Source organism: Oreochromis aureus, linkage group 4, assembly GCF_013358895.1.
Source record: "Oreochromis aureus strain Israel breed Guangdong linkage group 4, ZZ_aureus, whole genome shotgun sequence".
NCBI lineage: Eukaryota > Metazoa > Chordata > Actinopteri > Cichliformes > Cichlidae > Oreochromis > Oreochromis aureus.
The window spans coordinates 14,510,612-14,794,180 of NC_052945.1; the positions used below are offsets into that span (position 1 = coordinate 14,510,612).

Sequence of the window (283,569 nt, forward strand, 5' to 3'; positions counted from 1 at the left end):
ATGTTAACAGCTATAAACAGGAACAGTTCTTGCTGGCAAGGGTGGCACAACCAGTTATTAAGGTTTGGGGGCAATTGCTTTTTCAAAACTGCATTTTGTCTGCTTTGTTTATCATAATTTGTGTGATAATCTGAAACATGAGTGTAACAGATAAGCAAAAAATAAGACATGAATACTTTTTCACAGCATTGTATTCAATACAATAGAACTTTACACTTACAAAGAACTGTTACCCATTGTGTGATGTTTGGGTGTGCCGGACAAAACGTCCTACTTTGTCAAAACATCTTACCGTAGCGTAAATTTAAAGTCATGTCTATCAATCCGTGCTACCTTATCAGAATATACTACCTTACTTGGTTTTTGCCTCCATTGTACATATCTATAGGTAGGACGTTCTGATGGCCAAATCACACTATCAAAACATGCTTCCTGCAAGCATTGTGTTTTTACACATCATGTAAGACGCAACGCACATACAGTAAATAAAACGACCAATGTCAAGGTTCTTAGAAATTAAACAACGTTATCACTCAGTTAACAAGTATGTAGTGCAATATTACTTCCTTCGACATAACAGCGGAGCGTGGTGTCCACTAACTGCAGGAGGACTAAAATTAATTGACAAGGTTTGCGCTGTATGCCAGTTTACAGAAGTTTAGAAGCACTAAATCAAGACTTGAAATATGACTTCAATTGAGACTCCAAATTGAAGTATTTTTGCACAAAAAACAAAACGCATGTTAGCTTAAAAAGTTAACAAATTGACAACTGCTTAAGGAAAACAAGTATCAACTGTAATAAAGAAGTAAAACATATAATATTAACCTTTTTTCATACTCACGAGATCGGGGTAGGATCAAATAATAGGTGTGTACTATTAACACCAAAAACATGGCCGTTTTGAGTTGTGCGCATGCGCAGTAACAACAAGTAGGACAGCTTGATAGGTAGGGTGTTTTCTCAGAACACCGGCCCACTTTTTAATGGTTTCCAAAATAATAATTATGAATTTTATTACCATTTGAACCTCATTCATCACTCCTTGCGTTTAGCTCATCTCTCTGAACAACACATAAAATAAAACAAATTTTCAGAACAAACGTTCAGAATTTGACATTGAGTTGGAAGACAAGGATGAGACTGACCATCAATCAGCTACAAAACAAGCCTGTCAGGATTTGAGACATATGTGTTTTCTGCATCGCTTGGAATCAGGATAAAGTAAACATCTGTTAAGTATTTTTACATCAACTGTTATGAGTGTATTGATTTAATAACCCAATAATTCAATTTGAATACCAGACCTGCCAACACTTGCTTCTCGTAGGACCGTTGTTGTGCCAAAGGTGAAAGGTTCACATAGTTTTTAATTGAATGCAGAACTTAATTTTTAATGCTTGTGGCTTTGTGACGTGCCATTTACAGGGATAGAGGTAATTGTGCTATGACCTGCCAAGGAGAACTCAAGGCCTCAGTCCAGCTGGCAGCCTGAAAGCCTGCAGGCATCTGCTACGTCTCTTAACTAAGGATTTGGTGCTATGGCGAGCGAGCATTCACAGCAGCAGTACAGTGTGAGCGAGACTTAAAATGTAATACAGTGGCCTTGGTTTTCATATACAAGTTAAATACTGGTGCAATATAATTAAGAGCACAAAAATACATAATATAGAGCATACAAAGCATGCAAGCAAGTAATAAAAGTAGAGTGGGTGTGTGCATGTGTGTGTGTGCAGAAAAATTTATCTGTGCATCTGTTATGTGCCTCTATAAAAAGTCAAGCTCATAGGAAATTACTGAGAAACGACAGGCCGGGCCGCATTTGTGTTGTGTGTCTGCCAGCTGTTATTTTCTGTTTGATATGGTACACCACAGACAGACAACTGTAGGTGTGTTAGATTCTCCTTCGAGGTGTCATGTATGGTGTTGTCATTTTGAGAGCATTGTTGGTATTTGAGTTTGTGTGTTCACTACACAGGAACCATCAGAGGAAATCCCTGGAATAATAATAATGGAAGTACTGAGTACTTCTCTGGAAAAGGGCTTGGCAGCTCTTGCAAAACTATACAATTTCATCAGAAGAAGGAAGTTGCTGAGTGTTCTTCTCTATTTGGCATGTAAATGTGCTGACTTGGGTGCCAGAGAGATATTTTGGGAGCACACAATGTTTTTATCGGTGCAATTATGAGAACTAAACCAAGACGTCACTTTTGTCTTTGAATATTAAAGAAGCGGCGCCATCAAAGCCAGATGAGCGTGAGCAGCATGTGCACTCCGTTTTTACTTTTACAGAGTACAGAGTGTACTGTACAGTGCAAGTATTCATCTCTCATGCGATGACAGCTTGTGCTGCACATTTACCAGCTATGTCACAGAATGCGAGCAAACTTCCTGACGCGACAAAGACACACCCAGTTTCAGTAAAAGGTGACATTATGTCATGCAGCAAAAGTTGTCATTCCATGTGTACATTATTTATAGAACAAATGACTATTGTTAAAACGTTTCTCAGTAAGAAAAGACTAAAATGTTAGAGTGTCACGAGGGTAGTGTACAGTACCAAACTTTTAGGTGACCTCACCACATTTTTTCCATCTTACACACTCCATTAGGTGTTATTTGATTGCAGTTTGTGATGCTGTGTAAGTGTGCCTTGTGTTTTTCCATTCTGTAACTAATGAAGAGTGTGTTTGCACAGTTTATGGAAGTGTCTTGTACAGCACTGATATTCAACTTTGAGAGACACATCAGGCTTGTAACAGGGTGCAGTCTGGCCTGTCAGCACCCCACTCGTAAAATTAAGTGGAAGGCTTTGTCTGCTGTTGGAACTCTTTCAGATGTAACCAAATCATTTTTCATTTTAACTTCGGCTACTGGATGCTATAAAGTAGGTCTGCCGTTGAGTTGTTGTGTGGTAACCATGGACAAGAAATATGTCATTTCATTCAGAGCCAGCTTACTGCTACAACAGAGCACAGATCTTTTCATAGCAATGACTCAGAGGGTGTTTCCCAGCAGTGCAGGAGGACGTTTAAGGGATTTCTCTTCAGCTGACATTGTTTACATTCTGCACTCGCATGACAACATCAGCTAACTGTAACTTGTTACCTGGAAATAGAGAAAAGAAAGAAAAAGTATCAGTGATTTACCTGAACTGGAGGTGTTTCTGTAATTAATTGTGATCATTATTAAATGAAAGCAAAACCTCTTTTTAGTCACACAGCACTCGCTCTCTCTGATTTGTTTTTCTCACCCGTAGAGTGTCGCATGAATTATGACCGGTGTGATTTGTTGTCTTATTGCCCACCACTGACAGCTCTCTGTGTAGGTGTGTGGAAGCATGCACAGGCATGGCTTAATTCTGACTGCTGTGTGACTCAAGTTGGCATTTTCACGACAAAAAAAGGACAAATTCTGTGACTCGAATTAAATTACCACGGAAATGTACGAATTTTAGAGTGGCTTGTTGTACTTGTATGACTGGTTTCCAGTAAAACCGTAGACAGATTTTCACACTACCTGTGGAGCTATAGTGGGAGTGACACTTTGTTGAGTCAAAGCACTTCTCTATAACTCAATTTTAAGCATGACCACTACCATCGAAAGAACCACGTGTAGTGGTGGCTCCTCCAGGGAGGTGAACAAAAACAAAATCCCCTAGACAACCACCTGAGCTTGACTTCATGCCTAAACTAACACTAAGCTCAATCATCACCTTAAGTAAAATCACAAAATCTATTGGTTAAAACTGTGAAACCTAAAGTAAATCAATATAACTGCTTAGTCATGAATTTTGAATCCAAAAAGGCAATAATAAAGAGCCAGCAAGAGGTTACTGATGGCTATGAAAATGAGGAACATGCCACCACTACATAACACTGGGCATAATAGCTTAATAAAGCTATAACTCAAAGGTTTATTACTGTAACTAAACCCTCGCTTGTGTAATGATTTCATAAAATCCAGGGTATGTGATAAGAATGAAACGACTGCAGCCCTCAGAGAATGCTCATATGCAAACCAACCAAAGTCAGTGAATGGTTTATAATCAAGGTCTAATTGTGAAGAATATTCTCATGGGCTTCTTCAGAATTACTTCCAAGAATCAAAGCAAAACAAGGAGAATAACCTGCTGAAGCGGCACAGAGTTCCAGTTCTAGTAAGACCTGAATATACAAGTGCAGATTTACAGTATTATAGCCAGGCAGTGCAGTAAAACACGAGAGTGGAGTGCTAACAGTAAGTCCGGAGGTTTGGCAGAAGAAAAGAACCAGCATGCCAGGAGAAGAGACTCAGAGGGAGGGATTTGCGGGCTGCGATGAGTCATAGCTTCTCCCCGTTCGGTTTTTGATACCTGGCATCTGGAGATCATTGGCAACGGCTCCATGGAAACGAGCAGTTATGGAATTGTAAACAGACTGAGAGAGTGGAGAGATGAGCGGGAAGCTAACTTTCACTGTTTCTCTTCAGTGGCCTCCAGAGCTCCAGCTGAGCAGTCAGCTCGCTGTGTGTATGCGTGCTAAGGCCATGCGGGGAGGCAAAATGACAGCACAGGCACAGAATATAGTATTGAACCTCCAGCTGCACTCAGCAGTCAGTGAGGGTATTGTTTTTATTTATTTATTTCCTTTGTTTGTTGGTTTTTTCATTTTTTTTCTGCAAAAAGTTCATTATTTTCTATTCTGTGTCAGTGAGACTGTGAAATCTGAACCTCTTTTTAGGTCTGCCTTGCTCAAGAACAAAAGATAACTTTATCACAGGAAATGTACATTGTGTACTTTTTGAGAGCAGTCTGAGTACAACTCAGTGGCTTAACTTGTGTAAACTCTTATTTGTTGCACAATCTGTACTTAGACGACTAGAGAACAATTCCCTGGGGAATAAGGGTTTTTTTTTATCACATTTATTGTCTTCCCCATGGGAACCCATAAATTATTTCAGTTCATGTCTCAACATCGCTTTGCTGATCTCGAGTTCAGTGTGGATGTGTAAAAACACATAAAGTCATTTTTGCTTCAGGAAAACATTAAGCTCCACTACATGTCTGCTTGATTGTTCATCACTTCACTAGTTAGTTGGTTGAATAATATGAGACCATAATACGCTTAATAAAAATTTGTACTTTTAGCCAGTTGGGTTTCAGGGTCCAAGTATGCGTCCTGCTGCTTTGTTGTATCTAATTGGTGACAGTCATGCTTTTCCTGCCATGACGAATCAAACCGTGCGAGGAGAAAAGGGACTACTAAGTTAAATAGCTTAGCAGCTGTGCAAGGCGCTGAATATTTCAACCCCCCCACTCATCTCAGTGAGGGGAAACACAGGTGTTGTTACTTATTTTGGCTGATTTGACTTCTTCTTAGAACCAGATGAATAGGCTGGGTTTGATTAGCATATATGTGACTGTAACGTTCATTTTGGACATTTTTATGTTTGTTAGTATGTGAGGTTTGTTGACAAAGATGGTTGACATTACATTGCATTTCCAGTATTAAGTTAAAGAATTAAAGCCAGAATATGCGTGCAGGGCCTGTGCTACACAGAGTATAACCCTAACCTACTAGCTACCCATTTTGATCATTTTTATCACACTGAGGAAATGGTTATATCAGGTTAAAGCTTTTTTTTTAGCAGATTTAAAATGTGACAATATTTGGAATTCTATTAAGTAACAGTAAAGTGTAAAGTAAGTTCAAAGTAAGCTTAATTTTCCATCCATCCATTCACTTCTGCTTAAGATCTGTCATCCTTCTGTAGTATGGGATTAAAAAAACACAGCGCATGTATTCCGATTTATGCCATAAATGGCATTTTATATGTAACACTACACTACACTACAACACAAGTGGAAAGAAATTTCAGTGAACACCAGGGGAATTTATTTAATTTCTGTGGAAGTGTACACGTCACCTATAGGCCCCAGCTGAAGTACATGGAATTCCTTCTTCAGATGATATGACATGTTGTCCCAGTCAATGATTTTTATCACCGGTCTAACAACAGAACACATCATTCCTCTGAGATAACTCAGTCAGCATGAACTCTGGGACATTGTGTTCAGTGGAGTATTTTTCTCAGGAACTGGTCTCATTTACCAGTGAACTACCTCAAAGTAACACACTGTAATGGTGGAGGCTGTGGATCAGGAAGCAGAACAGGTTTTCTCCTAATTGGATGGGTGGTGGTTCGATCACTGGTCGTTCCAGTCTGTGTACTACACTATTAATGGGCTTGATACTAATACACAGTATTAGTATTCACTGGAGTAGTGAATGGGAAAGCACTTCCACATAGAAAAAAAGTGCTTGTGTGACATGGTGTATAAGCGTTATATAAGAACCAGTCCATTTCCCATAATAGGGTAATATTAAAAAAGAATAATAAATAAGAACAATTTCCTGTTCAGTCGAATTATATTGTAGTACATTATATAAAAGGGGGATAAAACAGCCTCTGTTTTAAGCAACACTAATGATGAATATGTTCCATTACATTATTTGTTAGCTTTAAGTTGCTCTTTAATGCACAAGATTTTTTTAAGAAATGTTATCGTCTGCTATCTGTTTTGTGTTTTGTGTCAACTGTATAACAGGTTTGAATACAACTACAGACGGCATACGGGTACTTCCTGTGAAAAAAAAAGTTCATGTGGGAGCTGTAATGGTTTCAGATTGGCGCTTCAGACACAGCAGTCGCCTGGGGGTGTTGCCACTATGACAAATTTATGACTGGGTAAGAGCTTCAGAGCTCGTTCTCTAGAATCACATGACCATCACTACCAGAGAATTTCTCCCGAGCAACACGCCAAGCCAGCGTGCTTTTAATAGGACTCTACAGAAGGTCAGGCCGGTTTCAGCTGCCATTCAAGACTTAAATGTGCCACGGTCTTTTTAGACAGAAATACATTTTAATGTGTTAACTGCAGTTGTAATTATCAGACAATCAATGACACATACCAACATGGAACTCGGGTTTACTTTGGAAATTACTGTCTCATTTCTTTGTTGCTAAACATATTCATGGTGATGGCAAAGGTTATGTTCCACACTCTGTATTAACTGTGCTAAAATGAATAAAACCGCAAAAATCAAATATAACATCTGCAAACTTTCCTTTTGACTGTTTTTGAATATTTGAAGGATTAAAGCTGGTTTCTGAATATTTTACACGTCACAAGTCCAGTCCTGCAGTTTTCTCCGAGATATTAAATTGCATTTCTAAGCAGTGGATGAACAATTACATGATATCACATCAGTATTATTATTAAAAGTAGTAGTAGTATTGAGAGAAAAACTAAAACAGCGTTCTGTACACATATCACAGAGCACACACCACCTCAGTCACCCTTCACCTCTCTGACATCTCTCCACTCAGCCCCAGAGGCAACGAGAAAACAGCAAAGTGCTGTTGAAGCAAGCAAAGTAGGAGCTGTAATTATGCTGCACATTGAGGTTATTGCACATTCCTGTTCATTTATCATTTAAGTAGCTCTTAATATTATGTAGCAGTGTACACTGTAAGAGATGGTGCGGCCATTTTTTCACATGGGTGGAAAAAAGCATCTTTTATCTTGCAATACATTCAAATATTTTTCCCATAAACATTTATCTATGCGGGGTTGCGATGGGCCTCAACCCTATCCCGGCTGCGAGGTTCCCCGGTGCAGGGCCTGGGTCACAGAGAGAACACAAAGAGAGGGGTAGACGACAACTGATGAATCCGAATCATCTGATGGGGATATATTTAACTCTCTCTTCCTCAATATTGATGTTCCTACTGACTTTGTATGTGTGTGTTGTTTTATTCCCCCTTCTGATCTGATGCATAAAAAAATAGAGGTAACAAAATACAGAACTGATCATAAATCATTGTTAATAATGCCAGGAAGGAAATAGATATGACTGTTGGTTACATAGCAGCAATGCTTGTGTTTAGGGCCATTTAAATCCTTTGTCAGCCGAGACAGCCTTCCTTTCCAAAGGAAAGATGGCCCCGGAGCTCAGGATGTGTTGTGCTCATAAATAACCTTAACAGCGCAAACACAACTGCACAAGAAAGTCGATCTAATCTCTTGTGTTTGGGAGAATGGCTCACATCTTTCCTGTTTTGTTTTCAATCCTGCAGCCCTGTAGTACAGCTTGCTGACGCAAAACTGTTGTCTTAGAGCAGAAAACATGTCAGACACGCCGTGATAAAACTTAAGAACTGACTGTTCTTAAGCGGGCTAGCGGCTTTCCACATTATTTCACAACTGACATCATATGAAACAGTGAATACGTCACCTCTCTGAATTTCTCTGTACTAAACTAAACCTCGCACGTTGACTTATTTATACATTTGAGTGCAGGGTGTTGAGCATTTCTGAGAATCAGACAGAGAGCACGAACACTCATCGGATCCATTCATGTTATAAGCAGACATTATGTCTGTGCATGTGCGAGCGTGTTAAGTCACACTAACACCTACAAAGAATCCAGTGAGTCACGCAAGAATAAAGGACGCAGCCTGTACTTCTCTAGAAGACTAGATTGTTATACAGTTCTGGAGTATTTTGTGTGTGGCAGCTTCTCAGTTAGAGGAAGAAATACTCTTAGGAAATAACACTCAGAAATAACTTTGCTGTTTGAAGTTCAAACCAAGCATGCTGTCTTCTGGGGAAGCTAATCTTTTAAAAGAGAAAGTATAAAGCCTTTTATATCTTTGTGTTTAATACATCAAAAAAGAAAAGAAAAAAATAGTGTCAGATATAGAGCTGTGGTTTCCCATCTCGGTTAAAGGTGGCGCTTGGTAAACTCTAAGTGGAAATCATGAGCAGAAATCTTGTGACCTGAATTCTGTGGCAAGAAAACTAAACTACATGTGTATGTAAACCTAAGTTAAAGATCCAGGCGTGTTATGTCAGCTTTGTGTCAACCACAACTCCCCATCCACACACAGGCAAAGGAAAATAAAACAATGAGATGTCAGTTTTTAGAAAAAATATCACTCTTTATTATAAATTAGTGAAACATTTGTACACATATAAATAAGTGCAAAGTTGTATCAGTCTGCTTGCTTCGTCAAACTTCTCAATTATCTTCAAGCATCCCCAGCAAGTGGTTGGGCTGGCAAAAATACATCTTTATGAAAGACAGCGCATTAACGCGCACACACACAAAAAAGATAACCATTTCATTTTAGCTCATGGTTTTAAGGAAAATGATGTTGACATTCATTTGAATGCAGTAATGATCCTGCCTGTGCCACAAATACTAAGACACCGTTCAGCCAATAAAAGGGTGTCTTTGTATTTGCTTAACTTGGCAGTGGTGCTCCTTTCTCAAGTAAAACCTCAGAGGATTCAGTCTTGTTGACCTTCCAACAAACTGTGGTCTTGTTCTGGCAAAATTTGGCGTAAACCTTTTTCTCTAAATCAAATATATAAATGTCCACATTTTCCATTCTTTATACATCCCACACTTTAAAAAAGTTTTCCCACACAAGCTGTTGCACAAATAAACCCAGAAAACCAATCAGTGTCCATTTATTTGTACTCTGGCTTTTTCCATTTATCGTCTGTGAATTTCCAGCGAACAATAGGCCAGAAATCCCAGGATGCTCCAAGATTCTCATCCAGTAACAAAGCCAGTCCAGCTGTAATTGGTGGATCATTTTCTAAGGCTGATGTGTGAGCTAAACAGCCTCACAGTACACTGGTTAGCAGCAGCAGCGGTGGCAGAGGGAACCTATGTGTCATTGCACTGTAGACAGCTGGCTCTGAGTCTCACTTCGGTTTTTACTAAGTTTCACGTCATCAGTGAGGCAGAGGAAGATAGCGGTGTTATCTCTTTTTCGTGCCACCAGATCACAGCAGTGCTCCCATTCTCTTGGCCCTCTTTGTGGATTGGTCCTCAATCCGGTGTCTTTCTAAATGTCTTTCTTGAGAACTACACACATCTTGTCAGTACATGTGGTCCCCTTCACAAGCTCAGTCCTGGGCTCAATTCTGTCGACTCTACTGCTTCATTACTCCTCAAATGCAGCTCCCGGTTGTGTATAGGTGCTCTGCTTTTTTCCGTTACACTCTTAACACAGGGATCAGTCAAACGCCACTAGATAGGAGCGTCATACTCCTGGAGGAAGTCCTTCAAATTATGAGGAAGTTGGTCTCTTTTGGAAGAAATGTTCAAATGTCCATTGACGGTTTTCCTGCACAGGTGCTGCAAAGTGGACATGCAGCAGGAGAGAGGTCGGATGAGCTCCAGAGGGATCTTCTGCCCACTGCAGTAAATGTAGTAGATATTCCCACTTTGAATGTTCCCTTTATTCTGAGCCATGTAGAAATGAACCAGCTTGAGAACGCAGTCAAAGTGGGGAACAGACTGAACGTTCTTAGGGTCAGTTTGCAGGTAAAAAGAGTTTGAGTCATATTGGATGCGAAGGTTCTTGGTGCCCGAGGCCGTCTTGACACTGAGGGTGAAAAGGTGTCGGTGGTCAGCGCTGTCACGGATCAGAAAGGTGCCCACTTTCTCGGACGCCAGCATGGCATTGGCCTCCTTGCCGGTGATGGTGCTCCAGTAGAAGCCACTCTCCTGGAGCTTTTGAAAAGTGGACAGGACCATCTGATACTGAGTTTTCGAGGTGAAAGTTTTGTAATGGTAAGACAGCCGCATTTTGGAGTCCAAGGGGCTGCTACTCATCGCGGAGTCAAACTTGCTGTGAGTTACCATGGCGCTATGCCCGCTTTCTTGGCAGCCTGAGGAGCACCGGGTGCCGCACAGACGAGAGAAGAAGAGGTGAGGTGGAGAGGGTTGTTCGAGTAGGCAAGAAGTGGTCTGTTTTCAGCCTTTGCCTGAGTGAAACACCTGAAGAAAAGAAAGAAGAGGCTTGGGTTAAAACTCAGTTTTGATGCCACAGACATTAAAATTCTGATTTAAACTTTAACTACAAATTCAACTTGAATACTCTTAAAACTCCCAAAGGCACTACTGGAAACTTTTTTTTTCCTTCCACAACTGTATGTCATGTTTAAAACTTTGGGGCTACCCAGCCTTACTCTGCTCTCCCTGTTTGACTAATATCCTTCAGCTAACTTCCAGCCGTTTCGGGGAAACTTTGTGTATGAGTGTGTATGTGCGTATGTGTGTGTAATCTGCCCTCGGGATTGAGGCACCACGGTCAGTTCCAGTAAAGACAGCATAATATTCATTGCGCAATTTACATGCCACGGTCGGCTTCTCTAAACAGTTTGCCTCAGTTAGTTAAACACCCTTGACATGAATTATACACTTATACATTCTGGTTATATAATAAGGATTTTATGATACAGAGAGAGAGTGCAAAAAAGGAGAAAAGAGACTGGTCCGTACCTGTGATGTTTCTCCAAAGTCGCTCTTTTAAGTTAAATCCAAATGTTTGCTCGGATTGTGAATTGTCCTGCCTCCTTTTGGGGTGCTTGAGAAAAAACTTTAAAGTTTTTTTGTCTTGCCTTTTCTTTTTGGCAGGCTAGTAAAGAGCCGTCTCTGTGTGTAACAAGCTGAGTGCGCCTCTCAGAGAGCGGTGAGCCTTTTATACAGACGAGGCTGAGTCTTCAGACCCCGCCTCCTCACTTCCAGTAAAGCTGCTCTCCTGGCAGATTGACAGGAAGCGTGTGTTTATTTTTTTTAAAGGATTCCTGCTATGAGAAGCGCACTGCCCCCCTCCCCCCGCCGCTGTTCCTCCAAATGAAGTTAGTGAGGAGTTCCAAGCAGTCCTCCTGCACCTCTGTGTCTTTGTTCACTCAAAACTTTTAACTTCATTCTAGATTTCGAGCCTCGATGCTTATTGACCATAAAACTATATTTGGCTATGTAGTCATTTTTTTCCTATTAAAAGTTCCTCTTCCTCTTTTAGTGATTAGCGTGAGGTAATGATTCAGCTGCGACGCTTTGTGCAATCGGTTTCTGAGAAATTCATAGTAACAGAGGGTTGAATGCTCATCGCTGCCTTCCCATAGAGGGCGACAAATTTTGGGAAACTTGATTTTATTTCTCAACCGGCAACAGCTGGTTTCCAAGGGCAGCGGGTTATTGTTTACTTCTTGTCGTCAGATGTTTTAACAGCTTTCCCCGCAGCGTTTGTGCACTTTTAATGAGCGCCCTGAGATATTCGAGCGCTCTCTTACGAACCTTAATGTGCTTTAATGTGACACGGTGATCATTTGTAAGGTATTTATTATGTCTTGAAGCTACACCTGCATAGTCTGTATAATATTGGACATCAAATAGAGCAGTTTAAGTCCTATTTTAAGCTGTCTTTATACACGTATTAATACCAATTTACCAATTTTAGTGACTATATATGTCCAAGTAGGGTCTGGAGCAGAGGTATACCCTCATTAATATGAGCCATTACAAAATGCTTCTCTACAGAGACTGTGCTGCTGTTTTTCAGCTGAAAAAGTGCCTTTGCAATTGTTTATTTGCCCCCTTTTTGGTGGGTACACATGGATAAAAACGGGTGTATAAGCAGATTATAAAATAAATGTTTAAAATATGTTTTTAGAGACACTATGTATGAGTGTTATGAGCCAGTTTGTAGAACTGTTAAACAAGGATTACATTTTTTTTTAATTCATCAGAAGTCAGTTGTGGAAATGCCTATCTTTGGTAAATTGTGACTGATAGAGTGCTCACACTGTCCACCTCATCTTGTTCCCCGTTGACTCAGCTATGACCATCAGCTTCAGCTGGTTGTTCTGCTGTAGATTAACTCCAGGCTGTTTTTTTTCATGTCAGGATCTGCCTTTCTGTATCCAGCTTACTCATTAAGGCTGAGAACTGGTAGGCAGGGCCATGGAATTGTACAGGAATCTGACATTTCTCAACACAAACTGGAATTCATAGAAATAAAGAAAAAAACAACATTTTTTTCTGTTTTTTTTTTAACAAACTTCAGGACAAGAGGGGGAGCTTGAGGGAAATAGAGTGACGCCAGAGTGCCTGATGGCCTTTGTTAAAGACCAGCTGTGTCCACAGAGGTGAGTCAGGTGCTGTCTAATACAGGCAAGCAGGATGGGAGGGGATCACTAGGATAGCCCTGTAACAGTGTGCTTGTTTCCAGAAAAACTATGGTGTCATCAATGTAAAGCATCAATTTGGTATTCAAAAGCTCCCCAGGGTCCATACTAGGAATGACTGGAACAAAAATGAACTAGTAAGCTGACTGAAGCTGGGAAAAAGAACCTGCCTCCCCAGTGCTCAACAGGAACACTCAACATGCACACTATTATGGGATGCTGACTTGGCTGTTTAATGTGTGTACTGTAATTTTACAGGTCGATTACAATAAACTGAGGCTGTGCATACGTTTGTATGCACAGCCTCCAAGGTGGCAGGCGAACCAAGTGACCTGTAGCTGAGGCAGCTTTCTTCTCTGTTGCTGTAGCACACTGTGGGACTCCGGTTAAACATCTGTGGCTGGAAGGTTTGGCAATGACACATTTGGTTTTTTAGGCTAAGTGTGTGTGTGTGCATGTGTGTGTGCTATTCCCTGGCTTATATTTATAGTAGTCTTAGCGAATGAAAATACTACACCAAAAATGAGCATGGTGGTTCAAATGCACGAGTGCTGTCTACTGACAAACAAATACATCAACAACAACCAAATTTTCAGTGTAGTTCTTCTTAGAATTTGTTCTAAGTGGATTAGACAAGGCATCACATGGCAGCGGATGCTAGCTTTTAGCTATTTTTTTAGGGGGAAAAAAAGAGACAGCTGTTTAAGTTTTCCCAGACTGACTCAGAAATTTACCCTAGCTCATGGTTCCCGTAAACCCACTGGGGATGAGGGCAAAATAGCAGACTTATCAACTGGAAAGGGCAGCGAAGAGCAAAAAGATATTATTCGACTAAATATTTTGGAGCTGCTTGGTTTAGCAGAGTTTCACTTGAGAGGAAGACCTTTTTTTTTTGTCAGTTTCGGAAATTATTTGTAGTGTCAGCAGTTACAAAGGTGTTTGCACAGCTGAATGCACTGATCCTGAATTCCAGGTGAATCAACAATACTGGTAACAGCGTTTTTGTTTTGTTTTTTCTTTTAAAATCCTATTATGCACAGAACAGCCAGAATAAAATCGTTATTTCTTAATGCGCTAACTTACACAGACATTGTATTTCACGAAAGGAAGGACTGTAAAAGGAAATCTCAAAAGTTCCCGTAGAACAGACACTGATGAGCTAAGATAATCTGGTAGATTCCTGGTATGCCTGTCAGTCTAAAATGTGTTAGTCTTTATAATGAATGAACAATGGCACTTTGTGTCTCCACCTGCCTATTTCCCCTGTTTCTATTTGTCCACTTACTGCCATTTGGAACTAAATTACTGTAAAACTTCCTTTTTTGATTGGGCAGGGCAACTTCTGTGTTATTACCAATCATTCAGTAATGATTTCCTGGTAACTTTTTCAGTCTCTTTCTTACAGTGTCGCTGTCAATGTCGGTCTTTGTGTTTCTGTAAATTATGGGAAGTCTTATGCATGACCACCGCAGCTGAGAATGCCACAAAACCCCCGATGGCAACACTGTTTTTCACAAGCTACTCTTCTTCTTCTTCTCCTTCTTCTTCTTCTCCAAATTTATACGTCCTTGTATATGTTGATAAAAACATATCCATGTATTTTGTGTTTACTGTAACCATTGTGGAGTTGACTTTCACGACATACGGGGTTAGTCCGGGAAACACTTGGGAATATTCAGTTCATGCGCACTACGAATACCATTCATCACTCTGATTGCGCAACTCTTCTGTTGCAGAAGTGTTCCTGTATTTTGACAGAGGCGAGTGCTTTCTTATTAATATTTACTCTTTCCTCTTAATGAGAACTGACGACACTACATGAGAAGTAAAAAGGGTTTTTTCAAGAAAAAGAAATGGCACAAAAAAATTCAAAATGAAAATTCCAAAAACGAAAACACATCCTCCATTCAAAGCTCACAGACAATCAGACTGTGCAGATTTTTTTTCTCTTTTATTTAATATGCATAGCGCCAGTACACAGTTTACTGTATTTCTCTCTGCACGGGTGATTAAATGTGCAGGGTTTTTTTTTATATAAATGGTTGATTCCCACTTGATGATCTTTAAAGTGATGAAAGCTGGCACTGACATTGGGTGTCACGTTTTGGCACAGGTAGCATTCCTCGCTTAGTATCACATGGTGTCTATTTATGAATGTCATAGCTGCCTTCTGGGAAGGGCTAAAAGCAGAACAGAGCGCTATTAATTTACTCTTCACACCCTTAAAACTATCATTGCAATGTTTGACAGCACAACCATGGGAGATAAACAAAACGGCCCCTCTTCTTTATTCATATTATGCACCCAGTGCATAGATTATTGTCTCTGGACAAAGTGTTAATGCTAGGCTTATTAAATTGCTGGGAAAGCTTCATGAATAAATTATTTTCGATTAACGACTGCAAGCAAACGACCAGCAAACTTATTCAGTCCAAGCAGTGTTGCAGTGTTTACATTACAACACACTATGGTCCATTTCTGTGTAAATCCCAATTCTTCTTCTTCCTTCTAAATGAGGAAGTGGAAGTGGAAGTGGAATAACATGCATTTGCATGTTCACTGTTGGCCTTGTGATCATTTTTCCAGAAGCGGGTTTGTTTTCTTATCTGCTGTCATCCTGAGACAAAGGGAGGAGTGCTGTTGTGATCAGTTCAATCTGAAATATGCAAATAGTCATTTTAGAAAATTTCCAGTAAGGATGGAGCTTCAGTTGGATTCCTGAGATCTTTAAATCATGTAAGTCAGACGAATCTTAGACCCCCTGGGATTAGTGGCTTTTTCTGACATTGACGCGCATAATAAGCGAAAATTGATTCAGGAAGAGTGTTGCTCTGCAATTGTGTGATTCAGTCACTCTGATTACTGTCAAAATTAAGGAGGAAAAGGAAAGAAAAGGAACAAATGGCATCAAGAGATGTCGCCTAGATCCACATAATTTTCCACAGAAAGTGGCTTCGGGTTGGATGTTTTTTGTAGGTACAAGTGAAGCTTTCTCACAACCGATCCATACCAGTACATCCCATTCTTCACTTCAAACAATAACAGGCACAAGAAAGACCCACCCCACCCCCAAAAAACGAAACAAAAACAAAAAATCAAACATGCCGAATCTAATGCATCTAAAGTGTATTTATTTTTAAAGAATAATTTCGATATTTTGGGAAATATCCTTATTTATTTCTGGCCAGGACTTAGTTAGTTTGAGTAGCAGGCCCTAAATATGCGGCTACATAATGAAATTCCTGGCTCTGTCCAAAAGTAACAAACTCTGTGTACCAATGCCTGTAAAGTTCACTAATGAACCCATTCTTTTTGTTTGCTTAATCCATCTAAAAACCAGTGTGTGTAACAAGAGCACTTTTCTTTTTAGTGGCCTAAAAGTCTGGCACACAACCACACCATGAGATGAAAAATTTGGGTTTTTAGATATCAGTTTTTGTCTTTATAGGTTTTATATGTATTTTTTTCCCCCAGTTTCCAGTCATTATGTTAAGTCAGGCGGTGGCAACATATTGAGTCGTATAAATCATCCAGCTCTCAGCTGCGGGAGAATAACTGTGTTTTCCACTGATTTCATTTAGATAACTTAATGTATGAGTGATGCACGGCTATACACGACCTGAAAAAAACAAAACAAAAACATCACATCGGGTTTCACAATCTGCACCTCTTTGATCACTGCATAAGTATGTTAGGGCATACAACCATGCACAGACCACGAGCTGTCTCTGAAGAATGCACACGTGGCGCGTTCCTTGAAATGGCCGGTGTCCAGATGTGATGTGTTACCTCAAAACATTCAGATCGGTGCAGATAAAATGATTGATGTGACGCTGTCCGCCTATCTTGGCTCATCTGCCTCTGCCGCCACCATTCTTTTATCAGTATCGAATGCTTGGGGACAGAGGGAGCTAATGACATAATCGGGATCTTCAAAATGGACTTTGATTCCCACAAATCCCAGAAATAGCTGGCTGATGTCATTCAGGCAGCTGGTAATAAATCTGTCTGTGCTATAATAGCAGGTTGGCTGAGGGATACTGTTAACCGAGAACACCTTGTTTAAATGCACTCAACTGAGGGGACGTGCTGCCAAAACACACATGATCGCCCTTGTCTGTGCAAGGAACACACACGTGCATGCAGACATTTATTATATGCAGATGCTAGAAGGATATAAGGCTCATCCAAATGCACCAACACATGCAAACACAGAAACGCAAACTTCCTCTATAACGCAGTACCAGTAGTAGTAATTTGATCCCATGCTTTGCCAGTAAGTGCGATATTTCCGGAAGGATTTGTTGTGCATATGTGCAACGCTCACACACAGGTTTTGCGGTTACTGTTGAGATAAAACTGCTGATGGATCCTTGTGATATGGACTAGGGACGGGACAGGGACATTTCAGTGGATCAGAGGGGATTAACCTGGAAGATATTCTCAAACTGTAGATCAACCTCATCTCAAATGAGGATTTTTCAATCACTGATGGAGATCCGGCTCAGATATGTGAGGATACTTCTCGGGATATATCAGTCACACGCAGGAAAGCTTTGATCCCAACTATTCTCTGAATCTGTAAACATTTCCGTATGTCTGTGAGACCTCATTGACCTTGCACGTGATCTCCGCGGACACAATGAAGTCATATCATGAGACTATAAATGGACTAAATGCCATTCGCTAGATTGAATGGAGCCTATTGTTCCTAGCGCAGGTGTCTTCCTGTCTGACTCTCTTTTAGTGTTAGAGGAACGTTCTTTCATCTTCTCCATCATCGTCTGCTAGTGTTTGTGTCCTTGTGTGTCATAAATGAACAGCTCAGGACAGATGCATTTCTTCTCCTTTTGCAGTTCTGTTTTCTCGATAATCCTGTTTTTTGCTGCCCTGCATCAGAGAAATGCAACTCCTACACTTTGAGGTTTGCGGCCTCTGAAAACAGCAGCTCAGTGTTTCCAAGAGGCCCTAACAGAGGGAGGCCCTGTCTGCATGGCCTTTCCTGCGTATTTCAGATATGTTTTGTGATTGCATACTTTACAAAGAAGGACTTTTCACGCTGGCTCTGCTAAAATACAGCAGAATTTGACTCATTAACAAAGGCATTAATCACAAAAAAGAACAAGCGTTAACCGGCCCTGAATTAGAGTTCAGAAATGTGCTTTTCAACCGCCAGCACTTTCCCGTTCTCTTTCTGCAAGGCATTTCCTTTTGTCCTCTTCTAGTCGGGCACTCCCTATAGACAGGAAATTCTTCTGGACTTGTTCCAAACCACCGCCTCCTTTCCCCTCATTTTCCTGTTCTTAACTAAAAGTCTTGGAAGGAAGGTACAGCCTGTTCCAAAACATATGCTTGCATGTAAACAAACAATCTGCCGGTTCCAGAAATTACTCCAGCTTATCTCAGCTTCCTGAAGTTCTAATCTGAGGTTCTTCCAAGTCCTGTGGCTACAAATTATACAATACGCTTCAATCGACATGAGGTAATCTACAGGACATTTCATTTGGGCGTGAGATAAAAACATACGAAACTCGTAGGGAAGAACAAAAATGTGCTTCTCTTTCTCAGTGCACGCACATACATTCGCACACAAATATTCAGTTTCCCAGAATGAGATCCACCCACAGTTCAACGAATGCGCAGAAAAATTCATAAATTCCTGTTTTCCCACTGAAACAAACAACCTTCTGTCTTTTTTTCTCCCCTCAATTACTCCGTTGCTGTGTGTTAGCAAGTTCTACTCCTACTCAGCACCACTCTTAGCACTGGTTAACATTTGCACTCTGATATATGCACCAGGGTCAACTCATGGTGCATATATCAGCCCAAGGATATTCACAATTAGAGCCTCTGAGCGTCATATTGTTAGATGCCCTGCTCTATGGGTACAGTCCAAATACATGCATGTTAGGTTAACTGGTGATTCTAAACTGGCTGCTGATGTGAATGTTTCCAGGTGGGTAACAAACCGGATGGTGGATGGATAATAATAATAACAGTAATCCACTTTCAACCATTAGCCCATGTCACCAGTGTTAACTCACACTGAGCAAAACTTTATGCCGAGAGTCTCTAACGCTGCTTTGCTGCTCTCCTCTGCTCTGCTCTCTGTTTTACCCTGGAAGCATATATGAAAGTTTGCACGCAAAAAAGTCAATCGCAAAAATTAAAACCAACCCCTCCGTCACACAAGAATTGTTAGCCCACGCTAAGCCCACTGTCGTGTTGAGTCTCTGATGCGGCTTTGCTCCTCACCTCTGCTCTCTGTTTCAGTTTATGTGAAAATGTGAAAGCTTTCAAGAAAAGAAAAGAAACAGTCACAACCATTAGTCCGAACACTAAAGGATGCTGAAGACTGTGATTCGCTGCAGAAAGCCCACCGATACAAAGCCTACCACTTTGACAAGAGTCTGCTCTGAAATGCAAAAAAAAATGGCTCCACCGCAGGTTTTGCCTTCACTTTAACTCTCTGTATAAATATATCCAGAGCTACCAGTTACAAAGGCAAGAATTCACATGTAGATGAACTCGTTACCAAAACATAAGTCAGAGAAGTTTTTGTTATGACATGAACAGAAGGAGTATAACCTCAATTACTCCACTATATCACAACTGTGTATAAAGACAAGTGGCTGTCTCATTTCTCAGCTACAATGCCGGTAACTGCAATCAGCATACTTTCCTTACAGGTACTAATCAGTTACGCATCCTTTAGTGACCTTTACAACTAACTCATAAATCTGCTCATAGACATTGTCAGCTTGTTGATTGTTAACAGGAACCTGTTTAGGAGCACTTTTTATTTCCTCCAAGCTCTCACAACTGGGTCACTATGTCAGCGATAAAGAGGACGTCCTCAAAACATATGGGAAAAACTATATTGTGCAGGGAAAGTAAGCAGCTGTCAGGAAATGAGGGGGTCACAAACGATTTTAAGCGCACATGTCTGCTGTTTTGATTTTATTTAACAGAAAGGTTTTTGTCACGTATCTTAAATAAAAGCTAGAACACGGATCTCCTTCAGTTGGCGTTAATTAGACGGTTTCTGAGATTTTTGTATGCAGGAAACTTTTCAAACTTACACAATTGCATGCTTGTGATTAAAAAAAACACACATAAACACTTTGAAATGAGATGAAGTGAACTGTATTTTTGTTCCATGCAAGCTATGTTTTCCTGCTGTTGACCATCACTGTTTTAAACAGTGCTCCCAACAGCTAGCTTATGCACAACTCACTGCACAGTAAATATGCTGTTTGCATAGTTATAGGGGTATGTCAGGCAGAGTGAGATGTAAGGGGAGAGACAGTTGAGGGTGTGTGCATGTGTGTGTGTGAGGGGGTTGCGTGGGGGGGAGTTTTGTCTTTGTTGTCTCTTCCTTTTAACTCCTTTTCTCAGAAATCCTGCCCTGAGGTTATACTCATTGTCCTTTACCAGAGAGGAAGATTGCTAAAGTGATCTGAGCAGGATCTTTTCTTCCAGTAAACCACCAACACATGTGTCAGCACAGCACCTAAAGTGTACATGCACCTTGAACGCTGCACAATCCTGCATTTGAAAACATGCTTAATTGCCACCTGCAAACGGCTCCAGCCTGTCTGTGTGCCGTGCTTTGTCTCTGTGTGTATTTGTGTTTGCTCAAGCATGATTTTTTTTTTCTTTTTAGCTATTTGAGATCAGGTTCTTCCCATTGGAGAAGAGCAATGCTGCTTAACATGAATGATGACTTTTAGACTTACTAGATCAGCTTAAAAAAAAGATCCCAAACAAACAACACTTTTCTTTTTTGGGTTGACTTGGTAATTTTATCCAAACCTGAGGCCCAAGAGAGCAGTCAGAGCAAATGCTGTGCAGCTGTGGATGGGTTTGGGTGAAAACATCCATAAGGCTGTGTTGCATCTCTCTTTGCGTGACACAGTGTTTGTATGCACATGCCTTTCTGTGTGTAACATTCTTTGCCTGCATGAACCACTACGAGAGAAGGCCCATTTCGTGCCAGCTGAGGTCAGGTCCGGACACCGTGGGGTGCACCCTTCTCCCACCGAGGTGGGCCGAGAGGCAGGGGGAGGATTCCAGTGCTTCTGGGAAATAGTCTGGGCCTAATTGGAGCCTTACTGGTCTCACATGTCTCCACTTACTTGAGGAGACGGAGGATCCTTCTGCCTGGCCTATAAGAGCTGCAGTAGGCCCAGACCTTCCCCCCTCCTTCCTCAGCTTAACCACAGAGAAGTGAATCCACCAAGCAAGCCTAAAGTGACAGCACAACCGAGCGGTGTGTGTTTCAGCGCACAAAGGTCGGCTATGTCATACTGAGCCATGCCATTTATACTGTGCCTTTGTGTTTTTTTAAAGAATATTTGGCTTTGAATAATATTTGTGGATACAGTTTGTTCCCGGGATCTTCTTTCAGTACAGTCCGTCCACTCCTTTCTCCACTCCTAATGAAGAAAATATCACCTTTCCCTCTGTCACGCACACTCCAACGTCAACCACCAAAAAGAAGACGCACAAGGTCACCGTCCTTTCACGTTCCCGCTCAGCCAGGCTTCGCGTGAGACATACGAGAAGCGAAGAAGAGTGCAGAAATGAAAAAACAAAACAAAAAACAAAGACTTCCCTGCTTCTGCTGCCGCTTCACAACCACCACACGTTCAGTTTTTCACTTTTTTTTTTTTTTTGCTCTTTCAGTGGCAGCGTGCCTCTCATTTCCCATCAGTCACGATCACCTCCTCGTTCTGGCTCTGCAATTCTCAAAAATCACCCTGTTTCGCAGCACGGGTGCAAAATATTACTTGAATGCGGCTATGCAAAGATGATCAGGGGCCATTTACCAACCACTTTGATTATACAGTAATGCACTTAATAACAGAATGCATAGATGCAACACAGGAATTCAGGGCTACAAATCTCTTGCTGTCATTTTTGTGTTTTTTGTCTTCAGTGCACATCTGGAACAAATTATTGCATAATTTGTACCCGTGTTTTCACAAAACACTGCAGGCAATGGCTCAGAGGAAAATATCAAACAAATAAGCACAGTTTTATTTAGCCTTGATTTTAGACATCGCTTGTTTGAAAGGAAAAAAAGCAACAAGGTTTTAATCTTTCACAGATCACAGAACTTCTGGTTTTTGAGGGTTTTTTGTGTTTTCGGTTCAGATAAACACGTTTCAACTTTAATTAATGTAGATAGTGGAAATGTTTTAAAGCCCGAGAAGAAACTATTTAGATGTAACTTTATCAATCCATGTACTCAGAACTCGTATGCGTGAGGACAATTTAGCATTTCCTGCAAATATTTAGATGGGATTGATTTGTTTAACTTGTGTTTTTGCAGCTGAAATGTTTACCCAAACTACTTTGAAGGGTCTTGTGTGAAATTCCACATGGACTGCTGAACATGATGGAAAGAATAGAGAAAAATATGCAGGCCATTCGTCAAAGACGGTGTTTTTCCCTCCACAGAAGCAACAGGATTGTGACTTCTTTTGCTTCCTATCATTTACTGCTTTACAAAGTCATTAATAATAAGAAACAATCACTTTTCAGCCAGTTCTTTCCCATGATACTATGACACACGGCATCTAAATGAAACACACAGCTGCATGTTAGCCTTTGTGACCACAGATGTTCTCCCTTTGCACTGTATCCCAACAGTTACATCCTGCTGGTTCCTGCATGCCTGCTCCATTGAGAAAGTCATTTCTATTGATTGCCTTTCCAGGCATCATTTAATATGATACATATTCACTTGTGAATATCGACCTTTCCCTGCTGTCCTGACATTTCTGCCATAAATACTTTGAAATCAAGCCCGTGAAAAGATATGAAATGTTATAAGGGTAAATAAGGCCTGGTTTTAAACAGTAACAGAAGGGGAGGGTGGATTTTATAAGGGCAAATGTTCTTTGGGACTTGTGTGTTCGTTCAGGACAGAGAGGGCATGATTCCAATTCAAGGCTGCCCTCAAGTGGAAGTTATGGTCACAGCCATATATGCGGCTGACTGGCAACATTTAAACCATAATTTGATTTAGGCATTGATTTGGGGAAAGTGCATTAATTAGCAGCATAAACGTGCACAATAAACCATTTGTAATGGAAAAAAATAGCGCAGACTGTGTGTGCAGCACAACGGCCAGCGATTCTTATCACATACTGCCACCTGGTGGTGTCATGTTAAAACTATATGCTTCCGTGCTCCATTTAAACGAAACAGAATACAACAGTCAGCATTGTGACAATTCTGTCTTTATTACAGCTTGGTTAAATGGCATTGATAGAAACCTTAACTCAGTCATTCTAACAGAGTGCCAAAGGAAAATGGCAAAACAAATAAACAAAATTAGAAACAATACCCACTATACATTTAAATATGTACAACTTTGATAAATAAACCAATACTGTCTAGAATTATGATTGTTTTGCATTTTTGCTTAATCCTCTAGGAGTAGTGCGCTGGGAAGAGCAGAGAGGAGAGAAGGAGACCAGGAAACGGGAGGGGTGGGATTAGGGACAGCAGGCACAGATGAGATGAGAGACAACTGTGGAGCAGTCGAGACAACGGCTTCATGTACAAATCAGACCCTATTTGTTTAACTGTACCTCAAAACTATTTTTTGGTGCATCGCTAATCAGCCATTCTGCCCTCTCTCTCTACATATATATCTATAAATATATATATTTTGGTTCACCACAGTACATTCCTCAGTATTGTTTCACCTCGAACACTGGATCCTGAGACAGGGACTAAGACTGGGATTGGACTGTTTCTATAATACAAGCTTTTATTTCTGCTCCTTTAAAACAATATTCATAAACTACAGTGTCTTAAACATAATGATGAATGAGGTTGTGCTGAAAATGTTTTTATTACAACAGTAAAAGCAAACCTCTAAAAAAGCGTGACAGGTGGGATGAGTTGAACAAAGGAAGAAAAATATATATCTAAATTACTTTTGCTAACCAGCAGCATTTCTCATCACATTTCATCTAGAGCACCAGGCACTGTGCAGCAGTAAAGTAAGTTTTCTGACATTTCAATGACTTTTGCATGATACGGGAATATAATGATTTGGTTTTAGAGTCAAAATGAGACAAAGAGGGGGGAAAAAAATGGGCCGACGTTTTGCTTTTTTCCCCCCAATCCTCAGACCTCAAAAGCCCAAAGCGATAGACAGACCCATAATCCCCGGGATGCATCCCCTCCCAGACAACCAGACGCCCTCTGTGCAGTTTCACATACAAACACAGCTCAGCCCGGGCCTCAGTCGTGCCTTTCGTTCCTTTTTATGTGTCTCTTGTGTTGTTTACATGATCCAAGTCAACCCGGCCTGTAAACAGTCTGAACGTGGTAGAAATCTCCTGAGTGGCAACTTTTTTTTCCTTTTTTTTTTTTTTAAAGTTAGTTTTCTTTTTTCTATTAAAAAAAAAAAAAAAAAAAAAATCACTAACAGTTGGCAAATTATAACCCTCCCTCCCTCTCAGAGCAGCCCCTTTACAGCTCCTATCTCAAGAACATTTTATTCTACAAAAGCAAACAACAAAAGGCTCGAGAGGACTTGACAGTAAAAGCTGTAAAAATAGACACGTATTACCAAAACATATTAAAGCACGTCAGAAAAGATCTTCGCTTTTCTTCCACACAGTGAGGAATATTCTGGTTGGGGTGCCACACTCGGTCAGACCTGCTGAGTTAAAACAATGTGTGCGACGGGGGAGGACTCCATGAAAGTATGCTTGTTGTGATGTTGCGTATGTATGCAGTGTATATGAGAACTGTGTTGTTTTAAAGCGTCTTCAAAAGGGACTCTGAGTTGCACAGTAACACTCCCTTCCGGTCTCATAGACAGAGAGCACATACAAAGCTGAGAGAGAAAGCAACACATTCAGACAGGAGGTTAGAGGAGGCGCTCAGCCCAGACTCTTATCTAAAAACCCAGCATGCTTTCCTGTTTTTTGTTTTCTGGCCTGCAGAGTCCAAAAGTCAGACCTGTTGTGTATCCTAGAGAAAAGCCTTGGGGAGGTCAGAGGCAGACCTCGGTCATGACCTCTGCAATGGACCAGGAAGGGCAAACAGACCCCGCGCCCCTTGTTCTGTCAAATGCAACATCCGGAGAGCCGAGTGCCCCTAGTGCCTCTTCATGGATGACACCTTCTTCTTCCTGGCTGCCAGCATCTCGTAAAAGGGGTCCCTGCTGATGGCAGCTCTGTGGGCGCAGAAGCAGAGAAAAATGTCAGCAAAATTTCGGAAAATGTTCAAACTGATGCACTCATAAAGCACTAATGTTAGACACGGCTCAGCTGTGCAAGAAGGTCTAATTTTTCAATTTTTTGTCTGGAAAAAAAAAACATTCTTAGGATGAGTCTGATTAAAGTAATTCAAAAAGCAAAATTCTTCTGTTTAATTCATTAATTTAGAGGAGCTAGTCAGCATAATCAGACTCAATATACTGTTCTGTACTTTTGGAAGAGCGAGGACAAGAAATCACAATCTGTTGAGAAAAATATGTGCCTCTGAAACAAACGTATTTAGGAGAATTAAAAGAAATGTGACAAAGATTTTACACAAATATGTTCAGATTTAGCGGCTTTAAAAAGCCATTTCATTGCTTTGCATGGCTTTCGCAGATATCAGTAGAAAATAATCCATCAATATAGTGTTTTTGTACATTTCTGTGCACCTTAAAACTGAAAGGTACAAACTGATTTGTTCTGTCACTCTTTAACGCCTCTGAGGGGTAACCCTTATTTCTATTTTCTGAAGAGAGCAGTTTCTGTCATATTTAAGGACTGCAGACTCCAGAACAAATGAGTTTGCATCAGAAGTTAGTGAGGGTGTTTTCTGCTTATACAGCTTACTAGGACTACTCTTGGAAAAACCCTTAACCTTTATTTATAAAAACTGAGGTGTCAAAATGTATCATTAAGGGTACAGGAGATCAAATGCTGACTTTAAGGGGAGAAAGAGTCAAAAACTCCTGTTTTTCATTCATTTCATTTCATTTCTTTATTTATTTCACACATGGTTCAACAGTGTTTCGTTTCCTACATACAGAACCTCCTTCCCATTAATATAACACTGCACCCATGGGTGAAAAGGAGCAGGAAGAAGAATAAATTCTTGTTAGCACCTGCCCCCTATCTGCAATCCAAATATTCTTACAAGACGGCGCCAATAACCCCCAAAAAACCCTCTAACATGTATCTTTATGTAACAATGCAAAACTAAACAACAAATCAATATAATCAGCAATATACAGCATTAAATGGCAATGAAAATTTAGTGTTACTTTTAAGTATGTAACACATTTTAAAAAGGTGCATGTTTGTACAACTCTTGAGATTATCTTCAAGAGAATTCCATATTCTTATACCTTTAACTGTCGGACACATTTGCCTTTGTGTGGTCCTAGCAAACTTATGCTTCAAGTCAAACTTCCTTCTACTGTCCCCACTTCCTGAACACAATACAAACAAACTTTGTAACTTAAGAGGTAATGTATTATTTTTTGCCTTGCACATGAATAATAATGTCTGTAATTTCACTAAGTCTTCAAATTTCAACAATTTCGATTTTATAAACAAATTATTTGTATGTTCTCTATATTTAACATTATGAACCATTCGTACCACTTTCTTCTGTAACAAGTATAGACGATTTATATAAGTCGCATATGTATTCCCCCACACCTCAGCACAATAACTGAGATAGGGGAAAATTAGTGAGAAATATAAAATACGCATTGCCTTATAATCTAGTATATCCCTGACATTACCCAGAATATAAATATTTTTAACCATCTTTTTTCTAACATGTTCAATATGAGATTTCCATTTTAATTTATCATCCAAGAGCCACGGTAACTCTCTCAATCGGAACTCCATCAATGGACAGAATTACTTCATCCTCTTTTACCCGATTTCCAAAAATCATAAATTTCGTTTTTGTCAAGTTCAAAGATAATTTGTTTAGGGTGGTGACATTCACTGATATCACTGAAATTAAGCTACCTCAAAAGAGGTAAAGTAATTAAAAATATATAAATTACTTGATGCTTTTCATCCACTCTTCTTTCTCCTCAGCTGTGGGGGCTGAGATGCGGTAGAAGGTGTGGTTGCCCTCCACGACCCGTCCGTCAGCCTCAGTCTTGCATGCCTTTATCACCTGGTCCTTGCTGTCAGGTATGAAAAGCTCAAAGCAGTTCTACAGAAGTGATGATGATTTAAGTTAGAAATGACAATGCCTCAAAAATAGCTATTTTAAAAATAACTGTTGATCAAAATTGCTATTTTGAGTCTCTAACTGTGGATAATCCACAGATGAACCACTAGAGGGAGCTGTACGTACAGGCTTCTTGTCCTCCACCTCCTTGATACTCAGGTTCTCCAGTGGGATGATTCCTCTTGGCTCTTTGTCCTGCGCAAATATAAAATGAGAGCACTGCGTGAAGGAGCGACAACAGCAAAGGAGGGAACTCTAACAGAGAAACAACTGTACTCACTGTGGTGTACTCGAAGTAGTACAGACAGTTGTCTGTGAGGATGAACCACCTCCTCTTCCAAGTTTTAACTCGTCCCCCTGTGGAGCAAACAGCAAGCATCAGAAAGGCTCAGCAAGAGAAGCGATATGGAAAGAGAAACGAGCACCAAAGCACCGTGTCGAGCAGCAGACAGGCAGACAGATGTATGAGCAGACAGACAGATGACGGCTCCAGAGGACTCCCTTTACCTAAGGAACCCCACTATCCACCCTAACCCATGTCCATGCCATGTGCTCCCCATCACCACACCATTTGTAGCTATAATAACTATTTTATCCTTTCGCTTGTATTTGTTGATTTATGGGCCTGATTGCTATTTTCCAGTCTGATATACTGTTAATATGATAAAGAAACCCCTTATAGGTGATAAATGCATATAAAAACTACCTGGAGTTTACATCTGAGGATTGAGTCGAAAGCTGTTTGCTACTTTTCAATCATGTTTTGACATGACTGAAAAAACTGGCATCTCCTCTCTTGGCTCAACAGCATTTTACTCAAAGGCCTAGAGAGCCAGAATCAATAGAGCATACAGATCTATATGCTCTGCATTCACTAAGCTTGATGAACCACCTATGTTACTGGACAACAGTTAGAAAGCTGCAAAATCCATATATAAGGGCTGAACATAGAAAGTGAGGAGGGACTGTGGATTAAGTTCTCTTCATTTTAAAGTGCAGCAGGGGCTCATTGCTTGACTCTGCTCTTGTTGATCTTTAGCTGAACTCTTACCCCCTTTGTCACCCTGCTTCCTGTGAGGGGAAACATGATCACAGTACCAGATGGCAGCCACACTCTGGGAGGATAGGATGCCAACAAAGAGAGGGGCAGGAAGCTCAGTGCCTGAAGTTATGCTTAGTCTCTCCACAGGCATTGCAATCTTAAATATCCTGTTTGGGCTTAGTTAAGTAATTTTGCATCTATATAGAAATAGTATTTAGTTATTGGGGAGGGGTCCTTCTAACGATGACAGTCATAAGCCTACTAAGCCTAGTCTAGACTAGGTTTTCCCACCACCAATGTTAGTAAAAAGCTGCATTTTGAAACCCATTTACCATAAGCAAGGGTTTGAAGATGTTTCTATAGACAGGTAGAACACACTTGTATTATCATATAGCAGCAGACACGCTGTATATGATATCCCATCATATTACAGACATCATGACAGGCACAACACTTCAGTCTACGTTTAGTAGTTACAGAAACTGTCGACACGCCTGAACTGGCAGACGGAAATGGAGATATAGGGCTCCTCGCCGCACCTTGACTCATCAGCATGTTGCAACAGCAAAAAAAGAAAAAAAGAAAAAAGCAGACCGACAGAGAGCACAGACGCGATGGCAGAATCACACAGCTGACGGCTTAAAAGTTGATTGGGTTGGCTGAAAGTTGCGATTGGTCTGATGGCCGTGTCAGTTCCTGTCACTCTGAGAAAAATAAAGAGTTCACCGCCTCCTGTGCAAGAATGTCTGGGACGAGGCAGGACGTCCCAGCAGATTGTTGCAGAGAGGTGTGTGGACGGTGCTAGGCCCGAGTGGGGCTGAGTGGAGTGAGTCACCCATGCAAGACGGGACTGTGGGAGGCTGGACGAGAGGAGGTTAAGAGGGGATTGTTTATTTGAGGATGATTTTTCTCATTCTGATCAATTAGCAATTGATGCTTAATAACCCCAAGTTGGATTTAGTTACCCCCTTTTTTGTAATTTAAAGAAAACATGCACCACTAACACCAATATATAAATTTATCAATAAAACAATGCCTGGCTCCTTTCAGCACACTCCTCTGTTCATGCCATCTTCCCACAGCTTGGTCCAGTCCGGTCCAGCACCACACCAACCTGAGCCACAATGTTAACCTTCAGATCCACGTGTAGGAATTATACAAGGAGATAAGGAAAGCTGCATTGATGAAAAGGTGCAGTATTCCCTTTCCATTCAATCAGAGAGCAAACAACAGCTTCCAATGTGTACACTGGTGCATGATCAATTTTTCAAAGCTAGGTCCTTTGTTGCGCTCGCTGTATGGAAAAAAGGTATAATGCAGCTTCCAAAAAACGGGAGATCAAAGAGAGTGACCACCACAGTGCAAAGAGGGAAAAAAGGCCAAATTGCTCAGTAGTGTGGTCACAAAGCAGTAGCTCCCCGAGTCGAGTCCACAGGGTGACAAATGCACCCGGCGACTGCCCGACAAAGATAAAAGAGCATGGACAAAACCACCAGCTCCATGAGAGACTGCACAGACAAACAAACATCTGAAGTTCAAATGAGTCAATGGGGAGACAAAAAAAAAAAAAAAAAAAATCTACACACAAAATAACTCTGTATGAATGTAATAAACAAGGAAGAGAACGAAAGCATGGCAGGCCACCGAAAGCACCTGAGAGCTGAGAGATGGACTAGCGTTGGGGAAGAGCAGGTGTACATACCTCCTGAGGAAAGACAACAGCCAAAATCATGGGAACAAACAAACAAACGAAGAGGAAAAGAAAACAAAAATAATCAAATTAAATGATAAAGAAATATAGCACCACAGTCCTTTTAATCTGGTCGCAGTGAGGCTTCAATGCATTGCTTCACAGCTTTCATCATCAGCAAACTTTCCCATCTGCTGATATCAAGTCAATCCACAAGAGGGCGATCTAGTCTATGTGGACTTAGGAAAGCTACTGTGAAGCACTACATGAAATATATCCCCTCACTGTGTTCTCACCTTATTATATCAGGTAATTTTGACCTTCCACCCTGATTATTTTACTCAAATCTGCCATTTAGGAGTAATTGGAAAGAAATGATTTCTGACTCCCTTAGTACAGTCTGTTGTAAAGATTCACAGGTCTTCACTCTATACATTCATGCATTCTTTTGTGAATTTATACAACAGAGAGAGACATGTCAGAGGAAACAGAAGTTGAAGAATTGGCATCCAGGAGTGATTTGAATATCACACTGAAAGTTTCGTTACCATCCTGTAAACATTTCTAATGATACAGGTTATGCCTTTGCTTATGTCAAACTATACAGTTGATTTACACATGAACAAAGGCTCGGGACAAAGAGGCCATAGAAATGTCACTAACATTTTAAACAATGGGACAATCTATACATCTCAAATATAAAATTCAGTTATAAAATGCACAGAAAATGAGAACAGCTTCCTGAAAATGTCTGAACTTCAGAGTGTTGCTCATGTTTGTGTGTTGACTTGATTTACAAGTTTTGAAACGCAGTATTTATGTGCGTGTCAGTGTGTGAATATGCATCATCGTAAATAATTCAAAGGTCTCCACATGTGGTGGTCTGATCTCAAGACCACATTTATAATACATTAAAGCGGGGAGACGTGTCTCTAGCCATTCACGTGTGCTCACAGTAACCTTTAACACACACCCACACGCACGCACACTCAGAGGCTATTGACCTCAGGGGAGACACTGGTTATCGGGTTATGCAAAAATATGTGCAGCTTTAATGACACAACAAAGTCATCTATGGGAGCAGTCATGAGGGTGAAAATAGCCTCTCTATGTTCTCGTGGAGCTGTGTACACACTCACCCAGTTTTAGCAGCCAGCCCTCTCTGTCCGGGTTGAAGAAAGTGTGTGTGAGGTCATTGCCGTCATCTTCTGGTATTTTGAAAGGCTCGTTCTTGATGCTCTCATACAAATTCTAAAACAGAGAGTAAAGAATGTGTGAGATTAAGGAAAGAAGGGCGATTTCAGGAAACAAAGTTTGGGAAGGGCTACCCACCCTGAGCAGATCTTCAGGCAAGTCACCTCCATCATTTATGCCTCTGTTCATGGAGATAAACCGTTCCACGGTCGGCTTGTCCTTTACATTTGGATTGTGGAGGCTGGTGTTTAGCATGATGATGGCGAATGACAGAATGTAACATGTGTCTGTAAGAAAAAAACAAAACAAAACAAAAGTGGAATCGCACTATGAGAGGGGGTGAGGTTTGAAAGGCAGTGAAAGGTTGCCGTTTACCATAAAAATGGTGTGGGTGTTTAATGTTGTGTTTAAATATGAATGTAAATTAGTCGAGCTGAAAGGACTGCACTTAGGAGACTGCAGTCAAACTGGGAGGAAAAAGGCAGATGCAGCTTCGTTAGGGTGCAGAGTGGGCAGGGGAGGAAGACTGCATGTAGGCAGCCAAGTATGTTTCTGCATGTGCTGTCTAATGTATGAGTGTGTATACATGCATAAGCTAAAAGACATTGAGGCGAAGCACATGGCTGAAACAGCACTTTATAAAAGCCTGTTAAGGCAGTCCCGTGCATTATTTACATCCACCACCAGCATCCATAGTGGATGGAGTCGTCCGTCTGCTAGTGTCATTATTTCCCAAAAGCCAGACACTTCCTGACACAGTTCACCACAACAGACTTTGTGTCTGCTAAATGATCCAGCTTTTACATGATTTCCATTGACCTGTCACTGGATTGCAGTGCAACATGAAAAGGTATGAGTTTAAAGAGATACTACTGATTAATTGGGATGGCTGTGGCTCAGGAGTAGTGCAAATCATCTACTAATTGAAAGATGGGTGGTTCGATCCCTGGCTGCTCTAGTCCACATGTCAAAGTATCCTTGGTCAAGATACTGAACCTCGAATTGCTCCTGTTTATCATAGTGTGAATGTTAAATAGAAAGCCCTTATATGCAGAAATAAGTGAAAGTATGAACGAATGAAACAAGTTGCATAAAGTGCTTTGAGAGTAGAAAGGCACTACATAAGAGCCAGTCTGTTTACTCAGGGTAACACAGAAGACATTTGGGGAAATTTACATTCACCAACTCTGTTGGCAGATAATGATCTATTCAACAGGCCAAGTTTAACATCTAAATCTGTATTAGATATTTTATTAGGAGAAAATATGAAGTGAAGTCATTTTGTTCTGTTTCACTGCTCTAACATTTATGGTTATTTCTGTTTTTATGACAGCACTAAAAGTTGGGCTGGAAGACACGACGGCTATACCTGTAGACTGGAAAACACCAGGGTTGCAATGGCAGTAGCGCTGAGCAAAGGTTTCCATCATGCGGTCGATCTTCTGGGCTTCTCCTGGCAGCCGAAAGCTCCATAGGAACTGTCTGTCAAGGGACACAACTCTGCAGTGAGCATCAGACTTCCTTCAAGTGTCAAAGAATTTATTTATTTATTTCCTTTTCTTTTCCTCCTCGAGACTGAAACTGGCAGCTGCATCCTTACAAACTGCAAATGAGGCTGTTCATGAAAACTGATGTTAGTGCAGGTGATTTACATAAACCTGCAAGGAAGCTATAGTATGAGGAGTTAGCCGTGTGTGTAACAGATGTTAGGAGGATATCTTACCTTAATGCCTGAACCAGGTTGAGGTCTGTGAACTCATGAAGCTCCACAAAAGCTTGGAGGACTTTGATATTGAAATCATCTCTAAGGTAGATAAAAATGGTAAATGATCCTGTCAGTGAATATGTCCATATTATATTCTGTTAATATGTATTAAAATAATAAAATCATAGTATGTGTTTGATAAAATTTAGCATTAGTGTGGGTGGGGGATTGTTAATCTTATAAGCTAGGGGTTGTGACGATACAATGGATACTCCCAGCAAACCCCACATAACGGACCACACACACTTCCCAGCCCTCTTCACTTATCTAAACTAGAGCATGACATCATCCCCGACCTTTATGCCCTTCACAGAAAACAATCTGCCCTCTGGGATCGCAGCAAGGCTTTAAGGAGCTCAGAGTCATATCCACTCAACACCATCTCAAGTGGACAAATGACCAATCGTGTCTTAAGACTAGCATGCTGCCACAGCCCCTCCTTACAGATCCAGATAGCTTGATAACAACCAAAAAGCATACGTCAACAGCATGCACTCCAGTCCCCGCTATGGCCTTACAGACCACACCCTGCCTGTAACACTGCCATCCCCGAGCAGTGCATACAGCCCATCAATATTTCCTGTATTATGTGTTCACTCTAACACGGATAATCTCTTCACTCGAGTGAAATCTGTAATTGCTTTCAAACACGTACATTCCAAAATTGTGAATCTATTGACCAAGTTACTTATGAGTAAGATAATCAAGCACAGATGTTGGCTTTAGAGTAACGATCATTGTCTTGAGAGGAAGGTCTAAATGTGGAACCAATAACCTGTGTTTGGGAAAGGATGGGCGTGAGCTTGACCAAGAGGAAACAGCAATAAGGAAACTATGTGTTCTCTATTTGATACTTTTATCAACCACGTGTATGGTTGCTGACTAATGGGCCAGCATGAGTGGAAGACAGTTAGAGAGAGAGTGGATAAAATCTTCATTCTGACCTCTCTCCGAGATAATCTCCGATGGCTGTTTTGTTCAGGCCCTCTCCTTTGTAGAGGAATTGAGCAATGTCGTCGCTGGTATTCTTCAGTAAGTCATTCTCAATCAGGAACTGGATCCCCTGAGAAAGAGAGTGAACCCCAAAGTTATATCCTCATTACGAGACCAAGACGAACAAATCATATTTCTAATTGAGCCACGGTATTTTTTTACCTACCTTTTTGGGGTCCATGTTAAACTTCTTACGGCCCATGGCCACCTGTTTATTCCTCTGCATATTTTTCCTTTAAAAGAGGGAGTTTATGTTGTTATTAATACTAACATGAACATGATGCAGACTAATTATAGTACAATAATGTGGGGACACAATGACAATGATGGACATAAATAGGTATTACTTCATTATCAGTTATTAGTTAATCATTTCTTGATCAATCAGCTGCCTATCAGAAGCCGGTAACTATTTTTAGCCATTTGGTGATATATTGGTATCAGCATTTATAATGGCTCATATAAGAAAATATCAACCAGTACAGAAGCAAGAGAGTAAAACACCCTTCAGCTATCTGAGTGCTGATGTTGCATAGCTTGGCCACTAGAGGGCACTCCGCAACATCCCTGCTGGGAACCTGCAAAAACTGATTTGAGGAGAATCAGGTAGCGCTTAAACGAGTAACTCAAGACGACAAAACAAATTCGGTAAGGACTCACAGCTGCACATATCAAATCTTAGGGAAATCTCTACGTTTTGTATTTCCGAAAGAATAAAAAAAACAATATAAATCGGCCAATATATCGAATTTTTACATCAATTAATATCGGTATCTGTCTTACAAATCCTGTATCTATTAGGCTCTATCACCTATATTAAAAAATGGTGAAAAATGCTGGATGAATAAATAATAATCAACTAAAGCAGTATTTTGCAGATGTAGTATATATGAAGAATTTGAAGCTCAGAGTTTTAGATAAACTGAAACACACTTAATTTACTGCTCAATTCACCTATCTCAGTGTCTGTCTCTTTTTAAAAAGGTCTGTCAGGAGCTTTCCCGTACTCCGTCTCAACTGTGATGACAAGGTGTTGGTCAGACACAGTTGTTAAAGGTTAGCATGGATATGGGAATGTGTGGTTTCTCAGACTTTGAGTAATTTCGGGGTCAAAGTGCAATCCTAGAGTCCGCACTCACCATGGTTACATTTCCATCTCCACCTCTCCCCTCTGATTCACTCACACTAGCATTCCTTTGGCTTTTGTCAGCCAAAGTCCAGCACTCATGTGAAGAGCAATAACACACGCTAACTACTATGTACCATCTCCAATCAATGGATCACAGAAATATCTGATCATAAGCTCCCCTAATGGGGTTTTAGGTACCACTGAAAGAGCGTTTCAGAAATTTTCAGCAGCTGATGGAATCCCTATCCACTAGAGTAGACCAAACCCAAGCACTCCCTCCCCTGAGACCACCTATTGTCTGCTTCTGCCTGTACACCCACTGCATTATTCAATGAGGCCTCCCATCATGAGGGTGTGCCTGATGAAACATTTAAACTGCTTTAAAAGCATAGCCAATTTGGTGAGATGGGAGGCCCAACTTAGCCATCAAACATGAATAATTGACAGCTTCATTTGATAAGTTAATAGAAAGCAAGCAACTTAGACACAACAGAGAAGGAAAAGTGTTTGCAGGGGAGGAAAGTCAGTCCAGTTCTCTTACCTCTCCTCAGTGGAACCCAGGTTCTCAATTTCACTAGTAACTTCTGCTATCTCATTCTTCAGCCGCTGCAAAAGAAAAAAAAAAAAAAAATATTAGCCTTGTTGGGAGTCGGGAACAAGTTAAACATATGTCCATCAATTTCCCTCGAAGAGGCGTGGAAAGGGATAACCAACGCAAACAACATGCAAAGCATTTGTATTTACAAAAAAAAGAAAAAAAATCAAATGCGCTGCATTAAACAGAGAGAGGCTGAATCATTGTTTGTCTGTAAGTCAGGTGGCCTTTTGTTGCATAAATACTCACATCAGAGCAAACAGTTTAACAAAGAGAGAAAAGTCACTCTTCAGCCTCTTCAGATAATGGTGCACATGCAACACTGTATGCTCCTTAAACTATAAAGTGATAGCAGCTCCTATTTCACAGAAAGTCTGGTAGGATGTGTGTGAGCCAAACAATCCTCTCAATCTGAATTTCACTGGGTGGAGAACATTAGGGGATAACCTCAATACAAATGGAGTAAGCAAGCATGGAAAAGGATTATATTTTGTGTGGTATTTTACCGATTAATGGCCTCAGAGGCAGATTTAGTTGCCAGACCTGCTGGTGCCAGACTGACACAGTAAAGGCAGAGGATGAGATCAGCTTGATCAAAGCATGGAGAACAGACAGTAGCATAAGTGAAGTCAAATATAAATCAAGTTTGCCTACTAACGGTAATCAAGCCTCTTCTTTTGCCATGCGTGACAATGCAATATTTCTTATACACATTGCCAACTTTCCCACTGTGAAACCACAAAGACAACATCTGTGCATTCAAGGCATGCGCAATCACAACACATTCCTCAGATGCTTGTCTGCACAAACAAAGGCTGTGCTCATACAGAAAGTAGAGTGGGTGTGGTGGCGAGGCCTTGACATGCAGGGCCAGCAGAGGAGAGTGTGGGAGCCAGTGAGGAGGAGAGGGGTCAGTGTGCAGAGCACCGAGAAGGAGACGAGGACAGGACAGGGGCAGCGGTGGTGGCCATAGAGGGGGAAGGGCAGTGATGGTGGCCTAAGCTCATAAAGGACAGGGTGACAGATCACGCTTCAAATGGCCGTTGGGGCCAGCAGAAGCCGATTCGCTCACTGGGAATTCAGGAAACCATCATAATTCATACCAGGGCATGACAGTCTCTCACCTTTGTTGCAAGCTATTTGCTTATTATCGCTGCTTACTGAGTGGCAGGACTGACCTACAGATAGAGCTAGATTCATGAGCTATGCTCTGGTCTTAAGTTAGAAGCCAACAAACATCATCGTGGGCCATGGACAGGAATCAAATAAACCACTTTATGGAAATTCAGCAGAGCTGCTTTGAATCCTGGCTCTGCTTGTAAATCAGGAGGGATATGCTACTAGCTTCCTGCAAACGTGCAGTCGTAAGAACATAATCACCTTTTATCTGTGTGTGGAGTCGTTTTTGTCAGATTGAGATTAAGATAACTTTATTTATCCCAAGAAGGGAAATTCATTTGCGGTTTACCCACACAACATACAGTCTTTAAGCTGTGGTCACAAACACTGTTGCATGGCAAGGCACAGATCAACAAACAATGAGAACAAAAATAAGTAAATACAAAAAAATAAAAAGGACACAAGTCTAAAAACGAACAACACCAAAAAAATAATGAAACTAAAATGAACCCTGTTCAAGTTTGATGATCTAATAACTGAGGAAATGAAGGATTTGTTCTAGTATCTATTTTTTCTACACTCGGGGTATAAGGTAGTGACGACCAGAAAGCAACTTCCTGAACTCAGATGACAGCACATGGTCAGGATGGTTGATGTTTTTTGCCTTCTTTGTCACCTGATTTCCCCAGAGTGAACGCAAATCTCTCTCTGTTTGACTACCAAGGTTTTTGAGCATGAGTTAAGAATGCTGCTGAAGGAGTTTCTATCCTTGAAAGATAAAACACTAAACCAGCAGATAAAAGAAAATGTTAAAATGTTAACACTTTCAATAAATGAACAATAAAAACGACCTTACTAACATTAAAAGAGTCTCTGTTGACCCTGCCTACATATCCTCCTCTAGGATTACCTGAATGTCCTCCAGCAGTTCTTGCTTGCGCCGGCGGATATTCTCCAGCTCCTGCTGCTCCTCTGGAGTGAGGTCGTCCGGCACTAGAGACACGTGACAAAGAAGATGAAGGGTTAGAATAACCAGTGAAATACTGTCCCAGTGTATGAGGGCCGGTAATGGTCCACTAGGGTTAAAGTAACAGAAAAGTCATGATCCAAGGGTGTGCATAAGGCTCTGCGCAGACAGAGGCATACCATGCAGACGTGTCTGCACAGACACAATACAAGTGCCCTGAATGTGCATCAGTCCTCAACAAGGAAAAGAAACAATACAATAATGGCAAGTTGTCAGCATGCATAGATCACCATGTGCAAGTCCACTATGTAGCACAATCCCCGCCATTTTCTATAAATAAATGTCCCTGAAGCATTTCTTCAACATTCCTTGCAATCAAAAAGTGATTACACACATAGCAAGGAATGTGGAAGATGGTATGAGGAACAATGAAAACAGTACCGTAAGTCGTAAGACAATACAGTAAAAGTCCTTCTTTGTTAAAGTGTTAGTGATGGCTCAAACAAGCCTTTGCATTACAAACACTAAAGAGTTCAAAACACCTACACCAACAGAGTGACCTAAGTCAGCAGCGGTCACTTGCAGATCAAACAGGAAATCAGCTATTGTGAAACTACAATTAAAAAAAATGTCAGGTCAGCCAATCAGCACTGAGCATCAGTGCATAAGAAGCACAAATGTGAGAGGTATCAAAGTGCTGACAGTCCTCCTGTCACTCGCACCTTAGTTATTATTAGCTTGTTTGATGGACAACGTGCCTGCGTGTCCACGTGAGCGAAAACTTGATGCGCTGAAAGACCAAACGTGGACACTGAGCACTGTAAGCACAGCAGCATTCCAAACAGTGTGTTTCATTTGCTTTACATTTGAACTAGAAAGTTTACATCTTCTCTTTAAAAAACAGTGACAGTTCATTAATAAAGCAATCAGGTTATTCTGTTAGCAGCCCTTTTAAGACCAAGCATAACCTTAAATATATGCTAATAATGACTTAGCTGTATCTTGTGTGTTTGTGTAATTTATATATTTAACATAGTCAATTTCTGAAAACAAGTATTGACTAACTTGTTCACTTGGTGATCGAAATGTATGCTATACCATGTAAAATAATGAAAACTAATGGTATGGAGTAAGTGAAGTAGTCCCAAAATGTAGTAATAGTAGTAGTAAACTAAGAAACGTCATTAATCTGCATTGTTCGTAAGGTGGATTCCCAGTGGGAAACAACACATAATGACATTTCAATATAAAACAAATAAGACATTGATGTTGACGTTGCTATTCAAATTGTTTCAATGGCTTCTCTCATAATTAAAATTTTTCCAAGGAAAAGGTGTGTGCCCGAAACTCCGTCTGTTCTGCTGTAAAGTGTTGCTTGACAATCAGCTGCCTTTAAATACTTGCATAAAAAAAACAGAAGATACAATGTTTAGCATGCGAGGCCCTTTCTCCAGTTCCCCCAGTGGCTCAGCACAAGATCTGTTCTGTAACCTCCTCGTTTCATTTCCTCAGAAGAGTTTAAAGGTTAAAAGGGGTCAAAGGTTGGATGACTCTATGGATCTCAGTCAGTCTTCAGCAGTTAACAAAGTAATAGATATAAAGAGACGAAAGCTGAGGACAGAGGACTCAACATAACTGTAGAGGTAAAATTCTTGATTCAATGAGACTGGGTAACACACAGTGTACCAGTTGTAAAGGTGTTAGTGGAACGATGATGGTTAAAAAAAGAGAAGCAAGCAATCGAAGGACACAGCTGACATCCAGAAATTATCCTAAGCACGTCACTCATAAATGACGAGACACAAACATACACATGTACAAATAGCAAAAAAATAAAACCCAACTTTAAATATATAACCAGCAGAAAGAAATCTGTATAACTGAGGATCCTTATTTTAATAAGAGAAGCAAGTAAACCTAAAGACATTGAGGTAAATAACTATAGCATTCCCCAGAATTTCTGATAATATTTAACACAGGGATAATAGACAATGGAAGTTAAAAAACAGGGACTGCCTTAGAGCAGACTGAAGGAGCACCAAAACAATGCCATGCTGTCTTCCTGTTTTGCTTTCAGACAGCTGGGGGAAAATGGGAGTCCACATGAGGCTGACCTTTCACACATCAAACCTCGACACCTGAAGTAACTCTGGCATACCGGCCATATACATACCGAGCGTTCTGATGTATAAAGTCACAGTGAGGTCTGAATAAATTTTGTTTATAAGCGGAAGACACAAACCAAAATATATATGTGCATTTTTTTAAAATCTGGTCACAACTCCTCCTCGCAGATGCACAAGAAGGCACCACCTAATACACAAAGTGGTGATAGGTCTGAGAATATATGGCCCTCCTTGCATTTAATGACCTTATCTCCTGATCGCCTGGATGAGTTACTGTCACATTGATGAAATCCAGAGCAGGGCCTTGTGTTCAATAGCCTAAAAAATAACAACAGGGAGGATGATCTCAAAGAAGAAAACTCAATTGTCTTTCTAGAAACACGATGTCAGGTAGGGGGCCTGGCAGACCCTAAAAAAATGAACAGGACACAGCACAGGAGAGCAGGTCCCAATATGAAACAGCCACATTGCTCCAGGCTTAGAGGAGGACTCCCAACTGAAGGACTGACATTAGAGAAGAGCTGCATACAGGACTATAATTTCACTCCAAGGAGAAAACTGAAAAAATTAGCAAACTAATAATTTTAAGGAAGGAAACTGTTTATACACTTCCCTCTTTTGAGAGCACATAAAAATAGTTTGCGCAAAATCCATATGAAAGATGCACGATTGCACCCAGATCCTGCAATCAAAACGTACACTGCATCCCGACATGTCATCTGAATCCGCATGATCACGGAGCAACGTGGTTGAAACCATCAATGCCTTCCTTGCTCCACCCAAAATAATCATAACCACAGCAGAGCAGGGAAAGGCCCTACACATGCTTGCTTCAGAGGTGGGCACCAAGTGGGTGTAATTTCCCAGAAACCAGCAGATGAAGAGGGAGTTCATCAACTTAAGAAAATGCTTGGAGCACTGCTTGGCTCACATTCAGCAAACCTCTGCACTGACACAGCCGATGAAATGTGGCTGTCATCAGAAATAGGCAGGATGTTAAAAAGAGACAGAGAGGGCAACTGAGGTAGAGGAAGAATGAAGGGACTATTTGTTTTTGTAACAATGAAAATAAATGGTCTTATTAAAAGATACTTTGTGATAACCACCTACTATCCATATTTTATTGTTGGCATTACAAAATTATAGAAAAGGGATAAATTAGGCATTTCCTTCCACGCACACCACGCCTCCTCATCTATCTTAATTCTTACTCTCTCACATGAAAAGGGCAGGGTCGAACCTGTGATGACCACAGACTCCACAGGCTGTTTCACAAGTAAAACACATGACGCCCACATCTCACTGCTTTCGGAATTGCACTGTGTGAAAAATAAGTCATCTAGGGGAATTACATACAAACACACATGGGGGCGTGTTTGCACATAGTGCCGTCATGCAGAAAGACCAGGGAAAAGTAACATGGAATTGTACACCCACACAATAACTAATGATCAGCGCTCTTGCAACTTGCTTTTTGTTTCATTTTACAGCACTAACACCATCTGACTGTCATTTCAAGTACATCATTACGAAACTGTCACTTCTAAAGTGTGTTCACCTCTATTCAGAGGTCATTTAACCAAGTCAGTATTACAAAGTACTAAATTTAATTCAGTGAAAACAGTCATTATTTTAAACCAAAGATTATGCTTTCCATTTATATACCTTGCTGAAAAGGATGACAGTGTGAAGCAATTGGTTAATGGTACTGACATAAGTGCTCTTTTGCTAAATCTGGCATATTACAATCAGAGCTCTGTCCTGCAGTGGCCTGGCCCTCATTACTCCTGGGTGCAGTTCAACCCAAATGTATGACTTGAAACACTCAATGCACTCTGCAAGAATAATCATGGCGCTTACTCCTGAACTGGTACATCCCACTTCTTGTCAAATACATTCTGTACTTTATGTAAAGTGCTTAGGAAGTTTTTAAGTTTCCCCAAAGCTTCATTTGAGCCCTAAATCAGGTATAAGATTAATACCTTGTCTCGGTGTGCCCTTACTTTTTTAATCTAAGAGTGCAGACTTCCTAGATGGGTGAAGCATTTTTTTTTAGTGAAGGCTGGGTCAGCAGAGCGCACCAGGGAGGTGGCATCAAGAGAGATACCAATTATAGATCGCTCTCCCAGAGCAGCAGAAGCCACTAATACTCATCCTGATTGCCATCCTGGCAAAAGAAGCAGACGTCTCATTTCCACCCAGATCACTGAAGAACTCTCCTTGGAAAATACGGAAATTAGAATTCCGAGTGCTCGTAGGATCTTTCAGCTCCCCCTCCCTGCTGATGTGACCCAATTTAGGGAGCTCCTCCAAGCACACAAGGACCAAGAGAAAAAATTATTAACTAGGTAATTTCCTTACTCAGGCTGCTCCAGCAACACAGATACTAGACATACGTACGTAGGTAGAAGAAACTAATGCTGAGTGATCTTTATAGTAAAATGACAGTTTAGTAGACAGATGTGTAAATGGTCTTGGTGTTTTGCAGCAGCAGATGAAGACATCGGGAATATATTTACACCTACAATTTGCTGAGTGAGGGAATATGCGAAGACACACACTGATCACTGTTTTTATTTTGATGAAGTGCACACAGTGATGGAGGTAAACAAACGACACTGTTAGCAGCAATCGCTCTTTGCACGAGGTTTTTTTGTCGTTTGTGTTTCGTGTCTGCAGGTTTTCTCCTTCATGCACCATCCTTCTGGCCTGACCAACTCCTATCTAGGCTTTGCACTCCCTTCTTATTCCAGCCGATCTCATTTGAACTGAAAACGTCAGTTTTCTCGAGTCCACATCTACCTGCTCCTCTCCCCCATTCCATCAGGTTTCTGTTGCTGCTGTTCAACTTTTGACCTTATATTTACATTGACAATCCTCCCTTTAAAATCTGTCCGCTGGCCTCAAGAGCCACGTAGGCTCCAACCAATCGACCCCTAGCCAATACCAATAAGAGCACAAATGGTCAAAAGAAGCAGTCCACTTCATGATAAGGTTTAATTAATTCAGCACAGGACACACAATCGATTATGGTGCTGGTTTTCAGTCTAATAAATAACTAAGCTTTCTGATTCTTGCTGTTGTCTGCTTAAACAGAAAGTGATTTAAAATGTGACTATCTCATCCACATATCTCAGACTGAATCTCATTACTTTAGCAAATCCCACGGGTACCCTCTCTCATATATATCTGAAAGCAAACACACACACACACACAGACAGGAATAGACAGTCTGTAACAAAGCAGAGCAAAGGCAACAAAGCTAAGCCTGTTTTTAATGTGGTCACCAAAAGGGAAAAAAAAAAAATCATTCATCTCTGACCTCCTCCTCTATAGCACACAAAGAAACAGAATCCACACACTAGACTAAAAAGGACCACCAGTTATGGATTAATAAGAGAAAAAAGGTCCCAAATCCATTCATTCTGACCTGTTGGTATGAAATGTGAAGGGGGACTGGCAGAGGAGAGACAACAGGAGAAGAAGCCCTGTGTTTAGCCAGGGAAGCGTGGGACAGCAAATGGCAGAAGAACACATAAAATGTGGGAAGAGAGGTGGGATGATCACAGCTCTCTCTTTGTGTCGACAAGTGGCTTCATTCCTTAACAAGGCCCAAACACATGGGCTGATGATAAGGAATTGCCTTTACTTTTACCAGCTTGATCCTTGTTAATTTTCTTGAATGGACATATCCCATGTGCTCCATACAGACCCCTGATGATGTGGTGTTTAAGTCCAACTTCTACATACATCCATCATCAAAAGGGCTTCATTCATACCAACAAACTCACCACTGCTGACATCACTCTGTTACCCAGTTTTGGGGCTCCAGCTCTGGTATACAGTCAACACAACAGGCCAGCCAGGAGATTTAAAACACATAAATATTCATATATATGAATCATCTCCCAGCACTTTATTTATAAAGCATGCATTTTTTCCAGCTTCATTGATTTTACCCTCAAAACTATCAAAGTGCAACTGCAGGCACAGACTCAATGAAACCTGACCAAAGTCCCACATGACAGCAAGTTCCAAACACTATGCACAGAAAACAGCCTTGCAATTAATTAATCAGCTAAACACAGAAGCATCATCAAGATTTGGTGCTAACCTGAACAAGAAAATCTCCAAAGCGTTACTTTTCTGGGTTTCTGAAGAACTCCACTTCTTCACTCCACCTTGTTGTACACAAACAGGCTCAGCTGTCCTGGCTCCTGTCAGATTCTACCGCTTAATTCTGGCGATTCAAAACATCCACACGTCAAGTGACAGAAGGAAGAGTCCTGCTCCTCCGGACAGGGAGAGAGACACTGCCTGATTTCCTCAGCACAACTATCAGCTGCCAGCCGGCTCAAGGCACACAGCCACTGATACAGTCCATTTGGGAAGGAGCCTTACTCACTTGCTCACCACCACCTCCTCTCCCTCCCTCTTTCTCTCTCTCCACATGCTTTCCTGTCTCCACGACGAACATGGTGGCTCCACCCGGTGGTCATTCCTTTAGCTGCTGCCCCTTCTCCCAAAAATATGTTGCATACACACCTGTAGGCATACGTTCAACCCATGCTTATAATTCAACATGCTGAGTTCTAGTTAGAGGATAAAATACTTTTCAGGTAGTAATCCGATTACTCTCTCGGACATATCCATATAGACATATAGTAATCCGATTACTCCCCCCCCCATTTCAGATTTTTTAAGTGTGGAAATCTGCCCTATTTGTATCATGAATGATGAAATTAAAAAGCCCAGAACCATAAGACTGAAAAAGAAAAAAAAAACCCAGCCTGTCTTATGCTCGTAATGATGATTAATAGTTAAATTAGCAAATAACTACATGATGATTGATTCCTCCTGTTCAGTCATCTCCCACAGAGACAGTGAGGATATATTCTACTATGAGCTGGTGTTGTGAGTAAGCAATTCAAGCCAGTTCTTCATTCTCCTGACCAGTCATGCATCCAAAATTACCACCTCCAAACTCCACTTTAACAACGGACTCTGTGGTGGAGGCGACTATGTGTTTATTGTTAAGTCTAGGCCATGAGTATTATCCTGCTTCTAATGATCTTTTAAGAGAATGGTTCTCAGCACTGCTCCTCACTGTGTGTGTTTTTACAGTATGAGTGTACACTTGCCCCGGGTACGTCTGCAGCACAGAGCAGACATGAGCGCTTGTCTGATGTCTGTATAAAGATGAATGAGTCATCCTGGAGCCCTCTGCCGTGCTGAGTGCACTCTGCAGCCTCGTAGTGACAGAGCTTCTTCCGATAGTTGTCAGGATGGGATCCATGTGCTGGTGAAGTTATACCCATTTTTCACATAATCCCATCTTAGACAAGAATGGAATAGCAACAATAAATTCACTTGTAGCATGCCTCGGGATTACAATGATCTATATTGGAGAGTCAAAGGTGTTATTCTCCTAATGAATGTTCCAATAAATCATAATGCAATACAAATGTCAAGTGATTTGAGAAAGCAATAAGACTGACAGATCCCTTTCTTCTGCTTGTGCCATCAGTACCAATCTCATTATTATTATTCTTTTTAAATTCCTAAAAACATCAGTATTGGTTTAAAATAAAATTCTAAATTTGAGGGGCTTCAGATGTCACCTATTGGTCGCTGAAGTCCTGTGGTGAAGCCAATGGAAACTTGACAAAAGTCTGCCCTGAAGCATATGCTGCTTTATCAACATTCTTGACAATAATGGGGAAATAATTTAGTACATCCAGACCATATTGTACTAACATACTTGAAAATAGTGACTGTGCCCATAAATACACGAGGAAAGGGTTTAATGAGGTCACAGACAAGTGATCTGAGGAAACATCGTCTCATTGACTTCTCTGCATCTGGGCTTTGTTTTGCAATCAGTGGAGTTGCTCCCTGGCAATCATTAGAAGGAATGCCACTTTAAGGAGCAGCACTGGTTTCACTTTTCAGTGGATTTTTCTCTCTCATGTTGTCTAACTTGGTTGTCTTCCAGAGCTCTCAACAGGTGAACGTGCACAGCATTTTGTGTTTGTGTGAGTTTTTGTGTTAAGAGAAGATGTTTTACCCCCTTTAAAAAGGCACATTAAAAAGTCGATGCCATCACAAAAGAAGGCTGGTCAAACAGAAATGACCCCGTCACTCCCCTGACAGCCCAGACATAGTTCACAGCGGGTTGGCTAGCTTTGTTGACGCTGCTGTGCAGGAATGTAGAGACCCGAGGATGTGAGTGGGTGGGAACTGAGCCTAAAGAATGTATAGCAAGGCCCGCCACCCTACACACTGTGTCAGCGTCAGATTCAGTGTAAAGCAAACATGCAGAGTGCCCAACAGCAGCATAGCAGCTGCATGCACATACATAGACATAATCCACGGTAGCAAACACAAAAGATGAGCTTTTTTTACATAATCCCGGCTCTGTTTTATTGACATTAACTTGTTTTTAGAAGCCACCGAGAAGGCAACTCTGTGTTTTCCCTCAAATGCGGAAGTGCTATTTCTTCCCACAATACATGCCTTTGTCCTCTGATGCCGTTAGCCTTGATTCTTATCAGGGCTTTCCCACTATCAACATCCTGCCTTCCCAGTATAACACGCACGTTCGGAAAAACATGTGGTGGAAAAGCTGGAAGAGCCAAAAATCTTCATCTTTTTACACCTTTATTTTTGCCTCAGTGTTGCTTTTTCTGCTGTAGAAGAGTGAAAAAATGTACCCATCACACAAATTGCGGGATGCCTCTTCCTGTCAAACATATCATCAAACCCTCAGTTTCCTGTTTGTGAGCTGCTCTAACAGATCGGCGGAGGAGTGAAAACTGCAGTGAAACCCTCCCATCCTGTTGGGAAGGGAATAAAATAGGCATTCTTTCTCCTTCCTAACTTTCAGCTCACCATGATGGTTCACTGTGCTCTGAACAGTGGAGAAACACCAGGAGTAGACCAAGTAAGCACAGCTCAGTCACAGCTCAAACCCTGAGCTGCTGCACAGCTGCTTAATTGGCAAATCAGCATACTCCTTTAAAAAGGCATCTATCAAAAAGTTCCTCCCAGCCGCCATTTTGGATTCTTTCACATTACCAGCAGGAGTCAGACTTTTTTTTTCCCCTTCCCGTAATAAGACAGAAACTCCAGACATGTCTCTACCTGTTGCAGACGAAGCTGAGTGTCAGTAACTTTGAGAGAGGCGAGGAATAACAAACTGCTAAGCTTTGAGATTGCAGTGTGATTTCCACTCCTAGAGAAAGAATAAAGAAAAAAAAAAAAAGAACTTCACACGTTTCTTTCTGAGAAACTGAGAAGGAAGTGAAAACAGCAGCTAAAGTCTTGCTACACCCTTATCTGCACTCTGTCCTCACAACCTCCTGTTATTCTGACAGGCAGCATCATGACAAGACGTCACGAAATGTGGACTAGAACCACAATACTTTTCTTGATTAATCTGCGAATTTTTTAAAAGGAGCTGAATTTATGATCAATAAATGTAAACTATGATAGCTGAAATGCTTGGCCAGAAAGACTTGGACTTCTTTTATCTGGGATTGAGACCAAATAATGACCTGGCCGCAAGACATGACACACTTCCCCAACTAATCATAACTAGCCATCATGACGTTACGAAATCATGATGTGCGTCACATGATGTCACATGAAGACCAAGCCCAGGTCCAACTAGAGAGTCAGTTGTAGTTGGCCATAATAACAATGCAGGTAAATGACAATCAACAGTTGGCTCCAACCTCTCCACATTTTTCCCATTCCGCCTATTTAATTAGGCTCCTCCAAAACAAATATTTTTTTTCCTTTGCCTTGACTAATTAGAAAGAAAAAAAAAATGTTTGTTCAGCACAGTCTCTCATGAAACCATTCCAATATTCATGTGACAGGTCATAGTTTAAAATCTGCACACCCTTCATTTTCTCTCCTCTTTCGGTTGCGAGATCACTAACAACATCAGCAAAAACAGCCAACCAAGTGCTGCTGAGCTACCAAACATTAGACTTTCAACAACACCTCACTAGTGCTCTCTGCTCTAAACACATTTTCCATTTCAGCACCAACAACACAGAGTGAACGATGGTCTGAGTGGAAAGGAGCGCTGCAACTGATGCGGAAAGGAGCGCTGCAACTGATGCAGAAAGAGAGCTAAAATATGATTATGGCGAGATGATGACGATTATCAAACCACGGGGGCATTAGTGCCAGGGAGGGTACAATGTACCAGAAGCCCCATTAGAGCTCTCAGCGCCACTCATTAGGGAACCATTAGTGACAACTACTTTAATTTCCCAGACCACCCACCGCTAAGTGGCAGAGACAAATGGACTCAAAAGGAATCGAATGGACCTCTCTCTCATCTCGCTGCCTCCAAAAAACAATGCAGCTGTGTGTGCCAGCCAGGTTCAGCCAAGGCTATGGAAGGAAAAGAGAGAGGGGGGGAAAGTGTGCAAGTTCCCAAGAACAATAAAGGAGCAGCAGCATATAACAGGATCAGCCACTGTTCTCTAACAGGATTAATAGTGACGCAAGGCAAAGTTCCTGATTAATGCTGCCAGGCTAACCAAGTCAAAGAGAAAAGATGAAAGAATGATGCTCAGCAACAAAGGCTTTCTGTCTCACACCAAAGGCTGCACACTGGCTCATTATGACTGCACATCATCAAACTGATGTAAAGGAATTACAGTCACAAAACTAATTTGCAACAGTTAGCAAGGCTTCTCTGGCATAATTTCAACTAAAGGTGGGCCATCCAAAGGCTGGAATGATGAAGTATGACTCATGTAAAGCTTGTTGGAGGAGCGCACGGTCTCACACCTGTTGCTGAGTATTCAGTGAAAAATGACACCGACGATATTTACTCTGACCGTGTTAGAGTCTGCATTAAGTCTACAGAGTGTTACTACTAAAGTGTTTGAGCATGTTGACACCAGCACTGCTCAAATCTAAATGTGAAAATACAGCCAGCTCTTTGATTCACTGTACAAATATGTGATAATGTGCTGAATTTTGTAGAACTGGATCAGTCAATACAATATGGATAAACAAAAATAGACTAAAAGAAACCCCCAAATGATATATACATATGTATGTATACATATATATGTTTTTTAATTTGTCTTTTTTTTTTTTTTTTTTTTTGCTATATAAGGCGGAGAAAAAGTGCTGCGCTTACACAAGCAGCAAAGCTACAAATAGGAGAATAAACAATGTCAATAAGGCCAAGGACATTTACAGTCCACTGAGATTTTCCATTTTCATACAGTCAACTTATTATCTCCGATATATATATATGTATATTTTAAAGGCCATGTGGTGCCATTTAAATGACTTTCACACGAAGTAAAACGCCTCTCCCTGAGTAGTTCACTCACCTACGCCGTCTTCCGACTTTAACACCATGATGTCTGCGCCTCAAGCTTTCGAGTCTGAAAAGTTTCTAGAAGATTTCCGCGAGTCAAACCTTTCCCCAAATACTATTAACGACAACTTTATTGACCTTTCAACTCTCAATTGGCGAGTTAAAAGTTACTCCGAGGATTGACTTCTAACCTAATCCAAGACTGTTTCGGTCCACGACTCAAGGGAGTGGTTTGAAGTGACGGACTTTGACCAACCAGCTTTTCGTCCTGAGAGCGAGAAAAACGCAAGCGGAGCAGGCGCAGCACAGAGGAGCGCTTCCGGTTGTGCCTTTCAAATTAAAACACGTCTTAAAGAATGTTTAGAAAAAACTTTATTTGGATTACATAGTGACTAATTTTTGTTGTTTCGACTCTTTCTGTGATTTCTGCGATAAAGGCACCATTAGCCAAACCAATTATCTTCAGGACAGTACAAAACTTAATAAAATTCAAGAAAACACTACTCTTAAATTACAAGAACTTTACATTGTTTTGAATATAGAGGTGTATAATGAGACTGACTCAAGACATTGTGGCAGCCAAACAAGCCTTCAACTGGCTAAATCCCGGTCATCCTCACATCCAAATCATTTCAAAGAATAACTGTCAGTTATTAGTTTGGAATTGCCCTGCAGCGTTGCCACATAAACTTGGAGAAATATACCAATTTGCAGAGCTCAAAACTCTTGTTTGCATATGTGTTAGTGCTGGTATAATCAGACCATAACTTTCAGCACATAACTTTCTTTTTTTTTTTTTTTTTTAAATTGGGCTTATCCTGCAGGATCCTACAGGCTTATGTTTTATACAACAGTTTTGATTTGTTTCTTTATGATGCCAGTGAGTAGGTGAGAAAAAATAAACAAATATATAAATATATACATGTGCATATAAATATATAAGTACATAGTTCATTTTTAAATGATTCAGTTCTTCAGCATAAACGACTTCCCGTTTGGATTACTGCAAATGGTTACTTGTTTTAACAAATCAGCTTCGCATCGTCTTCAGACTGTGCAGAATGCTGCAGCACGACTCTTAACAGGCACCAACAGAAGATCTCATGTCGCTCCAGTTTTGGCCTCCCTTCACTGGTTGCCTGTAAGTTTTAGGTTTCATTTTAAAATTTTAGTTTTGACCTTCAGGGCCCTACATGGTCAAGTTCCCCATATATATCTGACCTGCTGAAACCACATTCATCTTTCCAAGCTCTAAGGTCATCAGCTCAGAGACTGCTGTTGGCCCCACGCACTGGATTTAAAACTCATGGTGATCGGGCCTTTCAGGCAGTGGCACCAAGGTTGTGGAATTCTCTTCCACTGGTTTTATGCTGTACAGACTCCATTGATTCTTTTAAAAAGCAGCTGAAGACATTTTTATATAGACAAGCTTTCAACTAATTTGTTGTTTTATGTTGTATTTTACTGTTTTACATTGTTGTTGTATTTCCATTCTTTTTCATTTTCTTTCTCTTTACTGTGAAGCACTTTGTTTTTATCTGTGAAAAGTGCTATATAAATACATTTTACTTACTTACAAAAAGTAAGGTAGGTGTGAGTAGTTGTCATATACTGGACTTTATTATTGTTAGTGAGACTCTTATTTTGAAAGGAATTCGTTGCCTATCTCTGTCTCCTGATTATGCAAACTGATTAGAGCGTAGCGAACGTGCCCTATGACGCGTCTGCCCCACTGTGTTGCCACCCTGTTGCCTTGGCTCTCTCCCACACACACACACACACACACACATGTGTTGCTGGGGTTTGAGTGGGGGCAGGGAGCGAGTAATTGACTCACCGAGGCAGAGCAGTTTACTGCTGCTGATCTTGCTCTTTTTAAGGCTTTTGATTCACCACATCCGCCGAGAGTAGACGTGTGTGTGCAGTCAGACGTTTACCTCAGAAACAAATGTTAAACCGTTCTTTAGAAAATAGCAACAACACCTGCAAATACGAACACTTGTGAACACCTGTTGAATGTTCAACCTAGCTGCACAGCCTATTCCCACATGAAATAAGTGCAATAAATAAACAAATAAATCAAAATGTTTCAGTGTAGTGCTTTAATGGTTTATTTCCCCACATTATCCTGTAAAATCTTTTTTGTTGTTGTTATCATTATTATTATTATTATTATTAGGGATGATTGAGTGATTCTGAAAAACAGCTGATTTTCATTGCACTCTTATGATTACACCACAACAATGCAGGGGCCTACCAGTAGCGATGAAACAGGTTTGGCTACATCTTGGTGATACTCACCAGAATGTTTGTGCCTAATGCAGCTTTAGAGTTTTGATGTCATGTCATTATACATTGCATTCACCTTTTCCCCCCTGTGATCAAAGGCTGATCAAAGGTCTGTTGAAAGGTCGTTTTTTCCTAGTAGAGAGACATTTCTTGGTGGCATATTTTAGGGAAAACTATGAGGGATTTACAGTCCCCTGTTGAAAGTGAATAAATCAGTCTTCTGTTTGTATAACACCTGCACAGCCATACTGCTGTCAGATAGCAGAGGATTGAGCCTGTCCTTGCCTGTTGATGAATACCTGAGAGCCAAGAGGAATGCTACACTCACAGCCAATGAAAGAGGCCAGGTAAGGAGAGAAAACAGCTCATCTGTTTCGCTTTGCTTATCTGATGTACGGTAGAAAAATGTGCATGAGCTGTCCAGCTGCATTTTAAAAAGATACTGAGCACCGACCCAGGAATCAGGACCCAGCTACTAAGAAGACTACGGTAAAGTGCTACAGTCTGCACTGAATCTTCATTTAGGGGGGATCTCAACTTCATTCTGTGACCCATGAATGCCTCAGCTGTGTCGCGCAAACTCAACAGCTGACAATGCAGCCTGTGTGCAGTGACCCCCGTGCACACAAAGTTTCAATTCATTGTTATAAGTGCATCCATTCCCCCAAGCAATGCTGTAAATCTGTGCTCAAGGACCCAGAACAAGAGCACTCAGGCAGCTGCCTGACCTTTAAATGAAAAGATTATGAGATGACATAGACGCATGAAGATTACAGTTATCCACAGCTTCCTGAACGAGCTAAAGTAGAACGGATCAGCAGATAAATGGAGGATTTATGTGAACTATAAATCAAGACCAAAAAAGCATAAAGACTGTGCTAAAAGGTGCAGCAGATTTTGAGTTTCAAAGGAAAAGAGAAATTCCTCAAACAGTCAAAGGTCTGCTCATCTTAGAATCTGTAGGATGTTAGTTCTTTTTTTCAGTTTTAAAATTAAAATACCATTACCGCAAAACCTTTAACTATGACCTTTAAAAGTCTCAACTATGGGGTCAGCCACAACCAGATGGGGAATCTAGGTTTACCTGTGTAACACAATATTATTTTCCAGCAAATGCAATAAGATTTATATGAATTGATGTTGGTGATATGACACATAAGTTTTTTATAAGGGATGTTTAACAACTCTCCAGCCTTTGTTTAGAAATCCACGTCTTTTTACTTTTTCCAGAATGTATTTTTTGCATGTAATTACTGAGGATATCTTTTTATTACAATTTTATTAATATATTATTTAGAGCATGTATGTATGAAGACCACAAGACACTATTATTTTTTCTTCCTGTCAGTAAGTTTGTGTGAAGTTGTTGGCTTTGTCCAAGAAACTGCATGGTGTCTGTAACAGTGCTGCTACAGCAAAGGTAAACATTTACTTTAACACTGCTTAATTATTTATAACTTCTATATATCCCATGCATGTGTTATTGCCACAGGCATAAGATTACATTTTATGCAGCATTTTGCAGAATGTACATGCAGGACACACATCACAGAGCTTATGTGACACATTATATATAAATCAGGCTGTGTTGGATTTGTAGCCATGCTGTTGTATTACTTTTCCCTCATAGAAGGAAAACCAGGACAAAGCTTTTTCTGACAGCTTGCTGGTATCACTGCAACCCTCTAAGTCTACATAAGCTGAAAGTAGCTCTCTAACCTCTGAGAATGTTCTGACCTCACACAAGTCTGGCTCGTATTATGAATAGCTGTTGTTCAGTCTTACGGTGCTATGTTGAGAATGTGGATTAAAGTGTGATTGCAAGTGCGAGTCTCAAAAAAGCTTGTGGTTTTAAAGGTGCCCTCAGCTGAGTGTAATGATATCTGAACACATGATCAAATGTTTTGACTTCAGTCATTAACACTCATTACTGATGTGCAGGTCACTACCAGGTTTTTAATATTCAGCGACACCATATAAAGTTTGCATAAGTAGTGATTTCAAAATATGACTGAAAGTTACAGGATGTGAAAGAAAACGATCGTCAAGATAATTCCACCAGAGGGCGAACTTTATTTTATGTCTGACCAGCTCCAAAACACTCCACAAAAAATACAATTTGCTACTCCCTGGAAGAGCCCCAAAACCAAAAACGTAGTTTATAAGGCAGGCTTGCCATAAAAATATAGCCTCCTAATCCAAGAAACACTGATGCAATACGTTTTCAAACATCTTAAAAAGTCTTCAAAAACTGAGAAGTTGGCAAGCAAACTAATGTTTTGCTTTTTGTATTTCTGTGTGTGTGTATATGTGTAAAATCGGTTGTGGGTGTGCCGGGGCTATTATAAGTGAAACCACAGAGTCAAAACAATATCCTGGCAGCTCCTGAACTAAAAATACATCTTTATTTTAGGCTTTAAATAGCCTGAATTACATGGAAAATTGCTCTGTGAGAGAAAATAATTCCCATCCTTCTTAAGAGAAAAGGTACCAAGAGTGACTCCTGCTGATCAGTTGTATTAATTACAGCTGCAGGAGGGGAGAAAAAGCCCCACAAAGGAAAATTTTTAGAGAAATTTATCTTTACTATCAAACAGCAATGATTTCAACCAAAAGCATTTCAAAATTAACTACACTGCGTCATATTGCCAAATCTCTATTGGTAGCAGGCAGTTACAGGAAGTTGGGTCACTGTACAGAGTCATGTTGTTTTTTTCTAACTTACAAAACAACATGCCAACAGGAGGTTTATTGAGAAACAGGAGGTTAATATCCACAGACGAGCTTGAAACAAGGCATGAAAAATGCTTCTGCAACCACGACAATTACAACCTGCACGGCAAATATTCTTTGGCATTAGACATGGCTCGAGTGATGGCTCGAGCATGAGTCACTGCACAAGTTGATTTTGAAACCACTGCTTTCCTCTTACAGGTGCAATCACAGGTAATGAGACCTTTGGTTCTATGCACCCTGTAATTTTCTGGGTTAGATGGAATTTAGGCCTGGACGATTAATTACTGACATGAGTCATGTGCAAAAAAAAAAAAAAAAATAGCAGAATACATCTAACTCTGGTGCTATTTTTCTGATGTTTGCGTGTCAGAGAGAACTCTGTGGGCGGCCAATCAATTTGCAATTAAAATACAGAACTCTATACAGCTTACAGCAGGACCCACCTACACGCAGTAATACTGCTGCCAGAAACTGTTTTAGGAGGAGCATGCGAAATTTCGAGAGCTTCTCATAAAACATGACAGTTGAGAACCTGTTTGCATAAAAAAACGTACTCATCTCATGCTAGTCGTGCAGCGTTCTGCACCGCACAAAGTTTTTACATTTACATGGTGACCCGAACAAGAGATAGCACACGGTGACAAAGCGACTGCTTATCTTTGCTGAAAAATTCATGAGTTTGACTAATAAGCACTCCAGAGAAATGACTAAATATACATTTTGCTCTTTATAGACAGGATTCTGAGTCATAAAAACTAAAAGATGAAGGGCAGCAGGTGCCTGCTGCTAAGCAGTTGCCGTTAAAGATGAAAACTGATGGCCATGTCAGATATAGCCAAAACAGCACAATTATGGACATCAATTCTTTACTGTCCTACCCTTTGCTTGTTCTTTCCTGGAGCATTTATCAAGTAATAAAAAAATATCTTGAGACAAATCCTCCCATAACACCAAAAGGAACCCACTTAGTTCCCCGAGCTTAGGTTTTGTGCGTCTGTCTATGTTTTCATACACTCTTCCCTGAAGGAACTTCCTGTCAGACTTCTCACTGTCAAACTCATTCAGCATAAACACTCACAGGACACTTTATTGGGTACTCTGTGCAACCCATGCTTTTGCTTTCAGAAATGCTTTATTTCCTTTTGGCACAGATTTAACAAACACTGGAAACACTCCTCACAGATATTAATCCATATAGATATGATAGCATCACGTGGTTGCTGCAGATTTGTCGGCTGAGAATATCCTGTCCACCACATCCCCCGGGTGCTCTATTAGACTGAGATCTGGTGACTGTGGAGGCCAGTTGATTACAGTGAACGGTACATGATTGCGCGTTATCCTATTGGAAGCAGCCATCAGAAGGTGGGTACGCTGTGGTCATGGATGGACATGGATGGGGAACATTACTTGTGTTGCTAGGCTGCGGTATTTAAAAGATGCTCAACTAGTACTAAGTCCTCCAACGCGTACCAAGAAAATTTTGTACCATTACACTGCTGCCTGCCTGAAACAGGGCCTATATGCACTGAGTGGCTGCCATGAGATTGGCTGATTAGATATTTGTGTTAACAAACAGCTGAAAAGGTGTACCTAATGAAGTGGCCAATGAGAGTAGTTATAGCTCCAGCTCAAAAAGAGCTCCACCTTCAGTGGTTCTCGATGTTGTTCATTGTACCTTTTTTTTCTTCAAAAAAACTATTGATTTTATCTGACTTGTGAAATATCTCATCATTTTAATAATCAATAATAAACTGTTAAAGTGGATAACAGTACAGTGTAAGGCTCCCAAACCAAAAAAGGCTGGTAACCACTGCCATCACTACAGTCTCATATATAACAAGCTGATAGGGCAAATATTCTCAAACACACGCTGTTGCTGACGGCCTTGTTGTGCTTTCGCACAGATCAGTGTGTCCTCAGCTGTCCCTGGAGCCCACGAGAGTAATTTCCGCGTCAGAGAGCCTCGGCAAATCCAGGGCACACCTGGCTCTCTGCACAGATGGCTGACGGAGCTGTGCTGATATCACTCAGAGAAAATTTCTATCATCTCTTCTATAAACAACACAGTACTTGGGATCACTGTCGTTCTGTGGGCTATGAGGATTATTTAAGCATGCCGACTCACAGTGACTGTCACTGTGAGCGTTTGGTTAACAATAACAATTACACTGTGAAAGGTGCAAAACAGTGTGCGTGTGACTCAGTAATTTAGATGCAAAACGGAACTGAAGAAAATAAATAATAAAATAGAAGTTTGTATTTACTTTGATCTGATATTACTACATGAGAACAGACTAAGAAGAAAGCAAGTAATTTCTTTTTTCTTCTTCAAAAGATAAGACCAGTTTAATTTCGATATACTCGTGCATTCTCCTCTTAAATAAAAGCATTAAGTATTATTAACATGTCTTATTAGGAAAATCTGATGTAAACAGTTATTGTGGGCAGAATACACTCATTAACCACTTTCTTAGGTACACCTGTTAATGTAAATATCTAGTCAGCCAATCAACTCATTGTATTAAGGCATGAAGTCATCATCAAGACGACCTCCTGAAGTTCAAATTGAGCATCAGAATGGAGAAGAAAGGTTAATTATTTCATTTTTTTTTAATTATAGCTGGTTTTTCCTGCACAGCCATTTATCGAGTGACAGTTCTCTTGGTTAAAATGCCTTGCTGATGTCAGAGGTCAGAGAAGAATGGACTGATTCAAGCCACAACAACAGAAGACCACACCGGGTGATACTCCTTTCAGCTAAAAAAAAAGAAAACTGAGGCTACAATTTGCATGGGCACCATATTTGGACAACAGAAGGCTGGAAAAATGTTGCTTGGTCTAATGAGTCTCCATTTCCACTGCGACCTTTGAGTGGTGCGGTCAGGAGTTAGAGTAAACAACATGAAAACATGGATCCATCCTGCCTTCTTTCAGGCAGGTAGTAGTAGCTCCATCAACTGGGGTTTAATGGTCCGGGACACTTTGGACCACTTGGTACCAACAGAGCATCATTTAAACACCAGAGGCTACCTGAGTGTTGTTGCTGCTGACCATGTCCACCCCTTTATGACCACACTGTACCATTTGCTGATGGCGGCTTCGTGTCACAAAACTCAAATCATCTCCAACTGACTTCTTAAACATGACATTGAGTTCACTGTATTCAAATGAACTCCACAATCACCAGATCTCATTCCAATAGAGCACCTTTGCGATGCAGTGGAATGGGAGATGTGCATCATGGATGTGCAGCTGATAAATCTACATCAACTTTGCGATCCCATGATTTCAATATGGACCAAAACTCCGAGAAATGTTTCAAGCAACTCGTTGAACTGTGAAGGTAAAAGGAGTGTAACCCAGTACTAGAAAGGTTTAACTGACAATGTGACCAGTGAGTAAGTAGATAAATTATAGTTTCCGTCAAGCTGCATTTGTATAAACAGTTTTTAAGAGCTTTATATGTTGTGTGTGCAAGAGAGTAAAGCCACCAGATAAAAGTAATATATTTCCTACTGACATGTCATAACAGCGACATGTGATGCAATTTGTACGCAAGTACAGAAATCAAATAATTCCACCACTTATTTCAGGAGTGGTTTACAGTAATAGCTTAGATGACACAATGTGAACTTGCCTGACAACAATTGGATGAGCCACACATGAGTCATTTGTGATTCACCATTAAAAGCAGAAATACCAACACTAACAGTATCAGCCAATGTCATTACATCACAAGTGGCCCAAACTCTTAACGGTTGCCATCACAACACAAACTTCATTTTATTGCCGTTTAATCAAAAAACATGACACAAGGGAGGCAGTTGGCAGCTTTGGTAATATACTGCCCACAAATTGCAGGGAAGGCTGAATGTACAAATGACAAGCCAGTGTTTTATCTAAGTGACTAGAAACACCCAACATGCCATTCAGTTCTGTTGGCTTGACAAAAAAAAAAAATCTGCAAAAGTCTGCTGTCAGCACATTTAGTACCAGAACAATCCAGATTACTTCCCCGTTGAATATCCAAATCGACAGGCAGAGCCCTGGTGCTGATGTGGATATTTTGAAATGACTGAGGCAGCAACGCTTCCACATGCTTCGCACAAAGTCAGCTGATTCCCTGCCACCCAACAAAGCTTTTTAAGTCACGTCAAACACACAGTTTAAACACTCCCAATGGGAACCTGCACACGATCCTGCGGTGCAATGTCATCGCGGCGCTTAACAACCAATCCAAAACAACAAACACACACACATCAGCTCCATCGCTGTCCAGATGGTGAGTAGCAAACTTCTAAAGAAACCAACATCTTAATCTGTGTCTCTCTGTGTGTAATTAAACCGAGAAGCACAGAAAATTCATTTTACCCAGCTTTAGGAGGCGATCACCAATAAGCACAACACTGCCAGTCCTCTTTGTTAAATGACGGAAACACAAGTCTTTGGCAGAGCTGAGAAAGTCTGGCTCGCAAGCTGAGATTTCACATGTTGTCAGCCAACATAAGGATTTTATGTACATGTGTGAAAAAGGAATGTGAGGTCATCAAGAACATGGAGGCAGCCCTGCTGCAGATTAGATCAGCTGAGTAAGTAATAACATTAGCTCACGCTCTATTAGTGTGCGTGCACGCACAGGGCAGAGGTTTAAGCTGTGCTAAATGAGAGCCTCCCTGAGCCTCGAGAAGCTCCTTCTATTTCTGTCCGACTGTTTGTTTTCATCGCTGGTTTAGTCATGTGTTCGTGCCAGCGGTCACAGAAGCACACATGATCACGCTCACAGGTTGAAAACACATTCAAAAAACAAATGCCCGTGACAGTTTCAACACTGTAGGTTTATAGTAATCATGCCAAAAGCCAGCAAAACGAAAAATGATGTCCCTGAAAACAACTTTTACTTTACCTGGAGCTTCCTCGAGTGGCTTCACAGCAGGGCACAAGAAGGTCTGAAAACTGGACACACATAGTTCACTGACTGTCCCCATAGCTCCGGCGTGTTAATCTCCGTATCTGAGTGTATGTCTCAGACTGCAGCTGTGTATCGTCCTGAGTTCCTCCCTCCTTATGACTGTGACTGATGTGAAAGAAAAGTTGTGAAGATCCCAGTCTCCCCAGTGCACCTGTCACTCCTTGCTCCCAGCTGTTCCCTCCATGGAAGGATTCCAACTGTAAGATCCTGCACTGTGTCACCTTGCTTCACCTAATCCCCCCCACCCCAAGTTGGATGACGCTCCTCAGCCAGTGTCTTACACTAACCTACTTTCTCTTCCCCTTTGTTGAGAATGTGCAACTTGCTATCAGATGCTAAAATCACTTCTGCTTTCTCCCCCCTTCCCCTTTTCCGTTGGTATCTGAGCCTCGCTCTTATCCTCCTCTGCTCCCTCTCTCTCCCTTTCTCTTTCTCTCCCACTAGCTACCTCACATACTAATTCTTGACAGGCTGCACACAAAATATATTAATGTATCTGTGACTGCTGCAGCAACCGCGTACGACTGGTTCAATCTGAAAAGTCGCTTGAAGAAGGGATAGAGTGTTGTTTCATAGAAATTATGGCAAAAATAAATAAATAGATTAAACACAGCAGTATGCTTTTTTTGTCCACTCCAGATTTTTATTTCCATCTCCACCCTATGCTGCTTTTAGCCACTCATGGTTTTTGGCTTGAAAAGCATTAAAAAAAGAGGCAAGATTTCATTGTTGCTTGGCAACAGGATAGAAGAAATAACTAGCTCCTGGGCCAAACACTGTGAGCCATTTGTTTTGATTAGATTATTCTCACACTCGGTGAGGGTTATTCGCAATGACACGATCGCATTTTGGGGCTGTATAACGCACATGGTTTTCACAACAACAACAACAACAACAAAATGTGCTCGTCAACGATCTGTTTCAGATTCTCGCTTCCTCTCGTGGAACAAAATGCAAACGATTAGCTTCCTTCTTGAACTCGTGTCACCTGCCACTCTGCATTACCCCACTTGTCAGTCACTCCTTAATTACTCCTTCTCTGTGAGTCATTAATTAATCCTTCAACTCCGCCCTCTCTGTCAATCATGTTTCCATTGAAAAGCAATATAGGGGTGACTCAATAAGGAATGCAATAAAGTAAGACGTGCTTCATGGTTATGGAAATCATTATGATCTAACAAGCACTGCCTAGTTCATTATCTGAGGGCACAGTGCTTCAACTTGACCTCTGCATGAACTGCAAAGTCAGTTCTGGGTACTTTGAATGCTGCAGCTGCACATCACCTAGACAGAACAGCTCTGTCACCAGAGGAACGGCACAGTGAAGTCAGCACAAATCTTCCGCCTCTTTTTTTTTTCCAAATGCATATTCCTCCTCCCTCGCTCGACAGCACAACACAAACACACTGAAAATTTTAAAATCCGTGTATTCCACTGAACTTTTATGGAGCTATTCTAGTCCACAGAGCAAACTTTAAATGCTCTAATGAAACTCATAAAAGTCAATTAGCCAAATCGACAACAGTTCATTTGAATTAATTATTTTGCACTGCAGTTTATTATGAACTAATGAGGACGTGAAGTGCAACACGCAATTAAGCTGCAAATACAGTCATTCAAAGAGAGAGCCCCAAGATGCCCAAACTGTCACAATTTAAATGCTAATACTGATTTGTTATATAACACACTTTAGATTGCTTTAGTCAAAAAGGCACATGTTAAGTCATTGATTGATTCCTCATGAACCCCAAATGGGAGAAAATATCTAATGACCCTCAAATATGTGAGTAAACTAAAAATCTACAGCAATGCCTTGATTACAAAGTAAACTGCACTTTTTCTGCAATATGAGTTTCCAGAGTAGGATGGCATCACAAATCAAAAGAGTTTAAAATTATACAAATAATTTAATGCATCCACTCCTAAGTGATTAAACCACTAGGAGGCTAACGACTGTACTCTGTCACACCCGATCCAACCCCTACTTGTCTTATAGTGACGGTGCAAGAGTCTGGGTGTTGTCAAGGCTTAATTGCTAATTGTGTTTATCCAACAAAGTATGGATGCCACTTCTTGGCCTCATGCTCTCTGGGCTGTCATTTTTAGCTGAAGTTATTAAATCAATCAAAATAATACCAAATAAAACCAGATCTGGTGTCAGTCTCCACTTTATGTTGTGCTTTTGAGCCAGTTCGTAACAACTGAAGCAGTTTGCTTTGATATGGTTTCTTGTGAGTGTTGCCATGTACAGCATGAAGGCCTTTTGCGTTTAACTGGCCCCAGATGAACCACTTCCTTGAGCATGGCATGCCATCATGTGGACACTGCATGCAACAACAACTCTTATTTTCACCTCCCCAAGCAGGCTACAAGTCTTCTGGAGTTAGCAGACCCAGATTTAATCTAACTATGAAATCTATGTGGGCTGAGTGCAACAGTCATGAGCAAAAATTACAACAAGAAAACCAATAACTTCCCCATCAGATTACACGATTCTGATGTGAATCAGTCGTCAGTAAATGAGTAGACAACTACGGAGGTGAACCTGTTTTCTTTTTGATAAAATCATTTCCCAGGTGGAAGATAAAATCTACAGGAAGCTTCCTGATCTGTGTTGGTGGAACTCCTACATGGCAGTCTAATGATAGCATCACCTCTGGTGACTAACAACTGGCTGAGTGGGGGCAGAGCCAGCGTCTCTGCTGATACAACCAGAGTGAAGCTGCCTTAAAGCTTTGTCCTGCTTTGAGCACTTCTCTTCATCTGCATCTCTTTTTGATCGGTGCAAATTTAATCACATTAAAGAAACCATTAAATTCATTTTGCTTCTTATTTCTGGAGTTATATCTTACATGATCAAGAAAGTAGAACAGCTGTAGCATCTTTGGTGTGATTTTTATGTAACTACTTATTTCTTTATATTAAGAACAAGTTGTGTCTGCATAAGCCCGCTGAGAGTTTGCTGCTTCCGTGACAGTGTGAGTATGCTTTGAACATGAGAGGAGCTTAGAGCTGGAGTAAACCTGTCACATGGCTGAAGAGTGACAGTTTAAGGGGAAAAAAACTACAAAGAGAAAACAAGAAAAAATACACGCACGCAGCATTTAGACCAGCAGAAGCATCTCTGTTTCTCAGACGAAATCACTCGGATAAAGAGGAGAGGTCAAACTGACAGAGAGAAAGATGACACCCATAACCACAGCAACCACATATACCTGTCACCCTAGAGCACCAGTGCACCACACCTATGAGCAGTTGCACTGTTTCCTTTGTGCACATTTTATTATGCAAAGAGAAACCGAACTGCGCTGACAGGTGCAAGTAGATGGGAGGGGGTGCACACAAAAGAAAAAAAACATTTTGACACCCTGCAGCTCAAAGCCTTTTAAGTAAGTCTTGAAACCCAGCCACGCCTCATGAATCCCCAGGTAGTTGATTTAGGGCGCAAGCACCTAGCAACATCACTGGAACACAGTTCAGAAACCTGGTTCGATGATAATCCTGCTGTAAATGAAAGAAGGCGGCTACGCGGGCGAAGCCACCACGCAATAAATTATACAAATTACATTAGAAATATAGCCAGCCTGCAGACGAATGTTGTGTTTTGTTATATAAGTCCAGACTAATAATAAACTGCAGTGGGGGAAAAAAAAAATTGTGCCAAAATTAAACGACGTCTGCACTTTTACTTCCATCTTCTTCCCGTCTTCTTGCTCACAGAGGAGATGATATGCTTTGCACTTCTTCATTCAGATTCACAAGCTGTCGATTTGACTAAGAAGGTGTCAGGGACAGCGAGAGTGTTATCTGAATGCGCTGGGTGCTTCAGCATGTCTCTTCTCTTATGCCTCACACTTCAGCAGATAATTACATAATCACCAACTGATTCTTTCAGCTCCTTTGCGAATAGGAAGTCGGTGACGGCATATCATTATCCTGTTCTGGGGCTGACGGGAAAACATCCTGCACGGGCTACCCAAAGTCACCACCTATGGACTCTTTATAGCAATTGCTCCTTTGCTAGGAGCTGTGATACTTCCATTAGACTAAAACTTCCCCTCATTTTTGGAAAAGAGATGAGAAGCATCATCCCCCTCCTTCTCCTGCTCCCTTCAGCAGAGCATCAGTTGAATTTTTTGCAATGAGGCCATTGCTGGAGGTTCTATTTTGAGCTGCATTAAGCTCACTAAAAAAAAAAAAAAAAAAAGCTAAACTACTAAATAATTGAGACGAAGGCTCTATCATAGTCTAAGCTGAGCCACCAGCTAGCTCATCCCGGTCTGACATCATCAGGGATGTCACCATACACTTGATGACATGACATGATGCTGAATTTCCAGTAAATATGGCTCACATTTTTTTCCACACAAGTAGTTGTATAAGAAGGCATTCTGTAAAAAAAAAAAAGAAAAAAAAAGAAAAACTATGTCAGCCTCAAAATAGATCCCAGCCTGATATCCTATAAATAAATCAGTCCGGATCATGTAAACTCCCAAAAGAGCAGGAACTTTTCTGTTTCTCCCTGCTGTTGTTTTTGAGTCTAAAAATGTTATTTTTTTATTATTATTATCGTTTTCACAGCTGTCACCCTGCTGTCATAGCTGCAGTGAGATGCTAAATAATTAATTGCGTCGACCTTTTTATATGTGTGCATACCACAGAGACCACCTGTTTTAAAGCTGGCTTTAGATTGCATCCTTCTTCCTGTTCCTGTGTATGCGCTTAGACTACATAAACACGGGCAAGTGTAGGATGAAAACAACACGGCACACAGGCCTGCTGCGGACTAAGACTTACTTTGAAGTGTGACACGTTGTCATTTTTAACAGTTTCACCAAACAGTCAGGCAGTAGTGTGGACATAGCTCAGTGGGCTGCATTTTTTTTTTTTTTTTAATCTCTTGGCACAGCAGGAACACGGACACGCTACGGCAGTGCTGAAAAGCATGCGCTCATGCAGTGTCAGGCTTTGGATCAAAGCGTCTGCTACATGCCAAACAGTCTGCGTGAAACAGTGCGATGAGGACAAACCGTAATTCTCCCCCTCCATCCCGGTGGTGCTGATGCTGCTGCTGCTGCGGCTGATGAAGGCGTCTCTGTCCGGGGATGTCTTTCTCGAAGCGCCCGCAGCAACTCCGTTACCTGCCGCTCTCCTTCCCTCCCTTTCTCGTCTCTTCTCTGGCTTCGCCTCACCTCCCAGCTCTCAACTTGAAAGCAGGCTTTAGACAGACGCAAGCTTACTTTTTTCTTTTTCTTTTTTAGCTTGTTGCTTTTCTGTTTGTCCTTTCCTTTTTGCCGTTTCAGAGGTGTGTGCTGCCGATGCCTGGCTGCTCCGCTGTTATGTAGCTCTCCAGAAAAGCCGGTGCACATGCTGGCCCCTCCCATCCCAGATGTGATGTCACGCTCTAACTTAGCTTCAAGTTTACTGAATGTCCTGCTGCTAGGTTTTATAACTTGCTGCTTATATGACGCCCCCTGTAACGTGTGCATACAACTATTCATATAATTCATTAAATACAACGTCCAGTGAAACTATGAGAAAATTACTAAATGTAATGCAAGAAGCAAAACAGATTTAGGTGATCCTCTGTTTATTGGAGCGTTATTCAGTCTGTTTTAGCTCCCAGAAGGAAATAAATCTTCCTTTTGAGCTAATGAATAGACTTCAACTTCAACTTAGGTTTGCCTGCTCACCAGAGCAACTTCATCCCTGTTTTCCAAGAGTAAAAACAAAGATGGAGTAGAACAAACTCAGTGGCCGCTGCTAACGATAGTTCTTTGTGGCATAAAGTGAACATGGTGCAGAAGTGACACCTGGTGTGGTCTTCTGCTGCTGTAGCCCATCTGCTAACATGTTCTACATGTTGTGCAATTAAAGATGCTCCTCTGGAGCTAATAAGAGGTTATTTGAATTACTGTTGCCTTCCTATCAGCTTGAAGCAGTCCTTTTCCTCTTACTTCTTCCCCTCATGAATATTTTCTGTTTTTCTGACCGTTCTCTGTGAACCTTGGACCCCTGGTCTGACCCCAACATGCCATGTTCAAAGTTACTTAAATCAGGATTAGGACAGGACCCCCCACAAATTGTATGTGCTGGTCGTGGTAAAGATGAAGACTAAGGCTTGAATAGAGCTGTGGCTGAGGTAACTGAAGTGGAGATGGGGAGGAGGTGGGTTGCATCAAAGAGAGTCTGAAAGGGAGAATGGCAGGGAGCACAGATTTAAACCATGCAAAGCCGAGGCTTTTGGCGGGCGAGAATTGATTGGACTAGAGTATTGATGTCAAAAATGAGATTGACAGCATAGGAAAGCGGTAGTCCTGTAAACAACAGAAAAGCAGCTGAATACACAGGAAAACAGACAGATGAGTGACTACAGATCTTCCTTTTTGAACTTACACTTAAACTTCATTTCTGCCTCATTCTGATGCTCACTTTGTTCCTCAGCAGGTCATCTTGACCATCTCTACATGGCTAAATGCATTGGGTTACTGCTATGTGATTATATGCTGTTGGCATTAAGAAGCTGCTGAACCACTCAAAACACTCTATACTGCAGCAACATTGCCTTTGCCACACATATTCACACAGCACTTTGTGTACTTGCGTGCTTCATCTACCTTGCATTCACACCTGCAGCCAACTGAGAATCACCAGTTGACATATTTTTGTAATTCAGGAGAAATCCCACCCAAGCACAGGAAGAACATGCAAAGTCTGCTCAGAAAGCCCCAGAAATCTGGACGGAAACAGCAAGAAGGGATTGGGCATCCATACATCCGACTGGTATCTCTTATACATCATAGCCATAGACTGGAGGTAAAAGATGGGTTGGTCTGAAACGTCAAATAAAAAACAAACCAAAAACTCCCCAACTTAGTAGGTCAGCAGGGGGCAACTCCCCCGATTACAAAAATAAGTGATTATACAAAAGTGTATGAGAATGAGAGACTTGTGCTAACTTGATCTATGACCCTCAGTAAACTTCCTGCTAATGAGATCTGGTCTCCATCTGTAGTTTAGGACTTGTTAGGTTGTTCATCCTGTAGATTAGAGTCCTTTTCAGAGAGAGAGAGGAAAAAAAGACAAGAAAGCAGTGTATAGTTTATAGCTTGGGCTGTGGGTTACAAGTTTTTGGTTTCTCAGTCAGAGCTCACCCTGATTTGTCAGATCTGTTTAAATCAAAATGTTCGTGCATAATTTCTTGCAATTGGGTTGAGCGCCACGTTTCCTTGAAATGTACCTCAAAACCATTTGTGTACCATTTTAAATGTAACCCAACCAGCAGTATGCTATATTAACAAGAAAGTGCAGTAAGTGGATCAGCTTCCATAGATAAAGGGAATACAACATACATGCACCTCTTTTGGTAAGTCAGACTTTCTTAAAACAACCCTTCTTAAACAGTGATGATGACCCTGTTTGTGCTGTTTACCCACATACCATTTGTATATTTGGAAAAAGCAGAGGAAGACAAAGAAAGAAAAAAACACAATCAGCTCACAAAAGTCACAACTTTATTGCACCTTTTCATTTAGCTATTACGAGGTAAGAGCTACTTTCATTATGAAAGCTCTCTCCTCTGGTCAGAAAAGGTGGTGCAAAATATGGAACCATCAATGCAAACATGTGGACTGTCCATTCATGCCAGTAAATGTTCATCTGCCAGTCTGACAGTCCACTTCACAGCTGTCCTTTGGAAATGACACTGCCCCTCTTGTACTGTACACATTACAGTGACATAAGGAAGGACTTGCATGAAAAACGTCTCTCTTACACACAACTGAACAAACACACTTGTAGATAAATTCTCAACACCCACCGACTACTCTGAGTATTTAATAGCACAGTAAAGATCTTCTTTAAATTACATATTTATAACATTAAAACCTATGCTTTTTATAGCCAATTCAAGGCAACATCTCTAGAATGAAAAGAAATGCATGGGTAAATCTTTACAGCGTTGTCGGGGTGGGGGAAACACTGGTAGCACAAGATGGACTGTACAATCTACACTGGCAAAGCATTTGTTTATTTAACTTTAGTTTCTCTACACATCTGTGCCCGAACTGGTGCAAGATGATTCCATGGATTCCACACCTGATATATTTTGTATAAAACAGTTTATAGGATGTACAGGATGCAACGAGGTGGCCTAGGTCCAGGGACGACTCCTACATGAAACGGGGTCTGATCAAGGGTGGAGATGGGAATACAGGAGGTTCTGGGTTCCTGAGTCTCAGCCCAGTTTCTAGATGGCGAGCATGACTGTCAGAAAATTGCATAGAGGTATAAGATACAAGGGGACAAGAAGATCTCATCATGAAGTTATCGCATCATAACACAGTGCCAGAAGTATAAAATGTAACCCTTTAATTGCAGTATAGTGGTGAAGGACCCATTGTGGAGTTTTTCCTTCTTTACAGAAAACAAAAACATATTCCCAAACTGAGCTTCTCTAAATGAAGAACTGATGAGATGAGCTACATAGTTGGATAGCTGCACAGTAGAAAATTAACTGCGCCAAGGAGAGTTCCTCCAGAAACGCCGACCTCTACGACACACACAATGATTGCACCGAGCTGTAAGAAAACAATAACTCATGAATAAAAAATAAAACTAACAGCATCCGATGCGTTTCCTCCATATCGATGACATCGCCCGAGCGTTCCTTTGTATTATTAATGTATTAACATTAAAGCTGAACTTGGTAAGGAAGGGGAAAATCGCGTGTGTAACAAGAACTGCACAACTACAAACGGACCTTCATTTAAAATGGGTTTTGAACCAGTTTAGGCATGCGTAATCAGGGAACGTGGCTATTTTAAACCCCAATTTTACCAACAATATGCAGGCAAAACTTGGTCCTTAAAAAGAAGCAGTGCGGTAGAGACACTAGAGTACAAAATAAAATCACAACTTATGAGGAAAAAAATAATAATAACATAAAAATATTTAAGAAATCTAAAACAAGAATAATGAATGAGTCAAGCTTTGTTATTTGACATAGAATAATTTCATTTTTTGTTAAAAAGGTCACTTTTTTTGCTCACAGATTGCGTACAGTTTTCAGCGAGGCCAATGAGTCACGGTAAAGCTTTTTGTATTTCATGGTAGCACATTTTCAGGGCAGTAATCGGGGCTCAAAGGATACAAATCTAGCGTGATATTAACGTGATATTCGTGATGTAAGGATTGCAATGAAATACTGAATGCATAGAAAACCTTAAGCTGCTCATGGCGGCATCTAAAGGGAGATGTTGAAATTCAGCTGTCTGCTGAAAACAATATTTCATGTTGGTTAGTTTAAAAGTTGTGTTGGCAGACTGTTGATGCAGTGATGTGTAATGCTTTTGGCACATATCTTATTCTTGAATATGGGGGATTAAGTAAACAAAAGACAGAGAAATAAAATTTAAAAAAAACAAGAGAGAGAAAGAGAGGGAGAGATATTGGGTAAATGAGTTTGGTAAGAAGTATTTTTTGTCTCAATTTCAAGTCAGCAAGACTTCAGCAGCAATCTGGACTCTCAGCGTCGGACTCCAAAAACTCTCTTCCCTCCGGGTGTTACAGACCACTTGTTCCGCCTGTCCTGGATCTTCTGGAACATGCTGCTGGCCCCTCTCCACTTCTCTCTTTTATACTGCTTTACTTTCTTCACCTGTTAATAAGTGGAAAGGGGGGCAAATTAAAATGAAATCATTGCATATCGTCTCGGAGAAGTATTTTAGTCGTTAATAATCAAAATACCAAACAGGAAAGCTGGGTAACAACTGGCCATCATAGAGAGAAAGAGGGGAGCTGTGTTGTTTAACAGAGACTACAACAACGCATTTTTAGACAATCTTTCCAGGTATCGTGCTTGATTGCACAATATACATGCAAAGTGTCACAAGTAACTGTTTAGGGGTCCCAAGAGCAACAACGTGTCTGGTTAGTGGCACTAAATTTGCCTGTGAAATGACAAATGTAACTTTGACCTCGTGCATGTTTTAACTGAAGACCCATTAGGTGATCACTGTGTGCACGTTTCACCGAAATCTAACTAATTCTAATGCAGGACTACAGATTCTTGTGAACTGAACAGACAGATAACGACTTTTTCCATGTTGCATTTTACCCCTCACCTTTCCCCTGTCGAAGTCTTCATCCCACTCGTCGATCACAGTATCACACCTGGCATTGCGGGCATCTTCAACGGCATCTCTGCTGACAGCAGAGACCTCACCATCCCAACTGAGGACTAGTGAAGACAAGACATACACACCCTTTAGTGTCTTTAAAAACACATTTTCTTTAAAATTGCATTTAAAAAACACAAATATGACTCTGCATCTCACCATTGGCTCCGTAGGCTTTATCCGAAGCGTTCCTGAGCAGCTCTTCTACCACACTACTCGTCTTTTTTCCATCCCAAGCTACGGGTGCAGCGCGGGTCGAGCCATCTGATGTACTTCCATCAGCTGCTGGTGCCACGCTGCGCTTGTAGCCGTCCTTCACTTGGCTGTCCCACACTACCACTGTGGCTGGGAGTTGAGAAAAAAAACCCAAAACAAAACAAAAAACACAATAAATTAGAAATAAACACAGAACTGTGATTAAATCTGACATTCTCAAAATGCAATGAGTCACACTCTGCACAAAAGTAGAATAACTGGTCACTCCACGGAAAGGCTGAAAGGCTGCAGAGGTGCAAAGTGACTTTGTCAAATGGCTCAAAATTTTACATTGACACTCCATGGGTAATCTATGTAATTTTAAGTTCTCACTCACACACCTGTGCTTTCTTTGTTTATTCTGTCCTTCTCCATCGTTTTCTTTTTGTGCGGGGGCTCCGATGCGTCAGTCTCAGCATCAGGACAATGCTTGCTCTCATCCCACTGTCGCATCTCTTCTTTTAGCCTCTTCTTCTTTTTTAATTTCTTTTTTACCTTTAACAAATCTCCTGCATCGTTCCGACTCCCTGTGGGCTTCATCTCAGAACTGCTGCTGGGGAAAAAGCAGACGAGAGATCAAGGTAATGAAAGGCATATAGCAGAAGCAACTACTTTGTCTCACTCTTAACCCTTAAGGGTGAGAAGATCAAATATTTAATGAAAAAGAATATCTTATTTCAAGTCCTTTATGAAGATGTGAATAATGATAAGACGTTTAGAAAAGTTCTTGATTCCTAGAGTCAAGCCAGTAATGTAGACTTTCTGAGAGAGCTTTACACACAAACTCAACTTCAGGTGAAGAACAAACATAACCAGACTCGAACCAACCTTTCTGTTGTAGAGCGTGCAGACATTGTATCCTGCAGAGCGTCTCCTGACTGACCCACATTCTCTTTCTTTTTCTTCTTTTTCTTCTTCTTCAACACAGAATCCGTTTCCTGCTCTTTCTGGTTTGACTCACACTGCGATGGAGTTGTAGCGGATAACTGAGGCTTTTTCTTAGACTCTTCTGCACTGGACTGAGGGGTCAGGCTCCACATGCCACCCTGACACCAGTCGTCCTCCTGGTTTGACGTGTCCAAATGAGACGAGACACACGCCCGCTCCTTCGCTTTCTCTCCGTCTTCGTCCAGCCGCTTTCGCTTCTTCTTTTTCCTCTTGCACCTCTTCTCGCCATCGGACTCTGCCGCGGTGCACTGTGTCTGTGGAGCTGGGGATGTGACTGGCTCTGGGACGCTCTCTACCTCAGAATGCCGCCGCTTCTTCTTCTTCTTTTTGTGTTTGACATTTTGAGTGGGAGGGTCGTCAAGGTCTGGTTCTTGAACCACCGAGTTGAGCTTGTTGGAAGACTTGGGACTCTTTGGGCCTGGACAGTGAAGACCGTTTGTTTTAGGAGGAAGGCTCACGCTTGGCTTTTGCAGTGTGGAGAAAAGGGACTGTTTCTGAGGACTCTGCAGTTTGAAGGATCCAGTTGAATGGGCTAAAGGTGATGATTGGACTTTAAATGAATGGAATGGATCAGCTCTGGAAAAGAAATAAGGATCGTCTTTGTTTTTGGGTGTCAAAATTTGAATGGATACACTCACATTAAGAGTATACTGACCCCCTAAGTGGCAGAGGACTGTACAACTCAACCATGCCTAGTGTGAGTATTCGCAATACCAAACAGGTTTCCATATACATACCTGTGAGTGGGAGTGGGTGAGGCAAGGGTGAGGGAGTTAAGTTGATTTTGATGCATGGGGTCACTGGACGGCAAACGGGGCAGAACATCAATGCTGCTCGGACTCCGGCTGCGAGCCTGCAGTTATCGACATAAATAAAAACTTGGTGGTCTAAAGAAAATAGCCATGAGTGTGACAAAAATAAGGAAAAGAGTAAATAAAGGAAAAAAAACGGGGTGATTAAAAGGATGGTGGGGGGGAATGGAGAGAGGAAAACAAAGTGGAAAGGGTATGGCAGAGAAGAATTAGAAATGATTAGGAAAAAAGAACAAACTAAAGGAAAAGAAGACAAACTTTAAACAAGTGCTAACATGTGGTTGATTAGACGGTACACTGGAGAAATAAGACATTACATAAAAGGCATAAAAAGTAGCACAACACGACTCTTTAACTTGCCTGAATAAAAAAGACTAATTGAAATCAACGGTGCAATTTGTGACAGCAGGTGTGGCGTTACACGACAGGAAGCAGAATTATTATGAGTTTGTAGTAAGACAGGAAGTGAGGCAACTGCTGTGGATGAGGATGACGTTCACCTTCTTGGCCGACAGGGCAAGCTTCTTGGCAGGTGGAGGTGACATGGTGCTGGTGGCTTCAGATGTGATGTTGCCGAGAGCCGGGGGTTTAATTTTTGCCGTCTTCTGCTCCTCTGTGCTCTGAGAGCGCTCCACGCTCCTTGCTGGAGACGCCAGGCTGCTGGAGCCTTTCCGAGGAGTGGAGGGAGTCTCTCCTACTGGTGCACTTTTGGGACCAACAGAGTCCTGGTCCAGAGAGAGAAAACCACAGGTGGCAGTTATGCTTTTGTGATGCTGCAGATCTGATCTTCTACATCAAACATGGCTTCTGAAATGTGAGAGTCCCTCTTTTCATGCTACTGTAGCCTGAATCTCTGTAGGAAAGCAGGTTTCCCTAAAGAAATGCCACTGCTTTTCACAGCCCTCAAATATTTTGCGGATTTTTATTAACTGATGATCAAAATTAAAAATCCCTGTCAAGATTTCACCCTTAATGAAACATTTGTATTCGTGCTTGTTCACTTTATACCGTACCTTTGACTCAGTGGTGTCAGCAGAGGAGGAGTCAGACAAAGACTTAAATGAGGTAGACGCTGCCATGCCTCTGCCTTCTCCACCTTGTTTTTTATCTCCCTCCGTCCTGCTGACCCCATTGTTGGAAGGGGTCGGAGTGCTGCTGCGGGATGGCAGCTGGCTTTGCGGAGAGGGCTTCTTCACCTTCTTGAAAGGTTCCTCTATAACTGCGGGTCCACCTGGCAGCTTTGGCGGACCGTTGGAGGATGCCCAGTTGGACAGTCTGGGCTGTGGCTGAGTGCTCACACCGTTCCTGGAAATGGGCAAACCCAAACCACCGTCCATCGACTGGATCTTGCGCAGTTGGGCTGGCTCAAGTTTCTATCAAGAAAATGTGGACTTTTCTTACATTTTTTTTTTCTCCAGAATGTTAAAAGCTAGAAAGTTTAACACATACATTTACAATTTTACAAAAAGCCAAATATTTCTTATACCTTTTTCACCTGTGGGGAAGAGAGAGGCCCGTTCAAGTTGGACCTCTTTATCTGTTCCGACGGTGCCGTATTTTTCCCGGAATGCAACATCCCCTGCTTGGTGGTCTGCCCATCTGCATTTTTCTTGGTTTCAGGTATCCTTTAACACACAAACACAGACTCTAGTTTGTTGGACTGCACATCCAGGAGGTACAGACATCTTTTTTGATCTCTTGCGTCACTCCCCTCCGTCTCACCTCAAGTAGAACAGCACATAAGCCTGCTGGTTCAAGACCACTTTGATGTTACTTGAGTGCACCATTGAATCATTCATTTGGTACCATTGTCCATTGCTTGCCTGTGAGGATAAAAGAGAGAAGAAACATAAAATAAAGCCACTTTCCCTGTAATGATAACTAAAGCTCTCAAATCTTAATCACTAGTTTAGCTGTGAAAGGGATTTATTTACTTTTAGCTTTTAAAGAGGAACTGAGAGAAACCAATGTGGCCCTGACTTTTGGTGAAGACTGATATTTGGCAAAAACTGGCAGCTATCTGTGTAAATGTGATGTACTGGTATCCTCTATGGATATAGCTCGTTATCCAGGTCTGCTATGGTGAGCTATTAACAATCCACTCTCTTGTCCACATATAGTCACTTCTGACTCCAAAAAACTAACGTGTTAATGGGAAAGTTTCACAACAAGCTTTCACAAACAGTGTGGAAAAGGAACTTTAAATTCAGATAGCTGACACCTCATTTGTCACCTTTCCCGATCTGAATCCACAAGGCGGAGTGGAACGATTTTTAAAGCCAATTTTCCTTCACGTTCCTGTCACACTCTCACACACACACACACACTAAAAAGATAGTTTATCTATAATGTCTTGCCTTCACATAGCAGTAGTAGTGTCCAGCATGACAACTGTAGCCTGAATGCACCAGAACAGCATAGAGGCCGTACATGACAGGATCGCCTGAGCTCTGAGACATGTAAGGGCGGATGTTTAGAAATTCTGGGTAACCAACATCCTGAAAAAGAAGAAGAAAATGACAGAAAGGAGTGAGATATATAGAGGAATGAGGCAGTTTTGCTAAAAATCAGTCAGTGGTGTGAAAATTCTTTAACCTTTGTTATTTTTCCACCACTGAAGTTTGCAAACCTCTTCAGTGAAAGGGTGAGTACATTGGATGTTCGATGCACTGTGAAGCGCTTGGTGGCCGGCACTTTCTTTTTGCACCTGAAGAAGACGAAAAATAAAAATTATGACAACACTCTTTAATCTTTTGTAATTTTATGACCTCCCCCAAATTTTAAGATTTACACTCACCACTGACTTTGTTAGATACACTTGTTCAACTGCTTAATGTAAACATCTAGTCAGCCATTCACATGGTAACGACTAAATGCATTTAGGTACGTACACATGGTCACAACGACCAGCTGAGGTTGAAACTGTGCATCAGAATGGAGAAGAAAGGGGATTTAAATTACTTTGAACATGGTTTGGTTGTTGACGGCAGACAGGCCAGTCTGACTATTTCGGAAACTACTGAGCTACTGCGGTTATGCTGAACTGCATCATGGATGTGCTACCAACTATTCTGCAGCTGTGTGATGCCATCATGTCAATATGACCCAAGAAGCACCTTGCTGAATACGTGCCACAAAGAATTAAAGCAGCTCTTAAGCCAAAATGGGGTCCAACCCAGTACTAACAAGGTGTACCTAATAAAGTGTCTGGTGAAAGTATTTTGAATGGTTTCTGACTACATGAGAGGAACTTACTTGGCACACATGTAGGCATTCTCTCCACTTAAAACATCTGGTTTAACAAACAGTTCCAAGGCTCGCACTATGTTTGCTGCTTGCTAAAACAACAACAGAAATTACATTACCCAACTTTCCAAAAACAGAGACATGGACATTTCCATGAAAATAAATGTCATACAATAAGGAGATATTGTGCAACATACCCGAATCTCAACGGCGATATCCAGGTAAGGATCGTACGTATCTGAGACACTTTTACAAATAGAGCATTTTACTGAAAGGCAAAAAAAAAAAAACAAGTCTCACTCTTCTGACAGTACTTGTAAGTAAAATCTGTTGAAGCTGCAGCAACCTCAGTTCAATTTCCTGTAAACATGAAACTGTCAGGCACCTCAAACATCCTCATCTGACTATTAGAGCAAACTTTAAGCGGAAATTCCTTTTACATTTTAACTCATTTCTATTTTTCCATTATAGAACAAGCGAAACTCTTGAACCCACACAAAAGAGAGCCCTAAAATTACACGAGCTGCTCCTTAATCTCTCACTTTCAATATGAAAGTTCATCATCATGAATGTCTCTTTTAATAAGATTACATTCAATTTAAATTGGAATATTTGAGCAGTGGGTTCTTAAGTAAAACAGAGATTGTCAAAATTTAACTATTCAATATAGTCTTTTTTCTAAAAAATAAATAAATAAAATAATTACACAGGATACCTGCATATTAAGCCAAGGTAAGATACACATATGACACCTCTCTTCTTTCCATGCATGACTAAAAAGATTATATTAGCCTGATTTAGTATATTGAGTATTAACCTGCATCAAACCACTAAGACCTAATCTGAGTTGCATGTTTATTCATCAGTCAATACCTCTTGACCTGAGGTAACCTCCAAAGATCTGGTGAACCAGTGTCGTGGCCTGGGTCTGCCTGTCAAGCCTAAAAACACAAAGACAAAAGTTATTCATGTAATGACTAATAACTAAACAAATATCATAAGCAGCATAATCCTTACTTCGGATAGCCATTGAGACAGGCTTTCTGCATGGCATCGATGGTGTACCGCAAAAATTCATGGGCGTCCTCTTGACTACCAAAGCGAAAATGTCTTGCAATTTCTGTGGAAGACAAAGAGCCAGTCAGATTTCATGCTTTACTAGAGTTACATCTTTTCTTTAGCCTCACACTTACTGAGACAGGGAGGCTCAGGGAAAGGTGTCTCTCACCTTCCAACTTGTCAATAATGTTCTTTGCATTTCTATAAAATGTTGATCAACTACATTGACCCACAGGCTCATTAAAGAAATATATCAACCACTGACTACCCTGATTATCTGACTGAGGTCACAGACATTTGTTACATATCGTGATTTCTACAATAAGTGAGAGCAAAGCAAGAAACAGTAGAGGTTCATTAAAATAAAAATGTAAAAAAACCCAACAAAAAATTAATTTCTTATTTATAACATAACAGCTTATCACTTATGGCCTGATAGACACCAAAGTAAACGATTAAAGGTCACAAAGCAAGTAATATTTTTATTGTTAAATAACAGAAAAGTTATTGTTTTCCATAATTTTCTACAGAAATGCTTTTATTTATACACAAACACACACACAAAATGTAAAAACTGATATTTTCTATTATTTTTTTTTAATTTTTGTTGCTGTTTTAATTACATGCCAAAGATCAGGAAGGAGTTACAAGTGCTTTTGATGTTTACACCTTTATTTCTTATAGAGAAAGTCTAACAGCACTGCTTTTTACTTTGATTTACTACAGCAGTATTTCTTTACAATGCAGAAACATGGAGACTTAAGGAGAACACATCAGGTTTTTTTAAAAGGTCATCAGGTGATTGACCGATTTGTCTGACCCACTGAGATTTAACTGAACTGGCCCACAACGTAAAATTAGTTTGACATCCCCACTCTATAGTCTTAATAACAAGAATAACTGATTATAGTCATTTAACTATTAAAATATGACACGGCACATGTGCACACTTATAAAGTAAACAGATAGTACAGATGGTAGATATGTACAACAAGAAGGTTCTGGGTTTGAATCAGTCGGCCGATTCAGGCCTTTCTGTGTGGAGTTTGCATGTTCTCCTGGTGCATTGGCTCTCTCTCGGCACTCAAAGGAAATACATGCATGTCAAGGTAATGTGTGATTCTAAAATGAGCCTTAGTATGGATGTGAGGCTGTTTGTTCATCTCTCTGTGCTAGCCATATGATGGATTGGCAGTAAGTAATTTTTTTTTAAAAATGCATGGACTTGAATTTGTTGCACATTTCATATAGACATAGCTGTGCAGCATCACTGATTTTGAAGAGAGCTGTGGACTGGCAAGGATTACTGGCTGAAAGACAAGAAGATGTCCATGCTTCTAGCCTTTTCCACAGTGTGTCACAGGTTGTGTTGAAAGGATAATAAAACCATAATTTCATTGTACACGTACAATGACAAAGGGCTATTCTATTCTATAGAACCTCTTAGGTTTTGCTTTGCTATATTCAGTCTAATATAGTTGGATGTTTAACTAGACTTTACTAGCCAGCCTGAAGGACCCATTAAGAAACAGTGTATTGGCATTTCTGATGCGTTCAAGGTTAAACTCAGTATCTGTACCATCACATTGCTGGTCTTGAATCTGATATCCATCAGAAAACGGAATTCAGTTAAATAATGATAAATACCACTCCTCTTATAGGCTGGCACTGTACTCTTCCTACACTGGCAGACTGGACAGTAAAAAACTAGCAGTCCTTTGTTTCTTCCTTTAGGAACTAGCACCTCCTGTCCTTTTTGTGTCCAGTCTCTTTAGCTACACTCCAGCCATCCAAGTTGTCATTTTCCCCAGATAGGTTAACAGTTACGCTTTTTTGTAACTATTGTAGAAACAGGTTAGGTCAGCACATTCATTTCAAACAGTGGGCAGACTGTTTCACTGTAACTACATAAAGGTCCTTTATCAGGAAATACAGTACACCCTGCAGCCAATCAAACTAGAGCATTCACCCAGACCATGGCATAATGACCCAATAAACATGTTATGGTTACAGAGTGGCGTCTAATCTACAGTAAGAGTCTCATATTAGAGATAATGTACCCTACTGTTATTTCCTAATGGAAAACTGGATGAGCTAATAGAATGTGGTCATCAACATATTCCGAGCATGGCACCCCTGCACATTCACAACAATGAGTCACCCGAGAGTGGGGAAAAGGAATATAATACATCAAGCGCTAATGATCTATTCCAGGCACTTCCAGGAGAGGAGAGAGGCAACATCTTGAGGACATTAAATCTGTGGGCATTAAGACTGGTGTGTCGTGTTTTTATTTTGTTTGAAACCTCAGCTGTGAGATCTGGAGGCAGTTCAGGAATCGGCAGCAGTAAGCTCTTTTGTTTTTGTGCAGTGATATGGCACTGTATTAACAGGCTTTAGAGTTGGACTAGAAATACCGAGGTTGATATTTCAATGTGTGCATTAAAACTGTTCCAGCATTAGCGGCACACTTTAAGCTACAGAGGAGTCCACTAGCTAAATCAATGTATAAAGAACCTGAACACACATACAGCGCATCTCTGAGCTCTGATGGGGGGGGAGAAAGCAGGTGGCCTGTACATTTTTGTGCTAAAGCCCGCAGTCACAAGGAGACAGAAAGGGCATTGGGAAAGGAGGGAGGCAGAGAAAATGAGGCACAGGAGGTGGAGACATGATTGCAGCAGAACATAAGGAGGAAGCAGCCAGGTAGGAGGGGACTAGGGTGCAATGAAACTACAGCACAGTAACTCACCGTGTCAAGGCACTACTCACACCTCATCTCTACTGTCTATGTGGGATTCATTCACTAACTGCAGTCTCACTGCTCCACTTCTATACTGCAGTTACTGCCCACTGTTGTCACACGGGACACTGTTGCAACACAGTACCCTTGAGAGTAGCCAACCAATAAATGTGACGTCTGGTGATAAACCTAGAAGGCATAAACTGCTCAGGCACTGAGGAGGGCGATCTTACTTTTTAGGTCTCTGATGAAGGAGACGGGCTTAATGGCGTTGCCTGTGTTGGCGAAGGCTTGGATGATATGGTTCTGCATTACACAGATCATACAGAAGCCTGACTGGTGACCTGGACAACAAAGAGGAAGAGGAGTTACACATAACATAAAAGTATAAGCAGCTGTTAGCATTAAATACAAAAACAATACCAATTAAATCAAATTTAAGGGTTTAAAAGGCATTCCACAAACCAGCTGCTGATATTACAATATGTTCATCTTTTATATAGATTCTGTTTGAATGAGATGATCAAAATGAGTAAGAAACGCTCCAAATAACGAATGTCGTGATGCATGCACAATCATCCAGGTGAGGAAATCCCTGGATGATTGGGAGCTCCAAAATAAACTAACTAGGTGAACCAAATGAAGCTACACTTCTTGTTTTTCCTTCTTCAGGCACACGCAGGAATATAGGCCAGGTAAAAGTAATTCCCCAAACTGTGTGAGAAATTGTTAGTGTTTAAAAAAAAGAGAAAGTAAATAGGATAGTAAATCTACTCACAGACACGGCTGTGCTCCTTTGAGAGTAAGTAGTTGGCAAGTGGCGGCGTGTAGGTGAGACACTGCACTGTGGAATTGAGGAAGCAGGTGTTTCCAAGGTTGTGGAGGCCGGCTCCCACCCTGTATACACGCTCCCACTTAAGGGTGATCTTGTTCCCTGGAAAGAGCATCTTCTGCGGTGCAGGGATCCCATCGCTCTGGCTCCCGACCACATTCTCTAAGACTGAAGAAGGGGTACAGGCAATTTTGTGACATTAGCCGAGGACAGAACGCCAGAACTGAGCTTTCAGGGTAAGCATCAAAGAACAAAAGGTCAAACATGGAAAATGTCAGGCCATCAAATTCTGCTCAATTTTCAGTTCATTTTGAGAGCTTACCTTGCCTCTTAATTTGAGCAGGCTCTGCGGCTTTCTGCGCTGTGGCACCCTCAGTCCTAGGATTGAGGATCACATACTTGTTCTTTAGGCTGTCGAGCTGATAGGAGAACCCCTTGGTGGCAGGCTCAAACTCTATTTTCTGCAAAAGGACCTTCTTGGCAGAAGAGGCCAATAGCTTGTTGAGGTCACCCTCATCGCCTGTGTCCTTTCGGCCAGGTTTTAAAGCCTCCTTCAGTTTATCCACTATCGGCATTGTTGGAACATCACTGTGGGGACAAACAGATTGAGTGTCAGCATCACTTCACAAGGCTACACAAAAAAATAAATAAATAAAAATTTGCCATTTCAAAGATATTATTGACATGCCATCCTTTTTTTTAATATCTGCAAAAAATGCTCACACAAAAGTACTTTGTTTCAGAGTTAAACATGAGCAACATTAAACCTGCAAATACAAGTTACATTGCTCTCATAGCTAATAAATTAAGCCCCTGTTTGTTTGCCCTCCAGTGGGTACCTCCCTAGGCACATTTTCTGACATCACCTTACAAGAGAGATAAGGACTGAGTGCTTCCAGCTGGGTCTTGGCAGCTGTCCCTGCAGTTATGCAAGGCATCAGATGTAACATAGGGTGGGGGAGTGTATGGGATACGAGAGGGAGAGCATTTATGCTTACACATAAGGTGTGAGCAGCTGTTGTTAACTGCCAGATTACATTTATACAACCAATACAAGTCACATTTTGACCTAATCAAAATTTTTGTCATCCTCTCGACTCCAGTGAGTGCATAATCAGTAAAACTGTAGCTCCTTGAATTTTGTCACAACAGAGAGAGATCTACGGTAACAAGTAATAACAGTAAACCTAAAAGTAGTTTCCATGTACTGTTTCTACACATAAAGAGCAGCTTAATGTACACAAAGGACAATTTTAGTGTTGAGAACTGCTGCTCTACACCAGGCAGCTAAGTAAAGGAGCTCTGATTCAGGCTGCCCAGTAATCGTCAACTAAACAGCTGATGAAGGGTGTTAGTCGATCAAGTTGACTGGCCGGCTGACGGCAGCGGGAAGAAATGAGGAGATCGAAGTCCAAAGGAAAGAGTGACACATTGTTTACACAGCTGATCACTGCAGTTAACAGAGAGTAACTCCAAACTATGGAAGCATTAGAGGGTAGGAGAGTAGGTGACCTGTAATCCCTCGAGTAAAACATTCAACTATCAATCGCTGAACCCATGACTTACTCGTAAGTTTAAAAAGTAACCTATTATTACACAGCATAGCTTTGATGGCGAGTGTGTAAAACATTCAATCTCCTCTCAGATTACCCATACAAATGAGACCCTCCCCCCAGATAAAGACAACAAAACATCTAAGGAAAAAAAAACAAACAGAAGCGAAGGTTACATCATAGAGACAATACAGCACTACGACTTACTCATCAGAGTAGGCAGTGACGTCATGAAGAGGGAAGGAGGGCCCGAACATGCATTGTATGCACAAGGGCATGCTGACCTTCACATGCTGCTGATACTGATACAACTAAGAAGCACGGAGCCCACAGGGAGAGGGAGCTAACTGCAGTGATGCAATCGTCCAAACAGGCAGCTCTGCTGATGCACTGACCAAAACACGGATGTTTAATCCGATTGTGTCACATTACTGATAACACACAGAAACTTTGTTTGGGATATGCTGGTTGCTTAACTAACAAATGATGCTATTTAAGAGACGGGTCATTTTAAGGTGAGTGAAAGTTTTCACAAACGGTGATAATCTGGGAACAATTACTTACATCAATGCTTAATTTGAAAAAAATCGATTAAATCAAAAATCAAAACAAATACAATTTCTCATCTTGTCAACTCAAGCTTACATCAAGCATAAAATTAGACTGGTAAAGCTTTTTCATGTTAATAGTACTTTAGATATTTTAAAGCTAACTTTAATAAGTTTCCACTTTGTGTCATGATTTATGTTAGCATGGCTTTGTTTTCTGTTCCGTTTTCCATCAATGCCCTTTCCCTTTATCAATGTACATGTACCATGACAATAAAGGGCTATTCCTTTCAATAAAGGAAGGGATGTACACAGGCAGACAGTCTTGTTAAGCCATTTTGCCTATGTAATCAATATGTAGTGTAATGTTAAAATAAACACTAAGACTTAAAGACTTTAAAAAATTATAATCTGGTTGTCTCCTATTTTAAAAGGTAATCCTCACACTGACATGAAAATATTTCATTCAATTTGTAGGGACACAACTGATATTGAACTTACATTTAGATGTTTAGAAAACTGACCCGCAAAGGATAGATTGACTCCATATTGCACAGTGAAAGTTTGGAGAACCTCAGTTTGATCCTGAGAGAAGACAAAGTTCCCTCTGGGAACATCACGAAGGGCATCCTGTGTAAACATGCGGCGCGATCCTTTCAGAGTAAGTGAGCAACCAAAACTAGCTTTTACTTTTGTAGGTAGGATAGATTACATCTGAATTAGTTTATTAAGTTCTTTTATGGACAGTCAATAGCAGATTATGTTAGCTACTAATATTTAAACAAAGAACTAAAAAAAAAATTGTCGAGACAGTGGGATTACTTTCAAGTACCCTCCAGTGAATACTTGCATTACCCAATACTGACTCTTTATTTGCATTTCGTATACTATGTATACATAGATCGTGCACATATCCTGCCTAAACTACAGGCTGCTGGATGCAGGGGACTTCAAGGGCTACCAAAAATGTTGAATTATGAAACAAAACAAACTATGTGAACATTTAAAAAAATGATACTTTTTGAATATATAGAGGCAATATATCATAAAAACAGCCATTTATTTACATGGGGTCACCACAGCTGGTAGCTTTACGCGTTTTATTTATTTATTGTTAATGCCAAATGCCCCTAGAGAGCTTTGTGTCTCCTCCCGGGACTGAACAGGGGAACTTTCTCTTGTTGAGCCACAGAAGCTTTGGATAATTAATATTACTTACTCAGCATAATTTATCCCTGAAATAATTAATTCTCAACTACTACTCAAACGACAGGGGGGGAAAAAATCCATAAACTATTAAAAGAAAACACCAGAATATGAAAACATGCATTCAGCCCTCACCTTCTCCCATATCTGTTCTAAGTCACCCACCACCACTAGAGGAGCATTGGGTCAAACCCACTGCAACACCACATGGCGCTTCCCACAGGCAAGAATAGCTCTAAAAAAATATGCCATCCGATATGCTTTTAAAACTGAGGGTTCCGATCACTCTTAGAGAACTTGAAGTACCACATGCTGCAAAGTTCTGTCTAATGACACCAAAAAAACAAAACTGGACTACTCCAGGTTTAATATACAGATCTACAAAAAGCTACTCATCCACTCGCTTCAACAGACTCCCACAAGCACACACTCAAAGAGTATAGATTTCACTTCTTAAATCCCACAGCTTATTGTTTTGACTTGCTTATAAATCTACCTGGATGCATAATTTAAGCTATTTTGAGGTCTCGTATTTTCTAAATGCCGTTAAGAGCTCCATGAAGTAGCCGGAGTAGCTGCTCAACTACTGGTCCCACCACTATGGGCCAATCACCAAAGCTTGAATGCTAGTTTGCTTATCTACAGCCGCAGCTAATTTCGACCTGAACGGCTTAAAATTTAAACAGGAAGCGTCGCTAAATATCGCAACTGCTCGATATTTAATCGTTTATCTGTCCCTGCTGTCGACTGCTTCGTGTTCTGCTATTTAGTCGTTTAACAGTGGAGCAACGCGGTTAGCAGGCGAGCTAACTTAACGTGGCGAAAGCCAGTCTCCCTCAGTGCTGCAATGTGGTTAGCATCCCAGCGTCCAGGTAGCTAACAAACCTCCCTACCCGCCACATCTCGCCTCTTAGCCTAACGACAGCACCACGTAAACACGCACCGAACAGATATTACACGAATACGCCTTTCCGTTCACTTACCTTTCACTCAACGGGACAAAATAATTTAAATTAGAAGCCTCTGCTTCCTCAGATGAAGCTCTTCAATCTGGTATTTTCGCCCATGCTGCATTATGAGAGGGCGATAGAAAAAAATGACTGACAGGAATCACGGACCAATCAGAGCACAGGTCACGCTGTAGCCGAAAGGTTCAGCCAATCGACGCTTAACGTGACGTCGATCTGTCGAGGGAGAACTACACGTGACTTCCAGCCAGCGCTGTTTACCATTGATGCGCGATACCTGATTATGTTTTTTATATAACAACAAAAAAGCGCGGAAACATGGCAGGGCCTGAATCACACCGCTACTCATGCTGATGAAAATTCCCAGAGGATGGTAAAAAAAACTAAAAACAAACCCCACCCCCCCACACATTTCACGTTTTTTAATGATGATTTTTCATTTGCTTTTCTTTCTAAGATTGCATTTCATTCGATTGTCATTGCAAAGGCCAGCAGTGTTAGCATAAGACCAGCACATTTTAATGTGAGAATAGTAACACATTGCATGCTGTGAAATGCTGAATGGGCTCATGTTTGCTTGATCTGGGCACATGGATTGGCTCGTGAATGTCACGTTGCTGTTGTCTCCAGTAGGCGGCAGCAGATTGTCTCAAACGAGTCTCTGAAATACAGATTTAGGAAGCTAAAATGATACACGATGATCTACATTAAATGCACATTTCTAGGCATTTAGATTTAGCAGCACAGTGTGCTTGCTGCATGTACTGGTGTGAAAATACTGAGCATACCGAAAGAGGTTTATGCATTTAATTGTAAGGGTCAAATGTACAGTAATGTTTCAGATGGCTAAGCATACAAAAATCATCTTCCAAAAAAAGTCCCATGTGAAACCAGCACATCACACTTGACTACAGTTTCAAATGAAGAATCTTTTTACACTCTCATATTAATTATTCAGTCACATTTGCGCCACACTGACAGCAATCTTAGTACCGTCAGTGCAAGAAAAAGGATTGAATACAATCTGTTATTCCCAACAAAAATGTATTTTACTAATGTTATGAAAATATCTGTTGTTCTTTATATAAATATACTGCAACAAAAATTAAGGGAACAATTCAACGATCTTGTTGTTTTCCACTGACCAAGCCGAAGGGCCATTTAATTTTTTTCCTGCAGTATATACACACACATACATTTACATATTTTATTCATATAAAAATGAGAATTTAGGTGTTTTCCCAATAATTATTATATGTAGTACCTTAAATAAAATATGTGCTCACACGTACTAAAGTATTACAGTGCCTAGAGCTGTGATCTATATATGCAGAAACAAAACAAACAAAACAAAAAACCATGGAGGATTCGATCCTCTTTTAATTCCAACATGTTTTTTTTTCATTACAGACAATATGAATGTTGCGATATAATTATGTTCAAAGTGCATTCTTGTCTATTCAGGATTATAGTATAAGAAAAGCAGCGACTGTAGTTAAAGAGTCGTGCTTTAACACAAATCAGAGTTGCCACACATTTAAAAAGCATGTTCCTGTTCCCTGTGATAGCTCTGCCAGGATGATGATTGTTTCCTGGTGTTATTTATCAAAGCAGATTCACAGAACTTTGATCAGTAGGTACATGTTACTTTAATTATAGAACCCTTTAAAACTTGAAAAAAGAATTACAGATTAATAGCTCAGGAAGAAATTGTATCATTGAATTATGGTGTTTTTCCCCCCTTTGTTCCAGCTGGAGGAGAAGTGGTTTATGAGGATGTGCTTCAGATTCAGGGGCCGGTGTGGCAAAAAGCGCTGAGCTCATAGGAACGCTAAGTGAAAACATGAGATCTGCAATTAAAAACTTTTTTTTCTTTTTTAAAAATCCACTCTACAGCTTTTTTGATAATTAAAAAAGGGGGAATTTGATGAGTGTTTTATTTCTGTTTTTGATATTTCTATGGTGGCATATTTAAACTGCAGACATGTGCACAGTGGTAAAGTTAAGGGTCTTCGATGTCCATGAAATCCTTTTTGGGCGCTGCAGAGCCTCTGTACCAGGCACAAGAGTTATCACTCCTCTTGATGCATGCGTAGTGTTTAGCTTGACCTCCATTTTCAGTCTTCTCCATCAACCAGTCCAACCAAAGGCACTCGGATGGGCTGTTGATCATGCAGGGGATGGAGCTGCAGGAAGTGATCTGAGGATCAAAAAAAGCACAGAGATCGTTACAACATCATGCATCTAGCGGTGATTTGTTTTACTGGGAAGCGATCATCTTAACATGGTAAATGTAAACTTTAACTACTCCTTAGACTTTTAATCATAAATTTCCCATACCCTGCATTCGCAGCCCGTTTGATAGCGCTCAGTCAGACCCATCTTCTGAGTGACACTCAGGCCGTCCCAGGGTTTAATTAAGCCACACAGAGTGACGTGCATCGTCCCATCAGCCTCCAGCATGCCTACAGTGGAAGGAGAGCATAGTGTAAATCTAGAGGTCATATAAGAATCTATATGAAGCCACATTAAGGAACATGCTTTGTTATATTACACAACATGTGTCTTGCACTGCACTGAAAGTCATACCTGTGATTAGATACTCTTTCCTGCCGTCAGTCTCCAGAGACACTCCACACATCGCAGAAGAGTGAGCTGTGTAGAAGGCATCTATAGCGTTGCTGGGACCTTTGAACATCTGAGAATTCAAGCAAAAACATTTAGATTCTACTGAAGTTTTTACACATGGAAGAAAAATGATAAATAAAATAGCTTTGTCCTAAATACCTTGATCTGTTTAATGTCGTACTTAAGCCGTTTGATGGAATCCCCATAGAGGTCATTGCCAACATCCACCTCTTGCTTTCCGACTACCTTTGCCCTGATAACTAGATAAAGACAAGAAAAAAAGAGAAAAACCAACTTGCATTAACATTCAATCTGTGTGAATGCCAGCTTTGTAACTGGAACGCTGCTTTGTTATGTTAAAACTGAAATGAATCCGCATCTATCTGTATCTGATCTAAGCCCTGCCCAGGTTTGGCATGCTGGACTTGGCTGCAGCACATTGCTGTGGCTTGAATCTGAGAAGTTTGCATGTGCAAGGTCCTGGGAAGACAGAGGCACATGAGTGTTTCATCAGCTGCAATCAGAGGGAGGAATGCATGCTGCCTGTTCCCAGGTTCCTGGGCCGACACAGGAGGAAGCCAGTCAGCAGTCTTTGAAAAAGCTGAACTAGAGTGCCCCACAACCCCAGCCCCCCCGCCCCCAGGCCTCTCAGCCAGCCTGCCTCTCTGTCTGGAGAGAGGTGCTGACATGCAAATCAACCTCCTCCTTTCACATGTAGCCTCCTCCTTTTCTCTCTTGCACTCTGAAGCTGGAAGAAAAGAGCTCATGTGGAAAAAAAACAGGCTTTAATGGAAAATTACTATTAGAGCCATACAGATGAGCCGTTGAGCTAAAATCCTTAGTAGCCAAAAAAAAAAAAGTACAACTTGTGTTTTTCACAGTTCCTGCTCTTTCCATGTGTGTTCAAAATGTGGAAGTGCAGTACAGTATGATCACATGTCAGTTGCAACCAGACACCCAGCGGTTACTGTATATTCACAGGACTGCAAGGAAGCAAGCGACAGAGCTTAACACTAACCAGATGTTCTCTCTCAAGTTCCACTTCAGTCCTTGCTTTCCCAAGGTGGCAGCTACTGACTGTCTCTGATCGCTCCTTGCCAAATAATATCAAGCCCTTTCATTTGCCTTTTTTTATATGAAGCTATGAAGATGTGAGCCATATGTGCCCTCATTCATGAGGCTTAGAGAACATCTCCTTTTAAGGGTCTAAAGCATCAATCCCTGACAAAGGGAAGCACGAGAAAAAAGGAGAATGTGCGCACACATGGAGTGATGGAGTGACGGGAATGGGTCCTGAAGCAAGCACGGGAAGGACGTCACATTGCCGAGGTATTCTTAGCGTAACAATTTGCTGTGTATAAAAGGAGAAGACGGCCCTTTAAAGTCAAGTGGGATACAAAAGAAAAGCTGTGTTAGGGATAATCTACACCAGTCACCGGATTTCTCTTTTTCTTTTTTGTTGTTTACATATCACAAACTCCCTCCCTCCCTCCCTCCCTCGCTTTGATGCAGAGTGAGGTAGCGGTGCCGAGAAACTCTCCAACTTCTCAGCAGAGTGTATTAGCGGTAATCCCCTTTTGCTCCAATGTGTCGAATCAAACAGAGACCTCCTACACCTACGCCTAAAAGCAGGAATTAGAACAGGTGGAAATAAGCACAGGATGTTAAAGAGGCATAAAGTGAAAAATACTGAAAGTAGGGTCTTATGCGCATATTGATATATAATCTTTGCATGTTTTAGAATTAGGTGTAGCTCTTAAGTTACACGTACATGAGAAAATAAGGCAAGTTATCTGAAAAAAAAGGATCTTTAAGCTAATTAATGTGATATTCCTTTGACTATTCGTGATAGCCACATGCCACCTATTTGATTTGATGTATTTTTCCTCCACAAACTGCTAGAGCGGTTTAGAAGTACAACTTTATTCTCTGTGCTGGTATACAGTGTGTACGCAAGTTCTTGCCAGGGCCTTGATGTTTACTGGAACAGGCTGACAAAGCCCTTTAAAAATCATAAGTTTCACAGAACTGGAAACCGGAGGAACCATCTAATTTTCTAGTTACCCAAACAATAAACACAATATTTTGCATGCAGTATTGTGGTCATGGGAGGGTTTTAAAAACAAAGAACAAAAAAGCAAATGCATGTCATGTAATTGAAGAGCATGTGCCCTCGTCTTCCTCTCCGAGGAGCCGCAAAGCGGTCAGAGTGCGAAAAAGTCAAGTACAAATTCAAACTGACTGCCCTACTGAGCCTGTCCAAAGAGATACAGACTAATCTGCCGTAATCCTTTGTTTTCCTTTTAAAATGGACAATTGTAGGGTTTAAATACTCATCACCTCATCGGTGTGCGTGCGGTAAGCAAAAGGTCCCCGGTACGATTCCAGCCAGCGATACAAATCCCCTTTAGGGAAGAGCATCCGATGTAAAACGCAAACACATGAAGCTACGGCCGAAGATAACTTTAAAATCTCATCATCTATATTAGCTGTTAGTTTTATTATGCCTTGCGCAACAAATGTAGCTTTTTTTGTGTTTCTTCCTGTTTTTTGTTCTGTTTTTTTACAGTCTGCGTGTGACTGAGGCCATGGACACAACGTTCACATGCAGTTTCCTAAAGGGGAGTTGCAAGTGTCGCACCCCACGGATCAATCCAGTGCGCTATTGCAAGTGGTGCTGGAGTTTAAGGCAGCTGCTGTGGTTATTTGCACAAATTTTGTCCAGCTCAAAGGACGGAAATCTGGTTTTAATATCAGCTGTGTTTGCACAGCTTGCAATTTATGGGCTGCTTTTGTCCCAGAAGTCGTACCCACTAATGTTAACTTTCTGTTCAGAAGCCAATATGACTCATTTTCTTTCTTCACAAAAAGCAGCACAGATAGTTTTTAAATTTAAAAGAAAAAAAAAAAGTAAAGAATAATGAGTGCGGTTTATGAATACCCAACATTCCTCTGCCTCTGCCAAGGAACCAGAAGATAGATTTCCATTTATGAGGAAAGATTGCTCTGACTGTTTTGACAGTGAAACTGTTTACAACAAAACTTGATCCTAGGCGTGCACTACAAACCAGGCGCTACAAAGCCAGACTTACTTTGCTGGGTGGATAAAACCATATCCACCAATCAGTGGCAGTTACTTTTTTCTCCCAATCACATTTTCTCTATCAGGCTCTGTGTTGGCTCCCATTTAAGGGGGGCTCTGACAAGACATTTGACTCTTCTTCTACACAAAGTAGACTAACAGCTGACTTCAGTAAATAGGAACATGATGGCAGATGGCTGCCCCTCCCTGGTTGTGGTTTTGCCCGAGGTTTCCTCCTGTTTAATGGGAGTTTTTTCTCCCCACTGTCGCCAAGTGCTTATTCATTTGATTGTTGGGGTTCTCACAAAATGATTTTCAGGTCTTTACCTTACAATATAACACACCTTGAGACAACTGTTGTGATTTGGTGCTATAGACATAAAATTGAATTGAATTGAAAATCATTGTTGTTCCAGATACAAGGATAAAAGAAGTCTCTGTTTTTTGTGTGTGTGTGTGCTTTTTTTGTTCCCAGGAGTTGCAATAGATACTAAAAGGTGCTACTTATCCTTAACTATCACTGCTCACTGACATCAAACCAACCCATCTCCATGTTTATCCAAATCTCTAAAAATAAGATGGTTAAGTCTGCAGCATAAGTTACCATGGCGATCAACTGAGGTTAAAAAAAGAGAGCCACTTTTATGAGATTAAAAACTCTGGCTCAAGGCTTAAGCCTCCATTAATCTTAGTATCAAACTTGCATCTGGAATTTTCATTTTATATTGACTTTCAGATTATACGAAGGCCCACCTTTAAAAATGACATCACAAGTGGTGTAATGATCTTCCTGCACTGTGGAAATGAACTACTCTTCAGTAAGTATCTGTAATCTCCTGAAAACCAAAACCAGCACTAGCTATGTGAAACTTTAGCAATATTTCCAAGTCAGTTAGCTTTCTGGCACTTATTAAGATAGGATCTTGACTTATTTTATTCTACATCATTTATTATAACACAAGTGGCTCATGGTTCAAAGAAAAACATGATTCACCTTCATTTTAAGCCCAAGAAGAATCAGAATTTTGAATGAGCTTGCTTAATGCAAAATTTCATCAACCCACTGAGGTAGCAGTCTGTTCATTAACTGTATAGGGGCTGGTGATGTGGAAACCAACGATTACGCAAATTCACGAAACTTCTCTCTGACGTTTAAATAAGTTGTGCAAATGTGCAACAGTTGACTGCCCTCTCTGTGGCCCAGCAACTTGGTGAACTTTTGCTGGCACTTTTCTTCTCCAACTAGCTTGAGCCCACTCTTTCACTTTGCCTATACCCCTGAAGACACGAACTCAAGCATATTTGGCCAAGAAACAGATTCCTCGAGACTCTATGGTGGTTTATGTTTATGTGAGGGTCTATCCATGGTGCTGAAGCAAGAGCGGAGGGTCAAGGTCATGTTAGAAACTGACTTAAGAGATGGAAATAAGGTGAATCAGCTGTGAGGCTCAGATGACTGCCAGCATCTTAGTTTATCTAGAGTTCTGCAAAATCTGCCTAATCAAAAAAGGGAACTTATTTTAATAGGTTCACTTTTTAAAGCCTAAAGCACCAAAATAGGGTAAAAAGAAAGATAAATTGTCTTCCCTTTTAGTGCAGTATCTGACTTTCCATTTGTGTACACTCTCAGGTAGCATAATAAAGTTTATTCATCTTCTTGAGCAACGGAATCCAATGAATAGAAATCTTTGAATAAGTCACCTTCTGTCCACATGCCACACACCCAGCCATCTCAGAAGCAAGAAAAAAGACCCTGAGCTGGACAGGCTGGTCACTGTTAACAGTCCTGTTAGCTTAAGGTCTGTGTTGAAGGCAGCAACAAGTACTTTTTTGTAACAGGCAAAATTAAAGGGAAATTATCCTCAGGAGTGTTTGAGTGGGATTAAATGATTTTGCCTTTCAGTAAACTATATGATCACTGAGGTGATACTGGTGAAAGAAAATTAAGTTATGTTCATGTTGTCAAAAACAAGCACAAACACAAATGATTTTGTTTAAAGTCACCTTAGCGACAACAAGGAATAATGTGGTTTACTGTGGATAAAAAAGCCTAAAATTGTATTGAAGAAGACAAAACTCCAAACAGTATATTGATGTGTCTATGAAAGAGCCTTGAAACTATCAACAGATGATTAGAGAAAAAGAGGAGGGCAGTGGAAAGAAAGACTGGGGGACAGAAAATTCCATCCTCCTCCCACTGCAACTGTAAACACGGGAGCTGGGCAGTCTCCCTCTCAGAATAAGATGGTTTCCTTGTGGAAAAAACCCCCCAAACCAATTTATCCTAGACATTGCTAACTAATACATTAATGGCAAAAACACAACTTGATATGTTGATTGTTAGTCTAAAAATCAACTTACCGACGTCTGAGTTGCAAAACACCTGCTGGGGATGCCTCGGAGAGCAGCTGCAGGCTTCTGCCAGTTGTTGCACTCGCCAAACACACAGGATGGCCAGAGTAACAAAACATCTCTTCATCGTCCTGGTCATCTCTGAAAACTACGCTTTCTAACTGAAACTGGAAAAGTGAGTGAGGGTATAGAGGTAACGTCTGCCTGTCGGGTTTAAAGGAAACGAGTCGCTGTACTCGGCTAGAAGTTGACGCACGACAGTGCTGTGCATAAAATGATGCACAGGGCACGAGAGAAAGTGTAATCCTGCTAAAGACTGCACACCAAGTCTGTTTCCACTACCCTCAGCAGCAGCGTTTTATTAGCAGGCAGCAGCAAACTCCTCCCTCCGGTGGCCAGAGAGCCCAAGAGCGCGACAGAGGTCAGGAGCTGCCGACGTTACACACGCACCCCTTAAACTACGTAAATTTCGGGCTGTTGCATGAGGAGGCGGATAATTGTTTTTACGAAACGACGGTGATAACAAACAGCATCACCCTCTGACACACGTACTTTGGGACTTCTGGCTTCTTTTTTTTTTAAGTTTTACGCAAAGTGTTTCCTCACTCTTGCACGCCCTTTCTTAAAAGTAAAAGCCTCGCAGTGAGAGTATGTAGGTATTACCATGGAAATAATGCGCATCTAAAAATATTTTTTAACATGTTTTAATTGTTTAATTTTTGTACTTTTTTAAGGCCCCTTATTTCATTTAAGTAATTATATGACTCATACCTTGTGTGGTTTCACGCGTGTAAACTCTCGCGTTGTTTTAATTATAGCAACATTTTATATTTTATCATTTTTATCACAAGGTTTTAAGAAATAGTAAATAAAAAAGTGCAATATTTCCCTCTGAAATACGGTAGAGCAGTAAAAACTAAAGTTTGGCATAAACAACTATCTGTTCTTCAGTTTGTGGTTCCTGCCACAGAGGTAACATTTGTTTCTCTAATCATAATAAACAATTTCTCAGTGGATTATATTTAAATACCTACCAAAGGTATCAAAGAGCTTGGAACCTGAACATCTGGATTCAGCTCCAGATGTAAAAAAGCGTCAGACTAAATCTTACTGACATTTACAACTATGCTACTAACTTAAAATACAACTTTGGAATGAAAAGCCTTTCTAGACGGACGTGTGTATGTGTGTGTGTGTGTGTCCGTGTCTGTGTGTTACTCACTTAAATTGTTAGATAAGGACAGGAGCTTTGTTTGTTTTAATGATAATAAATATGACGTATTACAATGTAATACTATTGTTAATACATGATATTCTTTGTATTCTCTTTACTGGACACCATTTCCCATGAGGCAATGGCTCAGCACATCAGAATAGTCTTGTGACTACATTTCTCCACTAACAGGAGAACAAAAGGAGCAAATACAGTGGAAGTTTTTTTAAAAAAAAAAAAGTCTTTATAGTCTCATCAAATGAAGTGGTTCAATTATCACATCCTGAGAGATTATATGAGCCATTTGTTGCCGTACCTTTTAAAAACACATTCAGCAATCATGGAGCAACACTGATATTTAGGTTCTTTTAGCCCAGTTTTTTGCATTAACAAACTCCTGGAGGAAATCTCTGTCTTGGCATAAATAATTCTTCTATCATGCCAAAAAATTATCCTATAAAATCAATGAGACTCCTGTGAGGGCAAAACCATTTGGCAAAGCTGTGGCCTGGACAGACAAACAATTTACTAAAATTTGCTATAAATCTCACTTAAGCTGTCGGTAGCGGGAAATTCAGGCCACAATCCCCTGCAGGTTCATCCCTCAACTCCTTTCCCGTTGCCAGGTCTTGTCACGACAACATTTGATTCACTGTCACAAAAATATTGATTTTAGATGCTTTAAACATTTGCACACATGATAATTCACCTATGAGTAAATCCTAACGTGGGTCAGGCTGAGTAATCCGTAGCCCACGCTGCGCAGTTATCTGAGGTTGGAATTTAGCGAGAGTGTTTATGTATGTTATAGTCACTTTCAGGAACTCCTAAAACACTGTCTGACAGAAGGAGGTGTGGCACGTTGGAGAGAAGTGACATCATGCCCTTAAAGTTAATGGGCTCAGTCTGGCAGCAATTCAGCAGCTCCCACCCCCAGCCTGCCGTGAAAGAAACATTATGCTATAGTCGAATTCCTGAGTTGTTCCTCATCCCGTATTCATGTACAGAAATAGATGGAAAGTTTACCGCTGCCTCTGGAAACTGAGGATCTTAAGAGTTTTAGGGTTGCGGCCTCTTGTGTTGATTCTGGCACAGGAGGGCGAGATCACAGCGAGGGCATGATGTACAGTATTCAGCGATCAGAGCTGATGATGAATGAAGAAGAATGCCAGAGAGGGGACTGTATCTGCTGTGGCTGCCTCGCTCCCTGACATCATATTTGGCCACTGACTGTGAGTCCTCTGGCCACTCCGGCAAATATTTCCACTGTTTTTCATGGCTGAGCAATTTTTGCCTGTTTTTCTTTTCCACAGGTCTTTTACTTGATGTCTGTGTAAAAGAAAAAAAAGAAGAAAAAAACACAGGCAGGAGAGGAAGAAAGCAAAATGGCACAACCAAATCAGTGTCATCTGCATAATTCATTTTCTTTGCCGATTGTTAAATTCAGACATTTTTTTACCCTTGTATTTACATGTACCTTTGGAGTGAGATCACCACCGATTAGATAAGGAAAATTCCCAAACTGTTCGAACTCTGGTAAGTCATTATGACTCGTAAACAGAGTGCAGTTTACCAGAAACAATGGACCTTAGAGGGACAGAACCACAGAAGATGGGTGTGAGAAAAATCAAGACAAACATACAAAAGGAAGTGACACATCCGAGGCAGAGTTGCCAGAAATATGCTTCTGTTTAATACAACAGTTTACTATTGGGGGAACACCAGATGCCTTCTTTAAGGCAAGGCCTGCTGCCTCCTGTCCAAACAGTCTGCTTCCTTTACACTCAGATGCTGACTGATGTGGTGGGCTCTGCTCACATCGCAGCCTTGTCCTGAGCTCCTGGGTATATTTCAAATTACCTCAGAGCAAGACCATTCTGAGCGATTTCCCGCACTGTGACTCTCTCTTTAGAACAGATTTTTATCCACCAGTCGAGATCTGGATGATTGTATCAACATTTGGTTTTAATTTGTTGAAAGAGGGCGGATTTGTCAAAGAAGTGCAATGTAAGCAGCCCCCTCTGTGTACATTACCAGCTACAAATGCCAAAAGGGGCTTAAAAATGGCCTGAACCTCCATTCCCTAAATTACAGACTTGCAAGGCCAGGAATACTCTCAAAAGGAAGTGCCCAGTAAGGCATAAAAAAGAGGTTCTCATTGTGGGTACTGGTGGGTGCTGTGGCACTGACCCACATCCTCTGACTCCAAAACAGACCCCCTCGCCTGTTATCTGCACACATTGCACATGACCTGACCGCCACGCAGATTTCCAACTGTCCATCCCCTCTTTGCACCCCCAGCCACAACCCACGGGGTATTTCCAATAACTTTCCATCCATCATTGCAGCTATTCGCATTTCACCGGTGACAATGGAAGACAGTGAATCAGCATTAGGAAACTGCTTCAGGGACACCGATGTGGAAGAAAACATCTGTTTGAAGCTCCACGCACTCTGAGGTCAGATGGTCTCAACTCTCCACATCCACAGATGTTAGCAACTGAGATGTTAGTCACCGTGAGTCTGCTGATAATGTCCAGAAAGCTTTCTCAGTCTCTTCTAGTGCATTTTATTAAATGGTGCCTCTCTGAGTGACTAAGGTGAGTGTGTTTACAGGGACTTTCACTTTAACTTGACAGGCACAGACTTGTAAAATATCTTGTGACAAAACGTACAGTCATTTCCCCTGCAGACAATAGCACTACCATTTCGTGACTTTGGTACTGTGGGCAGCTCCTTAAATGATGAGCAACTTAAAGAGGGGAATAGATGTTGTGCAATTGTTTAACCTGCTAATTCCCACAGAAATCCATGTCCACTAGAAAGCTGTTTCCTCTTACACATGGGAAATGGGACATGGGACTGGTTTGTATATAGTGACTACACATTTCTATCTAACATTCAAACACATTCATAATGTGAGGAACACATCAGAGACTGGAGCAGCCAAGTATCAAACTACCAACCTTCTCATTAGTAAATTAGCTACTCCGTCTTCTGAGCTACACCCAACAGAAATGTCAGAAATGTGTTTTCAGTATTCCAGTAGTTGTTAGCATAGTTCTTTTTTTTCTTAAAAAGTCACATGAAACATCTAAAATGCTAAGAACACCTTCACTGCTACCCTTTATTCCATAGAAATTAAAAGGGTCAGTAGCAGTCAGGTGCTGCTAATAAAATATACTTGATTAAGTGATCATCAGCTAAGTGTTAGCACTCCTTGAAAAGCAGAAGATTTTGAACTTTGTTGGTCTGGGGCATTTAGCTATGTGTTAATATAATGTCGCAATCTTCCGGGAAATTCACCCTAAGGTCAGACTATCCTCGGACAAATTGTGTAAAACCCGAGAGCTACACCTTAGGCTCTACAGGCCTCGGTTAGCATGTTAAATTTTAACGTTCATGACAGAACAATTAGAAAAAGACTGAAGAAATGTTGGTTGTGAGGGTTGCCAGGAGAAAGTGTCTTCTCTCACACAGTTTGTAAAGTTGCATCTGAACAAACCACGTTTGGCCGTAATGCACTGCACCACATTTGGTTAAATCAAACAGCATATTAGCACAAATACCTCAAACCAGTTGTCAAGCATGGTGGTGGAGGGCTGATGATTTTGGCTTGTGTTGCAGCTATTGGATGTAGGTGGCCCCATTAAGTCAACCTTGAGCTCCTCTGTATACCTCTGTGCCTCCATGTGCCACCTCTGTGCCTTTGTCCTATCATCCCTCTTAGCTCCGTCACCTTGACCTTTATGTTTGCCACTTCCCTGCTCCCGTTCTGTAACGTTTTGAACTTCCTGTATTTCTGTTAGCATTAACGCTGTTTTGGGGTCAATTCCTATCTCCTAAGTCCTGCATTTGGATGCGCAATCTATCTTCTACACAGCTGAACCTTCACATTTGCAAAGAAAAGTGGGACAAAAATCCTCCGCGATGCTGTGAGACTGAGACCCTTTGCTGCGAAACATTTCAGCATTAATGTGAATGCTTAATTCTCGGCATGTTTGCAACTTGGATTGTTATGTTGTTGTGCTCTTTTGCTATAATGACACACTTAGTCGCATCGGACATTGGCGGAAATTGGGAAATTCTGGAGCATGTTCAGACGATGAAGATTACATAGTAAGGAGAACATTGTTCATAAAAGCCATGTGGAATTTCAAAATTCTGGGGCTGACCAAACAAACAGAATATGTCATGACATGTGGGGTTAATTTTTTGGTGGGTTAAGTGACACAAGAATGAAAAAGCTGCCAGATATTACTCACAAAGAAAGTCTGCCCTTATGATGAAATAGGCAAACTTTTCCTTCTTGTAAATATATATTAGAGTACATTAAATGATCACCTTAGGATGGGATTACTTTTTGAATTGATCTCTTTTCTATCTAGCAAAACTGTTGTTCTGAGTTTATATTTGACTAAAGATTAAGTATTTGGTAATCTTTAAATCTAAAGTCCACACAGATTGCGTAGTTTGATCGACTGGTTCGGTAGAGCTGTTGTTGTTGTTTCGCCCACCTGCCCGGGCATGTAGGGGCGCTGCTGTCATGAATGACTCTCAGTTATGTGAAGATGAAATGCAGGAAGACTTAAAGACAGTCTGGAGTGTGGTAAAAAACAATCACCTGGGAAGATTCCATGATTCATGACGTGAGACTGCAATAACCTTTAATCAAAGCCCTGTAAACAGTTTTGTATTCAGTGTCCTACCGGGAGATAAATCTGACAGGCTTAACAGCTGTTGTTTTTATTCATTTTAACTTTTAAGACCTTTAAGTGTGACCTTTGACCTTTTTCACACAGCGGGTGCTTGTATGATCTTGCTTGCCATTATCTGTGCAGGTACATTGGCTCAAGCACACCCCCTGTTGTAAATAATGTGAAGAGCAGTTAAAAATATTGTCAGTTTTTGAGAAATGTGCCAAAAGTCTGTTGTGGAGTGCAGAACTGCATTCATATGTCATCCATATGAACAAATACATCTTGAGATATTTGTAAAAAATCATGACAAAGTCATTCCTGAGCGTTTTCAAACTGGCTTCTAGTATAAATCACTCATATACTTATATAAGAGTATACATCATATACTTTACAGCTTGATAATTTACAACCAGCTTGCAGGGAGGCAAGGCTTCTGTGAGACAAATGACACAAAATTGCTGATTGGAGTATTAGTTTTGGAAAGAACAACTGGAGTATCTGCAGTATCTACCGTAAAGACATTTTATTACCCATATCAGTGTCATACTTCCTTCTCCTTCTGGACAGTAACAAACTGTCTGACAGCAGATGCCGTTTATGCAGGGTTCATGTCTGGATCTGTAATGTATTTGCTAGAATTTGGCTAAAACAACTTATAATATTAATAAATCAGAATGCATTATGTCTGGTGGAATGAATGTTTGAATCAATTTGGTTATTAATGTAACATTTATACTTGTCTTGTGTTTTATATCAGGCTAAACTGTCTATTACATTCCATATTATGATTTATTTGTTCTCGTAAGGAACAAATCTTTCAAAATAAGATGAATGCACACAAAAATGATGCAGAAATCACTGTTTATTTGCCAGCAAAATATTTTTCAGTAATGAAAGAAAAAGATAATTCACATGGATTGTAATGACAGCATCTTATTGCAACACACTAAATAATAAGGAAACAAAGTCACCAGGAATTCTTTTTTATGAGGAACAAATCATTCAAAAGAAGATGACACATAAAAATTTCACAGAAACCCCTTTTTACTTTTTTAATAAGTGATGCTATGATCCTTATATGTGAAGAAGATATGTTTCATATATTTGTCAGAAATATCAGTAATCAAAACAATTAGGACTCGCATGGATAATAATGAAGACAATTGATTTCACTCCATGAAATAATAAGGAAACAAAGATAATGGACCTGACGCTGCATCACACGTACTCTGGTGTCACTACAAACTGGTAGGTGAACTGGTCATCAGGACAGGGATAAGGAAGGACCTGAGTAGCATTCGCAGAGACGGAAGCCATATTGTTTTTGAAGTCCTGGATCTGACAAACATACTGGCCCTGGCAGACCAGCAAGACCCGGTTACGAAAGAGGATGTTGCTTTTGGAAATGTAGCTTTGGGGTGTCAGCCTTGCCACAGGAAAAGTCTCACAACTCAGACCATAGTTTGAACATTCATACCTGTTTATGAATATATTTGCTTGCCAACTCATCACGTTGTCCTTGAAGATGAGGCTGTTGTGGACAGGTGTGCTAAATGACTTGGATCTGGTTTGACTGTATGGATTATAGCCATAGCCATAGTTGTTGCTGTACTGTCTGGACTGGATTTCAGAGGATGAAAGCTCTAAAATGATGCTCCAGGACTCAGCAGTGTAAATCCTGGGCCGGTAATTAATATTTTCTTTGCCGAACTTTTGCTTTGTCAGATTACTGAAGAGGAGCACATTAAACTGAAAAGCTTTCAACATATTATCACGATACATGGTCTTGTGAGTGCTGTAGAGCGGAGAGCTGGACTCGATCACATACAGCTTCTCAGCAGGAATCATAGGAAAACGAATGCGTCCCAACAGATCAGCCTGCGTTTCCAAATCGATGGAGTCGCCTTTCTCACTGATCCATCTCTCTACAGACTGCAGCACAAAATATTCATCTGGCGCCACCAAATCTGAGCGAGTAAGAAGAGCTCTAAGAAGCCCCACTGAGAGGCCGGACCAAGCAGGAGACCTGGTCAGGTTTTGGTAGTTCCAGGCCATGTACTGGACACAGTTCTCCTCAAGGACTAAGTCCTTGGTCTCCACTGCATACTTGTAAAAAGACACCTGGTTGTGAAAGGTGGAGTCTTCTGGGAGGATTTTAGAAAACAGTCGGCCAATGTCCTCCATCAGCTGCTTTAACCCAAAATTAGAAGCCATTTGGTGGAGACACAGTGCAGAGGAGAGGGTCACATCCATCTTACGGGTGTAAATGTACCTAATGTAGATCAGATTATCGAATATAAGAATGTTTCATGTTTGAATTTGTACACATTTGTAGATGATTACAAAACATTTAGATGTTTTAAAGAATAAGTAATCTACTGATAATGCAGCAAAACATTACGTTCGTTATACCTGATGAAGGAGGTGAAATGTGTCTGGCAGGTCAAGCTGAGGTTGACTGTGATGGTAGAAATCCCCACTGAAGCATTAAAGAATGGGATTTGTGACAGGATCATTTTGTGAGCACATATGGTTTTCTGACGTATCTCTGGGGTCCCATCCTGCTGTTTGTTCCCAGTAGGACTCTGCACTACGATCAGGAAGTCACAGTCATTTCCATCATCAAAGATTTGGCCGAGAAAGTCAGACAGGCCGATGCTGTGGTCCAGTGAGTGAGTAGAATCATCGATGTCCACATTAATGCCTGAAAAAGAATAATTAATGTAATGAACAAGGGGGAATGAGCGGTGATCAAGCCATATTCAGCATCAATGCTTCTATGGGCTCTACAAAAAGTTTGTTTTGTAAGACTTTTGATACCTACTTCCTGTTTCACAAACTACTCCAACGTCCTCTTTGTGTGTGCAGTCAGTTTCTCCCCAGCCTTTGAATTCACAGGTGAAGAGATGTGTTTCTGTGCCTTTACAGTTTATATCATCGAGCCAAATAGGTCCAGGCGCTACAATGGAAATGGATACAACACTCAAAAAAACTGAATCATCTTGCCATGAAATATTAGACAGCACTCATACACTCACCTACCCTTTTGTTAGGTACACCTTGCTGGTACTGGGTTGTACCTCTGGGTTGTTTACACCAAATTCTATCATTACCATCCACATTGTGTAGCAGAAATCAGGACTCAACACACCAGGAAACAGTTTTTCTAATATCCTATTGTCCAATTTGGGCAAGCCCATGCAAACTGTAGACAGGCTGACTCAGTTTGTGCAATTTGAGCCTGCAAATTGCAGACAGGGTGAAACAGGGTGACACACACTAAGTGACACTCTCTGTGTCACTCTATGTCACTGGCCATTCACCTCTGACCTCTGGCATCAACAAGGTATTCTTGCCCAGACATCTGATACTCACCGGATACTTTTTCTTTTTCAGACTGTTCTAGAGGTGCTTGTGCAGTGAAATCCAAATAGATCAGAAGTTTGTGAAAACTCACACTGGCCATCTAGCACCAACATCCATGCCACATTCAAAGTCACTGAAATCACCTTTCTTCCTTATTCTGGTGCTCAGTTTGAACTTCAGTGACTCCAACCATCTCTAACTTCCTAAATACACTGAATTGTGATTGGTTGCTTAGATATCTGCGTAAATAGGTGTACCTAAAAGTGGCTGGTGAGTGTACACACACGTAGAGTTGCTTTGTTTAAACTGAAATCACAAACTACAATTTCAATCATTTCACTGCCCTCTGGTGGTGGATCGGTGGAAATAAAAGCCACCTTGTCCGTAGTCCTTCCCAGTCACAATAGATCTGGCTCCAGGGAAGTTGAGCTGGCGACACAACACCCGGGCGTCAGCCATGTCCCAGTTGTCGTCACACACTGTTCCTCATTTCCCATCACGGTAGATTTCCACACGGCCCTCTGACACGTTCTTAGAGCCAAACAGCCTCACATCACCTTTGCGTGGCTCATGATTTCTGTCTATTCAAAATAATAATATATTTTTTTTTTTAAAAAGCCACAGTTAATACATATTTTTTTTATTTCATATTGAAAAATATTAATACTGTTGACTCATTTTTGCATCCTGTAAAAGATCAATTAAAGCAAAATAAAACAAAAAAACTATTTTTTTATGACACTTTATACCAACCCTGAATTTTCTATTTTGCTTTTTGGCTTTTGCTGCTCTCTGAACCTTTGAATTAATTAAATTCACTTTTATTCATATAGTGCCAAGAAAGTCCAACAATCAGATGACCCCCTATGAGTAAGCAGCTGGTGACAGTGGGGATGAATAACTCCCTTTTCACAGGAAGAAATCTCCGGCAGAACCAGGGAGGGGCAGCCATCTGCCACAACAGCCAAACGATAATAATAACTAACAATAACTAATGATTAAATACATTGTGTATAAACAGAGTGAAAAGACTATGTCGGTTGTATCTTGGTTGAGAGAAAAAAAAGTTTACAGGCCTTAACATCTAAAATTTAGTTAATAAATGACTAAATCAACCTTTTTAGGAGACACAACCTCATCAGCTGTTTGTCCTGAAAACACTCAGAGAAAGCAATCAATCGTTGCTGTATCCCACAAATAACCTCAATCTGTATATATATATATATATATATATTTATATATATATATATATATATATATATATATATATATATATATATATATATATATATATATATATATATATATATATATATATATATATATATATATATATATATATATATATATATATATAAAAAAGTTGCCTGATATGAGGTAGATAACTTAAAATTCCAAACCAGCCATTTATCAAAGATAGTCAAACAAGACTGCATGTAAAGAGAGCAGAGTGAGAGTTTCAGGTCTCCAAAGCTCAAGAGCTATTATGTAACTAACTAAACGATCATAGTCACTACATAACTTTGATACTAATGTACATTAGTTACACTCTTTTTAAAATTATGTGTAGTTCTAAAAAAAACAAAAGAATATACTTAAAAGTATTTGTGGTTTGGATTACTTACTCAAAATGTCAAATTTCCATGCCCTTCCAGAGACATACAGAAGTAGGAGAAGACAAAGAGTTCGCATATTTCGAGGAGGGAGCATTTCCAACTGCTAGTGTACGACTCTAACACAAAAACAACAAAAAAAGTAGGAAGCAACAAATGACACACGCTCCATCTGCTTTACTTTACGTCCTAAGATTACTTTACGTCCTAAGATTATATTACTATAACATTTTCCATGAGATAGAGAGGAAGATCTATTCAAACAGACTGTGCCAAAAATTAAAAGGTGAAACTATAAATACAAACTTACCTAAATCCTTATGTGCAATAAAAATGCGTTACCTTCTTTCCCGTGGTTACGAAGCTGCGTTGGCCTCAAATTTGAGGTCTGTGAGCACATACCTGATTGCACAACTGCTCTTGGTTCAACGAGAACTTGTTTGAGGACAATGTCTAACTTTGGCAGATTGTGTTTTGAACATGTAAAAAGATAAGACAGGACTCAGAAAATAGGAATTAAGATTTTACTCAGTCAACCCCCTTAACACACACACACACACACACACACACACACACACACACACACACACACACACACACACACACACACACACACGTGCGGGTTTGCTATCCTCGTGGGGACATCCCAGTGACATAATGCTTTCCCTAGCCGCTTACCCTAACCCTAACCATCAAAAATGAATGCCTAACCCTGACCCTTGCCCTAAACCTAACCATAACCTAATTGTAACCCTGACACTAAAACCACATTTTGAGTGTGAAAATTGCTTTCAACCCTCCAGGTCCCCACGGTGCAGAAAGTCCCCACCAATATAGTAAATGTCAGGTTGCGGTCCCCACCAGGACAGTAGAAACCCGTACACACAAACACACACGCGCGCACAAACCCCCCCCAAAAAAACCAACTACATAGGGTAAAATCACCAAAACATTCTTCAAACAATATACAGGATTAAAAACAAGGCCTTTGCTATCCCACTGACAATAATCACGTTGACAGAGTGATACTATGGAAAACGGAGCAAAGGGGAGAAAAACCTTAGACCTTCTGAGTGTGTATAGTGTGTGCATAACAATGAATTTTTCAGGAAAAAAACCCAAAGCAAATCACAGTCTGATAAATTAGCTTTTGTACATTCATTATAAGAAAGGCTACAGTACTGTTTAAACCCACATTTGGCCTAGGAAGAACGCGGTCAACACGACCAGATCCGCACTTTCTAGAAACGTTACTCTTTCAGCCGTTAGTTCTTTTATTTGTATTGACGATGTCGCTTCAATGGTTGGAGTTATGTGTTTTAGACTCAATGAGGAAGCAGCGAGTGCAAAAAGTTCAACAGTGACTGTAAACAAACTAGAACCACAGTGAAGTGGCCTCAAGTGTGAGTGTCTCTGTGTCTATATAAACTCCAAGCCCTCGTATTTTACATCCCCGATCTTAGTTTCAGGCAAAAGGATGCGCCCATCAAGTGTGAAGGCCATAATGTACGTGGCAATCTTCCCGGCGTCCTCCTCAGACTTGAGCGCCAGGATGATCTGGTCATCAGTGTTGGGGACAAACTTGAAGGAGGAGAAACCGTGGGTAGGATTAAGTACACCCACTCGGCTGACTTTGATGTCATTGAAATCTGGTGAGCAGCTAAGGACCAGGTTCGTGCCGCGTCTCTCGTCCGCCGTCTCTTCATAGCGCTCGCTGCTCGCACGGCGAGGAAGGAAAAACCAGCGCTGTAGGGTGTCGCTCCATGCTGCAGACTCGTGAATCAAATATCCTGAGGAGATTCAGGGAAATGCGGTAATGAGTAAAGCACGGAGATGGAAACGGAGGCGGCTGTTAGCGAGATCAGATCTGTGTCTTTACCTGGTTGCTCTATCCCTGCGGCGGACTTCAGGGATGTGTACTTGGGAACCCAGTTCTCGTGCCGTACGTCGCCTCTGAAGCCCACGACTTTCACCCATTCTGGATTGTTGTTGACAAACTCGCCTTCAGTGGTGGTCCACTCTTTCCCGAGACCGCCAACATACAGGTGCTCGTCCTTCACTGCCAGCCACTCTGCTTTGAATCCTATCAGATGAAGGCACCATGTAAATGCAAAGTGGAAACAAATCATCTAAAAGTACACAAGATCGAACTGTTTATAACAGAGATATCAGTGCAACACCAACCTTTTGCAACGCTGCCATCGCCATCGGGTAAGATGACCCAGGGTACAGCCTTTTCTCCATCTATATGGTAGACTACACCCGTTCTGTCATCGACACTGTAAAGCTTCCCATTGAACACCACCAGCTCAGACAGCTCCATGCCCCTGCCTTTCTCCGACAGGTGGCTTTCCAGCACCACCCTGTCGGCATCCCATTCAACGGCCACCTTGTCGCCGCTCTCTGACACCAGCAGGTACCCCCGCCGCATGTAGCTGAACCACGTCATCTTCTTGTCGCTGAGAGAGCTGGTGTCCAGGTCAGCGATGACGCCGATGCGATAGCGGGTGCCCTGCGGCGTGCGCTCGGGTGAACTGAGGGGATAGGTGTCATTGTACTGCAAATCCGACTGGTGGCTGTCGCTCGGGTTGACTCTCCAGCTGCGTGAGCCATAGGAGCGGTACCGTAAGCCCGAGCTGAAGTGCATGAAAAGCAGCAGGATTAAGGCCACAGATCCAGCTACTGCCACGATGGGCCTCCACTTAAGGCGGAACCGGGGGTCAGTGGCATTGGCCATGGAAGCCAACATGGGGAGGCCTCCTACGGAGATACGCAGCGGGTTCATAGGCTCATTATGCTCCAGTCGAGTATAGCCTGGAGAAGCAGGCATGGGGGAACCAGGTTTGGAGTGACCTACAGAAAAATTGAGAGAATGTGAGTTCACTGTCAGAGAGGCCACTGGAAAATACTTCAGTCTGGTTCTCTGGTGTCAACATGGAGGTTATCGGAGATCCTTTTTTCAGCACCAAGCCACAGTGAGGTCATCTATTCACATAAAGTTGCTCTAGCTCAGGGGTGTCGAACTCCAGGCCTCGAGGGCTGGTGTCCTTGATCCAACACAGCTGATTCAAATGGCGAAATTGCCCCCTCAACATGTCTTGTAGTTCTCCAGAGGGCTGGTAATGAACTAATCATTTGATTCAGGTGTGTTGACCCAAGGTGATATCTAAAGCCTTCAGGACACCGGCCCTCGAGGCCTGGAGCTTGACACCCTGCTCTAGCCCTTACGAAATGAACACTTATCATACCTGTGAGCAAACACTAAAACTAATACAATGGGCTTGGTTGATCCTAAACCCCGAGCAAAGGTCGCAACCTCGGCTCGTAGTTAAAGCATGACTTTCCAAAATGACAAGGCAAAAGTATTAACAAAAAGTCGAAAAACGACAATTAGTTTTTTAACCAAAAGGCTCATTTTAGCCATTTCTCTTAATCCACAAATGATAGAATGAACGCAATTAAAATAATTAACTTCAACTTACACACTTCCCATAAGCGATGGCAGGCAGATGACTCATTTCAGGCTATAGTTTAATTCTTTTTTTCGGTTTAATTATTCTACTAAGTGTTAGAGTCAGAGTGGACAAAAGCGAGTCCACTGGTTAAATATTGATTGCTTAAAAGGAGGAAGAAACCAGTCTAGGTGAATATCAAGCGTCCAACAATGAGTCTTGTCGACGTGGTGGGTGGGAGGAGCCTGCTCTGAGGTAATAAGAGGGTGGCTGAACAAGTTATTCAGGAAATACACAATCACTGAGCAACTGTCACACTGATGAGCTGTCACATGCACTGTAATGATTGTTAAACACGAGTGTTGAAATGTACAGTGACCAGTAATTCAAACAATCCATTGATTTACTGCAGAAAGTCCAGCCGCTTTAAAGATATATTCAGGTATCTTCTGTGATATCTGAATATATCTGATTTTTGTGTGCGTGAGCCGTTGTTCAAATAAATAAAGATGGCTGAAGAAGGACAGAGAGTACAAATTATTGTCATTCAATAAGCTGTCAGAAAACGGAAAAATCCTGCCCTACCAGCTGTCCAAAAGCCCATCGTATTAATTAAAAATATATAAAATAAAGATTGTTACAATCGGATTAATCTGTCAGAACCTTCTATCCCTTCTTCCCTGTTTTTATTTCAGGTAAATCATCCAAACTTGTGATGTTTTGACCCCTTTTTGAATTGGAGCGTCCTAAATATTTTGTTTTCGGATAAAACACGTGATAATGAGATAACAGACAAATAGGGGGATTAATTAGGAATAATTTAAACAACGCATTTTTATTTCACTTTACAAGCTCACGTAGAGCTGAATGGCCTGTAACTTGGGAAAACTACATTCCTGTTATTTGCTTATACACCCAATAAACTAGTGTGTGTGACCTTTCAGCTGAATCAACACAGCCCAAACACAGCAGTGGAACTGTCTGCTGTTAGAGGGTCTCCTGAAAAGCTCTGCAACCCTAAAGCTCCTCTGAGCCCAGCTGCCGCAGGATCGTACCCCGAGACCTGAACGTGTTTCTCAGGAGAGCAGGAGCTGAAAGGCTCTTTCATACGAGGGCCCTGAGCCAAACAGCCGTCCGTTGTGGCAGCAGCATCGGGTCTCCCTCTCTGAGGCCTGCCACTGTATCTACACTCAGCGAGAGGCTGAGAATAGAAACAGTGTGGCTGATTAATTGTTGTTGTATACATTGCTTATGCCCCACAACACAATAAGATGACGCGCCTTACCCCTTCGTCTCCTCCTGCCCGCACGCTGATCCTGTGTCATTAAGTTTACCCCACGAGTCCTTCCACAAGTAGTCCTGAGCTCGAAAGCTGTCTTTCTCCCCACTGATCATTTGCACTGCAACCATGACTATGTTGTTACAATGCTAGTGAACTTTACCTACACTTGGAGGATTATCACCAAGTCCAAAGGGGCAAAGCCTTTTGAGAGACAACGCAGTTCATTCAGTTTGTTATTAATCACAGCCTATGAATGAACAGGTACTGAGGGTTATGAAAACCTTTATTAAGTGCTCAGCGACTATCGGCATAAAGGTGAAAAGCCACAGCCCTGGACATATGAATAGAAGTTAGCTGCAAACCTACAATCAGAGGCGTTCCTGTGATGTAATCATTACACTGAGGACTGCGAGCAGCATAGTCACACAGGAAACCTCACTGACTCTGAGATGCAGTAATGTCTGTTAATAAGTGATTAACACCTTCTGGGCTTTAGGTGGAAACATGTTAAGAGCACAGACAGCTACTTAAAAAGCAACCTTTCAGCTTCTCAGCTCGATACTTTCATGTTTCAGATAGTTTCTAGCTAGTATCCCACACAGTGAAGACGACCTAAAAGACAAGACTGCAGGGCTGGGTGAGAAGAAGACACTTAAAAGTTTGGGATGAATTTGAAATAGCTTAGAATTGGCATCCTAGCTGATGGTGATGATGGTGAAAGGCTGCTCATTGGAATGATCACGTTCCACTTATGTTAACAAAGCTGACGGCATTTCTCCTAAAATGAACCAATAGATTTGGCTAGTTGTGTCTCTGCAGCTTCACCACACCTCAAAACATCCGTTTAACAACATCAAACAAACAAAATAAAAAACGTAAGAGTTCAACCTGAGCATCAGAATGGGGAAGAAAGGTCACTTTCAACCTGGCATGGTTGTTGGTGCCAAACTGAGGATTTTCCCACACAACCATCTCTAGGGTTGTGATCCCTAGAGAATGGTCCACAAGAGAGAAACTATCCAGTGAGTGGCAGTGGGTGAAAATGCCTTGTGCCTCTCAGAGGAGATTAGCCTGGGCTGCTTCAAGTCGTTAAATGAGCACTTATTAGAAGCAAGGTATGCATGTCTGAATGCACAACACATTGCCCCTTGAAGCAGATGGGCTACAGCAGCAGGAGGAGTGAGATGAAGACTCCAGGAACACTTGTGGCCTTCATCGGGCTCATTCAGGCCACAAGCCGAAATGTGTTGGCCTGCTAATAAAGTTGTTCCCTAGTGTTGCTGGAGTCTTCACCTCACCAGATCTTTGTCCCTCTCCACGCACCTTGGAAGTAGGTGAAGTTGTGGCAGAAGCTTTTGGATCTCTACAGCAGCAGAAGACCACACCAGGTGTCTCTTCTGTCAGCCAAGGACAGGAAACTGAAGCTACGGTTTACACGGGCTCACTAAAACTGGATAATAGGTCAGAAAAATTACAATCAGACACATTATAGTCAAGCATCTTAATCTCTATTAGCAGTTCTCTAAGTTACTTGAATAATTTAAAGTTCTTTAAACCCACCCCTGCCTGCTAGCAGCTGTTTATAATGTTGAGTAAGTGTCCTTTCAAACGCCTCCCTGACCATAAACTTGCCTCTGTGCTCCCATAAACGATGACATCTGGTAGGGCTGACCTTCAAAGTGTGTGTGAGGCCAATAAACACTTTTACTGAGTACTTTAACTCGGGTTTTAAATGCCCTGCGTGTCAAGGAGCCACAAACAAATGTGCATCACACACTGTGGACCTGATGTTACGTGGTTGCACTGTCTGCAGATTCCCAGAAGATAACAGAAGCTGCGGGTGAACCAGGACAATACCCAAGTTTTTATTTCCAGGCCTTTAAGCGCTGAGACAGTAAACCTGTGAGGAAGTTAAATGTGTCCGGACCATCAGAGTTGATTTTCTGGGTGAAGAAGGCGAAGCTTTTGGACTGACACACGCGATCATCTCATTTGCAAGCGTGGTTTTAGCTGCTGTGGCTCTCTCCTGCCAGGAGCTCAGAGGTTAAAACGCAGATGCCGTCAGTAACGGCCACCTGAAACGTTTCCGATCAAACCCCTCCTCCCGCTTCGATACTCACCGCAGATGTGGGATCTTCAGCTCTCAGTCCGCCGGTGGTCGGAGCTTGGATGTCATTATTGTGTCGCTTCCTTCCTCGGCCCCTTTTCCTCTTTTTGCGTTGTCCGCACAGCCGATCATTACTTCCTATGTCAGCTTGATGACGAAAGCACCATGTCGTGCTTACGCGTAGTCGATGCACGGGGGAGGGGGGAGAACGCTGCCTTCAGGGGCTGTCGGAAATATGACAACTTAAAGTTTCAGCGTACCTGTCAGAATTATTATACTTTTATTATGTTTTATGGATTTCTTTAGAATTTAATTTAGTTTTACTTACATTAAATAATTCAAAGAAAGACCAAAATTCAAACATGTCTCTCTATTGGTGAAAAAAAAACACAATAAGGAATGCAAAAGAGACTTTTAGATGTTTCATTTATTTATTTAAATATTGTGTATTGTGGATGTTATTTTTTACGATGTATTTTAGAATCGTTTTCGGTTGTATGGCTGCTACCTTGGCCACGAGATCACATCTATCTTTGTTTCTTTTACAGGTTGTGTTTATCACATTTAAGAAGTTCAGAACATGTGTCACATACACACTTTGCTCAAAGGTATAAAGGCTTTATACCTTTATGCCTGTAATCCTTTATGATAAAGGCTTACAGTACTGTAAGAGATAAGCTACTATTCCATGTTTATTATGATTCATATTATTGGATGGAGAAGATAGGTGTTAGAATATGAGCATTCACTCTAGATTTTGTGTAGATTTCTCAAATAAAAGTATAAACCAGTGTCTCTTTAAGTTTGTTACAATGAAAATTCTGCCCTAATTAAGACAAAAACCTAACTTTGTATATATTTCATTGCTTTATTGCAGTTCATTTTTAATTGATATTTTTATTTTATCCATTTTTAAGCCTTACTTTTTAAAAATCCCCTTCAGGGTTGCATCAGGAAGGACTACTGCCGTAAAACCCTGCCAAATCAAACGTGGAGTTTCCCGTTGTGGTCTCCTCTTATGACAAGGGAGCAGCTCTCACTTCTGCTACTTACTTTTATTTTAACTTATAATGCATTACTCAAATCTAAGTACCTCAGTCGTTGTCTGGATCCTGCTGTCTCCACAGCTCAAGTGTTCCTCCACATCTGCTATTCAAATATTTGACAAAGGTGCAGAGACAGGAACTGCACACAGTCTTGCCTTTTCTTTTAAAGAAGTCTGACTCAGAGTTTTAAAACCTGTTTTTATTTGGCACACTCCGTCTGATACAGGATCACTGTGCAAGGCACTTTAATGAGGAACATTTGCAAAGCGGTGACAATGCAAAAGTGCAAAGGAGAGGAAAAAGCAAGAGGGAAAAAGTAATGTGGAAAATGATTCGATTTGATTGTCATGTGCCTGGATTTAACAGTATTAAGAAAGAAAATAAATACCAAATTTGCCACAACGTCAAAGAATTGCTAAACCTATGGCTGAGACATTTATGGCATTGAATACTTTAAAAATCCTAAGCAAAGAATTCAACAGAAGAATCCAATGCAAATCAATCAACACACCTGTAAAAGCCAAACTCTAAAAAGAAGCGAATGTGACAAATTAAAATGTCAAACAGAAACAAACTGAGTTTTTCAGTGCATGAAAGCCTATTTAGTGGTTGATTACTTAATAAAAAGACACAAACACGTGGCATTACAGTAGTTATAGACTTCCGATATTTCTGATCTACCAACTAATTGAATAATATGGGTTTGCAATGTGGTGAAAGAGCAGTATACTCAGCTGTATCTTTGAATTACAGTTATTGAAGTAAACACTGAACAGTTACATATTCAGTAAAAATTTTCAATGCAAACCAGATTTCCTAAAGAATTACACTAAGTCTAACCTTTCTGATAATTAGTGCTTTGATATGAACAGCAGCAAACTGCACTCGCAATAGTAACTAAAGGAGGCACTGAAAAATCTGCAGCAGTTTTGGTACAAAGGCAACTCAGGCGTGGCCATGTTCTCTCTCATTTTTTTTTTTTTTTTTTAACCAAGACAATCACCCTCTGGCAAATAAAAGGACATCTGTAGACTTTACCCGCTGTGAACAACACAGCAAAACGCTCACCAAACAACTTGCAGGAAACTAAAAAGATATCAGTGCACCCAGAAAACCAAACGCGTTCAGCAGGAACAGAAGGGGAGTGCACAGAACGGTCCGGCGCTGTAAAAGAAACAACTGGCACACATATTTAAAAAGAAACCTTCCTCATTTGATTCCTGCTTTTGAATCTTAGTCTTTCAATAAGATGGAGGCTGATACGCTCCTGGAGTCTCCTGGGTGTTGGAGAAAGGTGACTGCTGATAGCCCGAGGGCCCGCTGGTGCTGGAGTACGGGCTGCTCTGGTAAGGAGCATTGTGGTCGTTGGCTGGGTCTCTGTAGTCCTGCTCGAATTCATTCACTCCTTGGCGATACCTTGCAAGTGCAAAGTAGGTCAAAAGGCTCTGTAGAGAGAACTTTCAATTAGTGCTCGGATCTTTTAGCACAGCAAATTCAAAGCCAAGCGCGAACTCTGCGTCAGGCTCACCCAGGTGATGATCGAGAAGAAGGAGAAGGCAATGACACCTCGGGCAGCATCGGCCACGACAATATTGGAATCCGTCTTGGTCCACAGGTTCGTCAGGACGCAGAAGCAGATGAACCACAGAAACGTCCACGCCGCTGTCAGGTGTTCACAGGAGAGAAACATTTTTCACATGTTAGCTTTAAGTCTCACTTCCTGACTTATGGCACAGTTCCTTCATTAAACTATGTGGTGAAAAAATGAAAACCAACTCTTACCAGAGAAAGCCAGATCGCTTAGAACAATGTATTTTCGCTCTTTGGCATTGCTGATGTTTGGGAAGTAGGCATCTAGCATGAGGAACAAAACACAAGCCAAGAAGGCCAAGACTCCGACTCCCACCCCGTAACTGCAAGCACTGTCAGCTTTGTGGAACATGCATTGGTTTTGATCTTTTCCCTGCGTGTTGGTGTAGCCTTCGGCTGTGATGGTTGCAAAAACCACGATGGAGAATATCTGCAAAGACAGGACACAAAAAGGTCAAGGCCAAATTTAAGCCATGCGGCTATGGAGTTTGCGTAATTACCATGACTCACATTACAAGAAAGTTTCTTTAATCAAAAAATAATATTTGTCAAGCCAATCCAGACAAGTACAACACCACCTTTTCAGCTATTCGTGACCCACATCCCCTTTTTCATAACACAGCTAACGTGAAAAACATTACACAATTACGTGACACAAAATGAAAATACTACTTTTAGATGGCAACCGAATCACCGAGTCACTGTTCACTGGAGCACATCTCTTCCGTTCTAGCTTCTTCATTTATGAAGACTTGATGTATTTTGTATGATTCTGAACAGATTTTAAGCATTCTCTAAATACTCTACATGAAGACATCTGAAGAGAATATGAACTTATGGACAACCATTTGCCTGCAAAACCCTGTTGGTTTTATTTATAGCATTTGAACACAAACTTTCCTACAGAAGTTATTATAGTTTTGTATTCTTTTGAATTTTATTACATATTGACTTTTCTTTTTTCTTTCGGTTTAGTTTCAGTTAGTTTCCAGACTTATTGTAGTTTACTTTATATTGTTTGAAAAGGTTTTAGTTTAATATTTATAAATTTCAGTGCTAGTTTTAGCCTTTGTTTTAATTATTATTGTATGGAGGGCGTATGTCAGAAGCAATATTTAGGAAAATTAGTACAGGAACCTTTTGAACACAGTTGATTAATAGTTTTAGTTAAATAAAATATCCTTGTTTTGTTTTCTGTCTTGTTCACAGATGTAGGTTTTCACTTAATAGGCCCACTGAACTTAAATGCACTTACCGGAAAGCAAATACTGTAGCACAACTTTTACCTGTCTGTTTTCTGTTAGTATTGCTTTTTTTCTTGTAGTGGTGTAGTATTTGATTTAGTAACACTGCATACTTAAGCTTCCACTGCAGTGCCTACACGTTGTGCATTTCCAATCACCTGACAACTGGAGCTGACTTGACAACAGATGACGACGGAAGCTTCAATTTCTGACAATTATCTAAACTATAAAAACTGCAAGAAAAAAAGCAAACAACTCCTGTTGTTTTAACCTGTCGCCAGTCTCGTTTTTAAATCACGGGAACACAAACTTTAAATTAAAAGTCTGCAGATCGCTTATCATCATGTGGCAGTTAGTGTGGTGACACAGCACTGGTCAGTGGCTAGTTATTATTAGCTACCATCAACAGGAGCCACAGAAACACCTTGTTTACACTTTACTGAAAGCTCATTAAATGTTTAAACGTGACACTCAGATAATGTCCCGTGTTGACCGCACAAAAAGCTAAAAAAAACAAATTTTTCACTAATTTGTGTGGGCGCTGGCAGCGCACATCTGTTAAGCTAAACTCGGTGCAGTGACAGCTGGCTAACTGTGATGCTAACGTTTCCGTGAAGTCACTCACCCAGCTCAGGAAGCGCAAAATAGTTTGAGGCTGTTTTAGAAAGTTCGCTAAATCAAAGGCCCCACCGGCCAAAGAGGCCCCGTAAGCACTGTTCTGCATTTTTCCCGTGAAGAAAACCCCGACAGTCAGACAGTTTAAGGACAAACTGACAAGTCTTCCTATCACAACTGCAGCAGTTTCGATTTGTCAAAAAAACTTCCTCAAAACTTTTCTAGCACCGCCCCTGCGGCGATGCGTTCACGGGACTCCCGGAAGTTTAATTTTTCAACGCTGTGGGCCTTACGGAGGCCGTGTTATTATGTAAACCTTGCTTTTACCGTGTTTGGTGTTCAAGGCCCCTTTTCCCACCCAGAACTGCTTTAATTCTTCATGGTACAGATTCAACAAGGTGCTGAAAAGATTTTAGTGCATAGTGACATGATAGCATCACACAGTTGCTCCAGATTTGCAAGCTGCACATCCATGATGTGAATCATGGATGAACCAATCATGTGAACCATTCGAACACATCCCAAAGGTGCTCATTGAGCTAAGATCTAATGACTGTCGAGCACTGAATGTGAGGTAACGAAACCAGTTTAAGATGTTTGTGACATTTACCTGTCAGAAGATGGTAGTCATAAAGGGATGGACATGGTCAGCAAGGTTATGGCATTTAAATGATGCTCAGTTGCTGCTAAGGGGCCCTAAATCTGCCCCCCAAAATAAATAAATAATAATATCCCCATACCATTACACCACCGGCAGTAGCCTATACCACTGATACAAGACAGGCTGGGTAGACGCTTTCATGTTCAGAAATCAAGAATCATCAGTCCAGGCAACAGCTGTCTCGTTTTCTTGAGCATGTGTAAATTGTATCCTCAGCCTCACGTTGTTAGCTGAGCTGACAGGATGCCAGTGGGATCTTCTTCTGCTACTGTTGCCCATCTATGCCAAGGTTCAAAGTGTTGTGTGCTCTTCTATATACATTAGTTGTAACAAATGGTTATTTGAATAACTTTTGCCACAGATGAGCACAGACACTACCGGAGTAGTGTCTGTGCTCATGAAAAAAAAAAAAAAATCATCAAAAAAATCAAATAAATTTTTACACAGCTGCATATCTGTTACATTTTTACGTGCTGATTTTTTTTTCATTTCGCACAAACACTCGTAATCAACAGATTTCTGCTAAATTATCACTTCACACTGAGATGAAAAAAAGAAACTGTTTTGCAGAGAGGGCAGGATCAAGTGACCCTGAACCCTCCCTTAGTTCTGCTGCAATAGTGCTAGGGTGCTCGGGGCTTTCCATACTGCAATTAGTTTTCCGTTTTCAGTCACCCCTTTTCACTCCTTACGCGTTTATGGACCCCTTTGCATTTAATCATTAGTTATTTTGATTGTTATATAAAAATAGACAGAAGACACCTGATTGTTGTGGGATCCTCTCTATTATTGTAGGTCTTTACCTTACAAAATAAAGGCAATTGTCATGATTTGGTGCTATATAAATAAAACTGAATTGAACTTAAGAGAACAAAAGGGCAAGTATTTGAGCACCACCTGGAGTCTATCTGCCTATCAGCTCCAAGCAGCCTGGATATTCTTCTTTGGCATCAACAAACAGCGCTGGGGTCTTTACTCAAAAAGTAATGCATTACAAATTACTTGTTATTCTTTTTAAAAGTGATGCAGTTTGATACTTAGATCCTCATCAGAGCATGTGACTACTCCTTTCAATACTTTCTCGTTATTCTGTAACATGACCTCATAATCATCACATAATTACCAGTTAACAATATAAACTTATAGGCTACAGTCCCACAAACAGACACAAATCTCCATCCTAATGAGGACACAGATGTGAACTTTTCCTTTGACTGACTCCTCATCACTGCCTTTGCCTCTTTTGACGCTCTGGCTTCTGGGGTGGGGTCAACATGTGCAGATGTTTGCAAAAAAAGGAACATGTCTGTGAAGGTTATCAGTCATCCAGGGCGTCATGGTCTAAGGAGCTTGGAAAAAGAAAAGCGTCTGGACTTCTTTAAGTTGCTTGAAGACGTTTCACCTCTCATCCGATAAGCTTCTTCAGTTCTAGGGTCAAATGGTGGAGAGTCCCAGATTTAAGCACTGCGGGAGTGTTCCCCCCAAGAGGGACAATGGACCCCCTAATGATCCTCTACCTAATCACACGAGGTGTCTGTGAAGGTTCTCAGTCAATCACACGAGTCACAGTGTGAAAATAGGTGTGGGTCACAATCAGCCCAGGTTTCGAGTGAGCTCATTGTGAAACCTCGCCAACCCTATCAAAAAAAAGAAAAAGAAAAAAGGAACAGCTAACAGTATAATGAATCTTTTTTTCCACGTTGTCATCATACTCCTGCGCTTTTGTGCCATCAGTTGACTGCAGTGCAAGTGCACAAGGAGAATAAGGCATGTTTGATTTTTATGTTTTATTCCTTTGCGCCTTTGTAACGGAAGTAATGACATCACTTTAAAGTGGTTACTGAATTTAGTACAGGGATGCATTACATTATTACATCAGTGCTGTGTATTTATTGTCCTTCTGCATTCAGCTCCTGAGGGGCTCATCTGATCTCTTCCTTTCTATAATTAGCTTATTTTTGCAAAGTTTGATTTACTTGTGTCATATATTAAAGGACTGAAAGTGTTGTGCTAGTCCCTTAAATTCACTACACCAGAGTGAGAACGGTCATTTCTAAAACAAGCACGGGGCTGGAAATAGCCATTTAACCATGAAGTAAGCAATCATAATACTATTCACTCACCCACTCATAGGTGAGCAAAAGGTCACGCACATTGAAAAAAATGACAAAGCACAAACTATTTGCCAACAATGGTACAAAATAATTATACAAGAAACAATGACATATCCTCTGAAATGCACGTTACAACAATACATTGGTTTTGCCTTTATTTCAAAAGCCAGTATATTTTTTCCTGCAACTCATTTAGCTTCCTAAGATAATGTTGTAGTTTGTTACTATGACCACTGGAGGGTCGACCGTAACTCAAAATGCTCATCTTATTCCTCCAGCTGTCTTGAATGCAAATACAAATGTTTCTAGTGGAAAAAATGAATTAGTCATATTTTCTATTATTGCTGTTGTTATTGTGTTACAGTTATTCATTTACTTTGTCCCCATACAAAGTAAATGGTCATGAAATGTTGTAGCAAACAACTGACAGGAAACATTTATGTCTTTAAAGAGTCAAGAAAGTCTTACTTAACCTCCTCCTCTTTGCTCTTTATTCATATTCAAATGATTAAAGAAAAAAAAGAGACTTTAAATGAGGAAGTTGTTAATACCCCAGCAGCTATGATAAAGGTTGTGGGCAGGATGTCACAAGTAGCAAAGCAACACTGTGAGGTTATCAGAGAAGTGGCTAGACACTGTGACAAAATAAAGCACCATACTCATTTGCAGATAGTTTATTTTCAGAAGTGCAACACAGCACTGCTCCACTACGCAGCAGACTTGGACGTCGTGTTTGAGATAAATGGTGATCATCAAAAACCATGGATTACAATGTTGACATTTGTGAAACAGATATCGACTACGAGTAAGTCGCTTTTTAAAAAAAAAGAAATACAGTTTTTAAAAATATTTTTTCTGTGAAGTAAGTAAGTAATAAAGTTGTATTTCTATAAAATTATAAGGTGCTTCACTTCAAATAAAAATAGCAAAAATGGGGAATAGACAATGAGACAAAATAAAATGCTACCTAAACGCTAGTTTGCAGTTTATTAATTTGGTTTGTCAGAGAAAAGACATAATGAAGCTGTTACCACAAATCAACATTTATTAGATTAGGGTATTTCCTGTAAACATGTTATTTATACATTAGTTTGCCTATAAAAACACATAATTCACATGTTCAAGGCCTGGAATAATAGGTGATGCGTTTAATGCCAGAGGAGTGCCGAGTGTCTGTTTTAACCATGGCTAACGAGGAACACACATTTTCTGTAGTACAATTTATAAATGTCTCGTTACATGTACACAGCTGACACAAACGACGCATACGAGCCTGAGGAGCAGAGCTCCAATCTGTTTGGCTGCTGAAAGTCAGTCTCAAAGTTAATATTTGCAGCAGTGACTGCATTATAGCTGCCTCGAATAAAAATCTCGCCTGTGTGGGTTTTGAACAATCAAAGTCTATGCTGTACAGAGGGCACGGTGGGAGAGAGAACATCTATTGAGAATTTCCATTTCCATTGATTCTGGAAAATAAAGCAGTCAGCCACTCACAGGTGTTCAGGTTTACGTTATACCTTCCATATGCAACGTACGCCAAAACAGCCTGTTGAGAGAAATCTGAATTAGTACATTAATTGTTTGCACAACAGATTCCAAACCAGCTGCGTGTTGTGCGTCAGACTGACCCAGGTGATGATTGAGAAGAAGGAGAAAGCAATGGCAGCTCGGGCAGCATCGGCCATGACATACTCGGAGTTAGTTCTGCTCCACTGGTTGAGCAAGACACAGAAGCAGATGAACCACAGGAAGGTCATAGCCGCTGTCAGGTGATTCAAAGCAGAGAAACAAATTCAGTGGAAAAGATTCAGACAGCTTCAAGATATAAAGAGCTGCACTTCCTTTTTTGCACTCTTTTGTTCCTTTAATGAACTATATGACATAGCAGTTAAAGCTGACTTACTGGAGAAGGCCAGATCTCCTTTGACAATGCGACTTTTCGCTGTGGCATCAGAGATCTTTGAAATGATGATGTCCAGGATGGGGAACACAACACAAGCCACAAAGGCCAGGACTCCAACTCCCACCGCATAGCTGCATGCGCATTCATTGTTGTTAAACATGCAGGTGCCATTTGCTTTACTCATGGGGCTATAGTAGCCTTGGTCTGAGATGGTTCCAAAAACCACAATGGCGAATACCTGCAAAGTGGAGACACTCAGGGTTCAGTCCCGGGTGAGGTGGTGAACATTGCGAGATCATGACATTGCAAGAAAGCAGTCTCAAAAAAGAAAACAAAATAGATAAGCCTTTCTGAAGAAGTAGAGCTCTATCAACATCAACTTGCTTGCCTACGCACAATGTCAAACATAAAATAAACATGTTTGACATGTTTCCGGAAAAAAGATATTCATATAGTCCTGTAGGTGGGGCACTGCTCTGGACTACAGATTGATTTCTGTCTGCAGTCACCAAACTATTAACCTTCCACCTGTTCGACCTCTTCCTGCTGCAGCCACGGCAAATACTAAATAAATATATGAATATAAATGCTTTAAAGCATTGACTTCCTTGTTTGTGATAGTGTTGATTTGCATCTTTTTCTAAGTTATTTTTATTTAGTCATTTAGTTACGCTTACTATTGTATGATTAAGAGAAGGCGCTGCTTAAAATTCTGTGCTATAAAAAAAGGAAGCACGCCTTCTCTGAGTTGTAAATGTAAATTTCAACCACAGGAGCAAATAAACTTTAAAGCCTTTAAGACACGTCGCGCATCATCAGGTGGCAGTGTGGTGACACAGTGATCAGGGTTATTTGCTACTATCAGTCATTTAATTTACAGTTAATTAAAATGTTTAAACCTGTCTACACTGGGTGTTCATGCCTCGTGTAGACAGGTTTAAGCACCTAAATCTAAAAACCCGCATTAGTCACTACTTTGTAGTGAGTAATGTGGCTGGCTAACTCTGATACTAATATAATTTCACTCACCCCGCACAGGGCGCGCAAAACAGTCTGTTTTATAAATCTCCTCCAATCAAAAGAATCATTATCCAAAGAGGGTAGATTGCCAATGTTTTCCATTTTACTCCACAAAAATTACCTATAAGACAGTTTTAAGTTAAAAAGAAAAGCCTTCCTATTACAGTTGGGTACTTTCGCTTTGTTGGAAAATCTTCCTGAAAACCACCTCGTAGTGCGTTGTGCCGTGGAAACTGGCCTTACAACATGTTATGCATTAGTGTGGAAGAAAGAACAGGTTAATCTCGTTTGCAATGCATCTGCCAAGTGGATGAGAAGTTGTGAAAAGGATGAACACGACATGCACACGCATGGAGAGATGCCAGGCTATGATTGACAGTGTTTCCACTGTGTTTTTATCCACATCTGCTTTTACTGCATTGTTGTGCTTAAAAATGAAGCCATTGCCAATCAGAGGTTTTCCAGATTGCAGTGTTGGATGGTGAATCAAAACCCGACGACACTTTTCTGGGTTCGTAATTCCATCAATTCTGGCAAAATGGCCAACACATAAAATGTAACCTATGGTCGAGCCGCCACTGTGTTTTAGAACTATAAGCACTCATATCTGCACCTCTGTCGTTATGTCTTCCGTACATGTTAACCATGATTTGAACCAAAAACTTTCCAATCTGGGTTCATCGCTCCATCAGACCTGCTGCCACTGATTTTCACTCCACTTCTCGTGTAACTTGGCAAATCTCAGACAGACACTGAAAACATTTCTGATAAGGTTTCAGTGAATAGTAGATGGATTAAATAAAGTTTCGAATGCATCTTTTAGGTCCTGTTTTTGGTCTTACATGGAAATTTTTTCTATTTTTAAGGATTTTCAGATCCTGTCCATTTGCTGTATATATTATTTCCTTTTCCTTTCTTCTTCTTTTGTGGCCCACTTATTCAGTTTCCTCACATTTTGTAAGGACTCACTGACCAACATGCAAAGATATGCCAAGTTTTCAGCTAATAGCTGTTTGAGCTAAAATATACAAGAGCCTAAAGATACAATTTAAAATTGGTTGTTTTCTGAGTTGTCTTTTATGTATAGACATAACGCTGTTTCCTCACTTGAGTTAGGGACCATTTTTATGCATAAATGATGCAAAGTTAAGAGTTAGGTGGCTTAACAAATGAAAAAAGCACTCCCCTGAAAATAAGTGAAAAAGCAGCCAATGTCCAAAGAAAAACTCCAAAAGCTATTCATATAAAACAACATAAGCTATAAGTCCTCTTCATGTTGGTCGAAGGTTTTTGGGAATTTTGGTCATTATTCTCTTTACTCCCTTGTAGGAATCTGGCAGATGGAGAACCAGCTCAGGATTTCTCCTTCAATCCCATCAATGAGCCAGAAACCAGCACCCAAAATTGCCCTGAAATACTGGAGATGGAAGTCTTTAAAGAATGCACAGGTACAATGACTCAGTGTTTGCTGTTTACACCCCAGCGAAATGTTTGAATCCAATTTCTATCTGTAGTTTTATTTTTGATGTCTACAGATGATAAAACCTATAAAACCTATCATTTCGTAGATGTACAGTCAAACAGAAGCAGTTCCACGAGTGACGAATCACTCGACAGAGAAGAGATCAGCCATCTGCAGAGACACGGCTGGTCGGCTGCAACGGTAAAGGTGCTCGCCTCGATGCCTAGTCGCACTGCAGGTGAGGGGAAAATCTCTCCGTGCTGTCTAAATGTTTGCCAGGATTTATTCACACATTTGTTTAAAATGAAATTCCTCATCCACACAGAATTAAATAAATCCCGGCGAGTGCGATATCAGGCCTCATCCCATGAATCTCCTCACTGCCCCAGACCAGCCCAGGGTGCCTCTGTTCTGGCAGACGTGGAGGAAATCAACACCGAAGGTGCCATTTGCTAATTTTTTTAACAGGTGTTAACAAGTGTTTTTGTTCTACTTTTAACCCTTTCACTACAGTGAGATCTGACCTCTCTTATTCCACAGCTTCCAACTTTTGTGCCGCTGAAAATAATATGGACCAGCTGGTGTCCAGCCTCCAAGGCCTCTCAGTGCATGAAGGCACTCGCAAGCTGCGAGCAATGCCACTTAGCTTGGCAGATAAGATCGAAATCAGGTATGTGTGTCACAAACCACTGGCGTGACCAGGGGAGTTGTGCAATGGAAATCACGATCAGTACCAATACTTCACGTCATCTTCAAGAATCTTAAAATCTACTTGGATGGACTCTCACCATTTTTGACAATTATTCCATCTCCCTATCTTTTTCTAGAAAAGTTGCTTTCAGTTTAAAAACTGAAAGTTCATTCATCGGCAGAAATATACCCTGCTACACTCATCTAAGCATGTACATTTCAACGGTAAGTGCAAACAGCGTACACAGTGGTAAGATGTATCGGCGACACGCTCATGTTCCTTTCCCCGCAGACTTGGCGCCACTGCCTCTTTAGCTGCCTGCCCGTCTTCAGTTCGTTCAAATTGTGGCATTCAGCCTTGAAGACACTGAGCGGACGTTACGGAACCGGGGTGCTGTCCTACTTCCTATTTCTGAGAACACTCCTGTTCCTTAACCTTCTCCTCTTTGTCATCACTGGCTTGTTCCTAATCTTCCCACAAGCCATCTACCCTCCTCGTAGTTCTAAAGCAAACTTCAGTGGTATTGAGCTTCTCACGGGCACGGTGAGATGGCTGTACATCATATCCCAGCTGTATTTACAAGCTTATTTCAGCGACAAAGAAACCAGAGCTATCTTTAATGTTTTCTTTCACAGGGCTACTTTTCTGACAGCTTGATGTTTTACGGCTATTACTCCAATGGAACGTTACATGGAGACCAATACCGAATGCCAGCAGCCTATTTCTTTACCATTGGCTTCACCCTCTTCATTATCTGCATCATCCTTGTGTACAGGTTGAACTCTAACTCAATTACTTATGCTTTAATTCTATTTTTGTTGTGTCTTTTTTAGTTATACTGTTTTTTTTGTTTTTTTTTTGACAGGTTGTCCAAATCTTTTGGAAAAAACTTTCAAGTCCTCAAATCTAACGAGAATCTGGCTGTGAAAGTTTTTTCTTGCTGGGACTTTAAAGTGAGCAAGAAGATATCTGTCAGACTCCAGTCTGAGAAAATCAGCACTCAGCTCAAAGTATGACCTTATATGAATTCTCACTGAAGCGTGAAACTTTTCTTTTTGTTCTTGTTTTGTTGAAATTATTTTTAAAATAGACCAAACAAACCAAGCTATTTAAAGAGGGTTTCTTTACACTGAATGTTTTCTTGATGATTCTTAGCAACAAGTATTTCAGTTTTTGCAGCAGTCTTTGTCAGTTTGACATCACACATAGTAGTGTTTGTGGTTGTCGTTTGCTCACAGGAACATGAGCACATGAGTGTTATGTCACCCTCGGGGCCATGTTCTTAGTTTAAAAAAGATGTTAAATGTCTGTTTTAGAAGCACCCTATTTGAAAGGCTTAGTTTACAAAAGGGTGCTTTTCCAACAGGAGCTGCTGTCTGAGATGATCAAGGGAGAAGACAAAAAGACCTGCATGCAACAACTCCGCCGCCTTATTGTTCATCTGTTGGCGTGGATCGCATGCTTAATAAGCATTTTCTTGGGCACCATAGGAGTGCACTACCTGTCAGAAAATAAATTCAACTTCAACTTCAAGGTACCCATTTTTGGGAAAAGGAAACGGTAGTATTCATGCACAGTCAAGCACCACTTTAAATATGTAAATTTTCATTCCCCTCCCACTGTGGTTAGCTACTTCTTCTTTTCTTTCCTGCTAGACCTTTTGATATCTTTGTTTGGCTACTTTGTGTGATAATAAGGTCGCCCCACCCCCTTCCCACCCCAACACACACACACACACACACACACACACAAACCGAAATAACAGGAATAATATAGAATATAGAATAGAAGTAATAAACTTGGTCCTGAACACCTGCATATGCAGTGCGGTCAAAAAGTATTTGCCCTCTTCCTTATTTCGTAGATTTTTGCATATTGGACACGTTTCAGATCTTCAAAGTAAATGCAACATGCAGTTTTTACATTATTTCATTTATTAGGGGAAAAAAGCTGCCAAAACCTACCTGACAATGTGTGAAAAAGTAATTGCCCCTAAACCTAACAGCTGATCGTATCACCCTTGGCTCAGCTTTCTAAAACATTCGGTTCATCACAGTTAATTCATGATTTAACAAGAGAGGGCAACTACTTTTTCACAGCACCGTACATACTCAAAGCTGTGTCGTCAGTTTCACTCTTCTCTTTCTGAATAAGTCTAAAGACAATTTTTTAGTAATAAATCAGAATCAGTCAACGTTAGAGAATTGCAGATTGACTTCCAATGCTACCTGGATACATTGCCCATGATGAGAGGATTACTGATACAATATCAATACTTCATTTTTAAATATCATGGTTGTCAAGACGATCCTACTTCAGTTGCATATAATGCTTAAGCGGAACTTCATTTCCTGTTTTGATTATAACTTGTCGGTCTGTGTTTTTCACTGTGATTTAGGCCATGTTACAGGCCCACAATCTGCCCAAAGACACTGAGTTGCTGGTCTTGTCAGCAGTGGTGTCGGGCATTAACCTGTTACTCCCTGGATTCTTCAACTTATGTGTTTGGGCAGAGAAATATGAATCACCTGGCACACGTGTCTATGTCTCTGTCTTCAGGTAAGGAAAAAAAGGAAAACACGCAAAAAGAAGTTTTCAAATGAATAACATAGTGCTCATTTAACCATAGTTCAACATGATGTAAAATTATTATTTACTGATAAAAGCACAAATAGTGAGAAGATTTACAATGTAAATTGTAAATTACAATGTAATTTGATTTTTATAAAGTTTAAATATTTAGAATAATGTATTCGATCATTTATTTTTCAGGAACCTGCTGTTGAAGGTCAGTGTTATTGGAGTTCTATGTTATCGCTGGCTGGAGAGGATTCCAGACAATTCAAGTCTGGAGGTTAGTAACATCCTCTCACTCTTACATGATCCAGCACTCAGCTATTGTATGTTTTTATTCCTTAAAGAAAGCTTTTTGGACACAGATGTTTAACATATGCGATATTATAGCTACAGTTTTGGAATCTGAAAGCATTTAACATCCACATTTTTATATTTATTTCAGTGTTGGGAGAGTTTTGTTGGCCAAGAACTGTACCGGCTCCTTGTGATGGACTTCATCGTTACGGTGGTTTACACTTTTTTGGGAGAGTTCCTATGGAGGCAAGTTGGTTTACCAGTTAGAGCCAGATCAGGTGATTAGTTTTACTTCTGTTGTTTATAGTGTGTCAGTTCACATTTAAGCCAAAACCTAATTCTTCCCCTCTAGGGTCTTTTCCCAGACAATCCTGCAAAAGAAAAGGAAGCCAGTGTTCGACATTGCTCGTAACGTGTTGGAGCTCATATATGGGCAAACTCTTACATGGTGATTATTCAGTAAAAACACAGCTTTAATATCAGCATTAAAAAGGAAAATCAGTGGTCATGTGTTGCATTTGTTCTTCTAGGATCGGAGTGCTGTTTGCACCACTTCTTCCTGCAGTCCAACTCATAAAACTGATTGTGTTGTTTTACATGAAGAAGGTTGGTAGAGTGTGTATGCAGTGGGGCTGTAGTACCGTATGCCAAGACTGCATTGCAAACATGATTCTTACTCTTTGTTTTCCAGAGAAGCCTCATTCTCAACTGTCAGGCCTCGAGAAAGCCCTGGAGGGCCACTCAAATGACAACGCTGTTCATTTGCATACTGTGGTTCCCCTCATTTCTTGGCACTGTCGTGACTATCATTTATACAGTATGGACGTAAGTATAACAATCTTCTTGGAATGCACGTAAGCGTTTTCATGCTTACAGCGTGAAAATGCTTGTGAGCGTTTCAAAACCACAAACACACAGCTCGCTAAAAACAAACCTTAAGTAAAACAACAATCTCTTAAGTACAAACTAAAACTACAACTGGAATATTTTTACCTTGAAGGTAAATGGCCTGGAAATTACATTTTCTCAAGAAAGACCAAAACCAATAGTTTAAACTTAGCGATTACAATCTATGCACTCCAATCTTTCTATATTCACTTGCTACTGTATTAGGTACACTTTGAAGTAACAGGCTGGACTCTCTTTTGCCTTCAGAACTGCTGTAATGAATCAACATTGAGCCACAATCACACAGGAAGAAAACAAAAACAGGAAATAAGAGTAGGACAAGAGACATCTGGTAGATAAGCAGGCTGAAAGTTCCCACGTGATTCATTATGAGTTCACTTGGAGTTTTCTCTGTGTGAATTCAAAACTACAGGAAAAGACAATGAGTTTACAAACTCATCAACTGATTGAGATCAGAGTAAACAAAAAAAAATTACGAGACATGAAAGGAAATAGCTTAAAGCCTGAAGAAGTGATGAGTTGTTACATTATAAAATATATATATCTGTACTGTATCCCCTTAAATGCATCTGCCTGTCATGCACAGAATCAAACCCTCGGAAAACTGCGGCCCTTTCAGGAATCTCAAAACAATGTTTGAGGGAGGGCAGATGTCGACCAAGCATCTGGAGGATGCTCATCCAATCCTGAAGTGGCTCAGCTGGGTCTACGACTGTTTGGTAGAGAATCCAGTGTTTCTATTCCTCGCCAGTGGAGTCTTTCTGTGAGTGGTAATGATTACGCTCCTGTTTCTGCTATGTATTTCATTTCATTAATTAGCAAGTCAGTGTTGTTTATCGGTAGCAATTCGTAGCAGCATGCACCTCCTCCATTGAAACATTTAACGTTTATGACTTACAGAAATGGTTTTACGCTCTTAACATTTTTAAAATGATCCGTTGCTATCTTTTGCTTTTGTTTTTGCAGAATGGTGATATACTTTCAGGCTCAAGTTGTTGATGGCCAGAGGAAAATCGTCAGCCGGTTAGAAAAGCAGATTGAAAATGTATGTATAAGTTGGTCTATGTTAGCGGCATTTGTGAGTTTAAGATAGTCCAAGGCTCAGACCATGTTAACGTTGACACTGATGGCGTATTTTTAAAATGTATGAGTAGCATTTACATGGCTGTGGAGAAAAAAAAAGGCATCACTAAAGATGTGAAAATTCCTTCTGAGTGGAGAGACAGAAATGACAAAAACAAATTCAGCAGTTTTAACTGCATAAGTCAGCATCCTAGTTTGAATTCATCATCTGAGTATATATGATTTTGTTAAAATTCTTCTTTCGTCTCCTCCCTCCTGGTTTTCACATCTACCTCCTGTCTTTTTGTCGGTGACATCATCTCTAAACCTTACAGCCTACAGTCTCTTCTTCACCTCTCTTTTATACTGTCCTTTGCTTTGGATGGTTGACCCAGGTATTTAAACTCATCCATCTTCAGTACCTCTACTCCCCTCATCTTCACCTTTCCACCTGCTTCCGTCTCATTCATACACATATACTCTGTCTTACTTGTACTGGCTTTCCTTTCTCTTCTCTCCAGTGCATGCCTCCACATTTCCATTCTCTCTTCCTCCTGCTTTACTGACATCCAATAATTTGGACATTTAATACACACTTGAATTTTTTTCCTGTCTCTGTTATTGTAACTGACTTTTCATGTGCTTTTCATAATGCTGCTTCATGGTGATCTGAACAGACAAAAGAGCTTCCAGTGCTACTGAAACGGCTTGCTACAAGTGCTCAAAGATCTGTCCAAAACATTAGTTTTATCGGATCGTGCAGAAGTTATTATTTAAATAGTTTTAAAAGACCCCTGCACTGAATAACCAAAAACAACTTCAGCTGGGCTAAGACCCAGGGATCCTTGTTTAGCTTATCAGTGGAACTCTTTCATCCCAGTCATTACCAGTAGCCAAACAGCACTACTGCAGGATAGATCTAATAGTCTGGTGCCACCTTTCCACAGCTCCCTAGGACTCAGGATGATAGGCACTAGAGACCACATGTTTAACTACTAAACTATGATAGAAAATTTATGCCTTTGTCTGTCTGAACTACTTTGGACTTGGGGAGGCCAAAGATGGTAAAAAAGCCTTTATGATTAGAGGAGCTGACTCACTCAAGGGCAACACATCAGTGACTATCAGTGACCGAGACCCACCAGTATCCCTCAGGATTTTTATAGTTTGCTCAACCTCTGGTTTGCTTGTTAAAGACAAAGATCCCTGAAAGATGATTTGTTCAAAACATGGATCAGGCTCTGGGTTTGAATTGTTTTAATTAATCCCACCCCAGCTCCAACTTCCAAAGTTCAAACTCTGTTTGATGGTCTTGGGTTTTATCCCGAGACTCCAACTGTAATCCTTCTAAACATTCCTTGAGAAATGCTTCTTCCATTATTCCAGGAAGTGAAAAGGACTAATTGAACTAGGTCAAGTGGTTATTTTTGCAATTTTGGGTGTGTCTCGATAGCAGCCAACTCCCCATTATCCTCTGGCAGAGCAAATTTGACTTGTGTAGATCTATTAGGTGAAACTGAAGGACAAGATGAACCGAGCCCACAAGTTTGTTTGAGACACATTTCTCAGATCTCTCGTAAGCATTTGCTTGCTCACATTTAATTCAAAGTGTTATGCTACGGACGACAAATCATCTTTTCTACACAAATATAATTCCGTCCATGAAGGTTCCTTCAGAACCTTAAGTCAGAAGCAACAGCTGCCGTACTCAGCCCTGTTAACAGTCACCAAAAACATAAGCGTCATAACTTTCACTATCTAGTGTTTGGTTGAGAACAGGACAAATCAGTCAGAGTTAACAACCAACATCAAGCTAGCCACAAACATAAACCTATCAAAAAGGCCCGACATGGGCAGGCTCCTGCCTACACAGCAGAGCTTATAACAGCAGTCAGCTTCTCTGATCACCGGTTTATAGTTCCACACTATTTATAACTAGAGGTGACCACGCTTTTCAGGTAGTAGCTCTGAAACTTTGAAACAGCCTTCCTCAGCTCATCTGGTCGGCTCACTCAGTATTTTATTACAGTTTTAATCAATTTATTTTTTAATAACTGCTGAAATCAAATTTTTGTCATTATTAATGTCAATGCATTGTGTTTTGTTTTAATGCTGTTCACAGGAGGGTAAGGACAAAAAGTTCCTCATTGCCAAATTACAGGATTTATGCAAATAATCATCCCACTTCCCCTCAAAGGTGAGTATTCTCAATACTGCATAGCTTTTGTTTTGTTTTGGTTTTTTTGCTCTGCACTGGTGTTTCAAGTCAAAAGATGAACTTTCTTTTCTTCCCCAGACTCTGTCTGAACACACTGTGAACAAAGTACACTCTCTCACTACACATCTCTCACTACGCGGCAGCTTGGCTCACTGAGAAGTATTTCGGCTTTGATATTATCTCAAAGCTGAGTTGATTGTCCAGATAAACAGGAACGTCGAAAACATGCTACAAACATGAACAAAATAAAAGTAAAATCAGTAACCGTGAAGTTTGCTATTTTTAAATATATTTCATGTTAATCTTGGTCATCTCTGAAAACTGAATCACTGACTGTTGGCACCTCAGCAGGGTTATTAATATTTATTTATAGGCTTTTATTGTAACAGTGTACAATGATCTTCAATGTATTTTATGAAAAGACAAAATAAAATTTCCTCTTTGTTTTTGTCCCTGTTGTTTCTTTTATCTGATCGGTTCAAACATGGCAAGGATTCTTTAAAATCAGTCATTAAGATCGTGGTGCTATGAATACCTTCACAATGGATTTCTTAAGAACGCATTCCACGTGACATCATTTAACCGGTAAAATATGCAGAAGTGCGAAAGAAAAAGTAAAGTGGGGTCCTGTTGGATATGTTGTCAGTGAATAATGACTTTTGCTTGACTGTAAAACCTTTTGAGAACACATAAAGGATATGTGAAAAACTTACCTGAGCTGACTTGAAGTATTTGTTGTTCTTCTTTTCCAGTACAAACAAACTGAGTGATATTCATGTTTGGACAGCGTGTTTTGTGAGGTCACCTTGACCTATGCCTGATCTTTGACCACCAAGTTCTAGTCAGGCATCCTTGAGTTCAAGTGAACAATTGAAGAACATTTGCCAAATCTGAAGAAATATCTCTCCTCAAAAGAAATAAAAATATTATAATTATTTTATTTACATTTTTTTTTTTACTGTTTCAATGAGAAAAGTCCAGATGGATGAACCAAAAATATGAAAACTTGCTCCTGCGTACCACCATGTATTATCATGTCCAAATACAGTAAGTTAACTAGCACATTGCCACATTAACAAGTTTTCAGTAATGCCAGCCGTCCCTTGCCACCATACAGTTTCCCCCTAGCTGCTAAACAAGTTAGGTAACTCTCAACAGTTATTCAGAAATTCTTCCTAACTTTCCTTCATGAAAACACAAGAATGAAAGTGGGAGGAGATTTCCTACCTTACATATTAACCCACTCTGCAGCAGGTTATTTTATTCCTTACCTTGGTCTAATCTGAAGTGTAGGTTTGTGTCACATCCGACTCTCAACAATGACTTCTGGTAAGTAAGGGCTTTCTTGACTTCATGTCACATCTTTAAAGAAAATGAAATCACAAATTGTCGTGCGACTGCTTTAGATGCATCACCCTTCTACGTTATAATTTTCTTGCTCATCTTTCCCCCAGACGGCAAGAAGACAGCGCCTAACAAAAGGCCATACATCTGTATTCCGAAAAAACTCATAAATCTTTTGGCCGAGCAATATGAACTTGTAAACAACTTTTCTCATTCCCATATCTTCTTGAGCAAAGCTATCATTTTATTTCCTTTTATCTTTTTATGTTTAAATGTTTCATGAAGCTCTTGAATTTCTGCTATTTAACAGGAACATGGACTGCTTGTAGAAGATCTGAATCCCTACTTAAATGAAGGATATATACAAGCTTACTTCCGTGAATGGGGAACCGTCAAATCATGCAAAGTAAAGACTGAAGAAAAAAGCTATTGCTTTGCTTTTTTTTTTCCCCTACAAGAGACCTGTGATAATTACTTTCTGTTTTATACTGGATCTTAGATTAGGAAGAATCCCAACTCTGGGAAACATAAATCAGTGGCCTTTGTGAAGTTTTCTAGCGAGGAAGAAGCAGACTTGGCAGACTGGGTCGGTCCTCACTATATTGGTGGAGCAGAAGTTAAAGTGAGGCGCTTTGTTACTTTCAAGGTGAGCAAATGACAACTATTTTATGTTAGGGACGGTTCCAATCACAGCCTATCATAATTATATAATATTTTTTTTAAATGTCTTGCAGGGCGAGGAGGATTCAGAGCAAGAGGTTGATGGAGCCACAGTTAAACCTCGACCACGGCCTTCAATGGGTCTTGGCTACATACTCGAAGATGCTCAGTGGTTAGAAGAAAATGAATGAATAAACAAAGCTTTAATCCAAAGTTGACCAGCTTGAGGGTATTGGTTGTTTTGTCAGTACCATTCAAAAGAACATACAGCCTAATGCACATGTATTTATGTATGTATTTTTCTTAGTTTTACTAGTAAGTAAGTTTTACTTACTTACTCTTAACTGTGAATTTCTGGCTAAACAATACTTTATTGTTTATTGTATATATTGTAAATGTGTTGTGTTTATGACATTTTAGTTTTTCCTAAATGTTTGTAAAGGACCTACAGATGTCACACTATAAGGGAAGTTAGTCATGTAGTCCTTTGTCCAGCCACTGTTGGTGAATGTGACATGATTGTTGATTTTATAGTAACTTGACAAAATTGTGAATTTGTAAGAAAATATTACTTATTGTTGGTTTTCTTTGCTCAGGAATAAATACAAAGAAGTCAAAGGATTTGTAGTCTTCTGTGTCGCTGTTTTTCTGTTTTTCCTCCTATGGTAAATGTTTTATTTGAAATACTATTTGCGAAAACCAAAATGTTTTTGTTCGTTTATATATTAGCATATATTGTTTTGTTGTGTATTATATATAGCAAGAAAAATATTCATAAATACATCTAGGATAGATATATAGATTCAAATCTTTCTGTGTACTGTAATGAGTTTTGCGTCACGGGTCAACAGCCAATCGCTACGTAGAGCGCCAAGTTTCTTCTACAGCGTAAAAACAACATGGCGGAAAAGGACGTAGAAATTTCCTTTAAAAAGGTAGGAGCAGTCAGCCGTTTGTTTTTAAGTGTTTATGCCTGCTTGGTCCACCTCGTGTTTTAATAAAAAAGCGAACTTCTTTGTCGCCGACTTGTCTGTTTCCACCCCCACCAATATAAACACAGCATGTATTGTCAGACGACAGCTAACACTTTACATCTTGTTAAGATATTCGGATATTCCGGGGAATAACAATGTAACTACCACGCCGAATAAAAGACTGGGTCCTAGGGATTGCTTTAAGACCACATTTTCCTGGACAGCTTCCGTTTTTTGCGCGGACAGCGGAGAGCCCTTTAAATCGCCAAGTTCACCAAAGACGTTTCGTTGGCGAAAACTCGAGAAGCCAAATACTTGAAAGCCAAATACGGGTTTTGTCAAATGTAGATGCGCAGGCAGGTTTTGTTGTGTCTGTGTTACGTTCATTTGTTATTGTCACTAAATCGTGTCTGTTTTGCTTTATTGGTTTACAAAAATGTCATTCCGAAGTTTTACTACTACTTTCTTTGGCCAGCTACTCAGTGGAAAACCTTATGACTAATACACTCTCCCACTTTATGTGCTCTGTTCTTGCACACAGGATACAGTAAGCCAACTTTTGTCTAGTTTCTTCAAAGAAGACAAAACAAAACGTGAGTGGGATAACTATGCTGTTATCAGTGACTTCTTGTTCTCTTTGTGACCATGCTGATGAAATGCCACTGTATTGCAGTAAGCGGAGATGCCACACGGCTCATGGTAGAGATGCTTAAAGTGTTTGTGCAAGGTAAGGAGCTTTGACACAGTTGCACAACATTTGAGACACAATAACAGACTGGCTAATGATAACACTCTGAAGCTGTTATCTCCTTTTTCAGAGGCTGCTGTGAGATCACAGAAACAAGCCGAATCTGAGGACTGTGACCAAGTAGACATTGAACATTTTGAAAAGATCCTGCCTCAGCTGGTATGTGGCTCAACAGGCTCAAGAAATGTTTTTGTCTTACTTATTTACGCTTGTTTGCATAGTCTTATCTTTAGCCCAGATTACAGGTAATACTAAAAATAATGGGATTACTGGGCAAGTTTTTATTTTTCTTTGCAGTATAATATATTTGTTGCATTAGCTTTTGCACTTTGTGTATGGTTCAGGAACAGCTTCTACAAATCAAAATCATCATGGGCCTTCTGAACTATCTCAGATTTTCCTAAATAATTTATGGTTGATAATTTGGACATATATAATGATTGCTGGGTAATTTTGTCTTCATATATCAAATACTTTTCAAGATATATATATTTTTAAATGGTCCATCTACTCACTTCCTTCATCTTTTTTGTTTCACACTTTGAAATCTAAGGCAGTAGACACTGCAATAGTGACTATGTCTGAATGGTATTTAGGCATATTTCACAGTGATGCAAAATTAAGTATGTGAGAAAACTTTTTAACATAAAATTTTTAGTTGCAAAAATGCTGTTTTCATTCAACTTTCATGTTGGAATGATCCAATATGGCAATATTGTACAACAAAAACAAGAATATCAGTAAATGGCCTGATCCGAATACAAGAAAATTCTGTAATTTCCGGATGGTAATCTAATTATAACTGAGAAAATAACTTTGAAAGCATGCACTTTGCGCTGGAGTTTAAAATACACTAAGTTATGAAAAGCTCAACAAGTAGTAATGTAATATCATTTGTAAGTAAATACAGTAAAACAATTAAGATTGATTAAAAAGGGATTAGTAGCTCATGTCACATGGGTAGTCTTGTACAGTTACTGTGTCCTCATACAAGAACATTACTCCCAACGCTAACCCTAATGCCACCACAATTAAACTGAATTATAAAACTCTTCCAGGGCAGCAAGTCTCGAAATAGTAGCTAGAGTGGGCCTTGAAAATGAAAGATATGCACATATCTGACAAAATAATTTTCTTAGGTCAAATCTCTGTACCATCTGTAAATTACAAAACTGTCTGCTGATGTTTTTAACTTATTTTGCTCAATCCAACATGAGCTTTCAATAGAAATTGCTTTTTTATCAAATGCCATTTTTGAGACGTAGAATGTTATAAAGTGTTTTATTTTTGCATTATTGATAAAAACATCTATATACCAATCAGAAATTGTCACTAATCTTTTGCGATGTGGATTTCTTATTAGTGTGCGGTCAAATATGGGACTTTACAGGAGAGCTTGATTTTTTGTTGATGTTTTAACAACCAAATACTCTGAGATTTTTTTACGTATCAGTCCCAAATTACAGATCCTCCTTTGTTTTGATGGTTAGAGGGGGCGGTGAAAAATTCTGGCTTTTTGAGGTCTTTATGCTCAATGACTGCCTCTGATTTTAATCCATTAAAAAGGCCTGAAAGTAGGTGGAATGGCCTTTTAGAAAAGAAAAAAAATATCTATAAAACTATTTGATATATGAAGCTGAAATGTTGCAGCAGTCATTATATATGTTCACACTTTTAGGCAAATTGGAGATGGCTGAGTAGAAAATGTTGTAAAAATGTGATGATTTGAAATGGAGTGGTAATACAAATCTTATCTGGGGATACGTATACGAAAACCTTAAATGTGTAGATGCTATGAGAGCTATCGTTAATCTCAAATGTATTTAACCTTTCTATAAAAGACTTTTATGTCTGCTGTCTGACAATCTTGTATTTCTCAATTTTCTCCAACACAGCTTCTGGACTTCTAGCACAGTGATACCACAAGATGGAGCCAGAGTGCTGCTGAGATGTCTCTCGATCGACAGATCCCTTCCACAGTTCCACCAGCTAAAAGTTCTTTTTTCAGTATTATTGCAGTTTCATAAATCCCCAAATCTGAGATAACATTGAGATTATGTTTTTATTAGAGCTGCATGATTTTAGCAGGAAGCACCATTGCAATCCGCACGCTACCACGCCACCACCAATAAGGGCCACCTGTGCTCCTGTGTGCAACAACAGGTGCTTCCAGCATGCTCCATGGCGCCCTTCATCAAAGCCTCCGGGAGCAGTTGGAAGCAATTAGAGTAATAAGGGGAGCAGCCAGTCCCTTAGATGATGACAAGTGCCAGGAAAAAAGGAGTACCCCCTCCGGCCACTTTGAAGTTCCCTTTTGCTGTCCTGCGATGTTTAGTTAGAGGAGGGGGGGAGGGCAAAGGGGACCTCTGGCACAGGGGGAAAGTTGAATGGGAGTGTGTGTGCACGTACGTGTGCGTGTGTTAGCCAAACACGGCCAGAGACCACACGCGTAGATGTTCTATTTGAAGGGAAACATAACAAAACACATTGGAACATGGTCCAAGAAGAGCAGGGTGTAATTCTGAAGGTAAATAAACAAAAGAGGCGAGTAGTGGAGGTGCTCTCTCTACTTTCATCACAGCACAGGGAGGGGGTGGGTGGGGGGTGAAGCTCGGCCTACAAGGAAGAGGGTAATGTGGGGTTTTCTAACCTGAGCGGCTCTGATGGTTTTCCACCAGCGGTGTGTTTGACCAACGTGTCCTCGCTGTGAGTCAGCATCGCTGTGCAACACCTCACAGTATTTATTTGTGGGGCTCTTGGGTGACTTACGAATGCTACTCACTTTTACAGCTGGAACCAACTTAGGCTAAAACCAAGAATCCAGCCCTGAATAGGTGTTCAAGGACACGACACCTGGAATTTGACCCAGCATCTTTTTAGTAAGGCTCACGCTGGATTTGTGTTTCCCAGGGGTAACTTCCAGACCACACTTTCTTGTAAAAAAAGAAAAGAAAAAAAACCTGAGCACAGCTTAAGTTGTCACCAGAGAAGAAAAAAAATTGTAAAGGGTTTCTTTTTGTGCGTAGCCTTTGTGGAGATTTACTCAAATTGAAATGGATCTTTCCCAACAGTTGATTCTTGCGCACGAAATAAAAAAGATTACTATCTTGGATCTGTCACTGACTTTTTTTTTCCCTCCCCTCCTTATGCATGTTAGTGGAACAAATTCATCTGAAGTCGGTATTATTAAACATACGAAAGCAGTTAGGACAAGAATGGGGAGGGGCGTTGTAGAGAGTAATGAGTTAAAGCTTTTCTTGATCATACATTAAAGGCAGGGAGTGTCGACAGCCAGTCCAGACGCTTTGGAGAAGCTCCGCAGTGAGAAGCTTTTCCCAGGAGACGGAGACTGATCTGTCTCCAGCTCCTGCCTGGTCTTTGGACAGCGCTGCGCGTGGGATCGGGCACTCGGCATGGCTTAAATACATCCACAGTCAATGTCAGTAGAAGCACCTGTGACTGCCATGATGGATCTTCATCTTTTTTGTTAAATTTGACAAATTAATTAATAATCAGTGGGACTGTCAATGACAAAACTGACCCATTATGATTAAATATAACTGAGGTTATTCCCTTTGTAAATTTCTAGGAATGTCTGATCTATGTGGCTGTCTACTTTAAAGAGAGCTGGATGTTCACATAGCTCTGATAAGTTTGTGGTTCATGGTAATGTTTGTCTGGGGTGGAGTTGTCTGCATTTGTCTAAAGTGTCCCTGCGACAGTATGTCAGGATTATGTCAGATTTTTCTCCTTAATTCTCCATTTACAACTCGGTGGTGGTTTTCTTCTGTTAGAGTGACACAGCGTCTCCATCTCTCCAAATTTCTGACATCTCAAAGCTCCTTTCTTCTGAGGCCCAAAGCAAGAGGCTGTGACATGTCATCATAATACGCCCTTTTCTCCCTGATTGCTGGCTTTTTTGCGATGGCAACATTCAACCAGTCAAAGGGTATGAGCTTACATCAAAGTCAAGGACTTACATGGCCCATAAAATATTCAGTTTTACCATGATTATGTGTTTAAAACCATTTAAAGTGCCAAGTAGAACATTGCCATTACTAATGCTGTAAGTCTTAACCCTTTTTAGGCAGCAGACCTTCAGCTTCTTTAAACATTTAGTTCTGAAAAAAGCCAATCTGAAAGTCGAGAATCATAATCCAAATGTGGCGACAGGTGTTATCTGCCTGTTGCCATTTTATTTAATCTATGCATGTTGGGAGGCGCTTGCATAAATAAACATGTGATGCATTGTATCTGTTCCTAGATGTCTGTGTGTTCGTTTACTGTATGTGCTTGCATGGATGTAGCGCATCATCTGAGGCTGTGATAAATTAGGAGACAAGAGGCCCTTGTGGCCCCCTCGTGGGCATGAAACTGCCTAACCATGGAGGAATGCTTCAGAGGACACAGAGCGAGAGCATTCCTTTCAGATACCCCATGGGTAACTCTCACACTCATGAAAAGTTACCAGTGTTTATGGTGCTGTCTGAAAAAGACAAAATATGGTAGCAGGCGATTACTGCGTGTGCGTTTTACAGGAAACTCGCGTGTGTTTTGAGGCAGCAGCTCTGCTGACTGTACGTACTGCTGTGACATGTGGGTTTCTGGGAGGCCCCGGGCCCCGCTAAGCGGCCACGGGCCCGTGCTGGGGATGATAAGAACATACCTGGCGGGTTGAGCCACTTGGGCGCTCTGCTGGGATCACTCCTAAATGGTTGTGGCGCTTGGCTGTTAGTCTGAGGCAGAAGATGGTTTGCTGCTGTGCTCCGTGTATCGGCTGGAGCTTTGGTAGCCACAGGGGCCCTAGGGGACGGAAAGGATTCTTCCGGAACCAGTGAGGTGGATGATAAGGTCAAAGACCTTGGCACGCAGCTGGACAGGGAATAGGGAGCAAGAGAGATGTACAATTAGGCCGGCAGCAGGGTTATTTCTGGAGCCCTGCGCTACTACCTTAACTACATTACCCTCCTCTTCCACCCTAAGTCCTTTACTGTCTGTGTCCACCTCCCTCCTCTGTGTGGTGGCCTATTTGGTCTCTGGATATGAAATAACAACAAAGTAATCCCCTTACATAACACTGCACAAACTCAGCGAAACAAGACCATTTAATTAATTTTGGGAGCATCTAAAAATAAAGAAGCAGTTCGTTTGAGGTGACGTGCAGGAGGTGGACTCATACCCCAAATGAGCTGCTGAGGAGCAGAGGTCAGCAGAGAACTCTATTTTTAGGTCCCATCAAAAGCGGTGATATAAAAATACTCCAGAACTGAGCCTCACAATATGTGTCAGTCATGCTTAGAGAAGCAGTAAACCTGAAGGTCACGCACTTGGAATGATGAAAGGGCCGATGTTTGATGATATTTAAAAAGAAGCCAAGTAATGACCAAAATCTCTTTAGCTGGTGGCAGGTGGCACAGTGTGAGGTTGGCCTTTGTTAGACTTGTTAAAAGACTTCATCAGCTGACATGTGAAGCCCTCGGCAAAGGGCTAATATTCGCTACAATAACACCAAAAATGTGGGCAAAACTGGTGAACCGCTGCCCGACTCTGACGTCCAAATTAAAACAAAGACAAATAACCAACCATCGTCCTGATGTTGTTAGCATCGCGCTTCTTCACATGTGACTGGCTCTCAATAAAGCTCAAAATTGAGAGAGGCCAGCGTAACGAAAAGTTAAGCTTACGTTAGCTTTTTTGTGTGTGAGTTTGTGTTGGGTCAAAATAGCCCGTCTAAAGTTTCCTCCAGAGCCCAGCGTGTCGACTGTCTGTCCTCACAGTGGTCGGGGGCACCGGAACTCTAAATTAGCCCTGGTGAGTCTACAGGACAGCTTTCATGTAGACAAGGGATCATGTCAGATTGCAGGAGAGGTCAGGATCTAAGGGTTAGAGGTCAGGATGCAGTGTTGGTCCCTGTCTTTAACAGCTTCCTGTCTGCCATGTTGTGCAAACCTGGGCAGTAATCCCTTAATACAGGTTCAAAGTAGGGAGACTGCCTCAGTCTTGGTATTACACTGATGCCCAGGTAGTTTTTCCTGCATTAACAGTGGAGTGAGTCTTAGTAAGTGACTAACTTATAGATAGAGTGGCATAAAATTTCATACATTTTCATTTTATATTCATTGTATAAGGGCCTTACCAGGTGTGTGTGGCACTTTTATTTTAAATGTGTTGTTTATTGTAGACGGTTCTATTTTTATTCTTTATCAGGCTGCTGTAACACAGCATGCCGGCAACAACAGTTTAATTTTAGTCACATGATTTAAAAGAGCACCCCAATAAGAAGAATCATACAATAGTAAAACTCTGTGATTAAAGGCTTAAAGGGTGTTAGAGTGGAACTGGGCATCAACAATCTGACACGATCAGTTGAGGAGTGCTAGTGTTGCTTCATTTTGCAGACTGCAAATGTTAAAGTACAAGTGCTCACAAAAATGGGGGTCCTAAAGGTGAAAAAACATGAAATCCCAACTCAGGACAGTTACTGCTGGCAGCTGTCGGTTGGGCAAAGCACATGTCATACTGTTTATAGGAACAGTTAAATCACGATACACTCCTAAACTAAAATAGGAAGTGAAGTTACACATGATTAAATACATATTTTAGTCTTTATTGTTGTCATATATTAAAAAAACAAAAGCAGGGTGCAGGTTTAGCTCAGCTGGATGAGCAGACAATCATATGCCGTGTGGCTGAGAGCGGCCGGCCTGGGTTTGAAACCGACCCACGGCCCTTTGCCGCATGTCTCCCCCTCTCTGTTTTCCTGTCAGTCTTCACTGTATTTGTCCAATAAAGCCAAAAAATATATAAAAAAGACAACTTAAAATGGTTACATATGCTGCTACATATCCTTCATGTTGTATATGTGGTGTATATATAGCAGCATTTCACTTCAAGCAAATCCAAAACTGCAAGGTTTGCTTTTAAAAATGTGTTTCTTTGACATGTCTCCATCTGACACCTGTTTCTGAACGTGTTCTGTAAAAGTGCAGAGAAGCTCAAACTGTCGGGTCAGTAGCCAACACAACAAATTAGTGTGCAGTGATGTTTGCTGCTGTAGGGCTCTGCAATGCCGGCAAATCGCCCGTTTTTTTTCTTTTTCTTTTCTTGGCTCAGTGGCAATTTCTAATAAGGTACTAACTTAAGTGGCCTCATCTGTGAAGGCAAGTATGTTCTCTTTATCCGACAGACAGGGTAATGCTTTTATTTCCCCAGACAGAAAATATAAGCCCTCTCCAAAAACACCAAAAGAGCAGATCCACTCACAATGAGCTGTATTTAAAAAAAAAGAAAGAAAAAAAGGCTCTCCTGGAAAAACAACAATAAATTTGAAAGGGCTTCAAAGAGCTGGTGCTCTAACTTTTCTGTACATAAAACAAAAGCACCGGCAAGTCCAAAAACCACTCAAATGCTCAGCCCATCGTGAAACAAATATCTTGCGAAACACTGAGAGAGACAGAGAGAGGTGGAAGGAGACGAGAGATTTCTTTGAATTTGACTTTCTGTGTAAAGGTTTTTATGGTGTCTGACTAGAGGACTCCTTTCTCTTTTATATTCTCTGACTTTGTTTGCAGTCATTCTTAATATGGTGATTTTTGGTACAAAGGACAGAAGTGACCAAGAAAGCTTCCTATTTCTCCGCATACTTAAAATCTGTAGGTTCCCCCATTTGTTCTAACAGCTAAGATTCTGTCATATAAAAGCATAGACTACTGCAACCAGATATCCTGGAGGAGCAGTTGGATACACTACACAGGCGGAAGAGTTTCAGGACGCACATCAATGGGAGGGCAATATCCTGCATTCTGATTCTGTCAAGAGGCACAGCCATGACATGTGTGAGTGCCCAAAGAGAAAAGGCCAGGTGTCCCCGGGTCCTCTTCCATTTCGTCCAATCTAAAGCTGATCTTGCTAACTAACAGCACCAGGGATCTACCACCCCTGGCACAGGAACCTGAATCACTGAGCTGTGGAGCTGCGTGGAAATGAGGAATTAGATTACTTTCAATTGCTCCCTGGCAAAAGACAAAAAAAAAAAAAAGGCTGAAAGAAGAAAACAGGCGCTTTAATGTGGCATTTCAGTGTTACAGCAGGATGTTAGATGTTCCAGATTCCCAACACTCCGGCTCTAACCATGTAACTATACAGTGCACACTACTGCCTGTCTCCCATTTGACATTTAAATGTGTAAATAAGCTGAACTGCAATGCGTAGCAACAATTCATCAGGAATGTGCTTTGAGTTGGGTTAGCTGATATATATTTATATATATATATATATATATATATATATATATATATATATATATATATATATATATATATATATATATATATATATATATATATATATATATATATATATATATATTCCAATTTTCTGGTTTGGGTAAAGACCTTTCACAAAGAAAAAAGTGTCACACAGGGACGTTGATGATATAATATGACATTTATTAACTACAAAAGAAACCAGAGAGAAAAAAAAAGTAAATCGAAAAAAGCCATTACAATATTAATAGGATCCAAGTTGACTTAAAACACTAGGTCTGAAAATTGGTATTGACTGATTCATTATTTCTTTGTTATTATCAATAACTAATTGAATTATTAGCCGATGAAATTGCAGAGGTGCACAAAGACTGACTCAATCTAAAATCTGAAAAATCAAATCTTGAGGAAGGTGCTGACTTAATTTATTTGAAGAAATATAGGCTTGATCCTCTTTGAAACATGGAATTAAAGCACAGCAGAAAAAATATATTTATAGTAACTTATATTTTATATTAAAAGATTTACATAAAAATGAACAAACGCAGCTCAGACTTGCAAAAAAGGTAAATATACCACTATTGTTATCACACGCGCAAGTCTATAAAGAATCACAGGCTCCAGATTTGATGCCAAACATTACAATCGCTGCAGAGAGGGATGCTGTCTTTAAAAGTTTTCTTTTTTTTAAGCCTTTGTTATGTGTTTTTGGGGGATAGGGCCAAAGCCAAAGAGCTCTCTAAGGCCTTCAGTAAGATTGAGAATGGATTTAAAAAGATCCCGAAATTATTTGAAATAAATCGAGTGCCATCAATTTTAAACTGTCAGTTTGTCGAACACGGGCCACTTTAGTAAAGCCAGGTTCTGCAGGTGACTTTTGAAATGGATGCAGTAACAGTAAGAGGTTGCAAAGGCCGGGAAAATATCATTTGGTGATCAGGACAGGCTAAAGTTCTTTGAGAAGAAATTCACACCAAGCATGGTGGTGTAAATCGTAGGGTTTGGGGGCGATCGTCGCGCGATCATTGTATAACACATCTTGCAGAGACAATATACAATATTAGGGCATCTGTCTGAAAGTTGAACTTGAACAGGATAATGAACAGCAAAATGAAGCAGAAAGTTAATTTTGCATGCAATCAAACAGTCAAAGAGTTGTTACTGCCATAAGCTTCTGATGCTAGATGCTACTGAATGTTAGACTTATATGATATTTTATTGAATAAATGATTAATAAATCATTACAAAAGTGCAAAACTATCTTTATAACCAAGTACAAGAGGATCAAGTGAAATGTCTGTTCAAATGTGTAAAGAAAGCCGACAATTTGTTGTTTTATTTAATGAACCACAGTGATTAAAAAAACTGAAGATAAATGCCGTTTTTGCACTTTAAATGAGTGGACTACAGATTACAAAAAAACTGCAATTGTATGACTTAATATTAAAATAAAGCAGAGTGTACAAAACTGTTGCCTGTGAAAAATGATAAAACTACTACTAGATTTTGATAAATAAACTAGTCTTGTGATATATATATGTATATAAATTAGCATCAATCAGAAGGCTTGTAGCCCTCATAGGATACATTTTCACTCCGCTGAGGTCATGAGTAACATGTTTACAGAAATTGGAGTCTTACGGTGCGGTGCTGCTGACCCAGCTAGTCAAAACACAGAGAGGGCTGGACGTGCCGTTCACTGTGCTTCTGAGGTTATGAAACCTTGTATTTGCTGACGGCACCCCTATCTCCTTCCTTCATCTTTCTTAGCTGAAGAAATATTGTCACAATATGAAAAGGAAGGCTAAATGCTTAGCAGCAATGTAAAACCACAGCCACTACTGATGCTGAGAAGGGAAGCAGACCTTGTTCATCCACAGCTAAATAAACTACTTAAGTCTATCTTATATGACTACAGACGTGATTTCTTTAATGGAAAAACCTCAAAACATGGTAATGATAGGGATATATAAACATAGACACGGTTGATTGCCAGACTTCCTTTTGTGATTTCACAGTGTGTTCGAAGTCTGGGGAGAGTTAGTGAAATCGTACATTGCCGCACTTTCTGGGAATCAAAAACCAGTGATAAAAATCTGCTGCATGAGATTCACAGATACATCTACAGGCAGCCAGGCCTCTAAAATCTCTTACTGTCCTCTCAAACCAGCTGTGTTAAAGCTGACAGCAATAAGGTAACCTCTGGGTCTTGTTTCCTGTGCTGCCGATAAATATGGCCTAATTACTCTCCAGTGGAACTGTTGGGACAGATGTTACGGTTGCATCCCTGCTCCTCGCCGAGGTACATATTGATGGTTCACAGACTGTTTACACGCTTCTCATTCATCTGTGCTATGACCATTCCCAGTTGTAGCTGTTTGCCAACAAAGTTTAGTGGTTTACATTGCTGAGCCCCTCCAGCATGTGGAGCCCATGCTCTTTACCCTCTGCTTGTTTCGTGACTGCACGCAAGCAAATAAATACAAAGTGAAGATGTATGTTCAAAAGTAATCCATAGAGGAGAGGGCCTCGCGGGCATGGGATCTAAACAGACTCTGAAGACTGTATATGTGGAATGAGTTAAACAAGTGACACAGAACATTATACTTTGATCTGCTAATTATAGCAGAAAACAACCTGGAAACAAAGCCGCCGTGATCTGATTGACCGCATTACCTGCATTTTCCACATTGCACACATTGAAAATATCCAAGACATAAATGTTGAGGTCCAGCAGGTTATGCTCTTTGTTCTATTTGATTTTTCTATTACAGCGGTTACAGATTCACAAACAAACTGTAATGATTCTTGAAAACATCCCTTAACAGTTTCAAGACTGCGGATTTTTCTTTGCCACTCGAGGGCAGCAAACAAGCTGTGAGTGCAACACTGGCATGTAATGAATGTGCTGGCTTAATTACACATCCAGCAGTTACGGATAAGTGTTGCTGGCCACATGAGGACTGTACGGAGAAATCAATGAGTTTTAGCTCTGTTCTTAGCCTTAACTATCTTGTGATAGAAGCTTCTGGCTCTTTAGCTGTTATTGACTCAGCTGTGGGCGCCAGCTATCACTGATTGTGTTTGTCTGGATGTTTTTTATTTCCTGTCAGCTTTACTGATATCACTTCAAATAACAAGTTTAAAAGTTAGGAATGAGCTGAGACACCCTTTAAAGTCTGCATAGACTGTATATAAAAGATGTAAAAGATAAACGTTCTAGACTCTCGTTTTTGAAGTGTCAATGTTAACATTTTTGTGGGACCGAAAAGTAGCCACATGTATGCAAGAGGGAGGATTGTTTATCAAAGTTCATCCATAAACTGCAGGGCTGCTATGCACAGACACAGAGAGCTGCAACTTAGTGCTAAGGAGGAGACTGATAAAGTACTAGAATTTCAAATGTGTGTGTGTGTATATTATATGTAGGGTGTAAATTCTGAATAATGATTAAACAGGGTCAATATTTTATACTCGTGAATTTTTCTTCCAGTGGCAAAAGAAAACATTTGATCATTGTTGAGCTGTCATTTTTATCTTCCAAAGATTGTACACTCCTCAAAGGCATTAATACCTGCACCTTGGTGATGCCTTTAATTGCCATTTAGCATTAAGCTGGCTGAACAATAAAACCCAGGCTGCGGGGATGTTGTCAGGTTTAATGAGACCCTTGGTGAATGAGGTCTGCTGTGTCGGCACCACCAAAGGCTGCTGCCTGAATTCGCCTCCAGTGGACCAGAGTGGTCCTGTGGGGATTTGATGGGCTCAGGGAGCACAGACTGTCCCCCCTTTCATTGTGGGGGTGTCAGCGGCCGCAGTGGCATCAGCAGCCCTTGCTGTGCGTGGATATGCGGACAGAGAGTGCAGCAAAAGAGAGTGATGTGGCATTAAGACGATCAGCGCATGGAGAGAAGAAACTTTTATGAGGTCCAGGAGCAGCCGGTGGTCGTGCACAACACCTGATTCCAAAGAGTAAAATATGGGCCATTTTGTCCCATTGGCTGAATTAAAGAATGAGAACATACAGTGCCAGGCACAAACAGGCACAAACAGACTTATGGAGACACTGACATGCTACACAAAAGAGAACAGAGCCAAAAAGAAAGAAAGAGAGAAAGAAAAAGCAATAACAAGTGTGAACTCTGGGCCCAAATTTAAGAGGGCTACATGGTTCACAGTTTCACATGGAGTCCTCCGCCTTCAGACCCCATTCCAGTTACTTTGATTCTTTATTCACCAATCCCCTCTTTTAACCCCCACCTCCCCATCCTTAAGTCCAGCTGATGGAGGCTCTTTTGTCAAGCAGCACCCAGGCAACAACATCAAAGAGCTGCTGGCTGACTGAAAAACAAAACTAAACTAAAAACTAAAGAAATCCCAGAGGGAATGGAGATATTCAGCACCCCGGAAAGGGAAGCGAAAACTACATATACAGCAGGAGAGAAAGAAAGAAAGCAAAAAGAAAGAAAGCTGTCGGATATCCGTCATCATTAAGTGAATACACAAAGGTGTGGGTTGGGTCATTCTCAGTTTGATGACAACAATAAACAAATGAAAAAAAGACATTATACTTTGCATAAGACCTTAATGACACTTTCTTTGTGTTGGATCATCAAAGCCCATTAGGGGACAGAGAGAGGGCCTCTACTGCCGTTCGTGACCACTTCCTCATTCAGTGACAGCTGAATTGGAGGATAGTTGGATTGTTGTGCGAAACAATGTCATGCTTTTGGACTGAATGCTTTGCTTTGATCTCGCGGGATGCCCTTGAAGCTTCATCACGGGATGATATGTTAACAACCTGTCTGGTTACTCCAGTTTGATTCTTCACCTACTTCCCTGCCAGTCGGAGCTCCAAGGGAAAGGGGACAGTGGGAGGGGCAAGGGGAGATAAAAGTCTTTCATCTCTGCCCCCATGTGGGAGCCCTGTAGAGTCTCGCTCGGCGTGGCATCAAGCCTTGTCTCGTACCCACAAAGTGCCCGCCAGTGACACACTGACTCCAGAGCTTGGCACCAGGTCTTCAGTCAGCGCTGAGCAAACCCTCTATTCAGCAAGATGGAGGAAACACAACTACATCGGGCCCGCAGCTTATAATTAAAAGTCCTTAGCCTCAAAGAGCACAGCATCTCCATCTTAATGGTAGGCTTCAATCCGAGGCATTGGTTTAATACTTACTCTGCGTCCCATCAGATAGGGATGAGGACATAGTAGGAAGGGAGACATTAGGACTACAAAGAACATGTGTCCCATCAAGGATTAGAGGTTCACTCTTCCCTCAGTAGCCTAATTGCTGGATTGGCCGGATCAAAATCACTTCATCGAGATCAAGGCCACTGTCTTCTTCTTGTCTCGCTACTCTCTTGCACAATAACTCAACAAAAGCAGCGGAAAACCAGGGGAGGGAGCGAGGGTGGTGGTGGTGGTGGGGGGGAAACCAGAAGTCGTGGAGCAAAGATGAATGTAGTTCATGTTTAGAGAGCATGTTGTGTGATTAAGGGAAGCCCACATCAAACATTGTGGCTTAAGAAAACCACCAGTTGAAAAACAAGTTGCTTCTTCAGTGCAGAGCAGCGCAGACTGGAGATGCTGTTCAGAAGGCAGCCCAGCCCAAAACTAACCCGCCTGTCTGTCTTTTGAGACAAACAGGGAAATAAGAGGCATAGGTTTGCAGAGCACCAGGAATTTGTTCTCAATGAGAGAGCAGGACGAAGCACAGGCTTTAAGCAAAGTGAAACTTAAGGATGTAAACATACATGAATTTAAATCAGGACATGCCATAACTTGTGAACTTTCTATCAAAATACCCAGTTGATAGAATTTTAGATGTAGACATATCAATATCATTTCAAAAAGCAGCTTCACCTTTTGCCCGTCACTCAGTGCTGATGCATTTCATATAAAAATGTTGATGTTGCAAAAAAAGGGCTTCATGTACATAGTTTTGCATAACAGGAGACGGAATTCTTCTCTTCCTTGTGTTTGGCTTAATATTTCTATATATTTGGACAAAACCTCAATGCCCTCGCGGGTTCTCTCGTACATCCGTGAGAAACGCGACATGAAAAGGATGGATAACACGCCCTTTTCCCACAGAGGGAACTTGAGTGGACAGAAGAACGGCAATGTTGTGGCCACATGTGTGATCTTGTTTACTTACGCTTGCCTTTTAACCGCAGGAATCTCGTGATCTAAACAGCGGCATGAAAAATTATTGGCATGTGAGGCGCTCTGCGTTTGATTGGAATGAGAGAAAGTGCGTATGCGTCGGCCCGCATCAGGTAGAACGCCTACAGGAAGACGGACATAAGCCATGTGTCTCCTGCTTCTGCACACACACAGGAACACGCAAACTTCAACAGCCTCTTAAGCAAAGATATGTTTATTTTATAAACCGCAATCATGGAAATCTCCCCTTTAAACAATAAACTTCCAACTACTTCATCTCATCCTTGCCAGGACCACATCAAACAAATCCTAAGGTCAACAAGGGTCAGCAAAAGGATTTGGATAATGATGAGGCTCGGAGAAAAAGACCGAGGGTGGTGAAAGAGAGATGGTAAAAGAAGGGGAGGGGAGTTGATGGGAACCAAAGGAAGAATGAAACCGGTGGAGAGAGGAAAGGTGCAAAGGCTAGGTCGTGTAACGACAGACCCCTTGATTACATTGTTGCACAAATAAACAGGCCCTCTGCAGGCTCCCTGGAGCCCAGCTGTGGTGCAGGAGAGGAAAGCTTTCATTTCAAGGGGCTGAGGTCGAGCCACGCAAGTGATAGGATGGGGCCTGACCATCTACCCACACCATCTCCATCAGCAAGTCAATGAACAGAGCAACAGGGAAACATCTCGTTTAAGGAGCCCATTGCTTATGTGCCATTTCCTGCCCTTACAGATTGCCTAGAAACGCCGTCAGGGTGCAGATTAATAACTGTCAATCTCTGAGAGCTACAGAGAGGCGCTCTTTAGGTTGAAAAGAGGAGAGAAAGAACGTTGCATAGCTGTGCCTTTTGATGATGATGAGGGACCATCTGTAAGGGGTCAGATAAGTTTTGGAGGCAAGAAGCTGAGAGAGACAAGGTTCAGATGCCCTTGAGCCACATCTGCAATCGTCTTTCATTCACCTCCGACCATTACAGAGTCCTGGTCCTCTCTTCTCTCTGTGTCCTGCAGCTATCAAAGCCCACATCAAGGCATGCCCCTGCCAAATGTGTGCCCCCCTATTAAGGGGCCATCATCAGATAAACAAGATAAACAAGTCTAATTCCTGGCAGGACTGATCAAAAGACTCAATGTTAACCCCATGGCCAATTTCAAGTAGGCAAAAATCAAACACAGATGAGGTCATATGGAAATGGGCACAAAAAGGGACAGTGAAGAGGGCGGAGAAAAGAATGGAAATGGGTTTGGAAGCAAGTATCCCCCATGAATTGTACCCTTATCCTCACAGGAAAAACAACATTCCAGCCTTTCGCGCAGCCGTGCGCACCTGTTCATCGCCACACATCAACAGCAACAGACAGCGAATCCCTCCAATCCCTCCAAATTGTAAAAATCATCTTGGCTGCTCGTAGTTGGAGCAACAACTTGGCTGCACACTCCTGCAAAAAATGATACATATGCAACCCTCCATTCTTTTTTTTTTGGATTTCCCTGAAAAGATGATTGCGTCACACAGCCCAAACATTTGCGTATATGGTGGTTTTTTATTAATCTTTTTAAACTTTTTTTCCAAAGCTCTTATGTCATTTCTTCTATAAATCACCCTAACCCTTCGCAGACTCTTCCCAGACCCACACATCAAACAGTCAAACAGCTGACTGGGCTTGCCAAGTATGAATACAGTTATTCATTGCCATCTACATATTATTTTAAAAGCATTGTTACATAAATACAAGACAAAACAGTTTTTATTTTATTTTTATCTTTTCGATGGGGTGTCCACAGATGTTGAGAAAGCAGTGCCAAGCAAGTGCTGAGAAGATGTCTGCTTTTGCTTGTGTAATTAGTTCATTCAAGCTCTCTCAAGAGGACCATACTGAATTGTAATCAAAAGATTAACCCAGAATAATCAACCCCCCTTACCCACCCAATAGGACCACCCACGGAGTCTAGAGAGGAACGTGAGACTGGTCGCACGTTCTGCTGCATGTTCTGCTTCTCAGTGAAACTCAATGGAAGAGCAAATACAGAAACAAGAGAGAAGGACACTCACTGTCAAAATCTGTCCCTGACTTGACTGACATTGTGTTGCTTTGTTTGGCGTTAAGTGATGAAAGCATCTGCACCACAAGTACAAGTTCTTAGTTCTTTTTATAGATCGAAGATCCCAATTTAACTGCCACATCACAGATAATTCACCCGATGTAATACTTAGGTCACGCTACCACAATCTACTCCATGTCATTGTTTGTGTTGCAGGCTTATCACATATTTGGAAAAAGTAGCTCCGAGCAAAACAGCAGCTTTTCTCTCAAATGATCCTGATAACGACAGGTCTGGTCTATATTTAGCGCTTGTCTCTCTGAAAGACCTCTGACTGTCGTAGCTGGAAGGGAGAGACGTAAACAAAGCTGGCAGAACTCAGACAAGCATGTGATGGCTGAACTGTGCTGCCTGAGACACAAACCACGAAGGCCGGAATCAGAGACGGGCGGTGGTGAGGGTGGGGGGGGGATACGTGAGCTGCTGGTTGAGGTTTGCGGTTCATCTTAGAGCTCTGACAGACAGAAAAGCCCCACGACAGACCAGCAGCCTTTGCTGTTGAGGATTGCCGGTGATGTTATTTTTGATCACAGGCCAACTCTGACTGAGGAGATCTTTTTAAGGATCAATGTGTCAAGTGATGACTTCACATTTTACGGGGTTAAATAATAGGAAAATGATTGCATATTAGGAGTAATGCTCATTTTCCTCTAAGTCTGGGTGTTGGGTGGAGGTGCTTGCGGTAGGTGCTGGGTAGAGGATAGACAGACCCAACCCAGTTTCCTTAGTCCCGACTAATTAAAGGACCACAACTCATCCAATTTTTGATGGGTTCAAAGAAACCTGAGTGTCCTCTGCTGTAATTTCAAATTACTGATTTCTGTTATTAATTATACATCTTAAGTGCCTTTGAAGAATGCTGCAGACTATCCTTCACGAGGAAGACATAATGTCTGGTGCATGTATAAAAGACTTAGAAAAGCAACGAAGCTTCCATTCATCGGCTCCAGGGAATCTCGGCTTCCAGGAAAATCAGCAGGCCCCGTCTTTTTGTATCATTATTATTTTTCTTCCTTGGTTTTTCAAGCAAAACACCCGTGTCTGACGTTAGTGTATCATTGTCATTTCAAGAGTAGTCTGGAAGCAGAGCAGGGGTTGTGATTGAACTCTGAGATCTGCCCCGGAGCTGTACTTTGAGGAAGAAACCACGGAACCACAGATAATGCTTTACAGTCCGCTAGTCTCAACTACTGTCATCAGATTTTCACTTTGTAAGAGACTTGAAAAAGATTGTCATTCTCGGTTCCTCCAAAGCAAAGGACACTGCACTACTGTTAAAGTGAAGACATACATCCCAGAGCATGAGATTTATGCAAAAAGTCAAAGACAATGAATTATATGTATAAATGCTTGGAAACTGGGCAATATAGCAACATGTAAGACACTTTATTTAACTTGCAACATGAAAATCGAGCTCTCCATGATATAATATGATCAAACTATATGGACATGAGAGCGAAGAGAAGATATTAAGACCTCTCGACAGTGCTGGGATCATCTAGGGCGATCTGGCCAGTATTACGGACAGAAAACAAAAGCATCATCGTGTCAAGACCACAATAAAAATGAAACCACCTCTGTTGACTTGTTGAAGACTAGGACAGCACGAGACACAAGTTCAAACACCACAGAGTCTCTTCCTCGTCTACTTTCCACTGGTGTAAAGAGTTTTCAGGAGACAGGGAACGGCATCTCCCTTTCATCCTTCACCACAGACAAACATAGACACATAAAAACATCCATGTTGAAAAGTGGCAATAGTCCTTTTAATTCCAGACAAACCCAGTGTGTAGAACTTAATTACAGAACGGGGGCAACCCAGCCCTTTTGAAAATTACACTTACAGTAAGACCTTTGAAGCAACTACATCCTTTATCCTATTTTCCTTTTGTTCGATGTTTTGTCTCTTGTAAAGCATGCCATTGACTACTGTGGTTTCTAGTGGGTCTCTGTCTTTTCTCGTCTGTCTCCATCTTTGTCAGGCATTCACTCATCAAAGGCACATCTTTTGGACACAAAGCAGAGGGCACGAATATAACAAATTACTATGTGGCTTTTGGGCATATTTTTATGTAATCAATTATTAACACCAGACTTGGAAATAAGCTAAATTTTAGCAATCAATGAAAAAACAAAAAAACGAACTGCTTTTGTGGCAAACAATCATATGAATTTGTTGGGGTACACTTTTAGTAGCCTTGGTATTGACTGAGTGACGAAGTATTGGGAAAAAAATCTGAATTGAATGTAATAGATCATCTTTATCCTACAGTTGGCCTTAATGCAGCCCTTCAGTGTGTCCTGCATGTACAACAAATCATTTTAGCTCTTCAGTCTCTCTTTAAGATAGCTTCTGATTTGCAGGCCCATCGCAAACAGAAGTTATAAACATTCTGTTTAAACCTGATTTGACCACCAAGAGCATATACTGACCTCACTGTACGAGATTTTGGCCACGTTTAATATGAACATTTTTAATAGTATAGAGTACAGTACACCCTCTTTCAATTCTAAGGTCTTATATATCAAAACATAATAAAAATCATCTGGTACTTAGCAGGTCGTAAAATTATTTCAATTTAACCTTAAATGAAAAATAACATATTTCCCTGTGTCATATTTACTTAGCAAACACTGAACTAAAATTCCAAAGCAGCGTGTGAAAATCTAAGTACTCCCTCACTGCTTCTACGGGAATTGAGCCACGTGCTAAGAATCATCTGAATCACTGATGCAAGTGTGACCACCTTTTTGCAGTTTGCTGGTCTGGAGAATTCAAATTTCTGTTAACACCATGCCAAGAAGGAAACACACAGGAAATGAGCTTAAAGTGAATCAGTTTGGGATGGGATATAAGGCCATTTCCATACAATTTGAAGGCCATCATTCAACAGTGTAAGACAGCTGCCAATCCTCTCAGGAGTGGACGTCCCAGAAAATTCCCCCCAAGGTCAGAGCTGCAAGAGCTGCATCTCTATAGAGCTACAGGGCTCAGTTAGCATGTTAGCAATTATTTAAAGATATTACTGCTAAAAGTGATTCTACAACCTACTGAAACTCTTAATTTAATGATTTTAAGACCTAGTAAGAACCAGGTGATTTTTGTATAATGCCCTCATATGTAAAACCTCCTGCTTCATTTTAGCATGACAGTACATTACTGAAAATACCCGAAAGCATGGCGAGTCCCCTTTAACTTTTCGCTGGCTTACTTACAAAGCTATGGTGTTTTCAAAAATTACCCAGGTGCTTCTTTACAAACTGCTCTAAGTTGCTGGCTGCCAATGCAAGTATTGCAATCATCCATCAACTATTTACTCTGCACAAACATGTGGGAAGTCATAAAACCGCGCTTAAATAAAACAACTTCAAAGGTGAAGTGTAATACCATGATGTAATAACCCAAAAATGAAAAACAGACCTTTCCATTTTGTTTGACAAGAAAACTGTTGTATGTGAATGTCTCATATAAGTTAAAGATTTTCTCTTCATTAGCTCACTAGTTTCTAGCATTAAAGATAAAGCAGAAGGCCCTGTGGTTGGATAGGAACAGCAGATCTGGCACTAAACCTCCACTTAAAGCCATTGTAGTAAACTGCCAGAACGTGAAAGAGACACGCCGGGGGCTGTGTGTGTTTCACTCTCATCTTTCTCTCAGGCAGCTGTAGGTGATGCTCTGCCAGGTATAAGCTGAGGTGTTGGGTTCACCAGTAAATCAGCATGGTCTACGGTGATCAAACGCTTGTTGTATTTCCCACACTTTCATGTAATCTCATAAAAGGCCGAGAGCTCTGATGGACACAACCTGCCTGCCAAGCCAGCTGGGCCTCCCATACTCCAAAGTGGGTATAGTTCAGATGGTTTGGTACTCATGTTAGACTCATGTTAAGGAGGAGGTGCCCTAAGTAAAATCAGATAGACCATTGTCCATGATTTTCCATTACTACAAAAAGTTTACTGTTACTGTTTGGTTTAACCTCCACTAATCGAAGTCACTGTACTTCAGCACCATTTTTAATGGAATTAACTCACAAATAATATGGCCTTCCTTGTGGTACAGCCCATCCATAAAGTTTGTGCTACTGTTCTACTTAGTAGAGTTGTAGCACTAACTAGCAGGTAAGTGTGCCTGGGCATGGTATCTATATAATTTGTAGATGCTATCCAGGCTAAGCTACCTTAGCACCCCACCCTAATGATTAATCTAGGGCACTGCGATCGTGGCAAATGTGCTACACGGAGTCTTCCAAAATCCAGTGTGATCACTGTAGCTTTTACTGTTTGGCGAATGCTGATTGGTTAACAGGTTGGCTGAAACAGGAAATTAACCAACAGTGGTATTGGGAGAGATGCAAAAAACATTAGATAAAAAGATACAGTATGAGAAGTACAGATAGTATTTAACGATCAGTTTCACTCTGTAGTCTTTAACTTTGCCGTTCGTGGCTAGCTGATGGAGCAACAACAACTGCTAACACACTACCATCGTGTAACCATAATTTTTCCATAATATGGTAAGTTATGGCTCCGAAAAACATGGCAGTGGCTAAAACGCTAACACTGAAGCTTCAAAATGTGAAGTCCAGAAACCAACGGGTGACATCAGGGTGGCCGCGTGCAGCAATATACGGGTAAAGGTTAGGGGAGACCGCGAGCATTCGCGCCAGTAAAACATGAGATGAAAAATAGGTGGCAGAGAGAAGATGTGCAGCGTCTTTGTGAAAGACTAATAAAAAGTCTGAAACTACTGCAACTCACAACGAAAGACACGAACATCAAAGTCAAATGACTGGCTGTTTGATCTCAAGTTTTTCCTCTCTTTTTAACTTCACTCTGGCCTGTTTACACTCTGGTCTTCATTATCCTCGTTTGCCCTTAAAAATCATTTAAAATCTATCTGGGTCTGACATATGGTGTTATAGGTAATCGCAGCTTTTCAGATATAGATACAGAGTACAAAGCATTTAGCAGCCATCTCCCACCAAACTGGATATCTAATCTAAGGTACGGTGTCACTTTTAATAGAGCAGTTAGGTAGCTTCTCTGTTCTGTTCTCAGCCTCCAGGGACGTTTATGGCTTGCTTTTTGACAAATGGTCAGGAGGGAGATAAAATGCTTACAGACAGACTCCATCCTCAAATAAAATAAATCAATAACCATAAAAAGGCAGCTATTAAAGTGTTGGACAGCATCGCATTGGGAATAAAACTAAGATGTTGGCTGCTGTGTAAAGTCAGAAACGGTGCGGGCCGCACACATCACCAATAAATGAATGTTGGGTGCTATTGTGGTCAGAATGTATCAAACATGCTGGTAGGCCAATAAAAAGTAAATATACAGCACTGGCAGCTGCGAGACAACTCAATCATAGCTTTCTGAGATTTGGCCAGGTTGGCTTCCTCTTGTGAAACATTTTCCCTGCATTCAGTATTACTGAAATTTTATCTGGATATCTGCCTGACTTCAGGGCTAGACCGGTTTCATGTTTGTTTATCTGTGCCGTTGTGCGTTTTTAGGCTGTAGGTACTTGTCAGATGTGCGTGTATATGAAGCCTCAAAGAGACAAGGCCACTTGTGCCCATGGCGTGCGGTAGAGCTCGTGACTGTGCCTGTTTAACTCCACTAACAGAGCACCATTCCACAAAGCCCATCACGCAACCCACAGATGTCCCACAGAACAGACAGGACTGTGCCGCAACCAACAAGAAGCAGTAATAACACCCCCCCGCCTCCAATCGGAGCACACATACACACACACACGCATGCATACAAGCAAACAAACACATACTCTGAAACACGGGGGTCTACTGGGCTGCATTCAATCTTCTCTAAGATGAAATGCAGTTTTAAATTTGGTAAAAAACAAAACAAAAGCAAATAAATAAAAACATTTCTTTATAAAACTGTTGTGGTATTTATCTATAAGTACAGTAAAAGTCACTTTAATACAATAAAGGTGACTGAAACTTGAGCAGCAGATAACACACCCCCATTACATCATGTAATCTGCAGAACAGGTTTTCACAGGGACTACCTCGTCTGCAGAAAGCCAGTAAAACTAACAGTCAAATATCAAGGGTGTGAATATCAACAGAAATGGGTAATAGGAAATTAAGGAATTATTTATTTATTCAATAATAAATAAATATAACTAAATAAATGTTAAAGAGATCATTAAACAGCAATGTTGAAATTTGAAATAAAGGAGAACGTCTCAAAGTTAAGCTAAAAACTGTACAAAAGTCTTGAACCACCCTTCATTTCTTTACCAACCCAGAAACCTTGGAAGAAGTTTGCTTCCAAGAATGCAGACTTTCTGTTTTTAAAGTGGATTTGACCAATAGTTCTCCAGACCTGAAGGTCTTTCAAAGTTTCTAGCTGGAAACTGACTAATTTTCCCCTCACCTAACTCAAGGGATGTGTTGAAGAATAAAGGTGCTAATAGGAACTTTTTTAGAATTGTACGAACTATATTTTTGCCTTTTTGACTCTACATAGGATCTATTTAAATCCATTATATTTTGCTTTTTCTGTATACTTTAAATAACAATCAGTTGTAATAAACCTACAAACTTAAAACTGCTACATATAATACATAAAAACTTTAGTGACTTGCTCAGGAGATTGGCTAATTTATAGATATAGAGTTCTCCCACCTTATGTTCTTTGGATTAAACACACATGTACCCATTATAAAAGCCAGATATGTGAGCTGTAAAATAAAGTCAGGTCTTTATTTTACTAAGTAAGAGTAAATCACTTTAGAGATAGAGTTTTCGCAAGGGTGGTTTTGGAGAGAACGTTTGTCAGTGATGTATCTCTACAGAGTTCGCCTTTTTATTTGATCCTTATGGGACATTTAGAGCAACACCTCTAAAATCTATAATCTATAGAACTTGATACTCTGAGGAAAGAAATACATGAATATAAAAATGTTTTTGTTTGTGAAGTCCACCGAGTCAGAGGTTGAAATCAAGCTATTTTTTGTTGTCTTTGCATGCATGCATAGGCTTCTTTTCCGAGTTGCCCAGGGCTGACATGCAACTTGGGCCGTGACTTCAAAGCCTCCAAAGAAAATATATAAATACAAAACCATTAGCCGGCTTGTTTTCTTTACTTAACATTTCAAACACACTGCGGAGTGGATCATGTTTTCAGTCCCCCTCCCTGTAACTTGAATGTTGATGTTGTTTTTGTGATGGTCCTAGGGCAAACTGCGGTGCCACAGCTGGAAAGTCCTCAGCATCCTTGAAAAATGGCTGCACAAACACCCGAGCTTCCCTGCCAGCTGCCCTCTAGGATACAATTTGCATTTGGCCCTCGGCACAGTAGAGCCACAAGCATAGGGTTCAGTATCAGTAACAGGTCAAATGCACATGCACGCGATCCCATCGCCGAGGTACCATCAGAGAGGAGAGAGAGCAGTCGATGCAGCTGAAACACATCGCATTGTTCGACACACAATTCCTAAACATGGGCATAGTAGAAGCTGTTTTTATTAGAGATACAAAGGAGATTATAAACCCAGCCACTTGACACAGTGAACTTCACATTTGAGGGTGAACCTCTGTGTAGACAGATTACCACTTCATTAAACAAACGAAGACCTCAAAGAGTAACAAGCCCCTTGGACACGCATACCACAGAGAGAGAGCGAGAGAGCGAAAGAGAGCGCAACCCGGATCCTGTAGCCACATGAGACAGCAGCAGGCTGTCTGTCCCAGAAGTTATTACAATTCCGAACATTTATTGGAAGGAAATCAAAAAATGTGTGTCTTTTTTGTCTTCCCTTCTTACTTCTGCCCACAAAATTACAATTGAGCAATAAAAATGTTTATGTGTTAGGTACATAAATGCTTGGGAATAGGGCTTTGGTATATTTTTAAACCAGCTTGGAGCTGAAATAACATCATAAAAAAGACACATGAATCAGTAAAAATAATGCTCAGAAGGAGAATAAAAACCTTCCTCCTTTTCAAGTAGCTATTATAAAGGCGCAGACAGCTGTCAGGAGAACAATTTGAAATGTGCGACCACAGTGCAAGTTTGACCGGAATAGGCCATAAAAACATAATGAAGCACTGGCTAGAGCAGCATGAAGGCATGCATGACAAAAATCAGTAAAAAAGTGAAGAAAGATACAACGATTATGGTCTGGTCAGTGACTTTGAAGAGGGGGCAGTTTTGTTAGTGCGAGGCTTCAGACGTCTTAGGCATGATTTAGCTGTACTCTCAGTTAAAAGAAAGAAAGGAAGAGAAAGTATATATGATGTCTCCTTCTTCAAGTCTTTGGAAATGTAAGACCAATAGGTGAATTTATTATATCAATTCAATTCAACTTTATTTATAGTGTCAAATCACAACAACAGTCGCCTCAAGGCGCTTTATATTGTAAGGTAGACCCTACATTAATACATACAGAGAAAACCCACCAATCATATGACCCCCTATGAGCAAGCACTTGGGAAGCAGTGGGAAGGAAAAACTCCCTTTTAATAGGAAGAAACCTGAACCAGAACCAGGCTCAGGGAGGGGCGTGACTGGTTAGGGTGAGAGAAGGAAGACAGGATAAAAGACATGCTGTGGAAGAGAGCCAGAGATTAATAATAGGTATGATTCAATGCAGAGAGGTCTATTAACACATAGTGAGTGAGAAAGGTGACTGAAGAAGAAATACTCAATGCATCATGGGAATCCAACATCCAACAATCCAATTATCTAACTTGAAGTGCACATCATAGTCTCATAATATAAAGACTTGGTTGCAGACACAGACATGGGCATTGTAAGGCCTGTCGGTCACATCTGGCCCTTTGGTTTTCCCTGACCAGTGCAGCTGGGGTCAGTGACAAATTAGGATTCAAATGGATCATGCAGTTCATCCCACTTCAGCCACCAAACACTATTTCATAATAGCTTACTGTTTGCCATTTGGGGAAAATCATAATACAGTTTCTGTGTTTAAGGATTACAGTTTCTATCACCATTAACTAAACACACAAAGAAAAACAGTACTCGACTGGTGCCAAGCAGCAACAGACATCTGAACCGTTAAAGTCAATCTCTGATGGGGAGTTTAACAATGAGTATTTGATGGACTCTGCTGTATTATTATGCCCTGAGAAAAAAAAGTATTTTGTGCTCCTCTTCAGGTGAACAGTAACAAGATGTATTGAGTGCATTTTGGGAAATTTGGACCTTCAGTATAAAAACAAAGGGGATCATTTTGAATTTTTCTCCTTGGCTCTGGGTGACAGCTGCGATGTCTTTGACACAGCCCAGTTACTCATCTGTGTAAGTAACAAAAGAGTTTGAAATTACGCAGGACATAGCAGTAATACGCTCAATGAAAGGGCCTATGACAGAGAGCGATTTGTTCATGGAGGTAAGTGCATGCTTTGATAGACTGGGGCTGAAATGGAACAGGCTTGAATTGTTGATTAAATGGTGATAAAATGTTAGTGCTTCTACAGTGTCTGTTTCACTGTTTCAGTTCAGTTCAGTTTATTTTTGTAACCTTCCACAACAGTCCCAGTTTCTCATATGGCCCCCCTGGGAAAATGAATTGCCTACCCCTGCTCTAAAACCATTTTCACCATACACAGTCATTGAATCTGAAGTAGGGTTGTCAAAAAAAGGATACTCAGATACAAATCGGTGCTAAGAATTCATGTTGGATTAGATAACCATCTTCAAAAGTGTTGTCTTCACTTCCTCCAGCTGAGATACAACTTCACACAGCACAGCTGCACACAGGCAGCCCTCCCCTTAGTAGCAGCTGACTTTCACAACACTGAAAAGAAGTTGGTAATAAATGGATGGACAGATTATTTATATAGCGCCGAATCACAACAACTGTCATCTCAATGTGCTTTATATTGTAAGGTAAAGACGCTATAATAATAGAGAGAAAAAACAACAATCAAGTGACCTGCTTTGAACAAGCACTTGGCAACAGTGGGAAGGAAAAACCCCCTTTTAACAGGAATAAACCTCCGTCAGAACCAGGCTCAGTGAGGGGGCAGCCATCTGCTGTGACTGGTTGGGGCTGAGGGAAGGAAGACAGAACAAAGACGACAGTAAAACTCTTTATTTATTTATTTATCACTTATTAACTCTTTCATCAACGATGGCACGCCCATTACTGTTAGCCGTTTAACTATTAGCAAGTACCCGAAAGCCACATTAGCCGTTAAATTAGTGGCTAGCAGCTGTCGGTAAAGGCCATTACACACTGAGTGTATTTCTGGGTTTGATCCAGGAGTTGATGCTGTATTACAAATGCTTTCGTGCATGCATTTCAGCATGTCATGTGGGGCAGTTTGAGTTCTCGTTAGCAGAGATGGGACCACATTTGAGAAGTCTGAGAAATAATTTCACAGAGCCGACTGACCCAGGGCAGCCTCTAGCTGTGTGTCTGAGGTAAAACAGTGTTAGTTTACTATTTCTATATGCAGTAAAGGTGTGCATTATGAGCAACGGCGTATTTGTTGCCAAATCCCGTGGTCTGATTGGTCAGATCTGTTCATTTGCATCCGAAAAATCTGAAAAATTCCAACTAGGTTCCAAAAAAATAAATGCTGCAAATTCATCCAACGAACTGGATGAATTAAGTATTTTCTGAGTTTTAAATTCTAGTCTGGAGCAGCTTAACAGTCCTTTTAGATTATGTCATTAGGCAACAGGAGGTTAGCCAGTTAAAATAAAATATCTGCACATGCTAAATTAGAAAACAGCTCTAACATGAATATTCTATGCCAAAAAACAGGCAAGGCTTTAAAGTCAACACATTTTTCACATATACAAGACAACTAGTGTTCAAAGCGTTGCAAGCATTCAGAACAGAGACACTGTTACGTGAATGCATCTGTATGCACATAGATTTATTCATTAACTATTCCTTTAAAGGTCCTCTAAGGATAAAATATACTTTACAGTAAGTGTCAAACATATCTCTTGTAATCTTCTTCTTGTCATCTGGGATAAGTCAACAGATTTGTTCAAACACCTGTTAGACAGAACTGCATTTTCAAGTGTAATTCTCCTGCTCTGCTGTAGAGAAACCTGACCAGACATTTGGACACTGAAAGGGGATTCCATTTGATCCAATAACAGACAAGAAACAGGCAGGCAGTGACACCACTGCAGAGGAAAAACAGACCCATTCTCACTTCAAAGAGCTGGGGGGGGGTGCTTTTAAAAATCACACCGGCAATAAATTACAACAGAAGTTCATCGCTTGTCCACAACATGAAAGGAGTGTTCAAAGTTATGTCTCCTCGAGCAGTCCCCTCTCTCTGACCCGATTCTACCCCTAAACTAAGTCCATATCAGCAAAGAGCTGGTGGCGCTGATGCTGTTAGCGTGGAGATGTTACCATGGAAGCGGTCAAATTATTTACATTTCAAAGGCATAGGATAACATCATATTCTTTTAAAGGCAGTGCTTATAAATCACTAATCTTATTTCTTTGTATGAAGGGTGTTCACACCCTTTACCTTAGATTCAAATGGCTACTTGATTGAATACTTGCAACAGTGACATGGGAGTAAATTATAATCTCAGAGACAGCAGCTGAAACCCCTCCCTCCTCACATGACTAATTGAAGTAATTACAGAAAGGAGATGAAAGAGCTGCCCTGCCCTGCCAAATAAACAAGCGCATTACATCAACTCTTCATTTACTCTGACAGGATAAATATAATAACGAACACAATACGAGAGAGGGGTGAGATTGCACGCAATGTGCACAGAACCCATATGAGAATGAAAATCAATGAAATAAAAAGAAGGTACTCTGGCATCATAATTTTATTAACTTGAGGAAGTCACCATCCAAACCATCATCTGACTGTCAGCAGAGGAAATAGTGAACAGATGAGAAAACAGCACACTCACTGTCATGTCATCTTTAGTGAGTGCAGTAGTAGCCACATGACTCATTTACGTCTTTCTCATGTGTCATGAAGGGATAGGGTGCAGAAGCATGTAGTGGAGGTGAGGTGACAAAGTCTGCAGTTGGTGGTTGTGACTGCAGATTAGCAGAATCATGAGCAGTTGCAGCTCCCTCCTGAGGTAGATGCTTGAAACAGCAGAAGCTTCTGGGGACACCTCAAATTGCTGAGGCTCATATCTAGTGTTGAAATCGTATGAAAGATTGGGAAATTAGCACAAACTTTAAAAAAAGGGGCAGGGCTTGCAGAAGTGTTTATTAAGGCGTTATTTTGTGTATTTTAGGATGTGGAGAATTCCCAGGCTTTGTTCCACATGCCTGATTTGCATCTACCCGACACAAATTATTTCTTGAAGCAGACAATAAAAGAGTCTGTTTCAGTGATTTTTAAGATTAGTTTACTTTTTAGAGAAAAAGCAGGCCATAATAGTTTATATATATATATAGATATATATATATGTATTGCATGGATTTTATGGTGGTATGATTCCACCTAAGCATTATTAGGTACTTTTACTCTACATCTTTATTTTCTTTTAAAACTATTCTGATTTCCTTTTTCTACATCTTGTACTGCTCGGCTTATTTTGTCCTCTGTGAGAATGTTATTTCAAGATAATGTGAACTGAATATGATTTGGGTGTGAAATGACATATATAGTAACAACTGCTGTCCATTTTTTTTGTTCCTTTTTATCCCGACACATTCCACAGCTTCTTTTGATTCCCCGCGTCTCATATGTGGCATTCATTCTGCGCTGAAAAAAAAAAATAGAGGTAAAGATGACAAAAGCATTCTGCAAATTACAAGGTTTTGTCTTTACTATTTTCAGTTTGAACATGACATTTAGTCCAACAGCATGCTAGTCTTTCAGCTTTTTTCTTCTCTTCTGAACAACAAAAAAAAAAAAGAGTAGAAAAAAATACCACAGCCGACTAGAAGCACTAAGTGAAAAAAAAAGAAAGGCTATAATCATAGCTGAAGATGAAGAGCGAGTTAGTCCCCATCAGGAGCTCTCATCTGCTCATCTTCTATTGTCCCTCACATGAGAGTGCGGTTAACTCTGGTCTTGTTTAGCGGAACATGTCAACAGTCGTTCCAGTAATGACTATATATGCCTTTGTAAGAGTGTTGGGCTCAAAATGGCATTCTCTGAAGAGTTAAACTCCCTCACTCAGGTTGATTTAAACAATACCCCATTATAACAGCTTTGCAACACTATTCTGAAACACTGGGTGGGTTTGGCTGTTGCGGCACAGCATGTGAGAACGGATATTATCCGTGCATTTTTTTTTCTTTTTTTTTGTGGTTGTAATTTTTAGTCTGCCATCTGGACACAGATGAAAATGGACTGTCAAATTGACTAAATACTCATCTCAAACATAAAAGAACATCCTAGAAAAAAAGGAGCGTCTGCAGGAGGGGGAAAAAACTGCAGAATACCAAGAAATTCTTTGTGCTCTAACAATTACTGATATATGTGCTGAGTGATGGTGGTTAAATTCTTCATTTGTATTCTTTCATGCATCACATGCTTTGTCAAATATTTCTGTATATGTGGTTCCTGCTAGAAAAGTAGTTAATAGCAGGAGCCGCCATCAGATAATAGGAGGATTAACTGACATCAGGATCAAAAATGAGTAGAAGAAGACAAAACTCATTAATTCAGTCGCAACAAAACATTTCTGATGGCAGATCTGAATATTGAAACCTTTCTCATGTCTATGCTAAAAAATAGAACCCATCATTTCTCCATATTTTGGTGGGGAAATTGGAAATTGGTGCAGCAATTTATTAAAATGTGCATGCATAAATGAAAATACAGTATAAAAGGCAAAAACTGAGTTTATACAGTCCTATTGAGCTTGAAAGTCAATATTTGATATGATCAGCTTTATTATTCAACATAGCCTAAACTCTCTTAAGCAAGCTTTCTTCTAATTTCATTAAGTAGTTTTCAGGAATAGTTCTAGAGGCTTCTTGAAGGACATTCAAAAAGGATGACTGGATTGGATGATTCACGGGTCAGTGCTAAGTAGGTCAACAAAAAAACAACAACAAAACATTCCTGTGAAAATAGTCAGGTATGAAGATTGGACTGGAAATTTCCGAAGATTTTTTTTTTTTAATCAGAAGAAAGTCTGCATCCTTGGAAGCAAACTTTGGGCTCATAACTTATGCACATTATATTGCGTATTCTTAAATTATCACCTATGATTGGCACCATTGGAAGGCTTGGGTGCTACATTTTTGTCCCAGCTCTTCACAAAGCTTCTCTGATTCAGATTCAAAGAGCTTCAAATATCGTTGTGGTACAGCTTTGATCAGGACGTCATCCCCATGTTTTCTTGGCCTCTGCCATATGGTGCCTTGTCTGTCTATCTTTGTGAGCATGTGCACACACACATGCTAAGATGCCAGAGCATCATTGTGTTTCCCTTCAGGCTCAACCTCCTGTTCTCAAGTAGATATCAAAGGAGTGCATTTACAGTTATCTCTGCTTGGCTGCGCCACGGAAGTAATCACTGCAGGTCAGGGGTCAGTGCTCTGGCCCAAGACAGAAACGCAACTTACTGACGCTGACTTCAAAGGAAAGTGATCCTCTGACAGACTGTTGTTTTAGCCGGGGACTCAGGATATCATAATCACAAGGGTGGAAAAGGACAGTAAGGAGAGAGAGAGAGAGCAGAAGAGTGTGTGGAGGGATGAGTGAGGGGGGACTCGCGTCTCTGAAGAGAAGTCGAAGAGAGAAAGGCTCCTTTTGAATACTCAGACCCAACAACATCAAAGTGCAGGTTCAAGTTTGGCCTGCTTAACCTTTGTAAAGCAGAAATGGAGCACAACAAAAAAGCGGAATTTTATTCTGTCCTGTTGTTATTCCTCTGGTTGGCGAAACCCAAAACCATGTTAAACATAATGGAAAATATTTGAGGTCTTCTTTTATTAACCAAGAACGGCTTTGATGTTTGACGTCTTTATTTGTTTTACAAGAAGAAAGGGAAGGGGCAATATGGCATGCAAGCGATCTTCTTTTGGAGGAACACACGAAAAGGAGGAAGAATGAATAATATGGGAGCAAACCAAGCTAGTTCATTCTACATAATCAATTAAACATCATTATCGGCCCTTTCAAGAGTACTGACATCAAAGACCAGTAGGAAATGATCAAAGTGACAGCATTTTGTTTGAGCACTAACCCCTTCCTGCTGATGCTGCTTTGCTACAGTATTGATGATATGACAAAAGTCTGGTTTGCTGAAAGTGTGTGTTTAACATCTCATACCAGTGCTGCAAAGAAGATAAGCTTATAGATGGTGCTCAACTCCCTGCACATAATCAGCATTGTGTTATTTCTTAAAAAACAATCAGGTTACAGGGGGTGCATAACAGAGCTAGGTTGTTGAGCTAGGTTGTTTGTCTCTTGTGTGTGTGTGAGTTCCTCAGCTCACTGCTGAGTATAGCACATTCCAAAGTAATGCATTACTGCAATCGCATTACAGTAATGTGATTTCACGTTACTCTACTGAATTTAGTAATTACATTATAATTACAGTTAGGTTATTACTTTTGCAGTAATCTGCATGACAGGAAGACAGAATGAAAAATAAAACATGAAACATGCTGTTTTCTTCCAGAGCACTTCCTGCCGTACAATCAGCTGATTTCAGTTTGTGTGCAGGGAGGAGAAAATAGAAAAGCAGTCTACAGCTTTTGAGGAGTGTGGATATGGACGTTACCGTGTCCACTGCTAACTTGACATCAGCACTTTGCAAGCATCTGCACAGACAACACGTTAGCACAAAGCTAGTAAACGGCGATGGGATCATAGAGAACCGGTTCCCAATGGTTCAGTTTCTTGCAATTGTTAGTACGCTTGCCTATCGAGGTGGCTTTTTGCACTTGTGCTGCAGTCAACTGGTTTTCAACTTTGCGTTATGTTGTTGGCTTTGTGATTTTGCTAAAATACTAAGATAAAGATGGTATGTGTGTCCTCATTAGGATAGGGATTTCCAATCCATAAGACAGCAGCAAGGGCAGCTCTCTCACACTACAGCACCATGCACCATATATATACACACTTCTATACACACACACACACTCATGGACTTGCTTTCAGTAACGATGGCAATAATGAAAACAAAATACAAAAAACAAAATAGCATGATTACAAATTACGTATGCTCTTCATGCCCACTGCAACACAAGTCACTGCAGAACATGTCTTTTGCACACACATTGCACAAGTTGTTCCTTTCTCTCCTTCTCTACTGCAGGTACAGTATGTCTGAATGAAGTCAACATACCCTCTGTCTGAATGACAAAATGCCATCACTTTAACACACTGATGAATGTTTTGTTAATGTGTGTCATGTGTGGAAAAAAGCTTGGGAACAGGAATTATCATGATGAAAATTGTCTCTGACAGTTCTGACAACAAATGGTTATTTACAGTTATTTTAGAAAAATTAACAGTCAAAGGAAAAGATAAACAACCATATAAAGCCACTCTTATGTCTACTTGTCTGCAAAGCTGGAAAATAAATTGGCTTACGGTTGTTGCCTTTTCACCCGTAACTGTGTAAGTATGTCCAAAACAGCATTCCAGTTATCAAAGGCGCAAACCACAGACCATCTTAAGTGTACGTTTTAAGCAAATCAACACTTGAAAAGCATAGCAGTGGCATGAAAAGCAGCCAGAAAACAGGTAGCAGAGGCAGGAGGGAGTCTTTCCTATGCAGAGGGAAGGGAAAGGGTGGAGCAGCATCGGAGTGACCTTAAGAAAACCCAGCAATTCAGGGTGGTCAGCCAAAGAGGTCAGGGAAACAGTGTTGGAACTATTCTACAAAACCCACATCGTCCATGTCTTATCACTGCATTCTTGGTGGCTTCAGTCTTCAAACCAATTTTCCTAACAATTTTCATGACCAGTGTAAACCACTGACATTTAGAGTGTCATACGTCCTCCCCCTCTCCTGCAGATTGGAGGTGAAACAAGAACCCAACAACAACATCATTTGGCTTTTTTGTTCAACCAACAAACTACTATTGATCTGAATCACTTTCTTTGGTCTTCATCAAAAGATCTTAAGAACAAAGGATGGATAATATCCTTTTAGAGGAACAAAAAGGATCGATCACAATCATAGCATGAAGGTGTTTGTAGAAATAATGTTGCCTAAAAAAATATAATCTCTGAAGTATTCTATACAGCAGAACTGAGTGATGCTTTATGGGAGCTGATAATATGGCAGCAAGTCAGACCAGATCGTCCGCTGCATAAACCTGTCCAAATAACTTTGGTTGGACATGACGTTTCGCGGCCCCTGTGTAAAAGATCTTACACACTGCATTACCGGACCACAGAGGAGACATTCGATCTAAAGCCCAAGTGGGGCAGTGTTTTGTTTGAAGCAATTCGCACACATTCACATTCACTGACACGCATGCACATACTGCTGAATCATGCCAAAAAGGCCATTTGATCAGCGTCGAACCCGTGAGCGGTGACGTCCACTCCGACAGTATTCACACGCTCCCCTCTCTTCAGCACAAAAGGGCAGAACAACAATATTGTGGTGTCCACCGAGCGCCCACCCCCCAGTAAAAACAGTTCCGTGAGAGGAGGCTTGACCTACCTCTTCTCTCGCACATAAACACAAAGCCGAGTGTATTCTGACAGCTGCTGCCCGGGTGCCCTGTGGAGAACAGAAGGAGAGCTTTGAAGATCTTGACCTTCTGAAACAATAAAACGGCATCATCAAACACTCTCCTGAGACAGGCTGCTGACCCACGGATCCAAATGTCTGCTTGAGGTAATTCATATTAAACTGTAGGGATCACTTTGTGTTTGATTCTTGCAGGGGCACAGACATTGTTGATTTGAAGTGGTCCAATGCCCCTGACTGACAACATGTGGAGTTTACCACTGCTATTTGAATTATAATGCCTCCAATACTTTTATACTATGCTAACACGCTCTCAGACATGAATGGGTTACAGTGTATCCATCTGGACAAGAAGTTAGCTGGTCCTAAGTTGGAATTTCTCAATTTTGAATAATTAAAAACAATCAGTAACAATAAAAAAATGTAATTTCATTTAAATAAAGGTCAGTTAAATAGCATCAGAAAACTTTTAAAAAGTCATATTAATCTACCTTAATTAAACATCATATTTATCAGCTGGTTATCCCCATCCTGTCTACAGGGAGCACACCAGTGGGCCCCTACAGTTTGAAACCCACTGGGTTTTACCATCTCGACTCTTAGGACCACCTCCAAAGGGGAGAGCACCCCACTATGGGTTAAATACTCTCTGCCATTTGTTTTAGAACTTAAGCCTCTTGGATGAGAGGCAAAAGTCTTCTCAAACAAGAAGGAATCCAGTTGTCTTCTTTCTTAGAGTGTTCAAGACCATCTCCAACATAATGTGGACTTTGTATGTAATCCCTTTAGCAACAGAAAAGACATTTTGAAAGACATTTATTCAAACCAGATACTTCCGCACACCGACAGGTGTATCTGCAGAGTATCTGGAGGATCAACAACCAATTTTCTAGCCAGTTCCAGCCATCTGATCAGTTCCACCAGCACTGACTGTGACGCCAATGCTGCATAACTAGACAGCTAACAGCAACTATAAACAGATATATCAAGAATCTGTAAAAAAGAAATGAAACTTTGTACTGGTGGTTTTAATCTCTTTGTAGCTTGAGTTCAAGTGACTAATCGTGAATAATCATCGATTACGAAACCATGTGAGCAGGAGTTGGCTGCATACAGTCCTTGTTGAGAACAAAAGAGCGACTGTGTTTGCTTTGACATTTTACCTTTGACTGGCTTTTTAAAATTCATCTACATTTTTATTAAATGACTGGCACACAAAAATAGGAAGTCTTGAGTTGGACAACTGAATAAAGCTTTAAAAAGTATAACATTGCATCCACGGGGTAAGTGAGTAAGCTAGCCAATGGGTTCCCAGACTGCACAAGTTATTATATTATTTGGTGTTTATGCATATTAACCTGCAGTTTTAATGTAGAATAATTTAGTAATTTAGTAAGTTATAGCCTAAATGTTTGCAAAATGTGGCAGCCTCCAGTGACGATCACTGGCAATACTGTAACTCTGCTGAACTGCACAGTTGTAAACCAACTTGCTACACTTTAAAGTGCAAAATCAAAAGTGTGATCCATGGAAGTGTCATAATGGTTGTATGCAATATGAAAAGCAATGACTATGAACTTAAATGTCAAATAATCCTTTTTGCACTGGAAACTAATTGGACAAACGCAATTAATAATGTGTTAATTAGTAAGGTGCTGATGAGGGGTATTTGGTTATGCGTGGACAAGAGTAATCAAACTGTTCCCCTTTGGTTCCAGTTTTATTTGAGCTTGTTTAATACTTTGCATTCAAATATATGAACTGTCAATCTTCTTATTTGACTATTAGCAATAAAATGAATAAAAGATATCTCCCATAATCTAACATGTCCTGTAAAGTTCATTAAATGAAGCAGAATTTTTTACAGATTAATATTTTGGTAACAGATTACTAAAAAAAATATGTTTTTATGATGATACTTGTGGTATCTGTAATGGTAGACATCAGATACCATAAAGGGAAACATGACTTATCTTCAAGGTCAAGAGAAGACTTTTATTTCTCTATGATGGCATCAGAGGAAGCAAAGCTAATTACCACCTCAAGAGACAAGTCAGGTGGTGTTTTTGCAGCACAGCATGAGTCACAAGCTGAAATCATTGAAACACATCAGAAAGAAAAATCTGTTTGTGATGAAAAACATCAAGAAATGCATTACTGATCCCAGCTCAAATGTTCCACACACTAATGTTGTAGTTTAATTCTTAAGTCTTACCAAAAAAAGAAACCTGAACCAAAACAAGCCTTTGATCTTCTAACCCTACATTAGCATAACTGGCAAAAGGTGTTGCAGGGCAAAGATGCCAGCTGGGTCCCCTTGCTCATCGTGCGAAGGTCCGAAGGCCTTCTGTCTTTGACCACATGTTAATCTTTACAGGGCACTCAAGGAAGTGGTGTTGACAGGCTAGATTTGAGGTCAAGAGGGGGCCAAGGGTCAAGCACTTCCTGCTGACATGAAAGCACATCCAAGCACACCTTGCTCTCGGTATCTGTCGTCTGCCCCCTCACCATCTGTACCGACATAATCTGGGGCTCATCGTCCAAAACAAAAGCCATGTGTTAATTACCTTTGAAGGTGTAATGACTTCGGGGCCACAGCCGATCTTCATCTGGTTTCAAAGTGAGAGCCGGAGAACAGGTTACGCTTCAGACATGTTGCAGTTGTCCTTTGCCTACCTGCCCTGCCGTGCTTTCATTTGCTATGGTTTCCCATATCAAATCCAGAGGTGCATAACTGCTTCACTCTCACTTTGGTGCTCTTTTAAATAAGTAAATTAAGGAGAAATTTCTGAAACACGAGAAACAGGACTACACCTGTCCTCCAGATGTGACGGCATTCGCTTTGATGGAATTTCTCCTTGTTTTCCCGATGTTCGCACGGCGCACTTGAGGATTATTACTACTTTTTATGTACTTCCATTATTTTCCAGGTCTGAAGACCTACAGTGAAGAAAAAGGCAACACTTTTAGAGGAATCACTGAAAGTCTTCACATTTACTGGCTTCCCAAATGTTTTTTTCAGAGAGAGTCCATCTCCTAATTCCAGGAATTTGAATTATGAAAAGATCAAAAATGGACAGAGGCAGTGAATGTTGCTGGTAGCAATCTTCTCGTTAGTCATCACGTGATGACTGCGTGGGTAGAGCTTGAGTAACACTTTCTTCTTCCCACAAATGACCAACTTGTTTCTGAGAGGGAAGTGGGTGTTGTCTATTCCTGAACAGATACATCACCACGTTCTATAAAGGAAGGTGATGTTTTTCTACTATCCAACCCCAGGTGACCTCGAGACCAGAGATGAAATCATTTGTGGGATGACGCACACATTGCTTTTACAGGAAGTGGTTCTTGACCTCATTCAAATCGTACAGTGATACTTACACCTACCAGAGTTTGTAAGAGGATACATGCTCCTGCATCTGAATACATCAAAGGGTAATGGGGACTTGGCAGCCTCATTAGTTATGTTCTGTCTGTGCCACTTCAGCCGCTTGAAGATATGCAGCCATTTTCTCTCTGCTGAGAATAAACAAACTCTCTCTCTTTCTAATCCTTTGAAATGCTTTTTTTCCTTTCCTTTTGAAAATCCTAAACTCTAGTTTCCAGTCTCAGGATGGTCAGAGGAGCTCACACACCTTGATCTTCATGACATCTACAGGAGAGTTCCTGTGATGTGGGGAGTAGAGCCAGTCTGCTCCACAGACCTACAGGTGAACACAGACAGTGGTCCTGTGAAGCTGACGCTGGGCAGAGAGGCAATGCTGCTGGTTTGGAGAAAGAGGCTATAAATATCCACCTCACGCAGCAGTTTCCTCGGTTTCCTCCAAAAGCAAACACTTCAGATTCTACCTTGTAATTTATCACTGCTCTCTCTCGCTCTCTCTGCCACCGAGGGAAAATCTCGGTCGGGAAAACTTGAATGATTGCGTTGTGAAGCGTTGTTTTTGTTTTTCACGTTTCATTTTGTCTCTTTGCGCCGCCTGCGTGTATAAACTGCACTGGTTTTGCGAGAATCACAAAGTAGTAGTGCTACTTCACATCTTTTTTTGTTCTGCCAGGTTGGGAAAAATCTTAAGGGAAGTGCCTCACAGTACAAACAGCGTACTGTTAGCTTGGATTATAAATACTCGATGTATGCCACACGCAGTAATGTGTGCCTCAGATGTGTGTTTCTTTCATTCTAAAAGTAAGGGTGTAAAGGCGGGGATGATGATTTCAGATTCCTGGGAGAACATTCCCAGGCCTGGAAGAGTCCATGGAAAGTAATCAAGTAGCAGAGTGATGTCATTCTGATGAAAGGCAGCTTGTCAGACAGTTGGCGACTAGGGGTGCTCTTTGGCATCGGCCGCAACCCGCTTTACACCGAAATATGACATCAAAGCAGGTACCAGTCCAGGCCAAGAGGCTGGCACTGATCATTGTCTTCTTTGATTACAGTAGCCTCATCTTCGTGGCGAGAGGATAAAAGAAAACGGCTGCTTGGTGTTAAAAGAGTGTCAGAAATAATGAGCCATGTATCATGTGCTAATGGTGTCCCAGTGGTTCAGTGGACTGTTTAGTCAGAAGATGGGCTGATTGTCTCAGACATGAAAATCTGGTCCAAAATTACCCTTAAGACTTTTTTTTTTTTTTAATCAATGCCCTCCAAACTGGCATTACCGGTTTTTCACAAATCAGATTTATGTTGCATGTCAACAGCTCTTTCTCTTTGATATTTTTAATCCGTCATAAAACCCAGATTAAACAAATAATTATGGGGATTCTCAAGTCTTCCTGCCCGGCTGCTTTAAAGTCTGCATCTTAAAAAAAAAACAGCTACAAATGCAGCTCTCACATAACTGAATAACGACCATGTTTTACAACAGGGTGTGGACTTCAAAAGAATTTCCCCATAGAGAATACCAGGTTAAGGGACGGAAAGTGAATAATGTGTTGTGGCTCTACTGTCATGACCTGTAATAAGGGCTTTTCCATGTCCTTTGGCACAACTGTGGCATAAATAAACATTTCCGAGACTAAAGGGCCTGATTCTCCTTCTGTCTCGCTCGAGAGGAGAATAGGCGCAGGGGCAGGAGGGCTGCCGCCTCTCTGATGATAATAATAGCAGGTCTCGAATGGTAATTGGTCTGCGTTCCCTCCTCCGTCACTACCAGGTAGAGGGCATTGAAAAGGGTGATTCAGGCACGAGGCATGAGTGGAAAACTCCTGGAGGAAGGCCGCACGCTCGAGCACCGGTACCTCCGACACAACCTGGTCCACCTCAGTCATCCTCCAGCACACATTCCTACACACATGCAGACGCCGAGACGCGAAACACGCATGTGCACCCGCCCTGACAAACGCAAACATCCGTCTTGCTTAGTATGAATGACGTGACAGAAATGTATAGAGGCAACAGCAGCTACTTTGTGACCGTCACTCAGATGAAAGATGAATAACAAGCAGCTGACCTGTCAGTTGAACTATTTGATTACCCCTCGGTGCCAGAGAGACCCCAAACACAAGCTGTCCTATCTTGAAAGAGTTCATTTTTATCAAACAGGGCATCATCTGTAACCAATAGACCGCCTCCTCTTACAAAATGAGAGCCTGCTCGACAGATGTCTCCTGCCTCTCTTACTCTCTTACTCCCCATTTACATTCACATCTTAGATGGCACCTCTTGACTTAAGTCGAGATCAAGGTTGTTTACCGATTGTCTGGGTAATATCAGGAACATGTGGTGAGGGTACATGAAAGGAACTCCACAGTGTGTTAACACCCAAAAAACCTCTGTACATGTTTGTTTTGGGTTTTAAACAATAGCTTCAACATGAAATTAAGGGGGCCTGCTTCCGGAGGTTTGCCTCAAGGTGACACAGAACAGAAGCCGAGGCTGAAAGCGTTTTTGCAGGGGCGCGATGTCAAAGCCCTCTAGCATTACAGTCATATCAACTTATAAGTGAAGCTGTCGTGAAATCTACATATTTGCATAAAAAAAACATTCAATATTAGTCTTCTTTTTAAGTACATGTCTCCTCAATGATAAGCACCTAAAGGAAATTTCCATATCTGGTGTCATATTACTGGCAGGATGAAAAATTAAGAGTCATTACTACAATATATACAGATCTGCTGAAGGGTCTGTCAGCTTTTCAGCTAATTCGTAACACATGAACAAATTTCTAGTTCTCCTTCTGTCATCTTTTATTAGCAGATTTCTGCACATAAACACTTTGTGGCTTAATAGCACTAAGTCATAAGCTTTGCTATTGTGACCTTGGTGGAATTTAGTACTTTGGTTCAGTCCCACAATGCCCGACCTGCCATCATGTGTTTTATACTGGTGCTGTGTAGTTTGTGTGTGGGAATTTAAAGAAACTCTTCTATGAAATATAAAAGTTTTATAGATGGCGATCTCTCCTTTGTTCTCCTGATGAGGACCTCCACCTGTTTCTGATGATGTGAGCCAGAGCATGTCCCTTTCAAAAGGCTGATCCCTCCTGATCTCTTTGATGTAACCTGACCTAACAGTTCCAACTAGCAGGATTTGATGATCGCGGATGGATCCTCGACAACAGCATGTGCGAATCAAAACTACCCAGCGAGGCGAGATGGACGACGGGAATGTGTGAGCAGAACTGGCAGGCTGTGTAGACAGACGGGGCTATGATGTGTATAAACACTAGGCAGGCAATGGTCACATGATCAATGCTGCCAGCCCAGACTTAAGCAGTAAAACCTGTGGATCTGTGAGGGCACATGCAACTGATCGGAGATGAAAGACAGGCTTTGACTTTCACAGGAGGCCTGGGGTTGGGGTGGGGGCTACGGGGGCACTTCTGAGGGACTGCCATCAGAACTGCTGGGTCATTTTCAAATGACCTAATTCTAGGATTAATCCATTCAAAATTTGTGTCTATGCTACACAAAGAGAATGGGAGGCAAGGAAAAAGGGAGAGAGAGAATTACAAGTGAAAGCCAGAAGAGCTTAATACTCGGAGTTCAAACAAGGTACTTAGCAGAGAACAAGCCACCGTGCACCAACAGTAGCAGGACTGCCCGATGTTTCAAAGTTTGTCTCCGGCACTCGAGTTGTTTTGTTCAAATTAAATGAGAAAGCCTTTACGTTCGCTCTTTGAAGCTACAGATTTCTACCCTCAAAGTGAGAGCATCTGCAGCTCTCACTTCTTCAGTCAGACGATGCTTCACCACCAGGGCATCTCCTCACGTTAGAGAGTGTGTCAGGGGCCGACGTCCATCTGCGAGTGATTTAAGGGTTACATTTTTGAGAATGACGTGTGATAAAACAGGGCGGTATGGGTCAAAGTGACTGGGCTCAGTCTGTGACAGAGCCTCTTCTCCTGGGCCCTACCACATGTTTTAATCTATACAAGCCTCTGTTTGAAGTTCCCAATTAATACCATCCGTCCTGGTGGTGACTTCATATCAATCTTACCTGGCTCAAAACAGTTTGACATTCTTTCGGCACGCTGATTAACCATGGGGCTACAGTGAGCGGGAGGCTCTCTCTGAGAGGATGTCAAGCTGTTTCAGACTGATGGTGTTCTGTGTTTTACGTCTACCTGATCCATCTAACTTGTCCACTTTATTTCAACTTTATTTCAGCAGGTTTTTTTTTTATTTTTTATTTTTCAGAGAGTACTTTCTTAAAAGTTACACAAATGAAACTATCTATTGCAAAGTCTATAATGTGAAAAAAGAACTATTTGGCAACACGGAGGTTCCAGTGTGGTCACAATTTGACCAGCCAGTTTCCAGGCAGTTACAGCCCTCTCTCGGCAATGCGTCGTAATAAGTCTTGGAGTTCTCTTTTCTACTTCAGAGCTCTTGCCTTCGTGGATTGTTATGAAAATTGTGATGAGTTGATATGAGGAGATTCTATTAAAAACACAGGCTTATCCTAATCCTGCTCCCACAAAGCTGATATGGCACTAATCAATAAGCTATCTAAGGCTAGAGTTCACATCAGAACTCTTGTGGGCATGACAAAAAGTGGTGTAGCGTCACAAAAATACCATTGGTGAAAATAAATATAAAAGTGTTGTTAAAAATTTTCGCTGGACTTTAGAAATCCCTGCAATGTCCTGCCCTGTAAAACTAAACTGAATTTCCAATGAGCTCAAGTCAAAAAGACAAACGTCACCAAAACACCATCATGAAGTCTCACTTTGATGAATGATCCCTTTTGCCCTGTGGGCTACACTTTAACTTAAATGTGTCCTTAAAATGAGAGGTTGTTCAAGGGAAGCCTACCTCAACTGTAACGAGGCATTCCTGTGTTAAAAAGCTGGCTTCCCATCAGGATGCTCTGCTCGACTTAAAATATACAGTAGAGCAGGAAAGTTTGGAAGAGACTGAAGTGGGAGGGAGGAGGTGAAAAGAGGGGGAGAAAGAGTGATGGTTGCTTTGATCTTTTGGAGGCCCCATCTGGATAAAAAGGGGGTTGGGCGGGGGGAGAAGTGTCTAAGTCCCTTTTTCTAAACCTAAAGCAAAACGTGAGCAACTCAACTAGTCAGAACTGGAATTGATTTTTTTTTAAATTTTTTAAGAGGTCTGCAGTTTTCTTTCCCAGGTGGGGTGGGGAGTAGCGATAACAGACGGTGCTCTGTGAAAAATGATCAACTTTTGCTTTTAAGTTACATTTAAAAGTGTTGAAAAATAATAATAATAAAAAAATTATAATAGGTAAACTCTTAAAAATAACCTGGCTAAATACTGATGCGACTCTGCCAGTTTATGTTTTGTTTTTTTCAAGCAAGTGTGCAACAAGATGCATATTCTCACTTCATAAATTTGTGGTGGAATGGGAAATGGGCATTTCAAGGCCAATAAAAGCCACCACATCAAATAAAACATTGCAGATCAAAAGAACCAACGCATGGATATTTTTTTTCCCTCTATAAATTAAGGGGGGTAGTCTGCCAGGCTTGATCATGCCCTGAGTCCTGCCCCGCTCCTGTGATTGGCTGGACGGTCACACAAGGGGGGAAAGTTTGAATAAAAAACAAGCGCATGGCACCAGTGTTGTCGTTCAAGCTTGTGTGCTTGGTCCAGAAGGGCTTAAGTTGTACCAGACAGACGAGGAAAGAGTTGTAGGCGCACTCGTGAAAGAAAACAAAAATTAAGCCTGAAAGTATTTCCAGATATTTCAGCGGGTGACTACAAGTGGTCTCAGAGGACTTTTGATTTTACCTGACATTTAAGTTGTCTCTTTTGGAAGCTGACAAGTGTTGTTTTTTTGTTTTTGTTTTTTTTAACTGAGAATTTGGAGAAAGGACGTCAAAAAGATGACACTGATCAGAGTGGTTTCATCAGTGCTGCTGCTGGTACTGATGCAGTCCGGAGCTCTTTGCGCACGGAGGTTTCGGGGTGGCCGCAACCCACAACCGCGACGCTCACCGCCTCCTCCCACATACCGGGCAGACCGGGGTGATACCACCGAGAGCTTCCCTCTGGATTTCACCGCGGTGGAAGAGAACATGGATAACTTCATGACACAAGTGAAGAACCTTGCGCAGTCCCTTTACCCCTGTTCGGCGCAAAAGCTTGACTACGACATGAGGCTGAACTTTTTGGAGAACACATCAGTCACCTGCAACGACGGCAGTCCTGCGGGGTACGTAACAACTGACCGTAAACATGTATGAGGTTACTGTCAAGTCAAAAAGAGGCCAGCTGGGCTAGTAGGAGCTGTTATTTTGCCTCAAGAGTGCTTCAGCAGGACTCATCCGTCCTGCTGGTCATTAAAGTAACCCACATGTATCTGGCCTGAGGAGAAAGTCCATCTCCGTTGATTTTCTCAGTATTTGGAGTGCTGAATCGCGCATTTTATTTTCATTTTCGATCAAGAACCATATAAATGTTTTTTAAACATATTAAAAATATATACAAATAAAAAAAGAATAAATGGCAAAAACATGTCCTGATGCCTCAGTCAGAGTAAAAGATAGACAGCTGCTTTGCGTCAGTGAAGCGTGAAATATGCGGAGAGCCACATGGCCTATGCTTCATTTCCTTTGCTCCAAATTAGAATGCAGGTTTTGCGCTGCAGAGTTTCGATTTAACTTTTTAGACCCCCGCCCATCTCTGTCCGTCTTTCTCTGATGAGTACTCGGATGGTTGACCTGTTCGACTTTCAGGGTGGATGCTGTAAAATATCCATAAAAATACAGTAGATTTTTAACTACATTTTTATAGAAGGTTAGATTAGATTTTTTTTCAATGGTTTCTATTGTTAATAATATTGTGAAGCAAAAAATTCATTGTGAAAAAAACAACAACAACTCTACTAAAGAGGAATAAATCGTGCTGCTAAAACAGTAAACGCCAAATTTAGTCCCTCCTACTCTGAAATACAAAAGGCATACAGACTCTGTTTTCAATGTAGTTACAAGAAGACAAATTGTGGGTTAAAGGTCAGCGGCACAGATCGGTGTATAGCTGTAGAAGGTGTAATGTCTCATGTCTGTCCGCACATTATGCTGCATCACAAGAGAATGCTGAAACGTTATACACAACTACACGCATACTCATTATTCACTGCTGTAAAGCATGTTGTGTAGTCGTGAATAATTTGGTTGTCGTTCTGGTTTGTTTGCCGCAGTGCATGGGAACTGATCAGAGAGGACGTTGGTGACTGAAACGTGTTTGTGATATATGTGACTGAGCAGAGGGAGCTGTGCGTTACACCGCGGCTCCTGGCTCTGTAAAGCTTGGGGAGGAGCGCACGCAGGGAACAGTTACAGGCACAATGCCTTTCATTCACTGTGGCTGTTATCAGCTGGGATGCTAATCCATCTATTGTTACAGTTACACGGATATTCATAAGTATGTAACGTAAAAGGGAAAAAAAAAGTTACTAGAGCAAGTTACTAGGAGGTGAGAGGGTTTTTCAGCTCTTGGAAACTTGTTTAAATAGGTGGATTGACACAACAGCTCTCATTTGTTTGTTCAGCTTGTCAATTCTGGCTTTAGTATGTTTGATGGAAATAAGAGTGAGCTGCCTACATCACTGAATAATAATAGTTAAAACATTAAGCGCAGCCAAAGTGTGATTCAGTGTCTGAGTTATAGGCTCAGAGCTTCAGCCAAGTCTGTTTGCCTTAAAGTCACTGAATTGTGTTTGGCAATCTTTTGAGTTGAGTCACTGGTAAAATAAAGCAGATATTCAGTGAAATGGGGGGAAAAAAGGCATCAACATCACAGAAGCACATTCAGAAGCCTCTTGTTTCTGCAGCAAATGCTACTTTACACACCCAAAATATTTAATTTTCCTTATGTTTCTGTGTTTTTTGTTGAATAAAAGATGAGGATGTTTTGGTTAGGACTGCACCCTAAAGCATGGGTGCATTGCCCTCTTCTGGACTGACAGCAGATATCTCCGATATTCCAAGATAGGTTTCTTACAATCTTAGAGCAGCTATAGCTCAGAGTCAGTGTCTAAGTGCATTCTAAGGGAGTTAAATTGGACTTATGCGGGTTTGTTGGCACCTACTGCACCTGAGCAAAAGAGTTTTACTTCCTATCATGCCATTACTTTGGATGGCAGCCTTGGTTTTATCCACGTTTTATGACATTGTGCTCAGATTGAAGAGATGATGGTACGTTGCTTATTATGGAAAAATACCATCTACTGGAATCTACAGTGGAACCAGGATATGGGAGAGGATGATGTTTATCTCCTTTTCGATCACTGTATCAGTGTTTGAAGTACAGCGTGTACACACAGCATCATTGCTTTCATCCGTGGCACCTTTTTGAGATTAGCATCAAGTTCGGGGCATCCTTGTTTGTATTACTGATGATGCGATGTGTGTATTTTACGCTTGGGTGCAAGCACTGATGTAGAAACAATGGCCACATTATCTTTCAGTGTCTATTTCTTTCTCCATAAGAAAGTCTCAAACCTGTGGGCCAAGACGTTCATGCAGGCAGCGTAAAACAAAACTTGAGGAATTTAGAATCATATACACACATTGTTTAAACTCAGCCATGCCTATTATCGTGTGCTCAGTTTGTTTTTTTTACTTCATTCTTTGGTTCTTGTAGGTACTACCTAAAAGAATCTCGAGGCAGCAGACGGTGGTTGATATTTTTAGAAGGTTGGTATTTTGGACTAAACTGATTCACCTCAACACACTTCTCATTTCACGTCCAATTATACCAAAAAAATCACATGTGAAATGATCGTTCCTCTGTTTTTTTATTGGTATATATGCATGCAGGTGGCTGGTACTGCTTCAACAAGGAAAACTGTGATAGCCGATATGAGACCATGAGAAGGTTAATGAGCTCCTCCAAGTGGCCCCAGACTAAAACAGGTGAGCCTTTCCATCAGCCCCACTGTTACTCCACCCGTGGCTCCTGACCACAAGGTGAAAAGCATACCTGCTTTTAATGCCTCAGCAATTAAAAGGATGGGATGCATCTGTGCTCATTTACAGTGTTATTGAAACTGACACCCGGTCATAATGTTGCTACGGTGTAGGGCTACCTGGCGCCCACCACTAAAGGAAGAGAGACGCCTCTCTCTCCCTTGTTGCACTGTAATAACTGTAATCCATGTGGTAATGATGATGAGTAAGAAGAGGATGTGTCTCAGGGAGCCAGAATGGCTAATGATACACGTCGGTCTGTCTCTGCAGGCACAGGGATCCTGTCTCCACTCCCTGAGGAAAACCCTCACTGGTGGAACGCCAACATGGTGTAAGTTGCCCTTTGCGCTCATTGATGCCCAATTTTTAATCACAAGTGGCATTTTAAATGTTACGTTTGTTGTGTAGGTTTGTGCCCTACTGCTCCAGTGATGTTTGGAGTGGTGCTACAGCCAAAACAGATCAAAGTAAGAGACACCACTAAAGTCTCAAAATCTTGACATGTTTTTGCCCTGAAAGAAGAGTTGTTTAGTTTCCTTGTCTCTCTGTTGTACACAGGTGGTTATGCCTTCATGGGCTCACTCATTATTCAGGAGGTTGTGAAGGACCTGCTGAAAAAAGGTCTGGAAAATGCCAAAGTCCTCCTCTTAGCAGGAAGCAGGTGTGTTCACGTGTAAACCTTTTGCCCGGGGTTTTATATTGAAAAGCTTCTGCACCTCATTCTTACTGATGTATGTGTACTGATGAAAATATATAATGTTTTTGTGTGTAGTGCGGGCGGTACCGGCGTTCTTCTGAATGTTGACCGCGTGGCAGAGCTGCTGGAGGGACTGGGCCACACTGCGATACAAGTGCGAGGCCTTTCTGATTCTGGCTGGTTCCTGGACAATAAGCAGTACCACTGCACTGACTGTGTGGACACTACCAGCTGTGCCCCCACTGAGACCATCAAGAGAGGCATCAAGTATGGGATTTCTTTCAGTTTAGTTTTATTTATTTCATACCAATATTTATCTCAAGATACAGATTCCTATGAAATTATAGATAGAAGTCCCAACAATAAGACAATAATAGCAAGCACTGCTGGCTGTGGCTGGCTGCTGTGGCTGGCTGGGGGGAACAAACAAAAAATGCGACAAAGCACAATCTCTAGGAGAGAGACGATGACATGGATAAGTCGCATATAAAGGCACCGGGAGTGAAAAAGCACATCATGCACGAGCCCAAGCAGTCTGAGCCTCAAGCAGCCGAACTAAGGAATATTTCAGTGTCACCTCGTGCGTTTAACTACAAGCATTATTAAAAAGAAAAGCATTAAGTCTAGACATTAAACTGAGATCACCAGGTTGCTACTTTACCCATCATATCCTATCTGTGTATGTTTCTGTTAGGTACTGGGGAGGGATGGTACCAGAGCGGTGCAAACAAGCCCATGAAGGAGAAGAGTGGAACTGCTTTTTTGGATACAGAGTCTTCCCGTCTATAAAAAGTGGGTTTATGATCTATGTGGATACAACTAAATGTGCATTGTGATGTGATCTACACATAATCAAATTGTCTGGCTGATTTTTTCATTTTCCCTGAGCAGGCCCTGTCTTTGTGGTCCAGTGGCTGTTTGATGAGGCTCAGTTGACAGTGGACAACATTCAGCTGACAGGTCAGCCTGTGCAGGAGGGCCAGTGGCGCTACATCCAAAACTTGGGCACTGAGCTGAGGAACACACTCAAAGATGTCCCGTAAGGCCATGCATCTGGATTTCAGGTGGAAAATTTACAAAGAATTATTGCAAAGACTTTTACTGATTACTGTTTTTTTCTGTTGTTTTTTCTTTAGGGCTATGTTTGCTCCAGCATGTTTATCGCATGAAGTTATCACCAGAAAGTGGGTATTATTCATTTTCAAAAGGCCTCTTCCTCGCTGTACGATTTTCTACCTGTGTGCTGACAGCGCCCTCTTGTGTTGTGTTCTAGCTATTGGATTGATGTGCAGGTTAAAGGCACTTCCTTGCCCAGAGCGCTGCACTGCTGGGACCGCAGCCTCCATGACAACAGGAACAACAAGGCTCCGCCTAAAGGCTGTCCTGTGCATTTGATTGACAGCTGCCCGTGGCCACACTGCAACCCCACCTGCCCCACCATCCGAGATCAGTTCACAGGGCAGGAGATGAATGTCATTCAGTTCCTCATGCATATGGGCTTTGATGTGCAGAAGATGGCCCAGCAGCAGGGAATGGACCCCAGCAAGCTACTGGGCATGCTCAGCAGCGGCAGCTAAAGGGACACAAACAAACAGGCATTATCTCAACGCTAAACTAAGCAGAGTTGGCTGGCTGGTCTCTCTGGCCAGTCTTCCAAGCCTGATACCTCCAACTACCCCTCCATCTTCACAACCCATTCTACCTATAATGAATTTCCTCTGACCTCCTGTTTACTTTACTCCAAACCTCAGTCAGTGCAGGGACTTTGACCTTGTCCCACAATCCCTTTTCTCCCATCTGGTGACAAGTACTGTGGCAACATACCACAATGACAAGGCACAACTCTTTGCGACTCACCATTTAAATTATATTTTGCTTTGTAAAAGAAAATATCATGAATGTAATCCAGTTTTAAGGATGCTCACTGATGTTTTGTTTTTATGTTTGTCCTTCCATATAGTTTAAATTTAGTCATTGCCACAGTGACATAGGGATGCTGTTTTTGTTAAGTAGCCATTATGAGACTGTTATCAGTGCAATTGGGCCCTAGCATTTTTCTGTAATTGGAACTCTCATCGCAAAAATAACTGACACCAAGGCAGATACAGGAAAATATGATAAGTGCGCTAAGTGCTGAATCAGAAAGGAGATATTTTTTTAATTTACCTCTAAAAAAATAAAAGCATAAACAATAGCGGGAGAAAGACAACTGACACTGATGCTCTAATAAACTCATAGCAAAAGACTGTCAGTTAGAATTACCCTGTTTGAACTAAACAGGCACAAACCATGTGTTATTCCTGCTAATGAAAGTAATGCAATAAGACATAATGTTCCTATAGCTGTAACTCTCGCCCTTGATAGCGTCTACACCAAACTGGTATATTTTAAGATGTCAGAATGTCCCCTTTAGTCGTTTTACAACCCTAACTGTGGTGCTAAAGTGGATCTGGAATCAGTTTAATGTCTATACATAGTTATACAAAAACCACAGTGCCATCACATCTAAGCTATACCTCTTATGCACAGGCCGCATCATCATGACAAGACTGTTCAAACACTCATGTTAGGTCACCTCAGTAGATCAGCAATCCTCAAATCAATGCAATGAACATTTAAAGGGAGACAAATATTGTGTATTGTATTTTTTGAGTATATGTATAGGCTCTTTCAAGTGTTCGCTATTGTAACTCCCTTCTTATTATTTTCTCATAGAGATCACTTTATAATATAATGACAATGTTGTATGTAATGATGTCTTTATAAATGATGTTTTTAAAGGGCCTCTATTTCGCATCACACCAGAAAAGGAAAAGTATTACTAATTGTAATTTTATTCTGTAACATATTTTTTAACAGGAAAAAAAACTCAAGCTACATTGGTAATTTACATATTTATTTTGTTATGTAAATCATATTTATAAGTGCTATTTTCACAGAGAAGTGATTCTTTGTAAATTGTAAATACATTGCTGTTTTTCTCTTTGTGTTGACTGCATGTCTTTGTATCAGACCAGAAGAAAAGACACATAACATAATATACTACAAGATAAATATTTTCTGCAGTCTTGTGATTATTACTTCTATAAGGCCTACTAAAACGGTATTATTAATGTGTAGAAGATGTGGCATTACTATACTAAACTATTCCTAAAGTCAGCGACTGATCACCTTCAAGAAATGTGGTTATCACCTAAAATAAGAGAAATGTTTTAGAGTAAGTGAAGTGATCTGGTGGATAAAAAAGAAAATAACCCTTTCATTATAAGTTCTGCAGACCAAAAGGTTCTACAAGCTAACCAAGTCTCTTTTAAGATACCTGAATAAAAGTTGTGCAAATGATGCAAAAGTATATCATCATAAACTCTGCACCATGTGGCTCTTATCCTGCTGTGTATTTGAGCCTAGTGCAGTGTGTTTATGCTACCTGCGCTGCACACATCACAATTTAGCTTTTGTTCACACATACACTCACAGTGTGATGGTATCTACCACGCAAGGGCCTGACCTAAACATCAGGAGTAGACTGGTGCCTTACTTACAGTTCAGCAGTTCATGGGCAGGACAACCTGGGCATCAAACCACTAATTCACTTTTGCTCCTGAGCCACAGCTATCTTTACACATGCTTATCAGCATCTAAATGTTCTCTCCAAATTATTTAAGCATAAAAACCTTCCTCAGAATAACCCCAACTTGTCCTCCCATGGCACGTCCATCACAGACCAAAAACTTATTTTGAGAAAAATAAATTCACACCCTACTGGAAGTAATTAAAGTTAGCAATCTTAGAAAGGCATACCGCTTTGATCTTTCAGAATGAAGACCAACAGAAAACTCTGTATAACTCACATCCTAAAAATTTGACAATTAAATAACACGTTAAATAATATATTCACAAACACAGTAACACATGTAGGTTTTAAAGTAGATATGTAAAAATGAACATTATTGTACAGGAGTTAATATGCACTATTGCAAAAAATAATACTGTACTTTAGAAAGTTTATTGATAAAAAAAAAAGCATAATAATGATGCTTTTGGGGATAGCTTGTGGGGATAGGTTAATTGGATAATCCAAATTGTCACTAGGTGTGAATGTGCGAGTGAATGTGAGAGTCAATGGTTGTCTGTCCCTGTGTGTTGGCCCTGCGACAGACTGGTGACCTCTCCTGGGTGTACCCCGCCTCTCGCCCTATGACAGCTGGGATAGGCTCCAGCGCCCCCCGCGACCCTGAAAAGGATAAGCGGAAGCGAATGGATGGATGGATGATGCTTTTTGTTTTACTGTTTTACATTACTGCTAAAAATTTAGTAGCTTTACTGTATTAATACAGAAATACATAGTAGCTGCTGCCAGTAAAGAACTTTAATTTGAAATTTGTGCTGATAACCCAGAGATGGGTTTGTTTGGTTGGTTTTTTAAGTATTATTGTTCTTAGCCCTGTGAGAAAAATAAATGCTGCTTTGAACTTGAAACTGAAAATAACTCATTTTATAAGTAGTTTGCAGTTATGTATGCAGTAAGCAGTTATGAGTATTTAAGTTTGCAATATTCTAATTAAAGAAATGCATATACATGCATATACATTTCTAAAATTGTTTTTTTTAATAGTGATTTTATGTAAGAATATCCTTGCAATGTTTAAATTTTAAAAAACGAGGATACTTATATAAGAAGGTTAAAATATTTTAAGTAATTGCCACTTCATTTCTACCTCCCTTTCATATGCATAGGTCAAATCTGCCATCGCTTGTGTATAATCATCCCTCTGAACCTGTGTGTAATTTATGCCTCTAATGGGAGTCTTAGCCCTCCTCCCTGTCATTACACAGTGTGTAAATGCCAGTTTCTGACTGTGGGAGCTCTGACTCAGCCACTCTGGGTGCTCCCTAGAAATAAGACTCCCAAACTGCCTGCCACATGCAGCCTCCCACCCCTCTGTGGAATATAGACCCCCTATTTATAGCGCTGGCGAGGCCTGTAACTCTGGGCTCGGCACAAACTTTCATTTAAACAACCACCGCTAGCAATCCACCGAGTGCACAGTGACAGAGACAGGAGGAGCAGGGTGTGCTTGCGTGAATAAGAAAGAGTGGGAGATCAAGTCTGAGAGGCAAGAGAAGACAGAAAGCAGCAAGACAAAGAGCAAGAGACATAGCCGACAGTTTGAGTGATTCTGGTGGACAGTTTAGGGAAGAAAAAGAGAAAAGAGAAGAATTTATAAGGACTGAGTCCATGAGGAGTTGAAGTTGACTGACAGGACAACAAATTTGTCCACCTGTTTGGCACTGAGGGATTTTGCTGGAAGATTGATCTTTGGATATCAATTTTCAAAGACGGCTGACTGAAGAAGACATTACTTCACTTTGATCTTTTGATAAACTGGAAAAAGTAGTGAGGGAAGAAGCCAGCAAGCAGGCAACCAAGAGAAAACCAAGATTTCAAAGGACATACACTGCAGCTTTTGAGTAAGACTACGATCATATTATTATTACATGAAACACACTTTGAAAACATTAGAAATCAACTGTTATTATTATGCACAGAAATTAGACTCTTTTTATAAACTTGTGCAACCAAGAAGAAACAAACCTATCAAAAAGATAGCTTTTTATCAAAGTTGACTGAAAGTCTTTTCTTATTTTAAGCTATTGAACAAACTTCTACATAACAATGTGCACATGTAACCTGAGCTTAAGCACACTGGTGTAATTACAAAGCAAGGTCAGGAAAGAAATTATAGACATTTGTAATTAAGGACCATCTATAACAGGAAACCAAAAAAAGGGTGAGGTCTGCGCGAGAAAGACAGAGGAGGCCGCAAGGACACCAACACGGGCAACGGGACATTAAGAATCTCACCAGCAAGAACAGCTGCTTTAGAGGGACAACAGGCACCATGGATTCTCAAGGAGGACATTACCTCAACAAAGAAGCTGTGCTGTCCCCTTTAGGAATAGCCCGAATGTTCCAGCTACTGTTTGGCTGCACCATAATGGCCCTTGTGTCCCACAGCGCAGGCTACAGTGCCAATTACGGAATCTTCTGTATGTTTGTGTGGTGCTTCTGCTTTGCTGTCACACTGGTTGTTTTCACCTTGGACATTACACGGCTTCACACTTGTATGCCGATTTCCTGGGATAACTTCACTGTGGCCTTTGCCATGCTGGCAACACTCATGTACATCACTGCCTCTGTGGTCTACCCCGTTTACTTCCTTCAGACAGAGGTTCCCGATGAGGAGTGGGAAGTCCAAATATACCGCATTGCTGTTACAGTCTGCTCCGCAGTCTGCTGCTTCCCCTACGCAACTGAGGTGTTCTTAACACGAGCCAAACCAGGGGCTGTGGTTGGATACATGGCCACTGTGTCTGGTCTGCTTAAGGTGGTCCAAGGTTTTGTGGCCTGCATCATTTTTGGGGCCCTGGCTAATGACAGTGAGTACAACAAATATATTGCCAGCCAGTACTGCGTGGTGGTGTACAGCCTGTGCTTCTCTGTCACTGTGATAGTCGTCGTACTGACGGTTTCTGGTAGGACCTCTACCCTGCGGTTCCCATTTGATCGGTTTGTGGTCATCTACACCTTCTTTGCTGTGATCCTCTATCTCAGTACTTCACTGATCTGGCCCATCTTCAGCTTCGACAGGAAGTATGGCAACACTACTCGTCCCGAGGACTGCCCACGAGGAGAATGTCCATGGGATAGCAAGCTGGTTGTTGCCGTCTTCACTAACGTCAACTTAGTGTTATATTTTGTAGATCTTGTTTACTCCCAGAGGATTCGCTTTATCTCTAGTTCTGCTGTCTGAAACCACCACCAACACCCACCAACAAGTTCAAGGCCATATCCAGTTTGTTCTCCATACCCAGGTCTATGTGAAAGACTCAATGCCTACATCCATCATTTCATGGTGTTTTGTAGCCAGTGTATAACACTTTTTTTTTTTTTTAAATTAGCAGTATTATCTAGTTTTTATGTTACAGTATTCATCTAGTCCTGAACTTCTTCCTACCGTAGAGAACATGCACCATGGAGAAAATCTCAGCAACTCTGTCCACAGACGACTCTGGGAAATACATCCATCTCTCTAATACAGGCATCAATCTTATCTGGGTTGGACCTAAAGAAGTGTCAGACCAATGTTATGTTATTCAACCTTTCAGAGGTTAGCAATTTATTTAATAGTATTTATGTAACAATAAACAGGGTGGAAATATATTTCCTAGATATGTTTAGTATCTGTTAGGTCAACAGTTTGCACTGAACATAGAATATAGTTTTGGCTTTCTAGCCACTTTGCTGTATTTTTTTTTCCAGTTTAGATTATATTCCCCACATATGTTGAAGTTTATAAGGCTTTTTTAAAAATTTACTGAATGTCAATTTTTTTGAAGGCAAATGTTTGACAGCAGTATTCGATTTGTTATTTTGTTGATACATTACATGTTGACCACAAGCACGAGTGTTAACATTCTTTTTCCCATGTTTGTACTCAGCTCTGTGTTTAATAAAATGTGTATGTTTTCGTTTGGCCTTCCTTCACTTCTTTGCATAAAGTAGGACTTAAATACACAGTGTTTTTCATGTTCTAGGGTAATTTGCTGCTACCAGTGAAACTATTTGTACAATTTCATGTTTTTTCTTTATACTTGGTAATTTAACATAGACTGGGATTCGCCAATATGTAACATTTTTTCTCTTTTTAAAAAATAAAGGTTTTCCAATGTGTTGATTGTTCATAAAATGCAGAAAGATCCACCCACCCCTCTGTAAAAATAAACAAGGTAAAAATGAACATTATTTTATTGTATGTTAATATACCACGTGGCAAAATAACTCTATTTAAAAACAAAACACGACAAAACCCCTCTATGTTATCGGCACAAATTCCGAGTCATACCGTTATTGTCGAATTAAAGTTAATGTTCTCAAATATGCTGTACCCTGTTAAACTGTATGCTTAAAATAAGGTAGTTTACTGTTATTTCACCATGTTAATACAGAAAACACTTGCTAATGGCTGCCAGTAAGTCACTTTTATTCGACAATAAATATATGACCTGTCTGTATGACACAACTTTAATCATTAAAACCACAATGAGCACAGTAACTACCTGCTAGTGTTGAATAGCTAACAGATATAAACAGGTTTATCGACAGGATAATGAAGAAACTTAAGAGAAAAAACTGAAACGCCTAACTCGGAGTTACTACTTACATCAGTCTGTTAACTATGCTGCACTATATCTGCTCATAATATGTATGTTATGTCTGAGCGCCTCCATCTCGACATGTCTTTCAAAGCTTTTCGCCGGTGTTGACGCCAGTAAAGCGCCTGCGTCTCCTAACCAGCTTTTCCTCTCAGCAGCACAGCCTGATGCAACTTAAACCCCGCCTCAAATTTAACGCTGCTGCCACTGCGATTGGTTGAAAATGTTACGCGTAAGCTAAGGGTGAAAGCTCACTGGCTCGCAAGCCTCGTCAATCAAATTCGTTTCTGGTCGCTGTTGCAGAAGCTACAGCGCTAAACACCTGGGCCACGTTGACAGAGTCGTAATTTAAGGTATTTATGATGAGCTGGTATTGGTCTGTCTGTCTGTCAGCTTAGAGATTCTTCCGTTTGTTCATAAATGTAATGAATGTTAGCGTTATGGCTGCTGCCATCATGTGTCCAGGATTCGCCTTGCCCTCCCTCAGTGAATAATACGGAAGTAAGATTATGTTTGCGGTGCGTGTCGGAGCTGTAAAAATGGCACACAGCTAATCCTTTCTCGGTTCGTCTGTCACTTGTAAGACAAAACGTTAAATTTAATGTTTTAAACTTTGTGTACCTACAGGCAGAATGAGCGTGGGTTTCATCGGAGCGGGCCAGCTGGCCCACGCTCTGGTGAGAGGCTTCACGGCAGCAGGTGAATTTCGAAACATACCTTTAACCATATGTGCATTAATTTCATTTCATTTATATTCTTGATGTATGTAGATTGCAATCAGGCACCGAAATGATTTCTGGATATTTTTTCCCCTCTTCAAGGCGTGATTGCCACGCACAAAATCACAGCCAGTTCTCCAGACACAGATCTCCCCACAGTGCAGCAACTACGGGTGCGTAGTCTGTTATATTAGTGCTGCATTCCATTAGTGACTCTGTGTAATTATGAATATGTATTTTACCTGTCTGAAGAACTACTAAAAGAAGTCCATTTGTACAGAAATTGGGTGTAAATTTCACTACCAGCAACAAGGAGACAGTGAGCAGGACTGATGTTCTCTTCCTGGCTGTGAAGCCCCACATCATTCCTTTTGTCCTCGATGAGATTGGACCAGATATCGAAGACCGTCACCTTATTGTGTCCTGTGCTGCAGGTGTCACGATCAGTTCCATAGAGAAGGCAAGTCATAGCCCGTCGTCTTTACATGTTGTGTGTTTTATGGGAAACTTGAAAACTGAACACATTTAAGCCCCCCCTTCCTATTCAAGCTGCTTGTTACACTAGTTTGAATAAGCCAATTGGTGTAAATACAGTAATTATCTACTAGTATTTGTAGTGACATGGTATGGTACATCGTAGAGGAGTTGGTGTGTACCCTGCTTGTATAAACACTAGATCACTTAATTATAGTACTACTTTTAAAACATTACGGTAATGCAAATCATAATCCAGATGATTATGAGTTTAACACACTTAAGATATACTATGAGAGGGTTTAGACGCATAACTTGAAGTCTTATAAACTCTATTCATTCTTATTTTTCAGTGCTCACATCGCCTATATATACATCTGATCTGTTTTTGCTTGCTGTATCCATCCATTATAAGAAACTTTAAACTGGTACTTTCATTCATGATCCCTTCAATTTAAGTCCCTGAATTAGCGCATTGCTCCTTTTTGTAGAAGCTGCAGCAGTATCGCACTTCTCCAAAGGTCATACGTTGCATGACCAACACTCCAGTGGTAGTCCGTGAAGGGGCCACTGTCTATGCTACAGGAAGCTATGCAGATGTGGAGGATGGAAAGCTCCTGGAGCAGCTGATGGCCAGTGTCGGCTACTGCACCGAGGTGGAAGAGGACCTGATTGATGCAGTGACTGGCCTAAGCGGCAGCGGCCCTGCTTATGTGAGTCAGTTCTACCTATCAGTGTGTTTTGCAAATCTGCCATTGCTGCAGCATTTGTGAAAAATGTGCCCTCCGGCTTGTTGCCCTCTTTCCATCATAGTAACGTTGATGATTGTGACCTTGCAGGCTTTCACAGCTGTAGATGCGCTTGCTGATGGTGGTGTGAAAATGGGCCTGAACAGGAGATTGGCTGTACGCCTCGGAGCCCAAGCACTGCTGGTATGTCCCTTATAGATGGAGTATATACTTTTTTTAGGTTTTGATCCTGGTTTGATGTTGCTGTGTTTCTATATACCCCTAGTGCCTATGAGTTGAGTTTAAAAGAATACTGTTCAATTATGTGTGACCTGCAGCTTGTCCTGTCCCATTGTGCTTTTGACACAGTCTGAATGTTCATGGTGTATTTTATGCGATCATTCAGTGGCTCTTCCTTTGTGTTTCTTCAAAGGGGGCTGCTCGGATGCTGTTAGACTCGGAGCAGCACCCTGGGCAGCTCAAGGACAATGTGTGTTCACCAGGGGGCGCCACGATCCACGCCCTACATGTTATGGAGAGCGGTGGCTTCCGCAGCCTGCTCATCAATGCCGTGGAGGCTTCTTGTGTTAGGACGAGGTAGGTTGGCGAGAGAGGTGTTCAACAAACAGACAAACATTTGTGTCGTTCCTGTCATAAGACACAAAAGAAAAACAATTCACTCAATTGCTCATAGGGTGACTTTTTATTTTAAAGTTTATTATTCAGACAGCAGATGGAGCTATGTATGTACAAATCATTTTAAATTGTGGCTTCTCTGGTTACACATCACCTAGTGTTGAAGTTATTACTACACTGATTTATTATGCTGTGATTAATATGTATTATCCATTCTAACTTGTATATTTATCTTCTTTCATTTCTATTTTTTTATATTTCAAAAAAGGGAACTTCAGTATTTGGCTGACCAGGAGAAGATTTCCCCTGCTGCCATAAAGAAGACAACTCTGGACAAAGTGCTGCAGCAACCGGGAGTCACTCCAGACGCTGTTGGAGTCACATCTCGTGGGATCAGTATGTTCAACAGCAGCACCAGCTCCAGGACCAAAAAGAAATAAAATAACCTGCCAGGTGGAGAAACTGCAAACTTGAATGCAACTTGTCATATCACTGATGATCCGGCTATATGCTACAACCACTACTGCCGGGTAGTTGTTGACCTAAGTAAGTAAATCACCTAAAATATGAGGTGAGACTTTACAAGAAAAAGATTTCAAGCCATAATAACTTCCTTTTCTAAGAAAATCTCCATTTCCGTTACCATGAAATGCTTTTTTTCTTCTTCTTTTTTATATCCCTGTTCCTGGTATTTTAGTTGACTCATGGAATAAAAATGCTCCTATCGGTTTCTTCTCTGGCTTTCTAAACCTTGTTTCTGATGATCGTGTTTCCTGCCAAAGAGGTTCACTTCACAACTTTTTTTTTTTTTTTTTTTCCCTCGAGGTGGTATCCCATTGCAGCTTGTATTGTACTGTGTACCAAAATCATGTCTTGCAATACTACAGATATTGATAAAATGCTATATTATGTACTCCAAATGAGTGTATTTTCAAAATAGTTTATTATTAAATGTGGATATTTAACTAATTCTGTGGTTGTGATTTATTTGTGCCAGTGCTCACAGTGCCAGCAGTGCTGATTCTAAGTCACAACAGGAAGTATAAGAAACAATGTAACAAAGGACGCTGTATTCTTAGTTATCTTTTTTTCCCCCTTGCGAGCAAAGAAAATCTTTCATGAATGGAGGCACGTGACCAAACACGATGACGTCTGGCTTCGGTACAAGAGAAAGGAATCAACAAGGAGAGCACGAGCAGGCGTTTGGAAGCGCCGTCGCTTCTGTCAGTAGAGCCGAAATTCAGCTGTGCCTCGGATGTTAGGTTTCAGAAGAGCACTTTAACAGCTACAACTTCGGAGGGGCGTCGTTTTGAAGTCAGGTGGGCCCGTAAAGCAAACAGAGCTGCTGCTGCTGCTGCTGTTGTTATGCTGAGTGTGCATGCCTTCGCCTCGCCGCTGTCAAGCTGGCCGAGGCTAGCTTAGTGGGTTAGCATAGCTAGCCTCCTGGTAAAGTTAGCCTTTTTCACACCAGAAACATTTCAGACTAAAGTGCCCTGATTATCCAAGTGGTCAGAACACGTTTTGTCACAGCTCGGGGGTTTATTTTGAAAGTTTCCATATGAAATGCTCGGTTGTAACCGAGAACATTAGTGCTCCTACTACGGTGAGATGGCAGCTAATCTTTTACACACGCGCGCGCGAGCTGTGAATTAAACGTGTCAATCTGATTTTCATGTAGCAGAGAGCGGAGGGGGGGCTGCCAGCCAGCCATTTCGCGCTTGAGGGGTAACTCCCCCTCCCTGAGCTGTGGATTCGCTCTCGCTGCTGTATTGCTACAAATAGTAGAAAGACTGAGCACACGGGGATTTCCTCGCTTGCTTGTTTTGTAGGCGGGGAGTTGTTTGCCACTTTTTTTTTTTTTTTTTTTCTTCACGAGCAGGCGCTGAGAGGCTGGAGACGAGAAGAGTCGTGGAATGTCAAAAACCGTGCGACCCTGTGTTAGGTCGCTTCTTTTTCCTTTCTTTTGCGTTTAAATAAATAGTTTGCGAGGGACGCGTTGGTGTTCGCTGTGCCGCTACGCTTTCTTTTGGTGGTTTGTCAACTCATGCGCTTCTTGCTGCTCAAACCTGCTGCTTCATCACCTCGTTGTGGAGGAAAAAAAGGAGCAAGCGCGAGCCGAGCCAGCGGTTTAGCGAGACCAGGTTGGTTGTGTTATTCTCTCCTGACATTTCTGTCATAGACGCGGTTGTGATTGTCAGATCTGAGAAATGTGTTGTTTTTATTCTGCGCGGATCTTTGTTTTTTTTTCTTTTCTTTTAAATGAATGCATTGATTTTTAATCTTCCAGGAAATGCTCTCAGACCAATCGTTTCGAATTGAATTGCTTCACCTGAAGTGACAATTCATTTAACCACTAGTTAAATTGTAACAATGGCAGAGCCAAATCAAACCAGCCGCCCTTGGCTTTAATGCCACAGCCAAGCAGTTAACAACACAGCATTGTTTTATTGTCAGAGCCTGCAAACAAGTAGCGGTATTTTATATCATGCTGAATCATCACAATGATGTATTTAGACGTTCTCAGAATCCACCCCGAAATATGGCACCACCGGACAAAGGTCTGCTCGCTTGATAAGGGTCGATGTTTATCACCAAGCCACCGTTATTAGGGAGATGGATCGAAATGGTGCTGATCTTTCCAGCAAGTCAGTCAAGCCATGAGCATCAAGTGATGACCATCATGCATTTATCAATAGCCTCATCTACATTCAGCTGAGAATGTGCATTTTTATGGCAGCACTGTCATGATGTACATCAACAAACAGGCTGCGAGTATATTTAGACTAAGTGCTTAGGTGTCAACTGCGATGTCAGATCCATTTAAAAAAAAATGCACGATAAGCAGATATTATGCGTGTGTTGCTATTATATAGCCCCGCAATGAGTGGATGCTTAAACTAGGTCAGGTGTAATTATATGATGTATAGGAAGTTAAAAAAAACACCACCCAAATCAGGGTAGTATTTGAAACATCTCTATAAAATGGTAAATGTGGCATTCTGTAAATGCCCTTTCGTCTTTGTTGCTGAGCAGTGATTAAATGCTATAGAGAACCAGCTTTTTTCTGTTATCATTTAATGCAGCGTAACACGTCATTTCTCTAATTTTGGGTTGGCAGATGCCTTTGTTTCCTTATGTGTGACATGATGAAATTTGCTGCCTATTAGAGTGCACACTTATGGAGGGCGCAGGTAATGAATTATCCATGGAGAGTGTGTGCAATTTGAAAAGTCACCTTGGAAACTGTTGAGCCCATATAGGCAGGGCTAAATAGATAGAAGTTGCCCATTCTTGCTCAGATACCCAACTTATTTCATCATCTCTGTTCATGCGAGCAGGGCATTGAAGTGTGTTTAGCAGACAGGCCAGCCCCACATCAGAAGCCCGGCTTTGCAATAAAGCGTAATGCTCATCTCTGCCTTTCTCTGCAGGTAACAAGAACAGATGATGGTCCATATAAGACCCCAGTGGGGCTGGCAGTGGCGTGTGGATGGAGGCAGGGAGTGGTGTAGATCAGTGCTTAGATTTATCTTTTCTTTCACTGAGGTAGCAAAGATAAAGCAAGGCTGGATACCATAGAGGTGAACTGAGTGCACAACTTATACCCAGTGGTGTTGCTCAGAATGGGCAGGCAGTGGAGGGTGGAAAAGGATATGTGAGGTTGACGAAACATGAGGCAAGACTTTACACTGCATAGAGTACAGTCTGGCCACCAACACCTCTGTATAGCCAACACAGCTGTGCCTTGGGAGTAGTTACGCCTATTCAGGACAATTTATAGCCTCCAGAAAGGAACACAAATGTGGGATTTGTCCACAAAAGTGCTGCTTAAGCTGCACAGGGCAATGGGAATGCCCGGAAGGAAGGGAGAAAAAGATCAATATATTCTCCCCCCCTTTTTGCAATAGGGAGGGAATGTTGGTGATGAAACCTCTTGCAAGTGTAGTGCGGATTATGATTGCTTAGCATTGCGATATGCCCGCTCCACTTCTCAAAGTAGTACTTTCATCCAGTCAGAGTGTGTTTGATGAATTTCTGTTTGGAACTTGACTTACACTTGGCATGTTCATTACTGCTCTCTGTTTGTTCATAATTTAGAATAGTCAATATTAGACAGAACATGGTGAGCATGCACACAGAGCTGTGCGCTGGCCGCTGTTTTTCATGTAACCTACTTTTATCTTGGCTAATTTGTGTGTGGGACACATCAGTTTTAAACTGACATTAAGAACAAGCGAATTTTAGCCGTACCCGTGTAAGAAGCTAAGTCAAATTAAACTGGTGAGTCACTCTGCATCACTTTTACTGGATTTTCAAGAGTTTTAGGATGTTCCAGTTGGATAAATATATATATGTATATTTTAAGTTTAAAGCTTGTGGACCTTTGTTTGAAGGTAAATGCTGTGTAGGCACATAATTAAACTTTCATTAGTGCGCCCTACATCTGTATTTGAGGAACTTAACATTCTTTGCAAATTACTAATAGGTTCCTAAAAACGTGTACCTCATAAAATAATCAAAAAACATGCTCTACATACAGCAGAATTTAAAATTAACAGTCTGACAGTCTTTACCTGTGTTAAGCTGACAAAATGTTACTAATCTTACTTACAAATTGGAGGTCTTTATTTCTCCAGTCACTCTGTGATTGTGAATACAGTTACAAATGAAAAGTGACAAAAATAAAATCAATGCAGGCTGTCCTTGGGCGGCCTCTTTTGCTAAATACAGCAGTCATTTATTTACTTCATGTCTTTTCAGATATTTATTAATTTTTATTTAGCTCAAGCTCCCGTCCTACGCAGAGAAATCATGTTTCACCATTTGTGGACAAACACGCTGGGTGCTTAGAGGATCAATTTAGCGACCTTTGCGGTATATAATAATCTTTTCAGCCATAAGATAATTTAGAAATCTTCTTCCTCCCCTTTCTCTATTATTAAAATAGATAATTTCTTTAAGTATTACAAGCTTTAGTTTATGTGAGGAATGTCTAAGGAGGATTACAGTAAGGAACACTACTAGTTGTATGCGTGTTTACACTTTTAAGTTTTCATGTCTCGAAATATGTTAATTTTTTTAATGGTGAAATTATGTTTTGTTTTTGTTTTTTTGTGGGAGAATCATTAGCTGTGAGACTCCATCAAATATCCTGTAGACAGGGCTCATCAATCACTTACCAAAATTTGAAAAGAGCGGAGGCAGTCTTATTAATAGAAATTAGCATCTTTGATATTTCCAGGTAATAACTCTGCTCTCTCACTGCATTTGAATCAAAGCTCTCCACAGGAGAAAATGCACTGATCCGTGTTTGTTTTCTTTCCTTCTTTTTTTGATGACGCTGCTGAGATCTGTTTACTTTGATGTTTGCTTTTTTTGTTTTGTTTTTTTTTATAGGAGAAGACTGTTTTAAATCATATCAGTGCATCAGTAGTAAGTAAAATAGCTCACATATTTGATATTCTTTTACTTGAAATGCATTGAAACGTATTGACCCGCTCTATCAATTCTGTGAGCAGAACAAAACTGTTGTGGTTGTGTTAGGTCAATGCAATATGCATTTAATATAAATTCAACCAGTGTAGTGAACCTCCTAGATATTTTGCCAGTGTGTGGGTTGCCTGCAACCCTTACTTCCTCTGCCAGTGCAAGGCTGAAGTATCAAGAGCTATTCTCTTCCTGTTTAATCAAGTCCTCCAGGCAGATACTGTGAAAGGCCAGTGAAGTCTCCTCTTCTGTCCTACTGGTTATACCAACAGAGCGGCTTCAGTAGATAGCAGCTGCTGAACATGGAAATAGATTTTTTTATGTATCAAAACATTGGTTAGTACAAACAAGTCCCTTTAAATAAACCTCCCATTATCAGTGACTTAAGAAAATATACAATCCCTTAAGGGCAGTGATTCATGTTTTCACTTTAAGAGACATGAACTGGATGCAAAAATCTGACATAAATGTGCCACATGCTATTCTGCATAGTATAGCCTACTAGCTTCTACATGTGACTTTTTTCTCTTTTTTTTTCCCAAGGGAACTAGGTTACATAAAATCAGTGTATTTGTATTCATCAAACTCTGCTTTCTTTGCCTAGAGTCTGCCTGGTTATCAGAAATGAGAAACGATAAGTGCCTTTGACTTTAATATCAGACAGGAAAAAATTTATTGGCAAATGTCTTTACTTTGTTGGCACGAATTTTACAAACATAGGAGAAGGAAATTCCACATATTTGACTATGGAAATGCAGTATTACCTTGAAGCCATTGTGCTGTATTAACATGATTTTTTTTCTTTTTTCTTACATAAAATTTGGTCCTGCTAAGAATCTAATTGGAGGGAACATAACAGATTTTCCCTTCTTTAGATATACAGCAGGTACCAATTCTTTCTTACGTCTTTTTTTTCTCACGTCTTTAATAACAGTATGTGTGAAAACTAAACCTCCAAAGCAGAGTCACTTAATCCTTATCCAATGATTTAGTGACTTAATGATTTAGTCATTTATATCATTGTGGATTTATTTTTTGTGTGGTTTGATGTTTTTTGGTTATCAGTGCTTCATTTTTAAATAAAGGTCAAATTCAGGATGCTTCTGTTTATCTAATATGACAGTATTTGCCAACCAGAGCGGTGTGAGGATGATGTACAGACATGGTCACGAGTTAACATCCCCCCCCATGCACCAAATGTAGGTGGATTTTCTATTTTGGTGAGTAAATCTTAGTAGACAGTCCCCCACGGTGGCATTTTTCATTCTTTTTTTTTTTCGTTTGTTTTTTTTCTCCAAACCAAAATTAAAGCAATGCTTAGGGTCTCTACTGTGTTTTGGGATCACTCATATGCTTCTGTCTTCCTCCTTCTCTGTCAAAGTTTGACACTTACACACACACAGAGCTTTTTTTCCCCCACCAGTATTCCACAAAGACCTGACCCTGACATTTTTGTATAACCCTAACTATCTAACCAATCGTCTAATCATAACCCAGACTAAAGCTGGGCTTTGCAGTCTTTTTTGAACAGGAGGCCTAAATTCTTAGATTCATGCCAAAGACAAAGCATTAGAAAGCGATGACATTGTTGAGGAGATTGATGTGAAAAGTTAAGAATTTTTTTACTATTCATGCTTGACTTGATTAGCCCCTGATAAATATATTAGAATAACTGTCTTTTTCTACATGTTTGTCACTTGACGCTGCATGTCAACAAAATATTTAGAAACATGTATAGAATATATGAACGAAGGTCGATTTATTATTTTAGCAGATTAAAAGCACGCTTGGCCAGTGAGTTAAAGTAAATTTCAGACACTGTTAACAGACTATTGCAGGAGCAGTTTAACCCTACGCTCTAGGGGTCAGTTATTACGGGAAGCTGGCAATTTTGGTTAGTTGCTATTTCAGCATTGCCCAGAACCTCTGCTGGTCAAAAGCACTGGCTTAGTATTTCCCCTCTACTACAAGCATATCACATTTCCCTCTGAAAGCTGCTGAATGATTTCCCCTCTCCCTCTTTTTGTCACTCTTATTTCACGCTCTGAATACTTAGTAGTTAATAGCTTCCCTCCCCTCTTCCCGTCGTACCTTTCTCAGACGCACTCGCACAATGTTTTCTGCACACACAAGTTCATACCACTCTTCCAGTATCTCTTCCAGAGCTATCAGAGGAGTCTGATTTTTAATTTGCAGTTAAATGGCGCCCGACACATGCAGCTTGCTTGATAATTGACTTAGCTCAGCTGACGGGAGGAATGATTAGATCTGAATATCTAGGCGATCTTTTCAACTCTCTTAGAAGTGAGGGAGTAAGAGCAGAGGCTCTGATTAGGCATAAAGTCTTGAGATTGGCTGTACAGCGTGAAAATGTTGGCTCACTGCATTAAATATGTCAACCTGGAAAGAGTAAGTGGAAAATAATAAAGCCCAATCATAAGAAAGGACTGACATTTCTTTTATTTTTCAGGCACTTACCATGTGCTTTTCATTTCTTTGTCATTGCCATCATTCTGTTTCCTGGAAGGTCTGTGACAATGGACTGAGAGGCTATAGGTCTTATACATTATTGATCAGGGAAACTGAATAGGTGATCGTACTGACTTTACAGCCAACACTCTCCTTTTGTTGTTTAGCTAATCATCGAAGATTTGCAGAATTTGCAAAGACAATGAATTGAAAATGGTGCTAAACATTCTATCACCATTCTGTCGGGCCTAATTTACATCTGGGCCACAGCTCTAGTTATTCAGTCTTGTACAAACTGTGCAAATTTTCTTTACAAGTCCACACTGGTTTCAGAAAGGAAAAGAAATTAAATTGGGCATATGATCAAAATGAGCCACATCGTGGTCTCTTGGAGTGAAAATTGTTGAAATGTATTGTTTGGTGTGAGATGAAATTCAGCTGTTAGTTTCACAGAGCTCTGTTGCCATTGTTGGATGCTGCTTGTGTTTTTTTTTTTGTTTTTTTTTTCCCCCCCCCTGAACACAGTCTTTCATCAGCATGCACCTCCACCGTCTACTTTTATTCACTTCATTAGCAAGCTGCCAGTGCCCAGTGCTCGGACGCTTCTTTTCAAGAATTGATCATGACAAGTTAAATTTGTATGTGCTTGTGTGGTTTTGGTGATCTGTCACTGTGCGGATGCATGTGCATGTGATTAGTTGCGTGATGTGTCATCCACTGTCCTGTCTCAGCAAACCCTGTACCCTGTTAGTCCTTCCCCAGCCGTGTTTAGTATTCAGAGAGCAGGCGCTGTCGTAATCTGGATTCCGAGGCAGGTTGCTGGGGTTTTTTGTTTGCTCTTATGGCCCTGATAATCTTGTTACACTGCTGTCAAGTGGAGCTGGCCCTCCCTGCAGCCCTGAACCACCATGTGTGCCACCTCCGGTACCAGAAATACACCCCCGCCCCCTCCCCATCCCCAACAGCCCACCGCCATTTTGAGACAGCCGTTGATGGAAGAGCCTTGGATGTATCCTTGAAGAATCACCTCCTGAGCATCTTTATTCAGCCTCCCACCCCCGCCCCGTCTCCCACCCCCACCTTAGGCGGCGAACGACAGTAATAAATATTCATCAGGGGGATGCAGTGTGTCGAAGCTGTAGCCTCGACTCCCCCTCAACAAAGAGTCCCCTGGCTAATGGTGTCCATCCTTGGCATCTCCCCTGGAGAGATCCTGCAGAGGGGACGAGATCATTAAAGGATGCCACAGGCTGAGGGCTGGACCTATCATGTCACATCAGCATTTATCGCACTAGAGTTGTTGGGTTTTTTTTGTTTGTTTTTGTTTTTCTTGTAAACCCCCTTTCCCCTCTTTAGAGTCAACCTAAGCCGACCCTACCTCTGCAAGCTGCACTGCATAGCTTCAGATGAACAAAGACCGCATTTGAAGGTTGGATGGGTTGCTCTCGTTGTGTTAGTTCAACTTCACAACTTCGTAATTGGCACCTTGGTTTTGGTCCTTGCTGAGATCAGGATTTTTTTTTTCTCTCAACCTGTTCTTCTCAAGCTCCTCTAAATGTGTCGACCGTGCATTTTACATAAGGCTTCTCTCTGTTTTTCTGTCTCTCTTTTTCCTTCTCTCTCTCTTTGTGTCTCTCTCTCGCTCTGTCTTTCTCTCTGTCTCTTTCTTTTTCTCTCTCACACATTCTCTTTCTCTCTGTGACCACACTCAGCGTTTTCTATTTCCTGTGGGTGTGATGTCTCTCCTCCACAAGCAATCAGCTCTGATTTGTCAGCGTTCTTCCAGGCGATTCATAAAAATTCAGCAAGCATCTACAAAAGACGTCTATGTCCCTGCACTTGCTCCCTACCTCCAATGCCCCCGCACTCCGAGCTGCAGCTTTCGCCTCCCGCTCCTTCGGCTAGAAACACAAAAGACATGAAATCATTAATAGGAGCTAATATATTAGTGCAAGGAAGACATCAGTATCTTTTGTTTTTAAATTGTGACTATCTCTCCATATAATTTTGTCAAATGCAAGGGCATTCTCCAACAGATCAGTGCACCAAGTCTGAAATTTCCCTGTCATTCTTTATGGGAAATTATAGGTGTGTTTTCCTTTCTTTGCCTGTGTTTCTGTGTTTGTGTGAGCATGCCTCTTTGTCTCTGTGAGGTATGACAAGCCTGGTAGTGGAAGGGAGCAGCTGTGCATTGGACCTTGTCTGTGTTGTTCTGCCATGCCCTGTCATTGGTAGCCGTCTGTTGGCAGCAGCCTGTGCTGGAGGCTTGCAGCCTGGGTGAAGTCTTTCCACAGTGTCATATGGTGAGCTTTCAATGTGCCAAACCATGCCTACTATGTTACCCTACACAGATGTGTGACAGAATACGCCCCCTCAACTTGGACAGTGTGCCATCTCTCTGCATTTTCAAGATTCCAACTGGTTTTTGAACAATGTTGGGTCTAGGCTACTGAGGGGAAAATGATAGGCTTAATATGAAATTTGGAAGATGCAACCTTTTTTTTTTTTCCTAGTCTCATCCCAGTAGCTATTAGTGTAGTACTTTCCTGTCTATTTGTCCATTATCTGTGCATCATCAGGCAGACCATTATCCCATTATGTTTTGCATCTGTGGTCCAAATGCTTACTGGAAATGAGTCACCACAAAGGCCAGTGAAAGGTACGTGTTACTATCAGACAGCTATTCATAGCCAGCCCATCAGGGATGAAAGTATCACATTTGAAAAGTCCTGTGCAGAGCGTGAAAAGCTTTTTATATGGGCATCTGCAGCGCAGAGAAACATTTCTGTTTTTATAAGAAGCCAGAGGACTCTTTTTTTTTTTTTTGAAGTGAAAGCATCAAGAATTCAAGTCACAGTCTGACCTCATGTTATGTCTCCAGCCTGTGTGATAGTGTCGTATTCAGGTCATTTTTAACAAGCGGCTGTCTCTCCCTGTTTGGCTCAGGTGACCGGTCCACCTGTAGCACCCTTTTGTTGCCATGGAAATATCCTGGCCATCTTAGTGCACTTTGGAGCTACGACTCATCTGTTTTTCTTTTCTTCCCTCACTGAGCTTCTGTGCAGACGACATGAATTTCCCTGATGACTAGCTTAATGTGCACGCATGCTGCAAACTTCTGCACACGCTGACAGTAATTCTTTTTTACATTCTTTTGTTCAGATGCTTTCTTTCCTGTTTTGATGTGTTAAAAAAAAAGTTCTAAGAGCTAGCATTTGTTTATGTGCTCAGTATAAACACACAGTGCTGGGCTGTGTAAATCAGCTTACCGAGGCAATGTGCTGGCTGGGCTGGGCTGGGCTGACTGTGGTGGGTGTCTGTGTTGCTGACACAGCATTTACTGTGTGTGGTGTAAAGCACTCAGGGCTACAGCTGTGTGTGTGTGTGTGTGTATGTGAGGACATACTTATCCTGTGACAGAGCTCACACGATGGAATTCACCTGACCTTCTGTTTGTCTTAATACCAGTAGGCTGGACTTCTCACCGACACAGCTTCTCTTGGTGGTTCCCTCAGTGCAGACATGACAGAATAAACTGCAGTGCAGCCCTGTTGTTCTGGAGGGCTCTGCAGTAGTTACAGTGGGTTCCTTTTTCATTGATTTATAGGATTATTGTTGGACACAGGCCAAATCTAGACAGGTGTGACTGTCTAGACTGGATAGCTTAAAATCTGCCCCATGTACTTTTGTGAATATGTTGTGGTTGAGGATGGATGCGCTGTAGAAAGGCCCAGATCTGTTTTGTTTTGAAACGTGGTGATGGTACTTCAAGTTTACTTGCACTTGTTTTGTTTTGGGTTTTGCTTTCCAAGAAATAATTTTGAATTGCTGCCAACCAATTAAATATCATCTGGAAATGCATACCGCAAAGTTATTTGTTCTTGTCATAGGTGCACGAACAGCCCAGGTACCAGTTTTTCCAATTACTTAGAAGGAAGTCTGAAGTCCTTGACCCACTTTGTATTTTATGCACTTAGTTATGCGGTTTCTTTTTTTGTTTTTGCTGTTGTTGTTATCAGAAAATACTTCAATGTGTATTTTGCAGAAAAAAAATTACGTTTCTTTTTTAGTACTCTTGTTTCATATATTGTCTTTTCTTTTCACAGATCAACCGGTAGTACAGGTGGACGCTGCTCTCGTGGCATGACTACCACAAACAAGGGAAACAAGGCCTTAAAGGTAAAGCCTGTGTGGCCAAATGTCTATGTGTATGTATAATATTTTATTTTTTAATAAAAGGATCAGCACTAACAAATTTCCATGCACAGGTGAAGCGGGAGCCGGGGGAAAATGGCACCAGCCTAACAGATGACGAGCTGGTGACCATGTCGGTGCGGGAGCTGAACCAGCATTTACGGGGGATGTCAAAGGAAGAAATCCTGCAGCTGAAACAGCGGCGACGTACCCTGAAGAACCGGGGCTATGCCGCAAGCTGCCGAGTGAAGCGTGTCACCCAGAAGGAGGAGCTCGAAAAACAAAAGGCTCAGCTGCAGCAGGAAGTGGACAAGCTGGCTACAGAGAATGCCAGCATGAAGGTGGAGCTGGATGCTCTGCGTTCAAAGTACGAGGCCCTCCAGAGCTTTGCCAGGACTGTGGCCCGCAACCCTGTCACCTCAGCAAGGGGACCTATGGCTTCTGTCATAGGTCCTCTCATCCCCGGTAAAGTAGCTGCCACCAGCGTCATCACCATCGTCAAATCCAAAACGGAGGCTAGGTCGTAGTAGCAGAAAGGGCAGAAGAAAGATGTTTAAGGCTAAACTAGTCAGTGCATTGTAACATGGCACAGGACTGCCTGTGTGAGTTCTCATTTTTAACCGTGGCGCTAACACTAAAAATATGCTTTCCAAATTCACTCTTACAGAATGACACACCAGTCTGTGCTTTTTTTTTTTTTTTCTTTTTTTTTTTAACAGGGTGATAAAAATGAAACTCTAGAATTTAGGACGATACAGTTGTCCCATAAACAAAGGAGAAATATTGCATTATTGAAACATTTAGAAAGTGGAAAATTGAAGAAGACTGCATCAAGTTTGCTTGTTTTGATTTAGATTTTTATGTCGGTTTTCCTAAAATCGGGCTCTTAAGTCTCTTCCGTCCTAAGAACTAGCATTGGTACAGTTTCACAGGTGGTCAAAACCAGAAAATAAATTGGATCCATTATTCCTCAGAAGATCCACAGTACAGAGTAGGAGGAGGAAAAGCCAGCACATATCTCGCTAAGAAGCCCTTTGCTTGTTATTATGCACTGACTTAAATTAGGATAACTGACAACTGGTCACAGACTCTTGGTCTTAATGCTACAGATGTCTTTGAAACAACCTGACAAACCCAAAACTCATAAATTAGTCCAATTTGTGATTCTGTTGGTCGTCTGTTGAGAATATAAGCATGAAATGATGCTCCCAAATATAGCATTCATTTCTGTTTGTGGATCTGCGACAGGCTTCCGTGAACTTGTCATTATCAAAATGACTGGTAGATGCAATAATAATATATATGTATGCACTGAAAATACAAAGAGGTCTTGCATATTTAGGTGGAAACGTTAAAAAAGATCAGCAGCACTTAATGATGTTGTTCCAGAGCTGAGTGCCATTCCAATATGACAAGATTCTTCTACAATATCTGAAAACCTGAATGTTATTACAGTAATATCCTCATGTTTTGTGGGGACAGTGAAATCCACAAACATTTTGAAACATAATTTTTGCTCATAGAGGTAATATGTTGATTTTGTTTAAAAGATATATATTGCGTTTTTTTGTAATTGTTGACAGGGCCGTCAGATATTTCCAAAAGAAAATCTTTACACGAGCTTTACTGTTTGAATTGTTAAGGTGTAGAAAACTTTGTCTAAAGTTGACTTCTTGGTTTTTATTACTAGGTAGATTACCTTCCATTGTTTATAGAAATACAGAAAAAGAAAACGTAAAAAAAAAAAAAATAATCCTGTGACATCTTTTTTGCAATTGTACCGAAAGTGGCTTACTATTAAAGTCTGATAGCTTTTTCTAGTGACTAGGCGCGTACTGTGGGGTAGCGCGTGATGTGATGTGTAAGTGACAAGTTGGCAGTGTCGTTCACTGTATAGATGTCAATGCTGTGCTATTTAAAACAAATCTGTAGAGCTAAACTAGATGGTGTAAACAAGGTCAATTGTCTTTGTGCGTATTGGCATCTGTGATATCCTCCGCTTCCTTGGTGTTAGTTACAAATCATATTGTCATTACGAGTTTACCACATTGAGCCACGAATGACAGAATTTGATGAAATGGCATTAGTGAACATGAAGTCAAAAGACTTTTTGAAGCATAAAGTGATAACTGAATAATGGTTGCATCTAGTGCTGGATGCCCTCTAAAAACATCCTCTGTAACCGGGAAGTAAAGGATTTTATTATTATTATTATTCCAGCAACATCATTGGTGTAAATTACATTGCAGGGATAGAGTGCCCTTAAAAGCTATCTTTTAGAATTTACCTGTGGGCGTGCGGTTATCCTGCAAATGTTGTTGACAAACCTTGCACCTTGTCGCGCTAGTAAAAATAAGATTTTGCTGCAAGGTTAACCTCAAAGAGGTATAGCATCACTCTTCTAAATCTACCCACTGGTCTTCAGATTGTCTGATTAAAAGCAGAAGGGTTTGGCTGAAGGTTTGTATGCACTAAGCTCCTGCTTGTTTTGCTCAGGACAAAACAGGTCACTTAAAATGAAGAAACAATTCTAGATGAGAGGCAAGAAGGCGGGGATGGCAGCTCTGTTCTTTTTCTTTCTTTTTTTCTCCTTTTTTTCTAATAAGCGTGTCATAAAGGGCTTCAATCCACACTCAGAAAGCGGCACAGTGCGACTATGTAGAATTACAATCAACAGCTGCCAGCGAGAGCTCCTTCTGTGCCAAGTGTTGCATCACTCTGCTGGTCCTCTAAAAGGAATTTAACACTGAAGCAGGTCTACACCTCAAGGTGAAAGTAGGTGTTTAATGACATTAACAGAATGCACTTCATCCAGATCTCCCTCTCCTGCTGGTCAGAACGTCTTAAAGTGTCGGCTGAGGTGTTAATCTGCAGCCGCTCTCAGACGATACGCCTCAGTGAAACTCCATGCCAGAGGTCTGAGTGCTGGTAATACTGTCCGTATCCTAGCCTCACTTTGTCAACATGCTTAGCTATCTGCATTGACTGGTTAACTGTGGGATAAAATATATATTACCTGACTCTCGACATAGCCCAGTATCAATGTTGGCGTCCTTATTGCTGTGGCAGTCTTGTGGAGTGAATCTTTTTTCGTGTCAAGTGTCTTTAAGGTGTTCGAGTGGCACTGTTGACCAATCTCTCGATCTCCTCTGGGGATGATTCTCTTTCTCTCACATACAGCTGTATAGTATGTAGCTACAGTAGGTATTAATGACCATTGTGAAAAAGTGACCCTTAATATGCAACTCAGTGGAAAGGTGTGAAAGAGTAGATGTAAGAGTAATCAATATTGTCAGAGTTTAGGTCTGTTCTTTAATCATTCTTGATGTTTTGTATATTTTTGTTTATTTATGTTTTTTTGCATCCCTCTGTGGGAGAGCAACTGGCCCTTGGTTAAAGCCGCTAACAAAGCTGTCAATGTTTTTAAAGGAATCGTGACAGCTGCACTCAAGCCTTACTCAGTTACTCTGGTCTTCAATCACCTGAATTACAAATCCATTAATTAAACTTGGATCTTAACTGAAATGAACTGCTATTATTTAGATATTTATGCACTAAATAATGTGGATGCTACGATGGATTCTGCCACAAGGGCCACTTGCAATATTTTTTTTTCCTCTGTGTGTGTGTGTGTGTGTGTGTGGGCGTGTGCGTGCGTGTGTGTTTGTACGGTTGAAGTTCCTCTGCTGCTACACCAGTCGTTAATGCTCATTGTTTTGCTGTAGCATCATCCACAACATTTCTGTTCTCATTATGTGTCGTGTGTGTGAATTTGAAATTGATCTTAACACTGTAATTTGTTCTGCAGATTTACTTTTTAATTAGTTTTGACTTTTTCTTGTTTTGTTTTTTGTTTGTTTGTTTTTTTTTGTATTGTTTGAGCAACATGTTAGAGGATAAATAGCAGCACTTGTGTGGCAGTTGATTTTTAATAGCTCTCAAGACATTGGCTTTTTTCATGAAGTTATGCTTTGTAAATGGTTGACTGTGCAGGTTTTTTTTTCCTCTTCTCTATGGAGTGGGTCTGTGTTTCAAAGGTATACAAATCTGACTAAAGCGAGTAATACAAAGTTAATAATCTGTTTTGTTATTTTTCTGTATGGGTTGTAATAAAATATTGCAGTACTTTGTATGAAAACAGACAATAGTTAATTGTAACTATTTATAAATTAAATTATTGTACTTTTTGCAATCTGTAGATAAGTACTATGTATTCATATATACAGTAACAACTGTGGATTTAAATGTGATTCTCTGAGGTGTCTAAGTTATTGATGTATATATTGTATGTTTGTTGATACAGCTTACTTTATTTTCTATAAGACCAATAAAATGTTTTGGAAAAGGGTTTTCAGCACTACTACTCTGTCATTTAAGGCGTTTAAAAAGTGTCGAAATTAGGTTTTGTCATATTCTGTGGCGTCATTGACCCAGTTTGATACTTTTAAAAATAAACTGGCGGGGAAGGCTTTTTGCCATCCAGGGTGGGTTTTAGAAGACAGCGATCATTTAGATGGCACAATTTCTTTTTCTGTGATCCAAAAAAAGCCGTTGGGCGACCCACTTTGGCTAACCTCAGTGGACATATTTTTGGCCCGACACGAGTAAAACATTAGAGTCATGAAGGATGTCTAGGTGTGCTTGTCCTAGATTAGGAGGAGTAGTGAGTTAGTCATCTCAGCTCCCTATGGACCTTCTAAATCCCCCCCACCCCCACCCCTCGTCTCAGTGCACCTCATCAAACATCAGCCTCCTCAGCAGCGCTTCAACCCCAGCACAGTCAAAATGCATCTCATGAGAGAACATGCAAAGACAAAGAGACAGATGGCTGAAGACAAACTACATCTTGCCGTACCATCCTGCAGGGCATGTGTAAACCCCAGTGCCTGCATTGTTCTTTAGTTCTTTTAAATGGAGGAGGCTTCTACAGGTCTGCGTGACCTGTGCATTAAAACAGGCTCCTCTCCCCTCCTTGGATGCCTGCCCCAGACAAGCATACGGCCTCTGAAGAGTTGATTAATTTGGCAGGATGGGCTAAGGTGAGCTGGTGGGCAATCTAGGACAGCATTCTTCATCTTTACCCACTTCTGCAGCAGGTGCCTGCCCCAGTTCTTAGACCGCAACCTGCTGTACAATTAATGTTGCCAATGCCATCAGTGAGGCCATTGATGTAACACATATGCACTGCCAAAGCTGAGCAAGGGGCTCTTCTCTACAAAGACCACCATGACACAATACATGTATATGTCCCCCCCCCCCTTGTTCTAATCAGTGTTATTCAAATGAAGATTGTTATGGTGGTGCATGTGAGTTAACTGCAAAAATCTCCATACGCATTAAGACTTATCAAAGTTGGTGCAATCCCAGCTATAAGACAAACACTTAACACCCTTTCTTACCCTGACTGAAACATTCAAAGCAGCTAAAGATGGAAGCCAGAGTATTGAATATAATGAGTAAAACGGTCTTTCAGGAGCATGCACCTGTTCAGAAATAAAAATGGGCTTGGGTTTCCCTCTGCTGGCATATCAGCGTAAAGCCTTTATATATTTAACTGGGTTTTCCCCATAAGATGACAGCACTTCTAAACAGAAGGATTTCCCCCACAGCGGAGTGTTTACCAGGCATATAAAGTGAAGTCGTCTAATTATGCAATGTGTACAAAACAAATTTAACTGAGAAAACTGGAGTATGCTATAGACTTTGAGCACTTTGTCTTGTAGCCTCGTTACTACTGTGGTGCGGGGTAGGTGGTTAGTTTCTATTATAAACAACCTCTATGTATATTAGGAGCACCTACAATCTAATGCATCGCTTCTGTAGTAAATCTTTAGCCATCCACCCAGGCATATATCTGTAGGTACTGTTGTGAAAATCTGCTGACAGTGCTGAGCCCTTTATTGATATACTGCCCCTGTTAAATGAGCTTGGACAAGTCATTAGACACAGTACAACCCACAGCTAAAATCATCAAAGTGGAATGAACAGATGACACCATGATAAATATAACAGCTGTAAAGTGCAATATTTAGCGAGCTTGGATGCATAAGGATAATAAGGAAAATGAATTAGTTTAAATTTGAGTAAACTACAGATTTATGAAATCAGATGGTCTTTTTTTTTCCAATACAATTTGCTACTATACCTTATTTTAAAAAAAATAAATTTCGAATTTTAATGGGGAAAAAATAAAATATTAGAGTGTCTACAAAAATCTTTTAATCCTTATCTTTATTATGGTTATTTATGCAGAGATCATTGTGAGCAAAACAAAGTTTACTGGGGATTTAGAGCAAAGCTTATCACGATCTCTCCGCTCATCAAAGACGCACAGGCTGCTATTTTATATTGGAATCCAGATCTCGTCACCTGACGGTGGAAAACGCCGCTATTATGTAACAATATGTCGGACGCGGCACCGTCGTACGATGCGACCTCTGTCAAGTGAGCCTTAATAAACGTGGAGCTGTGAGCCAGATTTTTCAAAATAAAACCAACGCACAACGATGTGACACACCGAGTTTTATTAATGGTGTTCCTGTCCTCTCTGGTTCATCCGCGTTTTTGACCAACTTGACGCAAAGGTCGTCGTGCGTCTCTGCGTCGCCGGTAGAGGAGGCATTGGCGCAACGCACTCCTGCTGCTGCCTCGCCGCTGCTGATACAGACACCGGCTGTCCTGCTGAAACGGGACACGCACGAACCGACACGGTCCGGTAACCGCCTCATTTGACGAGAGTCCGTCTCCCGCTCCGGGCTGCAAATTCAGCACAGTCAGCACCTCCACAATGATCAAGAACGGGCATCACCACAACCACCACCAAGTGAACACAGCAGCCGGGAAAGACGCAGGCACGACCCCCGGCGCTGCAGCTTGCAGTCCGGAGAAGAGAAGGCGAAGAATCCGGGTGTGGTGCGATGGCTGGTGAGTTCTTAAATGCGTGATGAAGATACCACAGCATTATGATTATGCTCACTATTTGCATCGAGCACGTTTCATTGGATGTGGCAGCATTATACCTGCTGCTGGGACAGGCCTGCTGCAGGTTACAGGACGCTCAAAGCGCTGCTGCTTCATTCTTCACTGGTATCAGCATGCACACAACTTCTTGAGTGGGGATGCTTATTAAAGTGTATATCCTGCTATCGGTCAATCACCTCATCATACCCAGTTTTAGTGCTCTTCCCAGTAAGGACATTATTAGAACATCAGCACAGATGTGATCTTTGCAGCTGCCTTTGCTCATAACCATTTAACCGTGACTAGAGTTTGTAGTGTAGTTAACTTTATGCTGGATTTTAAATAGGTCATGTGAGAACCAAGACGACAAACCAAATTAGTTAATTGATTACTATTTTATCTACTTGCAGTTTACTGCAACTTCCTATCAGTATTAGGTGTATTTACTGGTCTTGTAGCAGTGACCAGTTGGTACTGATCTTACTTTCATTTTAAAGATTATTTTTTTCTATAGAGTAGAAAAAGAAATTGTGTGTGTAAAGTATTAAATGACAAAAAGAGGCAAGTGAAGAGTTTCTCTGAGAAACCTGAAGAGTATTATGCTTATTACAATCACATGTGCCTTAGTTTGGGTAAGAGGCAATTAAAAGAGAAACATCCCAGGACACTTATCCTTATCTTGACTCGGAATAGCTGTAACGCCTCCTTAATGACAGCCGTAAAAAAGGATGTCTGCTTTGGTGTGATGTAATGGAATAACAAATAATCATATCTGATTTATGATATCATTATTTGTGCATTCTTTAATGTAATACAGGTAATGGATTCATATGATCACAGATATGAATCGTAGCTCTTGTCTTGCAGAACAGCAAACATGTACACGGCAGCACAGTTAGATTTTTGCTTGCTCTGCTTCTTTAGCTCTAATGTCACACTTTTAAATTTGATATATACAACACGCCGCTGCTCGCAAACACACAAACAACAGTCAGACTGAGAAGTAAAACCGTAACTCCGGTTTTAAATCATTTAATTAAGCTGGTGGTGTTAAAATATCCAAGTAAATCACTCAGCCCTCCAGTAAGAGCAGCTGAGCTCTGATAATCACCGTTAATTGTCGTTACCAGTCATGCAACGAGCACAGTGGTGTTCGGTGTGAATCTGAGGTATGAAAATGTTATTTTAGAAGCACTCATGCTTGTTGGTCAAGCTTTTAGTATTTCAGACATGTCACCTTGGCACTTTTGGGTGAGCCCACAGTGAAGCTAAGCTCCCCTTCAGAGCATGTGATGGGAATAACTGTTTGCTATCGCCAGCTCAACAGAACATAAAAAGCCAAAACAGTTGCATATTGATTGCTGAAGGTTTCTTTAGTAAAAGACACATTTCTAGCAAAATGTTCCCCATTAATCCATACTCGTATATAACTATGGGTGTATTAGAGGGGTTATAGACTTATCCAAGTCCATCCCAGAAACAATGGATGCAGATGGAATTTTGTTTGTGGTTCTCATGGAATTTGAAAAACTCGACAACAGCCCAGCCTTTTCCGCTCCATTGACCTCCGTGTGAAAAAAAAAATGGCTGTTCGCACCAAGGTCCATAGCTTAAGAGTAAACAGGGAGCATATTGAAATCTGTATTGAACTCAGATTTCTTAGTAAATTAGATGAAATGTTTAAAAAGAGCTGAAAACATTAGCTGATGAAGTAAGAAATTTCTCATGTTAGCTGTTGTCACCTCCGCAAATGTATGAAAATATAATGAAAAAAAAAGCCATATGATGAAGGTGTTTGTTTGTAGTTATAATGGGCATTTTTCACTACACAAATAGCACAATTAACCGAGGAAAAAAAGGCTTGCTGTCAAATATCTCCACTGGTAGAAAGACCGAACTTTGATGGTGTCATGCTGCGGCGGCAAAATAGATGTTTTGAGTTTCTGTGTATGAAGGCGAGGATTATGGTGGCTTTCTCTTGTAGAAATCCTGCCATTTTTGTGTAGCTGTTTGATGGCATGTTGCAGAATATTTGGGATGCCGGAATATTAACCGGTGGGGTGAGCATGCACAGAGAGCCAATGCCAACAGAGCTCTTGTCATTAACCCCCTTAACCCCTCCAGCCCACACCTGCTCAGGCCATCCACAGCTTGTGCGGCCGTGCCTCTCACTGAGCACATTGTTCCCCGAAGGCTGACTGTACAGTACATCGCCATGTTCCTACTGATATCCTGCTGTGTCAGCAGCTTGTGAGGAAAAAGTCCAAGGAAAGTGCACATTCAGTTCAACTGCTGAGATATTTCTGACCCTGCACCGTCTTCTTCTCCCTTTTGTTTCTCTCTGTTCTTATTTGTCACTGTGAAAGAAGGTGACAGGGGCTAAAGATCAATTGTCAAACAGGCGTCATCAAGGAAGAGTGTAAAGTCTATTTCCACTATCTGCTGAGGTACAAGGAAGACTATAAAGTGGTTATTCAAAGCCTTTGTTAAGTAGTGGTGTGTTCATTCATCCCAGGATTATCTGAGACTGTTGGTCCTGAGAGATAACCACTGAATTTTTAATCAGTCAGCCTCATAAATTGTAATCAGAAATTTACATACACTCATCATGGGCATGGATGTCAATTTTGTTAATTTGGGGCTTTTATTGATTTCTTTGAACTTTTCTTTTTCCAGCATGTAATGATTGTACACCATACATCTTTAATTATATTTTGGGTGCACAAGATTAAATTTATTTCACACTTTCTATGCATGTATGAACACATACAGGCTCAAATATATACATAAAGCCCCACAATATTTGGTTAAATGTCCCTTAGCAAGTTGCACGTTAACCACATGCTTCTGGTAGCCATCAACAAGTTTCCTCCATAATTGCGGCTGGATAGATGAGTACTCTCCTTGACAGAATTTGTAGAGTTCATTTAAATTGATTGGTTTCTTGGCACAGATCTGCCTTTTAAGTCTAGTCCACAAATTTTCAGTAGAGTTGAAGCCTGGGCATTGGTGAGGCCATTTCAGAAGCTCAATGATAGCCTACTTTATTCTAAAACAAGTTTTTATGTGTTTAGAATCATTATCCCGCTGGAACACTAAATCGTCCAAGTTTCAACCATCTAGCTGCTGAGTTGAGATAAAGTTAAAGAATTTGGAGGTAGTTTTTTTTTTCATTATTTTATTCAATTTGTGCAATGTACCAGTACCACTGCCTGCAAAACACCCCATGAGCATGATGCCACCACCTCCATGCATGAAATTTGGTACAGTGGTACTCATCTTTACTCGTCCAAACTTACCTCGTCATTGTGGCCAAATAGTTCAATTTTTGTCTTCTCTGATCATAAACCTTTTCTCCAGAAGACATTTGGAGAAGTGAATTAGTCATCATTGCAGCTGCTCACATAGAAACATGCCTACGTGAGCAGTTTAGTTGAATTTGAATTTTTTCAAAAGAAACTGCCAGTTCTAGTCAAACATCATCACTAACGAGATGTTAATAGGTCTTGACTTGTCAAGTTAGAAGACATTATAGAACCTTCAGCCCCACTTATTAAGTTATTTAACTGTATTTATACTTTTGACCCTGTGTGGACCCAACTCTTGTTTTTTCTGAAGTCATTAAAAATGTATGCTGTGTTTTTCTACCCTGGAAAAAAGAACTGTTCAAAGAAATCATTAACAGCCCAAAATTAACATTCGTGTCCATATGAGTGAGTGTATGTAACACTGTTTATTCAGGTATTATACTTCTAATATCTCCTCTCATACTCTGAGGCATTACAGTCAATTCAAACCAAATGAAGATGATGAGCTTCACAGATCCACTATTATTTATACTTGTGTATTTATACTTGTGTGCAGAGATGTTTGTTATTCATACCGAGAAGCTTAGGTGCAGTTTGGGTGTCTCCTAACAGAGTACACTAATTAATATTTCATCATCCTCCAGTGATACGCTTGACGATCCACCCCTCCTAAAAAATACAAGAGGAATATGGTCACATGTTGGCCATCTAGATAGTGTAGCACCTGTAAAAGCATTATACCTGTCACTGTGCGGGTCTCAGTTTCATCTCATATCATTCACCTCCAAACGCTCCCGTGTCACTTTCTCACAGCCAGTTCTGTTCCTTCAGCACCTGCACGCATTGATCCTGTTTCAAACATGACACAAACACAAAATTAATTCCTGATGAGTTTTTTTTAGTGTGTTTGGTTTTAGTGAGCAGTGATCGCGATCAAAATTCTGGTTACTTTTTAAAATTTCTTGTCCATGCTTAGTGCAGTGCAGGCTATTTGTAGCCTAGCTGTGTAGACTGACATCACAGAACAACACAGGATCTGTTTCTGTTGCTGCCCTGGTGGAGCTGTTTTCTTATTGATTTTTTTAGGATGCTATTCATAGTGCTGTTCTGGGACTTACTCATGAGAATGCAAATGTGTAATACAAGTGTAAAAAGTTAATATAAAATACAATAATGTTATTTTTGTTCTTTTGTCCGTCAAGATGATCCCACACTGCTTCAATAATGTTGCAATCTGGTAATGGGAATGCCAATCTATAACTGATAGTCTTTTATTGTGGAGTTTACGTGGGGGATCACCGTCATGCAGAAACATTTAAAAGTTGCCAAACTAATTATTGCTAACTATTCCTTAAGACCCCTTTGGCTCAGTAGAAGCTAAACATAAAGAAGTGAGGAGCGACTCATTTAACGTACTTTAATCTTAATCCACCTCAGTTCATTTTCAGTGTTACCTGCAGTTTCCTTCATCAGAGTACACACTTACTCTGTTGTTCATATCAGCGCCAAAATATCGCATTCAGAGTAGATCAGAAAGAAAAACAGGATGTCAACTGTTGGCAGTAGTGATAGCAATGGAGGGCTAATGCCCATCTGTCCTCGATCACTATGCTAGATTACTGTGTTACAATCTCAGTGTCCAATATGTGTTAATCTAATTATGTACAGATGGCATCCTACAAGGGGAGGAGAGAAGAGGAAGCGAAACCACACACCCGCTGACATTTTGTTTGGAATTTTTGAGACTTTGATTAAATATGTTTGTGGTTGATACCAACTGATTTATATTAAAAGAAGCTTGTAAATGTATAAATACATACTAGTATTTTTTTAAATGTTATAATCCATGAATTAAAACCCCGTTTTTTTTATTCACTCCCTTGCATACAAGGGAGTGAATGCTCTTTATTTCACTTTAATCCGGACGGCATAAAGACGATCTGACATCCAAGTTTACAAAAGAGCCAAAAAAAGATTCAAAAGATTGTCAAAATTGTTGTTTTCAAAATTAAAACATATCACCCAGCTTTTATCTGGTTCAGCAAAAAGTTGTTATGACGAGGAATAATAAAAGAAATACGGTATTTTGAAGAGGAGTTATGCAACGAACAGCTGCCAGATCTTCTTGCTCTAATTCAAGCTTGATGCTTTACTTCATCCCTCTAGACACTGTACCTGACTACAAGGGTGCAGCTTTTGTGAGTAATCATACTCTTCCTTCATGTGTTTTTCCTTTACAGCTATGACATGGTACATTACGGCCACTCCAACCAGCTGCGGCAGGCCAAGGGCATGGGAGATTACCTCATTGTTGGAGTACACACAGACAGTAAGGCTCAAAATAATGTACACATGTATGTGTCCCTCACACATGTACATGTGTAACAGAAACCCTCTGTCTGCACTTGTTATGCATAGTCTAGCTTATACTGTACATTCTGCTACTTCTCCTTACCATAGCACCTGCAGGGCTTGTATATCTTCTTCGGTCCTGTCATTACCAGTCAGGCACCAGCTGCATCCACTGCACTTGGAAAGAGTTGTTGTGACAGTAGCAGGGCGCCTTAGCTGTGCCCCACCCTCCTGTGGTGCACTGGGGCACTCTGACATTGTGATAACACAGAATGCCTTGATGGTCAGGGCCGGCACAGATAGCAGCAACCTTTCTTTCGGCTTAAGAAGACATGCATCCATTACAAGTGTCTCAATCACTCTACTCTTTTTTTGTTTGCAAGGTGAGATTTCAAAGCACAAGGGTCCACCAGTCTTCACTCAGGAAGAAAGATATAAGATGGTGCGGGCCATAAAATGGGTGGACGAGGTCGTGGAAGGAGCTCCTTATGTCACCACCCTCGAGACCCTCGACAAGTACAACTGTGACTTCTGTGTGCACGGAGGTATGGAATATTTAGACACGCAGCTGGAGTCGTAGGCAGCTGTATTTCTCTAAAGTTTGGAGAAGAACTCATGTATGCTGTTGTTTCAGACGATATAACATTAACTGTGGATGGAAAAGATACATATGAAGAGGTGAAGAAGTCAGGACGGTACAGGTGAGTTTTCCTTTCCAAATAAGCATAAGCCAGGGTGGGATGTGTCTTTTTTTTTTTTAAAGTTTCATTCTGCGCTGTGATGTTACAGGGAGTGCAAGCGAACCCAGGGAGTTTCAACAACAGACTTAGTTGGCAGGATGCTGCTGATGACCAAAGCCCACCACAGCAACATTGTGAGTATCACCAGATTCTCTCTGTATGAGCTCAGATCAGAACACAAAGCTAAACTTCTCCTATCCTCTGTTTTAGGACAGTTCAGACTATCAGGAGCACACAGACAACTTTGGAAAAGTAAGTCAATTTTCTACTTCCTGCTTCATTTGATGGTTTGATTATGAGCCAGTTCATATCAAAACCTCAGCTCAAAGTCAAGCCTTTCAGCTGGGTGTGTTTGACCAAAGATTGCTGGCTCTTTGACTTCCTCTTACTTAGCTGTTTTGTTATTTAAGTAGCAAACTTTGGTGTTTGGACCAGATGTCAGACATAATTAAATAAAGGTCTTTGATTTAGGACCCACTTTGTAATCAAGTGGAAGGCCTTTCCAGTCAATACTGAATGCCACTTCTGTTCTTTGGATGGGGAAAGTAACTCAGAGCCAGCATGCTGTGGCTCTAAACAGCTTAAAAGAAGTAGAGGGTCTCTCCACATTTAAGAGTGGAAGAGTAATGCTGTGAATTTGGCGAGGAATGAATAAATGCATTCTGGATTTGTAGTCCTGCTATTGACCAAAGGTGACATTGACCACTTACACCACTGGGTGGCAGTGATGCAGCACAAGTTTCATTCTGGGCTCATATGTAGGGGCAATACTCAGTTTAGTTCAATTCAATTTTATTTATATAGCAGTTGCCTCAAGATACTTTATGCTGTAAGGTAAAGACCCTACCATGTTATAGAAAAAAAATTCCCCAAATCTGACTTGTCCTGTCAGCAAGGTAATGGCGAGAATGAAGAAGCCCCTTTTAACAGGATGCGATCTGTTCTGAGGAAATGCTCAGGGCGTCACAGGAAGTCCCACAGCAGGCTCAGCATAAAGCAACATCTACCTGTAAGCGTTATCAAAAGAGCAAGTTTTAAGCCTAATTGTAAAAGTAGACACAGTGTCTGTCTTCCAAATCCAAACTGGGAGCTGATGCCTGTTAGCTGAAGGCACAGCCTCCAGTCTAAATTCTATGAGCTACAAGTAAGCCTGCAGTCTGGGACCAGATTTCTGCATTGAGATAATAAGATTCTATGATGTCTTTAAGGTGTGTAGGTTCCTTATCATTCAGGATTTTGTATGTGAAAATTTCAATGGAGTTGTAATGGAAGCACTGAAGAAAGGGTAGTATCAGAGAAATACGATCTCTCCTTCAAGTCCCTGTTAATACTACTAACTATACTGAAGTAAATCTGTTGTATTCCTACTTGTCACATTACACTTCTTTTGCTTTTTTCTTGATTGACCAGAAGGGCCATAGTCCCTGGACAGGGGTGTCTCAATTCCTTCAGACATCTCAGAAAATCATCCAGTTTGCCTCAGGCCAGGAGCCTCAACCTGGAGACACTATCATCTATGTGGCTGGAGCCTTTGATCTCTTCCGTATCCTTTGTTAACCTCTCAATAATTGCTAGATTTTATTATACACCAACCTTTTTTTCCCTTTAAATCATAAAACAGTTGCTACACAATCCTGACTAGTCTCCTACCAGACATTGGCCATGTGGACTTTCTGGAAGCCGTGCATAAGCTTGCAGAAAAGCCATACATTATAGTGGGGCTACACTTTGATCAGGTGAGTATTTTTATATCTTTGTGAGACATTTACTGCTTCCTTCTTTTGAGATTTCTCAATTCGTGCGTCCATATCATCCAGGAGGTGAATCGCTACAAAGGGAAAAACTACCCCATCATGAATGTCCACGAGAGGACTCTCAGCGTCCTGGCTTGTCGAGTAAGTTCTGTTTAAACTTTATCAATCAGCACAGAACAATGAAAGTTCATTGATTATAAATCCATGATTGATATTAATTTTTTTGTTTCTACAGTATGTGTCAGAAGTGGTGATCGGTGCACCGTTTGCTGTCACAAAAGATTTGCTGGATCATTTCAAGGTACGTGCACACGCTATAATTAACTTTTATCACTGCATAGGTAACAGGAAGAAGTAATACAGTGAAACGCGTGACTTAATTTCCACAGGTGGATCTCGTTTGCCATGGAAAGACAGAAATATATCCCGACAAAGATGGATCTGACCCTTATGCTGTAAGACTCCCACAAATATGCTGCGATTTTTTATGAAAACGCATTTATAAGTGTTTTCTTACAGTTTTTCCTTAATCCTCAGGAGCCCAGAAGAAAAGGAATCCTGCGCACTGTTGACAGTGGGAACAGCCTCACTACGGACGCCATCGTGCAAAGGATAATCAAAAACAGGTAAAACAGTCAAATTTAGTAAATTTATCGTACATCTTGAAGCAATCATGGTATCTTTTAACCTGGAGTTAGTTAACATTTACAGTTACATTAGGTACATTAACGAGCAGTCGAACAGGTATACCTAATAAAGTGGCCAGTGAGTGTGTATTTGTTTGAAACTAGGCTTACTATATATTACTTACACTTTCCTTTGACTCAGGTTGCTATTTGAGGCGAGGAACCAGAAGAAAGAGGCCAAAGAGATTGCAATGATCCAAGCCATGAAGCGACAAGAGGAGGAAAAGACTAAAGAAAGAGCACAGGCTGTGCTGTAGGCACCTCCAGCTAACAGTGACATATTCAACTAATATAAACTCATGTACATTATAATCAACCCTTTTGTAAGTGCTATGACACCCTCCACACGTGATCCTGGCTAATATCAGTAGTCTTTACAGCAGCCCCTTCTTTAACGAGGGTGGCGTAACCTGCTGTGGGATCATCAGGTATTAATATAGTGTGTTACGAGGGTTTGTTAACATGTTCTGCATATGCAATTATATGTTTGTGTCAGTCAACAATCGCACATGCAAATGATAAGATATATTCAAAGTTTGGAGGAAGATGTCACTATATATTCAAATGTCTATTTTATGTCATTTTTAATTCTCGAAATACTTTTTTCCTATTAAAAAAAAGGCATTTTATCTTATTTCTTGGGCATATGCAGTGTGAGATCTCGCGCTGTCGGTCAGACACATGATTATATAACAAGATGTGATTTGATTTGTCGTTTCAGTGGGGCTGATGCTGCTGTTTTGCCCAGCAATGGGCTAGCGCCACAACTAATCTATTACACTGTGTGTGTCTGTGTGTATTATAAAGTGACCGCAGGCTCATGGAGGACGCTGAAAAACACTGGAGAATCAGGAGATTAATCTCCCTGCTTCTCTTTTCTGTACATACCAGACGACACCGACTACTCCAGAATTTAGAGAAACATTTTTAATTTTGCTTTTTGTTCCTTTTCTTTTTTAAAACTTAAAAAATGCACATAATTGAGATCTGAACTGAACATCTGGACTTTTGAGTGCAGTAGCTCTTTTTTTAACCAACACTCCACACATTTATTCTAATATACTGTTTAAACCTTTAGCTTTCACAGTCTAACTAGAAGACTACGGCAGATGCTCAGAGTTGTTGAGTTGATCGTGCAGTCTCAATTTATCGTCTGTCTCTATATCAAACAGGATTAAATTATATATTTTTTTGTAGATGTATATTTTACTCACCTCCTCTCCATTAATTACTGTATAGATGTTTTCGCATCGTTTCAGAAACATAATGATATGTCTGTATGTGAGTTTGGAATGTATTAAGTATAGGCTATAATCTGTATGTTACATATGCTGCAGGAACCGATTAGGCTGCAGTATATTATTGCTGATAATAAGAATTTATTCTGAAAAGCTGTTTGCTGTCTTCTTTGTCTTTCATGCACACTGTGTGGTTTGTCTTCGCCTCTAATTTGATTCCTTAGTTAAAGAGGCGGATGATGAAGCCGCACATTAGTCACATTATAAAAAGGGTAGAGTCATGTTTTGGACACAGAAATGACCTTTGATTAGAGAGACATAAGGAGATAATCTGATCTTAATTTTGCCACATCTGAGTCACACAGAGTCCGCTAAATGTCAGACCATTAATTTGAGATTATTAATAGCAGCTGATTAGCGCCCAGCAATGTGCTGTAAGCTTTCAAAAAAAAAACATGTTGTGAAGGAAAGTTTGATAAAGTATGAACACATTTTTAAACTGGAGGCATGGAGCTGAATTAACATATTCTAGTTTTGATCATTACTAATTGCGATGTTTTGTTTGTGGACAATTCACTTTTTCAAAGGGCCACATGAGAAACTGGGACTGCTGTGGAGGTTCACAACAATAAGTCAAATCTGCTTAATTTCATCTTTGTATAAGCTTATAAGCTAAACACTCACTTCTCACGTGGCCCCTGGGAAAATGAACAGCCCACCTCAGGCTTAATAGAATACACCGCATACAGGTGAGTACCTAGAGGGTCACGAGCTACATGAACGCGGCGTGCATTCTGAAAGACAGACGCACGCACGTGGCCCTAATTAAAGCCAATTAGACATTGCGTTTGTTTTTATCACCCCAACGAAAAATAACTTCGGTTTAACACCATCCCAGAGTGACCAGCAACAACGCAGAGATGTTTTCGTGTCTAAATGTACTGCCAGCCCCACTGCAGGTGAGTCATCGTTTCATTTAAACAACTCCAAACCTCTTAAAAATGGAATATACAGTCGTTGAGTTGACCCATTTAGACATTTGGCGGCGGTGAAATTACTTTTTTCTGCTCCTCTTCTGTTAGCTGAACTGCGATTACTTATCCTAAAGTGACCCAAAACACACACACAAAAAGAAAAAATTAGAGGGAAAAACGAGACATTCTTTAATTGCAGGGCATTTTCCTGTCCTAGTTTTGGATTTACAATAACCCTTGCACTAAACACTACTATTGTTATTGACAATATTGTCCTAACTTGATAACTAAAATGCATATAAAATATAACGATTACAGTATAGAAACTTTTGTTTTGAATTTTTGAAATGTTTCTTAAAACTGTTAAAAACGTGTTGCCCAATATCACCAAAAAAGTCTGCCTATCTGTCTGTGACAACCCTGTTGATATAAATATAAAACAAACATTACAAAAACATCTTTATGAAACATAAAAGATTATTAAACAATATTTCTGTGGCCCAAAGTTCTTATCACATTTTTTTATAATAAATATATATAATCATTCCACCTCTGTAATATTCTTTGTCAACATTCTTGATATTAATCAGGGGTGCACATAAGTGGTTCGCTGTCAAAATAAAAGACGCGCACCAGATAAGAAGTTGCAACGCGCGTTTGCGTACATATAAAAGGGACTGTTTTTGTCCGCTAGAGTGGGATTTTCACGGCATATTCTGCACCACATCTCTGTGCGTTCATCATTTGTTTGAAGCCAGCTCACCTCCTGCAACCACTTTTCCGAGAATACGCGCTTCTTTTGCGGTTCGGACTCCTTCTGACATTTCTTTGGAGGTGGAGGAACACCAAAGTAATTGCTTAAAGGAGCTTGCTTCTTCATCTTTAAGAGTTCTAAACAAATGTCTGTCCTCCTCCAGAAAATCTTATGTACGTAAACGCGCGTTTCAACGTCTTATCTGGTGCACGTCTTTTATTTTGACAGCGAATGCGCACCTGCAGACCACTTATGTGCACCCCTGTTTATAATTGAGCAATTTGTATATATTAGTGCTATTTGTTAAATTTGTAGATTCTGTAACTTTGTAACTTGTTATTTAATTAGTTTAGTCTGTTACTGTCTTGGAGCAACTGTAACCCACATAATTTCCTGAGGGATTGATTAAGTATTCTGATTCTGAAATAAATATAAGTGATATATATTATTATTATTATTATTATGATTATTATTATGATTATTAATAATAATCATCATCATCATAATCATCATCATCATCATCATCATCATCATCATCATCATAATATTTTTTTAGTTTATTATTCACTATATCAGTTTGCATAATTTGAAATAAAATAATACCCGTTTTCGTATTTCACAAAGGTTTGAATAGTGTATTTGAGTAAAGAAAATGAAAGAAATAAAAAGAAAAGTGACTGTTGAAAAGTTGGGCAGTATAAGTTTTCTTATCTAAAATTGAATTAATGAAGACATGAAGTATGAACAGTATGTAAGTGTTAAAGTGAAAGGTGTATCTTATACATTATAATTTGTATATTGTTTTTTTTTTTTCCTCTCTCTCTCATTAGCTGTGCCTGGGAATGTGCCTTCACAAGGATGTTGCAGAGGAGCATAAAAGGGCAAAACTCCAAAGCTCTAAAATAGAACGGGACCTTCACAAACATGCCAGCATGGATAATAATGTGGTCAAAATCCTTATGCTCGGTATTTATTCATATATGTATCAGTTATATATTTTTAGTTAAGTTTTGGCAAATTAAAATTAAATTAATCCTTCAATTTGTACATGTCAGGTGCTCCAGAGACTGGAAAGAGTACAATTGTCAAGCAGATAAAGATAATCCATAATCATGGATTCTCCAAACAAGAGCTTATAAATTTCAAGGTATGGGCAAAATGAGTCATCTGTCCTGCCCTAAGGGCCCAAACAACTTTGTAAGTGGCAGATAAATGACAAAATGTCTTTGATATGTTTCACTCAGCCTGCAGTACTGGACAATCTTCTGACCTCTATGAAGACTGTTCTGCAAGGCATGGGGACACTGAGGATAAACCTTGCTAACAAACAGAATAAGGTGAGATTAAGAGGTCTTGGTAGTCCATTTTAATTGCAACTCCTCTTCATTGCACTAGATGACAGTCTCTGTCCATACACAGCATCACTACAGATGACTCATCATTATAACCCAATCTTTAACATAGAATGAAATAATGCAAATAACTTAATGTATAGTATCAAAGCACATAAAACAGTCTGAGTTCATGATGCAATTAGATGAGCCCAAACTGTGAGCACAATCAAGATGGCAAGAATGGATTTCAACGCCATCTATACATATGTGTTCCAAGATACCGTCATATAAAATATCCTGCCACGGTTCGTGTATAAATAAGCCTATTTAGTATTAAATAGATCGAACAAGAACAAGGTAGAAGACTCTGGAGTCCAGTAGTTACAGATCGGAGGCAAAAGATTGTATTTACTCTAATTCCAAAAGAAATCTAGTGTCTGGGTTTTTTTTTTTTTTTTTTAAACAATATTGTCCCTATCAGGATCATGCTCGCTCCATCCTGTCCTGCAGCCAGTGTTTAGGGGACGATCAGGAGCTCCTTCCTTTTATGGCTCATGCTTTCTGTGCACTCTGGTCCGACCAAGGAGTCCGAGCAGCTGCAGCCCGAGGTTACGAGTTTGAGCTGAACGACTCTGCTCTCTAGTAAGTAGATTGACATTAAGTGACTTTATGTTGCACAACACGACCAATTATGATTGATGGTGCAAATGTCATGGGAAATTGCCCAGTAAGAAGCATAGCGTCACATCTTGCCAATACAGAGCTACGGTAAAGAGAGCGCTGAGAATAACTTGAGCTCAGGAAATGATTTCTGTGACATTTGTGTAATAGGCTTAATTGGACCACATTTAAAAAACTGTTTGCAGATATCCAGGGAGATGAAAATTAGAGTGGCGCAGATAAAACAAACACAATTAATGACTGAGTTTTCTTGTTTGAGAATCCAAAGATGTGTATAAAGTTGTAGTTTCACTATCTTGGAGTATGATTCAGTGGTGACATAACTTTTCTGGATTTGATAAACTGTGTGCGTTATTTAGATATTAGATTACAGCCAGTATGTTTTCAAAAATATTTTTGTATTTTTATAATTATTATTGAAGTGGTCAGAGCGTGTTTTTTCCCTATTGTTGTCTTCAGGTTGTGCAAATGTAGATGCTCAGTTCAAAAAAAAAAAAAAAAAAAAAAAAAAAAGTGAGCTGTGGCAGCTGCACTGCAGCCTGTAAAATGTCATGAATCCTACATGACTACTCACCATAGATGATTTGTGTTGTGTCATCAGGTGAAGTGGGAATTGTTAATGTGAGTGTGGAATATGTTTTAATAAATGGCATTATTGTTTTTCCCTGTAAGTGCAGTTATGAGACCCCCCTCTCACATGTGTGATATTTTATTTAGTAAATATCTGATATTCCCCCGGGCAGCTTGCTAAATTCTGATTATTATATAAAGGCAGTTTGTTTTGCAGTCATTGTTGAAATCGTTCTTATTGCATCACTGTGACCCAATAAACAAATCAAATTGTAATTCATGTTTGATTTGAAGGTTCATGACATACATTTTTGCATTATTATTGACTACTAGTATTAAAACATGTCTCTTTCAATTATGGCTCAAAGTTCATCTAGACATGTACTGTTACTACTATAGTTCAATCATTTCTCTTACAGAAAACGCTACGTTCAGATAAACTGGGATTTCCTTACTTGGATAGTTGAGCATAGATCAAGATACCTTTTAATGACCTCTCCTTCAGATGGTTGGTCATTCATTAGGATGTCTCTTGAATTTTGTGACTTATTGGATGCTTAAATTGCAGGTTACTCCTATTTAAAGACCATAAGACTGTGTACTGTGGTCAGTGTTGGTTACATGGTCTTTTAAATTGAAATTTCTTTAGTAATTTTTATCTTTGAATGTAGAACAAATGGACTGAATAGAAGCTGTTATCTCAGAGGGAAAGGCGAGCAGATCTGTCGAGATAAAGTTTCTTTCATGTGGCCAGTCTCAGAGATTTGTGACGGCTTCATTATCAGAACTCGGACTTGAGAGCTGGAGGATAACGTGAAACCCGACTGCCTCTTTGTCCATGTTTTCACACTGCTGGACCCTGCATTGATTTCTCCCTCCGGAAATGTTGGATTGGACTATTGTGATACACTTGACTCCCCCAAGGACCTGAATGTGTAAAATGACTTCTGACATCAGCTTTGGCGTCAACTGAACTGTTCATGTTGCTAAATTGAAATTTGTTGTTACTACAAAGTAACTATTGATGTAACTGGTTTTTAAAAACAGATTCTAATCAGCACTACTTTATATCAGCTTGAACTTGTTACTGTTGAAGGAGGTCAAATTTTGCCTTTTTGTATGCACAGAATTATAAATGATGCATATTAAGAGCAAAACATTTTTTTTAAGCTTGGGTGATTGACTTTTCTGTAATATTATACCATTCTTGGTGTTCCCCTTTGATTACTTTAAAGCAAGTCGATCACTTTTAAGCAATATTATTTGATCATCTTGCCACTAAACTACAGTTTTGTCTTAAAAAAATGTTGCCTAGAAAATGTAAAGAATGCAATGATTTGCAAGTCTGTAAAACTGCTATGTAAATGATATATAACCCTTTTAAATGTGAATAAGTGGGGACCCTGGGGTTGGTTTAACACCTAGCATGTATGGTGAGAGAGCACATGGCCGAGTAACTTGGACCTCTGTGAAAGCAGCATTAATTCTGAAGAGTCGCCAGGTTTTTGGAACACATGGTTATTTTAACATGAAGTAACTAAAAATTGCATTCTTCGCAAATTCTAAGCAACATGGCTCCATAGTAAGAGCAGGGTGATTAAAATAGCCTGCCTGTTGTCCAGGCCTGTTTGGTGCATTATGAAATGGTAAGAAAAACAGTCTAACATATCAAGTGAACTGATGAGGACCTCAGAATGGAGAAATGTGCTTTTAAAAATTGCAGCAATTTCTTTCCATAGTTCAGAATTTTGATAAAGTCTGTGAGGTTTGTTCATTAGTTAGACTTTCACAAGGTTTCCAGAAGAGCTTCAAAGCGTTAGAGCAGGACCTTTAGGAACATGCATGAATTAAAGTCAAGGTGTCTAAAACCCTTACTTTTAGCTCCTTGTGTATATAAGTGTTGGCATGTTTATTTTGTTTGTGTGTCAGGAGCGTCAAAGTGCAGAAAGTAGAGTCATCAGAATCTCTGACATTTTTCTGTTAGTTCCTAGGGTGTCTTACTTTGGAAGATGACTTTGTGAACTCTTTTACTTTCACATATACCATGTACATTATAACATACCATAAATAGACCATTTCTGTAATATACTTACATATCTATATTATTGCTAATATATATTGTAATATATCTATATCATGGCTAAAGCACTTCTGGATGGATGCAAACTGCATTTCGTTGCCTTGTACCTGTGACATGTGCAATGACAATAAAGTTGAATTCTATTCTATATGTTGACCCTATAAAATAACTGCTGGGGAGGGGTGTGTGCTTCTACAGTATGACGCATGTGAGAGAGCTGCAGCCATAAATATCCATGCCTGGTTTACTGAGACTCACCTCCATCTGCAGTCTAGTTGGGCTTGTTCTCAAACTTCATCTGTGCTCCAAAGTTTTCTTTATGTTGCTTATGCTGACGTTGGATATGCGAGTATCCCAGCATGAAATTTAAAATAATCATGAACTGACTTTTCTTCACTTGTCTAAATCAGTTTGAACAAATATGATGTTACAGGTATGTGGTATAACAATGGTTTAGTTTGGTAAATACTTGACAGCTGAATATAGTTGCTGTGTTGGAATAATAATCTAAATGGAACAGTAAATTGTTTGTACCTATAATTAATGATAAAAAAGTTACCATATGCCATAATAACATGGCCAGAAACACAAAGCAGCATTTTAAAAGGCTAAAAACACTAGCTGCCAATACCTTAAACTGGCTGTACAATGTGAAGTTTCTATTGATGTTTTACTGACATGTGACTACTAACCACATGACTTTATGTGACCGAAATGGGGGACACTTGACAAGCTGAAGATGTGAAGAAGGGCCCAGTTACACAGGATAGGATAGGGAGTGGTCCATGACCATCTGGCAACCATGGGTCATGGGGGGAAAAATGAGGCACGACTCCCATTAGCTGTGAGTGATTGCTGGAGACTTAATAGCAGTCACTGGGAAAATGATTGCTAAAGCTTGATCGCATATCCGCCCACCCACCGGCAACCACCTGTTGCTTGGAAAAACAAACTATATTCCCCAGCTGATTGGAGAAAATATTTTTGGGATTGCTTTTGTTGCTGTCACACCTACATGTCCAATGTGGGTGTGATCTCATACAAACTAAATTTTGGCAAAAAACAGTGACTTGTAGTCTGAAGTCAAAGTCATGTTTCCTTCTCCTTTGTTCTTTTCCCTTCCTCCAGTTTCTTTGAGAACATGAGTCGAATCATCGCACCAAACTACGTTCCCACAGATGCAGATGTTCTGAGAGTCAGAGTGAGGACCTGTGGAATCATTGAGACACAGTTTCAAGTTGATAAAACTATGTTTCGGTAAGACACCAAGTCCAAATACAACAGTGCAAAGATTAAATACCTGTAATACGTTTCATTTTTTTTGTTTAATATTTTATTTTTTGACTAAACAGTGCTTTAGAGTGGACCACTGATTGCCTGAAAAAAATCTGAGAAAAAACTCTGAATCACATTTACCATTTACTGTTTGCCATTCAATCTCCTCTGTGCTCAGTGAATATTAAAACTATTTTACCTCACTATACTTTCAAGAGACGTTTGAACTCTTTTCATCTTTCATATTTGCATAAACGATTAAACCTTTGTTATCACAGAATGAACTCTTTTATTCCCTTAACACTCTTCCAACACAAACAAAATTAGGAAATCTGGATTAAAAATCGGCCATTAAACTTAAAAGCCTTATGAATCAAATCCCTGCTCTCACATGCTGCAATATGCTGCTGTGTACAAATATAGACCAAATCTGCACATGCAAATGCAGCTGAAACAACACTCACGGTCTATTTAAAAGACACAGCTGTAGGTTGTTTAGAAGATAACATTTTATGTAGTTATTAAAGGACTCTAGATATTGATGCATAACTACAAAAGACTAATCTGATGACTTATGTCAGGAATGTTGTAGTTGCACATAAAAAGGAATAAAATATACTAGTGGTGCTTTAGAGAAAGCTGTGATTTGTTGTTGTAGATTGTGCGCTTGTGCTCAAATGCATTATTGGACAGCTGAGTAATGACTGAGTCAAGGAAATGGGCATCGAGAGTGCCATAAAATGCAACAAAGGCATCCAGAATTGAAGTGGTGGAAATTACTGGGTCATAGTTTTTATGAAACTGCCTGAAGGCTGCTAGTTTCACAGATTTTTAACACAAAACCAATGTAACTTTAGCACACTGTGCTAAATAGTGATAGATTATCTACTTGTGACTGTTTCTTAAGTTATTTGTTGAAAAGTTAAGAAATGAATCAATATTTCCTGCATATCCGTTTGAGGTTATCGAGATGCACTCTGTCGATCCTCATGAGCAATTCTGAGTGAAGGCAGGTGGCTTCCTGGGAATCAATCAGTCATGAAATATGGAGGACTTTACTCTATATTCCACTCGATATTCCAAAAGTATTAGCAGAAATATAGAGAAAGTTAGCTATGAATCATTGAAATCCCAACTTTCTTTCCCATAACTCTTGTTTTTTAGAATAACCAGCATTCACGATGCCTCCTGCCTACTTTCCCTTCACTGTGATTCTATTCGGTGTGTGGGTCACAAACAGAATCATACAAAGACTTGAATATGAATGTTTTATATACTGTAGCTGCTTCAAGGACTGCAGTGTCACCCTTCAGATTTGTTCTTGTTCTTCTTGATAAAATATAAATAATATAAAGTTACTAAATTATAGTTTGTAAACTTTAAATTTGATATCTGAATGCACACAATGAAAACTGAAATATTGTTTAGATTCAATTCTCTGAACTTGTTAATCGCACAGTGCTTTGTGTGTTTTCAACCAGTGTACGAGGTGGCGTTGGCTCTACTAGCTGCTTCTAGCTTTTTACTGAAAATGCAGCTGCAATGGACACAGGGAAAAAATGTCACCAAATTAAGGAAGCATATTGCTTTTTGTAGCAGGTGATATATCACTGTTGTTCAGTGGTTTCATTTAAATTTACTGAAATTCATTTAAGTTTTCTTGTCTTGTGTTTTGTCTTTAAATTGATCTTAAATGCTATTTTGTTTTACAATGAATGTTTTGTTGCTCTGCACATATGGCTAAAGCAGACTGAGTCAGTTCATCTCTTGCTGAACTCACTGTATTTAAGTTGTCTATATCTAGTTCTGATCCTGTTCTTGTACTCGATGGGGAAAAGCCATAAAGAGCCCTCTTTCCATTATAAATGATGGCTTTTCTGTCCTCACTACATAAACTACTTCTGTCAAATACCACGTTTAAAACTTATTGTCGCCCAGCTTGTTAACGCTGACTCTTGACCAATGGGGTAAATGCTTCATTGTCTCTGACATGAAGACTGCAATCATAGCACCCCGAAATGGGAACTCGTTACCTGTGTCACCAAGACCCTTCGCTTCACTTGGTGCAGAGTCTTGTTGAGATAAATTGCTCCAATAATTTAAATGGGTGAAATGTTATTTCTGAGTGTCGAGCACGCTGCCGGATGAATTGGGTGCTTATCCAGAGCTGCACAATGAGGCAAGTCAACTGCTGGTTTGATTTGTAGTGAGACACTTCCTAACCTAAAAAAATGAAATAAAACTACTTATACAGATTGCTGCCTATGCTTTTCCTAATTAACCTATTTGCATAATAGCATTCCTTCTAAATAAATTGTATCATTTCTAAATATGAAATGTTCTCAGGCAAGTTTATTTCAGAGCACCAAGGCCTTAGCAATTTAATTTTGAGGTATAAAATATGTAAAAGGTAGTTATTACTGTATTTCCCAACTTGTTTTTTTAAAATAAAGCTTGAAGTTTTTTCTTGTTGACAGGCTGTATGATGTCAGAGGCCAGCAAAGTAAGAGGAGGAAGTGGCTAAGCTGCTTTGAAGGTATACAAGCTGTGGTGTTTGTTGTGGCCCTCAACAGCTATGATATGACACTACTGGAGGATCCTTCTGTGGTATGTTGTTACAAACTGATTAGAAATCTCTACAGCCAGTGGATTTTGCTCAGTTGGAGTTAAAATGGCCTCTTTACCGATTAGAATCGGCTGCAAGAAAGTCTTGAACTTTTTTCATCAATCTGCATCCACACAGTTCTCCAGCGAACCACCATGGTAAGTTTTTGCAGTTTGAGTTTGTTTAACCCTTTTATTGGATCATGTTCTTCCTACCATTTAATTGATTAAAGGGTTCAGATGTTATATTTGAAAGTTAGATATTAGAGTTGTGCTGTGTCTAAAACTTTGTGGGAATGACTGAAGCACTTTTTTGTTCATTGTCAGCTTTGTCTACTGTACATATTAGGCATACAAAGTCTGAGATGCAGGATATTTTGTTTAGTTAAAGCTGTGAGGGCTGTTTGAGAGATGCTGTGTTTAGTTTTCTTTCATACTGAGAATGTCAAATTGTTTTTATGGGCAAAAATCAGCCATCAGCATCTGAACTTAATACAATTGAAGGATTTAATTTTCTTTCAATTTGAATCATTTCTACATGATTTTGTGTTAAAAGTGAACAACCAATTATAGTGTTATATGAGAAATGTGAAGAAAATCTATTTAGGTGGTTAAAATTACGACTTCATACTGACTGGAGTTGATTTGGATGGATCTGAACTTGCGTGTACTGGCATACTGGTTTTTTGCATAACAGTGATTTTAATGCTGCTTAATGTTCAATTTATTTATTTTCTTTAAAATGGACCTCGAGTGTACGAACAGTTGCTTTTGTAGATATTTGAGACTGAGAGTCACGTTGTTGGAAATCCCAATGAAGAGGTTTCAGTAGGAATAATTTTATTATTAACATTCTTTATTTCTCTTCTACAGATTCTGTTCATGAACAAAACTGACCTTTTCCGGGAAAAGATCCTAAAATCTGGAAGACACTTGAGACTTTACCATTCTAGCTATAAAGGTACATTATAGATACCCTCCACCCACTTTTCTTTTCTAAATGTCTTTATAAGACTTATGAAAGAATTAACAAACCTTCATGAGATTTTTTTTTTTTGTGAACCACTTAACAATTCCAAGATAATTAATTTGCAACACGACACACCCACACTCTCAACTGCTAATATTCAGCTGCTTGCTAATGCCAATATCTAACCATCCAATCACATGGTAGCATTTTTATTGCATTTAGCATGTGTACATGTGTACATGGTTAAGACTTCGTACTGAAGTTCAAGCTGAGCATCAGAATTAGGAAGAAAGTTGATTTGTATTTCAGAAACTGCTGATCTTCTGAGATTTTCACACACAATTTTTAAGCTTTACACAAAATAGTCTGAAAAGAGAAATTATCCAGTAAGCATCAGTTCTCTGGGTAATGTCAGAGGAGAATGGGCAGACTGATTCAAACTGCTAGGAAGGAGAAGTACTTCAAATAACTGTTATTTAGCTAAGATGTGCAGAGGAGCATCTGAGTGCACAACATGCTTGCACATGGGGTCATCAAAATTGGACAATTGAAGGTTGGAAACGATGCCTGATCTGAGTCTCGATTTCTGCTGCAAAATTGAGGTGGTGGGGTCACCATTTGGCATAAAAAAAACATGAAAGCCTTTCATGTTCAGGCTGGTATAATGGTGTGGGGAATATTTTCTTGGCACACTTTGGCCCCTTGGTACTAATTATGTACTGTTTAAGTGCAACAGCCTACCTGGGTATTGTCACTAAATGTCCACAGTGTATTAGTCCTCTGATGGCCGCTTCCAGTAGGATAATGTGTCAAACTGGTTTCTTGAACATGACACGGAGTTCACTGTATTCAAATGACCAGTTCTCAGTCCAATAGAGCACCTTTGGGACGGGGTGGAACAGGAGACTAACATCATGGATGTGTAGCCAACAAATTTGCAGCAACTGTGTGATGCTGTCATGGCCGCATTTCAGGTCATTTAAAGGAAGCTCTTAGTGCATTTGGAGATTGTGAAGAAAAACAAAGACATGCCTGGTTTGAAATGTACTGATTAACCTTGCGCAGTTAATTTTTTATTTTTCTCCCGCTATCATAGGTGCTGATGGTGATGTGGATGCTGCAGCCCACCATATCACTGCAATGTTCTCAGCATGTAACAGCAACCCTGACAGGCCTGTGTACCACCACTTCACCACAGCCATAGACGCCACAAGCGTACAGGTCGCATTTCATGTGGTCGTTGATCAGATTATGAGGGGGAACATAGAAGCTGTTCAGCTCGTTTAAGTCTTCTGGAGACTCTTTACATTGTTTTAAGTCATTCATTGCTGTCATTTCTTTGTGAATTCTCATGTGTCCTTTTGTCTTTTAGAGCTTCAAAATTTGATGAAGTACCACTATTTAATTGTTCTTTTTCCTTTCTGACTTTATAACATTTTAAATAAACATTTGCTTTGTAAGCATGTCTGATCATTTTAGAATTTGGCTCTTTTCTTTGTACATTTTTTTTTTTTTTTCCTGTTAAAAACCCAAAACAACATTTCGTTGACAACAGATGGTTAACTGCCACTTTGGAAATGTTTCATTTTAAATGTTGACATTTAGTACCACTAACTTGTCATTGCAGTGCTTGAGCTAAGGTATTTCGGCATGCAATTTTGGGTGCAAGTCATAAATCACACTGTAATACCTCAGCAGACTGAACAAGGATGAAATACTTTATTCAAGAAAACTCATAAACATTAATACATTTCTTTTCAAGCTTAAAAATTTAGAGCAGGTTTATTCTGGTCAAATGGTTCATAAGAGTAGCATCTCTAGTGCAACACTATTAAAATGTCCAGTTTTAAAATGTCAGTCCTTCAAGAAGTATGCTTGGTCATCTATCCCAGCTGTTTGCTTTGCTGCTTAGTCTGCTTCACAATCTGAGGAGTCCAGAGAGAGGAAGACATCTGCTTTGCACCGAAATGAAGCCTTGGTGTCCTGGATGCGTTCGCAGCTCTGCAGGTTTGGTGTAATATCTTTTATACAAACAGGCTGTTTGGAGAGAAAAAGACAAATGGTACGGCATGAGAGAGCATCCGAAATCAATAACCTTATATATTCTGAATACCTGAGTCAGTTGACATAAGATTTATTTTTTTTAAGGGGGGGGGGATATGCTCCTGTATGAAATTTGTTATACATACATATTGAGGTATTTTGCACGTAACATTTACACAAAATTTAAAGTGGAAAAAAGTACTTAAAAGTTGTTGCTCTAAATAATAAAACAATTTGGAAAATTGTAGATTACAGACTAGTACAGTCAAGCTTTAAATTTTTATATTTTGTTATAAAATGAGAATAACATTTTTTTTTAACTATTAACTTTATTATTTGTACTACAAAAGTACAAATAATAGTTTAACGGTGCTGAATGGACAGCTCCTTCCTTACTGAAGTGACGGTAACTGATTATCATAAAAACAATACTACCAGAAGTTTACGATCCTAACTTTTTTTTATTTTCCCACTAGATTTTATTTATTTTTGTCCGTAAGCGTGCGATCCTTAATCGAAAAGAAAATTAGATTTTTAAAAAAAATTTCGTTAAAAAGCGACCACTCACCATCGTCTTCAAGATGGAACTGGACGCGGGGATCTCAGAGAACACGTTGTTTGTTGCGGACTCGTCAGTGTCTGCATGGTGCGGCTCCTCTCTCCTCACGTAAGCTGATCTCCGGATACCGGACAGCAAACCGGACGCCCTGCCTACAGAGTAGTAGGTTGGGCCGGCCACCTGCTTGTACCATGCCTCCGTTGGACTGCAAGCGACCAGCACTGAGATGACTACAATGGGGAGCGCGAGTTTCGAAGACCTCTTCATGACGAGCACTGATGCTTGGATGTGCGCACCTCTACTCTAGAGCAACTAGTCCTCTTGGAAGTGACCGCTCACTGCTTGTATCCTCGTTTTCCGAGTCTACTTATAGCGAGCCGTGATTATGCAGCTAGTTTTCGTCACGGAAAGCTGCGCGATCATTGAGATACTATAGGGTAGATTGCGCTTTTGGATGGGGTGTGTTTGATGCGTGTAGTTGGAGAATGACGCAAATTCTTGGTTTAGTTCCGTAGGCTTTAATCCAAGAGATTTAACAAAATATGGTAAATTACAGGAATTTTTAAAAACATTGTCCCTCCACTTACACAGGCTGCAAAATAACTGGGCAGTTGACCATGGTAATGTCCAAGTGTATGGTCTTTTATTTCAACATTAGTTAATTACATTGGTGTTTATATGTCAGTATGGAAATCCCTCTCATTGTGTTATAGCAATGGAGAGTAGTCATACAAATTGCTGCTGTGCAGAACAAAATACAAAGCCTGTGGTCTGTTATAAATACAGAGTTAAATGTGCTGCCTGTTGTGTATCTTTGCATATAAACAATTCATAGGGCGCAGTCTGAGAACTCATCATCTCATCATGGCTAGTGTGATCTTAAAGACTTTTGGTTGCATTTTCCCAAATGGTCACATTTCAGTTTTTGCAAATAGTTAATTGATATACCAGATCATCCAGACTGACTGCTGTTTCTTTACTGAAGCCCCTGTGTAACAAGTCACCTATGATAAAGGCTGAAGCTGAATTACGTGTCATCATAGGAACTCAAAATAAACAACAGACTTATTAAAAAGACATCAGAAGCTACATCAGATGAAAAGAAAGATGATCAATTTGGATTTTCTTAGACATGAGGAATGCACTGACGAGCCCAGCAAGATGAAAAAAGATTCAAAGAAAATATAAGATGAATAATGAAAATGAACACTTGAGAATAATGATGGTCATTTTCAAAATCTCCACTCGAGAGGCCTGCAGAAATGTAAATACAGGTGAAAAATTAGTCTTTGCTCAAAAACATCTAGAAAAAGAAAAGTCTGCTCAGGTTTGAAACATCATTCTTTGAATGGATGAAACCAAGATCATCTTAAGGAAAGGACGGGCTTATCATTCAAAACATACATCATCTGTTAAACATGGTGGATGTGACTTGATGACACAGTTTGAACTGATCGATCAGTGTTTTGCAAATTATCATTACAATTTATATATTTCTATATAAGCTGTGCATTATGTGGGTAGAATTTATATACTTTATGTGACCTTTAAATATATAACTATCCATGTATTTGACAATAAGGAAGATGATTATCATGAGAATAGGATGCCAATTATAACATATACAGGGTGTTCCCTGCTTCTTGCCTTATGGTAGCTGGGATAGGCGCCAGTTCCCCCGTGACCCTGAATTGGATAAGCAGAAGAGAATAGATGGATGGATAATGATTAAATAATGGTTATTATTGTTGTTAATAAATCATTTGAACATATTTTTCATTCCATTCTTTCTGTTTTTCTCAAGCTGGTTACTAACAAAAGTGACACACGCATTATTTCCTGTCAAGCGTTATGCATTACATATACTCACCTTCCCCATTATCCCCCCGTGCTAATGTCTAAAACAACGTGTTTTTATTACTGCAGCATTAAAGGTAAAGCGTTAAAAATGTGTGTAGTGATCATTTGAAAGAAGATAAATGCAAAAGCGGCTTTATGCTAGGCTACAGATGGTAAAGATCCACAACGCAGCTGCAAAACAACCCAAAAACATCTGAAGACAAATAGATTGCTCTTAAGTGGCTGAGTCAATAACCTGATCACAAGCATGTTATTCATTTAGTGAAGACAGAACAGAAGGCAGAAAGACTCACAAAGGAGCAACAAGTGAATGCAACTGCTGCAAAGGCCTGGCAGAGCATCTGAAGAGAGGAAACACAGTAGACAGCCTGAGTAATTCTAGTAAAGCTCTTATGAAGTCCCTATGATCCTGAAATGCAGAAAAAGCTGGTTATCTAATCATGTCAACCTCTCAGTTCACAGCTAATGGAACTGTAAGATTTTAGTCTTACACCACCCCATCACCTCCACACTTTATTTTTCATAATCACCCAATTCAAAAAGGCAAATAAATGAAACGCACATAAACCGAAACAGTGTCTTGTTGACAACGACACAATGTGCACATTGTTAAACAAAAAATGATTAAAAAACACAGCTCCCGAGCGCTACCTCTGCTCTAACTCTGCTTTCACCACAACAAAGCAGCATCAGACTGTCACGCACATGCACAGGGGATGGGGTTTCTCGGTACTGCGCTTAGTTAAACGGCAAGAGATGGTGTTTCTTGAAACTGAGGTTTAGATGACCTGATTTTAAGTCTTTTTTTTTTTCTTTGCAGGAAGCAGTGCCCATATTATCTAGAGAACAAAATCAGTAAAGAAGAAAAAAAAGATGTTCGTTATGAGAACAAAACATCAAATGCAAACTTGCAAATGTCTCTTCTTGTGAGCTTTTTAACATCAGGAAGGAGTTTCAAGTATGTATGAAGAACACAGACACTTGACATGGATGTTAATGTTGCTGTTTCTGTCAGGTAAATGCAACACTTGTATCTTATTTAATGTTTTACAAGAATGATAAAATATTACTATCGAGTGAATCTGTCTCTTTTAGGTGTTCTCTGCAATATGTGGAAAGTGAAGCATCAGCAGCGTCTTATTTGTGCAGTAAAAGGCTCCTCAGTCATTTTTCTTTGTTCATTTCACAATCCTGCCAACCAAACAGTGAGGAGGGTCCTGTGGGGTCACGCAAAGCCTGCTACTTTAACGGCTCACTTAATTTCTAGCAGTTTACGAACTCTTTTCACAAGATTCCAGTACATCGGAAACACATATCACAATTGTTCTTTGAAAATACACCAGGTGGAGCGTAGGGATGCAGGGAGATACTTTGTCAGATTTAACACCATGTCTAATAGACCTCATGAAGAAAATGCCCCAGTACTGAAGGTTGTTGGTAAGTTTTTGTTGCTGCTGTTTTTAAAAAAAAAATAAATAAATAAAAGCTTTTAACAGTTAAGATTAACGTGTCTCTTTGCTCTTTCAGATTTGACTATTTCTATGTCAAAACATTCTGTAAAGGAAGCAATACGGGAAGGCGACTCTGTAAATCTCACCTGCATGAACAGTTGTGATGGTGGTAAGATTTCATCTGCGTACACCTGGTTTAAGAATGGAGAGCCCCTACACGAAGGAGCAGCGATTTATTTAAGAAACTTGTCCCCCACAAGCTCTGGAAACTACACTTGTTCTCTAAAAACACACTTAGGATCAACTTCAAGAGTCCTGCGTATAGATGTTGAATGTGAGTACAAGACACAAGATCAGAACTGTAAGGTAAAGATAATTAATAATGCAGAAACAGTAATGAGTAATGATCTCCTACATTCTGCCTGTGAGCATCTTAAATCTCTGAACTGTTTATAGCATTGAGTAACCTGATAATGGGAAATGTATAAGAATTATTAGTGAGAAGTAGATCAGTGAATTACACTATTTATACTTTCATATAGCCATTGAGCTATTACGTCACAGAAATGCACAGGGGCTTTTAATGACTGTCTAATTGGTATGATATTTCTGCTCAAGCTTCTGGGACTTATTTTAAGAATAACACATACGCAAACGAGCTTTAATGTGCACACTAAAATACATTAATTCTGATGTAAGTATTCTCATGCAATATTTATTTAGTCTTAATTAAAACTTCAGTCTTTTCTTATTATGAACTAAACTGCTATTGTTACCTAAACATAACAGATCTAAGCTGGATGTGAACCCCAGTCTCTAGCGTGAGAGCTGTGGGCTTTATATGCTGCCATCAGTTCTAGTCACCTACTGCTGACTCATATGGAGTTGAGTAATGTGCAATTACGTCCAAGGATAATTTTTGGATAATTACACAGTTTTTGTGACTTTGTCGCTGCACACCAGCACAGTGGGTTTTAATTAAACAGGCAAGATGTGATCAAAGTCCAGATATTCAGCTTTAATTTAAGGATCTGGAGGTTAGTGTACTCCTAGTGCTTGGATGAATGGGAAGGTTGCTTCTTATGCGGTCCTTTGCATATTTCTCAATTTTCACATTGATAACTGACAACGATAACGCCCAAATAATAAAATTAATTTTCAGATGGCCCTAGGAACACCACAGTGCTTGTCCAACCACCTTTGGGGGCAGACCCTGGCAGCGACTTTACCCTGATTTGCAGCAGTCATGCAAACCCCCCCGTGGAGAATTATACATGGTTCAGAATAGCTGCAGGTGATTCTGTAAATGTTGGACATCAGCCAGTGTTCCACCCTAGGGACAGTGACCAGTATTTATGCAGTGTCACCAACAAACACGGAAGTCAAAACTCCTCTGTTGTCACTTTAAACATTAAAAGTAAGTAGGTTTGAGTGGCTGGTGCTATTGGATGCATTCTGACTCGTATCAATAACCATTAAAAGTTTGCTTGGGTCTGGCATTACTGATTTAAAACAATGAATTTGTTTTACAGAGAATTGGCCAACGTTTTGGGGATACATACTTGTCATTGTAACAGTTGCTGTAGTTCTCATTGTGACCGCTTTTATTGCTGTTAGAAGGTGAGTGTTACCTGATTTTGAAATTTCACTAATTTTGTAACACATCGCATAAATTCTGTTTATCTTTCAGACTTAACAAAAAGCAAATGAGGTCACCGGTGGAAGGTGGTGAGAAAGAATCACAGGTGCTACTATTACTGCTGGACAATCATTAATTAATAACAGAAGTTCAACTTTAGAGATCAGTAGAAAAAATGAAGATTGTTGTTAATTGTGCGTTGCTTCTTTGTGACTTTATCTAGAACACAGATCATGTCAACAGGCTCTCAGTGTGTGATGATAACCAATCACAAAAGAGGGATCAGAGTGAGGGAGAAACCACTGAAATCGTCTACGCGGCCATTTACTTCCACAACAAAAGAAGGCCAAACCTGTGAGATATTTCAACAATATAAGATAAAAATATATTATTTATTGTACTGGAGGAACATGCTGATAGAATATATTACCTGCAGGGAGCAGCAGAAGAACACCCAAAGTGAAGATGTCATTTACAGCACAGTGTGCAGGTAAGACTCAGACAGTATAGGGAATGTATGTATCTGTCAGGAGCTATGGACACTTCATTCTGTTACATGCTGTCATTTCTGTATCATTACTTAGACCAGTTTGTGCAGCTTTGAACCACCTGCAGAACCGACAGGAGGCAGTTGGCCCAATATATGCCTCCCCTAAAAGAAAGCAGCCTCCATATCCTGAAGAGGGAGCCTGTTTGTTAAAGGGGTCAAAGTTCTAGTGACGTCACACTGGGTGAACTTGTGAGGAGAGGAACGGTGGCCTGCCCACACTCCCATACTGGCCATTCATGTCCCAAGATTTTGGGATTTTCTGTTTGATTCCAGCTCCAGTTTGATTTCTTTGTCATTTTGTATTATTTATTACTTGTTGTGTTATTATTATAATGTTGTGAGTACTGTATTTTATTTGTGCATTTTCCCCATTTTTCACTAATATGAATGCTCTGCATTCTCTTGCCAAGTGTTAGCATTAATTTTGGTGTTTGTCTCGTTTTATCTCTTTTCTCTGTCCTCACCTGATTTCCTGTTGTGTAATCCCTAATCAACCCTCGGTGTGTATGTATATTCCTTTGCCGTGTTGTTCAGTTACGTTCCTGATGGTACTCTGTACTGTTCTGGTCTCCTTTGTGCCTTTTGGATTTTGCTATTTGGAGTTCCTTTTTAAACCATTTTGTATTGGATTTATTTCCTCCATTAAAGCTCACTTTCTGTTGAACATTCTGTCTCCTGCGATTGGGTCTTCAATTACTCAAACAACACAATTTTAGATCTGAGGTGGCAGGTCACAGGGGGAATTTAGAAAGTAGGAGAAGGAGATGATAGAAAGAAGAAGGTGTTTGCACATTACTGTAATGAATTCCAGTGGATAATAGTAACCAGAGACAGTACTGTATTGTCAATATTTCATTAGTATGTGATGTATAATGCAAAGAAAAAGAAAACAGACAAAGCAAGTAGGAAAGAAAAGTAAAGAGCAGTGTGTGAATGCTTTTTTTAAAAGAACTACAAATTGTTCTTGTTATCTCTGATTCGACTTAAAGAGACAACAGTGATAAATTCTCAGATGTCCTTAAACTTCAAGAACTCAGCCACTCGCCTCACCATCAATTATAGAAATTCTCTGCAGTTCAGATTGGTTTGTCACCGTGGACATGATCAGTCAGTGCATTCATCCATCAGTGGACTGACCTGCTTACCCAGGGTAGGAGGCAGGGTCAGAAATAAGTAACCTAATGTGACCCATGCCTGTGGACTGTGGCAGGAAGTCAGAAAGAACCCACACAGACACAGAGAGAACATAGAAACTCCACACAGAAAAGCCTCAGTGTGCCACCGCTTGCCTTTACACGTCATGCATTATAAGATAATGTGAATAAAACACTGTAATGGCACATTACATGCATCAACATCAAACCTAGCAATAATGGCTGTGCACTTGTGTCGTTTCCCATTTTTCCCACAGAGGGGTTCATATTATAAATTTGCTGTGAAATCTGTTCATTGTTGTGTGAAATGGATGTAAGCTGTTAATCAGTGGTGGGCAGTAAAACGTCTGGTGACATGCATGAGATTCAAGAGAATGAATCATTATGTTCCAGCAGCATTTGGTTAGAAAAGAAGAGCCGAGGAAAGAAAAACATACCACAGCGCCTCTGATGCTGCTATATGGTTTCACATGCTCTCTTGTAAAACCTTACTTAGATGTTAACTGCATCTGTGGTTTGCATGACCAGATGGCACCTACCATGTAGAAAGTAGCGCATAGCAGAGAAAGAAGATAAAGGACACAGTCACTTTTTCTCTGTCCGTTTCTTGATAACTTTGAGTGATTCTAAACTTTATGCTTGTGTAACTTAAAAAAGCTCCAACATGTGCACTGAACACAGCAGCCTAAAACTGACACTAACACTGTTCTTTGGAGGTAAGTACGACATTTATTTCTTATTTTAAGGGAATTTCTAAACGTTTAAGCAATAGAAAATTAAGATTAATGCTTCTGTTCCAGGTGTTCTCTGCAGTAAGTGGAACGTAGACTATCGACAGCCTCATATGTGTGTGGTGAAAGGATCAACTGTTGTCATTCTTTGTTCATTTTCCTATCCTGACAAACACGTAGTACAGGAAGTCATGTGGGGACACAATAAAAATATTTTTGCAGGTCCGTTCATTTATCACAGTGGCTCAAATAGCTCTTCACGATTTCAGTATGTTGGTAACAAACGGAATAACTGTTCACTGCAAATACACCAAGTGGAGCAAGGTGATAAAGGAAAATATGCCTTTAGATTTACAACCAACTCCACAAAGGGCCAATGGACTGGTAAAAGTGGGTCAACACTAAAAATTGTTGGTAAGATTTAATTTTTGTTTTCTTTTTAAAGTATTTCGACTCCCCTTTGCTGTTTAATCTGACAATGTCGAAACACAAGTTATTCATTTCTCTCGTAGATTTTAACATTTCCATGACGAAACTCAAAAGACACGAATCAATCCAGGAAGGCGACTCTGTGAATCTTACTTGCACAGACAGATGTGATGCTGGCAACTTCTCATCTGTCTTCACCTGGTTTAAGAATGGAGAATACCTGCAGGATGGACGAGTGCTTCAATTAGGAAATGTCTCCTTCACAAACTCTGGAAACTACACTTGTTCTCTAAAAACAAGCACAGGAACAACTTCAGGAGTCCTACATGTTGATGTTGAATGTGAGTATTGTATAGCGATGTTTTAAACCTTACATACTGTTTAGGCCAAATTTGACCCATTTTGACATTTGACTTGAGCAACAATACCAGAGATGTGATTCTTTCAGCCTGAAATTGGATGACTTTTTCAAAAATGACCCAAAATATTACAAAATTGAAAGTTTTTCTACAGTTCAGCCTTGACAGTGTTATGAGAACTGTTACTGTTCACATCACATTTGCCCAGATTCCCACAGAGACAGGTGCCTGCTGGTTTTTAAATTGTAATGAAGGACTCGTTAAACAGTGAAATAGTAAAACAGCATAGGAGTGATCAAATATGATGTGCATGATAAGATAATTCAGAGGGTCATAGGTGTGCGGCAGATAAAATCTTTGAAATCTACAGAATAAAATGCTTTATAAATGTAAGGTTAAAGTTTGAATTGTAGATAAAAGCACTTTAAATCATTGACTGAATGTTGCAAAATCTAACAGATACACAGTCCTTGCTCTCTAAAACTTCAATTAAGAATGAATGATTAATTTACTAATGCCAAGTGGCTGTTTGTGCATTCAAATAGCCATACTGTGAAGGCATATGAGCAGTATGTAAGAGTTAATCATGGAAACATTGTTGTTTACTGCAACACATTAAATATTTCCTCACAATTTAGATACCAAAATAATGAATCTGATTTATGTAAGATGATTTCACTAATGACTTTATTTTAGACGGCCCCAGGAACACATCAGTTTCTGTCACACCATCAACAGAGACCCTGATCTGCCACAGCCATGCAAACCCAGCAGTGGAGAACTATACCTGGTTTAAAATATATAATGATCACATTTCAGCAGCAGGACACCAACGTGAACTACATTTGAAGAAGGATTTTCAGGGCGATCACAACTATTTCTGCATGGCTACAAACAAATACGGGAGTCACAACTCCTCTACAGTGCTGTTAAGGGGCAAAGGTAAATAGATTTATGTACTAAACACTGTGGCTTGTGCAGACGCAACTTTGCAAAGAAGAGTCTGCCCTTGGCAACCCTTCCAAACAAACCGTACTTGTTCAGTCTTTTTTACTTTATCGTGCAACATCCATGTTTCCTCAGTATACTGGTGGACAGGCACCACAGATCAGATTGCTATCTGTACTTCTATTGCTGCACTCCTCATCGTGGTCACTGTTGTTGCCATCAGAAGGTAAAGTGTATTTACATTTGTTAGAGCTCACACATGCAACAGTAAAGTGATGGAAATCTCTTCTTTCAGACAGTGCACAAAAAGGACAGAGTCACAAGAAAATGAAAATGAGGTAAACATGCAGATGGCGCTACTATTAAGCTTACTGGTTGTGTTTTTTTTTTGAGGTTAGCTCATTATGAGGTTGCCTAATAAGTTAGTTTATTGAAGAAGCCCATGTACGGTTTACCCAAGTTATTCGCAAGTTATTTTGTGTTGTCTGACTGAGTACAATTCACCAAGCAGGAAACTTATATATGTCTTCTTTGATGTCTTATTAATTATTGTATCTAGAATACGCACTACTGCAACTATCCCGTGGTTGACATGAGCCAGTCAGAAGAGGAAGAAGTCATGCACTCAACGATCGTTTTTAAAAGCAGAACAAAAGCATGCGTGTGAGCTATCCCTGCAGCTTCAATATATTATTCAACTTGTGCTGCATTTTTCACTGATCCACTATGTCATCAGCAGGGAGCAGAAGATGGACTCTACTAATGATGATGACTGTACCATTTACAGCACACTGTACAGGTAAAGTTCAACTTAACAAATTTCATAAATAACAGTTCAGCTCCACTAGTGTAAGGCACAAATGGACCACAGAAAACAAAATCAATCAATCAATCAATCAATCAATCAATCAATCAATCAATCAATCAATCAATCAATCAAACAAACAAACAAACAAACAAACAAACAAACAAACAAACAAACAACTAAAATGTAATGTAGACTGGCAAAATGACTCTGCTGCCATGCTTCTTGTATGCTGTGTCTGAGTCAGTGGAAAACCCCCGCAAGTCTTTAAGCACCCTGAACACAAGCTTTTATACTGCTGTCTGTTTAGTGGTTTCTACTTATCGATGCTTGATTCATTTATTTACTACTTTTTCACTACATTATTTCTAAATGTATTTTTTTTTTTAAATTTTAGGGCCACAGGATTTTAGAGCACTGTTTTATCTATTGTACACAAGTTGCTCCTTTATCTTCAAATGTGACAGTCCAATGTCCAAGACCCTCCAATGTGTAATCTAAGTGCGGTAATGGACCTGCCCAAAATGAAAGTGATATACCAAAGTGCAGCTATTTGGCTGAAACACCAATTTTGGATGTTTTAGTCAGATACTTGAACTCAACTTCAATTTTGTCCAGACTTGAGAAAGCTAAACAACATTTCCTGTTTCGATGCTTATCCCTTGCCTTTCATTGATGAGCTGCTGGAAAGACTAGGAAAGGCCAGATACATCACAACCTTAGATTTGTGTAAATATTACTGGCAAGTGCATTTAGATCCATCCTGTAAAGAATACACAGCCTTTCCGATTCCAGGAATAGGTTTATTTCATTGCATTGTTTTACCCTTTGGTCTCCATGGGGCACCCTTAACTTTTTAAAGGTTAATGGATATTATCGTTAATGCTTCGTCCTACCTGATGTGGGGATTTACAGTGACTCTTGGAAGGAACACCTACAACATCTAAAGGTTGTGATGGCAAAGATCCAGGGAGCTGGTTTGATCTGACTGACTTTAACCAAACATTTTGCTTGCACATTGGTCCACAAAGGGGTGTTTAGCACTCATTTTACATCATTTAAGACCCACTATAGGGGAGTTATGGAAAAACTTAGAGCTTCCTAACAACTCAAGATACGTTTTTTTTTTTCTTGATGAGCAGCCACAGTACAGTGTGAAGTACTACTACACATAATTGGGTTATTCTGCCCTCTGTTGAAAATGTAAGAGCATAGCATGAGCTTTGGTTCCGATTTTTGTCTAATATGACTCAAAGACATTCAAAATAAATCTCTCTCCAGTAGGTGAGTGGGTGTCCTGTGAGAGCTATGGAGAGGCACAGCTCATAACAGGACTAAAGGTCATTCCACAGGCAACACAGGACACTCAGTGTAACAATAAACATATGCAGTTTGAGCATGTTGGCCTTTACTGAGAATTTACTGTAACATGATGGTGTAGATCAGTTTCATTTTTCACTGCATATTCTTTTCTTATCAGCTTATAAATGTTACAAACTAAACTGCTCTGTTTTTTATGACTTTAAATATTTGTTTTCAGCCATCACCCAGTGCCTGCAGGAGCCTGCATGTAGACTTCAAATGTCAGCGGAACAAGCCTGCTGTGCTGAGGGCCACTTGTTCTGATGTATGAAAGGATCTGCTGCTCCAGTGCTTCTACTTACATGAGTATTTTGCTGTTAAACAAATAAATAAATCTGTCAAAAGTGACACATTGCAGAATTCCATTCAGTTTCGAATGTTCTTTATGAAGTTTCCTAAAAGATTTAAGGCCAGCCTCAAACTTTTACACATTATGGGCACATTTCCAGGAGTTTGTAACTGCAGCATGCTTATTTCCTCCTGCTGGTCACAGAGCATGTCTACTGAGCAGTTTGTCCTTGCCTAAAGGCAATAGGAAAGTACAATGTAATGACAAACAAACACCATCACATGGCAAGTGACCGCATGGGACCAACCCCATTTTAACTGTTTTTCCTGTACAATTATTGTGTAATATAATCTGTTTTTCTACATTTCAGATGCTGAAATATAAACTGCAGCAAACAAATGAACTTTATTTTTTTAATCACAACCTGTGAAACTTTTGTAAAACCAGGTACACATAAAAAACACATTTTGTGGCAGCTTGTGTATGTGAGAAACAAATAAAAATAATATTTTTAAGATGTTTAAGATGTTGCATCTACAGGTTGTGCCATAAGATACTTTTTCATAAAATTCATTTATGCTAAGAAAAAAATGAGGTGAGTTTAAATCACTTTACAGCATATGCATCCATGCACTAAAGTACCCCTAGAAAAGGGCGTTTGTCTCCAGTAGAGTTCAACTTATGCTTTCATTACCTATGAATGAAAACTAGCTTTGTCAGACATACCCTCTAGGCAAAAGAAACCCCGATTTTATTAGTGATTATAAAAGTAAACTTAGTAGCTCACGCCCATTTCTGACAAAACGAAACTTCAGTAGATACGGAAACGAGGAGACAGCAGGTCTTGGACGTGTCTTTGACGGCTGCGTAGTGGGACCAGCAGAGATGATTTGCAGGCTTTCTCCTTTTTGCAGGACAGAAGAGAAGGTAGGAAGGCAGCTCAGCTTTATTTATTGTTATGAGCTTCGGGTGACTGTCACAACGTCAGAATTTCCGTTGTGACACAGTAGGAATAAACTCATCCTAATAACAGAATTAGCTATCAGACTGCGCTGCCTTGGGCCAGGTCTGAGTATGGCTCCAGGTGGGTTACGGGGTAATGAAGTTTGGTTGACGTTCGTTCCTTCTAGTAGTATCTCCGTTTATTATGGAGAGTGAATCAGAGCTAACTGCACAAGCTAATGTTAGCTGCGCAGCTCATAAGGCTGGCTGCTTCGGGGAAGCTAGTTAGCATAGTCGCTACTTAATTATAGAAACAGCGCTCTGCGTAGAGTGACTAAGAGCCTTCCCTGCTGCTGCTAAGTGTGTCGTGATTCTGCAGTTTTATTTTGTCAGTGACTTCGTGACCATTTAGTTCGCTTTCTCTCTGTTTCGTTGTTGTCAAACGCGCTGGCACGCAAGAAATGACGTAAAACGTGTGCGTTTCTTTACACAGCGAACATGTGATTGGCCGAACTTTTAAGCCAAAGATCTTTACGCTTCAAGAGGAGTCACTACATAAGTTCTTGAAAAAGGTCGTCCCGCCTTTATCTGTGAAAGTATGAAAGCTCAACTCCTAGAATGGAATAGCCACTTGATATTTGCAGTCTTTTCAGCAATGTAGAGATATGATTTAAACACACGCGATGGTGTTTAATGTATTTGTTTCTTTTTTAAGAAATACAGAAATCCTTTGAAGTCTAAATCAAATCGCAAAAGACCTAACCGACCTTGATGCTGATTGTTCATTTCCTTTCCTTGCATATACTAAATTGATTATATTCCTGCAAACCTACTAATTATTGACATCAGTCTCACAAAAAGGCATTATTGGTTGGGCTCTAAAATGAAACTGGTTTGAACCAGTTATATTTCACAATGTATTTATTTGTATTTGGGTCAGATGTCTTAAACCTTAATAGCCTTTCTCAGTGGATTGAAAACGCCCAAAGCAATTGTTGGATTAAAGTGTAACCAGAAGTCCAATGAAGACCACGCGTTTGACAAAGAGGGAGAGGGAGAGGGATTGCCAGATGAATTATGCAGAAATGAAAGCAAACTATCCATCGCTGGATTGAATGAATTGATCCCAGCAGATATAAGCATTACCAAATTTTGACTCTTCATTCATGACATTAAAAATCAATCAAAATCAAAGAATAATGGCATAATATTAACTTGGGTGGTTCACGAATTTATGTTATTTTGAGTTATTCAGTCATTCACGTAATATCGCCTTTACATTTCCAGCTAATAAGTAATGTGAAGTATTTATTGAAAGTATGAGGAAAAGGAAGGAGGAAAACAACCTTCTCCGTTTCTACTCTTTGTGAAATGTTCTACATCATGTTTGAACTATTTATGGCATATAAAGAATTACTTATTTCCTCATTAGAACTACTTTTGGTCAGTGTTGAATGAATTTTTCTTTCAAGGAAGTGCTATTAAAGTGTGCTGTGAGGATTCCCAGTTTTTTTTCCCTCTTTGGTTAATGTCAGTTTTTTATTGGATGCTTGTTCGCGGGCCATGAATGTGGGCGTTCAGTTGACTCGGTGACACTCTTGTAAAATGACTTCCAATTCAGTCTTTCACAGGCCAGCTTCTTGGGTGTGACTGATCAAAGTTCAGAGGAGATAAAGACATTGCGACTGTGTTGTTGTTGCTTAGCTGAACACAGTTTCATGTGACATCGGCTGCCAAAATAGAAAGTGAAAGAAAATTTTGAGATGGTCTTGAAGTGAAAATGGTTTCTTTCTTTGCAGTGATCACTGAAGTCTGAAGATGAAGTGCTCAGGCTGTGCCCATAACATTGTAGAGAAAGAAGCCAAATTCTGCAGTAACTGTGGCAAAAAGCTGTCTGTTCAACCTGCAAATGCACAAGGTAAGTAGATGAGGTCAGAAATGTGGTTTCATTTTATATAGTTGTTTATAATATTTGATGAAGTCCAAGTGACAACTTTGTTGTTCCTGTTAATTCTTCATAATGTACTGTATGATTTAAACTGCTCTGTATTTGATTAACAGTGTGGATGCTGTTTTCAGGGCCTGTCAACAAATAAAATTATAGTTTGAACATGCAGCTCAGACATAATGAAATTACACTTTTCTCCAAATAAAGATTAAAAATCTGTATACGAGGAATTTAATCCTGGAAAGTTATGTGGTGATAAGGGCTGTTCATCTGCGCATGACTTATATTGCACATTTTGTCCTGACACGAGGATTTACATTAGTCATGTTGCACATGTCACAGCAAAATTAGGTACAGCTTGCATAATGTGGGGGAAAAAAAGAGATTGTAGATACGTCTGTGTTATCAGTTCATACTAAGCCTGTAGTCTAAGAAAACTAAGACTAAAGGCCATTATTATATCCTAAAAATCAATCAGCTGCTTGCTTCCTTTTGCTCTTCCAGCATCCAGTATTTGGAAAATTTAGATTCCTTGCATGTAAAATCTATTTCTCATTCCTGTTTCTTAATTTTTTAACTAAAAAATAAAACCCACTTCTAAATTGTGAAATAAGGCCTTCTTGGCTGAACTGGAGAAAATGATCCATGCTCTTGTGTCATCACGTGTTACTGTAATGCCCTGTTTCCCGGCAGGGATAAACCAGTTTCATCTCTCTGAGGTAAACAAAAATGCAGTGGCCAGACTAGTAATGGATTCTAACAAGTGAGCTCATATTATTCATACTCTTTACACTGGCTCTCAGTAGACTTTGTGATTCATTTTAAAGCTCTTGTACTCACCTACAGAGCACTTAACAGACAGGCTGCAGACTATTCATCCCGGCTTCTTACTAAACATACTGCTGCTTGCAGTCTTCGATCACAGGCTCAGAATTTGTTAGTTGCTCTTCATACAAGATTGAAGACTAAAGGGGAGCAGAGGCTTTCAGGTGCCTTTCGTGTCCCACTACAACTGCATTTAGCTGACTCTGTGGACTCTTTTAGAAAACAGTTCAAAGATTTGTTTTTTGTTTAACCAGACTTTCTATTAAGATTGTACATATATAAACTGTTTTCAAACTATGTATTTATTTTATTCTGTGCTTTACCTTGATTTTTGTATTCCTGTTAACAACACTTGAATTTTAAGTTATATTTTATAGTTTTTTGTTTAGTTTTTTTGTTTTATAGGGCAAATAGGCTGTGATATAACCGCATGTCCACATAGGTGTAAGATTACCTATCGTGACAGCGTGGTGGCCTGCTTTCTAAGGGTCAGAAAATGCAAATTTGTGCCTTGTGACTTACTGAACAAGCTCAGGTGTTTTCTTTATAGTTAAAAGAAAATTTGCCTATGTGGGTCAAAATGAAAACATACAAATGCCACATTTTGTGGTTTAATGTATTCATTTAGGGACTGAAATCAAAATGTTCTGTCATTTTAACTATTTATTGAACATGACTATATACTCTGTATTATCACAGTGGTTTTCACACGTCTTTAGAAATTAGCTCATTTTATTTTATTTTATTTTATTTTTTTAAACTTAATTAATGAAGTTATTTGTTTTTCTTTTTATTAACCCCTCATCTTTAACATAGATGCAGGAGATCAGCCAAAGTCTTTGGTAGCAGATGGGGGAGGTCCAACTGAGAAGCCAGATTCACAGAAAAACACCCCACCGGTGGACAGCAAAGAATCCAATAAATCCCCCAAACGGCCAAATGACGACGTCATCAACAACAGCCCAAAGAAAAAGGTGAGCGTGTCACAATCTTGCCAGACCTGTTGGTTTTTAGTCTGGGGGAACAACATATTTTGTACAGTAGGTGAATGGCTATGCTTATTGTTGATTTACAGTGAGTTTATGCCACAACCCAGTGTAAGGTTTATGCCAAATTCATTTTTTTCTATAATAATTAATCCACCGGTATATAATGAAAATGATATTTTTTATTGATTGAGCCATTTAATTGTCATTAGCAATGTTACACATACATGTTACATACTGTTAAATAGGACCCCTTCCGACCATGCATACATTGCACAAACATGATGTTGGTAAGACAGGTCAGAGAGAGAGAGGATGGTAAGAAAAACAAAGAAATGCACAATACATGAGGGAAAAGGAGGGAAAAAAAGAACTCCACCCAGACTGAGCTCCTTATAGGAGAGCAGTTTGAGAACAGAAAAAAACACCTCTGCACAATAAAGCACATGAATTTTCACACCTTACAACATAAAAAACACATGACTTGTGCCTGGAAGGGATATGGGGTATGCAAGAGAGCCGATGTAGACAGCAGCCATCCGGTCCTGCAGCTGAACCCTGGCGTTGGACACAGACCCGCCTGTTTGCATCGGGTGGAAGTAAGCATTGTGGGCGCGCGCACACAGACACACTAGTGTATGTGTGTGTGTGTGTGTACCTGGTATCCAACTCAAAAGAGAGTGCCCTTTCACCTAGTTTTAAGCAAAAGCAAAAGTTTAAAGCAATAAATAACAATCTTATTTTTAATTTTAAACATGTTTTTGAAACATTTGTGTTAGTTTGTTTTTATTAAACTTGTTAAGCACTGTAGGTCAGTGTTTTAATTACAATTTTTTACATTGCAAGAATTATTTTCAAAAGTGTAAAGCCAGATTTCTTGTGACCTGGAACTATTTAACTGAACACGTTTAAGAAAGAAACTAAATTATAATTATAATAACTTCATGTAGTACATTGTTTGATGTAGTTAAACCCTTTAATGCTTAGTGTCTTATTTAAGTCTCAAAACCTCACCAAAACTTTGACTTCGTTTCAGATGGGTTGAGTGAGTTAAAAATTTTCATCGCGTTAATCGTGATGACCGCCACATTAACGCGTTAACGCTGACAGCCCTAATAGGAAGTCATATTTGTGATATTTTTAAAACAGATCTGTTTTTTTGTTTGTCTACATAGAAAAAAAAGAAAAGGAGGAACAAAAAGAAAAAAGATGGCGCCGTGTCATCAGATCAAGATCTGTCACACATTTCTCTGGGAGATAAGCAGGGGAAGGAGACACAGGGAGAAAGAGACTCTTCTGACAGTGAAAGCTCAGACAATGCAATGGACACAACACCAGACTCACTCCAAGATAGACTTTCCTCTTGTGAAAGCCAGCCTAGTTCCTTAACAGCTAATGATATTGTTGCCACTGCTGAAGATGCACAAGTCAATCAGAGTGAAAAGTCTGATGCCCCAGTACAGGCAAATACAGTGGAGCGGTGTGAGGCGGCGACAAGTAGCCCAAACGAGATGGAGAGCAGTGCACAAGAATCTCCTGACAATCAGCCACAGAAGACAGAATCAACCAACACTCCAGCTGAACGTCCTGCCTCAGAGGACAAGAGTACAACCTCTCAGTCAGCTTCAAGTAAAGGGACCAAGGCCACTAATGCTAAAGATACAAAGGAAAAAACCTCAAAGACCCAGAAAGACGCAGACATTGCTAAAAAACCTAAACAGGACCAGAATGCTAATGTGGCTGCAAATGCAAAGCAGTCAAAGGAAAACACGCAGAAGGGAAAAAATCAGAAGGAACAGAAACCGAAACAGGCTGTAGCAAATGACCAACAAATGGTTTTTGGACCTCATACAGCAAAGGTATTACTGGCTAATGTAGTATATGTGAAAATAATTGTTATTGACCAACAATAACATTTATGAGAGAGACCTCAGTCCCATAACCTTGAGATGTATTTATCCAACATATTTAATGCTACAGGCTGACACCGGCTCCAGTGTGGACCCAGTGGAGAAGATGGAGATTCAGCAGTCAGGGAGTGGGCAGGACTCGACTCCAGTGCAACCTTCAAATGATAACAAAGGATCTAAAGACGGTGGTGATAACAGCAAAAGTTCAAAAGCTCAAACAGCTCCGCCCCCAAAAAGGTGATAAAATCCTCTCAGTAAACTGTATACTTTGCCTTTAACTGATCTTTGCAAATTTTTTTATCCAACAAATTTACTTTTACTTTTCAGATTGACGAGGAACACAAATATTGCAGCACATGACAGACTCACAATTTACTTCCACGCTGTTCTCTCGAAAGATTTCAAATTTGATCCTGGAGAAGATCGTATATTCATCAGGGCTGGGTCATGGATTGGAAAATGGGAAGACAATGCAGCTGAACTGTCTGTGACCAGGTACTTTAACAAGCTGGAAACACTAGGCTGTAGTATGAATAGGTTATTTGACATCAATAATCTCTGAATTGGTGCCTATGCAAGCAGTAAGCCACAACATTAAAACCAACTGGTAAGGCACAGACTCCACACAACCTTGGAAGATAGTCTGTACAGATCAGTCCTCAGCAGTATTAAGAAGTGAGACGTCTATAGATTTGACTTGTTTTTCCCACAGATGCTTGATTACATTTTGTTTTAACTGTTTATTCCCCAGATCGTTGCTGAAAGTGTGTGTAGTTTGGATGCATTGAACTGCTGAAAAATACCTCTGCCAACAGTTATAAGAGGGAGTGTACATTTTCTAAAACATTTTTGGATAGATGCCAAGGTAATGGCCACAAGAAGCCAAGGATTCCCAGAAGACCCCAGTCCTGTTTTTGCCTTTGTCCCATAGCATGCCCTCCTCTGCTTCTCATATAATTTGGAGACACACACTGTGCCAACCATGTGATGCTAAACAAAATCTGATTCATCAGATTTCAGTGGATTACTGTTACTGCGTGGTCAATTTTTCTTGTTCAAGTGCCCACTCTAAGTGCTTTTGCCAAAGGAAGGGTGGGCATCATAGACTATGACCAGTCCACTTAAGAAAAAACAATAAAAACATACATAACTAGTTCTTAAAAGATTGTTTTACAAACTCTGTAAACATGTAAAGGTACCAGGAACTTTCAGAAACAATGCCCTAGTGAATCACAGTGAACCGTGATGTGTTTTCATGCTTTGCTGTCATAGCAAACATGAAGGTTTTTTAACAATTTTTATTTCTAGTAATTTTTTGCTGGGACTGGACCACATGCTTCAGCCTATGCATACCAACCTTGAGCCTTGGATACTCATTACCCTGTTGTTGGTTCACCACTTTCATTTCCTTAGCCGTTCTGTTAGGCAGTAGCCACTGCATACCAGCAGCACTCTAAGCTGAATGTTTTGCTGTGAACCAATCGTTTCTTGTTATTCTGGGTTTTTTTGGTTTGTTTTTTCCCCTGTTTTCAAAACATCAGCCTCAGAAATTGTTGACTTCCTGTTTAATACATGTCACCCAGTAATATGTATGTTTGGAAAGAAATAACATTCACGTCACCTATCAGTGGTTCTATTGTTGTGGCTCATAAGAGTATATTTACTTATTCTTTTATTTTGAAATTCTAACTGTGAAGCATCTATGATCCTAAACGCTTGTGTGAGGTTTTGTTATATCCTTTATGACTGACTTGACAAAATGTACTACACATTTCTTTTCCGTGCAGGGATCTTGGAGAGCATGGGTTTCTGGTTGAAGGCAGCCTGCCAGCTAGCAAAAAAGCTGTGTCTCAGTCAATACCATACAAATATGTTGTCTACAGGAATAAAAAAGAGACATATGACTATGAATACATATACAAAATGGATTCTACACACCCTACCAACAGATGTTTGTTTGTGAAACCCAACCTTATCAATGATGATGGTAAATATAACTTTAATGTAGCCAACTTTGTTTTTATTGGCTAAATACTTCACTGTATTTTGATGTATTTGCCTTACAGTTAAATGTGTGTTTTATCATTTTTTTTAAGGGGACTGGCATCAATATGATGACATCATTTGTGCTGAGCCTTCGAAAAGCATGCTCAAACGTATTAAGGAAGTATTATGGCCTGATCAAAGAAAGAATCTGATTCAAGGCAGAGAAATTGCAGGAAACATAATGTTGGAAACCATATTTGACCTCCTGAGGAGCTGGACTGCTACTAATTTACGAAGTTTTATGATCCAGCTCAATCAGTTCATGCAGGTTTATGGGGAACCCTTTGTGTATGAAGAAAAAGAAAAGAAATGGTACTCCCTACAATATGGGGAAGAAGATGTAAGTTCACAATCTTTGTGTACAAGGTCTAAAAATACACATGTATGGTATGGCCACTGCAACTTACCCTTCTTTTGGCTGTTATACATTCTTAGGTGAAGAGGTTGCTTAAAGAATTCATGCTGGCAGATGTAATTCCTCAACTGCTAAAGGATGGAGATCGTAAGAGCCGCTACATTCAGGACCCCTTAAGAGCTGCGGCGGTCATGGTTTATGTATGGAGACAATATCGAATCAGACTCGAGAATTCTGAGCTCCATCAGCTTTGTACTGCGCTGTGTTTACCCAAACTAGAGAAGGATACCTTTCTTCAGTACTGGGCAGAATTTTCTCAAGATGTGTCTATGCTCAGGTAGTTACCTAATCATTTTCAATAATCTTGCTATCATACCTTCTGCTAATTTAAAAGTATTAACTTTACTGCCCCCATTTACTTTAATTTTCTGTTCATATGTTCAAATAATTTTCTCATAGTTTGCCAGAAACGTTGGTGAATCTGATAAACAATGTGAAAAGATTGGGGATGACTCGATGGATTATGGTACTGCCACTTCTCCACCTCCTTAAAGGCACTTCAAAGCCTTTTGAATCACCAACATCTGGAAACTTGAAGTATGGCCCATCTTGGGCAGGTTTGGGAGGCCTTGATTTAAGCACCTTGGCATACATGAACAGTCATGACAGGAGGTGTGATTCCCTGTTCCTTTGCCGACATACTGTTGCACATCTTCCAGTACATTTACATTTATCTGGAACTAATGGTTCTCTATTACTGGGTAATCTTTGTTTGCTCATTTTTCAGGGCGCTAGTAAAGTTGTTGAAAAATCACAGCCACTTAATGGAGGTGGACACGCTCTTAGTTCGATCCTGCTTGTACCTGATGTCACTTGATGAACTGATAGAGTGTAGTACTGAACTTAAGGCTGAGCTTCTGGACGTGCTTCATGTCTTCTTCAATAAGGCTCCTCAGGAAATCACCTTCAGCACCATGCAGGTAAGTGGAATTAAAGAAACAGGGATGTAAGATAATCACTTTGTGTAGATTCTGGACCTCATAGCTTTTTTTTTTTTTCAGTGGAATATGCCCAGGTGACAACTGTCCATGACAATTGAGCAATTTTTATCACCCAGGTTAATAAAATAATTAGTATTGATGGTTTTCTGTTTTTAGGCAGTATCTGACACACTCTCACATATCCTGGAGCTTCTCATTGAGGAAAAATACAGGTAATTTACAGTTTATAATTAAAAATTATGGACATGAAGTCTGTAGACACTTGGTGGAATTGTAAAAAATGTCTGCCTCTTAAATGAATTTACATGTTCTGTATTGCAAAGCTTGTAATTTAGTGTAGGCTTAAGAGGGGTTTCTGGTTATGATGTAAGTTGTGACATAGGCAATGTGAATGTTCCTGTGAATGCTGTTTATATCAGGTGTTGTGTAACTAAGTGTGTCCATGTAGAGGGAAATACATGGAAGTACTGATGTTCTGATCTTTGTGTTTTTGTTTATCATAGTTACTTTACAGAGTCTTACAGGAGAGAGTGCCTGGCAACAGCAGTGAAACTGTTAGAGAAGATCTGCAGAGGAGTCAAACCATCTTCAGTTACCCAGAACTATCCTGATATTCCTGTGGCATGCATGAATCTGGTTGCGTCAGTGTCAAACTTTGTTCAATGTAACAAGCAACAGGTATGCAACGTGCACACATCTTGTAACTCATGGTTTTAGTTTGGCAGACAGTAAACCTTCATAATCTAATGATTCACATTTAGGAGACCCAAGAAGGAGATGAAAAGCAACAGTATGTGAAAGGCATGGTAACCACACAGGCGATGACCATAATGAGAGGATGGATCAGTCGTTCCTTTAAACAGGCTTTGCTCACCAGGGGCATGTTATCCTTACGCCAAGTTAAGGCAACAGAGGAGATTGAAGTGAGCAGTTTTGTTCAATGTCTAAAAAGAACCCCCAAAATATAAAGAAACGTACTCTAACCTCATCATTGTAGAGAATGCATAAAATATGGTTGTGTTTTACAGATGTGGAATAATGTAATCTCCATCCACTTCAAAGATGAAGAATGCACAAAAGAGTGGAGGCAAACACTCACTATGGATTTTGAGGGCAAATATAAACAGGTAGGTGAGATACATTTTGGAGATTGGGGAGTTAGGGATTTGTTTGTTTAAGATTCAACAAATTCAAGTGAAAATGTGCTTTTAGGAATCTGCCCTGGATCAAGTTGAATACTACTGCATCAACATAGAGGACCTTAGTGATTCCCATCCACATGTTGCAGCTAGTATTGAAAGGTGTGCTCTTGAGGCTGTTACATATTTGTGCCAGGTATGAAGTCTTCTCATTTTCTTTTAAAACTTAGATGTATTGGTGATTTTCACTATTGACTATATTTAAAAACAATATCAATCCCATGAGCTAAATATTAGACGAAAAAACCCACAATTTCTTATGTCACAATAAAATTGATTCAAATCTGAATCAAGACAGAATTCAATTTTTGATTCTATGTTATATGCAGACCAAGAATGAGGGCAAACTGTTTGGGAAGTTTAAGTTCAACTCAAAATTTGGGAAACTCATCTCTGCCATTATCCAAAAATCCTGGCCAAGGGATAGTCAAGGAAGATACCACCAAGATGAAGAAGTTGTCCTTCGGCACCTACTCTCCTGGACTGCTGCCAAAGACATTTTTCAGCTCCACGGTATTGTCTAAGAATAACACTGAAGCGTTAAACATTGCACAGACCAAACAGAAACAGATAAATGGCACTTTTGTAATAATAATAATCATGATGATATTAAAAAAAACAGAAAGCACCCCACAGTAGGTAACCAGGCCTCGGTTTACGAGTTGGTGCCAAAAGTTAAAATGCTGTGGTTTAAGATAAAACATTCACCTGGTAATTCTGTCACTGCAGGAGCAGATGAAAAGCTGATTGAGGAACTCTCTCAAGATGCAAAGGACAGAGTTGCAATAGGGATATCCTCATTTACAGCCATGAAAAATCAACTAGTTCAGGGAAACATTAAGATCAGCCTGCTGAAGATCATTTTGGAAAGGCAAGATGCCTTCTTAGAACTGCTGAAGATCGGTAAGAATTGTACATTTTTCAGCAAAGATGTCTTGAGTTGTATTTAGATTTTAATAGTGTACTCTGACCTAATAGTAATTATAAAATTGAGTTTTTTGTGTTTTTGACTTGATACTAACAGACTGCCTCGCTGAGAATGGGCAATACAAGGATCATGACAAAATGAAGAGGCTGTTGAAGTGCAGAGAAGATGAAGTAGAAGCTGTATATCATGAAAAGGAGCTTGTTGATGTTCTCTTAACTAAGAGCCATCAACTTGAGGAACACATGACAGGTATGTTGACTGAGTTTGTGCCATCAGTCTTAACTATCAGTCTTAATTATTAACATCCATATTAATTTCCATAATAGTTGATGTTGCTGAACTGGAAAGAAACCAACAAGTCAACATTATGACCACACCTTTGGACCGTTTCATGGAGGTTCATCAATTTGACCAGATGCCCTCCCCAATAACTGGTATTGTCACCTTCTTCAATCTGGACGAAGAAATTAGAAACATGGCAGAGGATTTATACACAATCAGGGACAGTATTGTCTTCAAAATGTGTTGGGACAAACAAGCCAAGTTCCTGGCCACTGAAGAAATGGAAGACAATCCTGATGAGCATCAGGTAGCGGACATTAGGGCAACACTACAAATGATACATGATGACATTTTCATAGATTGCTACAACCATTATGAAGATATCTACACTCGCCTGAAGGACGGCACTATAAGGCTTGAAGAGGTTAACCAGTTTTTTAAAGCTTTCAAGGGCAAATATGAAGATCTTGCAAAAGACCTAGAGATCATGTGCAGAATGAAGAAATCAAGGGACAAACAATGGATCAACAGCAGGGTTCAACAGATCGAGCAGTACCACGAACTTCATCTCGCTGTGACTTCAGCTCAAGTAATCATGAAAGTCAAAGAGACACTTGGTCTTCAAGGTGACTTCAGAGTTCTGGAGACACTCACAGAAGTTGTAAGTGGCTTTGTGTATAAAAAATTATCAATCTAAAAAGCTATTTTGCATTCCACACAAGCTTTGGGTTATTGTATTTAATGATGGATATACATAATAGATGGACCATAACAGCATAGTTCTTTGTTTTACTTCATTTTAACCAGTTTAGTACGTTTTAATTTAAGGCTCCCTGTGAAGAGTGTCTCTGATCATATTTCCATGGTTAGAATGTAACTCTAGTTTTCCTGTCTCCCCACCACTCAGAACCATATAGACTTTCAGAAAGAGCCACTCAGCCGGATTGACAATGAGTTGATGCAGGCAAAGACTGTTCTAGTGGACATAACCGAGCCCCGCAGGCTGTGTCTGCAGGAACTGGCACTAAGGGGACACTTTGTGACATGGGTGAAGCATGCCCTTGAAGGTAAGTGTAGTTATGCATTTTCTTGTTAATGTCTATCCATTGCACACTACTACAGCTATGCTGCAATATCCATTGGAGCATGGCTGTAATAGTGTGCTGAACATTTTTTTTTAAATTTCCTTTGTAACTACTGACATCAGCAACTATGGGAGTGTCTACTGCAAGAAATTAATTAATGGACTGCACATATGCTTCATTTTCTTATGGCAATGACTCCATCTTACACTTTGTAATGCTACGTACAGTTAGAAACCTCTCGAAATTAGACTGGTTCTCTAAAGTCACAAAGGAAAAAATTGGCTGCACAACACCAAGGTTACCAGGATTGTGTTGCAGGAAGCAGGTATGCAGGTTAGACATTTACATCCATACCAGTTTAAGATCACCAGTTAACCTACCATGCATGTTCATGACCTGTGGCAGGAGGCTGGAAGACCCAGAGAATATTCACACAATCGCTGGGAGAACATGCAAACTCAACATAGAAAGGCCCCAGCCTACCAGCAGCTTATAATTTCAGAACAGTCCTACTATGAATCAACATCACCAACCACTAACCACCACCCTATTTCTGTTTATTTAAATGTATTTTGCAGATATCAATGAGTTAAAAGTGTTTGTTGACCTGGCTTCTATCTCTGCGGGAGAGAATGATATGGATGTGGATCGTGTTGCGTGCTTCCACGATGCAGTTCTTGGCTACTCTTCAGTGCTTTATGAGCTCAAAGCAGACTCTGGTTTTAAAGCCTTCAGAGAAGTGCTCAAGAAGCTGTGGAGGGCTTTGGAGAATGACAGCAACCTACCCAAAAAACTGGTGAGAAGATCCCTCCGAACACTTAAAGCAAAAATATGATCAGGATGGCCATGAAGGCTTTGATATGAAATTTAGTGTCTTACAGTGGGGTTACTGGGGTAAAGGCTAATCTTATGAAAGGGAAACTGAAACACAACACAATTGTGAAGAGTATCTTTTCTTACAGCGGGACAGTGCACGTCATTTGGACTGGTTGAAGACTGTGAAGGACAGTCATGGTTCAGTGGAACTGTCATCCCTCTCCTTAGCATCAACCATCAATAACAAGGGTATCTACCTGATCAGTGCACAAAATGTAAAAAAGGTAAATAATGCAATGAAAGTTGATTGCATCCCTAGATCAGTACAGCACACATGTTAGACAAAGATGTGAGACAAAGAGTCTCCAAAAATATGCATGTGAATTTCTTTTTTTCCCCCTGATCTAGTTGAGTCTTGACACTGCCCTGAAGCTGCAGATTCCAGAGGAGCATGATGACGGTCAGCAGATGCGCTGCTATTCCCTTGAGGACTTGAGAGAGCTGCAGAATAAACTCATGCTCATGTCTGGGAAAGGGGATCAAGGGCAATGTGAAGTTGATTATTTTGCAGAGGTACGTTGCAATATTTTCCTTTTCGGTATCTGAGATTCCAATAATTCAAATAATATATTTTGTAAATATTATTTTAAATTGATAAAATTATCTACATCATCAATAATGCTCAATAATCCATAATGTCAAAAGCTAATATCTAGATGATATAGACCTATTAAAATTAGGTCCTACAATTTACAGTACATGTGAAGACATGTCCAAAAAATCCAGATAACTCTCTTCAGATTTATTTGATAAAAATGTGGTGATGTATAGGTCAATTTTGGGATATACTACCATTTCAAACCTTTAGTGCATTACATTCAAAATTTATAAAAAGAAGGCGAAGAGCTATTTACTACATAAATGTGCAGCTATATGATCATAGACTCATGCTTGACAGAGAAACTGATTCGACAATGAAATGGGTGTAACTTGGTATGCTTTTTGAACTTATTTATTTGCAGCTGACTCTGAGTTTGTTTCTGTTTTTCAGGTTTTTGCCAGTGTTCAAAGACTAGCTGAGGCATTCATTGCTCTTTACACTGCTGGGAATCCGCTGTTCAGGCACTGGGAAGTGCAAATCAACTGTTGTTCAAAAAGTCAGGCACCCAGTATTATGATGGATTTCAACTTGGACAGTGTTAACAGTGTCATTGTGGAGGGCAGCATAGAAGAGAAGCTTCCTGAACTTTGCAAGAAAATGGAGAAATGTCTTGACTTCTGGATGGTTTTTGTAGACAAACAGAGATCCCAGCATTACTATCTTAACTACTACACAGCTGAACAGATTGTCTACTTATGCAACAAGCTGACTTTGCAAAATGTTACCAATGTAGAAGATCAGGTTCTCATGATGCTCTCTTTCATCAAGCCAAACTGCACATACTCAGATTTGAGGGAGGTTTGGCATGAACTTCAGTATGAAATCCTCAAAAAACCAGAAGAGCGAAATGAGGACATTGAGTTTCAGACCTTTGTTGTGGTGCAAAGCAGTGAGGGGGAAGACCCAGACTTCACCAGCCAATTGGGTCCTCTGGCAAGTCTTGTAGAACAGGCAAAGGGTTTACCAAAATTTGATCACATATGGAATGCTTATATGAAAGACATGAGAAATTTTCTCCCCAACATTCTTGATATAAAAAATCTTGGAAGACTGTTGGGTATCCTGGCCAACAAACACAACGAGAGTCAAGAAGAAGACATTTCTGACGATGACACAGGGAATTTCATAAATAGACATGTTCCCAGAGGTCTGGCTGTTGGAAACCCAAATCTCATTGTTTGCCCACATGATGAGGTGTTGTCATCTTGCATTTCCATTTACATGAGCAGTGAAAATGAGACACTTCCCACGTATGATGAAGTCCTCTTATGCAACTCCACGACGCCATACGAACAGGTGGAGCTATTCCTCAGACGTTGTCTCAGCACAGGCTACAGAGGACAGAAGATTTACTGTTTACTGTATGGAGATCTCCTCCCTTATGATGTGAGCTCTAAAGCTGAGAACTTTTTTCAGCGAATGAAAATGCAGAGTAGGAAGGATTATAGACTTGTTATCATTTGCAGCTCAGAAAGAGAACATACCTACCTTCCATCAGCCTTCAGCCAGTACAGATTGCACATGGTTCCACAGGAACCTCTGGCAAGAATCCAGAGTTATCTGCAAAAGCACTATGCCGTCCCAGCAGATGAGTGCAGCGCCGCAGCTGCGTTTAAGGACAGACTCTGTGTTGGTGTCATTTCAGCCACAAGGGCTGGTGTTGGTATGTATAGGTGCTATTTACTATTCCTAATGGTTAAAAAGTTATTTATCAAAATTCACACGTGCCATATGATCTTTTGAAATTGCAGGAAAATCGCTTTACATCAGGAGGCTGTATGAAAAGCTGAAGAGATCAACCAAAAAATCATCAGTGATGAAATGCATTCGCCTGATTGAGCCTAATGTTGATGAGAATGTCATCCTTCAATCACTGTTGGACGCCCCTAGAAGGAAAGAACTGACTGTGTTCCATTTTGACGTCACATCATCGGTAATGGGCAATCAATGGATTGTTTAACGTAATGTAACCTTTTCAATATGACATGTCTTTGCAGCTTACATAAAATGTGAAATGACTGTGTTTGTTTTGGAAAAGGTCCAGAAAGGTCTGCATGAGTTCCTCTTCAAACTGTTGATTTTGCGATACTTGCTGGACTCAGAGGGAAAGATGTGGAAGTGCAATAACAAGCAACTGTACCTTGTAGAGATTTTGGAGCCCACTGTGAAGTCGGGCAGAAATGTTTCACTTCAGGTACGTTTTTATGAACACAAACATTCATGATTTGTTATCTGATTTCAAACTGTTCTTTACCTTGAGTTGTGTTTTTCTTTTCTTTTCGTATAGACTCAAAAAATCAAAAGCTCATTCATTGATGTGTTCCCAAATATTTTCTGCCGGCCACCCAAAGAGGTACTAATGCTAGAGATGAGGAAGCAAGAAGATCCCACCATTGTGAGCAATGATGACCCACTGATGGATGATGAAGAATTCAGGAGCGAGGCTTTTCAGAGACCATACCAGTATCTCACGCGGTTTCATAACCACATTAATCTAGATGTATTCACTTATAAGGATGTTGAGGGGACACATGTTGAATGTCTTCAGATGCTTCTCATGTTTTGCGGCATAATGGATCCATCCTGGGCTGAACTAAGAAATTTTGCATGGTTCCTCAACCTTCAGCTGAAAGACTGTGAGACGTCTGTTTTTTGTGATGTCACTTTCACTGGGGACACACTAACCGGATTCAAAACCTTTGTGGTAGATTTCATGATTCTGATGGCAAAGGATTTTGCCTCTCCATCACTCAGCATTTCTGACCAGAGTCCTGGCAGGCTGGAAATCGATCTGGCTGGTGTCAGAGATGAAGACCTGGCTCCTTTTCTTATCAGGAAAAGATGGGAAACAGAACCACATCCATACATATTCTTTAATGATGACCATGTGTCCATGACCTTTATTGGTTTCCATCTTCAGCTCAATGAGCAGAACTTTGTCGATGCCATTGACCCAACCTCTAACAGGGTGATTAAAAGAAATGTCATGACAAGGGCATTGTATGAAGGCCTAAGGCTGCAAAGAGTCCCTTTCAACATTGACTTTGATCGCCTTCCAAGAGCAGAGAAAATAGAGCGAATCTGTAGTGTTCTTGGTATCCAGTGGCCTCTTGATCCAGATGAAACTTATGAGCTTACAACTGACAACATATTGAAGATGCTCGCAATCCACATGCGGTTCAGATGCGGCATCCCTGTCATTATCATGGGAGAAACAGGGTGTGGTAAAACAAGGCTCATCAAATTCCTTTGTGAACTCCGGAGGAGTGGAGTGGCCACTGAGAACATGAAACTTGTCAAGGTGCATGGAGGGACAACTTCAGAGATGATCTACACCAAAGTGAGAGAAGCAGAAGACATTGCTTCGATCAACAAACTCGACTATGGGTTCGACTCCGTTCTGTTTTTCGATGAGGCCAACACTACAGAGGCCATCAGCAGTATTAAGGAGGTCCTCTGTGATAAGACTGTAAAGGGGGAAAGTTTGACAGCCAACACTGGGTTGCAGATTATTGCTGCATGCAATCCTTACCGAAAACACACAGATGAGATGATTCAAAGGTTGGAATCTGCAGGCCTTGGGTACAGAGTTCGAGCTGAAGAGACGGACGAAAAACTTGGATCTATTCCTCTCCGCCAGTTGGTGTATAGAGTTCAAGCACTGCCACCAAGCATGATTCCTCTGGTATGGGACTTCGGGCAGTTAAATGATCACACAGAGAAAATATACATCCAGCAGATTGTACAAAGAGTTGCTGAAAAAAAAGCCATTGATGAATGTTATATCAAGTGGATCACTGATGTACTTTCATCTTCACAGAAGTACATGCGTGCAAGAAATGATGAATGCAGCTTCGTCAGCCTGAGAGATGTTGAACGTTGCATGCAAGCTTTTGTTTGGTTTTATGACAACCATGAAATGTTTTTTGCAGAGCTTAAAAAATTTGAGAATGAGAGAAATGTTGAGCAGGATGAAAGGCATCAAAAAGGGCCTGAGAACCGAGACCCTGTTCTCTGGTCTCTAGTCATGGCCATTGGAGTGTGCTATCATGCCTGTTTAGAAAATAAGGATCAATACAGGCAGAAAATCAGCAGAAGTCTTCCAGCATTATACGAGCCATCAAAGGTGAAGCAGGAAATCTCACTCATGCAGGATTTACTTTTGAGTGGTGTGCCAATGGGGGATACAATTGCAAGAAATAGTGCCCTGAAAGAGAACGTCTTCATGATGGTTCTCTGCATTGAACTGAGAATCCCTCTCTTCCTCGTGGGCAAACCTGGAAGTTCAAAATCTCTGTCTAAAACTCTGGTGGCAGATGCAATGCAGGGACAAGCTGCTCATTCTGATCTGTACAAAAAGCTCAAACAGATCCACTTGGTGTCCTTCCAGTGTAGCCCTCACTCAACACCAGAAGGCATCATTAATACATTTAAGCAATGTGGACGCTTTCAGGAAGGAAAAAACCTGGATGAGTATATCTCAGTTGTGGTTCTTGATGAGATCGGGCTTGCAGAGGACTCTCCAAAGATGCCACTGAAAACTCTTCATCCATTGCTGGAGGAGGGATGCATTGATGATGAGCCACTACCACACAAAAAGGTTGGATTTATTGGCATCTCCAACTGGGCACTGGACCCTGCAAAAATGAACCGAGGCATTTTTGTGTCCCGTGGGGACCCTGACCTGAAGGAACTTATTGAAAGCGCTAAAGGAATCTGCTCCTCTGATGCAGTGGTTCTGGAGAAGGTCAGGGATTTCTTCCAACCCTTTGCAAGAGCCTACCGGAAAATCTGCCTCAAACAAGGCAAAGGATTTTTTGGCTTACGTGACTACTACAGCTTGATAAAGATGATCTTTGCGGTTGCCAAGGCTTCTAAGCGAAAGCCCACACCAGAGGAAACTGTCAAAGCAGTGCTGAGAAATTTCAGTGGCAAGGATAATGTAGATCCAGTTACTGTCTTCACCAAGAGACTGGGGATTCCACCAAACCTAGAGAACATCAGTACCATTGAGTTTGTGAGAGAAAACATTGAAGCAGTTGGACAGGAAGAAGAATGTCGATACCTCCTGGTGCTCACTAAAAACTATGCAGCCCTGCAGATCCTGCAGCAATCCTTCTTTTCAGAAAGTGGTCAACCAGAAATTATCTTTGGTTCCAGCTTCCCAAAAGACCAAGAGTATACCCAAATCTGTCGCAACATCAACAGAGTAAAGATATGCATGGAAACAGGACAAACGGTTGTGCTCTTAAACTTGCAGAACCTCTATGAAAGTCTCTATGATGCCCTCAACCAATACTATGTCTGCTTGGGAGGGCAGAAATATGTGGACCTTGGACTGGGAACCCATCGTGTAAAATGCAGGGTTCACAAAGACTTCCGGCTAATCGTCATTGAGGAAAAAGAAGTGGTCTACAAACAGTTCCCAATACCTCTCATTAACAGGCTGGAGAAGCACTACCTGGACATCCAGACTGTTCTGAAAGCCGAGCAGAAGAGGATGGTGGAGGAACTGGAGAAATGGGTCCAGCTTTTTGTAACTCTCAGCAGCCAACATGCAGCGGCAGCTCAGACATACAAGTACAAACCCCCAGACGTATTCATTGGCTACCACTCAGACACATGTGCTTCTGTAGTTCTCCAAGTAATAGAGAACCAGAAGGACAGTTTAGAAATCTCAGATTCTGAGAGGAGAATGCTCGACGAGGCTAAACTCATACTGCTCAAATGTGCTACACCAGACTCTGTGGTGAGGTTGGACTATACAGCCCTTCCAAAAGTGGAAAGTGAATATCTAGCCAGGATGTACTTTGAAGAGCAGAATAACAGCTGTTTGGCTGACTACATACTTGCTCACACAAGGCAGGAGACCCATTCTTGCTCCTTCTTCACAGAGGTAACTAAAGTTGACAATTTTATATACACACAAACACAAAAACATACGGTCTAATTGTAATTTTACACTATAGGTGACAACATTCTCCAGACTTTTGACTGCTTTTGACCTCGAACCATTGGAGAGCATGTTGCACAGTGTTGAGCTTCTCTCACTCCAGCAGTTTGACACGGAGCACTCCTTCTTGAAGAAGATAAGGTTTGTTTATCTAGGGAATGCATAATTTTACTCTTTTTACATTCACACAGTAAAGTACAATAGAAACAAAGCTGTGAAACACATATACACATGTACTAGTAAGAACAGTCGTAGACTAGTTGTAATATCTAGTAATGTAAACATATTACTAACTAACATATCCTTCTGTTACTGAATTTACAGATTATTGTGATTGTTTTAATGTATTGACACATTTTGACATTTACATTTTTAGAATATGCTTAGAAGCAAATATTGCATGAGAATAACTGACTATGATCTTGAGATGTGTTACAGTGTACAAAGCATGTCCTTGTCTTCTTGTAGGAACTTCCTCACAGCTGAGAATAAAAGCAGCAGCAACAGGGTCCTCATCATCCAGAGTGATTTTGATGAAGCCAGTCTCAGCGCCAACCTCATTGCATCTGCAAAGTAGGTCCAACACTTCCTTTTCGTGGGCTTTTAGCTACAGGGTGGTTTTGCCATATTAACTTTTGCTGTTCATTTCCAGGTATTCGTCGATTAATGAAATCAATAAGATAACCCAGGAGAACACAGGTAGAAAGGTGTTTGTGTACTTCATCACCAGACTGCCAAGAATGGAAGGAGGGACTTCTTACATTGGCTTTCATGGCGGTGAGGCTTATACAACATGGACTATATTTTTTATTATGTAGTGTAAAGAGTGGACAATAAGCTGAGACGTTAATATTCACAGGCCCCTGGAGATCAGTTCATATTGATGACCTCAGACGCTCTAAAGACATTGTTTCAGACATCAAAACTTTGCAAAACATGACAATCAGTCAAATGTTTGAAACAAAGGCACCTCAGGCTGAAGGTTAGTTAATGATAAATCATTTATAAAAAATTATGTTGTTGTCTCCATATAAATTCTTCACTTTACAGTATTGTGTATTAAATTACAAATTTGTTGTTAAAGCCATGGAGACTGATGACATGTACACTGAGAGTGAACAGGAGGAAACTGAGCAGGAGGAAAATGTAAGTCTATAAATCCCTGCATGGTCATCACATTGTTTTCTTACATGAATGACATGTTATTTTATTGGGGATAAATCTTAACACTAGATTTTAACTAGTGTGTTCTTCTTCTGCAGACCTGGGAAAGTGTTGTGGACACTACAGCATTACTGAGGAGCTGTGTGCAGAGTGCAGTAGCCATGCTGAGGGACCAGGTGGAAAGTGGCCTCCGCAGTACTCGGAGAGTAGAGATCCTTCTGACACTCCTGAGTGACAATGACGAAATAACAGGTAGTAACAAAACTTTTTTCAGTACTTGCTGTTGCTTTTTTTGTTTTTTGCTTTTGCTAATGCTAATTATTCTATCTGAATTTGTCAGGTGAATTTCTACAAGTGGTGAAGCGGCATCTTCACTCATTGTTGGTGACTCACGACGGCAACACTTTCTCATCCATCAAGAGCAACTGGGTCCTCAAGGAGGCCTCAAACATCGATGCCTTGCAAGAAGGAGGCACCTTTAGGTGAGTGGTTCGGTCTTGTGTAATATGCAGTTTAATATACAGTATTTATTTTCCTATATTTATTCGAAAACCACTGTAAACTCCTTTTTTCTCCATTCATGACAGACACACCTTATGGAAACGTGTTCAGGCTGTGGTCGTCCCCCTCTTGGCGCATCTAGTTTCACTCATAGACCGTGACCAAAACATGGACCTCCTGCTTGATACCCGCTGTGATGAATCTGTTAAGAAGCTGTGGTTAGATATCTTTGGCAATGAAAAGCTGCTGGAAATCTCACACCTAACACTAGACCACGCGTAAGTGTTGTTAATAATGTAATTATTGTGCATGTAATAATGTGTAATAATTGTTTTGTTTAAAAAACAAACAAACATTCTTGTACCTAAAGATGTCTGATGTTCACTTTGCTTTTTTAAACTGCTTATAGTTCTGAGACGAGAACCATCCTTGTGCAGCACTACATTGCCCAGGATAAGAACATGAGCTGCAGCATGCCATTCAGCTGGAGGATTAAGGACTACCTGGAAGAGCTCTGGGTTCATGCACTTCGACATGAAGGTAGTGGTTTGTTTTAGCCACTATATAATTTATATAGTGATGTTGTGTTTTGGGGTTTATTTGTTTGTTTGTTTTGTTTTTACATTAAATTCATATGTCTTCCAGGGCAAACTCAGAAAGACTTTGTTAAGTTCTTTTGGAAGACACCGCTCGGCCGCTACATAGCGAAAGCAGACCCAGAGATGCAGTTTGAGTTTTTCCAGCGCTACCTTCAGGATTTCATCTCCATGACAATGAATGTCACTTCTCGGGAAGATCTCCAGGTTTTTTCTTTTGTTTTGTTTTTATTTGATGTTGGTGAGATTGTGTGTGACAATAAATACTAATGCATGTTATTTATTTTTCTAGCTCCTGTGTGGTGCTTTGAATTCTTGTGTTAACGAACTGCGGTCGCAGCTCAGTGACACTGAAGCGGTGACGTCTCTTCCGTGGGTCCATGCTGCATATCATGAGTTCAAAAACCGGCTCCAGAACCTCTGCAGAGTGATGTGCATTGTACCTCAGTTGACCCAAAACCTCCTGATGAATCCTAATGCCAGAGGCGGAGTTGAACTGGTAATCCTTATTTACACAGTGTTTTTATTTTCTGTTTCTTTGAAGGATTTTTAATTTCTCATCAACAGTCTTCTATTTTTTTAAATTTTTGGGGGGGTTTGTAATTATTTCTGTTTGGTTTTGTTCTTCTGTCTCCAAGGTACTCGATGTGTATGCTGGGTTTGCATGTGTGGAGTACCTGGAGCCCATAGACTTGAACACAGATGCCCGAAGACAAGCCTGGCTCAGGCAGGTGAAAAAAATCCAGGTTGCTATTGAGTTAATCTGCTCAGAGGACAGCGTGAGACATTATGGAGAGAGAAGCAAGATAATCGCCAAGAGAGTCCAGTAAGTAAAGCTTAAAGAAAAAATATCCAAATCATCACAAGTCTGAGGTTTTTAGGTTGTCTTTAGGTAACCACTTGAGCTGTATTAAAAGGTTATTTGTTTTATGTCTTTTAGAGCTGGATGGAATCGGATATTTTCTCTGTCTCTGTTTGTGGAGCACATGTTGCTGGGAATAGAGGAGCTGGAGAAGAAACTGTCTCCTTTAGTTTTGGAGAACACCAGGCGGCTTGGCCAGGTGCGTCTGGGTTCTTTGTATTAAAATTTTTTTTAACAGTACAGATAATTACCATAAAGCGTTCTTCACGATAACCACAATCTCTTCTTCACCCATAATAAACATGTATTGCTTCTGCTCTCCCTTCAAGATACTGGGAAAAAACTCAGACCTCAAAACTCAGGAGACGTTTGAGGCAGTAATTCGTTTGCTCAAAACCTGCAAAGATGGAGCCATCGAACGCATCTTCAGGTAAACATCGATCTTTATACATGTTGCATGTTAACAGAATCTCTCATCCTGTATTTTAGCGCTTCTGGGCATATTTAGCATTGTATTTGGCTGCTTTAAGAAGGTTGTAGAAGGTACGAATGAACTGAATTGAAACTTAAATGGCCAAAAATAAGCATTTTTTTTCTCTTGCTGGGAGCTAAGATTCTATTTTTACCAATTTATTGTTATATTTACCTATTTTAGCATCTAGGGGCTTAAAATATAGAAGGAAGCACTGCAGGAGGAGGGCTGTCTATTTTCAGTTTCTTTGGATTTTGTGTCTATCATAGCTTTAAACTGGTAATATTTCACTACTGAACATCAGAAGCGTTATAATTGTTTTGTTTGGTTTTTTTTGTTTTGTTTTTTCTCAGGTTTGGTCTTACACTGTGCCCAGTATGTATGGGAGACCCCCAGGACCCGCTCTGCCTGCCATGTGAACACATCTACTGTGTAGCCTGTATCAAAACGTGGTTGGTGCCTGGACAGATGTACTGTCCTCTCTGCATGCAGCCAGTTAACGATGACTTCCCCTTGGTTCCCTCAGATGATATAAGGTTGGTAACTATATGTGAATAAGGCCAACGACTCATGTGTAATGAACAAAGATATCATTCAGTTCTTCCCACACAACACAAAATTTTTTGATCTGCCTTTTGCTGCTGTTTAGTTGTGTTGCGTTTAAGTACCTTGTTTTTGATTAGATGTGTTTTGTGATGTGCTTTAAAACATCTGTGTGACTTTTAAAAATCTTCTTTCATGTAGGATTCCCATCAAACAACATACCCAGTTTAGGAACAAGTGCAATGCTTTCTTCATAGACCTGGTGTCGACTGTGTGTTTCAAGGACAACTCTCCACCCTGCTCAGCTGTCATTCTTCATTTGCTGTCATTTCTCATGGTGGAGGCCGGCGCTGTCCCAATTCTAAGAGGTACTCTATTACTTTCTTTCCACCATGTATGTGAAACACATCCATGTGTGACTGTACAACTATATGTTTTGTTAGTTCTAAATAGATTTATGTATTTTTAGGCAATAAGCAGATTTTGACAAAGGCGCTTTCTCCGTTTGACGACTCTGTGGATAAAAATCCGGTGGTGCGGTCAGTAGTGCTCAAACTTCTTCTGAAGTACAGGTGAGGTCCTTTTTCTTTCCTCCTTTTTTTGGTTATTGCATGAGGTCTTATTATGCCTGTGCATGGCAGTTTCTAATTTGTGTTTAACCTTGACTGTTTTTGAAGCTTTGATGATGTTAAGAAGTACCTGCAGCAGCACCTGACAGCAGTTGAGCGGAGCAACATCTTGGAGGAGATGGATAAAACTGAGCTCTACACCTTGTACATTAACTGCTTGGAGGTAAGCGCTAACACACAAGCTGCATGTGGATTTGATTGTGGATTTTATTAAAATGCCTTTTTAAATGTTTATTTTTCTAGGATTCCATGTTTGAAAGGATGCAGTTCAGGTCCACTGCAGACCAGCAGGCATGTCTGCAGGATGAAAGTGCCTTCTTGACTGATTTCTTGCAGTCTCGTGATCAGCTTTCTGAAAAGGCTACTGTAGAGTACCTGCAGCAGGTGGCCAGAGTGCGTATGGACCTGGATATGGCAGTGAGCATGTTTGTGGAAAAACTGAGAGCTCCAGGTGCGTATTTTTAATGAGTTACACACTCTTATTGTTTGTCATACTCCTGCCATGTGTCAGGAATGTTCTCCTTTTTACAAAAACACTATTCTTTACCAGGATCCCAAGAAGGTGGCCAAAATGGAAGCACAGCTTTCCTGACCAGTGTGACAGACTTGTGTAGGCGGAGTGGAAATGACTGGTATCGGGTCTATTTGATCCGTAAGATGTGCAGTCAGTTTGGAGTAGAGTTTGTCAAGAAGCTCCTCAAATCGGATCAAATGAGTTGGATCTTTCCTAAGGAAGTTCAGCAAAAGGTTCGCTTAGCAACAGTTTGATTTTCAGCTTATAAAGAAGATAAACTCAAAGTTTTATTCTAAATAATTCATTTTCATTTCACTCTACCCAGGATGAAGAAGTCACACCAATAGATCAGTATCTCGTGTGTGGGGAAGATTACAAGACCATCAGAAATGCTGTTGCAAAAGTAGTTATGGAAGCCAAACTGGATGGACTGGATGAGGCTTGCGAGGTAATGTTGCATCGCTTTCTTGGTGGAAATTCAGAATCAGGACTTTGCATGCATAATGACGTGGGTCTTTTGCTTTGTCTTTATAGCGGTGCAAATGCCCACCACAGTGGAAAACAGTTTATCTTCTCTTGGCACTGTATCGAGAAGTCACCACTCTCTACAGAGAAACCAATGCGAGCTTCCATCCCAAGCCTGAAGTAGGTTTTCTAATTCAGTTAGGCTAAATAAAATAACATCATCTTATCTTATTTTAAGTTACAGTTTTCAGTTTGTCTCCATTCAGTATTTAATTATTTGTGTGTATATTTTTACCAATAGCAAGTGGAGGCCCTGATGAGCTACATCGAGAAATCAAAATTCCTTCCCAGCCCGCAGGTGAAGGCCTTTGCCCTGTCTCTGGTGACCAACCAGATTGGGCCCTTGGCTCTTCGCTGCGGGGTCTCTGGTGCCCAGTGTGTGTCGGTGGACTTGGCTGTTCACTTAGCTGCTGTCTTGCTCTGTGGAAACCAGGGGATCTTGGCTCCACTGAAGCAGCTAGCTATGACACCTGCAAACATGCAGGTATGTATAATAGCTGTTATAAGTGATCAAAACCTGGGTATATTTAAAAAAAAAATATATATATTTGATGCATCTGTTGGTACAGGCGGCTTTCTTGCCCACCATGCCGGAGGACATGTTAGCAGTGGCTCAACAAGCTATGGGTCACTTGCAGTGGTATCGTAAGTATTATTAAAAAGACAAAAATCTTCTAATGTGATGAAATGAGGTGATGTGCTAAACACCTTTGTCATATTGTTTTATACTTTTAACACAGACTGTCCAAATGGTCACCCCTGCACCATTGGTGAGGTATGTTAGCTTCAGTTGGATTCATAATCCATTTTTAAAAAGTCACTTTTTGTTGGTATTTTTCTCATATTTATTTGAAACTCTTTCTATTTCTTTAGTGTGGCCAGCCCATGCAAACAAGTCATTGTGTAGACTGTGGTGCAGTGATTGGAGGGAATGACCACAGACCCGTGCAAGGATTTCATACTGTGCAAGTCCAGTAAGTGGCCTACAGAATTCAGGTGGAAAGAGGAAAGCAGCAAAATAAACATATTCATCAGTATTTATTTGTTCATTGTCTGCTGACAGAGGTGACCGCACTCAAACAGGCCACGTCCTCGGCGACCCCGGACGTAGAGACAATCCAGACATGCTGGACACCAAGAGCATTTCTCCCGTTCCTTTCACCATCATTCGCATGCTCACTCACATGGCCATGCTGCTTGGTTCCTGCAGCCAACCACAGGTAGCACAAACAGAACGGAGTTTTCAAAAGTGCTGTTTTTTTTAACCAACCACAAATTATCCAAGTAATCTCCATCAAGATAATGTTATAAGCCTGTTTATAATCCACTGTTTGTAGTAAGAAAGGTGGAGAGTCATCCGCTTTTTTTTTTCCTTCTAGTCTATTTCTGCCATTATCAAACCTCCAGTCCAAGACGCAGGAGAGTTTCTACTCGCTCATCTGAGAAAGGACATGAAACACCTCATCAGAAGTCTGGGTAAGGGGACAGACGACACAATCAGCACTGTTCACCTGGTCATCAACAGCCTCCTGGAGACACACCAGCAGCAAAGATGTAAGTAAAAGCTACACTAATACTGCAGCTCTCTACAAATATAAGATACCAGTGAAGTCCTGTGTGAATAATTACGGAAGCATTTTGATAACAAAACTCAAACAATCCGATTGGACTTTGAATAGTTGTCCAGTATAGTCCAGCATAGAAGAGAGAAAGTGTGCCCTCTAGAGGCCACAAATTTGAGCTTTTAAGTCAATATATGGATTTCTGGTTTAAAGATATGTATAGATTTGTAAAGACTGAGAATAGTCATAGTAAAAGGTTTTTTAATAGGCTTGACTCTCCTTTTAGGGCCTGTTCAGTATGACAATCTTCTCTCGACCAAAGAAGCACGAAACGGCTGGGAAATTGAAATGAGCGCTGCCATTATCACACCACATCTGAAGGTACTCAAAGTTTTACTCCATTTTTTCCCAGAACAGTACAAATTGCCTCATATGTTTATACAAGATCTATGCATAACATAACATGTCACCTGCTCTTCCACAGCACTTGGATAGACAGCTAAAGGAAGTGAACACATTTATCCGGGCTGACTCTCGTATCTCTGCCAGTCCAATCATGAAGCTCATATTTGGAGATCCTCAGCTCTTCTTGGCTTCACTTCCTCCAAAATCTCTGATCCATGTTTCTGCTGTGTGGAGCTGCAGGGAGAAAGTGTCTCTGTTGAGCCTCACCCACATTGTGGAGCAAAATGATGGCAAAGACACCTTGCCGGTCCTCTGGAGGTTCCTCCATAGGGTGAGAAAATGAAAACATAAAATGCATTTTTAATGTTGAAGAAAGGGAAAGAAAAATCTGTCGGTGATCTGAAAACACTACTACTGTCATTATTATTATTAGTATTACTGATTATTTATTTTTAGGAAGCGGAAATCCGACTGGTGAAGCACCTTCCTGAAATCCTGGCACTCCAGAGGGATCTAGTGAAGAAGTTTCTGAATATCGCTGAGCTAACGGAAGGCAGCATCGCTGAATTTCTCCGCAATCAGAAAGCCGGTATTGACTTAACTGTCTACATCAGTGTTTCTCAGCCTTTTCAACTACGTGACTCATGCACAAGAGATACAAAGTTCCATGCAACTCCTAATTACCTCTGTTCTCGGAAATGTCATTGTTAAATAGCTGGCAGAATGCGATTTAAGAACCTGCCTGCCAAGGAGTGAGTTGTTTTAACCTGGACGGAGACAATGATTGATTATTCATAAAGAGGAAAATCTCTTCCACACGTGAACGCCGCTGATGTTGATGTTCTAATTTTCTGTAGCGTGTGAACTGCGGGTCTCCTGCGCGGCTGACATCTTTACACTAGGGATTAATTATTTGATTTCTTCTTGTATGCAGTTTCACTCAAAACCTGGTACGAAAAACACATCAGAATCTTCCTGGCAACCTGGAATCAGCTCAGAGTATCGCTGGCAACCAATGGTAACCAACCAGCAGTACTGTTACACCAGCGCTGACCTGTCCAACGTCTCGTTCTAACGTCATTTTAAAATGTTTTCAGGTGAGATTAAGATCCCGGCTGAGTTCTGCCAGAATGACCTGGACCTCAACAGTGACTTCAGGGTGCTGTTGCCGCGGCGACACGGCCCAGGCCTGTGCTCTACAGCTCTGGTCAGCTACCTAATTGCGCTGCACAATGACATTATATACTGTGTGGACAAGCACACTGGAGAGGAGACCAGGTGGGGGCGCTCACACCACATTTTTCTCACTTGCAATGCTTTGGCTTTCAGAAGACTGTGTCTGAACTTGTTCTACACTTCATACGGCATGTTTGCCAAAATTATAAGATATAGATGGATTAAAATAACATTATGATATCTCAATTATAGCTGGAAAGAGCTAAAGACTGAAAAGAGTGTCAGAGTAGTAGAATCCCAAAATATAGAGACACTGTCTCCTGGGTAAACTTTCTATTTATTCCTCTCTCAGCTACAAAGTAAGCCCTGCAGATCTGACTGACCTGCATGTGATTCGTTACGAGCTGGAGAGGGATGTGATGCCGCTGGTTCTGTCCAACACCCAGTACAGCATCGAGCGGGGCCAGGAGACCCTTCACGAGTATGACTTGCCTAAGATCGAGCAGCAGATCATCTCACGCTTCCTGCTGGGCAAGCCTCTCATCACTCTCAATGTGAGCCAATGAAAATGAGGAGCAAAGCAGCTTTGCTGACAATTCAAAGCACAGTTTGTTAAAGCACAGTTTCCCCCTCTTTGTCCTTCATCCACAGGGCCTTCCTACACTAGTGAATAGACACGATCGCAACTACGAGATTATCTTCAAGGACATAAAAGAAAAAGTCAAACAAGTAAGTTGTAATAGGTCATAACATGCTCGGATTTAGCATTTATTTATCAGAGATTACAAATTGTGTATACTGTACATGCTTCTGATGATAACAGCCATTATGATGTATGCCAACAGGAGCCTCTTCAGACTCTCACTCTCTTTGCTGTGGCTGGAGAGCTCCACTCCTACAGTGAGGTGTGTGACGCTTTGTCAATGCTGGAAGTGGCCCTTGGTTTCCTTGCCATGACTGGGGGAGAGCCTCATATGCAGCTGTCCTCCTACCTGGAGGAGGTGCTGCAGATGGGAAACCAGATGGCTCGGCACATCCTCAAGGTTGGCCTATCTGAGACGCCGGCTATTTTATACTGTTGCTCGTTCTTTCTGACTACTATGTGGATACTGTTTATACAGAACTGAAATGTGCCAAGTGTGCTTTAAGAAACTTAATTTTGTTGCTAGTTAGGAGCATTGAGTTTAAGATCTGGTAAGATCTTAATTACTTTATGTTCTCTATGCCTCACGTTCACATTGTTTTGCCCACAGGCCTTTGGCATGTGTTGCCTAAAACACTGTGTGGCACTGTGGCAGCTGCTGGCCTCACTTAAATCAGAAAACATGCTGCGCCTCAAGAGGGTAAGCATCACACAGAGGTGTATTATGTCTCAATAGTTATTATCAATATGCCTATACATGTGTTTTTTTGTGTTCATCAGGATCCATTTGTAGGAGTTTCAGAGGAGTACAAACAGGCCCTGGGTGAGGACGAGCACAGGCTGCTGATTGGTTTCTTCTCTAAAAACAGTGCTGACACTTTCCTCCTGGAGATGCATGAGTTCCTGGTGCTGTTCCTCAAAAAGCCAAATGCAACTGATACCTTCAGGCCTGACTGGGGGTAAAAATTCATATTTATTCATTGTGTTTTCATTTGCATTACTCTAGCAGTGGCAGATTTGATTCAAATTGCTTGTTTCATCTTTTAAAGCTTGAAAGACACGCTGGTGTCTCAAATGGAGCGCAAAGACATGGACATTCCCGCCGATGTGGAAGAGCTCTTCCCAGAAGAGATCCTCCTGTCCCATTACGTCGAAGCATGGAAGTTTATCGTCACCTTCAAGCAGGAGCGCGGACAGAGACAATGAGAACAAGATTTAAGCTTTATTCCTTTTTTTCCTTCTGTATGCGATGTCATGAAAATCCCTCAGATCAAGTTTACATCTTGAAATGACAGTATTCATTTGTCATGTAATTACACGTATACAGAGAAGAGGTGCCTTTGACAGAGCACTAGCTTCATAGAATAAGAGACATTTTACAGCTTGTCTATATGATAATGTGAACTTTTTTCCCCTTAATGATCTCTTCTTGGATTGTATCACTTTGTATTTCTTTGATGTTATCTCTGCAGCTGCAGTTGAAGTCTGCTTGCTTGCACTTGACATTTAATGTGAATTTGAAAAAAGGTTAATTTACTCAGGTAAAAAAAAGTGGATTAAATTGAGGAAGGTAAAATCAGACTTATCTAAATCACTTTTTCAGGAACAAGCTGACTTTTTTACTGAAGTCATCAGTCACATTATGTCATTTACATTTCTGAGTTTCTTTTGTAGCCTTTGCTTCATATACAGAACATCTACTTGCCTTTCTTTCACTTCCAAGCTGTCCACTTTTTTCATTCATTTTCTTTGAGTTGTTATTACTGATTAGTATATTTACCGAGTACAATTCACTTTTTCTATTGTTTCCATTCTCCACTTAGTAATTTTTGTATGTGGGATCTGTAATATAAACAGCTTCCAGCAAACCTTTAATGATGCCTACATTTGATTTTTATGTTTCTTTTGTTTACACCAAGGTTGTAGGCCAAAAACATACACGTGTCAAATATAACCTCCTTTTCAACACTGTCTCAGTTCTTACTGACTCTAGCTTCCTAACTCGTTTTGTTATTTGTTATACAGTACTGTGCAGAAGTTTTGAGCCACCCTTCAACTGTTTTGCTTGGAAATGAGAAATGGATACAATTTAATGAAATATGTGCAAAAATACATGGAAATACAGCATATAAGAAAAAACAAGCAGATTTTGTACAAGCTTGAATGTCAATATTTGGTATGACCACTTTTATTCTTCAGCACAGCCTGAACTTTTGTAGGTAAGCTTTCTTGTAACTTCTTTAATTAGTTTTCAGGAATAGTTTTTCAGGCTTTTTGAAGTATATTCAAAGCTCATTTTTGGATGTTGTTTGCCTTTTGTTCTCTATCAGTTGCTGCTTCAAAAATGTTGAGGACCTGGTTCTGGAGAGGCCAATCCATGACTGATTGTGTTCCACTGTGTGCTTTTCAATGCTTTTACTGCAGTTTGGGATCTTTGTCATGCTGAAAAACAAAGCCAATCAATCAGCCAATCAGATGCTTTCTAGATGGTATTGCATGTTTGCTCAAAATCTGATGGTTCTTTGACAAGATCCTCAACACAAGATCCTGACACACCCTTCACCGTGTTTTACAGATGGCTGTAGGCACTCACTGCTGCACCTCTCTCCTGACCTTCCAGAAAACCTGTTGCCACTGAATTTCAGTTCAGTTCTTGTGTAATTTAGCAAACCTCAGCTTTTTCCCCATCTTAGGAATGGCTACTTGACAAGCCACCTTTCCACTGTGACCATTTGGGGATAAACACTGCTTCATCCTTTAAGTTATGGGCCTTTTTTATGCTTGAATAATTAACAGGTCAGCGATAAGAGGCTTAAAAAACAAAAGTTCCTCTAAAAATGCTCAGATACAAGAACTGGGCTAAAAGTGACCGGGGGGAGAAAAGCAACTGATGTCCAAAGAAAAACTTTTGTTGTCTCCTCATTTCTTAGTGTCATCTGCACATAGGCATCTCTGATTAACTGCCAGTTTGTATTGTGGTTCCTTATACCTTGTAATTCCCATTATTACTGAGTGTAAATAATCGATTTTCAACAGTACTGTCAGTGAAGTTCACATGTTAATTACTCTCTATTTACACTTTACGTCACTGCTTAAAACCAACGTAGGGAGTACATGATGTATTGTTCAGGAAATGTCTGCCTACCAAGGGTTTTATGACTTTTTGACCCTCTGTTGGTGGGGAGCTCAATGTGTTTCTGATCAGCCTGATGGAAATGATAAGGACAAGACAGCCGCAAGAATGCCGCTGACAAGCTCCTTGATTCAATTTCCCCTATGTCAAAGTAGTGTTTAGCATAACAATGACAAATGGAAGCATTTGCCTGTTAAAGTAAACCATGTCAGCGACCACCCTCTGGAAGTCGTCAGTCAGTAAATGATATCTGCAGTACTGGTTACCAGAGTTTTTACCACTTTCGCTCTAAAAGCATATTTTCTTCCACTTAGTTCCACAATGATGCATCTATTGAGCTACAAAATCTAATCAACAAATAGACTTAATAAAACAGATGAGGCTATAATCGCAGCCATGCATTTCATTTCATGTTGACAGCCAGAGCTTTTCAGCGCTATCTAGGCACATTCAGTGCTGCTCATTAGCAAACTCATAATGTGGAAGTAGTGTACACGGGGTCAATAAACGCACCCACAAATGGGTCACAGGCAGGATTTGTGCAAACGCACTGTAGAACAAGCTTCACTGAGCAAGTTCAATCTGTTCCACTTCCACTTCTGTAGGCTTCAAGTCCACCATGCCAGTGATACAAAGGGAGGGACACAAAGCGGCCAAATTATTTCCCCTGTTCTCTGTTTGCTTTTTTTTTGTCCTTGTTTCTTGATGAGGAGGAATTAGGGGCAAAATTACTGCGCATAATGGTTCACATCTAATGACATTCATGGTTGATGGACATTTGGGATCGGGACGTGAGCATTTTTTTTATGTGGAGGATATTGTGATCAACAAAGCTGGATAATTATGTGCAGAAATTACCTGTTTTGATTTGCAAACGCAGAATGTTGGAGAGCTCGAGAGCAGTTTTGTAGGGCAGCGCATTTACAGACCTTTTAGTGTTAATATAATACAGAAGTGTTCGGCAAGCTTTCTAAGAAGAATGGCTTCGTCCGAGCCAAACATAAATTGCAGCATATCCTCTCCCTAAACTGCCAGGCCGATGGAGACTTTTTGTAAATCAGTGAGTAGGTATGCTGGATCATTAATGAGTTTGTTGCTTATGTCATAGTTGTCCATTTTTAAAGCAGAATACCATTAAAAATAAACTATAAGTGAGTATAGTTAGAACAATAAGATTGGCTGGCTGTTCTACACAAATAGATTCACAAAATAAAAGCTGAAAAACGTAAAACTAGGTCATCAGTGTCATTTTATTCTGTGTTATTTGTTATGAATTAATCTCAGGCAGTCATCACACCTTTAGAGATGCCTTCTAAACTCCATAATCTAGTTTAAATATTGTGGAATATGCCTGCGCCTCAATCCGCGGAGGAGCCACTTAACCCTTTGCAAAACAGCCTCAGATATTCATCAAGTTTTCACCTTAGGGATCCAATATCATTCATAAGCTCTGACGCCAGGCAGGCGCTTGGAGCCAAGAGAGAGCTAAGATTTTAATGGCTGTGGTATGAAATCAGTACCCTGAAATACCCCTGAGACCTCAGACAGCACACCAACAGGCTACTGTATTTTCTATGGGGCATTATGCTTTACTGGCGGTCTGGGGAAATGTTTTCTTTAAATTTACCCTTCAGGGTGCTGCTGTTATTGCATTATTATCAAATTAGTGTATTTTAATTACTACGTCATACGAAATGTATGCGCCAGAAGGTCACAATGGGGTGAGCGCAGGGGCTGTGTCCAAATTCTCAGGTTGTGCTGTGCAATGGCAAGATGAAGAAGAGAGAAAGCGGGGAAAAATACAACTCGCTGAGCACATCTGTGAATTATATTAGCTAATTGTGTGCACTTCTCTTTGCACTCAACACTTGGGTTGTCCTCCAAGCACAAGGAAGAAATTAGGAGCGCGGCTGCCATGTTGTTCTATTAAATACGTGAAGAGAAAATACAATTACTAGTTAAGTGGGAACATACCACTTGGGATTATGCGAGGCACTGAATTTTTACCTTTTTAGATTTTTATTTTTTGCATGCATGCACAAGTTTCCCAGACACAGTGTGTTAGGAGTTTAAAGCATGAATATGGATGTCAAATAGAAAATTAAGGATTTTCCCTAAATTGAAAATGTGTGTGGGTTTTTTTTTTGTTTTGTTTGTTTTCTTGTATAATTAAATTCTCTGCAACAGTCTCCCTAAGCTGATAAATCTTAACTTTTACCTGCTTCATTGTTAAAGCTTGAATTTCAATACTTAGCTGGCTGCTACGGGCACACAGGGAAGCCTTTACATTCCATAACAATAAGACAGATTGAATCAGATTGTCGTGGTAAGAGGAGAAGAATTTTGGGAAGCCCAGAGATATATGCACCTTTTCCCAAATAATAAACAAATGCATGGTCATGACTTGAGGTACATTTACAGTGTGAGAAGCTTTCATTAACTTTTGTTTTAGGAAAGATACTGTGTACAGGCAAAGACAGAGGACACGCTAGAATTACTCATCTGTGGGAGACAAATTGGCAATATGGGATCTTTTCTTTCTACTTTGACTTCTTGGAAGCCATAGAGATCATCTTGCTGTGTATGCTCCACAAGAAGATGACATTATCCAGCATTGCAGCTGCTCCTTATGCTTAGTCTTCCTAAGAGTAATGTTTCCAGAAATACGAACTCACTCACCCTGGCTTAATTCCATATCACACAAGGAAACGATGCCCCTGGAGAGTTTGGCTAAGGCGATTCCAACCTTCCACCCTGCTATCCTCAAAACACAGCAGCTTGCACTGGGTTGCTCAGAAATGAATTTGAATTACAAGTTGAGGCAGGATACTAATTCGATTAATACTCATCGATATGATGATATTTTAAGGCATTTACTGCAAAAAGTCTCCGACACAAAAGATGAATTAATCGAAGGAAATGGATTGATCTTAAATGTACACAAAAGTTCATCTGCAGCTATTCTGAACCGTCTGATCTGTGATGCTGCCACACAGGCGGCCGCTGCTCATTCTGAATCTCTCCAGCAGATCTTGAGTCATTCCCGGCATACTCGAGCTCGTTTGAAGAACGATCACTTCACTTCTTGACACGCCGAGTAATAAAATAGATTATAGGCGGTGTTTAGAGCCACCTACCTTTCTGGCCTTTGGCAACCTTTTCTGTGCAAATCTGAGTGAAGGATTTAGCAGAGCTTTTAGATTCCCACCCAGGTTCTCTTTTTGGCTTTCCATTCATATTGTGTATGCGATTGTCCCCGAAAGCTTTCACTATGTTTGCTTCTCAGTAATGGATAACTATTCTTTAAAAAGAATAAAGTGTAAAATGTCACAGGGCTGTTATTATGTAAGATTTCCCGAAATTTAACAGTGTAGACTTTTCATTCTTGCAGGGGTTTGGATTGTGTTGCATAAATCAAACAAGTATCCATTTACATCAAGGCTGTGAAATGCCTGAAGCTTTTACACCAGAAAGTTCTCCTTTGAAAGAGAGAAAACAGTTGCTGCTGCTGCTACATAACAGTGTTATATAATACAATTAAATATGATTCCCTTCTCTCTTTCTCTTCTTTGTTCCCTTGCATTTTTCCCTGCTGTTCGCTGTCTTTCACACTCTTTCTTGTTTTTTTTTTTAGGCTTCTTCCATCTTCTTTCATTCATTCTCTTTTCCCTGATGTGCTTTGTCATCTGACTGCCTTTGGCTGTGTATAGATAATGACTGTGCAAGAGGTTTTTGTTTAGCATGGGTACAACAGGATTAGAGTGATTAGTACTGGTGCCAGTGTTGTAACAAGCCCAGGAAGCATTTCACGGTGTAAAGAGGTGCTGACAGTTATTCTGTACAAGATTAGAGAAGTTGGATTATGGCTTGTTTTTCTACACCTGGCGATGAGAGACTAGAAGAAAAGAGTGAAGGTTACAAAGCCAGTACCCCGAGGAAAAGAGCTGTCCTGCGTAAAGTAATCCCCAGCTCCCCAGCTGCCCCTGGCTTATTCATTCTTATGAGCTGTATTAGCTGTAGGCTGTAATAGACCGTCTCAGATGTGGAAATGAATTTCTACCTTGACCTTTCACCTCGGTAGCCCCTGATACCTCTGGTGGCCCAAAGAGCGGGATGGTTCCTCTGCCTCCATTAAGCTCTCCTGTGGTCATGGCCCAAGCCGGTGTTCAGTTTCACAGCACCTCTCTTCTTGGCCCCAGCACAAATACACAACACCCTCTCCGATTGCACTTGATAATATTTATCCTCAATTATAATTCCACAGATATGGATTCTCGAGTGGAGTACAGTGGCAGCAGACAAAGCAGAGTGGCCTTGAGCCCCACAGCTAGGTTTTGCTAATGTGGGCTCCATGTACTCCAGACAATCCATGCTGTCTCTGGTAGTGGGGCAAAATAAGCAATGTAGCCATTAAGAGCTCCAGCGCAATGAAGAATCACTCGGCTGTATATTTGTCCTTGCGATGAGTGCATGCATTGCTCTAGTGAAACGTGAAACCACCTGGAACACACACTGGTGTCGCATGTGAGGAGTGGTCATAGTTTAAATAAATCAGTCGGGCTTCTTGTTACCTACGGCCTTGTCTGCAGGAGCCCCCAGAATAGGCGATGTGAAAGATGCATGCATCATAAGCTGATCTAACAAATCCACCGAATGCCATTTTCATACTCAGAAAAAGCATGTAGGCAAACGGGTTGTTTATAGACATCAGTATGTCCAATATCTGCTTTCACTCTTTGCTATCAACTAATGCTTGAAGAAGATGCTGGGTGCCTAAACTACCCTAGAAAACAGCACCACTTTTT

General features: G+C 40.4%; 21 protein-coding genes across 35 annotated transcripts; 12 read left to right on the top strand and 9 right to left on the bottom strand.

The window, feature by feature from the left end:
- Positions 1-8,960: 8,960 nt before the first annotated feature.
- Positions 8,961-11,531, bottom strand: socs3a (suppressor of cytokine signaling 3a). The gene is made up of 2 exons (XM_031746016.2): positions 11,346-11,531; positions 8,961-10,841 (listed from the first exon to the last, which is right to left on the bottom strand). Exon 2 carries the CDS (start codon positions 10,704-10,706, stop codon positions 10,089-10,091), a length of 618 nt encoding a protein of 205 aa, XP_031601876.1. The 5' UTR covers positions 10,707-10,841; positions 11,346-11,531; the 3' UTR covers positions 8,961-10,088.
- Positions 11,532-23,261: 11,730 nt separating this feature from the next.
- On the bottom strand, positions 23,262-64,519 carry cyth1a (cytohesin 1a). 5 transcript variants are annotated; one of them, XM_031746073.2, is made up of 13 exons: positions 64,259-64,519; positions 37,694-37,776; positions 35,611-35,675; positions 34,107-34,173; positions 33,892-34,010; positions 32,906-32,986; positions 32,552-32,664; positions 31,321-31,469; positions 31,127-31,239; positions 27,537-27,615; positions 27,383-27,451; positions 27,084-27,238; positions 23,262-25,241 (listed from the first exon to the last, which is right to left on the bottom strand). In XM_031746073.2, exons 1-13 carry the CDS (start codon positions 64,275-64,277, stop codon positions 25,163-25,165), a joined length of 1,191 nt encoding a protein of 396 aa, XP_031601933.1. In that variant the 5' UTR covers positions 64,278-64,519; the 3' UTR covers positions 23,262-25,162. The 5 variants fall into 5 exon arrangements, with proteins under 5 accessions (XP_031601933.1, XP_031601931.1, XP_031601932.1 ...); XM_031746071.2 differs by lacking the exon at positions 64,259-64,519 and adding an exon at positions 59,163-59,464 and having other exon boundaries at positions 27,537-27,613; positions 31,128-31,239; XM_031746072.2 differs by lacking the exon at positions 64,259-64,519 and adding an exon at positions 49,245-49,503.
- Positions 64,520-66,722: 2,203 nt separating this feature from the next.
- usp36 (ubiquitin specific peptidase 36) lies at positions 66,723-83,704 on the bottom strand. 2 transcript variants are annotated; one of them, XM_039611092.1, is made up of 20 exons: positions 83,592-83,704; positions 79,624-79,889; positions 79,248-79,469; positions 78,703-78,813; positions 75,685-75,787; positions 75,541-75,608; positions 74,865-74,935; positions 74,677-74,759; positions 74,017-74,128; positions 73,779-73,919; positions 73,144-73,244; positions 72,908-73,046; positions 72,435-72,794; positions 71,922-72,146; positions 71,347-71,462; positions 70,490-71,185; positions 70,003-70,211; positions 69,566-69,751; positions 69,353-69,468; positions 66,723-68,886 (listed from the first exon to the last, which is right to left on the bottom strand). In XM_039611092.1, exons 2-20 carry the CDS (start codon positions 79,874-79,876, stop codon positions 68,755-68,757), a joined length of 3,444 nt encoding a protein of 1,147 aa, XP_039467026.1. In that variant the 5' UTR covers positions 79,877-79,889; positions 83,592-83,704; the 3' UTR covers positions 66,723-68,754. The 2 variants fall into 2 exon arrangements, with proteins under 2 accessions (XP_039467026.1, XP_031601865.1); XM_031746005.2 differs by having other exon boundaries at positions 70,003-70,214.
- Positions 83,705-84,369: 665 nt separating this feature from the next.
- On the bottom strand, positions 84,370-92,006 carry timp2b (TIMP metallopeptidase inhibitor 2b). Its single transcript, XM_031746029.2, has 5 exons — positions 91,648-92,006; positions 86,364-86,464; positions 86,166-86,274; positions 85,917-86,041; positions 84,370-85,776 (listed from the first exon to the last, which is right to left on the bottom strand). The coding sequence occupies exons 1-5, from the start codon at positions 91,775-91,777 to the stop codon at positions 85,579-85,581; spliced, it is 663 nt and encodes a 220-aa protein (XP_031601889.1). The 5' UTR covers positions 91,778-92,006; the 3' UTR covers positions 84,370-85,578.
- Positions 92,007-98,395: 6,389 nt separating this feature from the next.
- On the bottom strand, positions 98,396-102,914 carry LOC116325232 (galectin-3-binding protein A-like). 3 transcript variants are annotated; one of them, XM_039610809.1, is made up of 5 exons: positions 102,873-102,914; positions 102,543-102,649; positions 100,376-100,510; positions 99,964-100,255; positions 98,396-99,823 (listed from the first exon to the last, which is right to left on the bottom strand). In XM_039610809.1, exons 2-5 carry the CDS (start codon positions 102,625-102,627, stop codon positions 98,770-98,772), a joined length of 1,566 nt encoding a protein of 521 aa, XP_039466743.1. In that variant the 5' UTR covers positions 102,628-102,649; positions 102,873-102,914; the 3' UTR covers positions 98,396-98,769. The 3 variants fall into 3 exon arrangements, with proteins under 3 accessions (XP_039466743.1, XP_039466742.1, XP_039466744.1); XM_039610808.1 differs by having other exon boundaries at positions 102,841-102,914; XM_039610810.1 differs by adding an exon at positions 101,295-101,498 and having other exon boundaries at positions 102,543-102,914.
- A 126-nt stretch (positions 102,915-103,040) lies between these two features.
- Positions 103,041-109,556, bottom strand: cant1a (calcium activated nucleotidase 1a). Of its 4 annotated transcripts, none has more exons than XM_031746069.2 (4): positions 109,385-109,556; positions 104,715-105,383; positions 104,410-104,613; positions 103,041-104,320 (listed from the first exon to the last, which is right to left on the bottom strand). In XM_031746069.2, exons 2-4 carry the CDS (start codon positions 105,358-105,360, stop codon positions 103,950-103,952), a joined length of 1,221 nt encoding a protein of 406 aa, XP_031601929.1. In that variant the 5' UTR covers positions 105,361-105,383; positions 109,385-109,556; the 3' UTR covers positions 103,041-103,949. The 4 variants fall into 4 exon arrangements, with proteins under 4 accessions (XP_031601929.1, XP_039466745.1, XP_031601928.1 ...); XM_039610811.1 differs by lacking the exon at positions 109,385-109,556 and adding an exon at positions 108,588-108,704; XM_031746068.2 differs by lacking the exon at positions 109,385-109,556 and adding an exon at positions 107,268-107,413.
- A 1,042-nt stretch (positions 109,557-110,598) lies between these two features.
- On the bottom strand, positions 110,599-114,076 carry syngr2a (synaptogyrin 2a). Its single transcript, XM_031746031.2, has 4 exons — positions 113,877-114,076; positions 112,200-112,437; positions 111,946-112,079; positions 110,599-111,862 (listed from the first exon to the last, which is right to left on the bottom strand). The coding sequence occupies exons 1-4, from the start codon at positions 113,973-113,975 to the stop codon at positions 111,659-111,661; spliced, it is 675 nt and encodes a 224-aa protein (XP_031601891.1). The 5' UTR covers positions 113,976-114,076; the 3' UTR covers positions 110,599-111,658.
- Positions 114,077-117,254: 3,178 nt separating this feature from the next.
- Positions 117,255-129,455, top strand: LOC116325206 (transmembrane channel-like protein 6). The gene is made up of 20 exons (XM_039610724.1): positions 117,255-117,446; positions 120,894-121,012; positions 121,133-121,264; positions 121,352-121,468; positions 121,567-121,696; positions 121,854-121,941; positions 122,009-122,260; positions 122,353-122,492; positions 122,583-122,727; positions 123,084-123,251; positions 124,116-124,276; positions 124,490-124,571; positions 124,737-124,834; positions 124,941-125,036; positions 125,119-125,194; positions 125,280-125,413; positions 126,084-126,260; positions 126,464-126,542; positions 128,682-128,756; positions 128,856-129,455. Exons 1-19 carry the CDS (start codon positions 117,403-117,405, stop codon positions 128,733-128,735), a joined length of 2,292 nt encoding a protein of 763 aa, XP_039466658.1. The 5' UTR covers positions 117,255-117,402; the 3' UTR covers positions 128,736-128,756; positions 128,856-129,455.
- LOC116325211 (synaptogyrin-2-like) lies at positions 117,661-119,780 on the bottom strand. Its single transcript, XM_031746040.2, has 4 exons — positions 119,574-119,780; positions 118,545-118,782; positions 118,270-118,403; positions 117,661-118,187 (listed from the first exon to the last, which is right to left on the bottom strand). The coding sequence occupies exons 1-4, from the start codon at positions 119,664-119,666 to the stop codon at positions 118,080-118,082; spliced, it is 573 nt and encodes a 190-aa protein (XP_031601900.1). The 5' UTR covers positions 119,667-119,780; the 3' UTR covers positions 117,661-118,079.
- Positions 129,456-130,039: 584 nt separating the features above from the next.
- On the top strand, positions 130,040-131,402 carry LOC116325226 (heterogeneous nuclear ribonucleoprotein A0). Its single transcript, XM_031746059.2, has 5 exons — positions 130,040-130,106; positions 130,232-130,317; positions 130,432-130,527; positions 130,621-130,767; positions 130,856-131,402. Exons 1-5 carry the CDS (start codon positions 130,097-130,099, stop codon positions 130,970-130,972), a joined length of 456 nt encoding a protein of 151 aa, XP_031601919.1. The 5' UTR covers positions 130,040-130,096; the 3' UTR covers positions 130,973-131,402.
- A 210-nt stretch (positions 131,403-131,612) lies between these two features.
- Positions 131,613-135,613, top strand: cenpx (centromere protein X). The gene is made up of 5 exons (XM_031746030.2): positions 131,613-131,716; positions 132,297-132,348; positions 132,429-132,482; positions 132,574-132,662; positions 134,399-135,613. Exons 1-5 carry the CDS (start codon positions 131,681-131,683, stop codon positions 134,411-134,413), a joined length of 246 nt encoding a protein of 81 aa, XP_031601890.1. The 5' UTR covers positions 131,613-131,680; the 3' UTR covers positions 134,414-135,613.
- A 40,078-nt stretch (positions 135,614-175,691) lies between these two features.
- On the top strand, positions 175,692-182,778 carry notum1a (notum, palmitoleoyl-protein carboxylesterase a). The gene is made up of 11 exons (XM_031746027.2): positions 175,692-176,264; positions 178,697-178,749; positions 178,873-178,968; positions 179,293-179,353; positions 179,431-179,489; positions 179,581-179,683; positions 179,795-179,986; positions 180,414-180,511; positions 180,611-180,758; positions 180,856-180,903; positions 180,993-182,778. Exons 1-11 carry the CDS (start codon positions 175,936-175,938, stop codon positions 181,294-181,296), a joined length of 1,491 nt encoding a protein of 496 aa, XP_031601887.1. The 5' UTR covers positions 175,692-175,935; the 3' UTR covers positions 181,297-182,778.
- A 2,008-nt stretch (positions 182,779-184,786) lies between these two features.
- Positions 184,787-186,741, top strand: LOC116325180 (myeloid-associated differentiation marker-like protein 2). Its single transcript, XM_031745996.2, has one exon. The coding sequence runs from the start codon at positions 185,623-185,625 to the stop codon at positions 186,532-186,534; it is 912 nt and encodes a 303-aa protein (XP_031601856.1). The 5' UTR covers positions 184,787-185,622; the 3' UTR covers positions 186,535-186,741.
- Positions 186,742-188,156: 1,415 nt separating this feature from the next.
- pycr1a (pyrroline-5-carboxylate reductase 1a) lies at positions 188,157-191,462 on the top strand. Of its 3 annotated transcripts, XR_004199839.2 has the most exons (9): positions 188,157-188,289; positions 188,564-188,635; positions 188,758-188,828; positions 188,936-189,115; positions 189,621-189,842; positions 189,969-190,061; positions 190,291-190,454; positions 190,762-191,039; positions 191,191-191,462. XR_004199839.2 is itself a non-coding variant. In XM_031746062.2 (8 exons), exons 2-8 carry the CDS (start codon positions 188,569-188,571, stop codon positions 190,931-190,933), a joined length of 969 nt encoding a protein of 322 aa, XP_031601922.1. In that variant the 5' UTR covers positions 188,157-188,289; positions 188,564-188,568; the 3' UTR covers positions 190,934-191,462. The 3 variants fall into 3 exon arrangements, 2 of the variants coding, with proteins under 2 accessions (XP_031601922.1, XP_031601923.1); XM_031746062.2 differs by having other exon boundaries at positions 190,762-191,462; XM_031746063.2 differs by lacking the exon at positions 188,157-188,289 and adding an exon at positions 188,298-188,454 and having other exon boundaries at positions 190,762-191,462.
- A 201-nt stretch (positions 191,463-191,663) lies between these two features.
- LOC116325227 (transcription factor MafG) lies at positions 191,664-206,991 on the top strand. Of its 2 annotated transcripts, none has more exons than XM_039611503.1 (3): positions 191,664-192,634; positions 202,556-202,628; positions 202,718-206,991. In XM_039611503.1, exons 2-3 carry the CDS (start codon positions 202,593-202,595, stop codon positions 203,168-203,170), a joined length of 489 nt encoding a protein of 162 aa, XP_039467437.1. In that variant the 5' UTR covers positions 191,664-192,634; positions 202,556-202,592; the 3' UTR covers positions 203,171-206,991. The 2 variants fall into 2 exon arrangements, with proteins under 2 accessions (XP_039467437.1, XP_031601920.1); XM_031746060.2 differs by having other exon boundaries at positions 191,664-191,812.
- Positions 206,992-209,201: 2,210 nt separating this feature from the next.
- LOC116325210 (ethanolamine-phosphate cytidylyltransferase-like) lies at positions 209,202-219,813 on the top strand. Of its 2 annotated transcripts, XM_039610833.1 has the most exons (14): positions 209,202-209,567; positions 215,152-215,240; positions 215,647-215,808; positions 215,898-215,964; positions 216,053-216,137; positions 216,214-216,255; positions 217,414-217,546; positions 217,657-217,739; positions 217,821-217,898; positions 217,993-218,058; positions 218,147-218,212; positions 218,295-218,383; positions 218,586-218,744; positions 219,165-219,813. In XM_039610833.1, exons 1-13 carry the CDS (start codon positions 209,431-209,433, stop codon positions 218,698-218,700), a joined length of 1,212 nt encoding a protein of 403 aa, XP_039466767.1. In that variant the 5' UTR covers positions 209,202-209,430; the 3' UTR covers positions 218,701-218,744; positions 219,165-219,813. The 2 variants fall into 2 exon arrangements, with proteins under 2 accessions (XP_039466767.1, XP_031601899.1); XM_031746039.2 differs by having other exon boundaries at positions 209,203-209,567; positions 218,586-219,813.
- A 657-nt stretch (positions 219,814-220,470) lies between these two features.
- Positions 220,471-232,383, top strand: LOC116325219 (guanine nucleotide-binding protein G(o) subunit alpha-like). Its single transcript, XM_039610827.1, has 10 exons — positions 220,471-220,640; positions 222,240-222,375; positions 222,465-222,556; positions 222,654-222,746; positions 223,225-223,385; positions 227,203-227,331; positions 229,827-229,956; positions 230,041-230,112; positions 230,827-230,914; positions 232,020-232,383. The coding sequence occupies exons 1-10, from the start codon at positions 220,602-220,604 to the stop codon at positions 232,208-232,210; spliced, it is 1,131 nt and encodes a 376-aa protein (XP_039466761.1). The 5' UTR covers positions 220,471-220,601; the 3' UTR covers positions 232,211-232,383.
- A 390-nt stretch (positions 232,384-232,773) lies between these two features.
- LOC116325182 (neuropeptide B-like) lies at positions 232,774-233,807 on the bottom strand. The gene is made up of 2 exons (XM_031746000.2): positions 233,535-233,807; positions 232,774-232,960 (listed from the first exon to the last, which is right to left on the bottom strand). The coding sequence occupies exons 1-2, from the start codon at positions 233,790-233,792 to the stop codon at positions 232,832-232,834; spliced, it is 387 nt and encodes a 128-aa protein (XP_031601860.1). The 5' UTR covers positions 233,793-233,807; the 3' UTR covers positions 232,774-232,831.
- Positions 233,808-236,221: 2,414 nt separating this feature from the next.
- On the top strand, positions 236,222-239,691 carry LOC120439961 (B-cell receptor CD22-like). Its single transcript, XM_039611463.1, has 9 exons — positions 236,222-236,400; positions 236,481-236,822; positions 236,913-237,170; positions 237,999-238,253; positions 238,369-238,456; positions 238,527-238,581; positions 238,699-238,829; positions 238,912-238,965; positions 239,060-239,691. The coding sequence occupies exons 1-9, from the start codon at positions 236,346-236,348 to the stop codon at positions 239,190-239,192; spliced, it is 1,371 nt and encodes a 456-aa protein (XP_039467397.1). The 5' UTR covers positions 236,222-236,345; the 3' UTR covers positions 239,193-239,691.
- Positions 239,692-241,044: 1,353 nt separating this feature from the next.
- LOC120439713 (hemicentin-1-like) lies at positions 241,045-245,112 on the top strand. Its single transcript, XM_039610587.1, has 8 exons — positions 241,045-241,324; positions 241,423-241,680; positions 242,395-242,640; positions 242,782-242,872; positions 242,942-242,984; positions 243,206-243,309; positions 243,386-243,445; positions 244,992-245,112. Exons 1-8 carry the CDS (start codon positions 241,102-241,104, stop codon positions 245,023-245,025), a joined length of 1,059 nt encoding a protein of 352 aa, XP_039466521.1. The 5' UTR covers positions 241,045-241,101; the 3' UTR covers positions 245,026-245,112.
- Positions 245,113-245,886: 774 nt separating this feature from the next.
- rnf213a (ring finger protein 213a) lies at positions 245,887-277,597 on the top strand. The gene is made up of 67 exons (XM_039611743.1): positions 245,887-246,029; positions 247,844-247,962; positions 249,634-249,791; positions 250,979-251,662; positions 251,784-251,950; positions 252,041-252,208; positions 253,501-253,700; positions 253,810-254,099; positions 254,195-254,451; positions 254,574-254,786; positions 254,902-255,094; positions 255,272-255,327; positions 255,619-255,793; positions 255,877-256,038; positions 256,144-256,242; positions 256,328-256,450; positions 256,644-256,827; positions 257,044-257,217; positions 257,339-257,491; positions 257,569-258,185; positions 258,432-258,591; positions 259,188-259,405; positions 259,572-259,709; positions 259,834-259,998; positions 260,477-261,749; positions 261,838-262,019; positions 262,125-262,280; positions 262,374-265,982; positions 266,056-266,180; positions 266,508-266,612; positions 266,692-266,816; positions 266,899-267,021; positions 267,124-267,185; positions 267,302-267,455; positions 267,544-267,685; positions 267,791-267,982; positions 268,114-268,244; positions 268,350-268,507; positions 268,593-268,799; positions 268,939-269,126; positions 269,241-269,361; positions 269,492-269,592; positions 269,988-270,170; positions 270,379-270,545; positions 270,647-270,749; positions 270,855-270,969; positions 271,050-271,257; positions 271,357-271,553; positions 271,646-271,768; positions 271,855-271,965; positions 272,087-272,329; positions 272,415-272,490; positions 272,586-272,620; positions 272,719-272,819; positions 272,909-273,065; positions 273,225-273,399; positions 273,694-273,788; positions 273,892-274,143; positions 274,269-274,401; positions 274,747-274,830; positions 274,910-275,090; positions 275,341-275,542; positions 275,640-275,717; positions 275,834-276,031; positions 276,242-276,331; positions 276,412-276,590; positions 276,681-277,597. Exons 2-67 carry the CDS (start codon positions 247,863-247,865, stop codon positions 276,835-276,837), a joined length of 15,651 nt encoding a protein of 5,216 aa, XP_039467677.1. The 5' UTR covers positions 245,887-246,029; positions 247,844-247,862; the 3' UTR covers positions 276,838-277,597.
- The last annotated feature ends 5,972 nt before the right edge of the window (positions 277,598-283,569 follow it).

Bases quoted from the DNA above. Each gene is read 5' to 3' on its own strand.
- LOC116325210 (XM_039610833.1), top strand. From the start codon at position 209,431: ATGATCAAGAACGGGCATCACCACAACCACCACCAAGTGAACACAGCA. The intron at 209,568-215,151 runs GTGAGTTCTTAA...TTTCCTTTACAG, and splicing joins CGGGTGTGGTGCGATGGCTG to CTATGACATGGTACATTACG. The intron at 216,138-216,213 runs GTGAGTATCACC...CCTCTGTTTTAG, and splicing joins AAGCCCACCACAGCAACATT to GACAGTTCAGACTATCAGGA.
- cyth1a (XM_031746071.2), bottom strand. From the start codon at position 59,244: ATGGGGACAGTCAGTGAACTATGTGTGTCCAGTTTTCAGACCTTCTTG. The intron at 31,240-31,320 runs GTGGGTAGCCCT...TCTCTGTTTTAG, and splicing joins TGCCTGAAGATCTGCTCAGG to AATTTGTATGAGAGCATCAA. The intron at 27,614-31,127 runs GTGAGTGTGTAC...TTTGCTCCACAG, and splicing joins GGGCTGGCTGCTAAAACTGG to GGGGACGAGTTAAAACTTGG.
- LOC116325182 (XM_031746000.2), bottom strand. From the start codon at position 233,792: ATGAAGAGGTCTTCGAAACTCGCGCTCCCCATTGTAGTCATCTCAGTG. The intron at 232,961-233,534 runs GTGAGTGGTCGC...CTCTCCAAACAG, and splicing joins GTTCCATCTTGAAGACGATG to CCTGTTTGTATAAAAGATAT.
- LOC116325227 (XM_039611503.1), top strand. From the start codon at position 202,593: ATGACTACCACAAACAAGGGAAACAAGGCCTTAAAG. The intron at 202,629-202,717 runs GTAAAGCCTGTG...TTCCATGCACAG, and splicing joins AGGGAAACAAGGCCTTAAAG to GTGAAGCGGGAGCCGGGGGA.
- rnf213a (XM_039611743.1), top strand. From the start codon at position 247,863: ATGAAGTGCTCAGGCTGTGCCCATAACATTGTAGAGAAAGAAGCCAAA. The intron at 266,613-266,691 runs GTAGGTCCAACA...GTTCATTTCCAG, and splicing joins AACCTCATTGCATCTGCAAA to GTATTCGTCGATTAATGAAA. The intron at 273,400-273,693 runs GTAAGTAAAAGC...CTCTCCTTTTAG, and splicing joins GACACACCAGCAGCAAAGAT to GGCCTGTTCAGTATGACAAT.
- cenpx (XM_031746030.2), top strand. From the start codon at position 131,681: ATGGCGGAAAAGGACGTAGAAATTTCCTTTAAAAAG. The intron at 132,349-132,428 runs GTGAGTGGGATA...ACTGTATTGCAG, and splicing joins CAAAGAAGACAAAACAAAAC to TAAGCGGAGATGCCACACGG. The intron at 132,483-132,573 runs GTAAGGAGCTTT...CTCCTTTTTCAG, and splicing joins GCTTAAAGTGTTTGTGCAAG to AGGCTGCTGTGAGATCACAG.
- timp2b (XM_031746029.2), bottom strand. From the start codon at position 91,777: ATGACCAGGACGATGAAGAGATGTTTTGTTACTCTGGCCATCCTGTGT. The intron at 86,275-86,363 runs GTATTTAGGACA...TTGAATTCTCAG, and splicing joins ACGACATTAAACAGATCAAG to ATGTTCAAAGGTCCCAGCAA. The intron at 86,042-86,165 runs GTATGACTTTCA...CTTCCACTGTAG, and splicing joins GAAAGAGTATCTAATCACAG to GCATGCTGGAGGCTGATGGG.
- LOC116325219 (XM_039610827.1), top strand. From the start codon at position 220,602: ATGTTTTCGTGTCTAAATGTACTGCCAGCCCCACTGCAG. The intron at 227,332-229,826 runs GTAAGACACCAA...TCTTGTTGACAG, and splicing joins GTTGATAAAACTATGTTTCG to GCTGTATGATGTCAGAGGCC. The intron at 230,915-232,019 runs GTACATTATAGA...CCGCTATCATAG, and splicing joins TTACCATTCTAGCTATAAAG to GTGCTGATGGTGATGTGGAT.
- notum1a (XM_031746027.2), top strand. From the start codon at position 175,936: ATGACACTGATCAGAGTGGTTTCATCAGTGCTGCTGCTGGTACTGATG. The intron at 179,987-180,413 runs GTATGGGATTTC...TGTTTCTGTTAG, and splicing joins ACCATCAAGAGAGGCATCAA to GTACTGGGGAGGGATGGTAC. The intron at 180,759-180,855 runs GTAAGGCCATGC...TTTTTTCTTTAG, and splicing joins AACACACTCAAAGATGTCCC to GGCTATGTTTGCTCCAGCAT.
- LOC116325180 (XM_031745996.2), top strand. From the start codon at position 185,623: ATGGATTCTCAAGGAGGACATTACCTCAACAAAGAAGCTGTGCTGTCC.
- LOC116325206 (XM_039610724.1), top strand. From the start codon at position 117,403: ATGGATTACAATGTTGACATTTGTGAAACAGATATCGACTACGA. The intron at 122,493-122,582 runs GTTGAACTCTAA...TTTTTTTGACAG, and splicing joins TGCATCATCCTTGTGTACAG to GTTGTCCAAATCTTTTGGAA. The intron at 125,195-125,279 runs GTTGGTAGAGTG...TTTGTTTTCCAG, and splicing joins TGTTGTTTTACATGAAGAAG to AGAAGCCTCATTCTCAACTG.
- LOC120439713 (XM_039610587.1), top strand. From the start codon at position 241,102: ATGTGGGGACACAATAAAAATATTTTTGCAGGTCCGTTCATTTATCAC. The intron at 242,985-243,205 runs GTAAACATGCAG...TATTGTATCTAG, and splicing joins CACAAGAAAATGAAAATGAG to AATACGCACTACTGCAACTA. The intron at 243,310-243,385 runs GTGAGCTATCCC...TGTCATCAGCAG, and splicing joins AGCAGAACAAAAGCATGCGT to GGAGCAGAAGATGGACTCTA.
- socs3a (XM_031746016.2), bottom strand. From the start codon at position 10,706: ATGGTAACTCACAGCAAGTTTGACTCCGCGATGAGTAGCAGCCCCTTG.
- syngr2a (XM_031746031.2), bottom strand. From the start codon at position 113,975: ATGCAGAACAGTGCTTACGGGGCCTCTTTGGCCGGTGGGGCCTTTGAT. The intron at 112,438-113,876 runs GTGAGTGACTTC...CTGTCTTTGCAG, and splicing joins TTTTGCGCTTCCTGAGCTGG to ATATTCTCCATCGTGGTTTT. The intron at 112,080-112,199 runs GTAAGAGTTGGT...AACACCTGACAG, and splicing joins AAGCGATCTGGCTTTCTCTG to CGGCGTGGACGTTTCTGTGG.
- pycr1a (XM_031746062.2), top strand. From the start codon at position 188,569: ATGAGCGTGGGTTTCATCGGAGCGGGCCAGCTGGCCCACGCTCTGGTG. The intron at 188,636-188,757 runs GTGAATTTCGAA...CCCCTCTTCAAG, and splicing joins GAGAGGCTTCACGGCAGCAG to GCGTGATTGCCACGCACAAA. The intron at 188,829-188,935 runs GTGCGTAGTCTG...CCATTTGTACAG, and splicing joins CCACAGTGCAGCAACTACGG to AAATTGGGTGTAAATTTCAC.
- LOC116325226 (XM_031746059.2), top strand. The intron at 130,318-130,431 runs GTAAACAACTTT...GCTATTTAACAG, and splicing joins TGGCCGAGCAATATGAACTT to GAACATGGACTGCTTGTAGA. The intron at 130,768-130,855 runs GTGAGCAAATGA...AATGTCTTGCAG, and splicing joins GGCGCTTTGTTACTTTCAAG to GGCGAGGAGGATTCAGAGCA.
- LOC116325211 (XM_031746040.2), bottom strand. From the start codon at position 119,666: ATGGAAAACATTGGCAATCTACCCTCTTTGGATAATGATTCTTTTGAT. The intron at 118,783-119,573 runs GTGAGTGAAATT...TCCACTTTGCAG, and splicing joins TTTTGCGCGCCCTGTGCGGG to GTATTCGCCATTGTGGTTTT. The intron at 118,188-118,269 runs GTCAGTCTGACG...TTCTCTCAACAG, and splicing joins TCTTCTCAATCATCACCTGG to GCTGTTTTGGCGTACGTTGC.
- usp36 (XM_031746005.2), bottom strand. From the start codon at position 79,876: ATGCCGATAGTGGATAAACTGAAGGAGGCTTTAAAACCTGGCCGAAAG. The intron at 72,147-72,434 runs GTACGGTATAAA...TCTCTGGACCAG, and splicing joins CTGACACCACTGAGTCAAAG to GACTCTGTTGGTCCCAAAAG. The intron at 71,463-71,921 runs GTGAACGTCATC...CGATAACTGCAG, and splicing joins TTGCCCTGTCGGCCAAGAAG to GCTCGCAGCCGGAGTCCGAG.
- cant1a (XM_031746068.2), bottom strand. From the start codon at position 107,307: ATGACACAGGATCAGCGTGCGGGCAGGAGGAGACGAAGGG. The intron at 105,384-107,267 runs GTAAGGCGCGTC...ATTTTTCTGTAG, and splicing joins GGGCAGGAGGAGACGAAGGG to GTCACTCCAAACCTGGTTCC. The intron at 104,614-104,714 runs GTTGGTGTTGCA...TTCATCTGATAG, and splicing joins CGATGGCAGCGTTGCAAAAG to GATTCAAAGCAGAGTGGCTG.
- LOC120439961 (XM_039611463.1), top strand. From the start codon at position 236,346: ATGTATGAAGAACACAGACACTTGACATGGATGTTAATGTTGCTGTTT. The intron at 238,582-238,698 runs GTGCTACTATTA...GACTTTATCTAG, and splicing joins GTGGTGAGAAAGAATCACAG to AACACAGATCATGTCAACAG. The intron at 238,830-238,911 runs GTGAGATATTTC...TATTACCTGCAG, and splicing joins AACAAAAGAAGGCCAAACCT to GGAGCAGCAGAAGAACACCC.
- LOC116325232 (XM_039610809.1), bottom strand. From the start codon at position 102,627: ATGCTCCCTCCTCGAAATATGCGAACTCTTTGTCTTCTCCTACTTCTG. The intron at 100,511-102,542 runs GTAAGTAATCCA...TTTCCATTGTAG, and splicing joins ATGGAAATTTGACATTTTGA to CGCCTGGACCTATTTGGCTC. The intron at 100,256-100,375 runs GTAGGTATCAAA...ATTCTTTTTCAG, and splicing joins AGTAGTTTGTGAAACAGGAA to GCATTAATGTGGACATCGAT.